This window comes from Hypanus sabinus, chromosome 17 (assembly GCF_030144855.1).
Source record: "Hypanus sabinus isolate sHypSab1 chromosome 17, sHypSab1.hap1, whole genome shotgun sequence".
Classification (NCBI taxonomy): Eukaryota; Metazoa; Chordata; class Chondrichthyes; order Myliobatiformes; family Dasyatidae; genus Hypanus; species Hypanus sabinus.
In genome coordinates this window covers 62,695,878-62,984,235 of record NC_082722.1, presented here as the reverse complement: position 1 = coordinate 62,984,235, position 288,358 = coordinate 62,695,878, and positions in this window count along the sequence as shown.

Genomic DNA, 288,358 nt, shown 5'->3' with positions numbered 1-288,358 from the left:
TTCACCCAAAAAGAATCGTGTAGTCTAAATCTGGTTCCTGTGATTCTGAAATGTCACCAGCTGTAGAATGTTCACATCTCATCAGCGAACCAAAAGGCAGGGAGAACTGCTCCCTGTCGGCAATAAACATTTTGCTGGGTTTGAGGTCTTGACATTAAAGCACCTTTTCCCTCAGAGCGCTAAAAGAGCTGGTGTGCTGACGGTAATATACTTCTGTGTATGTGTGTACCTGTACATGTGTGCAAAGCGTTTCACCTGTTCTGTTTATTGCTCTCTTTTCCTTGGTCTCCATAATACAATTTCTTGGGATTAATTCTCTTTATTTCTCCATTTTAGAATCCCTTAAGTAAGCTTGTATTTTAAAAAGTGAAGTACCTGGCAGTAGTTGGACTGGTATCTGATGAGCCAGAAAGGGAGCATGACTTTGGAGCTTGTAAACTTGAATGAACTGCTTGAAATATTTTCACAATTTTCTTCCCATTGTTTCTTGACATGCTGTAGAGCCATTATTTCTTTTCTCGCCTTTTATGGCATTTCCCTTAACATTTCCCCATCTGTTTTCAATGCGCTGCTGTGTGTTGTGCAGGGCTTCTGCAACTACAGACCAGCCTTCTCTGCTTCATTAAAAGCTTCTTCCTAAAATATAAGAAGACATATTTGAGTACACTCCATCTTTGGGTGCACAACACCAATGGAATGGGTGAAAATCAAGTGTCTTAGCTGATGGGACAAATTAATGAAAAACTATACACAAACAAAGATGGACAAACAACCAATGTGCAAAAGACAACAAATTGTGAAAAGACAAGAAGAAAAACAAAATAATAATAATAAATAAATAAGTACTACATAATATTGAGAACTTGAGTTGTAGAGTCCTTAAAAGTCTGGTTGTGGAATCAGTTCAGTTCCGAGGTGAGTGAAGTTATCCTCTCTGATTCAGGAGCCTGATGGTTACTGTTCCTGAACTTAGTGGTGTGGGACCTAAGGCTTCTGTACCTCCTTCCTGATGGCAGCACAGAGAAGGAAACATGGCCTTGATCCTGGGGGTCCTTGATGATGGATGCTGCTTTTTTATGGCAGCTCTTCCTGATTCTCAATGATGGGGAGGGCCTTTCCTGTGATGGACCAGATTGTATCCATTACAATTTGTCAGCTTTTCCATTCATAGGCTAGTCTAGACCAGAATATGTCAAGGCCATTTGTAAACAGACAGATCACCCGTGTTCAGGTGAGAGGAACATGACAGAAACTTGAATCAGAGTATCTCAGTTGGTTACCTGGATGAGTACTCCTATTCTTCCTGACATGAAAGCAAAATTTATATTCAGTTTCATTGCTACAGCAGGAGTACGACCTGTACTCAATTTTATTCCTTAATTCAGTACAAAGTGGGTGCTGAGTGTGAAGTCATCCTAATTTGCGTAGTACTGCTCTAATTAGATTGTTTTTTGTTTAACTGCAAGATAGGGAATGTAGTCCTTTCATTTTCACACATCTTGGTGTCAACTTGCACATGTATCTGACATAGATTCTTTACTAGTAATGATGGTGATCAATCCACAGCCTATTTTTACATCATGAAACTCATGGCAAATTTAGGATTTTGGCTCAAGGGTAATGTGGACATTTTAATTCCCGTGTGTGGGAACATGTTTTGTTAATTCTTGGTCAATCACTTTTAAGAGTAAATCACAAAAATCAGAAGAGGTGCACACTGCTTCTATATACTGCTGTCTGCAGCCTCCTTCACTGTGGTTCAGGGAAAGTCAGAGAATTGACATAAAGTTCTAATTGAAACAAACTAGCTTCACTGTAAAATATCTTGACAATATTACAGTTTGCTACTTGAGGCATAAATGGTTTTTGATGATATAATGGTTTGCAAAATATTTACCACCAGTAAGTTTACTCTATGTATTTGCAATGATAACTCCTTTCAGATAATTTTCCAAAATACAGACTTTGAATTTTTAAACAAAATTTAGTTTTTTTATTATCGTACTTCAGAACTTATCTGGAAAGCGAGTTTGTAATGATGAGGAGAGATTAGATAGGCAAGGTTTATCCTCATTTGAACGGAGTGATGATCTTACTGAGGTTTATAATATTATGAGAGGTCTAGATAGAGAAGATAGTTAGAGCTTTTAACCTAGGGTAATGGAGTTCAAAAGCAGAGAGTCCAGCTTTAAGATGAGATTTGAGAAAATAAATTAAATACAAGGAGCAAGTTTTTCCACACACAATAGAAACAAGCTGCCAGAGTGAGATAGTATTACAATGTTTAAAAACCATTTGGACAGCTACTTAGATTGGAGAGGAACTGAGGGACGTAAATCTAATGTGGACAAATGGGATTAGCATAGAGGTACTGTGGTTGGCATGAACAAAAGTTGGATCTTTAGAGACAAAGAGAAGTACAGCACAATAAAAGCCCTTTCATCCCATCTAGTCCATGCCAAAACTATTTAAACTGCCTGCTTCCATCAATCTGCTCCAGGACCATAGCCCTCTTTACCCCTACTGTCCATGTCCCTATCCAAACTTCTCTTAAACATTGAAATTGTGCCCGCATGCACCATTTATGCTGCTGGCTCATTCCACATTCTCACAACCCTCTGAATTAAGCAGTATCCTCTCATGTTCCCCTTAAACTTCTCACCTTTCACCTTTAACCCATGACCTCTGGTTGTAGTCCAACCCAACTTCAGTGGAAGAAGCCTGCTTGCATTTGCCCTATGTAAATCCCTCATAATTTTGTATATCTCTATCAAATCTCCTCTCAATCTTCTACATTCTAAAGAATTCAGTCCTACCCTGTTCAATCTTTCCTCATAACTCATGTCCTCCAAACCTGGCAACATCCTTGTAAATTTTCTGTCCTTTATCCCCCCTAGTTCAGACCCCTCCTATCTACATCTGTAACACCTCACACACTCTTGATCATTTCAAGGATTTCGAGTTCCTTGACCCCCATTATTTCATTTTTACTATGGATGTCCAGTCCCTATACACCTCCATCCCCCACCAGCCTCAAAGCTCTTCATTTTTTTTCTGGATACCAGACCTAACCAGTTTCCCTCCACTACCACTCTCCTCCACCTAGCAGAACATTCTCACTCTCTATAATTTCTCTTTTGGCTCCTCCCCCTTCCTTCAAACAAAAGGTGTAGCCATGGGCACCCGCATGGGTCCCAGCTATGCCTGCCTGTTTGTCGGCTACGTGGAACAGACTATGTTCTAAGCTGACGCTGGTGACCATCCCACAGTTTTCCTACGCTACATCAATGATTGCATTGGCGCTGCTTCCAGTACCTGTACTGAACTCGTCAACCTCATCCATTTTACTTTCAACTTCCACCCAGCCCTCAAATTCACCTGATCCATTTCTGACACCTCCCTCCCCTTTCTCAATCTCACTGTCTCTATCTCCGGAGACAGTTTATCTGCCATTGTCTATTACAAACCCATGGACTCTCACAGCTACCTAGACTACACCTCGTTCCACCCTACCACTTATAAAAATGTCATCCCCTTTCCTCCATTTTCTCCATAATAGAAGAGCAGATTGTTATTTAAGTGGTGAAAGATTGCAGCATTCTGTTGTGCAGAGGGACTTGGGAGTGCTTGTTCATGGATCACAAAAAGTTGGCTTGCAGGTACAACAGGCTTTTAAGAAGGCAAACAGAATGTTGGCCTTCGTTGCTAGAGGGATTGAATTCAAGAGTAGGGAGGTCATACTGCAACTGTACAGGGTACTGGTGAGGCTGCACCTGGAGTACTGTGTGAAGTTCTGGATTCCATAATTGAGGAAGGATATACTGGCTTTGGAGGCAGTGCGGAGGAGTTTCACCAGACTGGTTCCAGAGATGAAGGGATTTACCTATGGGGAGAGATTGAGTTGCCTGGGACTATATTCCCCGGAGTTCAGAAGAATGAGAGGGGATCTTATAGAAACATACAAAATTTTGAAAGGGATAGATAGGGTAGATGTAGGAAAGTTGTTTCCATTGGTAGGTGAGACTAGAACTAGGGGACATTGCCTCAAGATTCAGGGGAGAAGATTTAGGAAGGAGATGAGGAGAAAGTGTTTTTCCCAGAGAGTGGTGAATCTGTGGAATTCTCTGCCCAGGGAAGCAGTTGAGGCTTCTTCACTAAATATATTTAAGATACAGTTAGATAGATTTTTACATAGTAAGGGAATTAGGGTTATGGGGAAAAGGCAGGTAGATGGAGCTGAGTTTACAGACAGATCAGCCATGATCTTATTGAATGGCGGGGCAGGCTCGATGGGCTGGATGGCCTAATCCTGCTCCTACTTCTTAAGTTCATTCCTCCATTTCCACCGCATCTGCTCTCAGGATGAGGCTTTTCATTCTGGAATGAAGTTGAGGTCCTCTTTTTCAGAGAAAGCAGCTTCCCTTCCTCCACCATCAACACAGCTCTCAAACGCATCTCTTCCATTTCACTCATGTCTATTCTTACTCCATCCTCCTGTCACCATACCAGGGATAGGGATCCTCATTTTCTCACCTACAACCCCACCAGCCTTCACGTCGAGCACGTAATTCTTTGAAACTTCTGTCACCTCCAACAAGATCCCACCATCAAGCACATCTTTCCCTCTCCCCAACTTTTTGCTTTCCAGATGGATCACTTCCTAGGCAACTCCCTTGTTCATTCATCCCTCCCCACTGATCTCCCTCCTGGTATTGATTCGTGCAAGAAGAACAAGTGCTACACCTGCCCCTACACCTCCTCCTTCACTACCATTCAGGGCCTTAAACAGTCCTTTCAGATGAGTCAACACTTCACCTGTGAGTCTGTTGGGGTCATTTACGGTGTTCTGTGCTCCTGGTGTGGCTTCCTGTAGGTCGGTGAGATTCAACGCAGATTGGGAGATTGCATCGCTGAGCTTCTATGCTCTGTCCGCCAGAACAAGTAGGATCTCCCAGTGACCACCACTTTTAGTTCCACTGCTCATTTCCATTCCAATATGTTCAACCATGGCCTCCTCCACTAATGTGAAGAGGCCACACATAGGTTGGAGGAACAACACCTTATATTCCATTTGGGTAGCCTCCAACCTGATGGCATGAACATTGATTTCGCAATCTTCCGGCACATCCACACCCTCCCCACCCCCCCCACCACCCCCGGTCCCTTCTTATTTCCCATCCCCTTTTCCCCTTTTCCCTCTCTCACCTCATTTCACCAAACAGTTTCCCAGCTCTTTACTTCATCCCTCTCAATCTAGGTTTCACCTATCACCCGGTACTTCTCTTTCCCCTCTCCTCAGCTTTTAAATCTACTCCTCAGCTTTTTTTTCTCCAGTCCTGCCAAAAGGTTTTGGCCTGAAACGTTGACTGTACTTTTTGTATAGATGTTACCTGGCCTGCTGAGTTCCTCCAACATTTTGTGTGTGTTGCTCGGATTTCTCTTGTTTATGACTTAAATTTTCTCGGTAATCGTTCAATCTTGGTTGCATCTTTCTTGTAGGTAGGTGACCTAAACTGCACACAATACTCCAAATTAGGCCTCACCAATGTCTTATACAACCTCAACATAACATGCAATCTCTTGTACTCAATGCATTTATTTATGAAGGCCTATGTGCTGAAAGCTTTCTTTATGACACTTTCTACCTGTGACACCACTTTCAATGAATTATGGACCTCTATTCACAGATCCCTTTATTTTACCAATCTCCTCAGTGCCCTACTGTTCAATTTGTAAGACCTAGTTGGTCTCACCAAAGTGCAAAACCTCGCACTTGTCTGCATTAAGTTCTATCTGCCATTTTTCAGCTCATATTTCTCCTCTGCAAGCCATATTAGCCTTCCTCGCTGTCCACTACACTGCCAGTCTTTGAGTCATCTGCAAATTTGCTGATTGAGTTAAGCTCATTATCCTCCCTATCATTGATATAGATGACAAACAACAAAGGATCCCTGTGGCACACCACTAGTCACAGGCCTGCAGTCAGAGATGCAACCCTCTACTACCACTTTCTGGGTTCTCCCATAAAGCCAATGTCTAATCCAATTTACTACCTCATCCTGAATGCCAAGTGACTGAACCTTCTTGACCAGCATCCCATGCAGGACCTTGTCAAATGCCTTACTCTATATGACTCTAAAACTCTCTAAATTGTTTAACATATTGGTCAAAATTTCCTTAAGGTTGTTATAGCTGGAGGAAGTAGTGGGGATAAGCTTCCACCACCTATTAAATGCTCCCAACGATGTGTGTCTCAAATGGCTTCTGACAACCAAGTCCAGCTCCTGGCCTTCATAGGGTGGCTTAGCTACTAAGTCTGGTGGAACCATTTCTACTGACTGGGGCAAAGTCGGGTTACCGGCATCTTAAAACCAGTCGCTTTGGGTAGATGGGGCTTGTCAGCCATGGTTGGCAGCTCAACTAGGAGAAGGAAAAGTCTGAATTTAAACCTCTGCTGCCTTGCAGCTATACCCACCCATGGGGAAGGCTTCAGGAATGAATCCTGAGGGAAAAGACAATCCTACATTGTGTTCAGCTCTGAATGGCAATTCCTGCGATACTGTTGGTGCTAAACTGTATCAGTCTCTGCTGTTCCTTTAGACTCATCAGCTACGTGGAGAGGGGCAGCCTACTACAGGGGCAACTGCTTGCTCTCCACATCATACTATCCTGTCCTGTGTACAGAGGGCCTCATTAGTCGAAATTTTCTTTACTCATTTGCTGTGCTGGTTTCCCCCTAATGACGTCACGGCTCCTGTTTAAAAAGGAGCAGATGGACTGCAAACAACTTCACAGAAAGGTAAGCAAATAATACAGAGGTCAAGAGAACTTTGTGCAATATTTTTGAGGTTATTTTTGATGGCCATTGCTTTGATTTTGACTGCAAAATTAAACCCATTTATCACCTGCATTACATAATCTCCCTACACCAACCAGGAGTCTTCACTGTTTTTATTCTATTAGTGATCAGTTATCAACACATGTCATCCATTACAAGTTAAAAAAAGAAAGGAATTGCATTCAAAGAGTACGTAGCCTAAGTCAAAAGAAATAAGGTAATTTTGACATGCAATTGCAATGTTTGACAAGTAATTTAAGCTCAACAAGATTAAAAATGACTGTTTTAATGGTTAAAGAATGAATTTGCAGAACTACCCTGCACATGTTAAATTGTTCTTAAAGCAAGTTAGGGGTTGGTACAACATTATGGGCAGAAGAGCCTGTACTGCGCTGTAGTGTCCTATTGTATGTTCTATGTTCAGATATATTGCTAAGTAGTGCTGGTGTGCTTTTCTACAGAGAATATTCTCAATGCATCTGAACTTAATGACAATTTCAAGTTTGATATCATCCTGATAGCATATTGTCTAAGGTACCAACGTAAATAAGTTTGAAATGAAAAGTATCCTTCTGCAAGGATATGAAAATATTTTCATGTAATCCTTTAGAGTAGTTTTATTGCTTATGTAAAACTCGGCCTAAAGAAACTGATTTTTGTTCCACTGAATGCTTGCCACACATTTTACTCTGTCAAACAAACAGATCATGTTACGTAGCTGGAGCACCAGAATATTGCATCACTTAGCTCTGCTGTTGACCCATCATTTTTCTAAAATGCCCACCCAATACTGCAACTTACCTCATCGTAAAACAGAGCTGTCAGACAGGGTATGATAATGAGAAGGTTTGACTGTGCACTCCTACATCTGGGAATGCTTGAGTTACCATAATTTTCCTAAAATAATGAGCATTCGCAATCTATAACTAAAATTGGACTTTGAATTTTGGGGTGAGAGAAGGTTAATTGGATTTTACATTGGCTCTCAATTTCAAACCACAAATCAAACTGAATTCTATATTTATAAAAATGAACGCAGTAAAATAAACTCTATGACAAAATTGTTCTCACAAACGGAGCTATTTCTTGAGTGCAACTATTGACAGACTGTTGAATGCTCAAGGGAGCAATTATTTTGATGCTTTGCATTATCAAGTTACCCATATGAGGACTTAAGTATGTCTAAACAATTATATTACAAACACCCACTATAGTCAGCCCTCAGTTTAGTCAGCGTAAAGTCGGAAAGAAACACACCCACTGCTAATACAAAGTGATGAAGTACAAATCGTTCACTGCTTTTCTTTAAACTATGCAACAGATGCAAATGTGTCTGATAATGTCTAGATAACAATCACTTGGCTTCATTCCATGCTTTAGCCAGAGGTGTTTGTATTACGGACTTTTACATTTTTGCCAAGCGCGTGGAACTGGAAACGTTTGATAGGAAATGTGGCTGTTATTTTGATTGTTAAGAGACTGTGGAAATCCTTAAGCTGCTCAACTGCTGGAATTTTATCTGCAGCTCATTCATCACTGAAATCCAATCTTGCTGCCTGGTTCAGTAGTCACTTCAGGCTTCCTTGGAGCTGCAAGCAAACAGCTGATTACAAAGTCCCATTATCTTCCGTTGTTATCTTGCTCTTGTGTCGCGACTCCATTTGTATCACACCAACATCCACAGGTCTCAGAGGCAGCGTGTGTGCCTTTTTATGTTTTTGTTAGTGGATAGGAGTTGAGATTCCTGGTGTCATCATGGTCAAGTATGTCAATTTTGAATGGAAAATCCTACAAGTGGTGGTGGATTCGGCCTAGTAAATCATGGGTAAAACCCTCCCATTCATTGAGCACATCTACTTGAAACTTTTGGATGCCACAGGAAATCAATATCCATTATCAAAGATCCTCACCACCCAGGCCATACCCTTTTCTTGCTGCTGCCATCAGGTAGAAGGTGCAAGTGCTTCAGGGCTCACACCCCCAGGTTCAAGAACAGTTACAACCCTTCACTATCAGGCTCTTGAACAAAAGGGGATAACTACATTCATTCAAGGACTCTTTTATCTTGTTATTTCATGCTCTCGTTATTTATTGTTCTTTATTTAGATCTGCATTTGCACAGTTTGTTTTCCACTGATCCTGTTCACAGTTACTGTTCTACTGATTTGCTAAGAATGCCCGCAGGAAAAGAATCTCAGGGTTGTATTTGGTGACATGCATGTACCCTGATAATAAATTTTACCTTGACTTTGAAATGAGCAGGAATGTAAGAAGCTACAGAGTATTGGACTCTGCCCAATACATCATCGGCATATCTCTGCCTACCATCAGTAGTACCTACAGGGAGACAACGTCCGTCATCAAAAACACCCATCATCCATGTCATGCCATCCTCTGACATCTGTCATTGCTCAGAAGGTACAGAAGCCTGAAGTCCCACATCTCCCGGTTCAAGAATATCTACTTCCCTTCAACTATTCGCTTCTTGAAGCAACTAGTACAGCCCTATTCACTATAGTTTACCAGCACTATGGCCATTCTGATCACTTTGTTAAAATTAACTTTCTTTTGTTCTCCTGCCAAAGGGTTTCAGCGCGAACCGTCGACTATACTTTTTTCCATAGATGCTGCCCAGCCTGCTGAGTTCCTCCAGCGTTTTGTGTGTGTGTTGCTCAAATCTCCAGCATCTGCAGATTTTCTCTTTTATTTTAGTTTTCTTTTGTTCTAATTGTGTTTTTTTTCTTGTAATAGAAGTGTAATTTCTGTTTAATGTATGTACTTCTTAGAAACGCTGCTTATATGATCCTGTATACGTGCCTGTGATGCTGCTGCAAATATGTTTTTCATTGTACCTGTGGGTATAAAATGTGCCCAATTAATAAACAGTTGACATTTCGGGCCGAAACCCTTCATCAGGGCAGTCTTGATGAAGGGTCTCAGTCTGAAAAGTTGACTGTTTATTCATTTCCTTAGATGCTGCTTGACCTGCTTAGTTCCTCCAGCATTTTGTGTGTGTTGCACTAAATGTACTGCCTTGTTGAGGGCCAACATCACCCATGTCTAGTTGAGCAGAATGCAAATTTTTACCAGAATCAGAATTAACGTTAAAAGTATCCACAGTCTCTAATTACCTCAGGATATTGCAAAGTGCTCTACTGTCAATGAAGGACTTATGAAATGAGTCATCGAAAACATGGTAGACAGTTTGCACATGACATGCTCCAACCCGCAGAAATGTGATATTGCTGAGATAATCTGATTAAAAATCTTGATTTAGAGATACATATTGTTTAAGGGTTTGTTCATATATAATGCATGGATCTTTTCGGTCTATCTGAGAGCGTAGTCTGGGCCGGTTTACTCTCTGATGTTTCAGCAGTTCGCAACAGTACAACCTGGAAGTCAGCCTAGAATTCATAACTAGCACTAATTTATCAGGGCTGTGAGCAACGTTCACCTGTGCTATCTTAATCAAGATACGTATTTGGTTAGATACCACTTAAGTTCAGTGGTGTCATTTTTCACATTTTTTCTGGCAGTCATGAGAGAGGAATGTTCTCAAAATGATGTCAGTTTTCTTCCTTAACCATTAACATTGCAGCCAGCTCCAGTTTAAGAAGGGACTGCTGCTAGTGTCTGTGATGCTTGTCTGTTTCAGATGGCAGAAAATTTATGTCCTGGAAGAAAGCCAGGACTCTGATTGCCATTTTAATGTGTGAAATGCCCTTGGAAGATGGGCATGAAGAGACAGCAAAAATGCAGAGCTACCCTTAGAGGAAGAGCTGCAGGGCACAGGAGCCTTTAGCTCTGAGAACATAGCTTCTTCCCTTACTAACTTGATTGCTAACCCGGCCCAATTTGGAAGACTAAGTCTGGCACCATGTCAATGTCCTATTCCAGATCTGACAGGGACACGTGATGTTACAAAGGTGCAGAAATCACCATTTGGACGATTTATTTGTAAAACACGGAAGCAATTCAGGACCCTGGATATGAAATCAGCCAGAGTGGGGAATGCAACTGATTTCATTCAGTAGCTCAGAATCAGAATAATAATAATTATTATTAGTGTAATATATTGTGGGAGTTGCTGTTTTGTGGTAGCAACAGTACAAACAACAGAATTATTGTAAGTTACAATAATTATAGAGATGTAGAGTTCATGGGTTCATTGACTGTTCAGAAATCTGATGGCAGAGGGGAAGCTGTTTCTAAAACATTGAGTGTGTGTCTTCAGGCTCCCTTATCTCCTCTCTGATGGTAGTAATGAGAAGAGGGCATGCCTGAAATGTGAGGGTCCTTCATGATGGATACAGCTTTCTTGAGGCAGCGCCTTTTGAAGTCGTCGTTGATGGCCGGAAGGCTTGTACCTCTGATCAAGCTGACTGAGTCTACACACATTTGTACTGGTTCTGTACAGTGGCCCATCCATACCAGGCAGTGAAATAACCATCCATAATGCTGTCCACAGTACATCAGTAGAAATTTGCAAGTCTTTAGTGACATACCTAATCTCCCCAAATTTCTCATGATGCTGGCGTGTGTTGTTTATGATTGCACCAACATATAATATCAATCTGTAGGAACTTATCATGAAATGTATTTTGGCTATTTTGGACAACAGCAGCAACATAACTCATGTTAAGTTCTCACAGGACAGTGTTTTCTCAGCAAGGCAAATAAAGCTTTATTTGACAAATTAATATGCTGCTTTGAAGACCGAAACACAGAATTAAAATCCAACAAACGTACTTGACAGTAACAGACTTTGAATGACTGACATATTTGACATCTAAATCGGGATGCTAATGCTCATTCTCAAAATGGGAAAGCAGCATCTTGCAGCATTATTCTCATTGTCACTCAAGGAACAGATTTTTCTATAAAATGAAGCATAGTTCTACTGAGTTCATTCAATATAAGCCAACAACTCTGGCTTGGTAAAGCAAGATCTTATAAACTAAGATTGCTGCCTGAACAAACACCAAACATATGCAACTCACATTAACAAACACCAGAGACGAAATTTTTATAGATCTCCCCATTATAATTTTGCTCTGTTTTTTTTCACATGACTATCCATCTTCAGTTCAAAGTAATAGTCCATGATGATTAATGACATTTATTTTGTTTTACACATGAGCAAGAATTTAATCTGTCATGAAGAGACTACGGAAAGTGTGGAATGCCATGGCATATTTAAATCTTAGGCAAGCATGAAACCAAATGATACAGCTTCTTGATCATGAACATGTAGACTTAATCCCTGAAGCAGCCTGACATATTGTTCGCTTAAGGCTCAAGATAGTAAGCTTGAAATAGCACTTTGATACGTGTCTGAATCTTCCTGGCAATCATGCCTCATAGTATAATTCATAAAGGATTACACATTGGCTGTAGAGTCTATATGTACTGTAAATAGGTTAATGCATATACCCAAAGCAAATATAGAAGTTGCCATTCTGATCAGATCCACTATGTGGCATTTTGTATGACAAAGCATGTCAGGAAGAAAAGAATAGGATAAAAGGCATAGATTGAGTGGATACCCAGAGACTTCTTCCCAGGGCAAAATGGCCAATACGAGGGGTTATAATCTTATGGTAATCAGTGGAATGTATAGGGGGATATCGGAGATAAATTCTTCACACAAAGAGTGGCGGGTGTAGAATGCCCTGCCAGGGGGTTGGTAGAGGCAGATACATTAAGGACATTTAAGAAAATCTTAAGACTGGCCCATGAATGAGAAGAAAATGGAGGGCTATATTGAAGGGAAAGGTTCGACTGATTTTAGAGTAGGTTTAAAGGTCGGCACAATATTGTGGGCTGAAGGACCTGTACTATGCTGTAATGTTCTAGGTTCTATGTCCGTGGTTCCATAGAATTTCTATTAATGGATTTCTATGGATGTTTAAAACAAATGTTTCCATAGTATCTTTGAGGCATTAAGTCATACATCACAGAAACAGACCATTCAGCACATCATGTCTGTACTGAACATCAAGCATGATTATAGTAACACCATTTATCAGCACATATCTGTGGTGATTTAAGTGGTCTTTTGAATACATTTTAAATGTTGCGTGTATATTGTTTCCACCAGTATATTACAAATTACAATCCATATCTGGATCAAAAAGATAGATTCCTCATTCTATTGGAACACAGACAAAATGCCGGAGGAATTCAGCAGGCCAGGCCACATCTATGGAAATGAATAAGCAGTCAACATTTCATGCTGAGACCCTTCTTCAGACAATAGATAATAGACAGTAGGTGCAGGAGTGGGCCATTCGGCCCTTCTGGGCAGCACCACCATTCATTGTGATCATGGCTGATCATACAGGACTGGAAAGGAAAGGAAAAGATGGCAGAATGGAAAGGGGGGAGGGGAAGAAGGACTAGTTAGGTGATAGGTGACACCAGGTGGGTAGGAAAGGTAAAGGGCTGGAGAAGAAGGAATCTGATAGGAGATGTGAGTGGACTATGGGAGAAAGGGAAGGTGGGACACTGGGAAGGTGATAGGCAGGTGACAAGAAAAGCTAAGAAGCAAGAGTGGGGTATAGAAGCAGAGGAGAGGTGGAGGGATAAAATTACTGGAAGGAGAAATTGATATTCATGCATCAGGTTAGAGGCTATCTGGACAGAATGTGAGGTGATGCTCCTCCACTCTATCACTCTAAATCTTTCACAGTCTTGCCCCATGCTCATATTCTCTGGATTTAGGTACTTCATTGTGGGCATAACGTTTCATCTCCCTACTCCAATTGTTTATATTTCATAGACTTTGAACAATTGAAAAGTCTCTTGGAAGAAAGCCAAAAAGTCTATCGTAGAGCTTGATATATTTTTGGACAGAGGCAATCAGTTGAATTAAAACATGTAAAATATTTTTTACCTTGTGAAACATAGAAACATAGAAAATAGGTGCAGGAGTAGGCCATTCGGCCCTTCGAGCCTGCACCACCATTCAGTATGATCATGGCTGATCATCCAACTCAGAACCCTGTACCTGCTTTCACTCCATACCCCCGATCCCTTTAGCCACAAGGGCCATATCTAACTTCCTCAATGTGAAGCAGTGCTTGCATTCTTCAGTAAGTGACCGCAGCTTGGTCCTGATTGTCAAATCACCCCTTAGATCTCAAGTGACGCTTTAGACTTAAACATAAGCAGGATGGAAAAATGTTAGTCTGTTGTAATTTTCTGCTGATGCTTTTGCGATGAACTTACAGATTGTAAAACAAAAAACAAAAAAGATATTGAAGCTAGAAATTTATTAATTTCTCCTCTATTCCAGTGTTTTAATATTCAAAAATGCTAATATTTTCACATGTTGTTAAGTGACTTTTTTTAGTTTTAGGATGGAGAACTGAAAGTTAATTAAAAAAAACTCATTATTCTATTTTTCAGTTCTGTATGATACTTTTTTCCTTTATCTGGAGTTTTCTGACAGGAGAGGGAATGGTCAGACAGATGGATTTTTTAAAACTATGCTTTAATCTAGAGATAAATTCACTGAGCCTAAATTTCTTTCACATTGCTTTCTACTGGCATGTATCACAGCAGGCAGTGAAGATTCTAGGACACAGTGGCTTTTGGACCTGAGTTAAATTCCTTCACTGAAACTTTTGTGTTTGTGTTTGTTTGGTGAAGGTTTCTGGTACAGCTGAGTATGAGCTTTCTGGGTGGGATACACCACCGATTTGCAAAGGCTATGCAGCTGCTTCTAAGTTTACCCACTGATTTATTCTCTGGAGGGTTCCTCTGGAATGCTTAATCCACTGCAGACCTTTACACAGTCCCACTGGGACTTGGTTGCAGCTTGTTATCATATGTTCACTGTGCTGGAGGTGAGAGGGTCAGTATAGAAGAATTTAAGCCAATCATCATCTCTTTCTGTCAAGGAACGCTTTAGGGAGAAAAGAATTAACCCATAGGGAGTTAAAGTAACAAAGTCTTTTATAATAACTTTTTCTTCAAATGTTAAATCTCAAAACACTTTAAATATACAGAGAGTCTGCAAAACACTGAACCAGTTCATTTTCCAATATTTGCATTGTAACAAAAGTGTACAGGGCTTTTACTTTGCTTAAAAATAACATATAGTAGAACATAATAGATTATAAAAATACACTTTTTAAAGATGGTAACAAAGGTACATTTCAGGAAAGATCAACTAGCTGTCAAGATCATGTTATACCTTGATATCTTGCAGGAATTAAGTAATAACCTTTTTTATAAAGAATGCATATAAATCAGTTTTTACATTTTTATTAAATGGGAGAGTTGAGTTTTTCAGCAGACTGTCAATGTGGTCTACACATATTTTAATTAAATCAGATTAAGCAATATTAAATGTATTCATCACTGGAGTGTCAACTTATTTGACAAATTACTTTAATTGAATTATTTCTTTTAATTCTTGCGGTAATGTTGACTGTGTTAATTGTATGCACTTCAGCTATATTAATGAGACCTAATATATCATTGGAATCATTGGGATATCAATTTTTATGCTGGTGTGTAAATTTACATACACAATTTACCACAATGATAGGAATCAGGAGAAATTTACACAGAACATTGAATTCAGTGCTATTGAAAGTAAGTCTTGCATTTAGATAGGCCCTTTCACAAGCTCAGGATTTCCATTATATTACAGTTACTTATAGAAACTATTGGTCATTTAGGAAACTCTGTTTGTGCACAACAAACACCCGTACAAAAGGAGCAGGGGAAACAATCTTTTGTAAGTGAGAGATAAATAATAGGCAGGATATCAGGGTCAATTCTCATGGTTTTCTTTAAAATATTACCATGAGGTTTATTATTTTCACCTAAGAGAGAGGACAGAGCCTCATCATATGCCTCATCTCAAAGGCAGCACCTTTGACAGTGCAGCACTTTGTTGGAATTTTAACCTAATTTTTGTGTTCAAGTGCCTCCTTAAAACATCAGCCTTGTGACATTGACTGAGAACCAGAACCAATCGAGCTCATGGTTAACAAGTATTGAGTATAGATGTGAAAACCTCTGGGAATTAATTAAATATTTGATTGACAATGTTCCAATTGCACTTCGGCAATTAAAGATCAGCAGAGCGTTAAAAGGGTTTGTGTTTTCTGTTGGGAGGGAGCTGATCTCATTTAGATTTGCAGTTACAGCATTACAGCTAATCTTTGCATTTCTGGTCTAAGGAATAGAAAATAAGATTCCATTTGCTCATCCAGTTGCTCTGTATGTATGGTCACTGGGTGAGGTCATGACTGGATGAGTCAATGAGCCCGTGATTTTTATATTACAACCTTCCCTTTGCAGATGGAGTGTGAGAAAATTGCAGCCTCTTTTTCTACTAAACATTTGGTTGCACCTCAAACTCACACTTGAAATCCAAGGGCACCCTGTGCAGAAACTAATGTGGAATCCTTCACATTTGGCCGCACCCAGACTGGACAAAGTTTGTAGGAAGCAGGCTGTTAATCTTAACTACTTCCTTTCTCTCAAAGGTTTTGCCTTCAGGTGTCCCTGGAGGATAGTCAGTTTATCCAATAATTGTTTCACACCTATGTGTGGTGGATTAAAATGTTCCCAAAGGCTGCAGGAGAAAGGGGAACAGATCCCGCAAATGCACCGGTGCTAGTCATTGAGAAAGGTGCTTAGGGGTAGATCCTCTACATTGGGAAACACACCAATACCTTCTAAAAAAGCAAACTGGTGAAGCGAGAACCCCCACATAATGGAGAAAAGCAGAGAAAAAAATATATCCTCATGGTACACGTCAGGTGATCTGCATTTTAATGTTTAAGTCGCAGATCGGAGATATGCAGAGGTCTGAATTCGTTCTGTTAGGAAAATCTCATTAATAAACAGGAGTTACTGCAAACAATTTAAATAATTAGAACCAGGATTCATTCACACGTTGTAGTCGAAGCACGTTGACCTCCACAATAGTGTGTGAGAGAAATTTATGTGTCATCTGAATTCTCCTGGTTGATTATTGATTTGTGGAGTTATAGAATGATAGAACACTACAGTTAGTACAGAAAAGGCTCTTTGGACCATCTAGTCTGTACTTTTATTCTGCTAAGTGACATCAACCCGTACCTGGACCATAGCCTTCGATACACGTCCCATCCATGTACCTATCCAAACTTCAACAAATGTCCTTTGTTGGTGTTGAGGATGTAGAATGGAACAGGTCAGTTGTTTGCATCTGGAGCACATTATACAGTCTTAGGGTTACAATACACTATAGCACAGAAACAGGCCCTGGGCCAATCTAGTTCATGGCAGAACCATTAATTTGTCAAGTCCCATCAACCTATATCCAGACCATATCCCTCCATACCTCACCCATTCATGTACCTAACCAAATTTCTCTTAACCATTGAAATCCTCTTGTACCGTTTGCAGTGGCAATTCACTACACACTCTCACCACCCTCTGAGCGAAGACATTCCACCAATGTTCCCATTCCACTGTTCAACTTTTTTGCCTGTTCTTTCAATTTGTCTAGGTCCTGCTGCAATCGCATTGCTTCCTCAGCACTACCTGCCCCTTCACCTATCTCAGCATCATCTGCAAACGTTGCCACAAGGATATCAATTCCATTATCTAAATCACTGACAAAGAATGTGAAAAGTAGCGGTCCCAGAACTGACCCCTGATCACTAGTCACTGGCAGCCAACCAGAAAAGGCCCCTCGCTGCCTCTTGCCTGTCAACCATTCCTCGATCCATGCCAGTACTTTTCCTTTAACAAAAGCCCTCAGGATTCTCCTTCACCTTGTCCGCTAAAGCAACCTCATGCTTTCTGTTAGCTCTCCTTATTTTCTTCTTAACTGTTCTTTTGCATTTTGTATACTCCTAAAATGTTCCTATCTGCCTATACCTGCTATTCATCTCCTATTTCTTAACTGAGATCTCAATATCTCTCAAAAACTAATGTTCCCTAAACCTGTAATGCTCACTTTTCATTCTGACAGGAACAGACAAACGCTGTCATTGCAAAACTTTACTTTTGGAGGCCTCCCACTTACCAAGTCCACCTTTGCCAGAAAACAACCGGTTCCAGTCCACACTTGCCAGGTACTTTTTGATACCATCAAAATTGGCCTTTCTTCAAATTAGAATCTCAACCCAAGGACCAGACCTATCCTTTTCCATTATTACTTTGAAACTAATGGCTTATGATCACTAGATGTAGAGTATTCTCCTACACAAACTTCTGTCACAAGCCTTATCTCATTCCCTAACAGGAGATCCAATGTCACACCCTCTTTAGTTGGGACTTCTATGTACTGATAAGGAAACTTTCCTGAGCATACTTGTCAAACTTATTCCTATCCAGCCCTTTTACTCTATGGGAGTTGCAGTCAATATGTGGAAAGTTAAAATCACCTACTCTCACAACCTATGTTTCTTGCAACAGTCTGTGATGTCTCTACAAATTTGCTCCTCTAAATCCAGTGCACTTTTGGGTTTTCTATAGTACAATCCTGTTGATGTGGTTATACCTTTCTTATTCCTCAGTTCTACCCATAAAGCCTCAATAGATGAGCTCTTCAGTCTCTCCTGATGGTGCACTGCTGTGACATTTTTCTTGACTAGCAACGCTGTCCCTCCTTCTTTAATCCTTCTCCCACTCTAAAACAACAGAACCCCAGAACATTGAGCTGCCAGTCCTTCCCCTCCTGCAAACAAGACTCACAACTAGCTACAATGTCATAATTCCACATGCTGATCCATGCCTTAAGCTTATCTGCCTTTCCTACAATACTCCTTGCATTGAAAAATACACAACTCGGAAGATTAGTCCCACCATGCTCAACTTTTCTAGTTGTGACTTTGTACAGTATGTATGCAAAGCAACATCTTTCTCCACAACCACACTGGTTCCTATCCCCCTGCTGCAATAGTTTCAACCCTCCCCCACCCCCCTCAACACTAGCAAACCTCCAGTTCAGGTGCAAACTGTCCCTTCTGTACAGGTCCCATCTTCCCTGGATTCGAGTCCAATGATGCAAAAATCTGAAGCCTTACCTCCTGCACCCTCTCCTTAGCCATGTGTTAAACTGTGTTACCTTCTTACTTCTGGCCTCATCAGCATGTGGCACAGGTAGCAATCCTGAGATCACAACCCTTGAGGTTCTGTCATCTATCTTAGCTCCTAATTCCCTAAGCTCACTTTGCAGGGCCTCATCACCCCTTCAACCCATGTTATTGAGTTGAACCATGACCTCTGGCTGCTCACCTCCTACTTGAGAATGATGTGGACCCATTCCACGATGTCCCTATCCCTGGCACCCAGGAGGCTACATACCATCCGGGAAACACGTTCTCAAGAACAAACCTCCTTTCTGTTCCCTAACCAATGAATCTCCCACCACAGCTCATCTTTTCTCCTCCCTTCTAAGCCACATAGCCAGACATAGTGACGGAGACCTGACTGCTGTGGCTTTCCTCTGCTAGGTTATTCCCTACTCCCCCCACCCCCTAATAGTATCAAACATGGTATTCCTGTTGTTGAGAGGAATGGCCACAGGAGTATTCTGCATTGTCTGACTATCCCTTTTCCTGCTCCTAACGGTCACCCAGTTACATGTGTCCTGCACCTCCCTGTACGTCCTGTCTTTCAACCCTTCAGTCTCCCGAATGATTCCGAGTTCATCACCGTCACTAAAGCTGCAGCTGGATGCACTTCTTTAAGTCATCAGGAACACTGGAGGTCTCCCTGCCTTCCCACATCCCACAAGATGGAGCATTTCACTATCCTGCTCGGCATCCCCTCTGCTTTAAATGGGTAATAAGAAAGAAAGAAAGTATAAATAACAAAAAAAACTTCCTATGCTCTATGCCTCTCCACACTGAAGCTTTGATGAGCCATATCCTCAACTCCCCACTCTAACTCTGACTCACTCACACAATGGCCAGTCCACTTAAATTTAATACTTTTTACTGATCCTTGCCAAGCACCTAATTATGCACAATCCAATATTGCCTCAGAAACTGTGGCACGCAAAATGTGTCAACTGCCCTTGCTTGCTTCTTTTAAACTGTTCCTCCCTCTACATAATCTTATGTCTCCTCAGGAACTGATGCAAAAAATGCGCCGTCTGCTCCCTAATTTGCTGCTTTTAAACTCTCTCTCACTCTATGCAATCCAATGTCTCCTTGGGAACTGTGGCACACAAGAAGTGCAACAATGCAGAGATACCATTTGTTCCTCACGAAATTCAAAGTAGTTGAAATTATTTCTTCGTAAGTTCAACGTCCTGATGATGTCTGCAGTGCAACAGTGAGGAGGAAATTTGAAGTCTCTGTTTATAGTTTTTATTAAAGTACTTTTGGCTTTTCATTCAAATAATCTAAGAGGCTCTAATTTGAACTGGCAATGGTCTTTATTGTTCAGTGTGTCCTCCAGTTATTACGGCACCCACCAGCCACAGAAGATCTCAATTGATCTGTCATGGCTGCTTGGAAATATCCTCTATTGAGGAAGTTAAGATTTAACGTGACACCACAGAAGCAGTAGAAAAGAAAATGGTCAAAGCTTGTCTCCAAAAATGTCATGTCAGTTACAGTAGCCACGAAATGCATGAACTTGTACATGTTTGTACATATATCCTTCATTAGAGATGAATGGAGAAGATGCAGGCAGAATGTGATAAATCTGTTGGACTGAAGTTTTTGCAACTGAGCATGTCTTTTCCTCTTGTTGTCTCTAACCATCACTAAACAATTAGGCATGGCCATAACAAGATTATCAATGATGCAGGACTGCCAACAACCAAGTATGAGTTATGAGTTACATATGTATGTAACAAGTATGAGTTACATATCTCAGCAGTTAAATGCTGGAGAAAACACTCAAGCACAGATTAAGCCATTGCCTAAGCTTTGAAAAGTGCTTCAACAGCCTGCAGTAAGTTCAAAAATTGCTTAGTCAGCTATCCCAATGCCCACAGTGTATCTTGTTAGACCAGGGGTTCCCAACTTTATGTATGTAATGGACGAATACCATTGAACAAGGGGTTTGTGGATCCCAGGTTGGGAACCCTTCCTTAGACAGGTGAAAGTGCAATGTGCTCTTTGCTCAGCAATTGTCAGATTTCTGGGTTTTTCAGATCATCCTCGTGTCAGTATGAGTGGAAATAGAAAACCTGCTGTGTGAGTAGACCACCAATGTAACCAGGTCCAATTTTGTATCTGCCTTAATTCCAGCAATACTTCTTCAGTGAGGCACATCGAGTAGAACGGCTGCATCATGGCGCCAGTGATCCAGGTGAATCCTGTGACTGACAGCTCAGGTGAAGGTTCACAACCCCTTTCTTTCCACGGATGCTGCCCAACCTGCTCCGTTCCTGCGACCTGCTTACTGCTCCAGATTCCACCACTTGCAGTTTCTTGTGTCTCAAATTTATGCCTTTTAAATTGTTCTGTTTAATTATAGTTATTTAAAAAGAGAAACCAAGAAAACACACACAAAAGTAAAAATGAAAAGGCACTTGGCAAGTAGCATATGATTTTTTGATGGCTCAATACCCTTAGCTCAGCAAACAATACAACCATTGGCAAGGATAGAAGGAAAATTCCTTGGAGAGCAGTGAGACTGTGAAACTTACTGCCACAGGGAATGGGGAGTGGTTGAGTTAAATAGCAGAGTTAAATAACATTAAAGGTGAAGCTAGATAAGCACAAGGGAATAAAAGGCTTACAGATTGGAGAAAATCATGTAGACTGAAACCCTGTATGAGCTTGCTGGTCAAATGCCCTGTTTCTGTTGTCCGAATTTCTAAATAGATTGTGAAATAAATTGGAAAGCAAACAGAAAATGATCATTTTTATAGCAAGGAGAATTGAATGCAATATTAGATAAGTCATTCTTCACTAATAAAGGGCAGTGATCAGACCACTTGCGTACAGTATCTCTCTCTTTACTTAAGGAACGATATATGTGGAAGCAATTCAGTTAAGATTCACTGAAGTGGCTGGGTTATCTTCAGAAGGAGGTTTGGATAGGTTAGACTGGTTCCTCTGAAAGTTTTAGGTGCTGACAACCTGAAAGCAAAGCAGAAAGGGCGGGAAAGTCTCAGGAGGACGGACAGCATATCATAGAGAAGTGGAGTGATATAGAGCATAAATGGGCTCTCTAGACCACTGCTCTGATACTGACTTTTATACTCACCTACCCTAATCCCATGCTCCCAGCTTGAAGACCCTCCAACAGAACCAAGAAAGAGTGAAAACAGTGAGGGTAAAGGAGAGATGAATGTAACAGGGAAATAACTCTGACAGAGTGAGGTCAGGTTGCTGTGGTGATAAGCAGTTGATGAAAGCATCCGCCTCATTGGTCAATGAGGGCTGCACCTGTTGCAGACTGAGAGGTGATTAGATTGAAACATTTAACAACTTAAGGGGTCTTGGCAGGATGGATGTAGAGAGGGTTCTTCTTAAGAAAGCATCTCAAATAGAGAGTCACCATTAAAATAAAGAATCACACATTTAGAGTAAAAATGAGTGGAATATTTTTCTCTCAGATGGCTACAAATCTTTGGAATTTTCTTCATCAAAGTGTGAAAGTAGCAGAGACAGAGATAGATAAATCCTTAATACGTACATGTGATAAATTATGAGGGACAGTTGAAATTAGAATCAAAAGGTCCATGATCTTACTAAATGAAAGATCAGGTTTGAGGGCTGAAGACCTAGTTCTACTGTAATTCATATTTATTTAAAAATATCTTATTTATTGAATCTTAATGGTGATATGTGAGTTTTCATTAAAGTTTAACAAACAAGATCAAATCAAGAACTACTGAGAGTAATAATGTCACCTGGTTTTGTAATTTCAATGCAAGTGTTTGAAGCAATGATTTAAGTAAATTATTTTGATAGCTCTATCTACAAAGAGAACGTGTTCAACACTTGGCCAATAAAATCATTTGCTCACATTAGAACCGTATCCTTCTATGCTTTGCCTATTTACATGTCTTTATAAATGTTTCTCCAATCCAATAACTACATCTGATTCACCTACCTCCTCCGGTAGTACAATTCCCACACCGTGCACAAAGATCTCTCTCCCCTTAAATCTATATCTTCTTGTTTATGTTGTGGGATAAAGATTTTAACCAGAAAAATAATCCTGAGTTTCAAAGTAACAAACACCCTGAATTTGAATCCCACCCTACTGCTGTGAAATTCAAACTCGTTTAATCATTTAAAATAATGTAGTCATGAGTTGTAATATCCACTAAAAACACTGGATTATCATTGAAAAAAATATTTGGACCAGTAATCGCCTTCAAGGAGGAAACCTGCCTACCTTACAGGTTTGGCCTATATACAACATTAAATTCTCAACTCATGTTTGATTCCTAAATGCCCTCTGAAGTGGTCAAGTGAAACGGTCATTTCAAAGGAAATTAGTTAGGGACAGTAAATGTTCCCCTGCTAGTAACACCCAGATCTTGAAATTAAACTTTGTGACAGTTCCAAACTGAGGACACTATAGGGACTGCCCACCAGTGCTATACAGTATATAAACGGAATTTCTTCATGGAATGAAAATCTACTTATTCCCTCCAGAAGGCTGTAAATAGTCTCGTGATTTATTCTGGAAATGCTCTATCAGTTGCCGAGAGCCTGGACATATTCAACAGTGACTTGATTGGGAGCATTCTCACCTCTGAATCAGAGGGCTGTCGAATGGAGTCCTACTCCAGAGACTTGACCGGAAGATTTATGCCAATGCTGTAATACAGCACTGAAGTACTGGTATGCCATCAGAACTGCTGTCATTTTAATGAGAGGTAAAATTAATGCTTTGTCTTGTCCTCTCAGCTAATGTGAAAAAAATGCAGGTGATTTTTCAGAACAAAGGCAGGGGAGCTGTTTACAGCATTCTAACCCTCAACCAAGATCTAGTAGATAGTGAAGCGGTCTTTAAATATTACTTGAGGGATTTCCTATGCTAAATTTGGAAATTCTTTATGTTGCATCATAAGGATGTTTATAAAGCTGTTTGGGACTTGATGAGAGGAGCCATATATCGCAATTTCTCTATATTATTGCAAGATCTATTTTTCTTTTTTATTTAGAAGTATGGCATGGCAACAGGCACTTTGATTCCAACTACACCCATGTGACTGATTAACCTACTAACCCGCGTGTCTTTGGAATGTGGGAGGAAACCAGTGCACCTGGAGGAAACCCACATGGTCACGGGGAAAACATACACACTCTTTACAGACTGAGAATGCTGTTTATAGACTTCCTGACTGGGAGACCTCAGTCAGTCCGGATCGGGAGCAGCATCTCCAATACCATCACACTGAGCACAGGGGGCCCCCCAGGGCTGTGTGATCAGTCCACTGCTGTTCACTCTGCTGACCCACGACTGTGTTGCAACACACAGCTCGAACCATATCATCAAGTTTGCTGATGACACGACCGTGGTGGGTCTCATCAGCAAGAACGACGAGTCAGCTTACAGAGAGGAGATGCAGCAGCTAACGGACTGATGCAGAGTCAACAACCTGTCTCTGAAAGTGAACAAAACAAAAGAGATGGTTGTTGACTTCAGGAGAACACAGAGTGACCACTCACCGCTGTACATCGACGGTTCCTTGATAGAGATCATTAAGAGCACCAAATTTCTTGGTGTTCACCTGCCAGAGAATCTCACCTGGTCCCTCAACACCAGCTCCATAGCAAAGAAAGCCCGGCAGCATCTCTACTTTTTGCGAAGGCTGAGGGAAGTCCATCTCCCACCCCCCATCCTCATCACATTCTACAGGGGTTGTATTGAGAGTATCCTGAGCAACTGCATCACTGCCTGGTTTGGAAATTGCACCATCTCGGATCGCAAGACCCTGCAGCAGATAGTGAGGTCAGCTGAGAAGATCATCGGGGTTTCTCTTCCCACCATTAATGGACATTTACACTACACGCTGCATCCACAAAGCAACCAGCATTATGAAGGACCCCACGCACCTCTCATACAAACTCTTCTCCCTCCTTCCATCTGGGAAAAGGCACCGAAGCATTCGGGCTCTCACGACCAGACTATGTAACAGTTTCTTCCCCCAAGCTGTCAGACTCCTCAATACCCAGAGCCTGGACTGACACCTTACTGCCCTATTGTCTTGTTTATTATTTATTGTAATGCCTGCACAGTTTTGTGCACTTTATGCAGTCCTGGGTAGGTCTCTAGTCTAGTATAGTTTTTTTTTACGTAGTTCAGTCTAGTTTTTGTACTGTGTCATGGTCCTGAACAAAAATGTTGACTCATTTTCACTATGTACTTTACCAGCAGTTATGGTTGAAACTGACAAGCAAAGTGACTTGACGACTTGAATTGAACCCAAATTGCTGGCACTGTAATAGTATTACACTAACAGCTGCATTACTGTACCACCCCGCGATCATTTTGACTACATGGTAGTCGATGTTTTCAATGCATACTACAATTTGCTGCTACATTACCACTAAACAATGGTACCTCATTTCCAGTATATACACTTTCTTTTCTTAACTGAACAATATATTCCATGCAGCTCTCTTAGTAGTGAATGAATTCTTGTTGTCCACAGCTTTTCTTCCTAACAGAAAATATTTAGTTAACAATTTATATCAAGTTCCATTATCTAAGTCTTTCCACATTCAGGAAATGAGCATGAATCCAATTCCATGCTTGCTTTTGGCATAGAATTCCTGGATAGGTATGAAATAAATCTATTGATGACCCAGCAGTGCTAGCAATAAAGCTGTAAACTCCCATTCTGAGAATCCAAGTTCAAATTCCAGTACTATTTGTCAGTTGGTCTCAATTCCCTGCAATGGCTAACGTTCAATAGCTCCAGGCCAGAGCCTTCGTTTGAGTATTTTGCATCAACAGAGTGCTCCATCACCAAAGGAGAACCAGACTGACACACCCAATGCCCAGCAAACATTTTTCTGGTCATTAACTGTGAAGTGCCAGCAACAGTGACCATGGAAATCACTGTGCTTTCAAACACAACGTATCAGAGACAAGTTTGTAGCTGGAAAGCAAGAGCATTTCACTTTCAACCAACGTACGATAATTACAATAAATTCTGCAGATCCTGGAAATTCAGAGCAACACACCTAAAATGTTGTAGGACCTCAGCAGATTAGGCAGCATTTATGGAAATGAATAAATAGTTGATACTTCGGGCTGAGGCTATTCTTCAGGACAATGAAGATTTAAACTTCTTCAGGGTAAGTATCCCTCAAAGAGACTTCAATGTGGAGCATCAAATCATAATCATGAGAAGTTATGCAAATGCTGGAATGATAATCTGATATCATATTTAGACACTTCTGCAAATTATAGATGGACCACCAAGCAAATAAAGGGAATTGAGAATACTGCAATTATTTTCATTAAGCAAGACCACTTCGCTTACTCAGAAGGATCTTGATGATCCTTGGCACCCTTTGAGAAAGAAAAATGACTTTCTTGTCTCCTGGCCAACATTCTTCTCTTAACCAACTTCACCAAAGCAAGTTAATTAGTCATTTATCGCACTTGCTTTTGTGACATTGACATTGTTTTCAAAAAAAATATTTCCAGGTATTTCATGTATCGTTAGATATTTCCATACCTGATGGTAATACCTAAACTGAATTCATTTCAGGTTAAATTAAAGTTAAAACATTACATTGAAACAAAATGAACATTTTAATTTCAACAGTGGCTGTGTTACTTCTGTAAACAGAATATGAAATGAAGAAGTCTGCAGTCCAGGCCACTCCATCCAGCGTGTCAGTGCCAGCTCTTTGTTAAAGTTTGTGCAAATCTTACTTAATACTTTAGGGAAATTATTTTACAATCCTTGTGGAAAGTCAGCACTGGGGAATGGAATTTATTTATAGGTTAGGCTTTTGGCAATGAAATTTTTCTTCAGCAATGATACAATTGCAAAATTAATGTCTGAAATCAGTTCATTCTTAAGGGCAAAGTAGTTATGGATGCTCTGCTGTTTGTACAATATTAACAATGGATGGAGTAACTTGTAGTGATTTTAATTCATAGCATATCTAATTCTCACATCAAATTACAGAATGTTCTATACATTAACAAAGATGAATGCTATTAAGTTTGCTACTGTTATTTGTTCATTCGTTTTGTGGTGTGACGATTGTTCTTGGCAAATTTTTCTGCAGAAGTGGTTTACCATTGCCTTCTTCTAGGCAGTGTCTTTACAAGATGTGTGACCTCATCCATCAGCAATACTCTTCAGAGATCGTCTGCCTGCCATCAGTGGTTGCATAACCAGGACATGTAATATGCACCAGCTGCTCACATATCCATCCACTACCTACTCCCGTGGCTTCATCTGACCCTGACTGGGTGGGGAGGGGGGAACTAATCATGTGCTACAAATTGCTCACTGTTGACTGGCAGGTTAGCAGAGGGAAGACAGCCCTTACACCTCCTTTGTAGAAATTTATTTCCACACCGCCACCCATCACTATTGTTACTGCAGTGGATTATGGTTCATTTTCTACCATTCATGGGAATACAAGAGATAGCAGATATTGAAATCTGGAGCTGAAAACATTTGGGGGGGGCGGTTGAGCAGATTTGGACAGGTGGGGGGGGAGGGGGAATGGGGGTCAAAACCCTGCATCAGGACATGAGTATCAGGTAACACATCTTGACCCGAAACATGAACTGTTTATCCTTTTCCATAAAGGGTGTCTGATCTGCTGAGTTCCTCCAGCATTTTTTGAGTGTTGCTTTGGATTTCCAGCGTCTGCAAACTTCCTCGTGTTTATGTGTGTCGGGTAAAAGGTTGGCAGCACATGATTGGTGAGAGTCAGCAGAATTTGTACTGCAGAGGATGCTGTGATAAAAGGTCAGATCAAGGTACAGTGAGCAATATGATTTAACTTGTCACAGTGCGGGGGGAGTTGCAGGGCCAAAGATAATGGATTCAGTTCCACCAATTTCAGCTTTTGATGATGTGAATACCAGTGGGATAGGCCAACAGCACAACATCTGGGGAAAATAAACAAAGATAAACATTGCCAGCATGTGCAATAGTCTCCATCTCTATGAGCTGAAGATAAGAGGGAGAACAAGTAAATATCTTCCTGAACATCTTCTCAATACTTCTGCACAACTGAGATTTTAACATTTCAATATGTGTTTACAACATCTTCGAGAAAAGTTTGTCCAGTAGGAACCAGATGGAAAAGAAGGTTTGTAGACACACAGAGTCATGTAGTAATGAAACAAACCCCTCCGTCTATGGCATCTTTGACAGTCTCCATAAACCTATCCTGAACCTGCCTGCAGTTCCCAGCCCTGAACTTGCAGTCTTCTAAGTTGTCATATTTCAGATGGTCATCTGCATATTTCTAAAAATATATGAGGGTGTCTGCCTCCAGTACCTACAGATATCTCCCAAAAGAAATTTTCTCGAATCGCAGCTAAAGCTATAAACTCTAGTTAAATGCCATTGCTAAGGAAAACAGTGTGTGACTCTCAATCTTACATATGTTTCTCAGAATTTTGCAGTCCAAGGAAAACAAATCCACTCCATCCATTCTCTCTTCATAACTAAAGTTCTTCACCTTAGACAAAATCTGGTGAATCTCCTTTGCTTCTACTCAGTGTAGTCACATCCTTCCTATAGTGCAGTGACCAGAACTGCACACAATACTCCAGTTTTTGCTTTACTGCCCATTAAGTATTGGCACTAGGGATAGAGCAATAAAGGTCCTCTATCTCTGGAGTGTTCAGAACTGCCTTTATCATGTCAGTAGTTTTCTATCAGTTTCACCTGTCAGCCATGCAAATCCCAGCTGGAGACTCAGGAATATCATCACATTCAGATGTAAAAGGATTTTTCATTGCTGTTTCCATAACAATTTTGATTTACCAGTCAAGATTGGTAGCCCTGAGCTGAATCCCCGAACCTGGAGGACCAGTGGAGCACTCTTAGTCTGGCCTCTACCCTTTGACCTGTATGGCATGGGCGACCCTACCAAAAGCCAAAGCATAATGCCCTGACTCCAAACAACGTATCTCTCTAGGTCACTGAGACATGCAAGCCTCCAAACCTTGTGACAAGGTTGTAGTTCTCTTGGAGGATAGTACTTCAGCCAAAGCCTAAATAATATTTTTTTGCATTTGTCCCATATCTGCCTTGCACTTGTTTCTGTGATCTGGCTATTGAAGACAAGATTCACTGCTTGCTGAGCCTATTACTCTCTCAGAGCAGAAATTGAGTATTTTAGCCTTTTCTTACCATCACTATTTGAGGACGATTATGATGATGTACATTCAAAACTGCAGATGCAGGAAATACAAAATTAACCAGAAAATCCTGGAAATATCCAGCATGCCAGGCAGCCCCTACAGTAAGAAAAACAGACTTAAATTTTCAGGCTGAAAACCTTTTGTTGTTGCATAATTTTACATGAAGTATAAAAATGATAAGAGGCACAGATAGAGTAGATTGAGTCTTTCCCTCAGAGTGGAAATATCAAATACTAGAGGGCATAGATTTAAGGTGAGAAGGAAAAAAAAATTAAAGAAAATTTGCAAGGAAAGTTTTTTTTATACAGAGAATGATACGTGTCTTGAACACACTACCAAGGGAGGTGGTGGAAGCCAATATATTCCAACATGTAAGAAACATTTAGACAGGCACATGAATGGGCAGTGGGTGGAAGCTGAGAGAGTATATACTAACATTTAAGAGGTATTCAAACAGGCATGGAAATGGGCAGTGTGTGGAATGATGGGGGATTAGTGTAAATTGGCATCACGGTTGGTATAGACTGAAGGGCTTGATCTTATGCTGTATATTGTGTATTCTACATAATCCACTGAGCAGGATGCATGATCTTGGGTCATGAATTCAAATCCTACCACAACTTTAGGGAAGCTAAACTCTAATAACTAAACAAATCTAGTATAGAAAATGGAGCTAATAGCAAAATATGGATTGTTATAAAAAACGCCCTTTGGCTCAGCAATAATCTTCAGGGAAGGAGACCTGCTTGTATTCCTCTAGACTGGGTTATGTTTAACTCCACGTCCATGGAAATTTGCTTCACTTTGAAATAGCCCAGCAAGGAACAAAGTTCTAGGTTGTTTTGGGGATGGGCAGCAAAGACTGTCTTTACCAATGATGCCTGTATCCTGAAAATGAAAAATAAAAATCTTCCCAGAAACTTGGCTAAGCTTTAGGATTGCAAAAGGTAATGGTGTATTCTGTAATAATTATTCTATTTATAGGTTTTTAGATCTTGTTACCTCCATTAATTACCCCTCCATAAAGCACAGCATGTTGACTGTAAACAGTAAGATGTTGGATTGATGCCATAAACCACAGAACAAAGTTTCAGGAGTTCTTAACAATCATTCAAAATCTACTTATTGGCCTGAAGGTAACATGTACTCTGGCAAACACTTATACATTGTTAACTCTAGGTGGGAACTTCAACGTGCATCGTAAGAGAAGCTCAGTCTCACCACCACAGGGCAAGCCTGTTCCTGTGTTGAGTCCTGAAGGATGTAATGACGCATTTGGCCGCAATGTGAGAGAAAGCACCTGAGGGGATTAATTACTTAAAAACATTTCTCTACCAGAAAGATTACATAGTTAAAGAAGATAGCTCACCACGGCCCTCTCAAGTGCAATTAGGGATGGGCAACAAATGATTGCCTTGCAGGTGACATCCAAATCCTTGATGATGGATCCTTGACATTTAAAACAAGTTGGATTCTCTTGGATAAACTGGAAGATTAAGAGAGCCATAGGACTCAATTTTAATCTCTTTATGTTGATGAGCTCTATAAAGCTGCATGAAGTTGCATACTCAGCCAGTTGCATCATGGGCAATGCATCACAAATACTGCATCCATCATTAAGGACCCCCATTAGCCAGGGCATGCCCTTTTCTCATTGCTATCAGCATGGAGGAGGTGGTACAGGATCTTGAAGACACACACTCTCAATGCTTTAGGAACAGCTTCTTCCCATCTGCCATCAGATTTCTGAATGGACAATGAACCCATGAACACTTGCTCACTATTTTTTTTTCTTTTATGTACTCTCTTTTTGCACAACACATATGCCAGTGATAATAAACCTGGTTCTGATTCTGATGTTTCAGTATAACGATGATGGAACAGGAGGAGGCAGTGACTCAGGTGTACATTCCTCAGAAATTTATTTCCATCAGTGTGACTTCACATAGATGGACTGTAGTGTATTTGCTACCTTTAACATTAATCACACTGATTTTGGATACCTGAGTCCCATGTTGACTCTCACAATTTTCAATATCTGTTCAATCTATCAATCACAGTAACAGAATGAAAGGAAAAAAATATATGAACCAGAAACTTCCAGGTCTATATGACATTAGTGGAATGAAGAAGACAGGTTTTATTGAAAGCTGCTCCCCAACTCCTTAGTAGACACTCGAGCCAGAACTCTTGTGGAGGACTAAAGTACTTACAGTTGTGGTCACTGTAGCATCAAAACAGAACCCCAAATCATAAGAAACACACAAAAAAATTGAATGTGGTTTGAAATTGATTGCAGGGAGATGTTGTGTCTGTGTAATTTTGCCACTAGCAATAAAAAACCTAATATATCCAAGAAGTACTTTAGCCAGAAAGGGTGATGAATCTGAGGAATTTGTTGCCACAGGCAACTGTAGATGCCAAGTCACTGGGTATATTTAAGGAAGTGGTTCGTAGATTCTTGATTAGTCATTGCAGGAAAGGATACTGGGAGAAGGCAGGAAATTGGAATTGAGAGGAAAAATGGATCAGCTATGATGAAATGTCAGAGCAATTCAATTAGCTAAATGGCCTAATTCTTTTCCTATATCTTATGATCTTAAGTACATCTATACCATTCTCATTTATTTATTGGAAAGTTTGCTCATGAATGCATGTTCCAATATAAGCATCACCTGAAACTCAAATGGAACCTCACTAACTCATGAATAACAATGGAGATTTTAAGGTTGTTTGTAATTTACAGGGGTGTGTTAAAATTCAGTTGTTTTACTTTCAGAGTTGACTCATACTTAATCTAAAACACAACAAGGATTAAGAGATCTGCACAATAGATAAATAGATAAGCAGTTGGCTGAGGTGCAATGAGGCACCCATTGATGAGCAGGGCTGCAATTAAATCAGGAAGACAAGAATAAATGATGATTTTTGAATGGCCAGGTGAAGGAGATTAATATAGATAAAATTATCTAGGCTGAGAAGCCTTAATGAAGAATTACCCTCAGAGAGCTGAAAAGGTCAGAGATAGGAAGAGAGATAACGGAAAAGTGCAAATCCCAAAAAGAAAAATAACATCAAGCATGCTGCAAGGTGGCAAGGCCTGAGGGTGGGTATATGGTGGTGAGGTGTTGGGGGGTAGGGGTGTTGTTGATGCAGAGCACTGGTGGTGAGGCCAGAATGCCAAGGGTCACTTGTCAGTTCAAAGCTCCAGGTGCTACTTGACAAAGATATATTTGCCCAATTAAAAGTGACAATCACTGACATCCTTTCATGATCAATCTTATGGTAGTTAGGAGATCTGGCTTAAAATGTATCCTGAAACCTTTCTATCCTTCTGAGTTAGCTGTTGTTTTAAGAGTGCTCAATTAATTGTTCACACTTTAGATCAGGACAGCTGACAAAGGGAATATAAACCAAAACTTTCCATGAGATCAATGAACACCCGCATCTTGTCAATTTAGTTTCTCTCCTACAGAAATCAAAATTACATGTCTTGCTTATTTCAACATCCACTCTGAGATGAACATCATGGAGCAGGTTTCTTTCTCTGCAGTGTGATTGTCAGTATGCTCATCTCACTCTTGTCACCTTTTGGTCAGTTGTTGCTGGAATTTTATCTCAAGTTATCAAAATGGAAATGATCCATATAAAATTGCCTTCAATATGCTGGAGAATAAAGTACCTGCCATGTAGTCACAAAAAAATGTGCAAAATACCATAGATGGGAGTCCATCCTTATTCCTTGCTAGGTTTTATCTTGCCTCATGGTCGGATACAATAAACAAACACTGGATGTCTCCATCGCCTGGCAACCATGCCCACTACCATGGGTGATATTGAACTGCACTGAACAGAAAGGCCATCCATGTCGAATTAGTGATCTCATTCAGAACACGAGACAATAAAATTGTCTTCAGTAGCCTTAGGCTAAGGAGAGAAAAATATTCCAGAAATGTTACTTTTGTTTCAGAGGTGTGAGATCATCAGGCATGAACACAAATGAGTGCCAGAACAAAATTCTACTTATACACCTGGTGGACAAAGGAAGCATTTCAGAGATAATATCAAAATCATCCTGAAGAAATTTAATAACACATCTAAAAACTGATTTTATTTTGATTTTCATGAAGGAGACTTTTGTGATTGAATTTTTAAGGGGAGCAGGAAGCAAGGAAACTATATCCTAATCTTGCACTTTTTTGTTTACCTGCACTGCACGCTTTTGGTAGTTTTTATACTTTATTCTGTATCATTGTTGTTCATAATTTAGTTTAATGCATTGTGAAGTGATTTGATTTGTATGAACAGTATGCAGGAAGAGTTAAATTCTGAAGGCATTTCTGCTACTGTAGTCGGTATACTTCTTTGCTGGTGTGAGCCTTTTATTAAAAAAAATGGTTCTTATACCGTCAGAATGAAAGAGGAATGCCGGAATCTTAGCAGTTCAAAATGAAAAGAGCATATTACAATAGTTTGACTTAATCCAATACAGTAATGGGATTAAATGATGATTTTGTGTTATAAGACATGATATCTTGGGTGTAAAATTTCATGGATTGTTGTTACAAAGTTAGACAAAAAGGTCTGACATGTTCTCTTTAGAGCAAAGAAGACCATAAGACCATAAGACTTAGTATCAGAAACCAGCATGTATGTGCAATTGCAAAGAAAGCACAGCAGCACCTTTACTTCCTTAGGAGTCTGCAGAGATCTGGTATGTCATCAAAAACTCTGACAAGCTTCTATAGATGTATGATGGAGATTGTGTTGACTGGCTCCAGCATGGCTGAGTATGGTAACAGCACTGCCTTTGAATGGAAATCATACAAAAGTTAGTGGATTCAGCCCAGTACATCATGGGTAAAGCCCTCCCCACAGCCATTGAGCACATCTACATGAAATGTCATCACAGGAAAGCAGCAACTATCACCTGAGATCCTCATTATCAAGTCCATGCTCTTTTCTCGCTGTTGCCATCAGGTAGAAGGTACAAGAGCCTCAGGACTCACACCACCAGGTTCTCTCAATCATCAGACTCTTAAACAAAAGGGGATAATTACACTCACTTACCCATTCATTGAGATGTTCCTACAACCAATGATCTCACTTTAAGGACTCTTTACGTTGTTATTTCATGTTTGTTATTTATTGCTATTTATATTAGCATTTGCATAGCTTGTTGACTTCTGGTTGTATTTTCATTGATCCTGTTGTAGTTACTATCTTATATGAAGATCTGCTGAGTATGCTAGCGCTAGCAGAAGAATGAATCACAGAGTTGCATGTAGTGACATATATGTATTCTGAAAATAAAATTACTTTGAACTTTGAGGCCATTCAATCTTGGCTGATTTATGTTCCCTCTCAACCCCATTCTCCTGCCTTCTCCCTGTAACCTTCAAACCCTGACTAATCAAGAAACTATTAATTTCCACATTAAATATATTCAATGACTTGGCCTCCACAGCCTTCTGTGGCAATGAATCATCATCAGGTGAAGGAAAAATTAGACATAAATGGTTAATGTTACAGAGGGGTTCTTATGATAAATAAAAAGAAACTTCTTCCTAGGCCAACACCTAGCGAACATAGTTCTGAACTGATTGACAAAAGAAACAGGGATTAATTGGAGAAATGCATGAGCGGATTGAGCACTCTATGGAATTGTCATTGTTCTGGGCTAAGTGTCTCTACCAGGACTTTCACACAATACTTGATTAGACTTGTAATGCTTTGCCCGGAAGGGGACTGGAAACAGATTGAAGAGTCATCAACAGTGAGCTGGACTAATACCTGAAGGAGCTAAACATTGCAAAACATGGGAAAAACCTGAGCAAATTAGGTAACTGATTTATTCTTTGAAAGGATGGACAAAAACTCAAAATGCTAAATTAGTGCAGAATATTTCTGATGCAAATCTTTCCAGAAAAGCAAGGTATCTAACTGTAACCTCAAATACCACACATACAAGAGCTATGGGAACATAACAACACTGCCACCCCTCAATTTCTGCATTGGTCCCATGAGATCGCTATTTAGAAATACTCACTGATTACTCATAACTACCGAATCCACATACTGGATGTCTCCACCCAACAGTTGAGAATAACAAGGACAGCAATGATTTAAGAATGTAGCTTGACTTCTCATGAGCCATTGGACTGAATATTAGATGGCAGCCAAGCCTGCATCATGTGACTGGGTAGTAAAAGAGACTTGAGACACTAGATTATAAGTAGAATGCCACTACTTTGGAGGGAACATGCAATATATTTCTTGGGTGATAGCAGGGATATGGAACCTCATCCATGCGGAGGGACTAGATAGCTGAGGCTTCTTCCTTAAAACAGAAAAATAGTTAAGGGGCAATTTAGTGAAAGCTCTCAAATATTAAAGTAACCTCTGGATAGTAGCAAAAGAAGAAAAGTTCTCAACATTATTAACCATGATGCGGATTCAGTATGACTAATATAATACCCAAAGGGGCAGATTAAAGTATATTTGGCTGGAAATCTGATACACTAAATGACCCTTAGACTCTGAATAACTTGTATTTGCTCTTAGCAAAAACACCTAAAGATGAATTTCTACCTCAATTTTTTAAATAGGGATTTTTAATAATGTGGAAGACACTATGCTAAGGATTGGGAAAGCAGATTTAATAGTTGCAAGGGAGACTACATTACTTGTATACTTAACATTGTGTTTCCCAAAACAGACGCACAATTTTGAACTATACCACAGCAAGAGATTACTAGGGAGATAGATAGATTGATCCCAAAGGAAATTACAGCATCACAGTAGCATTATAAGTGCACAGTTATAAATATTAGAAGAGAAATACAAAGTATAAAAAATAAGTCTAACAGGAGGCGGTCATCACTTCCCCGGCTATAGGTTGACTCATTATACAGCCTAATGGCTGAGTGTAAGAATGACCTCATATAGCATTCTTTGGAGAAGCCTTAGATAAAGGAAAAGATTCAGGGACATTCTTAAATCCACCTTAAAAGAAACTGCAATATCCACAGTGAGACCTGACAAATGACTGTACAAAGTGCGAATGGAATTTTTGGCACTGAGAATTTTGGAAACCCACTGAATGACACAGAAACTCTTATAAATATTGAAATGATGCGACCACATTCCAAAATACTTTCCTACCTGTGGCAGAGTCTTCAGAATTCACATTGGCTTCTTCAGTCAGCTCAGAACTCACAGAACCAGATTGGAAATGTGTCATGCTTGATCCAGAGGTACCTGCATAAGGTTTGTGGAAGTAATCTGAAATTTCTTTCAATGAGCTGTCATGGGCACAACTGCATTAAACCAGCAGGACTAGTCCATACAGCTCCTCTAGATTGCTTCACAATTAAATTGAATTCGAGCAGCAGAAACCTTTTTGCTCACCTCTATCTGACATCTCACAAAACACTTAACTAACAAACTTTAATTATAGCTCGATCTCAAAAACAACAACTCTTTCTTCAATAATTTATTGAATTGGTAAGGATTAGGAGGAGCAGAGAAAGAATTTCAAATTTCTATACCATAGGTAAAGTAAATGTCTTAGTCCTGAATGGCATTCATTTAAGTTTAAGTTTGTACCTCCTTGTTTTTGACTTAATCCCCGAAGTAAAATTTCCTCCTTATCTATCCTATTATATAACAGAAGCACTTAAAAATATTTGCCATAGTTCCTCGCTTTAGCCCTTTGTACTGCAATCAAAATGTTTTACTGCATTCATGGGACTTCTACCTTAGTTGAACTATTTGTACAGCTCCCCTATTTTGGTGCTGTTAGCTAATTTTTGGCCTAATATTCTCAATAATTAAGCCTGCAGATGTTACATATACTGAAAACACACCAGGAATCAATTACAAAATACCACATTTAGTGTTTGCAGATATCTCTTAGGCAGTTATAAATCAATAGTAGCAGACTTGGTGTTTTCCAAATCCCTTATCCAAGTGTTTTAATGTCTCGCTGCTCTCCTTACTGTCAACAGGCACCAGAGAACCAGATCCATATTTCATCATTTTCATTTCTGTCAAACACTAGATTTCCTTTTAATGTTCCACCACAGCTCATTATGCAAAATTGTGTGATCTCCATTTGCTCTATTGCTGCAAGCATCATGACCATTCCTCTAGACCTTTAAATACTGTATGTCTAGAAAACAACACCTGGAATGAGCTACCATAGGAACTGGGTGAGGCAGATACAATAACAACAATTAAAAGTCATTTGGAGAGGTTTCAAAGGTTTCAAAGATACATTTAATGTCAGAGAGATCTATACAATAGACATCCTGAAAAGCTTTTCCTTTGCAGCCATCTGAACACAGTGGAGTGCCCCCAATGAATGAATGACAGTTAAATGTTAGAACCCTAAAGTATCCCATGCGTAAGCGGCAGAAAGCAACGATCCCCCCTTCCCCCACCGGCAAAAAAAGCATTGGCACCCAGCACCGGGCACTTAAGCATGAGCAAACAACAGCAAAGACACAGACATGCAGTTACCCTAAAGACTTCGCATTTCACCTGGTATTTGACATAACACAGGCTCTCTCTCTCTCTCTCTCTCTCTCTCTCTCTCCCTAATACAGGAGAAAGAGGGGAGACATAACGAACAACTCTCCAGTTTACGACGTTAACATTTTGTTGCGTCGCTTTTTCCAAGCTCTGTGCCCAAAGATCTTGGGTCTCTGGGCACACAGCCTTAGATCTTCCATCTCCCACGACACACAAATTTGCCTGGACACCGACCTTCGATCTGCCTGTCTGCAGAGCCATGAGATCTTGGCCCTCTGAAGGTGAGCTGATCTCTTAGGCCGAACCCTTGGCGTGCCGAATAAGGGCCAGTAGTGAAACCCTGAGAGCGGGTCCCATTCCCGCAAAGAACCGGAGTCAGCGTGTAACTCCAGGTCAGGGTCTTCAAAAGAACCTTGAAAGGGGAAAGTAGAGATATTAAAGATGGAAATAGAGCTGTTTCCGAAGATGCAAACAAAGGAGTCACCATTAGGCCCCATTAATCCTTGTAAGTTCCTCTCCCGTTGATGCATGATGCATCCACTTAGCATGCTTTCTATGGTGCATAAACAAAAAATAGTGAGCTCAAAGTTGACATACCAATTTTGTTTAGCTTTATGAAGAAGTATTGCACTGGTGCACTTTCTTAGCCACTGTGTCTACGTGGTTGGATCTGGACAGGAAAGGGCAATGGTGATGTCCAGTGCAAGGGACTTTCAATCCTCTCAACCTCAGCACCATTGATGTAAACAGCACTATGTTTAGGATCCCCATTCCAGAAATCAATGACTAGCTCTCTTTTATTTTGATGATATTGAGAGAAAGGTTGTTGTATGACACCGAATTACTGGTCTCTATAACTCCTTCCTGTATTCTGACCCACCATGTTAGTGTCATCTGCAAGTTCATTGATGGAACACTTTCTAGGGAATAAAGTTCTAACCTATTCAATCTTTCCTTATAGCTCAGTCCTCCAATCATGTAAGATTTAGATCAGCATCTAGAAACATATATATACAGGAGTAGAAAAGGAGGCTGTGGGCAAAGCTTTGTGCGATGCCAACATTAAGGATAATTGTGAAGGAAGCTTGCTGCCTATCCTTACTGATTGCTGTCTGTTGGTCAGGATGTTAAGGATCCATTTGCAAAGGGAGGGGTTGAAGGTCAGATCTGGGATTTTGGAACTTACTTGCTTGGAATCATAGAACTGAAGACAGAACTGTAGTCAATAAACAATAATCAAGCATACGTGCCTTTTCTTTGCAGATGCTCTGGACCAAGTATAGGCAAATGAGTCTACCTTCAATGGGCATCTTGATCAGTATGAAGGAGCAACACCTGATGGTAGCCTCCAACCTAATAGCATGAACATTGATTTCTCCTTCTGGTAATTTTTTTCCTTCTTCCTTCCCTCTTCTTCTATTTCCCACCCTTGTCTCTTCTCCTCACTTGCCTATCATCGCCCCTTGATGCCCCTTGTTTTTCCCTTTCTCATGGTCAACTCTCCTATCAGATTCCTTCCTCTCTAGCTCTTTATTTTTCCCACCTACTGCTTCACCTATCACCTTATAGCTATTCTTACTTCCCCTCTTCTGCCTTTTTTATTCTGGCGGTTAACACCATCTCCCCTCTTCCCTTCCAACCTGAAGGAAGTCTCAACACGAAATATCAACTGTTTATTTATTTCCATAGATGCTGCCTGACCTGCTGAGTTCCTCCAGCAGTTTGCATGTGAGTTGCTCTGGATTTCCAGCATCTGTAGAATATTTTGTGTCCAGATTTAGTTTTAGTCCAGATTTAGATCAGTCATTATTTGAATACCCTGCGTTCTGTCTTCATCTGACAACATTTGTGTTGGAGAGAAGGGGGAAGGGTGGGAACATCTGTGGACGTGTAGTGACAAAGAGAGACTGAATGGTATAAGTGGTGTTGGTGCTGCTGGGAGAGGGTAATAAATGCTTTTTAACTGAAAGCCACCCAGAAATGGAGGAACATGTATGTAGACAGATAATAAAGGAGTACTTTAATGTTGCCAGCACTGACTGGAATTTCCTTAAAAGAACAGGCTTAGACGGGGCAGGATTTCTTCACTGCATCCAAGAAGGGTTCTGAAACAGTATGTGGAGAGTCAAACTAGAGGAGAAAATAAGCTGGACTGGTTTTGGGAAATGAGCCGGTCCAGATGACAGACTTGATAGTGGACAAATATTCTGAGAAAAGTGACCACAATTCATCGTGTTTAAAGATAGTTATGTGTAAGGTTAATATCAGATACTGTGGAAAGGTGCTTAATTAGGGCAGGGAGTTAAGGGGCATTGACTTGGAGCAAATGCAGTTGGACAATGTCTGTTGTGTGGGAGTTGTCTAAAGACCAGCTGATCAGAGTTCAGCATCATGTAAGGAGTAAGGACAAAGATAGAAAGGTAACCTTGGATGAGCCAAGAGAACCTACATTTATTCAGGGAGGAAAAGGAAGGATACATGATGTTTAGTAAGCTGAAATCAAACTGAACATTTGCAGAATAGAAAGGTCTATAGGAAAGTGTTCAAGCAGGCAATTAAGAAGGCTTAAGAAGACCATGAAACACCCTTGATGAGCAGGATCAAGGAGAATCTGAAAATATTTTATGCTTATATAAAGAAAAAGAAGATAACTAAGGAGAGGATAGATGGAATGATGGAATTTATCCCTGGAGTCAGAGCAAGTGGCTGAGATATTAAGTGAGTTCTTGTGACAGTATTTACCGAGGAGGAGGTTTAGGAGGACAGTGAAGGCTGAATAGGACATGATAATGTGCTGGGACATTTTGAGATTAAGGAGGAGCTGGTGCTCGGCCTTCTGAAAATCATAAATATGGAAAGGTCATCAGGGCCTGATGGCCTATATCCCAGGATTTTGATAGAAACAAGTGAGGAGATGGCTGGACTTTATCAAAGCTCTTTGCATAATCATTGACAAAAGCAAAGTCCCAGAGGAATGGAGAGTAGAAAATGATGTGCCTTTGTTTAAGGAAGGAACTAGAAATAATTCAGGTAATTATAGCCCAATGAGCTTCATGTCAATGGTAGCGAGGCTAATAGTGGGGATACTTACAGGTAGGATTTGTACACATTTAGAAAGGCATGGTCTGTGCATATCAGGTCATGCTTTACAAACTTGACAGACATTTTTGAGGAGGTGACAAAACAGTTTGATAAGGGTAAGCAGTGGACATTATCTACTTGAACTTTAGCAAAATACTTGTTAACGCCCCTCATGATAAGTTGGTTCAGAAGATAAAGATGTATGGAATCCAGGGTGAATTGCAGGTTTGGATTTTGAATTGGCTTGCTCCTTGAAGACAGAGAGTAGAGCTGGAAGGTTGCTTTTCTGGTTGGAGGTCTGTGACAAGTAATGTCCCACAAGGACCTCTGTTGTGATATATAACACAGAACATCTACAGCATGTTACAGGCCCTTCATCCCTCAACATTGTGCCAACCATATAACTTACTCTGAATGTTGCCTAGAATTTCCCCACTCCATAGCTCTCTATTTTTCTAAGCTCCATGCACCTATCTGAGAGTATCTTAAAAGACCCTATTGTATCATTGATATATATCAATGATTTGGATTAAAATGTAGATGAGTGGATTAAAAAGTTTGCAAATTACACCAAGGTGGGGGGAATGTTGAAAATAATGTAAAGGACTATCAAAGAAAAGAGCAGAATATCGATCTGTTACAGATATGGGCTGAGAAGAGGCTGATTGAGTTTAATCCTGACAAGTGTGAGGTTTTGCATTTTGGGCAGTCATATGAAAATAAAAAATAGTAGACCCTAAGGTACAAAAATATCTTGAGGTTCAGGTGTACAATTTACTGAAAGTGGCAAGATCTTGCATTGACCTTTCGGTGATCCTGTTATATTTACTACTCTATAATTTTGCCAAGTATACCCACAGGAAAATGAATCTCAGGGTTGCATATGGTGACATATATATATATACTTCAATAATAAAATTTACTTTGAACTTTGAAGTGGATAAGTTGGTAAAGAAAGCATGTGGCATACTTGCCTTCATTCAATATTGAGTGTAAGAATAAGGAAGCCATGCAGCAGCTATGCAAAACTTCAGTTAGAGTGCACCAGGAGTATTGCAGACAGTTCTGGTCACCCCATTATGGGAAGATTGTGGAGACTGTGGAGAGGGTGCAGAAGACATTTATCAGGATGCTGCCTGGATTAAAGGGTATAAACTAAAGAGGAAGGCTGAACAAGCTTGGATGATTGACCTTCTGAGGGCGTCAGAGGTTGGGGGGAGTTTTGTTAGAGGTTTTGTTTAAAACTATGAGAGGCATAGATAAGATGGACCATCAGAATCTTCTCCCCAGGTAGAAATGCTTTTAAGATTAGAGGGGGAATGTCTAAAGGCAATGTGATGGGCAAGATTTTAATGCAGAGATTGGTAGGTTGCTGGAATAGCTTACTATGGGTAGTAATGGAAGTAGGCAGTTTGGTGGCATGTAGATATACACACAAGTATGAAGGAAACAGAAGGATATAGATGTATTACAGGAAAAGGACAATTACTATAATTGGCATCAAGGTTGGATTATCTTCATACTCAAATGTTACAGAACGTACTGTTCCATGTTCTAATTGCAGCGGATCTGTTTGAAGCAGGTAGGAACAGACAGCAATGAACGAATACAGAAAAAGAAAAGCAAACAGACATGTGGATTCTGAGATAAAAGTCACTGCAGGCGCTGGAAATCTGAATTGAGAGAAGTAATAAATTAAACCTTTGGCAAGTCAGGCGGTAAAAGAAACACAAATTTTACATTGTAGAATGATGACCTTTTATTAGAGAAACCTAGTTCTGACTCAAATAGGAAAAACTGCATAAATGGAACTATTGAATTCAATATTAAATTCCAAGGGCTCCAATGTGACCAGTTGGAAGATGAGATGCCATTTGTTGAGATGACTTTGGACTTCATTAGGACAGCATAAGAGGCCAAAGCCAGAAAGAATCAGAGGCAGTGTGTTGGAAGATTGAAGTGATAGGCTACTGGAAGCTCAGGATCACTTTTGTAACTGAATGGAATTGTTTTGGAATGTCTTGTTTGTTTATTATGTGCCATATTGTATGACATAGGCGATTATGGCCTTTCCATGACCGTGATTGCTCCTGGCAAACTTTTCTATAAAAGTACTTTGTCATTGCCTTCTTCTGGGCGGTGTCTTCACAAGATGGTGACCCCATCCATTATCAATACTCTTAAGAGATTGTCTGCCTGGCGTCAGTGGTCACCTGACCAGGACTTGAGATATGCATCAGCTGCTCATATGACCATCCACCACCTGTTCCCATTGAGTGCAGCTGATTAGGGGGCTAAGCTGGTGCTGCACCTACCCCAAGGTAGGTGCAGGGTAGCAGAAGGAAGGAGCACATTACACCTCCTTTAGTAGAGATGTATCTCCAATCTGCCACCCTTTGGAATGACTGGCAATCGCAAAGTGCTAAGAAATAGGAGCAGGGATAGGCCATCTGGTTCTGTGAAACTGTTTCACCATTCAGTAAGATCAGAGTTGATAACTGACATCAGTACTACTGTTGATATTGCCCCTATGTTGCTTGATTCTCTTTATATTTGGAGAGCAATCAATAAGCACACAGTTTGTTCACAGTTTTTGAGGTAAAGAATTTGAAAAGAGAAGAGATTTCAAAACAGCCTAAGGGGAGAATGAGGCCACAGTTTTGAGTGAAGACCCCCTGCCCCAAGAAACCGACAGGGTAAAAGAAGAGACCATGTTGAACTTAGAAAACATTGAGGAGGGACATGATGGAATGAAGATGAAACCTCAGTGGACGATTGACCATTCAGGATGATTGAGTGGAAGATCAGGAGGGATAGTAAAACTTGACAAGGGTTAATCTCAGGGGAGAGGAAAATGAAGGGAAGAAATACCCAAATAACATTAGAATTCAAGATTTAGTCGTGTCTGTAACCCTTAGGGCCCAAAGGGAAGGAAGATTTCTATAAATAAACCATCAGTTATACAGATAAAGTAAAGCTGAGGCAGACTGGCTCAGTTTTGTTGAGAGAAAATGCATGGAATTATGTATGGTTAACAGAATGATTAACACTTAACAGAATGCATGGAATTATGTATGGATACCATAATATTATAAAATGAATATTGTAACATTTTCAATCAAAGTACATTTCAACCTTTGAGTTCAATGTGCATATTTCATCACACAGACAGCGGAGGATGAATATCTACCCCTGGAATGCAGTAACGCTGGAATGACACACATATCTTTTACCTGAGTAGGTATCGTCCTTTGCTTTAGTTATGTCAGTAATTATCCAGGAGTCTTGCAGCCTTAAGGATGATCATTATGTTGTACAATATGGAACAATCCCTTGATATGATATCATTATACTGTGGCAGAGCTGTGAAGAAGATTTTACATATAGGTAGAAATAGGAGACTTGCCTTTTGGTTCTCTGGAATGAAATGAGGAGAGCAGGAACACGGGACATGCTTACAATGGGCTGTGGGACATATCAGGTTTGCCAGTATTAATTAAACTCTTGCATGTGTTTTATATTGTTTGTTTGTTGGTCCTCTCTGCACCTCGTGCCGCATCAAGTGGCACTCTTGCCATTTCTTTATTACTCGTCTGTCTTTTGCAAGGGCAAGTTGCAAGCTTGTCACTCAACCCAGCACGGGTGGAATGTGTGCAAGAAGCTGTCCGGATTCAAACCTGCGACCACTTGTCTCGAAGTCCAGTGCAGATGCCACTACACCCCTGGCTGGCATATGTTTTATCTACAGAGCTTAAATTAAGAGGTTCCTTTTGCTGCTGAATTATCTTCAAATTTATTGAATCCTTCTTATTCGGCAATTAACTATAGGTATCCACAGGATATCTATAAGGTACTCCATATTCACTCAATTAAAGTCATGCATTTACCAATATTGTAATTTTTGTCAGTTATTTCCACTTATTTATGAAACAGTCTCACTATTTAAAAAGTAGTTCTAATTTCCTGAGAAATGGTTTAAAAGCAAGACCTCAAGCTCTTATTCAAATAATTTTCAGAAAATAAGTATTTCTAGACTTGGAGCATTTTATCATGTGGTTTATTTAAAATTAACCAATTTCTCTCGGGAATTTTGGCATATTGTGCATATTTGATAAAATGTCACATTAAAGATTGTGGCAAAAATAAAACTTCATGATGCAGAAGATTGGGATTGATAGTGGATTAGCTAGCTAACTGGAAACAAAGAGTAGGCTTAACTGAGTCTGTTCCTGGTTGTCAAATGCAATAGTGTCCAGGAAAAATAGAATGAAAACATGCAATATATCCTAAATGAGCTATTGCAGAGCTCTAAGATACAAAGAGATGAGATGTTCAAATGTATGATATGCAAGTCTAAGTTTACAGAATAATTGAATTCAAAATGATGAACATTAGGCTTTAGATATATAGTGCATTAGTGAGACCACATCTGAAATATAGAGTACATTATAGGTCTCTTTAAAGGAGTATATAAATATTTTGGAAGTAGTTCAGAGAAGGTTTATTGGATTGATACCTGTCTTGGGTTGTAAAGTTTGACAAGCTAGGCTTACATCTGCTGGATTTTATAATGCTGAAGCATGATAAAATGCAGTTTTATAAATGGTTAAAGCATGTAAAATCAATAGGACTCTTCAAAGGGTAGATGTGAATAAGGTGTTTTCTCTTTTGGAAAACTTAGAAATTTGTAGACCCCAGTCAGTTCAGAATGACAATAAAACCTCCTCCACAATCACCATTAACACCTGTGCACCACAAGGTAGTGTGTTTAGTCCCCTGTTCTACTCACGTAATGACTATGAGGCTAAGTTCAAAGGTTCAAAGTTCAACGGTTCAGTTAATGCCAGAGAAACGTATACAATATACATCCTGAAAAGCTTTTTCTTCGCAACCATCTATGAAAACAGAGGAGTGCCCCAAAGAATGAACGACAGTTAAACTTTAGAACCTTGAAGTCCCCCCCAGCTACCCTCCCTCCCGCGCGTAAGTGGCAGTGATCAACAATCCCCCTTCCCCGAACGGCAAAAACAAAGCGCACCCGTTACCAGTACTCAAGCGTGAGCAAAACAATAGCAAAGACACAGACTTGCACTTACCCCAAAGACTACATTGTTCACCCGATAATTCAACATGCTGCAGGCTTTCTCCTAATAAGGGAGAAAGAGGTGACTCCATTCAATTTTCCAGCAAGCGGGGAGACATAACAAACAACTCATTGGTTTATGATGTTAAAAGTCCGGTACGTTGCTTTTTCTGAGCTCTGTGCTTGAAGATCAGAAGGATCCTGGGTCCCCAAACACACAGCAGATGTTTCGACTCTCCCAATGACACACGGATCTCCTGTGGTGACACCAAGCCTTGATTTGCATGTCTCCGGTTTCTCGAGATTCTAGGCTTCTGAAACTGTACCGAGATCTTAGACCGGGGCTTTGGCATGCCAAGTAGTACACCCCCAATGCTATATATAGGTTTGTTGATGACTCTACTGTCATTGACCAAATCAAAGATGATCACAAATCAGCATATAGGAGGGAAACCTGGCTGAATGGTGCCACAACAACAACCTCCCTCACTCAATGTCAGCAAGACCGAAGAGCTGATCATTGACTACAGCAGGAGGAAACGAGAGGCACATAAGCCAGTCTTCCTCAAGGGATCAGCAATGTAGAGGGTCAGCAACTTTAAGTTCCTTGGTGTTATTGTTGCCAAGAATCTGTCCAGGGTAAGTGCCATTTCAAAGAAGGCACAGCAGCACCTCTGCTTTTTTAGAAGTTTGCAAAAATTCAGCATGTCATCAAAAACTTTGACAAACTTCCATAGATATGTGGCGGGGAGTATATTGACTAGTTGCATCATGGCCTGTTATGGAAATGCAAATTCCCTTGAATAGAAAAGCCTACAAAAAGTAGTGGATAGAGCCCAGTCCATCATGGGTAAAGCCTTCCCTACCATTGAGTGCATCTATCAAGTACGGTGTTGCAGGAAAGCGACATCCATCATTGAGGACCCCCACCCTCCTGGCCATGCTGTTGCCATCTGGAAGGAGGTACAGGGCCCACACCACCAGGTTCAGGAACAGTCATTACTCCTCAACCAGAGGGGATACCTTCAGTCACTGAATCCCAACACTGAACTGTTCCCACAATCTATGGACTCACTTTCAAGGACTCTTCATCTCATGTTCCCAATAGTTATTGCTTATTTATTATTATTATTGAGTTTTAAAATCTTTTGTATTTTTATAGTTTGTTGTCTTTTGCACATTAATTGTTTGTCCATCTTGTTGCGTTTCTTTGTATTTATTGCAAATGCTCACAAGAAAATGATTCTCAGAGTGGTGACATACTGCATATGTACTTTGACAATAAATTTACTTTAAACTTTGAATCTTAAGAGAGGCAATAGTAACCTTGTTTAATATCTATTGTGTTTAATGACCTTAGTGAGCACTCACTTAAGTCATTACTAAAATTATCAACATGTGGCGGTGCTTCACCTGAATTTAGGCCACAGTGTTTTGAAAAATAATGTTTTTCTCTATACATGCTCCAATTTATTTATAGTTATCAAAGACATCAATATTACAACACTGCCATCTAGCAAAATACACTTGGCAGTCGTTCTATATTGTCTATCCAGATCATATTAAGTGCTTGACTCTGCATTTTTTATGACTCATCTTGCATTGAGCCCTGTGGAATTGGATGAAGCTTCAACAAAGTCAAAATGACATGTTACTAAATGAAGCGCTGAAAGCAAATAATTCCTCTGCTGAGCGGCTGGAAAGATGGCGTATGAATGAGCTCCCAAGTGAGGTTTTGTTTGTCAGCAGTTAATCTCATAATGCTGTCAGGACAGGCAGTCTTGGAATGCATTGGCAAGTCAAGGTGACTAGCTCTGTGAGTGCCCAAAAGAAAATCAGCTCGTGAGTTGGAGTGTCTGAATCTGGCAAATCTCCCAAAGGAAAAGAAAGGAACCAGAAATGCTTTCAGATTTTAGCAACTTGCAAAATGTGGACTGTGAAATTCAAAATCATCTCAATCAATTGACAATGAAAAGAATGTATCCTCTTTGCCAGGACTCTCTATAATGCTATTTAATATTTTGACATTTTAGCATCTAGCTTTATTTATGGATATGGTGATGCCTTCACTTTTCTGTCACGTTAAGAGTAAGGGTTAATATTTTTTTGTTATGTTTTTGCATAACTGTCATCTACACTTAATATATATGGAGATAGAAAAAGACTGGAAATTTGATTAGGCAGTACTTCAGCCCAAGCAGATGATTCGGTTTGAGCAGCCTGCCAAAAATGTTACTTTAATAAAGATATTAACACTTGCAGTAAAATAATAGACACAAGCTTGCACCCAATACAAGAAGAAATGTGATATATGAATGACTCCAAACATTTTTCTCTCCCTTTTTGTTGATAGTTGTGAGAGATTTATATTTACTTTACGTTTAGGCACTGTTTTCTGGAATTGGATGTAGAAAGCTAATGAGATGTAATGGTGTGCTCTGTTAAGGTGAAAGGGACGCTTAATTGTATGATTCCCCAGAAGAGCATACCAACTGTTCTTGAACTATCATCAGAAGCCAGAGTTCATAACTCAGGATGACGCTTTTAAGATTTAACAATCAACACTTCAACAAATGGTTATAAGACTTTGTAATAAGTCAGATGTCCTGTTCAGACCTGCATTAATCTGCTTTGCAAAAGTCTTGATGTTGTCTGCTGTCAGGAGAGTGGCTTGTGAAATACATCTCCCAGACGATTGAAATTTTTTTTTGTGTGATTTTTTTTCTGCTTCTTTCCTCTCCTTCACTGACCAACGTCTTCAACCCATCTCTGCAATCCAAAGCACCCAATCTCCTGTTATTTCCTCATTCCCAACAACACTCTTCAAGCAAAGAAGTTTCACACACAAATACAATGGAATTGGTAATTTTCAATCACAGTACACATAAGGTTCACATTCTCTGAGTGGCACAGCATGGGAACAGGTCACTACCTCCACGCTGGTGAGTGGACAACAATCTGTATGTATCCCATCTTCCGGCACTCAGCCCTACTTTCAATGCTGGTTCAGATCCTTCTTAGATAGTATCACTCTCTCAACATCCAGCACTCTCTCTGCCAGTGTACTCCAAGCCCTCACTGCTCTGTAGGCTGAAAAGATGTCCCTCAGATCTCCTCTAAGTTTCTTACCATCTTACCCTAAATGAAAATATCCTCTGGTTGTATTATACTGACATTGCAGTATATGGCTACTTTACTTCTGATTTTTGGCTGTAAGCTAAATGCAAATGTTAAAATCCAATGTATTCAATTACGAAGTCCAAACTTGCACTTTTGTTCCATTATGTGCATAATTACACAGCATGTCCCATACTGAAATATGGCAATAACTAGCCCATTCTATGTTTATACTCCACATGAGTCTCTGCACTCGAACCTTCATCCAACTCTATCACCATTAGTTTCTATTTTTTCTCTCTTTTTTATGCTTAAATGTGAATATATTATTCGCCTCAACTACTTATGTGGTAACAAGTTGCATTTTTTAGATATTCCTCAGTGAAAACTTTTCTGTTAACTTCCTGTTTGATTATTAAGGCTTTATAGTTGTTAGTTTTGATCTTCTTATTAAAAAAAAAGAACTTTAGAAAACATTGGTTAGGCCACAGCTGGATCACTATGTACAATTCCAGTTGCCAAATGAGAGGAGAGATCTGATTGCACTGGAGATGATGTAGAGGAGATTTACAACTGGAGTGGAATGTTTTGGTTAAGAGGAGAGTCTGGGTAGTCTGGATTTGTTTTCCTTGGGTTGGAGAAGGCCAACTGGAGACCTGGTTGGGGTAATATGCGGCCATATAGCACTACAGGATGTTGAGAAACTTCTCCCAATAACAAAGCTGTCTAAGACCAGAGGGTATAGGTGTAAGATGAGGAGAAAGAGGGTTCATAGGGAACATGAAGTTTTTCACTCAGGGGATAGTTGTAATGAAGAATGCACTGCTAGAGAATGTGGTGAAAAACACTTTTACAAAATTTCAAAATATTTGGGCAAGCACTTGAATTGCCAAGACACAGGAGGCTACAGACCTCACTTGGGCAAGTAGGATTAATATAGATGAATACCTGATTGTCGGCGTGGATAGTGTGGGCTGAAGTATTTGTTTCTGTGTTAATATCACTCTATGACACACAGTAAGTGGAAACATTTAATCTGCAGGCTTATTTAGCTTCTTATGAATCCTGATTCTCTCCTCTTGAGAAAATTAACTCATGTGCGGAATAATACCAATCGCGGACTACTTAATAGTTGGGATTCAAAATGACAAATCTAGTTGATGCACATTTAGGGACAACTGTTTTTGACACTGATAAAATTTACTTCCAGAGATTTTCCATCACTGGTTTCAGCCAACTTGGTAACGGTACCAGCTATTGTCCACCCCCAACTGCACATTTCAGAAGGCAGTCAAGTTAAGTGCTTTGCTATATAGTGAACTACAGACTGGGCAGGACAAGGACACCAGATTTCTTTCCATATATGACACTAAAGAACCAACTGATTTTTCATGAAAGCCTAATAAACACATATCATCATGATGGTTTCTAAACTGAATTTAGGTCTCACAACTACTCATTCATCTATGCTTTCAGATCACTAGTTCTGCTATGATGCCAGCATGTTTCCACGTCCAAAATAACATCTATTACATCTGATAATGCAACAAGAGGGAGACATTTAAGGTGCTGCTGAACTACTGTTTTAGTATGCACTCCTTCAACTTATATTATATATCAGAATACTTGACTCCTTTGAGTTGGTAGACTGGTTCATATTCAAGGACTCAGCTGCCACCCAAGATGAGTATGTCGTTACCATCACAGATCTTATGTGTTGGGGACTGTGTACCAAGGAGGACAATCTGAGTGTTCCAAACAAGGAACAATGGATGAACCAAGAAAGCCACTCTCCTCTGAAGTCTAGGTCTGCAGCATTCCAATCAGATGGCTGTAACCTTTACAATAAATTGACCTTTGACCTCCATCAAGTTATCAGAGACCCAGCCATCACCTGTGGCAGGACTTACATACTATAAAGGGTTACAAGATGAAGTCAAGCAGCATCACTGACAACAGCACAACCCTTCCAAATGAGCTTAACATATCCTAAGATGTTTTGAGCAGAAGGGGATGGGAATTTCACCAATCTCTCTGGCAGTCACCAGTGCAGACACAGTTCAGTCTTATGGAAGGTGAACACATGGAAAGCATTGGGCTCGAATGTTGTTCCCAGTTATGTCTGTAGATACTGTGCAGATCAACTGGCAGAGGTTTTATTCAGATATTTTTAACCTTTCCCTGATTCAGTCTGTGGTTTTTCCTCCTTTAAGAAGACCACTGTCACTGTCACTGCCACTGTTGTGACAGCATGCCTACACAACTACCACTCTGTGGTTTTAGCACCTACCATCATGAAGTGCTTCCAGGGGCTGGTTATGACCCGCATCAACCCCAGCTTTCTAGACGACCTTGACATGTTGTAATTTGCTTAGCGCTGAAACAGGTGGATTCCACCTCCCCGGTCCTATTGCATCTCTAGAGTATCAGACAGCAAAAAATCTATGTAAGACTTATGCTTATTGATTATAATTCTACCATCAGTATTATTCCAAGCAAACTCAACACCAAACACCAGACACTATATGTCAATGACTCCTTCTGCAAATGGATCTTTGACATCCTGACCAACAGACTGCACTTAATAAGGATAGGCAACAACCTAAGCCACAATTATTCTAAACTCTAGTGTTCCACATGGTTGTGCCTTCAACTCTCTACTCTGTTCCTTGTACACTCATAACTGTGTGGCCAGAGTCAGCTCTAACGCCATCTACAAGTTTGAAGATGATACTACTGCAGTGGGCTGCATCCAAAATAATGATGAATTGGAGCACAAGAAGAAGATAGAGAAATTAGTGGCATGATGTCATGATAACAGCATTTCCCACAATGTTAACAAAACACAAGAACTCATCATTGACTTTAGAAAGGTGGAGGGAGGGGGGAGGCAGTGCACATGCTCCTGTCTACATCAACAGCGTGAGCTTCAGAGTATCGAGAGCTTCAAACTGTTTGGTGTGGTAGTCATCCATAGCCTTTCCTGATCCAACTATGTTGACATCACAGCCACGAAAGCTCACCAATGCCTCTACTTTCTCAGGAGGCTAAAGAAATTTGACATAACCCCGTTCACTCTTACCAATTTTTAATGATGCACCTTTGAATGTCTTCTGTCTACATGTATGATGGCATGTTATGGCTACTGCTCTGCACATGATTGGGAAAACTGCAGAGAATTGTTGTGTATTTAATATTTCAAAAATATTTGAGTAATATTGCAAATACATTGTTTGATTAAGCATTCTTTGCTTACATAATTCATTGCAGGTCATATGTAAGAAGTACATGAGTGACATATGTCATTATGCTACAATGTATATCATTATACCACTACGTCATATCAGCATTGTCATATCTGACTAAAGTAAGAATGAAGTAGACATGTTATTCCCTGTTCCATGTTTTTCTTTCAATGAGTTTTATGTTTTTGAGTTTCGAAACATAACAGTTGTGGACACAATTGGGCACATCACAGGAACCTGACTACCCTCTGTAGACACTGTCTGTACATCTCGCTGCCTTAGTAGAGCAGCCAGCATTATTAAATATCCTACCAACCCAAACATTTCCTCTTCACCCAGCTCCCATTGGGCAGAAGAATCAAATGTGTGAAAGGCAGTACTACCAGGACCAAGGACAACTTCTAACCCACTATTATCAGACTCTTGAACAGACTTATTACACAATAAGATAGACTCTTGGCCTCACACTCTACCTCGTTATGTTCTTGGACTTTATCATTTACCTGCACTGCACTTTGTTGGAAGCTTTTATTGTTATTTTTTTATTCCACATTGTTACTGTTTTACTTTATTCTCCTTCAATGCACTGTGTATTAATTTGATCTGCATGAACAATGAGCATTTCATTTGTCTTGGTACTTATGCTAATAATAAATCAATAGCAATACTAGTAAAGGGCAATTTGAGATGTTGGATTTTGCTGGTGAAAAAAATGACCATGATGAAGACCGTCTCACCATCTTTCTGACAAACCATCGTATCACCTTCACATCCTTTGTAAATCAAGAACATGGTGTATTATTTATGAAAATCGAAACATATGTTACCTACTGATTTACAAACATTAAAAGTAACTCAAGGGCCACAAATACTCCAGGATACTCCCTTGCCTAAGTCTTTGCCCATACATCTGTAACACTTACCCAACAGGCTGGTATATGTCTAGGGGAAAAGGAGATCCAGCCACACACCATCCCCACCTCCCGTACACGCAGGTGCTATGGGAATCAAGTTTATGCCGCACGCACACACACAGTATCAAACACACACCAGATACACTTTAAAGATTTTACTAAAACTAAAAGAGTACTATGCAATACAATATATATGAAAGAAAAAAAAAAGTAAAAGGCACCAACTTATCAAAGTTCAGTCAGTATAATGCACATCATTGGAGCTCAACCATCGAACTATTCGACCCCCCGTCCCTTTCCTCTGACCTCCACGTCCTCGCACCTGGTACCACCCCGGTGGTCGACCGAGCAGTGCAGCGCACGTCCACCTTCCTCGACGTCTTCTTCCCGACTCCCCTGAGAAAACCGCAAAAACCCCCAAGCTCCCAGCCTCACCAGACAAAATAACATTCCCCATTGGTTAACAAATGAATACAATCCCCATATCAGCAAGTCCAAAGCTAAACAACTGCGAGAGAAACACTTATCAGACAAAGAAGCATTCCTACTCTTAACAAACCAAAGAAGCCATTTTGAGTAACATACACAGGACATTGTACACATCAATTCTTACTGAAAGTTTCTTAGCTGTCAAACCAATAAATGCATCAAAATTGTCCATGTATGCTTTTGAAAAACTACACAGTAATTTAAATTATCTTGTTTCAGATTGATCTCCAATTCGGCAAAAAGTTTGAGAGTTTAACCCAGCCAAAGTGAAGTGGTGCATTTTGAGATATCAAATGTAAAGTTATGATATCATGTTAATGGCAAGACCCTTAATAGAGTTAATCTGCAGAGGGATCCTGGATTCCAAGTCTATCGCTTCCTGAAAGTGGCTTCACTCGTTGACAGAGTGGTAAAGAAGGCATGTGGCATGTTTGCCTTCATTCGTCGAGGAACTGATTTCAAGAGTTGGGAAGTTAGAGATTAAAGCTTGGATTAGAGGACATGTGCTACAAAGTTGGGTCATTTTCTCTGGAAGAGCAGCGGCTGAGGGGAGATCTGATGGAGATTTATACGAATACGAGAGGCATATAATTGACTGTCAGTATCTTTTTCTGAGGTTGAAATGTCAAAAATGGGAAGGTAACAGGGGGTAAGTTCAAAGGAGATATGTGAGACAAGTCTTTTACACAGAGGACAGTGCTGTGTAGTGTCTGGAATGCACTACTTAAGATGGTGATGAAAACAAGTACATTAGAGGTGTTCAAGAGGCTCTTATACAGATGCAAGAATGTGTTGGAAATAGAAGGGTATGGGCATTGTGTAGGCAGATGGGATTTGTTTAGTTGAACATTTGACACAACACTATGACTGAAGGATCTGTCCCTGTGCTGCATTATTTCATGTTCTAATAGGGTGTCAAAATTGGTCATTGTACACACAGATGGTATTGCCCTCCTCATGTCATTCTGATGTCCAGCTGATTAGATTTCACACTGAATTGTGCTTTGCTTCTGTTGACATTGGTGGCGTGACTTTTGGAGAGCAGTGTAACACTCTGACAATGATGTACCTCTATTCTACAGAATTAACTTCTATGGCAACATTTTCTTTCAGAGGTCAAATCTCACCAGTTGAAGTCACTTATAAAGTCAAGGTCAAAATAAATTTATTATCTAAGTACAGGTATGTCACCACATACTAACTTGAGATTCATTTTCATGCAGACATTTACAGGAAAATAAAGAAATACAATAGAATTTATGGAAAACTATCCATAAACAAAGACTGACAAGCAACCAATTGCAAAAGAAGACAAATTCAGCAAGTATATGTAACCCCCTGGGTTGCCTCAGGCTCGCTCAGCTCGTTCTCGTCTAGGGGGAGCAGCCTTCGGCCCCGCCAAACTGGGTAATCAACTGGTGTGGATGCTGTGTGATGTCCCCGCCTCGCCCAAAAACAGACAGTACACCATATGCGATTAAGTGAGTACAATTTATAAAGGTTACTATAACTAAGTGATTAATAATGATACAGTATATATGAAGAGAAAAAAATAAAAAAAAGGTGCCAAACTTATCAAAGTCCAAACCACTTCGTGCACAACCGTTGGAGCTCAATTTCTGAAGTCTTCTGGCCACCATTCGATCCCTTCCGAACTCCTCGACTCGCAGCTCAGGACCCTCTGAACTCTTCGACTCACAGCTCAGGACCCTCCGAGTGGTCAACCAAGCACATCTAGCTTCATCCCCCCTCCTCGGAGTACCTCCCGGCCTCGGACCCCCGCTTGGGGTCCAATCCTCGTACAACTTACAGCATTGCGTCCTCTCTCTCGACCCCCTCGCGCCGATCTGCCCAAAAGCCCGTCAACCAAAGCTTACAGACTCAGAAGAAAGAACATTAATCCCCATTTGGTTTACAAAGGAATACCATTCTCATTATCAGTAAATTGTAACAAACAAGCTTCCAGCACTCTCTCGCAACAAAGAAACATTCCTGCTTTTAACAAACAAAGAAACCCTATCCCAACAGTACCAAAAAAAAGAAACCCCCTTTACATATATATAAATAATTAAATAAATAATACTAAGGATATGTGTTGTAGAGTCCTTGAAAGTGTATCTATGAGTTGTGGAGTCAGCTCAACGTTGAGGTGCATGATGTTATCCACGCTGGTTCAGGAGTCTGATGGTTGTAGAGTAATAAATGTTCCTGAACCTGCTGGTGTGAGACCTAAAGTGGCTATATCTCCTGCTCAACAGTAATAGTAATACCATCTTATTGCTTCTCAAAGTTCAAAGCTCAAAGTAAATTTATTATCAGAGTACATACTGCACTTGTCACTATATACAACCCTGAGATTCATTTTCTTGTGAAAATACTCAATAAAACTATGGAGCAATATCTATAACAAAATCAATAAAAGACCATACCAACTTGAGTGTTCAACCAGCGTTCAACAACTCCTATTCACATCGATGGGACTGTAGTTGAGGGGGTGAGTAGTTTCAAGTTCCTTGCATTATGGATCTCACCTGGAGTGTACATACCCATTGTGTGGTGAAAAAAGCACAACAGCACCTCTTCCATCTCAGACGGCTGAAGAAGTTTGGCTTAAGTCCCCATATCCTCAGGATTTCTACAGGGGCACCACCGAAAGGCTGCTAGCCTGACTGGCTGTGTCATTGGTACAGGAACTGTACTACCTTCAATCGCAGGGCACTGCAGACTAACGGTGCAGACAGCCCAGTACATCTGTAAATGCAAACTTTCCTCTATTCAGGACATTTACAGCAGCAAGTGTATGAAAAGGGCCCAGTGGATGATCAGGGACTCCAGCCACCCCAACCACAAACTGTTCAGCTGCTCTCGTCTGACAGGCAATACCACAGGATTAAACCAGGACCAATAGGCTCTGGGACAGCTCCTTTTCACCAGCCCATCAGATTTATCAATAAACATTGACCTGATTGCATATCTGACTGTACATTGATCTGATTGTGTACCTGATTGTACATACATATAAACAAAACAATTATGTATACCATCTTGTATAATGTGACGGAGTGCAACATAAAGATTTTGACTCCCTTGGATGTAAGAAATAAAATAAATACAAACTATGACTGCAAATAGAAAAAGAGAGAAATAATAAACAAATAAACATCAAGAACATGAGAAGAAGAGTCCTTGAAAGTGTGTCCATTAGTTGTGGGAACATTTCAGTGATGAGGCAAGTGAAGTTGAATGAAGTTATTCCCTCTCATTCAAGAGCCTGATGGTTGAGGGGTAATGATTGTTCCTGGACCTGGTGGTGTGAGTCCTGAAGCTCCTGTACTTTCTTCCTGAGGCTCCTTATCATCTTATTACTAATTATACTATCTTGTTATTGATACTCCATTGTACAATATTATTCTAGTAAGTAATAGGATCCCCTAAAATCTCTGCTTTCTCTTTTTTTCTGTTTTCGCTCCAGTCCCCTTCATGTGATACTAATGCCACCTAAATACGTATTCCAGTTTTATTCAGCTATCTTTTGCTCTGATCCTCCTTCAATTGCCTGCAACCTCAGCTTCAGTGGGTTAAAAAATAACACTGTGAGAACGGTGAGGATAGTTGAAACTGAAGTAAAAAAAAGAGCTCTTCCTGATAGACTTCTGATTTTGCAACAGACATGACAAAGAAAGAATTTCTTTGCACTCCATTTATGATTTAATTGATACAGAATAATCAGAGGAAATCTTTGCCTCAGGCCTGTTCAAGTCTGTGCACAGTATGTAATGCATTTTTTAATCCATCCATCATGGAGTTGAATCTTTCTCACCACACTCCACTTCACCCCCACCCTCACAACACTTCTTATGCAATATTACTCAATGAGAATTAGAAACAAAGAAACATAGAAAACCTACAGCAGAAAGCTGTGCCGAACATGTCCTTACTTTAGAAATTACCCAGGGTTACCATTGCCTTCTATTTTTCTAAGCTCCATGTACCTATCCAGAAGTCTCTTAAAAGAACCTGTCATCTTATACAACACAATCAGGTCACCTCTCATCCTCCGTCACTCCAAGGAGAAAAGGCTGCAACATTACCTCTCGGCTCCTAACTCAATCCTACGATTGATGAAGGCTAATGCACTATATACCTTCTTAACCACAGAGTCAACTGGCGTAGCAGCTTTGAGTGTCCTATGGACTCAGACCCCAAGATTCCTCTGATCCTCCACACTGCCAAGAGTCTTACCATTAATGCTAAATTCTGCCATCATATTTGACCTACCTAAATCAACCACCTCACACTTATCTAGGTTGAACTCCATCTACCACTTCTCAGCCCGGTTTTGCAAACTATCGATGTCCTGATGTAACCTCTGACACCCTCCACACTATCCTCAACATCCCTCAACATTTGTGTCATCAGCAAATTTACTATCCTATCCCTCCACTTCCTCATCCAGGTCATTTATAAAAATCACGAAGAGAAGGGTCCCAGAACAGATCCCTGAAGCACACCACTGGGCACCAACTTCCATGCAGAATATTACCCGTCTACAACCAGTCTTTGCCTTCTGTGGGCAATCCAGTTCTGGATCCATAAAGCAATGCCTCCTTACTTTCTCAATAAGCCTTGCATGGGGTACATAAACAAATGCCTTGCTGAAATCCATATACACTACATCTACTGCTACACCTTCATAAGTGTGTTTAGTCACATCCTCTAAAATTTAAATCAGGCTCAGCAGGCACGACCTGCCTTTGACAAAGCCATGCTGACGATTCCTAATCATATTATGCCTTTCCAAATGCTCACAAATCCTGCCTCTCAGGATCTTTTCCGTCAACTTACTAACCACTGAAGTAAAACTCACTGGTCTATAATTTCCTGGGCTATTTCTACTCCCTTTCTTGAATAAAAGAACAACATCTGGAACCCTCCAATCCTCCAGAACCTCTCCCATCCTCATTGATGATGCAAAGAGACAGAAGGGGTTATTGCCAGAGGCTCAGCAATCTCCTCCCTTGCCTCCCACAGTAGCCTGGGGTACATCTCGTCCAGTCCCGGTGACTTATCCAACCTGATGTTTTCCAAAAGCTCCAGCACATCCTCTTTCTTAATATCTATATAGTCAAGCTTCTCAGTCCACTGTAAGTCATCCCTACAATCGCCAAGATCCTTTTCTGTAGTGAATACTGAAGCAAAGTATTCATTAAGTAACTCTGCTATCTCTTCCATACGCACTTTTCCACTGTCACACTTGTTTGGTCCTATTCTCTCACGTCTTATCCTTTTGCTCTTCATATACTTGTAGAATGCCTTGGTGTCTTCCTTAATCCTGTCCATCAAGACCTTCTCATGGCCCTTCTGTCTCTCCGAATTTCATTCTTAAGCTCCTTCCTGCTAGCCTTATAATCTTCTAGATCTCTATCATTACCTAGTTTCTTGGACCTTTCATAAGCTTTTCTTTTCTTCTTGACCAGATTTACAACACCCTTTGTACACCATGGTTCATGTCCCCCACCATCATTCCCGTCTTATTGGAACATACCTATACAGAACTCAATGCAAATATCCCCTAAACATTTGCCACATTTCTGTCGTACATTTCCCTGAGAACATCTGTTCCCAATTTCCAAGTTCCTGCCTGATAGCCTCATATTTCCCCTTACTCTAATTAAATGCTTTCCTATCTTGTCTGTTCCTATCCCTATTCAATGCTAAGGTAAAGGAGATAGAATTGTGATCACTTTCTCCAAAATGCTCTCCCACTGAGAGATCTGACATCTGACCTGGTTTATTTCCCAATAGCAGATCAAGTACAGCCTCTCCTCTTGTAGGCTTATCTACATATTATGTCAAGGAACCTTCCTCAAAGCACCTAACAAAATCCACCCCATCTAAACCCCTTGTTCTAGGGAGTTGGCAATCAATATTTAGAAAATTAAAATCTCCCATCACAACAACCCTGTTATTATTACACCTTTCCAGAATCTGTCTCCCTATCTACTCCTCAATGTCCCTGTTACTATTGGGTGGTCTATAAAATACACCCAGTAGAGTTATTGACCCATTCCTGTTCTGAACTTCCACCCACAGATTCTCCGTAGACAACCCCTCATGACTTCCTCCTTTTCTGGCACCGTGACACTATCTCTTATCAGCAGTGCCACACCCCCACCTCTTTTGCCTCCCTCTCTGTCCTTCCTGAAACAAAAAAAGCCTGGCACTCTAAGTAACCACTCCTGCCCCTGAACCATCCAATTGTAATAGCCACAACATCATAGCTCCAAGTACTGATCCACGCTCTAAGCTCATCCACTTTGTTCATAATGCTCCTTGTATTAAAATAGACACATCTCAAACCATTGGTCTGAGCGCATCCTTTCTCTATCATCTACCTACCTTCCCTCTTACACTGTCTGCAAGATTTCTCTATTTGTGAGCCAACTGCCCCTTCCTCCGTTTCTTCAGTTCGGTTCGCACCCCACAGGGATTCTAGTTTAAACCTCCCCAATAGCCTTAGCAATCCACCCTGCCAGGATATTGGTCTCCCTCAAATTCAAGTGCAACCTTTCTTTTTAGTACAGGTCATGCCTGCCCCATAAGAAGTCTCAATGATCCAGAAATCTGAATCCCTGCCCCCTGCTCAAATGCCTCAGCCACATATTTATCCTCCACCTCATTCTATTCCTATACTCACTGTTGTGTGGCACAGTCAGTAATCCCGAGATTATTATCTTTGAGGTCCTGCTTCTCAACCTCCTTCCTAACTCCCTGTAGTTTGTTTTCAGGACCTTCTCCCGGTTCCTACCTATGTTGTTAAATTAATTATTAATTAATTAACAATTGTTATTAATTAAATTGGTAAATTGGTATATAATTGGCACATATACCAGCACACAATGAAAAACTTATTTCATCATCTCAGTACATGGGGTACTTGGAGGCACAAGAAAAAATAAGCTGAAGTCAGCATGATTTCCTTAAAGGGAAATCTTGCCTGAAAAGTCTGTTTGAATCCTTTGAGAAAATTATTAGCAGGATAGACAAAGGGAAGTCAATAGATGTTGTTTACTTGGATTTTCAGAAAGCCCTTAACACGGGGCTGCACATGAAGTTGCTAAAGAAGATAAGGGCCTTTGATATTACAAGGAAGATGCTGGAAGATTGAGAAGATTGAATGACTGGCTGGTGAATAAAGTGGGCCCTTTTCTAGTTGGCAGCCGATGACTAGAGGTGTTCTGCAGGGGTCAGTGTTGGGACTGCTTCTTTTCACATTGCATGTCAATGATCTGTATGGCAGAATTAATGGCTTTGTGGCTGAGTTTGCAGAGGATACAAAGATTGATGGAGGGGGAGGCAATGTTAATGAAGCAGGGAGTCTGCAGAAGAACTTAGATTAGGAGAATGGGCAAAGGAGTGTCAGATGGAATACAGGGTAGTGCACGGTCATGCACTTTGGTAGAAGGAATAAAGGCATAGGCCTTTTTCTAACTGGCGAGCTATTTCAGAAATCAGAGGTGCGGAGGTACTTGGGAGTCCTTGAGCAGGATTCCCTCAAGGTTAATTTGCAAGTCGAGTTGGTGGCAAATTCAGGAACAGCTGCTTCTCTTCACCCATTTTTTTTTCTTAACCAACATAGACAACTGTGCTGACATTGGAGAGAGTTCAGAGGAAAGTCCAGGAATGATCACAGGAATGAAAAGGTTAATGTATGAGGAGTGTTTGATAGCTCTGGCCTTGTACTCACTGGAGTTTAGAAGAATGGGGGGTGATCTCATTGAAACCTATTGAATATTGAAAGGCCTAAATAGAGTTGATGTGGACAGGAAGTTTCCTAATGTGGACTTCAAGAAAGTGCTGATGAACCACCAATACATGGCTCCTCTGTAGAGAGGGTTAAGTGCACCAAGTTCGTGGGAGTTCACATCACCGAAGACCTCACCTGGTCCCTTATTATCATATCTCTGAACACGAAGGCCTACACCTCCCACCCCTGCTAGCCTCCCATTTTAACTGCATTTCACGGGAGCACATTGAAAATGCCCTGACAGGTTGCATCTTCATCTGGTAGGCGAGCAGTCGAGCATCGGACCAGATGCCCCTACAAAGATGAAAAGATCATTAAGGTCTCTCTACTATCCATCGGGAACATTTATCAATAGCGCCGCGTACACAGGGCCCTTAGGATTAAGGATGCCACCCATTCATCCAGCATCCTCTTTGACCTTCTACCATCAGGAAGGAGACTATGATGCATAATGGTCAGGATGAGAAACAGCTTTCATGCCCAGGCCATTGGGCTTCTGAACTCCCTGCGGCATCACATTCGAAGTGTCACTGGTTAATCTGTTTTGAACCTTACAATATTTTATATTATTGCACTTTAGTTTGTTATTTTTGTGTGATTCACCTGTAGATTTTATTGTTCCCTTCATAAGTTATTGTGTGTTATGTGTACTACTATGCTTTACACCCTGGTTCAAAGCAACATCTCGTTTCTATATACACTATATAGTTATATATATTATATACATGCCTATAGTTAAATGACAATAAACTTGACTATAGTGGGAGAATCTAGCTCTAGAGGATATAGATTCAAAACAGAAGGACATCCCTTTCGGTCAGAGGTTCTTGATTAGTAAGGACATCAAAGGTATAGGGAGAAGGCAGGAAAATGGGGTTGACGGATGATAAATCAGTCTTGATAGATGTTAGAACAAACTCAGTGGACAGAATGACCTAATTCTGATCTTATGTCTTATAGTCTTACGTACTACAAGGCAAAAGCAATAATGGAATACAGACAACACACACAACATGCCGGTGGAACACAGCAGGCCAGGCAGCATCTATAGGGAGAAGTACAGTCGACGTTTTGGGCCAAGACCTTTTGTCCTGTGTGTGTTGCTTGAATTTCCAGCATCTGCAGATTTCCTCGTGTTAGCGGAATACAGAATGCAGTCTTATAGAGGAATGTTCTCACAGCACCAGGGATATGGATTCTGCCCCAAACTCTGCCTGTGTGCTGCTTGCATGTCCCATGTTTCCACTGGATGCACTGTTCTCTTCCCATTTGCAAAGACATGCTGGTCGGTGGGTTGATTGGATGCTGTAAATTGTCCCAGTGTGTAAGTGAGTGGTGAAATCAGTGGGAATGTGGGAAGAATAAATTGCTGTTAATGTAGATAGGCAGTTGATGGATAACATGGACTTGGTATTGGTACTGGTCTATTATTCTGTATTTGTGCCAATGCACACTACCCTGTAAATATTGAACATGTACCCATCTCATTATGCTATAATATTTAAAAGACAATTGGACAGATACATGGATTTGAAAGATTTAGAGGGCTATGAGCCAAGTGTAGGCAAATGGGTCTATCTTAGATGACCATCCTGGTTGACATGGTCCAGATGTGCCAAAGGATTCCGCACTCCATGACTCTATGATTCTAATCATCATTACAAAATATGTGAATCAAAAGGTTATTTATCTTTTCTCAGTACATAGGACTTAATAGTGACCAAATTTACAGCTGCAGTTGCCTGCAAGTTAACAGTGATTAAAATTCTTTGAAAATGTGAATGTCTTACTTTAATTGCAATCTTTTCTCTCTTTCCAGCCCTTCTTGTGAATTTCTGTGTGGTACAGTCACCGGAAAATGAGTGCAATAGCTGTCTATTCAGGGGACTCTGGAGAGCTCCCGACATCCCAATCTCATAGTAGATCAGTAAAAAGCCTTCAGATGTGTACTGCAGGCTTTTCCTTCGGGATACTTCATGGTTGAAATACGTTCCACACAGTGAGATAAGTTGACCTCATCCTGAGTAACAACATGGATCATGAAAGGAAGAATGTGTAACATTAGCACATCCATGGTTTCAAAAATTGGATCAGATCTTAAGACTGGGAACAACAGTGAATCATTGTTCCTTGTATAGTGATCCAGCCAAGGCTGAACTAGTTGTTTTCAAATTCATAATTCTTGAACTATCTGGTTTATATTTCAGTAATAGTTACAGGGTAGAGAAAAGATAAGAGCTATATTTTGTTATTTCCCCTTATTTTTGCCTCCTGAATTCATATTGTCCTTTTTTTTTAATGATGGTGGATGCTTATCACTGTGGCTGATGTCAATAATCTTTCATCATATTTCTTTAACAAAGCAGAAGGGAGCAACCCTTCTCTTCCACATTTCCTCCAGTATATTAATGAGCCTGACTCCCCTTGTTACCCTGATGGGAAATGAGACTGGGATTCACGATGAGGTTGATTTTTCAAGGGTTCAAATGCCTATAGCTTAGCAAATGCAAATATTTAGCTTCAATGCACAATGGCACAGCATTTAGTCCTTCACAACCCCACTGACCCACATTTGATCCTGACCTCCAGAGTGGAATTTGCACATGCTCTCTGTGATTGTGTATGCTTCTCCCTAATACTCTGGTTTCTTCCTATTTCCCAAAGATGTGCTGGTAGAGTATTATCAAAGAGTTATTATCAATATACCACCATATGCAACCATGAGATTCATTTTCTTCTGGGCATATTCAATAATTCCATAATAATAAGCATAATAGAATCAATGAAGGACAGTATCAACTTGGGCGTTCAACCAACAAGACTATCAAAGGTTGCTGTGGGATCTGGACCAGCTGGAAAAAAATGCCAAAAAATGAAAGATGGAATTTAATGCAGACTATTGTGAGATGTTGCACTTTGGATGGATCAACCAGGTCTTACATGAGGAGCAGTAGGGCACTGGGGAGTTCATTGTTCAAAGTTCGAAGTAAATTTATTATCAAAGTACATTGATTCATTTTCTTGTGGGTATACTCAATAATTCCATAATAGAATAATAATCATATCAGAATCAACAGAAGACAGCACCAACCTGGATATTCAACCAGTGTACTAAAAACAACAAACTGTACAAATACAAAAAGAAATAAATAATAATAATAATTAAATAAACATTAAATATTGAGGATCTGAGATGAAGATTCCTTGAAAGTGAGTCCATAGGTTGTGGGAACTTTCCAATAGTTAAGTTGAATGAAGTTATCCCCTTTCGTTAATTAGCCATTATAAATGATCCCTCAAGTTGATGACCATGTGAGACAGAATAGGAAAGGAAGTGAGGGAATGGGACTGATAAGCTCACTCTGTGAACCAGAATAATCTCAATAGACTGAATGGTCTCCTTTGTGTCATGAAAAATATGAGGTCCTTGATAAATTTATTCACATTGTGTTTCTATGACTAAACTATGAAAGTGGCAAAATAAAATGATACGTTTTCCTGCTGGCAACCAAAAATAACTCTACATGGCTGCATTCTTCTTACATGACCAGTGAAGTCCTTAGCTCACTGCGTCTTTCATGTACAGTAAAATGATTTTACGAGAACTCACAAGAAGTTGACACCGAACAGTCAGAATACAGATGTTCCCCTATCTGTGGATGTGCATACATACACATCCTCACTGGATGCTAAACATCTGTAGCTCATCAAAGAGTTTACAAGCAATACAGATGTCACTGCAACCATCTGCTTAATGGAGTGAAATATCACTGGGAAAAGTTTACTTGCAACTCAGATCTACGCAGTCGAGTTCTGATGATGTGAGAAACATATCAAAGGATCACTCGGGTATAAAAGCTGAGCATTTTTTAGATGTCAAAATATGTTATTTTTAATGGAATTTTGTAGCCAACTGGATTGTGTCCCAGAGCACTGTGTCACTTTCTCTTTGCAAAGAATACTCATTTCAGTATTCCACTGTAGCTTGACTATTGACACATTCATTTAAATTTAAAAATAACAAGTGAAACAGCTCACCAGCAGATTAGTTCATGACCTATTAAAATAGCCTCATAGGCTTATCCAGCATCAATCATGAATGCGTTGTATGGTTTTGATATGAAGTAATTATCCACAAGCCATGATCTAGCTTTATTTTGGAGCTTCATTGTCTCAGGGACCAATGAATGCCAAGGTCATTGTCAAGGCTGAAGTCAGTAGACTTTTGTATGCAGTGGTCATTGGTGGATATGGTAAATGGATAGGAAACTGCTAGATTGTTGCAAAGGATGAAGTCTTTCCTTATTTCTGTATTTCCTTCTGACAGTCTAAGACTTTTCGACCCACTAAAGCTAAGTTGGCTCACTGAACAATCCGATTCCTCCTCGTTGACAACCCGGTGCTTGGGCAATTTAAACGCCATGCCAAATAGACTTGAAAGGCAGGTTGTTGGGACTGGAGACAAGGGGCAAGTGGTATCTGCTCTGTGATGCTTTACTCCACGGCCTAGGCGCTGAGGCTGAGACTGTGAGACTGCTCTGGCTGCAAGTTTCATGGTGTTTTTCCCCGCTATATGTTGAACTGAGACCAAGGCTATGGGTCTTCTCTAGCTGCTCCAGCATTCAGGTCTATGGACTCAAATTGGTTTGGAATGCTGTTGCTTTCTCTGATTGTTTGCATGATTTTTTCCCCCCTTTTTCTCTGCGCAGTGGGTGTTGGTCTTTTTTTAAAATTGGGTTATTTTGGGTTTCCTGTTTTGTGGCTGCCAATAAGCAGATGAAACTCAAGTTTGCATAATTTATACACACTTTGATAATAAATGTACTTTGAACTTTGAACCTTAATTTTTCCTGTAACCTATATTCAGAGCACCTGAGATAAACCTACATGATCGTAGGGGGAAAATGCAAGCTTTACGTAGACAGTTCCAATGGTCGTGATTGAATCCAGATCACAGGAGCTGTGAGGGAGCAGTTTTATGTGAGTGACCATATTGCAGCATCCTGTTCCACTGTGTTACCATATGATCTCACTGAATGTTGAATGTTGTCCTGCTTCTGATTTTTATGTTCTTATTCCTTGGCTAATAATGAAGTACAATGCTGAAAACAGATGTGAATATCGTGCATACTTGACTTCAGAGCCTGGACTAGGGCAGATTTCCAGTGCATGTGTGTTAGACTCAGATGACGCAGATGAGCCAGCTTCATCCTGTGTCCTTCCTCATTAAATTCATCAGAACATCTTCTCGTGCAGAACGTGGAGGGAAACCCTAACAGAAACTAAAAAAATAAATCTTAAACACAGGAGACTTGCAGATGCTAGAAGTTCAGAGTACAACTTGCAAAATGCTGAAGGAACTCAACATGTCTGGCAGCATCTATGGAAGGGAATAAAAAGTCAGTATTTCAGATTGAGGGCCTTCAACAGGATTGGAAAGGAAGGGGGAAGAAGCCAGAATAAGGAAGTGGGATAGGGGATGGAGCACAAGCTGGAAGCTGACAGGTGAAGCATGGTGAAGGGCTTGGTAGGTGGGTGGGAGAGGTGGGGGATGAAGTTGAAGCTGAGAGGTGGTAGATACAAAATAATCTGTGACTTTATGCTTTTGTCCTAGTTAGTATGTTATAGATATTTAGATGCATATCATTTCAGGTCTATACATCAGTAAGTCAATTTCTCCACAGCAGAGCACAGCATTCCTCAGTCAAATTACATGGCTATATAAAGTTAATCTAGTTGCGACTCATCCCTGTCCATTGATGATTCAGGGATGGAAATTTGGGATGGCACACAACTTGAAGGAGAGGAAAGCTGTGGTGAATAGTATCTTTTACATTTGTTTTCCTTCTTGAACGTGATTCAGAGACTTTCGGAGCCTGTGATTTGCAGTGGAGATCATTTGGGTGTTCCAGTGCTCTGCAGTCTCTGAAATGATTCTGCGGGAGACAGAGGCAGCATACGCAAACCTCATGGTGAAAAGGCTGCAGGATAGTTGTTGGGTGCGAGCTGATGTTCAACTCCTTTTCACTGATTAAAGCCATGGAGGAGATTGGAATAATGAGATGGATGTGGAAGGCGCCTTCCTTTTGATTGTTGGTGGGAAAGGCCTGCTGCTGTGCCCGAAGAACATTACCCAGATTTTCTTCATTTTGGATATGGACTTGGACTTGGACTTTTTCTCAGTCTTATAGTTTTGTATATTCTTTGTTTTCTGCCCAATCTTTCTTGCTTTTTGTGAGTGGGGGAGGGGAATTTGGGGGCCAATGTGCCTGTTCTGTTTTTGTTTCATTTATTGCTCAGGGAGGAGGGATTTGGGGGTTGATGATCATGTGCCTTTTCTTTCTTTCTTTCTTTCTTTCTTGATTTCATGGCTATCTGGAGAAGAAGAATTTCAGAGTTGTATACTTTGTTAATAAAAGAATGTTGGAACCTTACCCCTCTACCAAATCCTTCATGCTGTTACATGTCACAGGTCTGGAGGTGCGATTGGAGGAATAAATGTTGTACATTTTTCAGATGTTACACACAACATGTGATTGATGGACTGAATACTTATCCATACTGGTATTGGCATTATTATATTATTGTCAACTGACCAAATCATTACACATTGCATTGACTCTGAACATGTTAAAACAATAACAATACAGCTTAACAGCTATAGAGAAAATGTAGGCTTAGAGTGATTGTTAAGGCACTAATCAAATGGGCCATTTTCACCTAGAGGGATCGAGCTTCTTGACAATTGCTGAGAATGCATTCATCCAGGGAAATGGAGAGTATTCCATCACCCTCCTGATTTTGTGGTCTGTAGGTAGTGGAAAGGGTCTGACGTGTCAGCAGATGAGTCATTCACCACAGGATACCCTGTCTTTTATGAGCTCTTTTAGCAATATTTATAGATATCTCATTTGTGTTTCTGGTTGCTAGTGGCTCCAGGAAGCTGATAGTGCAGGACTGAGCAATGTTCATGCCATTGAATTTCAAGAGAAGATTGTTAGAGTCTCTCTTGTTAGAGACAGTCTTGTTTGACAATTTTTGGTGCAAAGGTTACTTACCTGCTACTTATCAGCCAATGCCTGAATGTTGTTGAGGTCCTGCTGCATACAGATGTGGACTGTTTCATTTGCTGAGCAATTTCCAGTGGAATTGTGCAATCATCAACACTTCTGACTTTATAATTGAAGAACGGTTAATGGAATAATGATTAATGAGTCAGGTTACCCAAAGAACTCTTGCTGTAACTTGCTGGGGATGGGATAACTGGCCTCCAGCAACCACAAATGTCTTCCTTTGTATGGCATCATCAGCTGGAGTACTTTCCCACAGATGCAAATTGACTACAGTTTTATTAAGGCAACTTGGTGCCATGTATCATCAAATGGTGCCATATATCATCAAATGCTGCCTGAGAAATGACCTTAAGAGCAGTCGCTATCACTACATCACCGTTATTTAGTTCTTTAATCTATATTTTAAGTAATGCTATGATGTGGACTGGAGAAAACTAACCTTAGCAAAATTTATGTAGGAATCAGTGAATAACAGTAGGTATGTGCCAGTTAATAACATTATTAATGGTGGCTTTCATCACTTTGCCTATTATTATGAGCAGGCTGATTGGGAAGTAATTAGCCAGGATGGATTACTTCTTATAAACAGAACATACCCGAGCAATTTTCCTCATTGTTGGGCAAACAGCTTGCGTTTTGTAGTACCCCTTAAAGAGGTATATATTGTGCATCGTTGCTCAAGCTTCCACATTATCTACAGATTCTCATTTAGAAACTTCTGCCAACAATCACCTAAAAGGTATTTGTGTGGTATCTTGTGGCCATTTTAATGGAATTGTTGATCTATTTTAAATGTCTATTAAATTAGCAGTCAGCAATTCAATTTACTGTACCTGGCTATGGGCACTCAGAGATATCCATCACATTTAACAATTACTTTATCACAAGCTGAGACACTAAGTAAACTACATGAGTATTCCTCACATCTGTAACTGCAGCAATTAAACATCAGCAAGGTAGGATGATATGTACCAACTCCAGGGAAATATCACATTGGATGATAAGGTAAACCATTGGCTGCCTCAGATGCCAAAATGTAAAACAGCCCGAGTGAAGTTACACACTGGATCTGCACCTGCGACAGCTCCACCCGGGCCCGTCCCCTAGGCTTCCGTGCTCACTGCAGCGTCCCTCCTACTCGTCACGACCTGGCATTGTAAGTGTTGTTACTTTGATGTACTTGTGCTATTTTTGAATAATAATAATAATAATAAAAAAAAAGATTTGAAAAGAAGTTACACTGTGGAAGTCAAGACTGGAAAGGAAGGGGGAAGAAGCCAGAATAAAAAGTGGGAAAAGGGGAAAGAGTACATGCTGGCAGGTGATAGGTGAAAGCAGGTGAGGGGAAAGATGGGTGGCGGGGCAGGGTACGAAGTAAGAAGCTAGGAGGAACGGAACCAGAGGAAGCTGATGGGAAGGTGAGAAGAGAAGGGGTGAGAGGGTAACCAGAATGGGGAATGTGAAAAAGAGAGGAGAGAAGGGGGAGAAACTACCAGAAGATAGAGAAATGTGTAATAAGAGAGCTATGGATGGTGGTGAACCCAAGTGCAGAGTAAGGTCTAGGATTAACTCAGATTCAGAATGAACAAGACAACACAAACAAAATCCAAAGACAAAATCGCAAACAATTGTACTAGAAGTAGAACTCCAACATTTGAGCACTGAGTGCTCAGCACGAAGCCTTTAAATACAGACTTTCCATGAAGGACAGTGGCAGGCAATGACTGGCAGTCTAGGGGACAGCAGCAGCTAACCATACTCCAGAGAATTGGAGTGACAAAATTTGGATGCCTGCTACTGTTAATTTGGGACCATGACATCAGTTTGGAGGCTACCCAGACAGAACATGAGGCGTTGCTCCTCCTACCTGAGTTTGATCTCAACATGGCTATAGAGGAGGCCATGGACAGACATGTCAGATGGCAGTGAAGTTGTTTTTAGAAAGCAATCTCATTGAAACCTATGTACACGACTGAATGCTATTTGCTGAATAAAGTTGCTGTTCAATTAATTGAAACAAGTCTTTAGCAGTATTCAGTTCCTCAAACGTGACCAGCATTATTTCTAATCATAGACAAAGCCTTTGTTTGCCAAAGAAAGCCATAGCAACAGCATAAATACTTCACTGAAACTAGCTCACCTGAAATATGCTGGGTTCTATCGGTAAACCAGGACCACACCCCATGGTAACCAGCACAACACTGAGACCTTTCCCTTCAGAAGTACAGTTCAAACTACATCACAGTGTATCACGTAACAACCAGATTGTCTTGATTTTCCTTCAGCAGGCATGATTAGTTAAATGACTGCACCGTCAAGCAAAGGGCTAGATCATAGAGAAATACAAAACAAAACATGCTGGAGGAACTCAACGGGTCAAGCAGCATCTGTCCACACATTTCATTTGGACATTTTCCTCCACAGATGCTATCTGACCTACTGATTTCCTCCTGCATTTTGTATCCTCGCCAGATTACTCCATTTGCAGTCCCTTATTTCCTGATCATGGATGTAGACACGGGTTCAAACAATCCTTACCCTCCCTCCATTCCAGTGATAAGAATTTAAGTTCAAGTAAACAACTAAGTTGAAAGAAGGCATTAATAATGGCAAGTGTGAAACTGCATCAAACTCTGAAAGACGGGCGGACCGAAGGTCAGTGTCCGGGCAGATCTGTGTGTCATGGGAGGTGGAACATCTCAGGCTTTGTGTCCAGCGACCTGAGATCTTTGGGCACACTGCCTGGAAAAAGCAACGCAACGAACTTTTAACATCGTAAACCAGTGAATTGTTTGTTACGTCTCCCCTCTCGCTGTGAAGCGGAGACACCTCTTTCTCCCTTATCAGGGACAGAGAGGGAGCCTGTGGTATGTCAAATACCCGGTGAGCAAGAAGCCTTTGGAGTACTGCAAACCTGTGTCTTTGCTGTTGCTTTGCTCACACCTGATAGGTGCTGATGCTTTTAATTTTGCCAGTGGGGGGAGGGGGGAAATCATTGCTTGCTGCTGCTTATGTGCAGGAAGGAGGGTTGCTGGCGGGGAGGAGCGCGGTAGTTTGAGGTTATAACATTTAACTGTCATTCATTCTTTGGGGGCACTCCTCTGTTTTTGTGGATGGTTGCAAAGTGAAAGCATTTCAGGATGTATATTGTATACATTTCTCTGACACTAAATATACCACGGAAACCTTTGAAACTGTTATAAAAACGCACTTGGTTCTCAACAATCCTCTTCAGGGACTGAATTATGCCTTCCTCACTTGGCTGGGCCTACATGCAACTTTAGATCCAAATACATAGTAATCTCTAGACAGATTTCTCACTTCAGAAACAATTAAGGATGGACAATAAATGTTGGCATTGCCAGCATTAACTGCATTTTGTGTTTGACCCCAAAAATTTATTTACTTATTCAGATACCATGCAGATTAGGTCCTTCTGGCCTTTCAAGCCATGCTACTCAGCAATCCCTGATTTAATCCTAGCCTAGCCACAGGACGATTTACAATGACCAATTAACCTACCACCTGGGGCATCTTTGGACTATAGGAGCACCTGGAGGAAACCCATGCAGTCACAGGGAGGACATACAAGCTCCTTACAGGCAGTGACAGGAATTGAATCCAGGTTGCGTGTATCGTAAAACATTGTTCTAACCATCATGCCACCATGCCACCCCAAAAGTTTCCTTTAAGAAGAAACTTGAATGAAAATGAACTCCAAATACCAGAGTGTAATCCCAATGATCAGACCTTCAGAGCTTTACAAGCAGGGGAGAGTAAAAAATCTTTTCATGATTTATGTCAACCTGGACAACTGGGTTGACTTACCTACATCACTTCTAGGGGGAATAAGCACAACAAAATAAAGGTCCACTCTTGCATCCCATTGAGATACAGTATTTTATCTCCAGAAAAGCCAGTTCTGAAAACTTCACATCTTAATCACAATTGTTGTGGAGCCTTCAACTTAACAATCAGTTAAACTTGTCTTATTTCAATTATTCTACCAGTGAATGCAGCTCTAGTGATTATTACATATAAAGCCACTGACTAGCGTTATGCCTTATTGCTCACATTTTAACAATTGTCCCTTTTCAATCCTCTATAAGACCTGAAAGGACTCCAACACAAGCTGGTGGTTGGAATGAATCATACCTTTCATCAAAAGTACCTCTAGACCTGCCAACCATCAATATAACCTCACAGGGGTAATTGTACCATTTGGTTATAAGGCGTGTAACTAAAAAAAGGGCATGAGAAAAAAAGCACACAATTCTACAAAGACCAGACTGGCTTCTTTATTTTTTCCTTGGACATGTACCACCATTCTTTCATTGATGCTGTGGAAAATTCTCGGAATTCCCTACTTAGCAATACTTTGGGTGTGGCTCCAGAACAGACCACACCAGTTCAAAGGCAGTTAAGGATCAGCAATGAACACAGGTCTTGCAAGGGCTGAACACATTCCTTGATAAATTTAAAGGGTTATTTATTATGAACTGGAAGGAATGATAAAGAGATATTATAAAAGTGTGTATCATGTTGGTTGCAATTATAGGAACCTACAGCTGACTTTCTTTATACCTTATAGCTGCACAAGCTGTTGAAAGATTTACAAGAGTGTTACCAGAACCAGAAGGCTGTATAGGACAGGACTTTATTCCTCGTACTGGAGGAGCCTGAGAGGTAGCCATAAAGAGGCTTATATAATCATGAGGTTCACAGATAAAGTGAGCAGCTGTAGACTTTTTCTAAGAGTGTCCAAAGCTAGAGGGCATGGGATTACAGTAAAAATGGCAAGATTTAAAAGGTACCCATGTGGAGAAACGTTTCACACAGAAGGCAGTGGGTAAATGGAACAAGTTTCCTAAGGATGTGGTAGAGGCAGGTACAATTACGACATTGAAAAGCATTGGACAATTAAATAAACTGGAAGGATTTAAAGCAATAGGGCCAATTGCAGTCAAATGGGACTTGCTAAACTAGGCAAGCTGGTTGTGTGGATGGACAGGCCCAAAGTTCTTCCTTCCATTTTGTATAGCTTTATGATTCCATGACTTTTCTTTTCCCCTCACTGGACCAAATCAAAAACTCTGTAGCCTACTGTCTGTCCCCGAAAACAAGAAATGCTGGGAACCCAGACTGCTTCTGTAGCAAATCAATGGTGAAGAAAATACAGTTAATCAAAGGCAGTGGTGAATCAGCAGGCATGAAGGGACATTGAAAATCTGGTTGAGTGGTGCCATAACAATCACCTCAATGTCGGCAAGACCAAGGAGCTGATTACTGATTTCAGGAGAAGAATACCAGAGATCCATGAGCCATTTCTCATCAGAGGATCAGAGGTGGTGAGGGTCAGCAATTTTAAATTCGTCAGTGTTATTATTTTGGATGACCTGTCCTGGGCCCAGCACGTAAGTGCAATTACGAAGAAAGCACAGCAGTGCCTCTATTTCTTTAGGAGTTTGTGGAGATTTGGAATGACATCTAAAACTTTGACTGACTTCTATAGATGTGTGGTGGAGAGTACTGACTGGCTGCATCACAGCCTGGTATGGGAGTGTCAGTGCCCTTGAAAATCCTATGAAACGTAGTAGATACAGCTCAGTCCATCATGGGTAAAGCCCTCCCAACCACTAAGCACATCTACATGAAACATTGTTTCAGGAAACCAGCATCCGTCATCAGGGATCCCCACCACACAGCACATGTTGTCTCCTCACTGCTGCCATCAGGAAGAAGGTACAGGAGCCTCAGAATTTACACTACCAGGTTTTGGAATGGTTGTTGCCCCTCAACTGTCAGACTCTAAAACTAAAGGGGTTAACTTCACTCCACTTGCCCAAAATATTCCCACAACCAATTCATTCACTTTCAGTGACTCTTCATCTCATGTTTTCAATATTTATTGCTTATTTATTAGTAATATCTATTTCTTTTCATATTTGCACAGTTTGTTATCTTCTGCCTTTTGGCTGAACAACCAAGTTGGGCAATCATTTGGTAATTCTGTCATGGTTGTTATTCCATAGTATGCCCACAAGAAAACAAATCTCAGGGTTGTATTTGGTAACATATATGTACTTTGATAATAAATTTACTTTGAACTTTGAACTTCTGCCTGTTAATCTGTCTTCTTCTACTCACTAAGCATTTCTAGTTTCCTTTCCAAAAAAAAGGTGTCATCAATTCCACCTGCTCCTAATGAGCATGCTGAAGTTTAAAAAAAATCAGTCATGGGACATAATTACTCAGTCAATTTACTGCCATTACCTGAATTACATTGCTTGCTCAACTACAGCCAGGGGCAATTGTGTGTTATCTGCATTGATGAACCTGAATTCACATCGAAGACAGAACTGTTAAGGACAGCAGACATCCTCCCTTAAAGGACGTTCATGAACCAGCTGAAATTTTACTGCAAACTAATACTGGCATTAGTGATCAAATGCTAAGATGCTGCTCCTGTACACTAGTTACTTCACTATTATATTTAATCTTGAACCATGCTATTATCATTCACGATCTTACCTTTGATGATGTCCAACATTATGGGTTTTCGATCTTCCATTTTGGAATTTCCAAAAAAAGATCCTGAATATCATTAATTAGGCTAAGCCAAATCTGCAGATATCTTTTTAACTATTTATCAGCAAATACTTTTTGAAACAAAATCTTATACAACATTGCTGTCTTCTCATTGTTACCACTGGGAAAGAGGTACAGAAGCCCGAAGGCACACATACTCAATGGATCAGCAAAATCTTCTTTCCCTCTGCCATCCGATTTCAAAATGGACATTGAACCTTGAACACAACCTCACTACTTTTTTGTTTCTGTTTTTTTTGCACTACTTAATTTAACTTAACCATTTAATAGACACTATAATTCTTTAGTACTTTAATATACTTACTATAATTCAGTTTTGTTTCTCTATATTTATTTATCTTGCATTTATTTTATCATTGTTTATCATTGTATTACTACCTTAAGGTTAATGAATTTCAAGACATATGCCAGTGATAGTAAACTTGATTCTGATTCTGAAGAAAGAGTTTTCAAATAATATTATTGATGGAATAAGATATGTGGTTCCAATGCTGTCTGCCCAAGTTGTGTGTATGATAGTCTAGAAACACAAATGCTTTCAAATGTTTCCACTGATGATAAAATGAATAATTGGATTCTTTCAAATTGAGACTAAACTGATGGTTTAGCAGAATATGTCTTCCTAACTCTCTTAATTATCTCATTATGGTGTTCTGAAAATAAACTGGGCATGTCCAATTGCTCACATTTTTGGCATTTCTGCACTTGAACAATAAGAGTTTCCATCTGGATGAAATACAACTGTGAAAGACCCAGAAAAGTAAGTGCATGTATCAAATTTTAGAACTATTAATTGATTTTTTAATAGCTTTTAGTAAATGATAGAACCCTTTAAAAAAAAAGTTTCAGTGTTGCTTACTTGCTACAGATTAAGAACAGGAAATCTGGTGCCTCAAACAAGCCAAGTTGTTTGCAGCCTTTGTTTGAAACCTGCTACATATATGTTGCAAGTTGCAAATTCCTGACTGAGTTTATATCAGATGTAAGTAGTGATAAATGAACAGGTCCAGCTCTGTCATGAAGTGGAAGCACATGACTCTGCACGTAGGTTTGAGAGCCCTTAGCCGTGAGCATGCATTAGCTCAAAGCAGCACAGTCAAGCTGTTGTGAAGTAACAGCAAAATGTGGTCACATTTGCAATGCACTTTTACAATTCACCATTTATAACAGCAGAAAGCTGTGTTCCCCAGGCCCCTGTATGTCAAGCATATTCAACTGTGCGATTAATTAAGGGTGGCATAGTGGTAAAGAATGTTGGGCCATTGACTGGCCTATGTCTGAATTTCTCCATTCGGAGAACAAATATATCAGTCATCTGTAGCAACACACACAAAATGCTGGAGGAACTCAGCAGGTCAAGCCAAGACCTTCCTTCAGGACTGAAGAGGGATGACGAAGATGCCTGAAAAAAAGCGGGGGGAGTGAAAGAGAATAGCTAGAAGGTGATAGGTGAAGCCGGGTGGATAGGAAAGGTAGAGGGCTGGAAATGAAGGAATCTGATAGAGAAGATTGCACTATAGAAGATAGGGAAGGAGAAGGGACACAGGGGGAGCTGATAGGCCTCTCACATGCATATCACCTGCCCCCTGGGTCTTCTCCTCCTCCTTCCCTTCTCCTTTGGTCCACTCTCCTCTCCTATCAGTATCTTTCTTCACCAGCCCTTTATCTTTCCAACCCACTTGATATCACCTATCACCTTCTAGCTATCCTCCTTGCCCCCCACCCTGGGTCTCAGCCCGAAACATCACTGTTTACTAATTTCCATAGATGCTGCCTGACCTGCTGAGTTCCACCAGATTTTATGTGCGTCACTTTAGATTTCCAGCATCTGGAACCTTTCTCATGTTTATATCAGTCATCTGAAGCTTAGTTCATGTTACTCTGGTTCCTGAATCAATAGTAATAGGTTCAAATCCATTTGTAAAAATTAAACATGAAACCTAGCTTGACTATTGCATTCCTCCATGGTTGGAGATGCTGACTTTCAGATGAGATATTAAACTGAGGTACTGCTCTCCTAGATGAATGTGAAAGATCCCACATCCCTGTTTCAAAGCAAAGAAGGTGAACTAGGACTGGTGAGCTGCCCAATATGTATCCCTTACCCTGTGTTATTCAACATTATCAGATTGTTGATTTGGAAGTTTGCTGTGCTCAATGTGGCTTTGTGTTACGCACTACAGCAATGTTATACTTTTGTCACTGCACTTTCATAAGTATGTGAAACCCTTTGACAGCATGCATTGTATACTCTATATGTTAGAGTATTCTAGGGCTGAGAGTTTTTATTAACAGGGCTATGTTGGAGAAGTTGGTATTCTTCATTTTGGGGTAAAGGAAATTGACTACAGTTACATATTAATCAAAGTAAATTTATTATCATATAAGTCACTATATACAACCCTGAAATTCATTTTCTTGCAAGCATACTCAATAAATTCAAGAACCATAATAGGATCAATAAAAAACTGCACCAACTGGGTGTACAACCAGTGCGCAAAAGACAGCAAACTCTGCGAATACACATATCAAGAAATAATAATTATAAATCACTGTAAACTGCCCTATTGTGCAGGTGAGTGTTCAACTCAGGAGGGACAATAGAATGCAGGGAAAATGAATAGGTGATTGGGATTGATCTGTAAACTGGCATTGACTTGAAGGGATGAAATTACCTCTTTCCATGTGATGAAGAATATGAAGTGGCGGAACTATGACATAAGATTAAGGTTCTTGAAGAGATAAAGTGAATGTTTGAAGAAGAAAATAATTTTAAACAGCATGTGCTATAGACCTGAAGCTTCCTGCTTATGGGGTGGTGAAAGAGATGATAATTGATAATTTCAACAGGACATTTGAACAAAATAAAAAAGTAGTTTGCTGTGCTTCAGGGTTAGCTGAGGCAATGGGAAAATGCTTTGCATTAAGCTGGCATGGACTCAGTGAATGGAATAACCTTTTTTTTTGTGCCCCATGCACCCCTCATACAATCTCTTCTCCCTCCTGCCGTCTGAGAAAAGGCTCCGAAGCATTCGAACTCTCATGGCCAGACTATATAACAGTTTCTTCCCCCAAGCTATCAGACACCTCAATACCTGAAACCTGGACTGGCACCTTGCCCTATTGTCCTGTTTATTATTTACTGTAATGCCTGCACTCTTTTTGTGCACTTTATGTAGTCCTGTGTAGGTCGGTAGTCTAGTGTAGCTTTCTCTGTGTTTTTTCTTACCTAGTTCAGTCTAGTTTTTGTACTGTGTCATGTAACACCATAGTCCTGAAAAACGTCGGCTCATTTTTACTATGTACTGTACCAGCAGTTATGGTCAAACTGACAATAAAAGTGACTTGACTTGACTTGACTTTTGTTTTGACTTCATTAGCTATAGCATGATTTCCAAAGGCATAATAAATGCCTAATTTTCTTCAACTGTTTCAACTATTTATTTTAGTGATGGGAGCCATTGAAGATTCTAGTGAAAATAGTGAAGAAAATAGCCTGAATAAGTAAAGTCTCCTTTACATTTAAGACTAGTTTTAACCTCTAAACTAAGGTTTCATCTTGACTTACTACTTTGTGGCAATCAATTCTTAATTCGCATTGAAGGTTTTGCTTTCTAGAAGGAGCTTATATCAATCAATTCAAATATGAAAATTCCGTGTATTTGTTTTCCTAATGTGCATCTTCAGAGCACTTATCCAAATTCTGTTCAGCTGATTATTGCTCAGAAGAACCTTTTTTTTAAATTTGCCTTTATTTGTTATATATTTATATGTTTGCCTTTATATGTTTTTTTCTTTCTTTAACACATTCCATGGCTTTCTTTGTTTCGTGGCTCAGAATCAGAATCCTGTATTATTGCCAAGTATGAGGACACATCCAGGGAATTTGATGCCGGTTTCCCTGAGCTCTCTCTGTACAGAATTAAAAACAAACAAAAACAATAGTGCAAATAATCATAAACTATATACCATGAGGTCCACCTCATTGAATGTACAGGTAGATTTGATTTATACTAAACTAAAATTCAAGTGTTCATAAGACTGATGGCATACGGAAAGAAACTGTTCTTGTACCTATTTGTCCTGGCATACAGTGATCTAAAGCGCCTACCAGAAGGAAGGAGTTGGAACAGGTGATGTCCAGGGTGTGATGGGTCTACAATAATGCTGCTTGCTCGCTTCCTGACTCTAGCTGCATATAAGACCTAGATCAAGGGCAGCTTCACACCAATAATCCTTTCCACAGCCCTGACGGTTCTTTGGAGTCTATTCTTGTCTTGTTTGGTAGCTGATCCAAACCAGACAGTGATAGACGAACAGAGAACAGACTGGATTATTCCTGAATAGAATTGAATCAGCAGCTCCTGAGGCAGGTTGTACTTCCTGAGTTGACGTAGGAAATACAACCTCTGCTGAGCCTCTTTAGTAAGAGTGTCCATGTTGGGTGTCCACTTCAGGTCCTGGGAGATTGTGACACCCAGAATTCTGAAGGTCTCCACAGCAGACACAACACTGTTGAGTATAGTGAGTGGGGGGAGTATTGGGGGGCTCCTCCTGAAGTCCACTATCATCTCCACAGTCTTGAGAATATTTAGCTACAGATTGTTCTGACCACACCAGAGAGCCAGCCGTTCCACCTCCCGTCTGTTTGCAGGCTCATCACAGGACGCCTATGGAGAAGACGAATCACAGGGTTGTATAGTGCATACATCTTGATAATAAATATATTTTGAATCCTTTGAATCCTTAATGATACTGTTCTGAAACTTTTGAAAGTTTAATTTTCTTTCTGTGGGATAAAAAGCAAAGCAAGTCATTTCTATTAATAGAAAGGAAATGATTGTACCCATTTTATTCTTTTATCTCCCTTTATTTCTCTTCCAACAGACACTGACAATGAAGCTCTTTGTCAACATTGATGTCATTCAATTCAGATTATTATGATTATGTACAGATATCTCTGCTGTGGGATTTGAATGCTCAATTATCTGACTTTGATGAAAATAACTCAGTACCAAGTCAGAGGGAACATCTAAGAAGAGATTGAACCTTAGTTTCAACTAAGGTTCAATAATATACCAATATTTGTTGGTATATTACCAGGGACTCTGAATAGGCCCAATAAGTGATAATGAAAGGTCTTTGACCTGAAATGTTAACTCTAATTTTCTCCCAGCAGATGCTGCCTGGCCTGCTGAGTCTTTTCAGAATTATCTGCGTTTTTTTCAATTTTTCAGCACCTACAGCTTTTAATTACAGTAATTTTGTGTGCTGGGAAATAATGCAAGGATCAAGCAGGAATTGAAAAGTGAAAAAAAAAGCAGAATAAATAGCAAACAATAATATCCTGAGAAGATTTTGTTCATTGAGCCTTAATTTCCCACAGTGATAGAATGGCATGTAAACATTTGTTGATACTCAAATTGTAAGTGAAAAAAAAGCAGAATAAATAGCAAACAATAATATCCTGAGAAGATTTTGTTCATTGAGCCTTAATTTCTCACAGTGATAGAATGGCATGTAAACATTTGTTGATAGATACTCAAATTGTAAGAATTTTTTTTTACTTGTATGGTGATGTTGAGTTCAGTATCAAGGATAATTTTCATCAAATGACAACGTTCAGTAAATTGATGTCATGGAGGTGAGTATTAGTTTTACACCAGCTCAATATTGAGTACAATGTGGATTAAAAATTTGGTTGAGAGTAAAATTTACACTGCAATCTATTTCTATAAAGTATGAGAGAGTAAATTTTCTCTATTTTCCCAAACTGGTATGAGATAGAAATTCACCTATGTTTTCATTGAGTTTATAACATCTTATCAATATTTAGTTGTAAATTGGCTATCCGATGAGTTAGAGATAGTAGATGTTCTTTGATAGCATGAGTTACAGAAAGCCATTAGGCTGGTCCATAGGCAGAGCCTCAGGTGTGCCACCTTAGTCTGCTTCACTTCACCAAATGGCAAAGCTTGCAAGGCCTTGAGGTTGTTGAGAGTCACACGATTGTAAATGACAAAATATGACAATAAGTACCCTGCAGGGATTGAACACAAGCGTTTGGATGAGTCAACCATGATGTGGCCGAGTATTGCTTTTTAAGCTGGTTCATACGGTTCTGATGAGCCAGAGAAAACGCCAGCAGATTGTAAAAATACATTTCAGCTCTCTTTTGTGTTTTGAGTGGAAAACAGGGACAAAGATAATAAAAGAAAGAGGGAAAAGTAGTCATCAGCTTTTCTTTGTGTAGCACATCAGCTTTTTATTACCTCTGCACTCTCAGTTCACCACATACAGTGCTGTGTTCCTCATCTGAATTAACCCACTGCGTGCCAGTTTGATGGCACAAATGGCCATTCAGCTCATTAATGCACCACGCTACATGTATTTGCAGGATGTCCATGTGTTTGTTGAAATGCATAGATCCACAGCTCTTTCTAAAACCCTGATTTCCACCACCAAGAAAGACAAGTAGTTAAAGTGGCATGGTAACATTAATAGCTGAATGTTCCCTCCCACTTGTATAGCACCCTGGAATGTTACTCTCTCGTAATTACCAAGATGAATTCTTGGAACTCCTTCTATCCAACAGCACTGTCAGAGTTGCTTTACTGGAAGCAACTCAATAAAATGTTTCCCCTCCAGCTACTCAAGAGCAGTCTGAAATGGTGAAATAAATGCCGACCCCACCAGCATTGTGTTTGCCAGATCCTGTAAATAGAATAAATAAAAAGTAAAGTCAATTTCTCAGTTAGCACGCAGTAGGCTGTCAGATATTCTTCAGCTTCAGTGAAACAAGGAGAGAAAGTAAACCTCATTTAAATTAATTCCTACTAAGCTAAGGTGGTGGATGGTCATATGAGCAGCTGGTGCACGTCACAAGTCCTGGTTATGTGACTATTGACAATCTCTGAAGAGTATTGATAATGGTTGGGGTTACTCATCTTATAAACACAATGCCCAGAAGAAGGTAATTGCAAAGCACTTCTGCAGAAAAAAATTGCCAAGAACAATCTTGGTCGTGGAAAGACCATGATTGCCCACGTCTTACAACATGGCATATAATGAAACAATGAAGCAAAGCTTAATTTCATCTCTAAAGTTATGTTGCCAAATTATTTCCAATTACCATATGTTATTTGCACACTATATATTATGCCTTTAACTCATTTGTGTTCAGAGTTTTCTGTTGTTATTTTATGGTGCCTCAATCGAGATGGATTGTCATCGCATCTCTTGCAACTCAGGTTCAAGTCATGAAGTAATTACAATCTACTTACAATGCCACAAGTTCCCTACAATATATATTAAATTGGTATGTATAATTGCATAAGCTAAAATATCTACTTGATGACTTTCCAAAAAATGCCTAAATGAGGGTAAAATAATTTTTGAAAGCCATTTCATTTAATAATACGTGTTGCTATTTATACTCTTCTGCAAATTCCCTTGTTAGATGTGAAAGAATGAAAATGACCTCATACCTACCAGCTTTGCGTGACGGGTACTGTGGACAAGGTTGTCCGAGACATCTAAACATGAATAAGCAGAGATGAATGAATGGGGAAAGCCCAAATCTGGGACTATTTGATTAAAATGAATTTGCAACAATAAGTATATAAGGAGTGGCAGCGTATTGTGAGCACTGCTGTGCATGAAGAAATAATCTTTCAAATATGCAAGTTCCTTGAAGTCCTGCACCACCAGGTTTAGGAACAGTTGCATTCTGACAGCATCAGATTCATAAACCAATCTGCACCTCCCTAACCCTACCTCAACAATGGAACATCCCGAACACCTTTTGCATTACCTTATACTTAACAAACACTAGAAAGCTGTGGACGATGGAAATCCAAAGTAATACATGTAAAATACTGGAGCAACTCAGCAGATCTGGCAGCATCTATGGAAAAGAATGAACATCTGATGTTTTGGGCTGAGGCCCTTCTTCAGGACTGAGAAGGAATGGGGAAGATGCCAGAATAAAAAGGTAAGGGGAGGGGAAGGAAGCTGGCTGGAAGTTAATAGGTGAAGCCAGGTGGCTGCAAGAGGTCAAGGGCTGGAGAAGAAGAAATCTGAAAGGAGAGGGAAGTGGACCATAGGAGAAGGGTACCCAGGGAGAAATAACATGCACATGCAAAGAAATAAAAGGTCAGAGTGGGGAATAGAGGAGGGGGTATTTTGTAACTTGTACTTGTTGCTTTAGTTTGCACCAATATTTTATTTCCGCACAGTTCCCCCCCCCCTCCCCCCATTGTCTTGTACAATTTATATTCTGTGAGTTGTCTGCTCTGGAGTGCTACAATGCTGCTGCCAGCAAATCTTTCACTGTACCTGTACCTCACTGCTTGTGCACAAAACAATAACCTCGACTTGAACTTGAACTTGCAGTTCTAGTTATGCAGGAACATCTGTTGTGGAATGGAATGTGTTAGGGTTCAACTCTGGGTTTTACCCTAGAGCTTACACTCAGTAGCCACTTTATTCGGTACCTCATGTATGTAATAAAGTGGCCACAGAGCGTATGTTTGTTATCTACAGCTGCTGTAGCCCAACCACTTCAAGGTTCGTCATGAACAAAGATGCTCTTCTGCACATGGCTTTTGTAATCCGTGGTTAGATGAGTTACTGTCGCCTTCCTGTCAGCTTGAACCAGTCTGGCCATTCTCCTCTGACCTCTCTCATTAACAAGGCGTTTTCACCCACAGAACTGCTGCTCACTGGATGTTGTTTCGTTTTACACATCATTCTTTGTAACTGTTGCATGTGAAAATTCCAGCAGCTCAGCAGCTTCTTACATACTCAAACCACCCTGTCTGACACCAACGGTCAAAGTCATTTAGATCGTATTTCTTCCCCATTCTGTTGTTTGGTTTGCAGAACAACTGAACCTCATGGGCATGTCTACATGCTTTTATGCACTGAGTTGCTGCCATACGATTGGCTGATTAGATATTTATACTAACAAGCAGATGTACAGGTGTACCTAATAAAATGGCATGTCTGATCATAACTCAGAGTTACAAAGAGGCTTTATTAAGCAATGTTCTTTCTGAAACTCTACCTGAGCACTGTTTAGTGATCAAATTAGATAGTGAGCATTACTACATCCCTTCATTTCAATCGCACTTTCGTTCTCCTTACCCCATCGCACGTTTACGTACTACATCCTGCTTTAGACAGTGCGCTAAAACTTTCTGCAAGTTTACCTCTGCATGACCACCTCAAAGCAGGAGGTCATGGTAGAACTGACAGTTCCGTAGGAAGTCTGGATTGAGGAAGTGTTTGAACATAAGAACGCCATATACTAGAAGCTGGTAGAGCAGTGCCAAAGCTGGGAGTGGAGGGTGTAATGTGAGCCTCCAGAGGTGTGTTGTCGAGGTTTTGCTGGCTGCTCACTGTGCAGAATCTACTCTCTCCTTGTCATTATGGGGCTGTAAAGGAAATAGTCATCGGGTCCGTCACAGAGGCTGCTGAGCAAGCCTCCAGATGGCTGTGGATCACGGGGTGTGACCCATGGTCATTTACACATGGGACACAAGCCAGGGCCTGATCAAACCAAGCTGTATCACCTGGGCAAGAGTGTTTTATGTTGAAAGACCTGAAACACCTGATGACCCCAGAGGATATTACCGATGATGTGTTCTGGTGCATCTAATGAATCAGCATCGCAGATACTGGATTACTGCAGGCTGATTATTGCCAAGTCTGAAAACCATGATGACAACTTGCAGCCCAGAAATATTGATAGCTGGAGAGGAAGATACACATTGCTAACAGAGAATCTTAAGAAGCAGAACAAATAAAGTGAAGTGTTCAAGATTTATTTATGATTTCACTACTTCAATGTTTTCTCTGTATCAAGTGCCAGCTATCATATTTTCATGAACCAGGTACAATCTAACCCGATGCCATTCCACATAAAATATTTATCTATAACTGTAAATCGCGTTCTTTCATTTAGCTGAAGTTGTAGCTCTATAACTGTGGTTTGGCAAATGGATTATACATCACCAAAGATCTCCACCATCTAGGCCATGCTCTCTTCTCACTACTGTCATCAGGAAGGGGGCACAGGAGCCTTAGGTCCCACACTAGGAATAGTTATTACCTGCCAATCATCAGGTTCCTGAAATGGGGTAGATTTCACTGACCACATCTTTGAACTGATTCTGCAGCCTACAGACTCACCTTGAAGGACTCTTTTACAATTCATGCTCTCAGTAATTCCTTTTATTTGCACTATATGTCTGTTTGCACATTATTTGCTTGCTGTTCTATGTTTAAGTACAAACGTTTGTATGGTTTTTTTGTAGATTCTATTGTACTTGTATATTTTTCCTGTGAATGCCTGCAAGAAAATAAATGTCAAGGTAGTAATTGGTAACATATTTACTTTGATAATAAACTTTCTTTGAACTTTACTAATTTCTCTGAGCTACATGAGGTGGTAACTGCATTACCTGTGTCAGGTAAATCATAGTGTGCCTAAAACCTTGTGTTGGAGTGATACAGTGCTGAGAACTTTCACCGGTTTTTTTAGGAGGCCCCCAGGGTTATATGTTCTATTGTACTCGATGCTTGATCTGTTGAGTGTTGACTGTATTGAAATAGGACTTACACCACTAAATACACATAAATCCCTTTCCTCCACAACCTCCTGTCATTGTAAAGTGGAGGAAATGACTTGGAAACTAAATTGGGGGGTCAAGAGGTTATAAGATAATTGGGTTAAGCCTGGGGATTGGGGGCAGATATTAGGGAAAGGATGATTTGTGGGAAAAGGGATTGTGGGAGAGGAGACCAAGTAGATTCAGACTTTATAAAAGCACAGCGCATGCCTGATAGATTTCCTTGAATCCCTTGAGGAGCCAAATAATTTAGCTGAAAAGGAGTCTCTGGTGCATCGCTTTTAAATGGACTTTCTACATACACTTGATTAACATCAATGTAAAAATCTTATGAATAGGGATCTAGAATAATGTAAAATTAACATTGAAAATTGGCCAAATACTTGAACTTAAATACAATATTAATTAATCAGCACTCTGTTAGGAAGCAGAAACAGTAATTTTAAACAGCTTGATTATCTGCAAATACTCTTCACAAATAACATCTGAAAATTTGCTTATAGTGGTACTTTATAAATCATTGGTTACATTATTTTATGGGCATTTAGTAAAGGAGAAATAGACAGGAGTTAAATGACACAGATGAGGAGGAATTCCTTTAGCCAGAGAGTGATGAATCTGTGGACTTTGTTGTCACAGGCAGCTGCGGAGACCAGGTTATTGGGTACATTTAAGGCAGAGGTTGATAGATACTTGATTAGTCCAGGCATGAATGGATATGGAGAGAAGGCAAGAGATTGGGGTTGAGTGGGAAATGGATCAGCCATGATGAAATAGCAGAGTAGACTCGATAGGCCAAATAATCTTATTCTGCTCCTATATCTTATTGTCTTATGGAACTGCTAAAATATATGTTGGTTCCTCATTAGTACAGGGGATAGTATTCCTGCTTGTCAAATGGGAGCTCGCTGTTCAATTGCCTGACAGGGAGAGAAGTTCATTGATGGCACAGTGGTGGAGTTAGTAAGGTCATCTCCTCGTAATCCCTGAGACATGGGTGCAGTCCTAACCTTGGGTACAGTCTACGTGGAGCTTCTTTGCTCTTCGTCACTACATCGGTTTCCCTTGAGTACTCAAGTTTCTTCTCAGAATTGGGTACGTTCATTGTTACGTACAGTAAATGATTGTACAATCTGAAGGGAGTGAATTAAGAAAATAAAGGCAGTAAAATATGAGATTAATATAGGATTAGTGAAAATGGATGATTAATGTTCATTGTGGACTCAATGGCACAAAAGACCAGTTTCCATATTCTATGACTCTGTGACTCTAGTAACAGATCCAATTTATTGTGGATCAATACAGGTTTAACTGCAAAAGAACAAGAAAAGTGAAACTTATGTGCACAAAAGGAGTGGCTAACAATTCTCTTGTTCTCCAGAGAATATTTCAGTGGAGAGAAATTAGCCTTTAGTTTCCAGTGGTATTTCCCTTCGCAAATTCAGTTCCAAGTAAAACTGATGACCAACATTCTCATTTCTGTTTAGCACTAGTATCCAATGACAAATTCCTTCCTCAACTATAGTTTGCAGCAACAAAGCAAAACCTTTCCAGCAATCTGGTGCATTACAGCATGAAAAAGGGGCTACATCACCTAAGAAAAGGGTATTTGTTGTGTCCATACAACTACATATAAAATAAATAAAGGAACGCACTAGGAGGTGAATTTAACTTGTCTGTTCACTTTGCAGAGAGAACAACAAATCAATGCACATGGGTAAGTTGTCTGTCTAAAAGGAGTTATTGTGCTCAAAGAATTGAATTTGTTCACTACACTTCCTCCCCCTTTAGATTAACGTAATATAAAACTGTATATGTAACAAAAAATTCAATTTCCCTTTACAGACCATGTTCAATAAACATGCTTTCACAATAACAGTGTTTGCTTGATTTTTTAAAATAACTTTTGTAACTAACTTCACCACACTGAAAATCCAGTCCTTTGAGTGGCACTCTGTTTCTTTCAGAATAGCTCCTGGGGGCCTGTGGAGTGGCATCACGTTTGGCAGGTGTCTTGTCAATGACAACTTTCTCGGTTGCAGGTGTCACTTTGCTGTTGGTGACATGATCATCACTGCGAGATAAGTTTGGTGGATGCAATGTGTTCATCTTGTTGGATGCAGATGACCCAGGTGTGTTCGGCTGAGCATCTGGTATCTGGTCCACATGACGCCCCCATGTATAATGCCAACGTCCACTAGGACTTCCTGTCCAACCTTGAAACTCCTTGCTGATTTACTTGGCAACTGGCTGAACTATTTATTCTGTCCTTCCCTCCGTAGATATGGTTTCAGGTGGTCCTTGCGAGATCTCAGATTCCTGCTCATGAACAGCATTGCAGGTGTTTGATTTGTGGTGGCATGGACAGTTCTGATACACAAAATGGAAGTTGTCCACTTTGTGTGGAAGAGAGATGTCCTCCTTCTCCATAGCTTTAATGGACTTCTTGTAGGTTTGGCAAATCTTTCAGCTAACTCATTCGTTGCTAAGTGTTGAGGAGCTGGCTTGAAATGTTTGATGCAATTTTTCATGAACAGTCTGAACTCTTCAGATGTGTATTATGATTTGTTATCACTCACAATTTGTTTGGCTAATCCATTTCTGGAGAAGATAGTCCTAAGAGTGGAAGCTGTCCTTTCTGAGGTGATTGACTTGATTGGTATGACCTCAGGCCACTTCGAATGAGTATCTACAGAAATCAAAGATTCAGAGTTCATGAATGGCCCAGCAAATTCAATATGCACTCTGTCAAGGTTGAAGACGGCCACTCCCACTGGTGTAACGATGCTTGTGGGGGTGCATTTTGAACTTAGTGGCATCTCAAATATCTTTTGGTCAAGTCGTCAATCTGTCTATCTACTCCCAGCCACCACATGTAGCTCCAGGTAAAATTCTTCATCTTGACTGTCCCCAGGTGCCCTTCACGCAGATTCTTTAACACGAGATCCACACATCAGTGTTCTTTGACATACCGACAGTTGGTCTCGTCTCAATGAGAACTCTGGAAACACAGGATTACCATGAGCTGGTCATCCTTGCATGGTGACTTCATAGACTTTTGACAACGTTGGGTCATTCTTTGCTTCTCTTTGTATTTCAGAACTTATTATCGGCAGCTGGTCCACCAATGCTGTGTGGAACACCTCTTATTCAGTCACAGAATGAAGACTTTCTTCTTTCATTGTCAACAGTGGAAGATATGACAAGCCATCAGAGTTGTGTTGTTTCCTACCCTTGAACTCTATGTCATAAGAGTGGGCTCCTTGGAACAGTGCCCAACATTGGAAACAGGTAGCAGACATCACTGAGATTCCCATCCTGGGATCAGAAATGGATACAAGGGGCTGGTGGTCTGTCACTGGAGTAAACTTTTGTTTGTAGAAGTAATGGTCGAACTTCTTTACTTCACATACCATACTAAGGGCCTTGAGGTTGATCTGTGAATAGTTGCATTCTGCGTTCATCAGTGATCAGGAAAAACATGAAATCAGACTTTCAGATCCAACGTTCATAGTGTGTGACAAAACGGCCCCAATGCCATAAGGGGACGCATCACATGCCAGTCTGATGGGCAGAGATGGGTTATAATAGGTGAGTAGTTAATCTGATGTTGTTAATCTCTTTGTTTCCTTGAATGCTCTTGCACATCTTTCTGAATATTCTTACTTTGGTCTTATCTGTAACAGTGCATTTAAACGGTGCAGCATTGTATCAAGGTTTGGGAGAAAGCTGTGGTAATCATTTACAAGGCCATGTATGACCTGAGTTGTGACACATTTTCCAGTTTGGATGCCTGCAGCACTGCTTCAATCTTCTCTTGTAATTTATGTAAGCCCTACTTGACAAAGACATGCCCATAAAATGAAATTTTATTCTCAAAATATTCACATTTCTTTCCTTTGAATGCAGACTATACTCACGCAGCCTAGTAAGAAATTTACCAAGGTTCTGGAGGTGCTTTTCATCATTCTTGTCAGTCATAATGATGTCTTTAATGTAACATTGTGTTCGTGGGATATCTTGGAGCTCTTGGTCCATTGCTCTTTGCCAAATTGCTGGACAATTATACCGGCACAGTCCATGGTGATTATTGATTGTGAGGAACTTCCTGCTTGATGCCTCAGTCTTCATTTGCCGATAGATTTGTGACATGTCAATCTTTGAAAACCTATTCCCACCTGCCAAAGCCACAAAAATGCCTTTTATTTGCATCAGGGTCTGCTGCACAGTACGTAGCACAGGATTGCTGCTCCCTTTGAAGTCCCCACATATGCAAACAGGTCTGGCCTTCCCTTTCTTGATCACCAATAAAAATAGGCGTGGCCCAATCACTCCACTCAAAGCTCCAAGCTCTGAGGTTCAGCATTCACTTCAGGGTGTAGTGTTTAAGGCACTGGGGGAACACGCTTTATGGAATCTTGGAGTTGCTTCTTTTATCTAGTACAATTCTGGCCTTCATGCCTTTGAGTTTACCAATACCCTTCTCAAACAACATTGCATTAGCAATAAGTAACAGTGACTCTCTCTGGTTAGTGCTACCATTTGGGCTGCAGTTGCCTGTTGGTGACACACTGACAGCTTTGATTGAGTGTCAGTCTAGTTGGATTTTTCTCAACCGTTCATGTCCAGAAGGTGCTGGCCCTCCACTTTTCAATACATAAAGCTCTAACTGCTACGTTTTGCCTCCATACATCACATTCACTTTCAGTTTTCTGTTGGGAGACACTTTTTCACCTGTGTAGTTCTTTAGCATTACCAAGGTCTTTTCTAATGGTTGCTTAGAAAACAGTCTGTTGTTGTCAGCCTTGGAATTTACACACAAAACTGACCCTGTATCCAGTTCCATTTTAATTTTTACACCAGGCACATCCTTTGTGATCCCTATGATTTTGTAGTCTGCTTCAGTAATGCTTTGCAGTTCTAGGCATGACAGCTCACCTTTGCCAGACTCTATGTTGTCTGATTCAGTTTCACATCCAGTCACTTTATGTTCTTGTTTGGTTTTGTGTTTGAAACTTTTCACTCTGTGATTTTTCTGTCTGGTTGTGCTTTTAGTCTGATTTGTACACTTTTTCTATGTGACCTTGTCTGTGACACTTTCTGCAAACATTTTCTTCAAAGCAACAGTCATTTGCATCAAGGGAGGATTTGCCACCTCGATAACATTTTTGGATTTTTACACCACTCAGAGACATCTTGTGCATTTCACATTCGAAGCGCTTTTTCTGTAGTCTGACACATCCTTCGCTGATGTCTCCAATGATATTGCAAAGGTCAATGCCCATTCTAAGGTTAGGTCTCTTTCTAACAGTAGCCCCTAATGAGTGCTTTGACTATGCGTGCCAAAAAAAGCCTGTCCCTTAATACCTCAGAAGGTCCATCTCTAAAGTCGCAGTAATGGAAATGTTTGCGCAGTTCTGCAATGTATTCAGGAATGCTTTCATCCTTTGACAGGTTCCTTTTGTGAAATCTAAATCTCTCAGCTATTATTAGCAGTGTTGGGCCCAAATGATTTCCTAAAATTGCAACAATTTCCACAAACGTCTTGTTGGCTGGCTTTTTAGAGTTACTAAGTTGCATAAGAGACTGTATGTTCTGTGACCCACTAAGCTAAGAAGTGTGGAGACTTCCTTTACGTCATCAATGTCATTAGCATAACAATAAAGTTTAACCCTCTCGACATATGCTTCCCAGTTCTCATTAGCACTATCAAGTTTGTCAACTTTCCTGACTAAGACCATCTTCAAGTTATTTTCACTTTAGCTTTGCTCGTTGTGCATCTCTTACAGTGCACAGTGCACTGTCACTCATGCATGCCTTTGCTCGCATCCATGACTGCCTTCTCTGTACTGGTTCTCCCTTTCCTCTTTCCGTCTCTCTCCCATCCTTCGAATTCTGTTGTCTTGTAACTCTCATTGCAGTTGGTGATTTTCGCTGACATTCAGATTGGTACTTGTCACCAATTTGTTGAGTCTGTACAACTACATATCAGATAAATAAAAGCATGCACTCAGAGGTGAAGTTAAAAAAAACATAGAAACATAGAAAACCTACAGCACAATACAGGCCCTTTGGCCCACAAAGCTGTGCTGAACATGTCCTTACCTTAGAACTACCTAGGCTTACACATAGCCCTCTATTTTTCTAAGCTCCATGTATCCACCCAGGATTCTATTAAAAGACCCTTTCGTTTCCGCCTCCACCACTGCCGTCAGTAGCCCATTCCACACACTCACCACTCTCTGCATAAAAAACTTACCCCTGACATCTCTTCTGCTCCTCTGTCGCTACTTCCAAGCACCTTAAAACTGTGCCATCTCATGCTAGCCATTTCAGCCCTGGGAAAAAGCCTCTGACTATCCACACGATCAATGCTTCTCATTATCTTGTACACATCTCATCCTCTGTCACTCCAAGGAGAAAAGGACAAGTTCACTCAATCTACTCTCATAAGGCATGCTCTCCAATCCAGGCAACATCCCTGTAAATCTCCTCTGCACCCTTTCTATGGTTTCCACATCCTTCCTGTAGTGAGATGACCAAAATTGAGTACAGTATTCCAAGTGGGGTCTGACCAGAGTCCTATATAGTTGCAACTCCAAGAGGTGTCCCACCAGGGTCTTATATAACTGCCAGCTGACTTTTATATACACTTTGCAGAGACAGCAACAAAACAATGCACATGGGTAAGTTATCAGACAATAATTAGTGCTAAGGGGAGCCACTACTCTAAAAGGAACAGATCCGTACACTACAGTATTCCATGTATTTCTTGACTTTTAAAAATGTATTTCTTGACTTCTAAAAATGGAAAAGGATTATAAGAGACATAGGGATGAAGAAGGCTATTCACTTCACCTTCAACTTACCCATCCAGAAATAATTCCACATTGACTTGTCACAGCCGCGAACTGTTTCTGAGATGATTCCAAGGTTTTTACTTCAGTACCCCACCATTCCAGATATGAATTACTCTTTGTGTGAGCTGCAACATTTTGGCATCAGTCTGAAAAGTACCTTTTGCTGGTTTGAACCTGTGCCCTTTTGTCCTCTGCTCACAGCATTCAGAATTAACCTTTTCAACCCTGTCTTCCCTGCAGACAGTACTGTAACTTGTTCTGCTTCAAAGGTAAAACTCCATTTTATTTCTATCTTTTTCAATATCTGACAGCACGGATGAACATATTATCTTCCCCTGCACTGGAAAGTAGAGAGTGAAAATGCGTGACATTTGCATTATTATGGAATATTATCACCTCTTGTGCAATGCTTCCTTTATGACACAGTACCCAAAACTGATAGCAGTATTCAGTGCAGAGCCTGAATAAAACACAAAACAATAATATTATATGAAATAGGAGCAGAATTAGGCCATTTGGCCATTTCATCATGGCTGATTTACACTCATCTCACCCCCATTCTCCTGCCTTCTCCTCATAACCTTCGACATCCCAACTAATTAACGAACTATCACCCTCTGCTTTAAATATATCAAATAACTTGGTCCCCACAGCTGAATGTGGCAATGAATTCCGAAGATTCATCACCCTCTGGCTAAAGAAATTCCTCCTCATCTCTGTTCCTAATGGATGTCTATCTGTGGCAGTGACCTCTGATCCTAGAATCACCCACTACAGGAAACATACGTTCCACATCCACTCTGTCTAAGACTTCCAATCTTCGATAGATTTCAATGAGATCCCCACTCATTCTTGTAAACTCCAGTGAGAACAAGCCCAGAGCCATCAAACCCTCCACATATCTTAACCCTTTCATTCCCATCATTCACAGAATCATTCTGGTGAAGCTCTGCTGGACACTATCCAAAGCCAGAATATCTTTTTTTAGATAAGGGCACCAAAAATGTTCACAGTACTCCAAGTATGGTCTGAACAATGCTTTATAAGACCTCAGCAATGCATCCATGCTCTTATATTCTAACCCTCTCTCAACTTCCCAGCTATATACTTCATCCCTCCCCTTTCCCAGTTTCACTTATCAACTCGTGTTTTTCTCTCCCCTCACTTACCTTTCAAATCTACTCCTCATCTTTTTTTCCCCAGTTCTGCTGAAGGATCTCAGCCCAAAAAGACGACTGCACTTATTTCCCATAAAAATGTTGCCTGGCCTGTTGAGTTCCTCCAGCATTTGTGTTGCTAACATTGCATTTACCTTCTTTACCACTGACTCCACCTGCAAGTTAACCTTTAGGGAATCTTGCACAAGGACCTCCAAATCCATTTTCACCTCTAGTTTTTGAATTTTTCTCAGCTTAGAAAATAGTCTACACCTTTACTCTTTCTACTAAAGTGCACGATCATACACTTCCCTACACCACATTCCATCTGCCACTTCTCTGCCCATTTTCCTATTCTGTCTAAGTTATTCTACAGATTCTCTGCTTCCTCAACACTACTTGCCCCTCCAGCTATCTTTGTATTGTTTGCAAACTTAGCCACATAGCCGTTAATTCCATCATCAAAATCAGTGATGCATAATGTAAAAAGCAGTGGTCCCAATACAGGCCCCTGCGGAACACCACTGCTCACAGGCAGCCAACCAGAATAGGCCCGATTATTCCCACTCTTTGCCTCCTCTTCTATCTATGCTCATATCTTTCCTGAGATACTGCGGGCTCTTATCCTGTTAAGTGGATTCATGAGTGACACCTTGTCAATGGCCTTCTGAAAATCCAAGTAAACAACATTCACTGTCTTTCCTTTATCTATCCTGCCAGTTATTTCCTCAAAGAATTCCAACAGATCTGCCGGGCAAGATTTCCCCTCAAGGAAACCATGCTGACTTTGGCCTACTTTATCATGTGCCTCCAAGTACCCTGAAGCCTCATCCTTAATAATGCACTCCAACATCTTCCCAATCATTGAAGTCTGGCTAACTGGCCCATAATTTTTTGTCTTCTGCTTCCCTCCCTTTTTAGGGAATGAAGTTTTGCCATCCTCAGGAATCATTCCAGAATCTAACGATTCTTGAAAGATCATTACAAGTGCCTCCATAATCTCTTCAGCTACCTCTTTCAGAGTTCTGGGGTGTAGTTCATCTTGCCTAGGTGACAAATCTACCTTCAGACCTTTCATCTTCCCAAGCACCTTCTCCTTAGTAATAGTAACCATACTCTCCTCTGTCCCCTGACACTCTCAAATTTCCGACATACTGCTAGCATCTCCCAGAGTGAATACTGATACAAAATACATATTAAGTTCGTCTGCTGTCCTTTGTCCCTCTCCAGCATTATTTCCCAATGGTCCAATATCCTCTCTTGATTCTCTTTTACTTTTTAGATTCAGTGTCTGAAAAAAACTTTTGGAATCCTTTTTTATATTATTGGCTAGCTTAACTTGATATTTCCTCTTTTCTCTCCTTTGGCTTTTTAGGTGATCTCTCTTAGTTGTTAAAAACTTCATAATCTTTTAGCTTCCCATTAATTTTTGCAGTATTGTATGTTGTCTTTGACTTTCCTTGTCCATCACCATTGCCTCATCCTGTTTTTAGAACACTTACTTGTTCATTTGTGGGATGTATCTATCCTGCACCATCCAAATTGATCTCAGAAATTCCAGCCATTGCTGTTCTGGTCATAACCTCTGCAGAAGAGATCCCAAAGATCCAGAAATCTGAAACCCTGCCCCCTGCACCATTCCCTCAACCACTCTTCCATCTGTGCTATCATCCTATTCCTACCCTGTCTCAAGCATGGTATTGGGAGTAATCAAGAGATTACCACTTTGAATGTCCTGCTCTTCAGTCTCTCCTATAACTCCCTATGCTCACTGTGTGGAACCTCTTTCCCCCTTTCTACCTATGTCATTAGAGCCAATTGCACCAAGACCTCTGGCTGCTCACCCTCCCTCTTGAGAATCTTCTGCAGTTGCTCTGAGCCATCTTGGACCCTAGCACCTGGGAGGCAACACACCATCCTGGCTTCTCTTTCATAGGCACAGAATCTCCAGTCTGTCCCTCTAACTACTGAGTCTCCTATCACTATCACACACCTATCCTTCTCCGCTGAGGCTCAGAGCCAGCCAGAGTGCCACTGGCCTGTCTGCTGACCTGATAGGTCACCACCCCCAGAGGTACGCTTGTTGCTGAGGGGAATGACCACAGGGAACTCTTCACTGACTGCTCACTCCCTTCATTTTTCCTGGTGGTCACTCATTGATAATCTGAAGCCTGCAATTTGGTTGCGCAAAGCTCTCATCTATGAAGTTTTCTGCCTCCCAGATGATTCTGAATACATCTAGATCCACCTCCAGTTACTTGACCTTGTCAGTCAGGAGCTGAATCTGGGTGCAATTCCTGCCGCTGTAGTTTTCAGGGACCCGGCAATCCCACATCTTACAGGAAGACCATTTCCCCACCATCCTACCTACGCTTGTCATATCTCTAACTTCTCAAGCTTACAATCTAGCCTGTGCCTCTGCTTACCCAAGCCTGTTGAGCCAAAGCCTGAACACTCTAACACTGGCCCACTCCAACAATGGCCAACATTATAGAGCTTCATGATGATCATCCCAAACTGAGCATCCATTGTTATGGTTACATTGTTTGGTAATCTGTTTATTTTGCTAGTTATTATTCTGTGAGGCTCTGGTATGACAAAATTTAACGTTTGTGTCAATTTTTGTGTATCTATTGAATTAACAGTGTCTCAGAAATAGGTTTCTATGATTAGAAAAATTGAGTCATTAGTAAGGACAGCAAGCACAATGCTAGCATTCATTCAAGAGAACTAGAACATAAAAGCAAGGATTTAATGTTGAGAATTTATAAGGCATTGGTCAGACCACATTTGGGGTACTGTGAGCAGATTTGCTGACATTGGAGAAGGTTCAGAGAAGGTTTATGAGAATGATCCCAGGAATAAAAAAGTTAATCTATGTGGAGTGTTTGATGTCCCTGGAGCTGTACTCACTGGAGTTTAGAAGTAAGATAGGTTTCAATCTAATTGAAACTTATCAAATATTGAAAGCCCTACATAGAGTGGACATAGTGAAGATATTTCCAACAATGAGAGAGTCTAGGACCAGAGGGCACAGCCTCAGGATAGAAGCGCAGAGATAAGGAAGAATTTCTTCAGCGAAAGTGTAGTGAAGCTATGGAATTCATTGCCGCAGGTGGCAGTGGAGACCAAGTCATTGGGTATATTTAAAGTAGAGGTTGTTAGGTTCTTGATTAGTAAGGGCATCAAAGAAAGAAGGCAAAAGAATGGGGTTGAGAAGGAGGATAAATCTGTCATGATTGATTGGTGGAGCAGACTTGATGGGCCTTATTGACTAATTTTGCTCCTATGTCTTACACTCTTCTGGACTTATGAGGTGAGGGATTCTGGAATGTTGCAGAAGAGGAGTTGATAATGTCATCACTGTGGCGAGGTGGTGGGCAGATATTATCTAGGGGAGCACTACTATCAGGATAAGGGAGCTAAGCGTATATAGCTGAGAATATGCCCATATGCAGAAAAATAGTTGATGAGGGGGGGGGGGGAAGGTGAATAGGAAGAGGGTAGGGTCATGATGGTGCAGATTCAAAGAAATTAGTGATCAGATTATAAATTGTGGATGTTCTGAAGAAGAAGCTCTACTGCCTCGCAGTTTTTTCTCAAACTAACACTTGGGATTAAAATACATGTTTTCTTGGGAATGGCAAGCAAGTGAAGTTAGTCTCAGACCAGTCTGGTCTAAGATCCCCAACAATGCATCAGAAGTAACATTGTATGAAAAATGAAGAGGTTACATGCATCCCTGGCACCAAAATGCTGTTGGGGTCACAAAAGTGACTCAAGTCTGGATATATCAATCAAATATTTCAATTGGGTGATGATCAATCCATGAATGATAAATGCTATGAAATACAATTTCTACATAAATAATTTAACCTCAATATTTCCACAGTGCTCCCTTACATATATAACCATATAACAATTACAGCACGGAAACAGGCCATCTCGGCCCTTCTAGTCCATGCTGAACGCTTACTCTCACCTAGTCCCACTGGCCCGCACTCAGCCCATAACTCTCCAATCCTTTCCTGTCCATATACCTATCCAACTTTACTTTAACTGACAATACCGAACCTGCCTCTACCACTTCTACTAGAAGCTCGTTCCTCACAGCTACCACTCTCTGAATAAAGAAATTCCCCCTCGTGTTACCCTTAAACTTTTGCCACCTAACTCTCAACTCATGTCCTCTTGTTTGAATCTCTCCTATTCTCAATGAAAAAAGCCTATCCATGTCAACTCTATCTATCCCCCTCATTATTTTAAATACCTCTATCAAGTTGTCCCCTCAACCTTCTACACTCCAAAGAATAAAGACCTAACTTGTTCAACCTTTCCCTGTAACTTAGGTGCTGAAACCAAAGTAACATTCTAGTAAATCTTCTCTGTACTCTCTCTATTTTGTTGACATCTTTCCTATAATTTGGTGACCAGAACTGTACACAATACTCCAAATTCGGCCTTACCAATGCCTTGTACAATTTTAATATTACAAACGGTTGTACATCCCAACTGCTATACTCAATGCTCTGATTTATAAAGGCCAGCATACAAAAGCTTTCTTCACCACCCTATCCACATGCGATTCCACCTTTAGGGAACTATGCACCATTATTCCTAGATCACTCTGTTCTACTGCATTCTTCGATGCCCTATCATTTACCATGTATGTCCTATTTGGATTATTCCTACCAAAATGTAGCACCTCACACTTATCAGCATTAAACTCCATCTGCCATCATTTAGCCCACTCTTCTAACTGGCCTAAATATCTCTGCAAGCTTTGAAAACCTACTTTATTATCCACAACGGCACCTACCTCAGTATCATCTGCATACTTACTAATCCAATTTACCACCCATCATCCAGATCATTAATGTATATGACAAACAACACTGGACCCAATACAGATCCCTAAGGCACAACAGTAGTCATCGGCCTGCAACCTAACAAACAGTTATCCACCACTACTCTTTGGCATCTCCCATCCAGCCACTGTAGAATCCATTTTACTAGTTCGATATTAATACGTAACGATTGAACCTTCCTAACTAACCTTCAGTGCGGAACCTTGTCAAAGGCCTTACTGAAGTCCATATAGACAACATCCACTGCTTTACCCTCGTCAACTTTCCTCATAACCTCTTCAAAAAATTCAGTAAGATTTGTCAAACATGACCTTCCATGCACAAATCCATGCTGACTGTTTCTAATCAGACCCTGTCTATCCAGGTAATTATATATACCATCTCTAATAATACTTTCCATTAATTTACCCACCACTGACGTCAAACTGACAGGCCTATAATTGCTAGGTTTACTCTTAGAACCTTTTTTAAACAATGGAACCACATGAACAATACGCCAATCCTCCGGCACCATCCCCGTTTCTAATGACATTTGAAATATTTCTGTCAGAGCCCCTGCTATTTCTACACTAACTTCCCTGAAGGTCCTAGGGAATATCCTGTCAGGATCTGGAGATTTAGCCACTTTTATATTCCTTAAAAGCGCCAGTACTTCCTCCTCTTTAATTGTCATAGTTTCCATAACTTCCCTACTTGTTTCCCTTACCTTACACAATTCAATATCCTTCTCCTTAGTGAATACTGAAGAAATGAAATTGTTCAAAATCTCCCCCATCTCTTTCAGCTCCACACATAGTTGTCCACTCTGATTCTCTAATGGACCAATTTTATCCCTCACTATCCTTTTGCTATTAATATAGTCGTAGAACTCCTTCGGATTTATTTTCACCTTACTTGCCAAAAGCAACCTCATATCTTCTTTTAGCTTTTCTAATTTCTTTCTTAAGATTCTTCTTACATTCTTTATATTCCTCGAGCACCTTATTTACTCCATGCTGCCTATATTTATTGTAGATATCTCTCTTTCTCCTAACCAAGTTTCCAATATCCCTTGAAAACTATGGTACTCTCAAACTTTTAACCTTTCCTTTCAACCTAACAGGAACATAAAGATTCTGTACCCTCAAAATTTCACCTTTAAATGACCTCCATTTCTCTATTTCATCCTTCCCATAAAACAAATTGTCCCAATCCACTCCTTCTAAATTCTTTTGCATCTCCTCAAAGTTAGCCTTTCTCCAATCAAAAATCTCAACCTTGGGTCCAGTCCTACCCTTCTCCATAATTATATTGAAACTAATGGCATTGTGATCACTGGACCCGAAGTGCTCCCCAAAACATATCTCTGTCACCTAACAGAAGATTCAACACTGCCACTTTACTAGTCGGTACCTCTTTGTATTGCTGCAAAAAACTATCCTGCATGCATTTTACAAACACTTAACCATCCATCCCTTTTACAGTATGGGCTTCCCAGTCTATGTGTGGAAAATTAAAATCTCCCACAATCACAACCCTGTGCTTACTACAAATATCTGCTATCTCCTTGCAAATTTGCTCCTCCAATTCTTGCTCCCCATTAGGTGGTCTATAATACACCCCGATAAGTGTTACTACACCTTTCCCATTCCTCAATTCCACCCAAATAGTCTCCCTAGATGAGCCCTCTAATCTATCCTGCCAGAGCATCGCTGTAATATTTTCTCTGACAAGCAATACAACACCTCCCCCTCTTGTCCCTCTGATTCTATCACACCTGAAGCATCAACGTCCGGGAATATTTAGTTGCCAATCACACCCCTCCTGCAACCACGCTACAACATCATATTTCCAAGTATCAATCCATGCTCCAAGCTCATCCACCTTTCTCACAATGCTCCTAGCATTAAAATAAATGCATTTAAGAAATTCTCCGCCTCTTCCTCTCTGTTTATCTCTAACAGTACAAAGAACTTTACTGTCTTCTTTTTCTTCCTTCTCCCATACATCTGTTCTTACACTCTGGTTCTCCTCCCCCTTGTATCTAGTTTAAATCCACTGGAGCCTCTCTAGCAAACCTACCTGCAAGAATATTTCTCCCCCTCCAGTTCAGGTGTAAACCGTCCCGCTGGAACAGGTCCCACCTTCCCTGGAAAACTGCCCAATTATCTATAAATCTGAAGCCATGTCTTCAGCCACATGTTGATCTGCACGATCTTACTATTTCTAAACCCACCTGCACATGGCACTGGTAGCAATCCTGAGATTGCTATCCTGGAGGTCCTGTCCTTTAACTTGGCACCTAGCTCCCTAAACTCACATTGCAGGACCTCCTCACTCTTCCTACCCATGTCATTTGTCCCTATGTGGACCACAACATCCGGCTGCTCATCCTCCCTCTTGAGAATACTGAGAACTCTATCCGAGATATCTTGGACCCTGGCACCAGGGAGGCAACAGACCATCCGGGATTCTCGATCTCTTCCACAGAACCTTTTATCTGTCCCCCTAACTATCGAATCCCCTATGAATACTGCTCTTCTCTTTTCCTCCCTTCCCTTCTGAGCTGAGGGTCCAGCCTCAGTGCCAGAGATGCATCCACTGCAACTTGTCCCTGGTAGGTTGTCCCCACAAACAGTATCCAAAACGGTATACTTATTGTTGATGGGAACGGCCACAGGGGTGCTCTGCTCTTCCTGTCTATTCCCCTTCCCTCTCCTGACAGTCACCCAACTACCTGTCTCCTGACTCCTAGGAGTGACTCTGAAACTCCTATTTCTGCCTCTGGTTCCCAAATGGTCTGAAGTTCATCCAGCTCCACCTCCAGCTCCAGTTCCGTAACCTGGTTTGTCAGGAGCTGCAGCTGGATGCACCTTTTGCAGGTGTAGTCATCAGGGACAGCTGTGCTTGCCCTGACTTCCCACATACTGCAAACGGAGCAGTCAACTGCCCCAACTGCTGCCTCCATTACCTACTCCTAAACTAATTAGATTAATTGAAGGAGCTTACCCAGCCTTACCTCACCTGGAGTGAAGCTCGTACTCAGCCTTTGCTCACTTTTTGAATTCCCCCACTGATCTCAGAGGCTGAACTTCACGTGCTTGCACAGTCGTGCCTCATTCAACCTCGCCTCTGCCTGTTCTCGCGGAAGCCTGATTGAGCCAAAGCCGTCCCACTTTGCCTCAGTCCACTCTGACAATGGCCGCTACGACGATGGCCGCTGTATATGGCGGTCTTTCTTTTAAACCTTTGGTGCGCTACGTCACACGCTTGCGCAGTCTCACCTCTTTGCCCTGATCAGTTAAAAAAAACAGCTTCTCACCGAGCTTCTTTTACCTCTTCCCTCTCCGCCTCTTGCTTCAATTTAAATCCATAATCCATCTATTTTGAAAGGCACATTTTTATTTTGCTGTGAATGTTATTACTTTAAGCATATTTATAGTTGCATTCATATTTTAATATATTTGTTCAATTTCAGGCTTTCTGTTCCAACTAAAATAACATCTAATCCACCAGATTAGACTTTTTTTCAGAGCAATGCAGTGAAATATGAAACCCGAATTCTTAACGTACAAAGTAAACTCATAGATTCAAATAAACGTTCAGAAATTTAAATTATGTGGAGACGATGGAGCGGCAAAATGGTTCATCATTTTAAAAGGTGTGTATAATGTGTACACACATTAAAGGGGTCTATAAGCAAATTAGTTCTCAAAACTAATTACTGAAAGACAAAAAGTGAGTCGAACATTAACAAGCCAATAACATGACTAGTAATTAGGCAATTTTAGTTTGCAGAGTAAGGTTGACAAAGGAAATGGAATCCATACAATATAATGAAAAGAATTGGCTGAGAGCCGGTTAAAGATTATATGTTTAAGTGCAGACATATGGTAAAATATTTTATTGCAAATTAATGCTGTACAGAGACCAAAGAAATTTTACCTGCACAATGAAATTAGTCTGAGTTGAATGTTACTGATTGTTATCTTTCAGTTTCTAGACTAATTCAGAGAGACAGGAGAGATTTCACAGATCTTCATCTCCTTTGATTTTTTACCTGTGGCTATGACTCCCTTTAGTATTTCTTTTTAATCAAATGATTTTTTTTTTAGTTATACAGAAGTTCACACAGCTGCTCAGGTCATAGAATACATCCGGCTGTGTAGATTAAACTCAACTTGCAGAATTCTCCTTGAGAATGCATTTCATGACAGGGCAAACTGGTGCATGCTTTGTATGGTCTTATGACAAATGTACTTCTATCAATTGTATTGCTTAAGGGTTTTTTATTTGGTATTCAGGTTTAAATGAAGTGGGTTATCTCATTCAAACAGTGATCATGTTAAGTAGAGAACAAATGCCAAATGAAAACGCCTCTAGGAAGCATATAATTCCATGTCCTTCAGCAGTTTAGACTCCAAGTCACGTTACTCCTCAAATGGCTGGATATTGTTTAATCATTCTTGTAGTCTGTGTAAAATTGGTTGTGAAAATAATTTCTTGCTTTAAGCCTGTTAATCCTTTGAAGGTTGTACTGTGAGATTCTCTGGTATCTGGGTAGCAAATGTTTTCTAAGGAGGCAGTCTGTGAGGATTTCTTGATTAACTTGGACATACTTCAGCTTGTTTTGAGTTCCGTCTGAAATGTACATCTGTCTGCAGAATGTGTTAGTGAATTTTGCTGCATCTTAGAAATCCACAATGAACACACATCCCATGCTGCTTTTTATAGTCCCAAGATTAATAGATGTGTTAGACCTTTTGCTTGACCTACTTTTGCTTTACTATGAAAAAAGTGTAAAACTTTGCAAATCTGATGGATTCAAAGATTAATTTATTATCAAATTAGGTAGGCAGTATACAAGCCTGAGATTCTCCTTTCCACAGACAGTCATGAAACAAAGAAACACCACAGAACCTACTCAAAGAACAGATCAAACAACCAACATGTAACAAAGAACAAATAGCACAAACAGCAAAAAAAAGCAAAAAAACACAGAATATAAAACATCCAACCACAGAGTCAATGAAATTGTCTAGAAATGTTCAGTTTACTTCAGTTCAGTTCAATTTAGTGCTGCTGTTTGTTGACTGCAAGCCATATAACCAGTCTGCCCCAATCAAAATCGCACAAAATAGCAATACAATCAGTAACCAGAAACACATATAACATAATCTACATTTTCCTGTGGGCATTTTCAGCAAATCTATAGAACAGTAACTATAACAGGAACAATGAAAGATCAACCAGGGTGCCAAAGGCAACAAATTGTGCAAATGAAAATGTAAATAAATAGCACTTAAAAATGAGGACATGAGATAATGAGACAAAGAGTCCTTAAAATGAGATAATCAGTTGTGGGAACATTTCAACGATGGGTAAGTGAGTGTAGTTATTCTATTTTATTCAAGAACCTGATAGTTGATGGAACTGAATATGAGTTCAAGCAAAACACTACATGATCTGAAAATGAAATGAAAGTAGAAGATACTAGAAGAACCCAGCAGCAGAAACAGAATTGGTAATTCAGGACAAGGACCTTTATCAGAACTGAACTAGAATTTTCTGATTTGGAACTGAATTTGGGATAAATTGTATAACAACCACAAATACAAAAGTAGCTTGTTTTTTTGTGTGCCATAGAAGGAACTGAATAACAAAATAATGAGTTTAGGTTAGAGTAAGCAACAAAACTTTGTACAGGGGAGATTCATGAGGATGTTACCAATGCAGGAGGTTTAAAGCAATGAGGAGAGTTGAGTTACCCACTGATCATGGAAACTTATAACACATTGGCAAACACAACATATTGTTTCTCTTGGAGTATTTCTATCCACATAATTTTGATTAAGTACAGGAAGATGGGCAATTGAGCAAGACATGAGAGTCAAAACTTTATCTTCTTGTCTTTTGGAGAAAATCGTATTAGAAGCAAATGAGGGGAGCAAGAATTACACTATTTGCATTGGAGCTGAATATACAAAAGGAAGGCATAACGTTCTTAAGTAATTCACCATGTTAAGAACTTCGAGATGTCCTGGTGGAGTGATGAAGGCAAAATAAGAACCAGAATTTTTCAATTAATTTATTCATGCAATGCAACTGTAGTAGCTACTCGAACAAACCAACACTGTGGTTAGAGACCAAACATGGGGAGCTATCCTGTATGATGCATCTTCTGATCCAATTAAATAACAAGGTTCAAAGTCAAAGAAATATACTTGATCCTTTATTAAGCAAAGATTTAGATTTAAGAATCTAAAACTAGCAATATTAAATGTTATTAAGTCAAATTAAGTGTACTTAAACAGAAATAAGCAGTCAACAAAAAGATATCAAACCCAGGTGTGTCTAGCTCTAATTGACCCTAAACTAACAAAGCATGATTGCTTAATTAACCTCCTTGCTTTTACCACACCACTACCCATGTGACTAACAATAAATACTCAACACAGAATACAGTGCAGATAGAAAACAGATACATGGCTACTACATAAACAATATAAAGTAAGGCACTCAATTTTCTGCAACACACACAAAATACTGGTAGAATGCAGCAGGCCAGGCAGCATCTATAGGAAGAAGTACAGTTGATGTTTCCGGCCAAGACCCTTCGTCAGGAGTAACTGAAGGAAAAGATAGTAAGAGATTTGAAAGTGGGAGGGGCAGGGAGAAATCCAAAATGATAGGTGAAGACAGGAGGGGGAGGGATGAAGCTAAGAGCTGGAAAGTTGATTGGCAAAAGGGATACACAGCTGGAGAAGAGAAAGAATCATGGGACGGGAGGCCTAGGGAGAAAGAAAGGGGGAGGGGAGCACCAGAGGAGGATGGTGAGCAGGGAAGTAGTGATTGTGAGAGGGACAGAGAGAGAAAAAAAGAGAGAAAAGAGAAAAAGGGAATAAACAAACAAACAAACAAACAAACAAATAAATAAATAAATAAATAAGGGATGGGGTAAGAAGGGGAGGAGGGGAATTAACAGAAGTTAGAGAAATCGGTGTTCATGCTATCAGGTTGGAGGCTACCCAGCCGATATATAAGGTGTTGTTCCTCCAACCTGAATGTGGCTTCATCTTGACAGTAGAGGAGGCCATGGATAGACATATCAGAATGGGAATGGGACGTGGAATTAAAATGTGTGGCCACTGGGAGACCCTACTTTCTCTGGCAGACAGAGCATAGGTGTTCAGTGAAATGGTCTCCCAGTCTGCGTCGGGTCTCACCAATATATAGAAGGCTGCACCAGTCACAGTATATCACACCAGCCGACTCACAGGTGAAGTGTTGCCTCACCTGGAAGATCTGTCTTGGGCCCTCGTGAGGGAGGAAGTGTAAGGGTTGGTGTAGCTCTTGTTCGACTTACAATGACAAGTGCCAGGAGGAAGTTCGGTGGGAAGGGATGGGGGGCGATGAATGGACAAGGGAGTTGCATAGGGAGCAATCCCTGTGGAAAGCAGAAAGTAGGGGGAGATGTGCTTGGTAGTGGGATTTCATTGGAGGTGGCGGAATTTACGGAGAATTATATGTTGGACACGGAGGTTGGTGGGGTGGTAGGTGAGGACATGGGGAACCCTTTCCCTAGTGGGGTGGTGGGAGGGTGGGGTGAGTGCAGATATGCTTGAAATGGGAGAGATGTGTTTGAGAGCAGTGTTGATGGTGGAGGAAGGGAAACCCCTTTCTTTAAAAAAGGAAGACATCTCCTTCACTCTGGAATGAAAAGCTTTGTTTGCAAACTGAAGTGTTTCTCAGTTGTTTCTTATCCTTCTGATACATCTATGGTCCTCACTTTCTAAGATCATTTTGATTGCTTTCAGGAATTCTTGCTCTGTCTAAGAAATACAGGTAAGTTGTGTCATTGTGGATGCACAGTCAAGTAGCAGGCATGACATCATTCTTAGATAAACAATGAAGTTAAATTGATAAGGGGTGGAGGATGTTTGCTGTTGCTTAAACTGTAAATTCACTAGGATGTAAAGTGTCAGTTGATAAAGATATGAGATTGCTACTCAGGAGGCCTCAGCAAGTGCAATGCATAATAACGGAAGAAATTTAAAAAAAACACCTAAGGAATATTCCACAAATGCAAGAAATTCTGCACAGGCTGGTAATCTTCAGAAACACTCACCAAATAATGGAGGAATTCAGCAAGTCAGGCAGCGCTTATCACCTTCTTAGATGCTGCCAAACTTGCTAAGAAACATTCCTGATGATTAAATGAAGAGGAAAATCAGTCATTTCATGAATGCTATGACTTCACCACTGGGATTTAGAGGCTGCCCTTTATCAGTTTTATTCTGTTCAACCTCCTGAAAGCTGGTCAATGCGTCTTAAAATCCCATTAATTTAGTTTAGTTAACAAGGCACTTCCAGAATAGAACTGCAGTGAGGTGCAATGTTAAAGATGAAAATAATTCCACTTTCCTCTCGGATATGGAAGATGGATCAATGTCTGAATAAGTTAAGTAGAAGATCTTGCCAGAATTGCTGTAGTTTATGTATTCACACTGGATAAAATCTTGCATTAATGCAGAGGAGATTTACAAGGATTTTGCCTGGCTTGGGGAGCATGCCTTATGAGAATAGGTTGAGTGAACTCAGCCTTTTCTCCCTGGAGCAGCAGGGGATGAGAGGTGACCTGATAGAGGTTTGTAAGATGATGAGAGGCATTGATTGTGTGGATAGACAGAGGCTTTTTCACAGGGCTGAAATGGCTAACACAAGAGGGCACAATTTTAAGGTGCTTGGAAGTTGGTACAGAGGAGATGTCAGAGGTAACTTTTTTACACAGAGAGTGGTGAATGCCTGGCAACAGTGGAGGAGACGGATACGATAGGGCCTTTTAAGAGATTCCTGGATACGCACATGGAGCTTAGAAAAATAGAGGGCTACGAGTAAACCTAGGTAATTTCTAAAGTAAGTACATGTTCAGCAAAGCATTGTGGGCCGAAGGGTCTGTATTGCGCTGTAGGGTTTCTACGTTTCTATCTTTCTAAAGCATGTTATTACAGTACTGTAAAAAAGTCTTAGGCACATGTATGGCTTTTGCATAGTACTGCAATAATGTTATGTATTGCATTGCACTGGTGCTACTGCTACAAAAAAATCATGACGTATGTGAGTGATGATGAACTTTATTCTGATATGTGTCTGTATTATGGACTGACAGTGGGAAGAGGGAAAGTAGAGGGAAATCATGGTTGGGTAAAGGGGAAGGGAGAAGAAAGCACCAGAGAGATATTTTGTAATTATCAGTAAGCCAATTGTTTGGAATCAAGTGACCTTGCCTGGTGGCTCAAGACTGAATGTGACTACACCCGTGCCACCTCCCTTACTTGGCACTCTTTCTCTGCCACCTGTCCAACAGGATTCCACCCTCACTGTTCCCAACAAACTTTGCTTCTGTCAGATTTACAAACTCATATATATATATATATCTATATCTAAGACTTTTGCATAGTACTATACATAGATATATATATAAAATAAAGAACATTTACCTTGTATTTAAAATAGCCCTCTTTATGAAAGAAAGCAGTCCCTGAGAGAGATTGCACAGCTTATGTTGACAGGTGCACTGCCTTTGACTGTAGAAAAGAAACTATCTGCTCTGCACTGTATAAAGTTCCATTCCTTGACTCCTGCACGTGGGAAGGCATTAATCCCCAGTAAGGAAGTATGTGCCACTATGGAATGCTGGCTGAACAAAAGTCAGTGAAAAATAGCACCTTTGTGTTTTTCATCAATGACCTTCAATTAGATTCTGCTTGTAACACTTCTGCGTGGATCTCCTCTTGTCTTCTCTTGATTTATATCAGATGTCAATAATATGAAGTATGAGGAAGACTGAACCCATAGGGACAGATATTTGTCTATGGTCACTTCCAATAAGCAGGCATACACAGCAGCAGTTTACATGAAGGGATCCATCAAAGTCAGCAGAACTAAGTTTTGGAAGGAAAGTACTATTCATTACTGTTTGTATAAATGTCCATTTGGCACAGCAAAGCAAGGACAAATTTCCATTGTCTTTGGTCCTATGACATAAGCTCTCATTCTCCTGAATGCGTTCCTTTCTCCAAATGGCTGCTTACTATTTTACCTCCTCATTGCTGGCTTGAAACATATAATATTCTCACTTTGAAGAAGACTAGATTGACCTAAAATGTTAGTTTTTGCTTCTCTCCCCAATATATTCAGTTGTTAACTAGCTTTTCTCCTTCTACAGAAATATAACCCTTTTGTAAATAGAGTTATTTGTATTTTTCCACAGAGTTTATGGAGTTGATGTTGTCCTAGAATTGTGCCTGAAATCAAGTAAGTTCCTCTCTCAAATAGTGGTATATTTTAACTAAAGCTAAACATGCCATTGAAGTTAAAAAGCAAAATACATAAAATGCTGGAGGAACTCAGCAGGTCAGCCAACAGCTATAGAGGGTAATGAACAGTCAATGCTTTGGACCGAGAATTAGAAAACTACATTTTCATATCCCCGACAAGACCTCAGACTACAGATAATAACAATAAATAAGTTTTCCTCAATTGAAAGCAATTTCAACTTTACAATTATCATAAAGCAAGCACTAAAAGAGAAAGATAGAAAATGGAGAGAACAGGAAAATGAAATTCAGAGCTTAGAATCTGAGAAGTTGCCACCATATTTGTCAATGATGTCATTGATTATGGCTGGCTTTTTTAACAGTACAACATTAAACCTGAATTATAGGAGCTTACACAATCCATTAAAAAGTATCTGACATCTGGAAAATGAGTAATCCAAAAACACATCTTCCTTTATTAATGTTTTAACATTTTAGACACAATGTTCTCTGACAAAAGTAAATAAAAAAAATTTAATTTAACCGTAAGATAGCCTGAAGACTCATACTAGAGATATTTTTACATTTAGTATATCTCTCAGTACCTGGAGATTGCTGTTAGGGTATTTCAACGAGCTCTCAGTCCTGTGAGTGTTATTTGAATCTCTAATGTTATAAATTGGGATCAAGGGATCTATTGGAATGATTTTCCAATAAACTCACTTTCAATGGCTATACAAATCATGTTCTCAATATTTATTGCTTATTTACTTATTATAATTATTTTGTTTTTCCTTCTTTTTTGTATTTGCACAATTTGTTGTTTTTTGCACATTGGTTGTTTGTCTGTATTTGTTGTGTGCAGCTTTTCATTGATTCCATTGTGTTTCTTTATATTTACTGTAAATGCCCGGAAGAAAGTGACTCTCAGGATTGTATGTGGTTGCATACACTGATGTACTCTGATTATAAATTTACTTTGAACTTTGAAGTGTTTTTTTTCTTAAAAATGTATTGGACATTTGTAGCATTCATAATGTTATTGAAAGTTTTCAAACTTAATGAGAAAAAACTTCCTTCAATATTGCCTGATACCATGCTTTGTGTGTTTCTATATCCCTCTTTTAGACAGCACCAAAAACAACCGTGTCACTTGGACAATTTTAATCTTCACCTTATTGTCTTTGTTCTCTCTAACACTCCTGCTCTGTTTAATAAAATACTGTGCAAAGGTCTTAGGCACATATGTATAACTAGGGTGCCTAAGACCTTTGCACAGTACTGTAGTAATTTTATGTATTGCACTGTATTGCTGCAAAAAAAAAACAAATTTCATGACATATGTGAGTGATGATAAACCTGATTCTGTTATGGGTCTCTATTGTGGACTGAGAGTGGGAAAGTTACAAATCCTAGAAGTTTTTAACTTGCAGAGAAAGTGGAGTGAGCAAACAATGCATGAAATGTTGGAAACCAGGAGAGAATGTTTCATGTGGTGAAAGTTCCAGCTGAAACAGGGAAGTAAAGGCAAGTCCAGTGGTGGGGGAGCGGGGAATGAATCTGAAAACCTACAGAGGTGGGGGAGAGGATGAAGGCGGAGGTGGATGAAGAAACACAAATGCCGACAATCTGTGATATGAGACCGGACTGGCTGATCGTCCAAAACTGTTGAATTCATTGTTGATCCCTGAAGAATGTACCACACTAATTTGGAAGTTGAAACATTGTTTGCTCAGCTTTAATTGTGCTTTCCTGGAATAGTGCAATAGGACAAAGACAAAGAGGTCACAATTATGAGTGGGATGGAGAATTAAAGTGAAGCTTAGGGTCACCATGCAGATCTGACAGATGTTTTACAAAGTATAAGTCCAAGCTGAATTGGGGTTCCATGATGTAAAGGAAAACAATTGTTGAAAACCAAATGCAATACAATAGTACTGTTACGAACTGTTACTGTTACTGATGTCTTACCAGCAAAGATAGGAGTATCCGATGAAGTCTGATGATACTATTTTTAACAGTATTTATTAGTAAAAATACACAAAAATAATATCAATGCAAATATACAGATAATATACAACATCAATACTAAACCTAAAAGTGCAGGTATAATAATAATCAATAAGAAATAAGCTCTATCGTTGTCTAGTGGATAATGAATTGTCCGATGGAAATATTAAGTTCAGTTCAGTTCATGCAGGCTGCAGTAGTTGTTGTTCACTGTGTTGCAATTGTTGGAGAGAGAGAGAGAGTAACTTGCCGACTTTCCTTTTATGATCTTGATCTGTCTCGTTCCGTTAGCTAGACCGTTCCATGGAGGACTCGTCACCCAGGCAAGGGTGGACACACACACAAGCCCCCTACCGGTCTCGTAACGTCTCTCCTGGTGCGTCTGAGGGGTGTTCCCCAGACCCTACTTTTATCCCCACTCACGGGGTCTCAGGTGTCAATCAGATTTGGAATGATGCAATCCCTCAACCAGACCACTCTGGTTGCCCCCAAGGGGTTTCAATGAATAGTACAGTACTCAATACCTTCTTCAAGAGACAGTAGCAGTAATCTCTCTCTTTGTCAATAGGGGACATTCCAACCTTTGTGTATCCCTGCGTTGTCTCTCTCTCATTACTGACATGCTGTGTATCTCTCTCATTTCCTGGGTATCAGACCCGAAATAATAGCGATTTTGCGATTCTCAAAAGGTGGGGGGGGGGGCGCGACTTTGCACCCTTCTGCCCATCAGAGTTGCTCCTCATTCGTAGCAGTATGAAGTCTGAACAAATTGCTCCACCTGGTTGGAGTGTCTGGGTTCCTGGATGAAAAGAGGTGGTAAGTTGGCAGGCTCTGCATTCGCTGTGCTTTTTCAGGAAAGTGCTTTAAGAGGGAAAAATAGGTGCAGATAGAGATGAAGGTGTGGACCAATAAGATGCAGAGGGACTATCCTCTTTGGAATACTGAGGGTAGGGGAGGGAAAAATGTATCTGGTGGTGGAATCATATTAATAATGTTGGAAATGATAAGGTGATCCACCGAATGTGCAGAAGTGGAGCTGGAGGAGAGGGCCACAATGGGGCTAAGAGTAGAAGCGAGAGAACAGATGGGCTTTGGAGCAGAGCCAAATTTAGTGGAAACCAGGATTGAGAAAAAGAAAAGACAAATTAGCAGAAACTGGTGTAGAAAGTGACATCATTAGGATAGTTGTGACTGAAATAGAGAACCTAGGAGAACGAAATGAGTCATTTTATGGAGCAGCTCATGACTTTTTCTCTTCTAGTGAAAGTACATCAATCTGAAACATTAACCTTTTCTACTTCTTCTCTGCTCAAGGTTCCATCGTTTTATTTCCAGTTTTCCAGTAACTGAAATATTATGCTTCTAAATGATAATGGAACTTGAGAGGGCAAATTCCGGGTGGATGTTTTCAGGAAGAAATTAAAATGAGTGAAGAAAATTTTGAGAATAAGGGGCCCTCAGAATGAGGAGGAATCACTTCTCAGAGAAGATTGTGAATGAGTGGAATTCTTTATTCCAGAGCACTGTATGTTATAAATACTCACAGCCAAGACCTACAGTATATTTACAGGGGAGTCAGAGTTATGGGGCAAGATCAGGATAGTGGACCTGAAGCCAAGATCAGATAAATCCTAATCCTATTAAATGTGGAGCACACTTAAGAGTTCATATGGCCTAAACCTTCTGCATTTCCTTTTGTTGTTATGTTCCTATGAAAGGGAATGAATGCAAGTGACATGTGCACCAGATATTAAACACTATTTCGAACATTTTCAGTTTTGTGGCATTTCTGCAGACTGTTTCTTCTAGAATACACACATACATGGTATAAATAGAACACTTTATTGCTGGATTGGTAATGCAGTCAATTTCATTCATGACATAACTTTGTAAACAAGTACTGGGAGTTTCGTATCCTGTAGGTAGCACACTTGCCAATTCAAACAAGGAAGGAAATGCTTCTTCTGACACAAACGTAATATATATGCTTCTTTAAGAAAAAGAGGCAAAGCAAGAAAAATAAATTAAGTATATATAGCTCCTGTTTATTTTCCCTTTCTAAAAACCATGCCTCACCCAGAGTTCCTGCTGTCGTTTCTTTGGATGGTAGGGTCTGGTGAGATCCAGAATCTTTCAATTTTCTTTCTTATTCTCAGTGAAAGATGCCAGGGATAGGTAATAGAATCCTTTTCCTGACTGGATTCTGAGTGTTAGCAATAGGCCAGCCAGAAAAAGAATAAAGTTCTTCTCCAATCATGAGGCAACATCTCTTCCTGCTTCATCAGTCCCATATTTTCCATTTTCCATGCCAATTACTCTTATGTCTGGGCAAGGTTGCACTCTCAGTTCTAAACATGCACTGAGTCTATTTTGTGCTGATCTGCAAGGAACTTAAAGTGTTTCATGCAAATCCATTAATATGGTCTGGCTTGACTCCAAGTTTATACTTGAAGGGTTAGTGTTATAATCCACTCCATTGCCCAGCATATAACCTGCACTAATGCTTTGGTTAGCATCAAATTTATGACATCTCTGTGCAATAAGGTATTAATCACTCAATCTATCCAATAGAATTCTTCCTATCCCCTCATTACAAGAGCTTGGATCAAATCAAATCAAATCAAGTTTAATTATCATTCAAATCATGCATAGATACAGCTGAATAAAACAGTGTTGCTCTGGATCCAAGGTGCAAAACATTGAAAATATCAAGAAAACATTCAAAAATAGCAAGTAACATGATTTAAAACATCAAGCAAAAAAGCATATCCATTCGAAAAAAAACATATACAGTCCAAGGCCCTGAGCGACAATGTCCAGCAATCTCACAGCAGTGAACAGAGGCATGCAATCCAGCCCGTCACTCTATCACCTGAACATGGGAGGGCAGCACCAATGGGTGAGACCAAGCCCCAACTGAGCACAACCATGCTGCACTGCTACCACATCTCTCACCTGGTCTGCAATGGCAAGCAAGCCCAAGGCTTGAGGCCTAGTTCTTGCTACAACTGAGGCTACACAGCTCCCATGTTGCCTTTCCCTCCACCAGACAAGGGTAACAGGCCCGCAGCAACTTACCTTATCACTATCTAACAGAACCTTGAGATTACAAGAGAAATATCCAAGACAATCTCCCACAGTTATCCAGCGCCAACTCCAAAGCTTTTGGGTGGCAGGTAGCAACATGGTCTGCAGCCAGGTCAGCTCCTCTGTTATCTCGGTGGGCTCTGCTGATATTCCAACCAGATCCTTCTACATCTCAGCCAAACACATCATCACCTTGACCGGCTCCACCCTCAACACCAGTCCAGCTACTCCAATCAACCAGCAGCTCACTGATGGAGTAGCCCCGTAGTACCCAGTGTTCTTGGAGAGGAATTGTCTTTAGATCGCAAAACATTAATTTTACAAAGAAAATAGCTCCTTTGGTTGGCCCCCGAGTGGCCTTTGTGTTTGCATCTTACAGGAAGTCAAAGAGTTCAGTCAAAAGATAAAACAAAACCAAGTTTTGTTTTAAAGAGAATTGAGCAAATGGATGGAAGAAAGCACTCAGAAGCAAACAGATTGAATATATTATTCATCTCTTCTGTTTATCATAATGAGAGAGAAAACATAGAAATAAATGGCACATGTGTTTGTGAATAATTCAGGGACCAATACATTGTTTTGATCACTTATAACTATTTTCAATTCTATTAGACAGATAAATGGGAACAAGATTCCTATTATGGCACTTTTAAGATTAACAAACACTTACATTTTATTTGGATAAAGTTTCCATGGGACAGTGTAAATTAGTGTTTAACAGTCCAATATAACAAAGGAATTTTTGGCTGATTTTGGCCAAGGATATTGATAATGTCAAATGACATCCTAGAATTGATAACCAGTAACTTAGATAAAGCAGTAGAAATCAGAATCAAAAACTTGAAGCAAATCAGTTACAAAATTGAATTTGTACGTGAAGTTCAGTACATTTATAATATCTATGTCCCTAAATTTACCTCATGTACCATAGGGCAGCACATGACTTATTTTACATTATCCATGAAAAAACAGTTCATAAAATGTTGTCCACGTTTTTTTTACACAGAAGTTATAGAAAGGTTGGGCTATGGAGTGTATCAAATCCCACCTCGGATATTTACTGGAAGGGCAAGGGTGCAGTCAATTTCAGGGAAATCCAGAAGCATCAAGAAAGTGGCAGCCCAGCACAGTCAAACACTAGATTATCATTCCCTCTGTTTCCTTTCCATCAGGCCCACTTTCTGAATGTCAGGCAGGATGCCAGGTGTGATGACATACGGCCAAGAATCGATTTTCTTAGTCTCTAGCAGAGAGGAGATGGGGGGGCATTCTCAGAGTGCAGCTTTGAGGTAGGAGGTAAGAAGGGAAGAGTCTATGTAAATTCACTATTAAATCATAATTTTAAACCATACATTCTTGCAAGTACAATAATTACTTTTAATGGACCTTTACGCTGGAGGCTCCCCTTAAAAGCTGGTGAACGTGAACGTTCAAATTCCTCTTCTTTCACATGAACCAGTCTCCACTTATTTTAAATATTAATAAAGTTTGGCAAAGCTGCAGTCCTTTCAATCCTTTGCTGATGCTTAGGCTTTGTTTAAACTCCTAACGCTCACTTGAATCTGCTTTTCCTCCATGTAATTTTCACAAAACCAAAGACGTTTATGGCTTAAAATGAGGCAACTCATCCTCAACTATTCATGCCAATTGGGGAAAAAAAGTTAATCGGATCGATATGCCTTTCAGTATCTCCATCCACAACCCTGTAGATTATTTTGCTTCCCTTCAAGACTAGCCATGTTTTTTGTCTCAACCACTTCTTGAGAAATACCACATTCTCACTCAGCATTTTTATTGTAGACAAACTTATTCAAAGCTTCAGACCTCTAACCCCTCACACCAGAAAGATTGTATTCAATATATGTAATAATGTCTATACAAAATACTTTTTTCAATGAAATATCAATTGAACTGGTATATACACACATATGGCCACTTTATTAAGTATAAGTGTACATCTGCTTGTTAATGCAAATATCTAATCTAATCAAGCAATCTTGTGATAGCAGCTCAATGTTAAAAGCCTGCAGATGTGATCGAGAGGCTAAATTGTTGTTTAGAGCAAATATCAGAATGGGGGAGAACTGTGATCGAAGTGGGTTTGACAGTGGAATGATTGCTGGTGCCATACAGGATGGGTTGAGTTCCTCAGGAATTGATGAATTCCTTGGGATTTTCCTTGGGATCCTCTCTCTTGGGATTTTCATAAACAACAGTCTCTAAAGTTTAGAAAGAAATCTGTGAAAAACAAACAAAAAAAAAATCCAGTGAACGTCAGTTCTGTGGGTCAAAATGCCTTGCTAATGAGAGACATAGGGGAGAATGGCCAGAGTGGCTCAGGTTGATAGGAAGGTAACAGTAACTCAAATGCCCATGTCTTACAACAGTTGCATGCAATGCAGAACACCTTGAAACTTGAAGTGGATGGGTTACAGCAGCAGAAGACTGTGCACATACACTCAGTGGACACGTCATTAGGTTTAGCCGATACGTAATAAAGTGGCCACTGAGTGGAATTTGATTTCAGCTGCCTTTCACCACTTGTATTGGGTGCACTTCCATGATATAGTTCAAAATGACCATTCAAAATTGCTTTTGATTTTCTATGAGCTGTTTGAAGTTGTATTTGAATGGCATGCCCCAGAGGAAATGCCTTGACTAATAATTGACAGGAATGGTCTTTGCAACTTGCATCAATTTTAAAGTCGGGGCTTGGCTTAAATCCAAACATATTTTTGATCATTTTGATTAAAATGTGAGGATGTTCAGTCTCCTTTGCTCATCTCAGTGGGTGGAGTTCAAATTCAACAGATTCAATTGATAAGGGAAATTAACTGAGAAACAGCTGCAGACTTAGACAATACATAGTTCAAGAAGGTAAAAGACTGGGATAACAATGCTCCCAAAGGCAAGATTTCCTGCAAAAGTCTGCTCATACAGCTTCGATTCATCACTCTTTGTAAATGTGGTGAACTATGTGCCTGTCAGGACACGCCCCTGCTGACTGCTCCTGTGGCTCCTCCCACAGGCCCCTGTATAAAGGAGACCTGCGGCCTGACGCTCGGCCTCAGTCTCCAGGACCTTGTATGATAGACACTCACTCCTGGTTCCTTCTTCCAGTCAATAAAAGCCGATATCTCGCCTACGTCTCAGTGTGAGTTATTGATGGTGCATCAGTAAAAGAAATTATTTTGTAAATTGGTCCTTATTACCTATTTCTTCTTCCTCTTGAGAGCCATTAAAAGTCAAATGCTCAGGCACATCCCTGAAGCTTGTTTGAAAAGTAAATTTTTCAAAAAGTTAGTTTCTTCTATCCATCTTCCTGCTTAAAATGATATTCAAAAGAATAGCTTGCAACTAATTGTCTCCATATTAAAAACTGTATTGCCATTTATCATGTAACATTTCTAAGAAATAATTTGTCATGCTCTTCTACCTATGAAACAATTCCAGTCTTAATGTAAGAACTAGAAATGTATAATAGACACTTTGTTGTTCCCTAAAAATGGCATCGCTGCTAGACAGAATGGTGAACAGGGAGTAGGGTATGCTTGCTTTTATTGCTTTGGGTAATGAACGTCAGAGTTGGGGATGCTATGTTGCAAATCATTTGTTAGGCTGCACTTGAGTATTATGTGCATTCTGATAACTGCTCTATAGAAAGGTTGGATTAGACAAGAGAGGGTGCAGGTAATTTTGTAGGAATTTTACTGGACTGGAGGGTTTGAAATATAAAGAGAAAATTGATAGGCTGGGACTGTTTTCTCCTGAGCAAGGAGGCTGAGGGGTAATGTTACAGAGGTTGATGAATAGACGTGGCAGGGAAGATGAGCATAGTCTATTTCCCAGAGTAGGGGTGTCTAAAATAGAAGGAATACATTAAAGGCGAGAAGGGAAAAATTTAAGGGACAATTCTTTTACACAGATGGTGATGAGCTGTCAGAGGTTGCTGATGTGGCTATAATTTCACTTAGAAGGTATTTAGATTGCTGATGGAAAGGACAGGTTTAGAGGGATGTAGGCCAAACACTGGCACATGGGATTAGCATAGGTAGGCATCTTGGTCAGCATGGATCAGTAGTGCCGAAGGGCCTGTTTTCATGCTATTCATATCTATGACTATGAGTCGTTATAGCAACAAAACAGACTTTTCTCTGGTGGTGATCGGAATTGGAACTTCTCCTCCATAAGGAGAGCCAGTCCCATAATCACTCAGTTCACATCTCACTTCAATTGCTAATCGTTGTTCAAATATACTTTTAAGTACTGTCATGGAGGGGCAATGGGGTTAACCTTAGGCAGTGGGCCTCTTGGTGAATTTCCCAGCCGTGGGCCTGAGAACTCCCAGGCAGACATTTGGAGGTGGCAACCTATTTATTTGCTCCTAAACAGGCCGGCTAGCAATTTAAATAATTTAATGAAGTTTGACCCTGACTGGTTCCACAAATTTAACACAGGCTAGGTCAGGGGAGGTGATGACAGGGGGATGGCATGTTTAGAACAGAACTGAAAAGAAGCAAAGGAGCTTCTCCCAAATAACACTTCAAGCATGCCATAATCCTTCCAACTGTCATTCCAATCTGGCCCTTTGTACATACAGCCCTCACAAATGTAGACCACTTTAGATTTCGTCCAGTGAAAAATCTGTTTCCCTGCTGTAAAGATTCATAGAGTCATCGAGATATATTCCCTTCAGCCTTGCTCGCCCTAGCTGATCACAGAAACTGCTTCCCATCTCTGCACAGACTGAGAAACTTGTTGCTTTTTGAAACCATAAGAGCCCCTTCCCCTGATACCATTCAGTTCATGGCAACATGATGCCAAGGGCTCAGGACTGCTCCTATCCAAGTGGAGGCTCATCAGTCAGACTGAGTTCTGGCAGAATATTGTAGCAATGATTAATTACAACTGGGTTTACAATCCAAAACTGCACCCCCACCTCTCTCTGCACACACTGTTAACAACTGGCCAACTTAGTCAACACTCCTATCCCACTCCCTTCATCCGCCCAGCCTCTATCCTATCGTGGCAGTCAGTAATTGGGATTTTATCTTTGGCTTTAAATCCACAGAGATTTCCCATTCATCCTCAACTCCCTGTTCAGAGTAAAACTGAGGCTTCAAATGAATGAGATCGGGCAACCAATACCCTGATGATCCCTAACTCCTGTACATTTTTTGTGGAATGTGAAAATAACCTCTGTTCCTATTTCATAAATTACAGATCAAGACTCAGATTTACTTATCACACGGACATGGAAAGATACAGAGAAATGCGTCAGTGCATCACTTGCTTTAGTAACTTAGCACACCCAGGAGTGTGCCAGGAATGGCCTGCGAGTGACTCCACACATTCGGGCGTTAACACAGCATGTTCACATTGCTTGGCAGAACACCAAGCACATCAACTGATAAAACAACAGCAGCAAAATGAGTTCTGTCCCTCTCTCTCACTCATCCACTGACATACTCAGTCATCAAACTCAAGGACAGGCCATCTTTAGCCTTCAGCCACCAGCAGACTCTTAAAGAAATCCCTCTAACCCAGTACCTAAAGTAGGAGATGAACCGTGAAGGTGACGCTTCCAAGCTCAATGGCTGGAGGAGACTCCAGCTGCTATAACAGATTGTATTTTGTTGTTGATGGCATTAGTCTGTCTCAAAGGACAACGGGTGATGATGATCATCATCACAAACCTGGGCAGAAGGTACAGAGATCCTGAGACGCCCATGATGCACCATCAATAACTCACTCTGAGACGTAAAGGCGAGATATCGGCTTTATTGACTGGAAGAAGGAGTGAGCAGTGAGTGACCACCATACTACATCCTGGAGAATGAGAGGCCTGGCTCAGGCCTTGATCGCCTTTATACAGGGGTCTGTGGGAGGAGCCACAGGAGCAGTCAGCAGGGGGCGTGTCCAGACAGGTATATGTAGTTCACCACAGCCCAGTCATCAAGATCCCCCTCTCAGCCCCGCCAGGGTAGTCTAAAGGAAAGCTTATGAAGCAATGTGTTTGGCACCAGCTTGGCTGCAGGAGCTGCCGAAAGGATGTGCAGTGACGTCCAGCCACCTAATGGGCTCCACTCCAGATTCGCTGTCTGAGTTTACTCCCGCAGCCTTCATCTCTCTCTCCCGAGGCTGCCCACAAGGCAGTGGGGCTACTCACCCACAGCGGGGCATCTGGTTCATGAGCACGGCGTGTCCACATGCTGGTGGGGTTGTGTGCTACGTGTGCAGGGGCCAGACCTCCTCCCCATCCTCTGCAGTTTTGCCCAAGTCTGAAAGGGGTTCAGATTGCATGTGTTGACAGTGAGGAGGCTCTACATGAGGCTTGCTGTTGGAGAACTATGTACTGGCAGGGAGAGACTTACACACTCAGCTCTCTTTTTCACAAGACTACTAGCCAGAACTGGAAGCTGGAAGTGAGAGCAACAAGCACTACCCACTACAGTAACACACTAGATCTGTCACAACAAATATTTTTTCGCCAACATATTGTATTATTATTCTTGGTTTATTATTATCACATGTACCGAGAGAGTGTATAAAACTTCAGAGCATTAATGTAATAGAAAGGAAACAGAAAGCAGAATAGCATGTTGCAGCTACAGAGAGAGTGGAGTGCAGATATAAATAAAGGGCAAGGGCCAAGACAAGGTAAAATGGGAACTCTTCAACTAACATGCTTTCTGTAAAATTGATATCCTTCTTCAATGAATGCACTTTCTGTACCAATAGATATTCTTCAACACATTTTCAATACCAATAGATACCTTTTTCCGAATTCTATGTTCTGCTTTCCCTGTAGCGTTGAAGTTGATTCTGTCTGAATGTTCCACAGACAACACATTTTTCCTCACCTCCTCCCAGTTACAATCGCTGGTCTTACACCGCCCAGATTCCAGCATTCTTCTGTCACAAAAATTACGATACAAGATTGCTGCTAGTTTTAATAAATAGAATGAACACACATTTAAATTAAAGTAATTAAATAAATTAGAACTTTATATAAGTTTATAATGACAAAACCACTGGATATTTGTAAAAAGCCAGCTGGTTCATTAATATCCTTCGGGGAAGGCAATATGTCATCCTTACTCAACAATGCCTGAACACGATTCCAGGCTCACCAACGTACTTAATTGCTTCCTTCATTTAGAGTATTAGTTAATAAATGATATTGTCCACATACCAAAATTAAAAAAAAATGTTCAGAGAACCATTAGCTAGTACTCTATAGTCTCTGATCAGCAACATTCCTTTGGGCCCTGCCCAGGTTCATCTTCCAAAAGTGCATCACTTTGAACCAACTTTAGTGAAATTCCATCTGCCATTCTTTTGCCCACTTTCCCTGTTGATATGTACCCAGTTGTAACCTGAAACAAACTTCTTCACTGTCCACTATTGTTCGTCCGTTCGTCCATCATGCAATGATGAGTATCACTGAAATCATTTGTGATCTGTAGGGGCTAGACTGTTCCGTGGATACACTGATGGCCGGAGAGGACAATCCACATTTGAAAAGTTCTTTGGAAGTGTGGACAAAAGATGGCAGGCACTAGGTTGGGGAGGTGGGGCTGATGTCTTGTGCTTTCCCAAACAGCCTATGTCCCTCTGCTGCAATTATCCTTTCTGCCTTATTTGTCATGGCACCCTAATGGAGGGAGGAGTGTCACTCAACCCAATCCTGGGCAATGTCTGAGTTGATGCCAAAAGCTTTTAGTGAAGTTTTCAGGGCATCTTTATAGCATTTCCTTTAGTCCCCATGGGAACACTTTCCTTTCTGTAGTTAACCATAAAGCAGTATTTTAGGCAGCTGCTGGTATGACATATAAACTACATGGCCTGCCCAGCAAACCGGACTGCATCAGGAGAGTGAAAGTACTGGCCAGGCATGCCTTGGTAAGTACCTCTGTGTTAGGGATTCTGTCTTGCCACTCAATGTTGAGGAGTTTTCTGAGGCAGACTGTATGGAAATGGAAAGCAACCTACACAAGCTGCTGGAGGAATGCAGGAAATCAGGCAGCATCCATGGAAATGAACAAACAGCCACCATTTTGGGCTGAGATGCTTTTTTCAGGACTGAAAATGAAGGGAGAAGATTCCAGAATAAATTGTTGGTGGAGTGGGGGGTGTGGGAGGGAAGGAGAATAGCCGGAAGGTGATAAATGAAGGGTCTTGACCCGAAATATCGACTGTACTCTTTTCCATTGTTGCTGCCTGACCTGCTGAGTTCCTCCAGCATTTTGTGTGTGTTGCTTGGATTTCCAGCATCTGCAGATTTTCTCTTGTAGGTGGTAGGTGAAGCCAGGTGCATACAAAAGGTAAAGGGCTGGAGAGGATGGAATCTGATAGGAGAGGAGAGTGAACCATAGGAGAAAGAGAAGGAGGAGAGAACCCGAGGGGAGGTGCTAGGCAGGTGAGAAAAGGTAAGAGGTTAGAGTGGGGTATAGAAGAAGAGGTGAGGGAGGCAGATATTTTCTTTTTACCTGAAGTAGAAATCGATGTTCATGCCATCAGGTTGGAGGCTACCCAGATGGAATATAAGGTTCTTCACCCTGAGGGTAGCCTCATCGTGGCACAAGACACAGACTGTCCTGTCAGAACAGGAATCTGAATTAAAATGTTCGGCCTCTGGGGGAGTTCCGCTTTTGGTGGATGGAGTGGAGGTGTTCAATGAAACAGTCCCCCCAACTTATGCCTAGTCTCGCCTAAGTAGAGGAGGCTGCATCAGGAGCACTGGGTACAATAGAAGAACCCTGCAGATGCACAGGTGAAGTGTTACTTCACCTGGACAGACTGCTTGGAGCCTTGCATGGAGGGGAGAGTGGTGGTGAATGGGCACATGCAGCACCTTAGCCGCTTGCTGAGATAAGTAACAGGAGTTGATTAGTGGGGAGAAATAAATGGACAAGGGAATCATGGAGGGATTGATCCACTCAGAGAGTGGAGGGTGGGAAGGGAAGAGGTAAAGAAGTGTTTGGTGGTAGAATCCCTTTGGAGATAATGGAAGTTCTGGAGAATGATGTGCTGGATGCAGAGACTCATGGGGTGGTAGCTATGGACAAGAGAAATTCTAGTACTGTTAAGGGAGCAGGAAGATGGGATGAGTGTGGATGTTCGGGAAATGGAGGAGATATGGGTGAGGGCAGCATCAATGGTGGAAGAAGGGAAGCCCTGTTTCATTTAAAGAAGGAGGACATCTCTGATGTCCTGGAAAGGAAAGCATCATCCTGGGAACAAATGTGGTTGAGACAAAGTAACTGAGATAAGGAATGGCATTTCTGCAGGGGACAGTCGTCAATCAAATGCCTGTTATGCCACTGGCATTTAGGGCAGCATACAGGAGACAGGGAAGGCTTATAAAGGATGTAGATCAACATTTTGTCTCCAGAGAAGGAGACAGAGAGATTGAGAAAGGGGAGAAAGGTGTCAGAAATAGACAAGTGAATTTTTTAAGGACAGTGTGGCAGTTGGAGGCAAATTTGATGTAATTGACGAGCTCAGCATGGCTGCATGAAGTAGCGCCAATGCAGTTATCAACGTCGTGGAGGAAGATTGTTGCTGTGGCAGCAGCCAACGCTCTATTTCCCAGTGACCCCAACCAAAGAGGTGTTGTCAGAACCTACTCCTGCATTGAAGTCACCAAGAATATTAAGCATGTCAGCTTTGAGATCACTGGCAATAACTGAGTGCAGTTCTTCATAGAACTTGTCCTTGATGTCACCTGGGTTGGCCATGGTTGGGGAGTGGACTCTGATGATGGTGACATGCTTCCACCATGTGAGACAGGGAGTTTCATTATCATGAGCCTGTCATTCATGCCCTTTGGAAGTCCAGGAATCTTGCCTGCCATCTCCGCCTTCACTGCAAATCCAAACCTGCCTCACATCAGTCTTGATATTGTCTTCCACTCCAAAAGAATGCGTATCCTGCACCCCTTTCAAAAAACTTTCTTCTCCTGCAAGCCGAATCTCATTCAGGGTCACAATACCGATGTTATACTGGGCTAACTCTCTCTATTTGAGCTTTCCTTTACGGTTTGCCAGCAGGAACACAGTCCAACAGTGTGAGAGGAATAGTCCTTAATGTTCTCTGATATATTTCATAGGATTCAGAGGAATCAAAGTACATTTATTATCAGTGCGTATAAAATTATACAACCTTGAGATTCATCTGCTTACAGGCAGCCAGAAAGCAAGAAACCCGAAGGAACCCAATTAAAAGGAAGACCAGCACCCAATCTGCAGAGAAAGAGAGAGAAAAAAACACAAATCATGCAAACGATAAAAGCAAGCAACAGCATTCTGAACCAGATTGAGGCCTTGGTCCCTAAGCCCAGATCAGCCAAAGTAGGTCCATAGCCTCAGCCTCACTTCATCATACAACAGGGCACGTTGTGGTGAAGCTTGCAGAAACATAACACGGAGCAGCCAAAGCAGTCTCACAGCCTCAGCACCACGGAGAGAGGAATAAATGTTGCGGAAGAGTGAGCAGAGTTGCCCGACCCTCGTCTCCAGTCCTGTCGACCTGCTTTCTCAGTCTATCTGGTCCAGTATTTAAATTGTCCAAACACTGGGTCATCCTTCACATGAGGAACCGGGCCCTGCCCCAGTGATACTCTCTGGGCCTGTACCCCAGCACCCAGCCCAAGGCCATTCTTGACCTTTCCAAATTGGCTCAGTGCTTGGACCGCTGTGATGGGGTCCCTGCCAGCTGCGGGAAACCGCCTAAGGAAAAAATAGAGCAGGCAATGCTTAGGGCACTTTTTCAAGCCCCTTCCTCATACCATGGAGGTGAGCAGCACCTTCTAGAAAAGGACTGTTTGGCTGTTATGCAGCTGCGGAAAACCTCTCGCGCTCCATGGCGGTGGGTGAACTGCCAAAGTGCATGTTTGTGGCTACGGCTGCCAGTGTACCCACTAGCTTTTTGAAGACAAACTTTTTGAAAGGGTTGCAGGATACACATTCTTAAGGAGTGGAAGGGGATATCAAGACCAATGTGAGGCTGGGTTGGATTTGCAGTGAAGGCAGACATCGCTGGCAAGACTTCTGGACTTCCAAAGGGCGTGAATGACAGGCTCATGACTATGAAACTCGCCACAGGATAGGTCAGTTTGGGACGGGAAGGACTGATGACAGCAGAGATTTGTGCAAAGACTCAGTTTAAAGTACGGAAGAGTTGCGCCGACCTCACTCACTCATCTATATGCAGTGGCAAGACAGAGTTAAGACAGCTGGGGCTGGAGTCAGATGCAGTGGATAGCCATGATGCCTTTAGTGCTTTGCTCCACAACACTTTTCTGGGTCTGCTTCCTGCTCCTGCCCATTGAGCTAAACTAGCAGTTACCTTTGTGCAGTCTGCTGGGTGCTGTTTTCACTAGCTTGGGTAGGCAAGCCCAAACTCGCTAAGGGCTTAAGGTCCATCGGTTACCCTCACCTGGTTTAGCCAGCTCGTCGAAGCGGTGTGGCCACTGTCACTTGGAGCCACAGAGGAGAACTGAATGCCAAGTGGGAACCAACAGTGGAAAGCTACTCCCAAAAGAGCTCCATTCGACATGTTACTCCTCCCGACATCCCATACACTGTCCACTATATCAACAATTTTAGTATCATCTGCAAACTTATTAATAATACCACCTACATTCCCATCTCAGTACAGTCTGGCCTGTTGGACATAGCTTAAAACCCTGCTGTTAGTAACACAAAATACACGCAAAGTAGCATAATCTGATTCTGTTACACTAAGTCACTTGGTCTCATCAGAGATATTCCCTTTGTTCTATCTAATGCTTCTCTATAATCTCTTTAATCGAAAACCAACCTGTTTCCCCCTTTTATCAGTTCTAAATAAGGTTCTCAGACCTGAAAGGTTAACATTATTTTTCCTTCCCCATTTCCCATATGCCACAGTGACTGTTTCTAAGATTTTCTGATTATATTTCAGATTTACAGCATCTACAGTTTTTTTTAAAAATTCTTGATTTTTGCTTTAAATACAGCTACCAAGTCTTACTTCTGCTTCTTAACGTCACCAGGGGGATCTGAGGAGAATTTTTTTTTCACAGAAAGAGCAGTTAGTATCTGCAGTGACCTTCCAGAGGAGATTCAGATGACGGGTCATCAACTGAAATATCAGCCGTCCATTTCTCTCTGCAGATGCTGCCTGATCAACCAAGTTCCTCCAGAAGATTGTTTCTTGCTACAGATTCCAGCAAACATAGACTCTTGTGTCTGCAGAAGTGGCGGTGGGAGCAGGAAGCGTACTTACATTTGAGGGGCATCTGGACAAAGTTCAGGCACAAGCAAGGCATAAAACACGAATTGATGCAGGTGAGTGGATTAGTGTCGATAGACATGTGTTTGGTAATGGCACAATGTGCTGAGGAGCCTGCCATACACCCCTATCACTTGACACATTCACCTGTGTGTGCAGGATCTGAAGAGCTGAGCTGCAAAATGTCAGAGCAGGCATTCAACCAATGCTGCCTGCTTGTTAATATCGCAGTGTTCCCATCTGCTTGTTTCCTGCCTGTGAAACAAAATCCTCACTGTTCGTTCTGTACATGAATGTCTTGTACATGTTGCCACACCCGAATGCATGCTTCATGTACATCTTTTTGGAAAATTAAAGGTACTACCCAAAGAATTATGTGCCCAGATCCAAAGCTCCTAACCTGTTTTTCTTTTATATAAACTAAGGCAAGGATGGGCATGAACTAAAACTGTATTATATGTCTGTAATGGCTATGCCCCACCTTCAATTAAATTGGATTCTCTAAGCTCAATATATTTGTAATTCTAGTTGCATTTTTTTTAAAAAGTGCCCTGAAGCATTCTTATAAAGTTTGAGAACACTGCTGGGAAGAAATTAGGACACAGCTGCCTTGCTAGGATTCAAGGTGGCTTACCAAATAATGGAGAGGTTATAGCATGATAAATAATGACAGTTGTGAGGCAATTTAACATAATATATCAAGCTACACCATATTGCTCTACTCTAGTCAATCAGCATTAAACACCTTTTACAGTGGGCTTGACCCTTCAAGCACAGAGCACCCTATGACATCTATCAACAAAGTTAAAGTCTGGCATTTATTATAAAGGAAATCCCATACCCACTGGGCTACAGGTTGAACTAGTTACAAATTCATTTCAAATTAGAGCCCTCTGTATTTCTGAGGTCAACTAGTCCACCTCACACAAAGTGCCTAAAGAGCAGGATTGCAAGTTAGGACTTAACTCTTTCAGGACACAGATTTTTCCCAGTTCACTTGAAGAATAAGTAACTCCTTTTTATTGCTTCATTTTATCAGGTGCATTGTCCAGTGTTAGCCCCCATTCAAGTGGGCAGTAAAAGTGTAAAATATTGAATGGAAAACATAAATATATTTAAAAAATACAAAGATTGGTGCCTATTAAATGGTCATGATGTTGGCCTGTACTGTTTAGTCTGATGAATTCTCCACTGACAGCCCTTCTTCCAGATGTGGATTGGTTAACTGAGCTTCCTAGTGAGTTTGACAATTACTACGATTGAGTTATGTTCAGAATTAGCTTTCCTTAAACTTGTAGAAGTAATGCAGTTCCAACTTCTGCTCATTAACCTTTCTCACCTTGGCACCATTAAGTCTGTGTCCATCATCAATGATGAGGTAGTTCTCAGAGAAAGTTTTAAGTGGAAATAATGAATATGCAATCCTACTGAGAATCATAACTACATCCAGTGACACTTCAAATCCTGACGTGTCTTCACCTACAGATCAACATACTATAGAACAAAGGTACTGCAAAGGATCTACCACTCATATAGTTGCTACACTACCATGCCACTCTTGATGAACAGGAAAAGGAGACGGGCAACACAAAAACAGTGTAAGCAAGTGACGGCTTTCTTTCCTAAACATCAGATGCAAGAAGAAAATTCCATTTACATTTCAGCTGTAAATAATGGAGAGGTAATTGCATGACAATCTTTTATGCTTTCACTGATAACTTTGATGCCTTCAGAATAAACAGCTTTGTCAATAATTAGCCTTTATCTGACTTCAACTGGCATGACAGTACCGGTTCATAAATCTGCCCACACTTACTTATCGTTAATGGAGTAAATATAAATCCATGAAAGAGTATACTTATAAAATACCATTAAATGAATGCATGCTATAAAAATCTTATATTTAAGTTCACGTTGTTTAAATGTTAATTTGTCACATATACATTGAAACATCAAAGCATACAGTAAAATGCATAATTTGTATCAAAATCAGTGAGGATTGTGCTAGAGAAGCCTACATGTGTTTCCATGCTTCCACTGTCAACATAGCAGGCCAACAATTTATTAATCCTAAACCTACGCCTTTGGAATGTGGGAGGAAACTTGTGGACACAGAGGAAACCCATGGCCCAACAAGGAGAACACACAAACTCCTGACAGACAGCAATGGGAATTGAACCCAGATCAACGATCGCCTTCTCTGTAAAGCAATTGTTCTAACTACTGTGCAAGAGAACCACTCCTATTCTTACTTCCATGGCCGTAGCATTCATCCCCAAATTCAAGGACCGAAAGACAAGTTTGTCATTCGTTAATTCTGCACCATATGCTTATTCAGGATGTGGGAAGATATCTACCTCTAATGGACATGAGCAGCAAAGCAATATTTCTAGGTATGACAGCTCCAGATGTACATTGAAGTGGACATTAGTTTTGGGGTTCAATGAAAAAGCTATTTAAATTGAATGTGTAGTGAGCTATAGATTTTCAATTGCCAATTTTGATATCGCACCAGGAAAATTTACTTTGACTTTGAAATTTGTGTCACATTATTTTTCCTTTGCTGTGAGGTCAAAATTCTGAAAATTCCCATTTATAGGGCAAGTGTCTTCACAGCATGATTAATGCCATTCTGAGAAGAAGGCTCACTGTGATCTTTGAAAAGGCAGTAAGATAAGGGTGCTGAATTTCTCGCCAGCAGTTTTATTGCATAAATAAGTGTCAAATATATACCCATCTCCTGACAATTTTCAAACATCCCACTTCAGATTTTAGACCAGGCAGGCTACCTTCTATGGCCTTCCTGAAGTCATTCTGTCTGACCCAGATTGTTGACACAGATCCAACGAGACCACCCAAACCTTGCTGTACAGAGCTTCTCCTGCAGCTAATTAATTCAGAAAGGCCAGGAACAAGCATCCTTTACTCAAAGACCTCCGCTGAGAGGTCCACTTCCTCAAACATGATTGGAAACTGTAAATCCTTTCAGTACTTCACTGTATTCCCCAATGGGCCGAGTGCAAAGAGACAACTACTTTTATGCAAGTTCTTCCTGATCTCATCAGTATTTAAGGCAGTGAAGAGGGCAGTTCAAAATCAGCACACAGAGTATTAGCATCCTCGAGAGCACAGTGTTCTGACAGTTTTTGTTAAGCTTGCTATCCATCAAGAGGGGAACAGCTACCCTCCTTTGTAAAGTATAATATTAGAAGGTCCTGTGAAGATCTGGCAGTTAAGAGAGTTGCAGTTGTGTTAATCCTCTCAGCATTTTATGTCTCAATGCTGGATGATATGAGGTTGGTATGAAGATAATGTGTGAGAAGTGTAAACCCAGAGCTATCTTCAGAGTTAAGAAACCATAAAGGATGCATGATCTGAGTAGACTTTAATACTCTCACTCTTTGAAGTCATACATCAAGAAGTGAAATAAATTAGATCAAGCCAGCTTAAATATTGCTATTGTGTGCAATAACAATTGGAGATCAAAGTTCAAAGTTACTTTATTATCAAAGTACATACATATCACCATATACTACCTTGAGATCTATTTTCTTGCAGGCATTCACAACTGAACAAAGAAGTACAGTAGAAACAATGAAAAACTACACAATGACTGACAAGCAACCAATGTGCGAAATGAAGATTGAGCAAGTACATTAAAAAAGCAAATAATACTGAGAATGGAGGTGAAGAGGAATTTCTTTAGCCAGAGAGGGCCGAATCTGTAGAATTTGTTGCTACAGGCGGCTGTGAAGGCCAAGCCATTGGGTATATGTAAAGGAAGAGGTAGATAGGTTCTTGATTAGTCAGGGCATGAGGGGATACCTGGTGAAGGCTGGAGACTGGGGCTGAGAGGGAAATGGATCAGTTATGAAAAAATGGCAGAGCAGACTCAATGGGCCAAATGGTCTAATTCTGCTCTTATGGTTCCAACATGAGTCCAAGTGAACTAGCAGAAACATAACATCTCCAAGTTGCAAAGGCAGTTAATTTCTACCACATAAAAGAATAACCAGTTAATTATTGTCTTATTTACTTGATCTTAATGATTTTAATTATTTGGCCTTATTTATTGTCTTTGTGGTCAACATATTTAAATTCAGTAACTTCTAATAACATAGAAAGCAATTTTAACAATTTTCTAAGTACGTTTGTTCATCAGGAAAATATACACACTCGGAAAATGTCTTGACTAACTTTACAGGAAGTGAGGTGATGCCCCTAGATTGCTTTTAGTCAACAGAGGTCAGGCTGAAGTAAAATAGGTGAAGACTGGTCTCTACTGAATGCTTGCTGGAATCAAAAGGTCCAGCATGAACAGATGTGTTTATCAGATTGTGAGAGGCGAGTCTGGATGTTAAACCGAACCAAGCCTGACGTAGCCCATTAGCTTTGAGAGGAGATCTGAGAAAGGGACAATAAGAGTGATACAGTGGTGCAGCAAGTAAGCTGCTGTCTTACATCTCCAGCAACCTGGGCTCAGTCTGACCACCAGCACCTTGTGTGGAGTTTGCACATCCTCAGTATGGGATACCCGCTACCCCCTCCCTTCATATCCCAAAGTCTTACTGGCTGAGACGTTAACTGGCTGCTGTAAGTTACACCTAGTGTAAACTGGGTGGAAGAATGTTCAAGTGGCAAGAGTTAACAGGGATGCCAGAGAACAAGTTACCTAAAGGAATGGCATTGATGGCATTTCTCTAAAAATTAGCATGAATTCATTCCAATCATAAAGAAATCTGAAAAAGAAACTATGTAATTAACCACATTAATGGTTTGATGATGCATAAGCAAAAATAATAATATCCAATAAAATATTGTTCTAATACTTATTAAAAACCTTATATAAATTGTAACATCATGCATCTTCCAACTAATCACCACTCACTTAGATAACCACTACATACTTACAGAAGAGCAGAAAAGATGCTGTAAGTGTATGAAAGGATGTACAGAACAAACATATACAGAATTCAGTAATTCTAAATCAAGCCTGGTGGAAAAGCAGAAACCTTTCATGTTGTTATATTGACTACCAAAAAGCATTTGATTCTGTCCCACACTCATGACAAATAGAATCTCTTAATATATATGAAATACATATTAACTGCACCAAATACTTGTGAAACTCCTGCAATATCTGCTGAAGCATTAGTGTACCATAGTCACCCTATCCATTAATCTATTAACAAAAGAACGAACACCGTTATCAAAATAAACTGAGGCATTATGAAGATTGGAAAAAGGAGGTCAGGTAGTGTTAAGAAAACAGGTGGGCTGCAGAAGGATTTATGTGGCAAATGAAATACAATGTTGGAAAACACACGGTCATGCACTTTGGTAGAAGAAATAAATGTGCAGACTATTTTCCAAATTATGTGAAAATCCAGACATCTCAGATGCAAAGGGGCTTGGGCGCTCTTGTATAGAAGACTCTAAAGGTTAACTTGCAGATAACTTGCAGTGGTGACAAAAGCAAATGCAATACCTGTGTTCATATCAAGAGGTCTAGAATACAAGAGTAGGGATGTGGTGCTGAGGCTTTATAAGACACTGGTGAGGCTTTACCATAAATATTGTAAATGGTTTCGGCCTCCTCATCTAAGAAAAGATATGCTGATATTGGAGATAGTTCAGAGGAGGATCACAAGGATGATTCTAGGAATGTGAGGGTTATCATACGAGGAACGTTTGATAGGTCTGGGTCTGCACTCACTGGAATTTAGAAGGATGAGGGGTGATCCCATTGAAACATTTCAAATGTTGAAAGGCCTAGACACAACAGATGTGTAAAGGATATTCCCCATGGTGGAGGAATCTAGGACAAGAAGACACAGTCTAAGGATAGACAGTTGTCCATTTAAATGCAGAGAAATTTCTTCAGCTAAAGGGTGGTGAATTTGTGGAATTTATTACCATAGGCAGCTGTGCAGGCCAGATCAGTGGTGTACTTAAGATAGAGATTGATAGGTTCTTGACTGGACACAGGGTCAAAGGTTAGGGGGAGAAGGCCTGGGAGTAGGGCTGAGAAGGGAAGAAAAAGGATTAGCCATGATTGAATGGCGGAGTTGACTCGATGGGTCAAATGGCCTTATTCTGCTCCAACATTTCATGGTTTCTAAACCCACTATGGTTTTGTTTTGCTTTAAACCTGCTTTCAAATTCATTGAATCAGATAAATATAGGGTATCAAGTCAGAAACAACCAAACAAGTTATACCTTGAAACACTTGCTATACATGGATGATTTGAAATTATATGCTCCTTCATCAGTAAAGTTGAAGCAATTAATTCAAATAGTAGAACTATTTTCTAAAGATATAAACATAAACTTTGAACTAGATAAGTGCAGAATTATAAAAACAAAGAAAGGTGCAATAGAGCTAATAGAATACAAACAGAGCAACAGGATACAGTACAACTGATAGATGAATATGAAACATACAAGTATTTGGGATATCAACAAGCAAAAAAGATAGGCCATAGTCCAATAAAGGGAAAACTTTTGATGGAATATACTTCAAGGCTTTAGAAAATCTGCCAAACAGAGCTCAATAGTAAAAATATGACAAAAGGAATAAACACTTCTACTACACCCATATTAATGCATTATTTTGGCATAATAGCTTGGTTCGAAACTGATCTGGAAAATTTACAAAGAAAAATAAGACAAATTTTAGAAAACATTGTGTATACTTAAACACACTTAGATAAACACTACCTAGGACAGAAGTAGGAAGAGGAATAAGGCATAGAAGTAGGCAGGAAGGCATAGGCGATGCTGTGGCTCTGTCAGTAATAGCTAGAATTACATTTTTAGAAATAGGTGGCATAGGGTCAGAGAATGTCGTATCTTTGTGAGTGGAGTTAAGACATTGCAAAGGTAAAAAACATAATGGGAATCATATATTGGGGTGAATCTATGATGTGGGGTTGAGACTGCAAAGGGAGCTGGAAAAGGCATGTAATAAGGGTATGACACAATTGTAATTGGGGACTTCAATATGCAAGAGGATTGGGAAAATCAGGTTGGTGTCAGATCGCAAGACAGGGAATTTGCTGAATGGCTATGAGATGGGTTTTTAGACTAACTTGTGCTTGAGCCTACTCAGAGAATGACTTTTTTAGATTCCGTGTTATGTAATAACCCAGATTTTATCAGGGAGCTTAACGTAAAGGAACCCTTAGGAGGTAGTGATCATAATATGATTGAATTCATACTGCAATTTGAAAGAGAGAAGCCTAACTCACATGTATCAATGTCGCAATGGAATAAAGGGAATTATAGAGACACGAGAGAGGAGCTTGTCCAAGTGGCTTGGAGGATATTGGCGGGGATGACGGCAGATCAGGGATGGATGAAGTTTCTCACAATTGTTCACAAGGTGCAGGGTAGATAATGTCACATAGAGGGTGGAGTTCTCAAATAGTAGGGATAAGCAACCATGGTTGACAAAGGAAGTTAAGGGCTGCGTAACAGGAAAGGGCATATAAGGTAGTAAAAGTGAGTGGGAAGTCAGATGATTGGGAGTCTTTTAAAATCCAACAAAAGACAACTAAAATTGCTTAAGAAGAGAAAAGATTAAATTTAAGGGCAGACTAGTCAATAATATAAATCTGGATACCAATAGATTTTTTCAGTTATATAAAGAGCAAATTGAGGTGAGAGTTGATATTAGACCACTGGAAAATGATGCTGGGGAGGTAGTAAGGGGGAACAAAGAAATGGTAGATGTATTCAGTAGATACTTTGCATCTGTCTTCACTGTGGAAGGTACTAGCAGTGTGCCAGAGATCTGTGACTGAGTGCCATAGCTATTAAAAAAGAAAAATGTGCTAGGCAAACTGAAATGTCTTAAGGTAGATAAGTCACCTGGGCCAGATGAACTACATCCCAGAGTGCTGAGAGATGCTAAAGAGATAATGGATGCATTGGTCATGATCTTGCAAGAATTATTTGATCCTGGCATGGTCCTGGAGGACTGGAAGATTGCAAATGTTACTCCACTCTTTAATAAGTGAGGAAGGCAAAAGAAAGGAAATTGTAGGCCAGTTAGCCTAAAATAGCCTCAGTGGTTGGGAAAGTGTTGGAGTCTATTATTAAGGATGAGGTTTTGAGGTACTTGGAGACTAATGATAAAATAAGTCAAAATTGGCATGGTTTCTGGAAAGGGAAATCTTGCCTGACTAACCTGTTAGAATTCTTCAAGGAATTAACAAGCAGGTAGACAAAGGAGTGGTAGTGGATGTAATTTATTTGGATTTTTAGTAGATAAGGCGCCTTGCATGAGGCTGCTAAACAAGATAAAATCCTATAGTGTTACAGGAAAGATACTGGCATGGGTAGCAGAATGGTTGACAGGCAGGAGGCAGTGAGTGGGAATAAAAGGGAGCCTTTTCTGTTTGACTGCTGGTGATTAGTGGTGTTCCTCAGGGGTCAGTATTGGGTCTGCTGCTTTTCATATTGTTTGTCAATAATTTAGATAATGGAATTGATGACTTTGTGGCAATGCTTGCAGATGATATAAAGATAGGTGGAGGGGTAGGTAGTGCTGAGGAAGCAAAGTGATTGCAGGAAAACTTGGAAGAATGGGCAAAAATGTGGCAGATGGAATACAGTGTTGGGAAATATATGAAAATGCATTTTGGTAAAAGAAACAATAATGTGGACTATTATCTAAATGGGGAGAAGATTCAAATATCAGAGGTGCAGAGGGACTTGGGAATCCTTGTGGAAGACTCTCAGAAGGTTAATTTAGAGGTTGAGCCTATGGTAAAGAAGGCAAATGCAATGTTGCTATTTATTTCAAGGGGAATAGAATAGAAAAGCAAGGAGATAATGCTGAGCCTTTATAAGACACTAGACAGACACTTGGAGTATTGTCAACAGTTTTGGGCCCCATATCTCAGAAAGGATGTGTTATCATTGGAGAGAGTCCAGAAGAGGTTCAAGCGGATGATTCTGGGTTAACATATGGAGTGTTTGGCAGCTTTGGACCTGTACTCACTGGAATTTAGAAGAATGCATGGGGACTTCATTGAAATCTACTGACTGTTGAAAAGACTAGATACGGTAGTTGTGGAGAGGATGTTTCCTATGGGAGTAGTATCCAGAACTAGAGGGCATAGACTCAAAATTGAGGGGCGACCTTTTAGAACACAGGTAAGGAGGAACTTTTTTAACCAGAGAGTAGCACATCTGTGGAATGCTCAACCACAGACTACAGTGGAGGCCAAGACCATGCGTATATTTAAGGCAAAAGTTGATAGTTTCCTGGTCAGGGCATCAAAGGATATGGTGAGAAGGCAGGTGTATGGAGTCGAGTACGATCCGGGATCAGCCATAATGGAATAGCAGAGCGGACTTGATGGGCTGAATGGTCTAATTCTGCTCCTATGTCTTACAGTCTTAATAACAGGCATAAACTAATTACACAACAGTCAGATTAAACTTCTAATGATATATTTTCATCAATGAAAACAAGATTCAATTCTGATATGAATTACACACAATTAATCTTAAAGTGAAAGCACAACCCAGAAAAATGAAGAAATCATCACTGCAGAAGGAGAAGTTAACCAATGGAAAAGCATGATCCTGCATGAAAGACATGCCCATGATCTGAGCAGACTAGGTGTTGATAAAGAAGCATCAAATGCCTGGTTCAAGGTTGGAGACCTCGTCCCAGAAACAGAGGGGTTCCTTGTGGCAATATAGGACCACATGGTTAACACAAAAAAATATAAAAAAATACATAACAAAAGACCAACAAATTAAGATGGTAAATGCAGAAAGTGTCCAGAGAAGCCAGAAGATATCTAACACATTACCGGATCCTGCAGCAGTTTAACTTCAGTCTGATTACTTACACAGGCTCAATCAAATGGCAAACATTGTTCACCAAAATCTTGCTTTAAAATACAACTCATAAAACACTCTATACCTTACTATAAATAGAAGCCAGATCCAGCTTTAGATTCAGAATCCTACAAATTACGGTACAACTGATCTATCATTACAGATAGGCCAATCCATAATAACTATCTGTATATAATGTTACAGGATAAACAAGCAGCAACAACTTACTTAATAGATACAACCATTCCAAAAGCACATGGCATACAAAAATTGTTAAGTGAAAAACACCAGAAATATGCTGAATTAGAAGAGGAAATTGAAGGATTATGGAACATGAACAGGGTATACATTGCCTCAACAGTAATATCTACAACTGCTATTGTCCCAAAGTTATTGCACAAAAACATTAAAAAATTAGGCCTACACAGCAATATTTATGTAGATATCCAAAAAGCCACAATACTAAACACCACTATAATAGATCAAAAGTTCCTAGCAATTGAGAAATAAGTATACTTGACTACGTCTGTATCTCAGGTTTAACCAGCTTGACCCGAGAACAAACTAAAAATAGAACAATAATAATAAATGCTCAAATGTGCAATAATGAACAGTACACAAACCATGTAAAAGATAAATGCACAGTGGCAACTATTAGCTATAGGAGATACTTAATAAAGTGACTACTGAGAGTATATCATGTGTGACTAACTTACTTAAAGTGCAAAGTCAAATACTAATCAAGCAGAAAGCAAATTCTCTTGCAAAATGTAATTAATTTGCCCTCAAAACCATTAATCTCCACTGTGGATTTGGGAATTCAACACTAATGTGAACAAGATCAGGTTGCTTGCCTTTCTGATCTGTTACTGCTGCCTGTCCCTAATGTTAAGTCTGTAGCATTATCTCATTGTTCTCCCTCCACAGATGCTGCCTGATTTGCCGAGTGCTCCCTGATTTCCAGCAATAGCAGTGTCCTGCACATCACAGTACCAACTTGCTCATTTGTTCCTTTTCACTCGCTGACTACTGGCACAAGTAGCAGTGATGTTGCTTAGACACGGGCCAAATGGCCTAATTCTGCTCCTGTGAATTATGGTCTTCCTAATCTTTTTCCTTTCACAGATGTTCCTTCACCACCTCTCATTTTCTCTACATGTTAAAGTAGGCTTGCTTTCTCCTTTTTTAGTTCTGATGTTGGGCCACTGGCATAAAACTTTGACTCTACATTCTTTATGAATGCTGCCTAACCTAACAAATACTATCACCATATTCTGTTCTTATTTACGCAACTTTTTTTCACTTGGAAAGTCAAGGGCTGAAGACGCATGAGAAAGTCACTGCATGCAGGTTCCTCACTTAGTACAATATTGAATTGGACATAATCAATGTTCTTTTATCATTATTGGGTCTGATCACTCTAACTCCCTACAAAATACCATCAGTCCTGAAGCAGGGTTCCTCCCACAAGTATTGCTCGACTCTCTGAGTTTCTCCAGTAGATTTGTTCTCATGGCAAAAATTGCAGCATCTAGTCTTTTATGTCACCACCACAGGAGCAGCTTCACCACATGATCTGTAATCTTCACAAAGGTAAGCAGGGAAGGGCAATAATCCTGAAGTTAGCAGTACATACCATTATCATGACAATAATTTATAGAAAGAATCTTTAAAGTCAAGTATCATTAAAATAAATCCAAATGGATTTATCTGGGAAAAACATTTTCCCAGATAAAAATTAGTGATTTTGGGGAAAATTAATTTCAGAATCTATTTACATAAATCAATAAAAGATCATCTATGGATCTAATAATAATTGAAGAGGTCCATGAGACGAAGACCTTCATCTCAAAGTATTGAATATTTAACTTTTGATAAAATAATATGGTAATTCATTTACAGCTTTCTCATAATTTAATCCCAGTCAAAGGATTAAATTATGAGAAAGCTATAAATAAATTATTTTCCCTTGAATTTAAAAAGGTTCAAGTTTGTAATAATCAAAATATATAAAATAATGAAGGGAAATAAAATGGGATAGAAACAGAAAATCTATATACTGTGAAAATCTGGATCAAAGACTTAATCTTAAAACCAGAGCGAGTCCATTATATAATAAATTAAATAGTATATATTTTCTCTTTCACAAATTATTGTGGTTCCCTGACCAATTAAAATGTTCAAGATTGAGATCAATGGTTTCTTGCTGGTTGGGATACCAGGTGATGAATACAAATTATCTAAACTCAAAATCAACTACATGAATGCAGAAGGAAGATGGAGGGCTGAATAATCTGTGTACTCATCCCTGGTCAAACTTCTCCAATGTCAGGCTGACATAGTGCAACTTAGCAAGCAGTGGTTATGTAAGATGCACAAAGAATTATCAAGGAAATCAGAACATCGCCAGGAAATTTAACAAGATCCATAACTGCGAGGGAACTAATTAACCAATTTCATTATGTTTTTGCTAAATGTAAATACTCACTCTCGAATCCTATTCAACTAAAACAGAACTAAAGTTGACCTATTTCTGACCATTATAATTTGGAATAGAGAGCTCCTTTAATTTGCTCTTGCAGTCAATGTACAGTGAAGCAGGTGCTTCCTGTGCATGTGGTGATAATTGTCTCGTTTGAACACAAATTTAGCCTCTCCTCATGCTCCTTGTATGGATTTTGTCTCGGCAAACTGATTCGACATGGCATGCTATCCTGCGGCAAGTTTCAACCTTGTCCACAATTACTGGAAGTAGCCCAAGTCCAGGATCTGTGGAGATCAGAGTGATAGTAAGTCCCTCACTGTAGCAGATCGGAATGGTAGCATAATAATTATAGAATTTATGATGCAGAGATTATTCATTTCAAACTCTACCATGCAAATTTGAGAAACTGAACCGAGTAAATCTGGTCACAATACTAACATCAGAATATTATCAAGAGACTTGATAAGAAATACAATTGATTTAATTAAGTTTTTAGGTGAAGAGACCCTGACACTCATTTCCATTCTTATCTGTACCATTGTAGTTTCATACTCTCTGTGTAACTAGTGGGTATTAAGTATTGCTTTTCCTCTTGAGGTTCCCTTCAAGGATATATTTTAAAATTATTTCCCAGCTGGCTTCTGCAAGATATAAAATCAAGTTGGTGGCTGTTGTGTTTGATCCCCCTGGGGGGAAGCTCCAGTTTAAATCTCCCATGTGAATTCAACACTATGAAAAACTGATGTTTTAAAATTAATGCAAGCTGCAGGAAGAACACAAACACTCCACACATTGTTGTAAAACATTGTTTGCCTCCTTACTAAAATACATAACAGATCTGAACATGTTCAGCACACTAGATTGCTCCATAGACTTGGAATGACATGATGTTGGTATATTGCTTCTGACACTGTAAATAATAGATAATAGCACTTGAGCTGAAGTTGCTGCTGAATTACTGGAACCTGGGGAAACTCAGATAGCATTAGCAGTCAGAGACCTGCTTAACCAGCATAGTGTCTGTGGCCCTGACCCTCCAGCACCAGCAACGCTTACAAGGGCACTGCACCAATTTGATTAACCTACTTGAGTTCTTGACCACCCATTTACACAAGTTTTATATATTTCCCTTTGGGTAGATGCTTTTTCTTGAGATCTCTTCACATATCAGGAAAAGTGAACCGTACATAGACATAAATAGCTCCATGATTTTAGTTGCAATCGCATGACAAACTGTATTGTACAGAAAGATCACTATCACCAGTACATACAACAGAAATGCATACTAGGAAGCAAAAATAAACACAGTTCAACATGACAAATCAGTTTTTTTTTGGAGTTTCTAATAACAGACAGAAAGAACTAAAAGACGCTGAGTAACTAGATGAAGTGTTATTCACATGATAACATAAGTTGCCAAGTATCTTGCTTCATCATGTGCATACATTATATGTTTAAATTACAGAATGGGAAATGGGAACTAATTTGGAGTGTGAAGCACGCAAATACAAAGCATTTTACCCACTTCAAGCATTAAAAAAATCAGCAATTTTACAGTGTTCAGTGCTGACAACTGCTCTGATCCTGATTGAAATATAACATCTTTTGGCAAATATTACCAGAATGTAATATACTACTCTCCATATTGATTTGATTTGGAGTTTCAAATCTTGGAAAGAAATATATGGGTACATAACTTTGTAGATATTCTATCATCTGGCTACTGGTAGCATAACACTTGGTTACATTTTATGTCTGGTCGATGGGAAAGAATATTTCTCAGGAGATACTGTGGCCAAGTAATGTGCAGGAAAGGTGATGTTGCTGGAGTTCATTTTGTTTGTCATAGAATAACATTAATTTTCAGTTTTGTGGCAATTTGGTCCATTTTATTTGTACTGGCTCATTAAATGACATTGATTCCCAATGCATTTTTTGAGGTGTATATCCAATTCTCTTAAATGAATCTACTTCCACCTATTCTAGTCTAAATTTTAACGAGGGAATTAAAGGTTGTGGTGATATTTTCATACAATTTTACCTCTTAGCTGACTTGGATTTCTGTATCAAAGCAAAAGGTAATTTTGGTCTACCATATCAACACCAGACCTTTGAATGAGTTATCCAAATAATTCCACACCTTTGCTAACATTAATCTTTCTTCTTTCACCCTTTTAGACAGTGCATTCTCTGCTACATAATAAAGTAACATTTTTCTTCATCATTTCCTCTTGCATATCATTCAATGATATGTGATGATTGTGGCAAATGTTTTAAATGTCTTAAACAAGTTTACTTAACTAAGGTAGAGAGTGAAAAATAGAACTTGTCTGCAATTTCTTGGTGCACAATGCTTTTTATGAGACAAAGAATAATGAATCTTCCCAAACAGTGTTCAAAATTAGCTTAAAATAGAGCCATGCCTAATATACACACAGTGGCCACTTTATTAAGTACCTCATGTATCTAGTAAAGTGATCATTGAATGTATATTCATCGTCTTGTTCTGCTGGAACCCATCCACTCCAAGGATCGACATGTTGTGCATTCAGAAATGGTCTTCTGCTCATCACTGTACTAACGTGTAATTATTTGACTTACTGTAGCCTTCTTGCCTGCTTGAATCAGTCTAGTTATTCTCCTCTGTTGGTTGAGGTCAATCATTAAAGTTGTGTCACATGATACACAAGCCAGGGCAGTACGATAAGGAGAGTAAGCTGTTGCCCATGCAGCAGGCTTCCCCTATCCACTTAGCTGATGAATCCAACGGAATGGCAGAGACCAACAGAGTTTGTCAGGAGTTGCCAGTAATCGATGAACTCAACATTGGGCTGTCTTAAGGACTCCAGCTCCTAATTTCCACCCTGCCCTCTTTAGTGGACATAGCTGCAAGGCTTGAGATTCCTTCTCCTAGATGAGTGACCAACCATGGCTAACAAGCCCCATCTGACTAAAGTGACTGGTTTTAAGGCACCAATAACCCACCTTTGCCCCTTCAGCGGTCAGTAGAATGGTTCTATTGGGTTTAGGTAGCTAAGCTACACATAAAGGCCAGGAGCTGAACTTGGTTGTCAGAGACTATTTGAGACCCACGCCATTGGGAGCATTTAATAGGTAATGCAAGCTTATCCTCACTACCACCTGCAGCTAAGACAACATTAGGAACTATTCTCCTTTGACCTCTCTCATCAAGGTATCTTTCACCCAAAGAACTGCCAATTACTGGATTTTTTTTTTTGGTTTATTTTGCACCATTCTCTATAAACTCTAGCACAGCGATTCCCTACCTCAGTTAATGGTAGGGGTCCATATCATAAAAAGGTTGGGAATCTCTGCATTAGAGATTGTAGTCCACGAAAATACTGGGAGCTCAGCAATCTCTGAGATAGTCAAACCACCCTGTTTGGCACCAATAATCAGTCCACGATTAAAGTAATTTAAATCACATTTCTTCCCCACTTTGATGTTTGGACTGAACAGCAACTGAACCTTTTGATCATTTTTGCATGCTTTTATGAATATTGCTGCTGCCGCATGATTGGCTGATCAGATATTTGCATTAACAAACAGGTGTACCTAATAATGTGGCCACTGAATGTATGTGGAGAAATGTCATAGAATTGTTGCAGCACAGAATCAGGCCTTTTGGCTCACTGAATCTACACAGCCCATAATATACTGCTTATAATAATCCCATTTTATTCTCCCCATATTCCTCCCACTCCATACCTTGACCAACCTGCATATGTTTGGAGTATAGGAGGAAGGTGGGGCACCTGGAGGAAGCCCACACAGTTACAGGGAGGATAATTCTTCACAGACTGCAACAGAGGGCAGGATAGAACTCAGGATCCCAGTGCTGAGAGGCAGCACTTCAAAGTACAAAGTATGTTTATTATCAAAGTATGTATACATTATTTAACCTAGAGATTCGTCTTACAGGCACCTACAAAACAAAGAAACACAGAGGAACCCATTAAAACAAAACTGTCAAATGCCCATTGTACAGAAAGAAAAAAAAAACAAATTGTGCAAGTGATAAAAGTAAGCAAATTGCACTAAGGACAAAAGTGAGTCCACAGACACAAAGCCTGGAGCCACAACGCAGAGCTGAGTAACTGTCACAGAGCCCTCAGACACAGAATCTGGAACAGGCCTCAACCAGTTCAATGCAGATCCAAGTAAATGTCATGGAGCAGGAGCAGAACCGGCCCGATTCTTGTCCCTGGTCTTGACACCCTGCCTTTTCAATCCATTTGACCCAGCGTTTAAATTATCTAAACATTGGTCATTCTTCTCACTAGGACCAGGGCCCTGTCGCATCAATACACTCTGGGACTGGACACCCCTATCAGCTGAGTGGCTTAAAAGTGGACCTTTATTGTTCCAAAATCATAGGATGTAATTGGTCATCTTTGATGTTACCTAGTAGACTCCTTTCTTCACAAATAGCAATGATTCTGTTAAAAAAAAAATAGAGGGGCTCGGTAGAAATCTCTTATCATCAATGAATGTGCTGAATAGTCTTGGAGATCATGTTATTTAGGAGAATGACAGATGGAATTATGTGCATGCTTCAAAGAATTAAAATGCATCAAGAATCACTCAGGAATTAATATTGGAAACCAGGGCTGTGGAACTGTTCCCTTCACAATTAATACCATCCTTGCACGAGTTTTTCTGATAAATGCCTCTACTGAGATCACAGCTCTGAATCATTGAACTCAAGTGCACATAATGAAAAGACATAAACATAAAGAGGAACTGGTTCCAAGATAGCAGCACAGAAGCCAAAATGATTTTTCCTTGGCTCCATGTATTGCTTAACTTTTAACATTTACATAAAGAACCTTCAAATAATTGTTATGCAGCAAGTAAACATGGATTATAGAAGTTATTTTATGATGTCATTATTCATCAACCATTTGCATTATAGTTGTGTTGTGACTTTTGTGATGCTGCTGCTATAGATTATTCTTGCCCATAGCAGAGTTTGGTTGCATCTTTCCATAAATTAGAATGAAATTGGAAATGTCAGATATTGTATCAATGTATTCATTTATATGGTCTCATAGGTTATTGCATCCAATTGATGCTGTGCAGTAATTTATGGGAATTCCTTTGGAGAATCAGTGGAGAGAATGTGTGGAACATGTGTGAAATAATGCAAAGCTTTAGGCAGTAAATGAATCAATGAACTGAAAATACAGTTAACCAAAGATCAAGAACTTTCTCTAAGTAGAAATCAAGATTTTCAACAAACTCAGTTCCTTAACTCTAAACATTTAAATATTTAAAGATCAGTGTTATATTTTTCGTGCAGTGGAATGTGTTGTTTGCATCAAATCAGCAAGGACTGTGTTGAACAGCTCACATGTGTCACCACACTTCTGATGCCAACAGAGCGTGCCCACAACTTAGCCAAACGTTTTTCGAAGGTGGGAGGAAGCCTAAGCACCTAAAATGGAGAGGGAGGCTTTTGAAGAGTTGAATTAAGGAACAGTCTCCCATGATAGTAACGTACACATAATAAATTTACTTTGAACTAGATGGAATCAGGATTAAGAAGGTCACTCAACAAATGCAGAGAGGAAGGGGCAGAGGGGGAATCAATCAGCAACAGATCAGGTCCTGCAGGTTGATGTTCAGAAATAGACTGAAACTCAAAACCTCAAAGATAGAAAACCAGCTCTGTGCAGTACCATGGACAGTGTGTGAGTGTGGGGGGAGGGGGTGCTGTTGAAGTGAGCTGGGCTTCAAATTTCTGGGAAATGAATGACAGTTAGGGGATGGATCATCTGTATTTGGAGGATAGGTTGCACAAAGAACTGATACCAATGTTACTGAGAGGATTATCAGCATTGGTGGAAATACTTAAAACCGAGGTTGATAGATTTTTGATTTGTAAGTGTGTCAAAAGATACGGGTAGCTCAGATGCCTCTCCTTTGGTGGCTGAAAAGCAAGCAACCCCGTGGCTTGACGTCTGAGTTCATTGACTGCTGCCAAAAAAAGAAATCTGTAGTCAACCCCACCAGAGCTTGTCTTCCGCCAGGTGAAACCCTGGGAGGGCAGCACTGACTCTGTACCTAATGTTGCGCCATGCTGCCCCTAGTGAAGCAGAACGGCTTTGTCCCCTCATTCCGGTGATTGAAAACAGGCCACACCGTGGCTTCAGGCCTGGTCCCCGCTATGAACAAGACCAGGGAGCTCCCCTGCTATCCGCCCCTGCTCTCAACCAATAAACCAGCAAATCAAACTCGCTGTGTACCAGATTAACAATGCCCAAAGGGGTCTTGCAATCACCAGGATGGCCACTCTTTAGTTGACTGTAAGCGTCCATTGACTCAGGTAGTAGAACATTGCACAGCTCCTTCATTAGCTCTGCTGACGAGCAACTCGTTGAAGGTGGAGACCAGCAATACTTTTCTCAATATTTACTAGAACCTTGTGATCATTAGAAGTAAGTTAAAGTAGAATAGTAGCACTTTTTATTGACCCTGTAGATTTGTGACCAAGTCATGCCACCATCATCTCAGAAAAATTTTCCAGTGGCAAACAGTGGGTAAATTTATCTGAAATCAAAATCAGAGTTGTCTCTTTGCTTCTCAAAGATTGTGAACACTATGTATCTGACATTCCTTGGCATGTCCTGCTCTCTCCAGATCTGGGAGATGATTTAAGATTCAAGATTGTATATTGTCATTCCTCAGTATACTTTATATGAGGTGGTGAATCTAAGGTTGCTGAAGTTACCTTACACAGAGTTTTAAAACCTCAGCATTGATACGATATGCTCTCAAGGCTTCATTATTTTCCACTTGACAAGTGAATTTCTGAATTTCTTGGCTGTCCAGCGTGGCAGCAGGACTGGATCGAATAATGCGGGATGACCTCAAGATGCTAATATCAAGAACAGCAATCCATTGGAGAAATTCCAGGTGGCACAAATTCCCTTTCTGTCCCAGATAAATTTCCTTCTATTCCTGACTTTCAGTGGGCTGGCCCCTTGAGAATTATGGCAATCAGTGAGATGGTTACAACTACATCTCTAAGGAGAGATAAGGTGTCACTTGAAGTTACACTGGTTGAAATGTTAAAGCTAATGGCCAAAGTGGGGGTAAGGAATCAGTTGTGCGAATAGAGTCATAGAACACAACAGGTCAGAAACAAGCCCTTCAGTGCATCTAGTCCATGATGAAAGAGATATAGACAATAACAGTTCCTTCTGACCCATAAGCCTGCATCGCTCAATTGAACAGATTGAACAGGCCTGAACAGATTAGATATGGCAAAGTTATTTCCCATGGTAGGGGAGTCTAGGACAAGAGGGCACGACTTCAGGATTGAAGGACGTCCATTTAGAAAAGAGATGTGGAGAAATTATCTTAGTCAGAGGGTGGTAAATCTGTGGAATTTGAGGCCACGAGTGGCTGTGGAGGCCAAGTCATTGGGTGCATTTAAGGCAGAGATAGATAGGTTCTTGATTAGCCAGGGCATCAAAGGGTAGAGGGAGAAGGCAGGGGAGTGGGGATGACTGGAAGAATTGGATCAGCTTTTGATTGAATGGCAGAGTAGCCTCAATAGGCTGAATGGCCTACTTCAGCTCCTATATTTTAAGGTCTTATAGTCTTAATTACATCCAGGTGACTACTTAACCTACTAATCTGTGTGTCCTTGGAATGTGAAAACTGGAACACCTGAAGGAAACCTGCGCAGTCACGAGAAGGACATACAAACTCCTCACAGACAACGGTGGGAATTGAACCAAAGTTGCTGATGCTGTAATAGCATTACACTAATAACTATGCTACAATGCTAATTAATTTATTTGTTAATCCATCATTAATAATCTATACTCCACAAACAATTGTAAGAAGACAAGAGAAAATTTATCCAGGAAAATTTCTGAAATGTGTAGACACAATATGTAGATAAGCCTACAAAAGGAGAGACTGTACTTGATTTGGTATTGGGAAATGAACCTGGTCAAGTATCAGATCTCTCAGTGGGAGAGTATTTTGGAGATAGTGATCACAATTCTAACTCCTTTACAATAGTATTGGAGAGCTAGGAACAGACAAATTAGAAAAGCATTTAATTGGAGTAAGGGGAATTATGAGACTATCAGGCAGGAAATTGGAAGCTTAAATTGGGAACAGATGTTCTCAGGGAAAAGCACAGAAGAAATGTGGCAAATGTTCAGGAGATATTTGTGTGGAGTTCTACATAGGTACGTTCCAATGAGACAGGGAAGTTATGGTAGGGTACAGGAACCGTGGTGTACAAAGACTGTAATAAATCTAGTCAAGAAGAAAAGCTTACAAAAGGTTCAGAGATCTAGGGAATTTAGAGATCTAGAAGATTATAAGGCTAACAGGAAGGAGCTTAAGAAGGAAATTAGGAGAGCCAGAATGGGCCATGAGAAGACCTTGGTGGGCAGGATTAAGGAAATCCCAAGGCATTCTACGAGTATGTGAAGAGCAAGAGGATAAGACGTGAAAGAATAGGACCTATCAAATGTGGCAGTGGGAAAGTGTGCATGGAGCCGAAGGAGATAGCAGAGGTACTTAATGAATACTTTACTTCAGTATTCACTATGGAAAAGGATCTTGGTGATTGTAGTGATGACTTGCAGTGGACTGAAAAGCTTGAGCATGTAGATATTAAGAAAGAGCATTGTGCTGGAGCTTTTAGAAAGCATCAAGTTGGATAAGTTGTTGGGATGAGATGTACTCCAAGCTACTGTGGAAGGCGAGGGAGGAGATTGTTGAGCCTCTGGTGATGATCTTTGTATCATCAATGTGGACAGGAGAGGTTCCAGAGGATTGGAGGGTTGCAGATGTTGTTCCTTTATTCAAGAAAAGGAGTAGAGATAGCCCAGGAAGTTATAGACTTGAGTCTTACCTCAGTGGTTGGTAAGTTGATGGAGAAGATCCTGAGAGGCAGGATTTATGAACATTTGGAGAGGTATAATATGATCAGGAATAGTCAGCATGGCTTTGTCAAGGGCAGGTCATGCCTTATGAGCCTGATTGAATATCTTGAGGATGTGACTAAACACATTGATGAAGGAAGAGCAGTAGATGTAGTGTATATGGATTTCAGCAAGGCCATTTGATAAGGCATCCCTTGCAAAGGCTTAATGAGAAAGTAAGGAGGTGTGGGATCCAAGGGAACATTGCTTTGTGGATCAAGAACTGGCTTGCCCACAAAAGGCAAAGAGTGGTTATAGACAGGTCATATTCTGCATGGAGGTCAGTCACCAGTGGAGTGCCTCAAGGATCTGTTCTGGGACCGCTACTCTTCATGATTTTTATAAATGACCTGGATGAGGAAGTGGAGGGATGGGTTAGTAAGTTTGTTGATGACAGAATGGTTGGAGGTGTTGTGGATAGTGTGGAAAGCTGTCAGAGGTTACAACGGGACATCAATAGGATGCAAAACTAGGCTGAGAAGTGGCAGATGGAGTTCAACCCAGATAAGTGTGAAGTGTTTCTTTCTGGTAGGTCAAATATGATGAGAATATAGTATTAATGGTAAGACTCTTGGCAGTGCGGAGTATCAGAGGGATCTTGGGGTCCGAGTCCATAGGACGCTCAAAGCAGCTGCACAGGTTGACACTGTGGTTAAGAAGGCATACAGTGTATTGGCCTTCATCAATCGTGGGATTGAGTTTAAGAGCTGAGAGGTAATGTTGCAGGTATATAGGACCCTGGTCAGAGCCACATGGAGTACTGTGCCCAGTTCTGGTTAACTCACTATAGGAAGGATGTGGAAACCATAGAAAGAGTGCAGAGGAGATTTACAAGGATGTTACCTGAATTGGGGAGCATGCCTTATGAAAACAGGTTGAGTGTACTCGGCCTTTTCTCCTTGGAGCGACGGAGGATGAGAGGTGATCTGATAGAGGTGTATAAGATGATGAGGGGCATTGATCGTGTGGGTAGTCAGAGGCTTTTTCCCAGGGCTGAAATGGTTGCCACAAGAAGACACAGGTTTAAGGTGCTGGGGAGTAGGTACAGAGGAGATGTCAGGATTAAGTTTTTTACGCAGATAGTGGTGAGTGCGTGGAACGTGCTGCTGGCAATGGTGGTGGAGGCAGATACAATAGGGTCTTTTAAGAGACTTTTGGATAGGTACATGGAACTTAGAAAAATAGAGGGTTATGGGTAACCCTAGTTATTTCTAAAGTAGGGACATGTCAACACAACTTTGTGGGCTGAAGGGTCTGTATTGTGCGGTAGGTTTTCTATGTTTCTAAGTGCAATTAAAATTTCAGAAATATTTGTATCATTTTTAATAATAGTTGTAGTTAACAGTACAAAATCAAAAGATGATACAGAATCATTAAAATGTGCTCAGCAAAGCTTTGGTTAAACAATACGCAGCAAGCTCATGTAATTCTATATTTAGTTTAGGGGGATGCAGTTGGGGAGGTGAAAAGGCTATAAGTGAGATAGCAATTTGGCAGCAGTTACCATAATTTAATTTAATTGATTTAGCGTAGTTTTGGAAATGGATAAAGATGGACAAGTGGTAAAAGTTCACAAATGTGCAAAGGACAATTTTCCTCAGCTGCGAAGTCATTTAGCAAAAGTGCACTGGAAACAGCTACTTGATGGTAAATTAGTGCCAGAGCAGTGGGAGGCATTCAAGGTGAAAATAAAACAGGCATGTGAAGGAGGGAGGAGAAAAGAATGATGCCAAAAGAGAAACTCATGTCAGCTATCAAAAGGTCAGTGATGCAGAGTACAGGAGAAATTTCTCAACAAAACTTACGGTGCAAGAAAAATCAAGGAAATTGAAAATATATGTTACAAATAAATTAAGAGTATATGTAAGGAAAGTGCAAGGTCTATTTAAGCCATCCTAAGTGTGGAAACAGTGAGTCCACACTATTGTTAATATATACCATGGGGTGGGGGGGGGGGGTGGGAAATGGTCCTAAAAGGATGCAGAGTATTTATTGCTTGACATTTCTTCACCTTCCAAAGTTCAGTTTTTGTGATGTTATTTCCCATATTACAGCAGCAGCCACACTTCAAAGGCAATGTATTGAAGATAAAGTTCTTTCGGGCGCACTGTATCCAAGAAAATTTCTTTATAATTCATTTAAGATTTTAGACAATTAGTTCAATGTCAGCTTCTCGGAATCAGAATCCAGTTTATTGTCACTGACGTATCTCATGAAATTTGTTGTTTTGTGACACCAATATAGTTCAGTACATAAAAACACTATAAATTACAATAAATACTGTATATAAAAATAATTGTTACAAAAGAGCAAAATAGTGAGGGAGTGTTCATGGACTATTCTCTGAGTTGTATGACTATTTAAAAAGTGATCTTTGAAAATCTGCTTCCAAGCCCTCAGGAAAATAGAGAGGATTGCTGAGAAAATAGAAAAACCAGGGATGGTTAGAAATTGAGAATTAGGGTGGGGAATGGACAAAACAATGCCTGAGTAAAATTAATCAGCTCTTTATAATCAATATTGCCAATTTAAATTAAAATCTGGCATCAGGTCAAACTCCAATAAGACTAGTCCATTGCTTGTTTACTAAACACACGGTATCAGTAACCACAATCAGAGATGCATAAGCATACACTTAGCAGCCCATTGCATAATCTGAATTTACAGAACTGATTTCATTTACTTTCTTGTAATCATTTCCATTGCTGACACTAAAATGGCTTTAGCAGGGTGGTTCCCATGAACTCTGCTATATTCCTACATATGGTTTAAATTAACCATTTCTAATAAAAACCTGTGCAATGTACTGCATTCCTAGTATATAACACTGTTTACCTAGCCACCCATGTGGTTCAATTTATCAATTAACTAATAAAAACCCTTCATCTAATACACTGCATTCCTTTGCTCACATGCATAACTTAAATACCCAAGTTGGAGAGTCATAAAGATAAAAATGCCATTTGTGGTCAAACACCATCTACTGTATAGTAAGATATTTTGAGATTTCATTCTGTTACATCTGATAACCAAATATTAAAGCTATTTGAGTTTCTGCTTTTCATTCTTTGACTTTCAAACGAGTTCAAATTTTCATTTAAGTTTCAGGATCAAACACAGACAAGAAACGTTTACATTTAATATTTCCATATGAGAAGTTTCTTAAAAGAAATTGATTAATCTCTTAATGTTGATAAAAATGTTATACCGTGGAGATAAAGAGAGCGAATGATGCAATTACTCACGTGTTTACAATACAAAGGAGTGTTGTGGCTTTTCCTCACTACTGTAATATAATCTATATTTCATCAATTTCTACTAGGTGTCATTTTTCTTGTAAATTTAATCATATCTATTACTGATGGTGAAGAGGGAAAGGAAGTGTGTGATAGAAACTATTTCAGTGAAACTTTGAGGCCAATGTAAGACTATTATCGGCAAAGTTAATCAAATAGTAAACCTCCACAGGTACTACCTGACCTGTTGAGCATTTCCAGGATATTCTGTTTATATTTCAGATTTCCAGCAGCTGCAGCTACTTTGCTTTCTCATCAAATTATATACTGTACCTCTGGGGCATTTAATTATTAATAAATTATGTTATTCTAACCCTCATTCCAACTTATTTGGAACATTGAATACACTCCAGATTGGGAAGGAAAGAGATCAATTAGTTAATTTATAAGATTATTGCGAAGAGATTGGAGTAGAAATAATGAGGGGTCTTGCTGTAAGTGTACAAAGCTTTGATGAAATTACACTCTGCGCCTTTTTACTATTCACATGTCAGAAAAGATGTGTTTGGCTTGGAGACAATGCCATTCATTACTAGAACGCAAAAATTGTCCTATTCGTGATGGAGCTTTACTCCCCAGAGTTTCAAAGAGTGGGGGGTGATCTTGAAGTTTATACGATTGCAAGTTGTTTTATTAATGATAGGTACAGAGAAGGTGTTTTCTCTGACTGGAAAAACTTTAATTTGGTTTATTCTCAGGTAAGTAGTTAGCCACTTATAAATAAGGCAATTTTTTTTCACCTAGTTGCCTGTAAGGCTTTGGGAACCCTAACCCTGGTGACTGTCACTGAGTATATTCCATGACGGGATCAACACAGTTTTGTTACGTGAAGGAAATCCAAGGATTTGGATGATTTGATAGGAATATAGAGCAGGTAAAGGGACAACCATCATTTTATTGGGTGACCAATGTCTTTTTCATTTAAGTTTATATCCAGAGAGAAAAAATACACAATAAAGTTTCTTCTTAGTAAGATCATAATGTTACGAAGGAAACATTAGAGGTCAGAATTTATCTTCACTGGGCAAAATCTCATAGGGAACATGATACAGGATGTAAAAATGGTAAGAAATATATTTTTATAAGATTAAGGAAATATTTAGTGAAAGATTAGTTTTATTTTTTTACATGTATATTGAAACATACAGTGAAATGCGTTATTTGTGTCAATGACCAACACATTCCAAATATGTGCTGGGGAAAGCCTGCAAGTGTCACCATGCTTTCAGCACCAACATAGTATGCCCATAATTTACTAATCCTAACTGGTTGGTCTTTGGAATGTAGGTGGAAACCAGAACACCTGGAGGTGGGGAAAATCGTGGGGAAAATGTGCTATCTTTGCAGATAGTAGAGGGAATTGAATCTCGATCGCTGATCACACTGACACTATAATAATGTTATATTAACTGCTGTGCTACTGGCCATAAAGGTCGCAGAAGCCAGAATAAGCTGGTGAGAGATAATGCCCCCTTTCTTTCTTGTACTGATGATATGTCTTGGCCCAAAACTTCGACTTTTTATTTCCTTCGATAGATGTTGCCTGAGTTCCTCCAATATTTTGTGTGTGTATCCCAGAAACCAGAGTGGTGAACTTCTACTACGCTCTTGACAGCAAATAGATGGGTTTGCTCTTACAATACTAACATTACAATTAGTCTTTTTTTTACTTTTCCAGAGGTGTGGGTAGGTAGACCAGAGCAAAGTCACATACAGTTAACTGCTCAGCTCATTAAAAAATGTGACTACAAGTGTGGACTGCAAGCAGGATTAGAAACATGAAAAGGAGAGAGAAGAGAGTGCAAGTGCTTGAACCTGGAGCAATAAATAGTCTTCTGCACTCAATGGTTTGAGTCACATCTATAGGGAAAAGGAACTTTCGATGTTTTGGTTTGAAACCCTACATCAGGGCATTAGTTAGATGTGATACAGCAGCCTAGGTATTGATTCACAGCAGTAACTCCATCAAAAGATAAAGTCTATGATAGAATAGAGAGACTGTGTCAGGAGTTCTGAAATTGAGCACATAAACAATGTGACCTGCCCATCAACGCCACCTGCCCGCACCGTGCCCACCCGTAGAAGTGTCTGTAACTTCCATGTTGGCCTTACCAGTTACCTCAGAAACCACAAAACCAGAATGGAAGAAGATCAACCCCAATTCAAAGACCAAGAAGGTAATAGACAAAAGGAGGGCAAATTTTGTTTTCCTGAGGGATAATGAGCCAATTGGATTTTAACAACAATCCGGTCACCATTAATGGTGTTGATGTTCTTGATTCCTGATTTATTCAGTTATTTGAATTTTAATTTCCCCAGATGCAATGATAGGATTTTGAACCAATGCCCAGAGATTCTGAGTACAAAGCAAGTAACTTGATCAGTACCCTGTGGGATAAATGTTGGAGCAGACATTTCAATTACCGAAGGCATAGTTCTGCTAGAATAGTGTCATTTCCTCCATTCATGCTTTTTCCTATCTTCAGATTTATTAACCAAATTCAGATGTTTAATTTTAAATTCATTAGATGTAAAATATTGAAGAAGGCAAAGGACTGCGCACAGCAAATGTCCATTTGAGTAATATTCCTTGCTTCATTCAATCACCAAGTGCATCCTCAGCCTGGATTAATTGCCTGGAATTATTTTATGCTGGGTGTGGATGCTTGGAAGAGCTGAACTTCCATATCTGACAGGTATCAGTGAAGCAAAGTAGATTCAGGGAGGTGGATAAGTGGATCTCATACCTTGAAGCCTCTATCCTGGATTTCTTGATATCTTATTAGATCTATTCCCTGAAAAAGAATTGGAAAAGAGCTTTTTAAACAGACATTAGAAAGCTATCCAAATAGATGTAGCTAATTTAGTAGATGTATTTAGATGTAAGCTTTTTTTTAACAAATAATTAAAAACACTAAAGTAAGTATAAACTTATTTGCACTTAACTTATTGCACAAATTTGGTGACCTTTCACAAATGAATGTGTTCACCTGAGCTCTACCCAATTTAACCAAAAGGACATCCAATCTCACTCTTCAGCCAGTTAGTGCTCCTCTGTTGAACTAAATTGATGAGCCTACCTGTGGAATGGTCTCTCCGATGCAGTGGTATCAAGCACTCAGAAGTCTTGGACATTTGCCGTTGACCACACATGAAGTCAGGATTTCCTGGGGCATCAGTAGTTTATAGCTGACAATTCCAATCAGAACCATAAATAATCAGTGATTATACAATGTATTGAAATAGGGCATGCTTCACCTTTGAAGATATAACAAAGGGAATCGGACTGCTATAAGTTCAGGATCTGTATGCAGTTATGGAACCAAATAGTACAGAAGGCTCGTCACACCTTCACGTGTGCACCAGGTTTCTGAAGGAGCCACCAATTACTTCAGTTACCCTGCTTGTTTCCCAAAGACTTGTAGCTTTTTTTACTCTATTTTAAATATTGATATGATGCTGGCCGGTGGCGTGGTAGCATCAGCACCAGTCTTTGAGGTTCAAATCTGGCTGGGTCCCTGCAAGCCTTCTATCCGTGCTGGTTGAGCATCGAGCTAGCGACTTACTGCATTAAAAACAGACATAATGGGAAAGAAACTGCAAGGTTGCGGCCCGATGCACCACAAAGCGTGAAGAGGAATAATAACATTAATAAGATTTCTCTTTGAATTATCAATGTAACTTTTCAGATGATGCATTCCAGATCATAGCAACTCACTGTGTTAAAAAATATATTATTCTTCTTCCCTCCTGGCTTCTTACCAGTTATTTTCAATTTCTGGTCTCTGCATAATCTGGAGATACATCCATATCCTCAGATACTACATTTGAGCTTGTAGATTACTGAAATCTGATGCTAGCTTTGAACTCCAAGAGTGCATGAATTCCTGAATGCAAAGGAACATATTGGAGGAAAAAAACTATTAATGAAAAGCACATGAGAGCTAGGAATAATAAACTTAGTGTTAAAGCAGAAAGATTAGTTAGGCTCCAGTTAGAATACACAATCTACTTCAGGACTTACTGTAGGTAAGATGTCAACTCCAAAGAGAGAAAACAGAAGTCTTGGTTATGGATGGGATTTGGAATTATTAATATTTTGTTTGATTCTGTTTGAGAGTCTTTTTTTAATAGTTCTTGTCAAAATAGATTTTTCTTTCAGATACTAGATAAAACTTCACTCATAGGACGCCTCACTTATTGATCTCCAATAAATGCAATCAAACTGGAATCTTCAGGGCAATTGCCAGCTAATCAATCTTCATTTTATCTCTCCTACAAGGTTTTTAATTTTCTATCATCTAATCATTTACTTGTTCTGACATTCACCCCAGTTCCACCCAGTTTGCCCTCTTTGTGCTCTTTGCCTTTTTCTCTGTTGCCCCATTACTGCATCGCACAGATAGATGGTCAATTATCTATGCAAGCATTTTGAAAACTGCAGTTTTCTTGACGCAAAACAGACATTATGATTTAAATTCTGCTTTCTAACACATATATATTTACAAGATTAAAGAGGCCATTCAATCCTTCGTGTCAATGCCTGCTGTCAGAGCATTCCTGTCATTCTCATTTTCCCACTTTTTGCCCTGTAACACATTCTCTCTCACATACTTGTCAACCACTTGATTCTCCTGCCACCCAGCTACTTTAGGAGCAATTTACAGTCCTGAATTAACCTATCGACAAGCATTTCTTTAGGGAGCATGTGAAAAAAAAAGCAGGAGAACTCGGGGATACCAGCACTGTCTCAGGAAGCAGATAGAAAACTCAACATGGACAGCACTAGACGTCAGAGGTCAGAACTACGAGAGGAGAATCACAACAATAATCACACCTGTGGCCCTGTGTTCATTGATGATTATCACAAGGTTTGATTGATGAAACAACATAGAAACCATTTTTCAGAGTAGGCTGTTATCATTTTTTTTTTATCAGTTAAAACAATAAAACTGAAACCCTGATTATGGAAAATTTTGTGGGAAATGCAGATGGAGTGGTTGTGCTGATGGAGTAGGAGGGAATCTGTGTGAATTGCTTGGAAGTACTCCCAGGATAAAAGCTATTGCTTGGTATACCCAAAGTTAGACAGAATTAACTTACCGTTATCAAGTCAATGAAAGAGGTTAGGGTTTTTTTAATTATCTTTGAACTTTCAGGAAAGGCCTGTGTCTTTTCACTAGTTCTTTTTTAAAAGATGGCTAATATTAACAGATGAAATAAAATCTGTTTTGTGGATATAATTATATTACTGGATGCAAGGAGAGAATTAAGTCAGCACAGAGTGAATGATAGTGGTTGAATTACTGGACAAATATCCAGAAGCCTGGCCCATGTTTCGCATCATACAGGTTTAAATTCCAATATGACAGCAGGTACTGTAAATTTACATTCTATCAGACGATTTTAAAGTAAAAATCTAGTTTAATTAAAAGTATCTATAAAAGTACCAGTTGCCATTTAGAATATGGAACAGTACAGCAGAGTATGAACCCAATGGCCCATGATGTTGAGCCAATTTATATAACCCACACCACAATCGATCTAACCCTTCCCTTCTATACAGTCTGCAAAGAAAACAAACTTTTCTTATCAGTTTTCTCCCTGATGCTGGAACAGTCCACCCCAGTCAACGTCTTGGTGAATTAACATTGGAAACAAATGAAACTGCAACTGTCAAAATCTGAAACAAAAACAGAAATTACTCAGTAAGACAAGCAGCTTCTGTGGAACAAGAACCCTGCTAACACCTCAGGTCAATAACCCTTCTTCAGAACTGGGCGAAGAGTGCAGGACAGAATTTCTTGTGTTTGCGTGTTACTTTGAAGGGGCTACAGGTTTCAAAGCAGATCTGGGGGGAGCAGTAAGATGCCCTAAGCGAGTACTTTCTCATAACCAAAAATGGCCACATGAACTCCTCCCTGCTGTAAGTCTATTGAGATGACTAGATTTACAGATAAACCACTAAAAGAAGCTTACAGCTTATCCTTCATTAACAGAGATTTAATATACTCTTGAATTACTGAAGAACTCAGGGTGCAAAGTATGCCACAGGCACTTCTGACCTCACCTTGCAGCGCTGTGACATCAATCCGTCATCGTATTTTCAAAGCACTGAAAGACAGCCTAGGATTAGTGCTCATATTATTCCTGTTCAGCCATGTCCTAGTGTTTAGTTCATCATTTATAATTTAGCCCTGATTCAATATATATGGCGCTTAAAAAATTAGTAGGATAGCCTTGTGAATTCATCATGTTGCAGCCTGATTAGTATGTTTTCATACCTCTCTAGCATCTTGCATTATCCTGTTTCTCAGTAGCCTCTAGCCTCTTAACTGTACAAACTATCTGATCAATGCAAGCTCCTTACCCAAATTGGAATTTAATTATTCTGCCATTGGTAGTCCTGCCTTCAGCTACCAAAACTGTAAGTCTGGAATTCCCTTGACAACCGTCCTTCATGCCTGTCTGCCTCTCTTCCCTTAAGGCAGTACTTAAAACCTATCTCCACAACTAAGCATTTTGGGCACAAGCCCAATTATCTCCATTGTGACTTTTCTTCCAATTTATTTGAGAACTCTCCTCTGAAGTGGAATTGGAATTAGTTTATTGGTGTCACATGTAAAAAGGCACAGTGAAAAGCTTGAATTGCACACTGCTCATACAGATCAATTCATTTTGCAGTGCACTGGCATAACCTCCAAGAGGACCGTGACCTTGTTGTGGTTTGGAGGCCTGTGTGTCTCAGTCACCCAGAGAGTACTGTTGGCCGGAGTGAGGGCTTTATGCTTTGACTCTTGGTAGGGTCAACCATGCCACACAGGTCACAGGCCAGACTAAGAGAGGTCAGACTAAGAGTGGTCCACTGGTCCTCCAGGTTCAGGGGTTCAGCTCAGGGCTAACAATCCTGACTGGAAACACAAAACTGTTACAGAAAGACCAATGAAGAGTCGCACACCTGAGTGCAATGGTATCCCTGAGTCTCCACCTGGAACTTGCATGATTCAAAGTATTTTTATTATCAAAAAATGTCTAAATTATACAACATTGAGATTTGTTTGCTTACAAGTAGCCACAAAGGAAGAAACACAAAAGAGCACATTTAAAAAATAATAATGAAGGACTAACACCTGTTGCACAAAAGGGGGAAAAAAATACAAATCATGCAAACAAGTGAAGCAAACAAAAACATTGCGATCCAAGTTGTGTCCTCAGATTGGAACCCCAGAGGTGCTCGGAGTAAGCCCAAAGTCCAGCTTATCAGTTCATCAGCATAGCAGTCTTTATAGCCTCAGCAACATGGAGAGAGGAGAGACATTGCAGAGGGTGAACAAAATTGACTCTCGTCCCAGATTCTGATGCCCTGTCTTTTCAGTCTCTCTGGTCAGCGTTTAAATAGACTAAACGACAGAAAAGGGAAAGGATCCAGTATCCTGGAGAGAGGATTGAACGTCATGAAAAGCGAGCAAAAGCAGCTCCCGCCTCCTGCTGACAGTAGTGAAAACTGAACTACTATCACGATGAAGGAAGCTCTGACCACTGCCAGAGATGGAGGACATTCATTGCTGCCCTAGTTGTCAACGGCGTAATGATCAGTAGAATAGAGAACATTGAAATAGCACAAGGGAAAGCAATAACAGAGTGAAGAACAATTGGAATAGAAGTTTGCTGTATTAAAGACATTAGCAGGGGAGTTGAATGTGGGTGGTGATGGGAAATCTTAAACCCTTTAGATGTTGGTTGCACAGGTGACTGCTGGTGTTCAGTTATTCCCATATGGAATGCTGTAACAGAGTCCAGTCCTTATGGGACTCTCCAGCATTAGAACATAAAAACATAGAAAACCTACAGCGCAATACAGGCCCTTCGATCCACAAAGCTGTGCCGAACATGCACTTATTTTAGAAATTACCTTGAGTTACCCATAGCCCTCTAATTTTCAAAGCTCCATGTACCTATCCAGGACTCTCTTAAAAGACCCTATCATATCCAACTTCTAGTAACTCTGATCAACTGTATCCTGCTGGAACTGAAGTCAATGGGTATCAAAGAGAAAACTGCAGAAATCTGCTCAAAATATCCTATACTGGAAGAACAACTGAACACTTTGCACTGTTTGTTTATTATAACTTAATTTTTGTAACTTATTAATTTTTATAAACCGAAGCGATTCTACAGATGCTGGAAATCCAGAGCAACGCAAACAAAATGCCGGTGGAACTCAGCAGGTCAGGCAGCACCCATGGAGAGGAACAAACAGACAATGTTTCAGGCTGGGATATTTTTTATGTCTTACACTGTACTGCTGCCACAAAGCAACAATTTTCTTGACATACAGTATGTCAGTGATAATAAGCCCGATTTTGATTTTGGTTTTATTTGGTTCTCCTTCAGCATAAGAAATTTTGAACACATTTCTGCAGCACAAGATGAATCTGTTCTCTTGTTCATAAAGACCAGATTTCAATGCTGCTTTCAATGCATTGACCTTATGAGAGTATTTTCCACCTCTCACAGGAGCTGCTTACATTAAGAGGACTAGAATATGTGATGTGCGAATTACGTTAGATCTGTACAAAGCCCCAGCTGGATAGAATGGGGAAATTTTTTTGTGTCCTGTTAGAAGGGCATATTGGCCTGGGAGAGGAATATCACTGGATGTTAAAAAGTCAAATTACAAGTAGATTTGACAGATTTTAGAAAGATAATGGATGATCTAATAAAATTTCAAGATATTCATATGGTAGTTAAATCACTTATACACTGATTAAACAAAAATTAGGGGGTGCAGCCAAAATTATTAGAGCCACGCCATTGATGTTGTTAACAGTTACTATTCTATACACTTGCTAAGTACGATCGCAGAAACAAGTATCTATGTGCTGTATGTGATGAAGTGTATGTACTCTGTTAATAAATTTTACTTTGACTTGCAGGAGGAAACCTGGGAAAGGGTGACATAAATTTGTGAACTTACCATACCATAAACAACAATAAGTGGTTAATTTTAAACTTGAGATTGATAATGAGTTATTAAAGGGCAGTGAAAGAGACAGATGATAGATTTTTAACCAACGAAGGGTATCCAGAGATATGGATGAAGGTGGGTACATGGAATTACATCGGATTTACGTGGGTGGGATGGAGGGTGGGAAAGGTTCTTGTGTTGCTGTTGTCTTGTTTAATTTTGTTGCAGTTGTTGCTTGTGCTGTTCTGCTGAGCATTTTGGGGGTGCCATGTTGGCGCCAGAGTGTGTGGGAGCACTTGTGGGCTGCCCCCAGCACATCTTTGGTTAATGCAACCAACAGGTTTCACTGTATGCTTCAATGGATATATATCAACAAATCTGAATCTGAGATCAGTTGCAATCTCAGTGAATGCTGGAAAAGGCTCCAGGAGATAGGTGCCCTCCTCCTGTCTCTGCTGCCCTGTGTAGAGAAGGGCTGGTAATGACAACAGCAGAATCACCGCCAATACCCGCTGTCTGGTTAATGATCTGAACTCAGTATTGTATTTGAAAGGATATAAACAGAAAGGTGAGAACTGATCTTTGAGCAACGTTGTGGGCTGAGAACAGAAAGGCCAGAATGAAAGTTATATTGGAATGGAGAATTATATTGAATCATTTCAACTGTTCTGTATTTGAGGTATTTTAATTACCAGGACATTATAAACAAGAGAAAGTCTGCAGATGCTGGAAATCCAAAGCAACACACACAAAATACTGGAGGAACTCAGCAGGTCAGGCAGCATCCATGGAAGTGAATATAGTTGACGTTTCGGGCTGAGACCCTTCCTCAGGACCGAGCAAGGAGGGGGAAATATGCCGGAAACAAAAGGTGGGGAGAGGGGAAGGAGGCCAGCCCAAAGGTGATAGGTGAAGCCAGGTGACCGGGAAGTAGTAAAGAAATGATCCGATAGAAAGGAGAGTGGACCACAAGAGAAAGGGAACGAGGAGGGGACTGGGTGGGGGGGGGGGTGCGGGAGAGTATTAGGCTTTGAAATAGTGAATTACGTCACCTCTCAACCATGATGTAGGATTAGATAATTAATACAATTAATTCTGATTATTTTACTTTATTATTTTAAGGTTTATTTGTAAGCCCTTTAATATTTTTAATTACTATTGTTGCTGAAGAAATTCTGCATCGTAGCGAGGCATCTGGGAAGAAATGGATCGATCATGCAGATGCAGCAAAGGCAGGTGCTGTTTGACCAACTTACTGGAGTTCTTTGAAGATATAATAAGGGCAGTGGATAGAGGGGAACAGATAAACATTATTTACTTGGATTTCCAGAAGGTGTTCAATAAGGAGCCACATAAAAGACTTACCAAAAGATCAGGATGTATACAGTTGGGGGTGTATGTATTAACATGGACAGAGAATAGGTTAGTCGGTAGAAAGTAGAGAATTGGGATTCATATATGTTTCTCTGGTTGGCAATCAATGGTGTGTGGTGTGCCGCAGGGGTTGGTGCCTGGCCTGCAATTGTTCAAGATACACATTAACATCTGGAAGAGGGAACAGAGTGTAATGCATCTAAGTTTGTTGATGACAGTAAATTGAGTGGAAAAGCAAATTGTGCAGAGGAAATGGAGAGATATAGATAGGTTAAGTGAGTGGGCAAGGGTCTGGCAGATGGAGTACAATGTTGGTAATTGTGAGATCATCCATTTTGGAAGGAAAAATGGAAGATCAGATTATTATTTAAATGGTAAAGGTTGCCGCATGCTGCTGTGCAAAAGGACTTGTGAGTGCTTGTGGATGAGTTGCAAAAGGTTGGTTTGCAGGTGCAACAGGCAAATGGAATATTGGCCTTTGCTAGAGGGATTGAATTTAAGAGCAAGGAGGTTATGCTGCTTCTGTATGAGGTACTGGTGAGGACATATCTGGAGTACTGTGTGCAGTTCTGGTCTCCTGACTTGAGGAAGGATGTACTGGCTTTGGAGGTGGTGCAGAGGAGCTTCACCAGGTTGATTCCAGAAATGAGGAGGTTAGACTATATGAGGAGAGATTGAGTTGGCTGGGACTGTACTCACTGGAATTCAGACGGATGAGAGGATATCTTATAGACATGTATAAAATTACGGAAGGGATACATAAGATAGTGGCAGGAAAGTTGTTTCTACTGGTAGATGAAACTAGAACTAGTGGACATAGCTTCAAGATTTAGAGGAGTAAATTTAGGACAGAGATGAGGAGGAATTGCTTTTCCCAAAGAGTGCTGAATCTGCGGAATTCACTGCCCTATGAAGCAGTGGAAGCTACCTCAGTAAATATACTTAAGACAAGATTGGATATATTTTTGTACGGTAGGGGAATTAAGGGTTATGCAGAAAAGGCAGGTAGGTGGAGATGAGTCCATGGCCAGATCAACCATAATCTTATTGAATGGCGGAGCAGAGTCAATGAGCTGGATGGCCTATTCCTGCTCCTATTCTTTATGTTCTTATAATCTTCTGGATTTCTCAGTTAACAATACAGTAATACAATGCAAAGACCCTTTAGAACAGAGAGGAGGAGGCATTTCTTTAGGCGGAGGGTGGTGAATATATGGAGTTCATTGCCACAGACGGCTGTGGAGGCCAATTCTTAGAGTATCTTTAAAGCCGAGGTTGATTGATTGTTAATAGTGTGAAAGGTTACAGGAAGAGGGCAAGAGAATGGGCTTCAGCGAGATAATAAATCAGCCATGATGGAATGGCAAAGAAGACTTGATGGTCTGAATGGAATATGCCTATTCCTATGTTTTATGGTCTTGTACACTAATCATTGCAATTTTAGCCCTGCATCCACTTTGCTATTGCTAAGCCACTTTGAAGCTAAATCAATAAAATTTTAAGATTTTAAAATTATTTTTAACTTACCTACACCTGTTTTGAAAATTATTTTAAAAGAAGCTTCATTCTTTTTGACAGCACGTGAAGCTTTGCCCTAAACCTCTCAAAATCTGCCTGGGCATTCTGGAGTGAGACCTCAAGCAAAGTTATTTGTTGAGGTTTTGCTATGCCTCACTACCTAACTTCTGGGTACAGAATTTTGGCCCTCCTTGTCCAATCAGTTACGCACAGACAGGAGGGGATGGAGGACAGCAGGACCATTTCACAAAGATTCTCCCCATTAAGTCATCAACTTGGAACATTAACTCTGTCTCATTTTCACAGAAAGGTTGCCTATACCAACACTTCCAGTTTTTGTTCTATATGTACTCTCTTGTCATATTTCCCTAGTTCCTTTCAGTGTTATTTCTGCTTTCTTATACACATAGGCAATTTTTTTTTTAATCTTGATTTCTTATGGCTTAAATGTTGAGCCTCAAGAGCTCTCAGAAGATTAACTACTCAGGATTTTGTCTTTAACGGTAAAGGCACTAAATTTATTATATGTTGATAAATCAACATGATTAATAACCATAATTAAAGAAGAAGAATGTGAAATATTTGTGCTGTCAAAACTGTTGTGTAGCTTGAAGCACCTTAGTTACAGAACATACATTTTCACTAATGAAAATCTCAACTACTTTTCCAAAGCAGGGTTTGTTTAAAAAAAATGAAGATTACTCTCACAATATTTTCATTATTAAAAACTTCTGTTGTCATCTTTGTCAACAGAATTAGAGCTCAGAATGATTATATTGTGACGGTAGTTTAAAATGACAACTTTTATAAATTTTGTTTAAAGATGTTAGAAATTAGACCTTGGTCTGCTTATATTTCAAGAATGTAAAATAGTTACATGATGTTCTCAGGACTAATTCCCTCCATTACAATAACTCCTAAAAACTGATTCAGATAGAATTTGTAAGTTCTTCAGAAACACTTGGAGGCTGATTAAAATGGTCATGTGGATGAAATGAATTCCCAATAGTGGCTTCAGAATTACTTCATCATTTGGTGCTCCATAGAGAGGAGAAAACAATGTTGAGCTGTTTATCATCACTTGGTGGTGTTAATGTGACTGACAGAGGGAATTGCTAGTGACCTTTAGAAAAGAAAATCACAATTTCTTTTGGGTTCAAAGGTGCTCTTCTTGCCAGAGATGAATGGTCTGTTCTTGCTTTCCATTTATTCAGCCACCGATTCCAACCTACAGGGAAAACTAGCAGCACAACATGCAGTTTATGCAAAGTGGCAAGTTTCTCATGAAGATCCAACACCATTTGGAAGAAATGTCCTTAAGTGCTTATCGGGGGGAGTTTGGCACTCTTGAGCACAGGATGAAATATGGACAGATTTTGGCTGTGGGACAACACCTACTCCATGACAACAAACTCCTTGAGGGGTCTACCAGGCTAGCACAGACTTCCTCATGGTAATCAGTCATCAGGTTAGGAGATCATTCACTCAGTCTGTGACATTAAACCCTGCTGAAAATTTACTTGCCCAGTTGAAAAGATCAAGAAAATGTATCTTCTGGGAAGACAATAAATAGACTTTCTTTTAAATTCAATTCAGTTAGATTCAATAAATTAATTGTTTTAAGTGTTAATTTGCTTTTTTTCCTCAAATTTAACATGTATTTTTATTTTTAGTTTAGTGCTTAATGGTTACAAGTGCTGTAAATTTGAATATTGAGAATGTAAAAAATATTTGCAAGGATTCAAATTTAGTAATGGATTTGACAAGCCTTGAAATTATAAATAGGCCTCACTAGCTTCCCAAGTCCATCTGGAATTGCAACCTATCGCTTTAAGTTCTAAGAGGCCCGATACTATGTTGTTTCTTACCAGCCAAGTAGAAGCCACTTTCCAGAGGAAGACTGCAGCTTGGATTACACTGGAACGGAAGTCAACCAATAAAACTAACAGTCAGCAGGAGATTTGGCCCAATTACCTGCTGAGCCTTGAAGCTCAATATCCAACCAGTCTCAAGAATCTATGGACAGGTCTCTTGGTTGTATCACTTCTGGATCTCAACTGAGGCATTGATAGTTCCTGATCTCAAGTTGATGGCTCGTAACTGAAATTACAAAAACACAGCCCGACCTTGCCATTATTATTTCCTATACAAATACACAAGGAAATCTTAACTATTTTATGAAGTTAAGTGTAAAAGCTAATTTGATCCTTCAAATTTTCAATACCCAGAGAGCATAAATTCAAGCTAATCACTTAATTAATGAAAGTTTAGAGACCTTTCTTTTACACAGATGGCAATGGAATGTATTGGCAGAAAGCAATGGTGAAAAATTATCTCCCATATGGACATGCATAAACTATGCACCAGAGCTAAACAGGGACTGGGCTGTGTTCCTGAGGAATCCCAGCACCCAGAGTAGTTAAGTGACTCCCATAATTTTAAACTGGCTTGCAAAGATTATTGAAATAATTTCGTCGTTTAGGTATTACAATGGTCCTTCCACTTCTTATTGAAGGAATAAAGTCACACATATCCAGTGTGATTTTTCTCCTCAGTAATACCTCTGACAAAGATGAATTATTATTGTCAATCTAGATTTAATGAACAATATTGCATGTTAGTAGAAATTCCAGATTATGATCAATCTTACCAATAGGACTGGAAAGTATCCGTCATCTTATCTAGTGCAATGCACCGAAAGAATTGGCAGTAACTCAAATAGCGTATGATTGACTGCAATTGTAAATTACCTGGTTGAAATGAAAGCATATGTTGGGATATTGGGATCACAGCTGTGCTATGTTAGTTTGGAATCCTGCTACTATTTGGCTATTTCATTCTTTTGCTTGTGGCATTACCTTTTTTTTTTCCCTTTTACACAATATAGTTCATAGAAATTGTGGGCAACAGTTCAAGCAAAAGGCCAATATGCATTTCTGATTATTATCACGCTCTGTATCTAGAAATCACTTCCCCACAATACTCACAGGAATTTCAATATGCACTTAATTTATTCATGGAAAAAAAAAGTTTTGCTATCAAATTAAAGGCACATTTTCTGTGCTCACTTTGTGCCAAACTCTTACTTGGCATCCTTCACATGAATAAGAAGTATTATAGTTTAAAATGTAATAAACAGCACACTGAGACAATCTATAATGGCAGTTAATATCTCTGAAGTAAGAGCTCTGAAATGGGGGAGGTAATTGGCGGCAAATTGAATGTTGTCAATGGAAAGACGCAAGCAGTGATGTTACTGGATGAAAGCAAATGATTTTTCTTCCTTATGACGGGAACTAGGATCTAAGTATCAGTGCCAGAAAGCTAACCAAAGAACAGATTTACAAGTCCAAACATTAATTACGTTCAATAAATCTGAAAATCTTATGAAAAGTAATGGCCCAAGTTTTGGTAGTAAATGCCAGCAAGCTTGTTTGGGACTTCCATGCAAGCACAGTCAAATGTAAAACTCTGAATCCTATTCACCATTACTTGCCATACTTTTCAATAAGCTCCACTGTTGAATTTCTGGTGGAGCTCAATGCTCTCAGAATTGGCTCTCAGAACTTGTGCTTGGTCAGGTTTGATACAAAGAATTCAGGTCAGCAGCAAAGAAAGGTAAGAAAGTTAGATATTTTCCTTAAGTATTAGTACTTAGTTTCATATTTTAATTATTTAAAAGTCTATCTATAGTTTGTAGCTTATTTACATTCTTGAACAAAGTACATAACTATTTGGATGTAAAAGCCCTGACCCAGTTAGCTTTGACTGCTGGCAAAGCTCAGGGGGGAGATTAGTGAATACTGGCAAGAGTCAAATGTTCTCAATTCATTTTTAAAAGTAGTGTTTTGCTTGATGACTGACAAGAACTCAGGAATCACCAAATGCAGATGCTTCAAATCAGTAAAATAGTGCCTCTTCAGCCAGACCGAGAGAGTTATGATGTGTGGTGTCTGTGGAAATAAATGTTTATAGTAGGGCTGTCAATGAGGTCTAGCCCAACATCTTTAACTTTCATTGGTAAAATTAAATTTTGTTTGTATGTGTCAAGGGAAGAAAGCAAATTGTTAACATCGTCATATTGAAATGAAAACAAACAGGTCATCATGCTCATTACAGGAACCAAACTAAAATGCCTTAAAGTCATTGGTCTTGTAAAATCCCTGATCCAACACTTTTCAAATGGTGGTGTACTGCATGGAAAGAGTTGATTTATGGAGTGTGTGGTGTTGAGAGTTATTGGATGATAAAAATTGATTAGGGTATCACGGTAAGATTCAAAGTTTAAAGTAAATGTGTTATCAAAGATCATATATGTCATTATATACAATGCTGAGATTCATATTCTTGCAGGCAAACTTAATAAATCCATTATAGATGCAATGAAAGACCACACCAACTTGGGTGCTCAACCAGTGTGGAAAAAACAACAAAATGCAAATACAAAAAGAAAGAAACAATAATAGTAAATAAGGAAGCAATAACTATCAAGAACATGCGATGAAGAGTCCTTGAAAGTGAGTCCATAGGTTGTGGGAACATTTCAATGATGGGGCAAGTGGATTTGAGTGAAGTTATCCTCTTGGTTGAAGAGCCTCATGGTTGAGGGGTAATAACTGTTCCTGAATTTGGTGGCGTGAGTCCAGAGGCTCCTGCATCTTCTTCCTGATGGCAGTAGGGAGTAGAGAGCGTGACCTGGGCACTGGGGGTCCCTGATGATGGATGCTGCTTTCCTGTGACCATGCTTCACATAGAAGTACTCAATGATTGGGAGGGCTTTACCCATGATGGACTGGGCCATTGTGGTTAGCGCGATGATATTACAAACATAGGTGTCAGAGAATAGACCTCAACACTGGCACTGCCTGTAAGGAGCTTGTATGTTTTCCTCATGACTATGTTGGTTTCCTCTGCTGTTCCCATTTCCTCCCATAACCCACAAATTGTCCTGTGATTAGGCTATGTTTAAATAGGTGGATTGCTGGGTGGTGTGGCTCATTGGGCTGGAACGTATCTCTAAATAAATAAATAGATAGTAAGGCCAGTAGAATTCATCCTAACCAATTCAAAAGGCGGAATTGCTAATAATAAGCATGTTTGGGCTGATTAGCAAAGCTGCCAGGTATTTTAAGTCAAAGGAAAGTAGAATGGCCTGTTGCCAGGGCCAGCCAACTTTGCCAAATACCATTCGCGTATGTTTGTGCTGTTCACGCACAAGGCACTTGTTTTTGTAATTACAGAAGAATTCCTGAGGGGAGCACAGAATATCTGCACACATTTTTATTTGCACTCCTGAAAATGTTTATTTCATAGCTCTCTTGATTGAAAAGTCGATTAGGTGACATATTTTCTATCTGATTGAAACTTTTAAGATTTTTCCCACCATTTTATAGATAATCAATAAAAAAATGAAGCAAAGTGAGTATCTATTTTCTTAAAAAAAGATTTGAGGTAAGTCACAAAATCATATGGATAATGTGATAAAGGGAGTCGCAGTGCTTGTGATAGTTGCAAGCTACAATTCACCCAGACAATTAAATTGTCTTTGTGTCTACTTAACTTTCAGTTGTTTTTCTTACTTCCCTTTTGTCATTCTGTACACCATTTGTTTTTATATGAGAATGGGGAAATCTGTTCCCTTTCCAGTGTCTGTTCCAGTCAAGCATTAACAGCTGGGAGGTGTTGGAGGCATGTGTACAACAATTTATTTTCTGGCATTTCTCTAGCTTCCCATTTGCTTGGCTTCCCTGATGATGAGGCTCAATACCTAGAGAAATAGAGAAAGGTTTGAGGAGAAAGAGCAATTTTAACGTACAAAATTTCAAGGATATCTGCAGTACTTAATTAGGATTGCTTTGATGCATTCCCCATTTCACTCCCACTGTATGCAATTCAACCATGGAAATTTTTCAAGTGCTTTAATATAATTAGAACTCTTCATACCTCAATGGTACAGTAAGGCCCTTCGTACTGGGAATATACTGTGGTCTCACTCCATTCAAATAATAAGCAGCTTTTTCATTTTTTTTCCAAAATGGTAAGCACATATTTTTACACATTATATTCCATTTGCCAGCCTCTGATCCCTCACTGCAACTATACATATCCCTTTGCAAGCTCTTTGAGGTCTCCTCACATTCCACTACTCCAACTGGTAAGTGAAAATCAAAACAATACTGCAGGTGCTGGAAATCAAGAACAAAAACAGGAAATGTTGGCAATACTCAGCAAGTTACCATAGGGATCCTTGCTGGAGCCCTCTGAACTAATGTCTAGGCTGAAGGACTGGGTTTACTGCAGCCAAAATTGAAGATTATTCAAAGAGAACTAGAAAAATAAAACAAAGACAGAAAGTACCTGAAATATTCAGAAGATCAGGGTGCATCTGTGGAAAGTGAGTTGGAGTTAATCATTAGAGAGCTTTCATCTGATGAAAGGACTCCAATGTGAAATAATAAGCTGTTTCTCCTCTAGTAGATGAGGTCTAATTTACTAAGTACTTCCAACATTTTCTGTTATTGTTTTCTAATGTAATGACACACAAGGCATGTCCAGGGTGAACAAGGATGGGAGCTCAACATCCAGGGATATTCAATATTCAGGAAGGATAGACAGGAAAGAAAAGGAGGTGGGGTAGCATTGCTGGTTAGAGAGGAGCTTAACGCAATAGAAAGGAAGGACATTAGCCTGGAGGATGTGGAATCGATGTGGGTAGAACTGCATAACACTAAGGGGCAGAAAACACTGGTGGGAGTTGTGTACAGGCCACCTAACAGTAGTAGTGAGGTTGGGGATGGCATTAAACAGGAAATTAGAAATGCGTGCAATAAAGGAACAGTAGTTATAATGGGTGACTTCAATCTACATATAGATTGGGTGAACAAGATTAGTAAGGGTGCTGAGAAAGAGGATTTCTTGGAATGTATGCGGGATGGTTTTCTGAACCAACATGTCAAGGAACCAACTAGAGAGCAGGCCATTCTAGATTGGGCATTGGGCAATAAGCAAGGGTTAGTTAGCAATCTTGTCGTGCGAGGCCCCTTGGGTAAGAGTGATCATAATATGGTGGAATTCTTCATTAAGATGGAGAGTGACATAGTTAACTCAGAATCAAAGGTTTTGAACTTAAAGAAGGGTAACTTTGAAGGTATGAGATGAGAATTAGCTAAAATAGACTGGCAAATTATACTTAAAGGGTTGATGGTGGATACACAATGGCAAGCATTTAAAGATCACATGGATGAACTACAACAATTGTTCATCCCAGTTTGGCAAAAGAGTAAACTGGGGAAGGTAGTGCACTCATGGCTGACAAGGGAAATTAGGGATAGTATCAAGTCCAAAGAAGAAACATACAAATTAGCCAGAAAAAGCGGCACACCTGAGGACTGGGAGAAATTCAGAGTCCAGCAGAGGAGGACAAAGGGCTTAATTAGGAAAGGGAAAAAAGATTATGAGAGAAAGCTGGCAGGGAACATAAAAACTGACTGTAAAAGCTTTTATAGATACATGAAAAGAAAAAGATTGGTCAAGACAAATGTAGGTCCTTTACAGTCAGAAACAGGTGAATTGATCATAGGGAACAAAGACATGGCAGACCAATTGAATAACTACTTTGGTTTTGTCTTCACTAAGGAGGACATAAATAATCTTCTGGAAATAGTAAGGGACCGAGGGTCTAGTAAGATGGAGGAACTGAGGGAAATACATGTTAGTAGGGAAGTGGTGTTAGGTAAATTGAAGAGATTAAAGGCAGATAAATCCCCAGGGCCAGATGGTCTGCATCCCAGAGTGCTTAAGGAAGTAGCCCAAGAAATGGTGGATGCATTAGTGATAATTTTTCAAAACTCCTTAGATTCTGGATTAGTTCCTGAGGATTGGAGGGTGGCTAATGTAACCCCACTTTTTAAAAAAAGAGGGAGAGAGAAACCGAGGAATTAAAGACCGGTTAGTCTGACATCGGTAGTGGGGAAAATGCTAGAGTCAGTTATCAAAGATGTGATAACAGCACATTTGGAAAGAGGTGAAATCATCGGACAAAGTCAGCATGGATTTGTGAAAGGAAAATCATGTCTGACGAACCTTATAGAATTTTTTGAAGATGTAACTAGTAGAGTGGATAGGGGAGAGCCAGTGGATGTGGTATATTTAGATTTTCAAAAGGCTTTTGACAAGGTCCACACAGGAGATTAGTGTGCAAACTTAAAGCACACGGTATTGGGAGTATGGTATTGATGTGGATAGAGAATTGGTTGGCAGACAGGAAGCAAAGAGTGGGAGTAAACGGGACCTTTTCAGAATGGCAGGCAGTGACTAGTGGGGTACCGCAAGGCTCAGTGCTGGGACCCCAGTTGTTTACAATATATATTAATGATTTAGACGAGGGAATTAAATGCAGCATCTCCAAGTTTGCGAATGACACGAAGCTGGGCGACAGTGTTAGCTGTGAGGAAGATGCTAAGAGGATGCAGGGTGACTTGGATAGGTTAAGTGAGTGGGCAAATTCATGGCAGATGCAATTTAATATGGATAAATGTGAGGTTTTCCACTTTGGTTGCAAGAACAGGAAAACAGATTATTATCTGAACGGTGGCTGATTAGGAAAAGGGGAGATGCAACGAGACCTGGGTGTCATTGTACACCAGTCATTGAAGGTGGACATGCAGGTACAGCAGGCGGTGAAAAAGGCAAATGGAATGTTGGCATTCATAGCAAAAGGATTTGAGTCCAGAATGAGGGGTTACAGTTTAAGGATAAAGGGGAAGCCTTTTAGGACTGAGATGATGAAAAACTTCTTCACCCAGAGAGTGGTGAATCTGTGGAATTCTCTGCCACAGGGAACAGTTGAGACCGGTTCATTGGCTATATTTAAGAGGAAGTTAGATATGGCCCTTGTGGCTAAAGGGATCGGGGGTATGGAGAGAAAGCAGGTACAGGGTTCTGAGTTGGATGATCAGCCATGATCATACTGAATGGTGGTGCAGGCTTGAAGGGCCGAATGGCCTACTCCTGCACCTATTTTCTATGTTTCTATGTTTACACTGACCATATTATAAATTTGCTGTGCCACACTGCCATAGCTGGTTGAGGGGCTGCCTTACAGCTTCAGTGACTCCAGATCGATCAAGAACTCCAGTATTACTGGCACTTGCATTCTGTGATAGCACAGATTTTCTTAGGGTGTTCCAGCTTCCTCCCACATCCCAAAACAAAACACGTGGGTTGGTAAGTTAATTAGTCACTGTAAGTTTCTTCTTGGCTCTTGATGAGTAGTTGAATCAGAAAGGAACTGATGGGAATGAAGGGGGACTAAAACAGGATCAGAACTGGATTTGTGTAAATGGCTCGACAATCCACATAGACTCAATGGACCAGTGAGTGTGTTTTTAAATTGTATGACTTAATGCCTGCATATCAATTCCATAAAAAATAGGTTTCATCGTTGGGATATCACTTCTATATTTTTGCTCCATTATCTTTCCAAATTTCTTAAATGTATTACAGCACCATTGACTTAGGTTCAATTCCTCTGCTGCCTCTAACGAGTTTGTCTGTTCTCCCCTTCGTCACATAGATTTCCACTGGGTGCTCCAGTTTCCTTCAACAATCCAGAGATGTATGGGTTAGTAGATGAATTGGTCACATGTGTGTAATTGGGTAGCGCGGTTTCATTAGGGACCCACACTCAATGTTTTAGGAACAGTTTCTTCCCCTCCACAATCGTATTTCCAAATAGTCCATGAACCATGAACATTACCTCACTACCTTGCTCTCTGTTAGCACCATTTACTTACATTTATGTATTTCTTATTGTCATTTTCAGTGATTTCTTATGTTTTGCACCATACTGCTGCCACGAAACAACAAATAATACAATGTATGACAGTGATAATAAACCTGCATCTAATTCTGACTTTCTGACTGGGCTATTTGTCATAATGATAAATATAATAAATGGTCATTAAAGTATTCTGGGCTTCCTTGTTAATTATCCATTTACTATGAGAACAATTTGTTGTGACAGCAATTGCACTCTGTCTTTGACAATGGAACCATAGCAATCATTCCTTCTGCCACCTTCTCCATCTATGTCACAGTTGGGATGTTTTTCAGGAAGGAAGTAATCTGGGACCTCTTTGCAGGAGTGACCAAAGTTGATGTGCATAGGATATCTTTATCGCACCCAAAATAATGAAGCTGTCATCAGCTAAGCAGAAACTTTGCCTTACATTTAACATTTAGGCTCCTCAAAGGCAAATCAGGACTAGTGGGTACTTTATATTATTTATTTCACTTAGAGATAAAGGGTGGAAGAGACTCTTCTGGCCCACTGTGCCACCAGTTTAGCCCTAGCCTAATCACAGGACAATTTACAATGATCAATTAACCTACTAATCAGGGTGACTTTGCACTGTGAGACGAGACCAGACCACCCAGAGGAAACCCAGGTGCTCACAGGAAGAAGACGCAAACTTTCCTACAGAGGATGTGGGAATTGAACTCCAAAATCTGATGCAATAATGTTGCACTAACTGCTACACTACCGTGGCACCTTAATATTATGCACACCCGCTCTACTCACCAGTGTGCATGGATTGAACCATGTGTAACAACATTCCCGAAAGGAGATGAAAGGAGAAAAGCCGTGGAGCTTTGGGCAAGTTATGAGTGGTGGAGGTGACGGAACGAGCACCAAAGTAAATCAAATTTAAATATCATCCAGATTAAAAATACCTACTGCACACATAAGTCAAGCACTGTACAACAAGTCCTGGCCTGTGTAAAGGAGGTGTTCAATAAATCTTTTATTTACATGCTCATAAACCAGTGCGATGTATTACATCTAAAGTGACTACTTGTACCTGGGCAATGTATGGCAACACCTCGTTAGGGCATTATCAGGTTTGATCTTAACAATCCATGTTCTCAGTGTTATTTTATTTGTATAGTTTGTCTTCTTTTGCAGATTGGCGTTTGGCAGTCTTTGTTTACATATGGTATTTCGTATAAAGTTATTGTATTTATTTTTCCTTTGTAAATGCCTGCATGAAAATTAAACTCAGCGCAGCGTATGGTAATATGTAAATACTATGATAATGAACTTGCTTCGAACTTTAAACTTTGAAGGTGTGAAGACTGTGTCCATTTTTAGTGGGAAGTGTTGTGAGCTGCGATTTAATACACAGGTTATCCGCTTTATTTGTTGTTCAAAGTGTGTAATGTCTGCTGTCTGAAACCAAAAACAAGGAGGAAAGGAGGCATGGCTTTAAACTAGCCCGATCTCCCTGGGTACCATCGGACTGCTGCTCCCAGCACACTGGAAGGAAGACTCTGGATAAAGCTGATACAGCGAGACTTGGCCCGTCAAAACATTGCCAGCTCCCATTCCCCAATCAGCACCAAGTGCCACAGACAGCTGTACAAAGGACGGAAAATCGCTGGCGCCGTCCAGTTCTGTGCAGGGTCACCTCGCAGCAGAATATACGAAATGTTATGCCCTACAAAACGGACAAACCAGAGAGCAGCACAGGGCAGGGGGCGCTGAATGGGGAGAGGCAGTGGAACCAACTCCCTCCAGTCCAATGCATAGCTAATGTCGCCTGGTCTCTACTCGCTAGCACCAGACAATTTCTGAACCCTCTCCCCGTGCCTCAAAGAGTAAAGCAACACTGCGTTTCGCAGGGACAGGCGCACACGCAGCCCATATATGGTACATCAACTTCAAAGCGTTTATCGTATTCGTTTCAGAGGTTATAAAGTATTTCAACCCAGCAGCCCGTGCATGCATCAAAGGAGGGTAAAGTTTAGCTCTGACACACAAATCAGAATGCGGAAGTAGTACACAAACTGATTCCTACCAGGGAAAACAACGTCTTGGATTTTGGAAAGCTGCATCCGGAGAAACACCTCTCTCTCCCCAAACCACCTCTCTCTCTCTCTCTCTCTCTCTCTCTCTCTCTCTCTCTCTCTCACACACACACACACACACACACACACACACACACACACACTTCCATGGCTTGAGCGTGTGTGGCTTTTGAGGCTCCTGCGGTGCTCGTCTCATCCTCTTCCCCCTCCTCCTCAACTCTTCACCTCCAGCCGTGATTGACAGGGCCCTGGGGAGCGGAAGGGTTAGCACCTCTGTCAGAGCCTTGGTCTCTGCTGTAGTTTTGGACTTCAGATCGATTATCAGCCTGTTCCAGTTGGGACCCATCTTTCAGACTTTTCTGACAGGCGGCCGGACTTGTTCCACTGACGGAGACATATATGAGCAAAGGAGAGTGAATTGTCTGTCAAAACTAGCATAGCTGTAGTTCTTTTTAAAAATTCACGATCACCCTTGCATTTACGATAGCAACTGGAATTTTAAAAATGCAGTGGCCTCCCTCCCCCCTTTTCTCTCTATCCATTATATTCAAAATTCCTTAAAATAAACATTCATCATCAGAATATAATACTAATGTCAGCACTTGCATTAAGAGCTGATAAATTTGCTACTTGGTAAATATTCACCAGTGTAAAATTTTCCCATTAGCCTTTATTTCTAGTGAACAGCTGTTTAAACATATCAGATGCTGACTCCAAATAAAGCATGATCAGAATGCAGTGCAGAGCCACTTTTTCACCCAAAGCTCTGTGAGGTTGGTCATTTTAAATCACTCAGGTGTCCAGAATTATAATTACAAGGGATTATAATGGAAATGTTTATTAAACAGTTTAAGTCTAAACAGTGAGAAAAGATTACATTTAATCCATTAATTCAATAAAGGAATAATGATTATCATTCTTACAGCTCCAAAAGGGAAAAGATTGTAACATTTATTTACATATTCAGTTGCCTTTTTGTGAGGTCATAAATTGGAGGCTAGTAGTGTTGATGTTTATTTTACTTTATAAATAATGTTGATACAGGTTTAAGATTGGTGAAACATATAAAGGTCTTATCATTCACTATACGATTGTTTAGCTTATTTCAATGAGCACCAACCAGCATTTTGAACCATGTCCTGATGAATAAACTTAAGGCAATCTGCAATGGGAACTTTTATTTTTATTGGATAAAACCCAGAGTTGAGTGATCTAGTTTTCAGCCTACTCCCCAACTGGTTCTGAACATTCAGAATGAGAACTAAAGAAGCCAAATCTAACATTAGAAGCCCACAGTGATTCAGAGATTGTTCCTGCTTAACGCATGTTGATAATTTTCTGATTTCATGATCGTGCAATGTGCCAACTTTGCGACACAAGGGAACCCGACGTAAATTCACACTTGTGATGACTTTGTGCTGAGTACAGCATCTCTGAAAGTAAAACAAGATCCTTGACATCGGGAAACAGTGAAAAGCACATAGAACATTATCCCTTTCTAATCAGCTGATTATCATTAAAATTAGTCCAAGTTTTGAAAGGGTAAATGTACAATTTTTATTAAACTTACAGTAAATCTCCACATAATTAATTATATGAAAATACATGATGTTACTTTATTGTGTGCTACAGTACAGTGGTTACATGACAATGACTTGTTTTCATTCCAGTTATGTGTCTTCTGAGGTAATTGATGAGGCAAACACGAGAACTACAAGCTGTAGGGCACTCATTGAATATATCTGAGGCTAAGATAAATTTCTAATTTGTTAATGAATGAAGAGAAATGGGGCCATGTGGAAATACGACAAAAGTTGGGATATGGCACAGGGGAGATCATTAATGACCACATTAAATGACAGGGCAGGCTTGTAGAGGTAAATAGTCTATCTGATTCCTATCTTCTTATATTCACTAGTTATGGGGAGATGGCAGGCTGTGAATGAGTATTCTTGGATCAGCAACAGCAACAAAAGCTTGAGGGTCTGAATTTGCCCATTCCTTATGGCCCTACAGATTATTATTGAAAGCCACAGGCCCGTTATAGTTTATGTGTGAGCAGCATTCAAGTTATAACATATTCACACGTCCTTGTATCCATGCATATAACATCTTGAAGCAGACCTAGTTAGTGCATGTGTAGGTTAGTTGGACGGATTTCACACGCCAAGCCTCCTTGTATGTATAACGATACTTTCAACAGATGTAATTGGGGATCTTGATTGCTTTTAACTTACTCTGTCTTGATCACCATGTCAGATGTGAAAAAAAAGTGTGGATCTGCTAATGATTAAGCTTTCCATTTTTGGATAACAATAAAAAATAGCACATGGCTGGTTTGCCAAGAAGTGCTATGGTTGAATTGGGATTATGTTTGAATCTGCATTTCTACAAAGGCATCCAATTTTCAGTCCTTTGTACAGAAACACACTCAGTCATTCATTCAGCATGTAAATCAGTAAAGCAGATGCAACTGAGTGGAGTCTTCTATTGGACACATATGTATCCTCCCAAAGGAATGCAACAATGTATAAATTAGAGCTTTCTCAAGAAAAGCAAAATTAGGTATGTTTCAGAGTTAGATTATGACCCTGCATTTTTGTATTATACTGTAGAGTATGTGGATCATCTATTTTGCATTACAACCTCCAAGGGAAAGTGGCCTGGTGAATTGGAATTCAATACTTGGATCAGAATTTTCAGTGGATTAGATATCAATTTATTAAATTAGCAAACACATGGAAATCTGCAGATGCTGGAAATTCAAGCAACACACACAAAATCCTGGTGGAACGCAGCAGGTCAGGCAGCATCTATAGGAAGAAGCAATATTGACGTTTCGGGCCGAGACCCTTCGTCAGGACTAACTGAAATAAAAGATAGTAAGAGATTTGAAATTAGCCTTACATTGCAACAATTTAGTGTAAATGCAACAACATAAATGCAAATATCTCAGATCATGCACTTTCTACTCAATGCCTCCATATTCCTTCTAAGTCTATTGTAGCTTTCCAGTACCTTGCTTATTCTGCAGCTCTTTGGCAGTGACTATTTTCTGAGTTGTGTTTATGTGTAGGCATCAGAGCTGAGACTAATTTCTTTGTGGCACGTTCATACCTTCACTGGATTGAAATCTGATACACTGAACCAGGACAATGGAACAGAAGGAAGTGACAGTGGGTATAGGCTGTAAATTTCTTGCTGAGCCATTCAATATGGTTGACCGATTCTGGCCACAACTGGTTTTGTCTCTCATATCCCTCAATTCCTCAATAGATAAATATTTCACAAACATTCACCTATCTTGATTTTAAATGTATCAGGTTATTTGCCCTCCACCACCTTGGGTGGATCAGGGAGGGGAGGGATGGGGCACAATTTCACTGCTTTCTAAGAGAAGAAATTTCTATGTACCTCAGTTTTAAGTGGCTAGACTCTTAATTTTCACTCCTTGGTTGTGAACCCCCCACAATTTAAAATGTTTCAACAGCTACCCTGTCAGTCTCCCTAAAGATCCTATATGGGCACATCCAAACTGCCTAACATCTCTTAATAGGGCAAGCTTCTCATCCCAGGAATTAAACTGGTGAATCTCCTTTGGACTGCACTTGAGACCAATTCAGACAGCTTATAGGCATCTCCACGCGTGCATGTTGAGCCTGTGGACCTGAATGTCTTCAGGTGATACTACATGGTTTCCAAAAAAGTCAGTGCAAACTGGTGTGTTACTCAGGGATATCCCTCTCTTATATATGCCAACTGGGCAGTGGTAATCATTGCCATTATAATCCTCCTTAATTATCATTCCAGATAACTAAATGATTTGAAATGAACAATTTCACAGAGCTTAGGAAAAAGACCATAAGAGAGTTCTGTGGTAAGATATTTTTCCATGTTGTGCTTGGTTCATCCAAAAGACATACATGGAAATTACAGTGCAAATTCTGTGTTCATAACTAAGCAATACAGAATGCCAGTACTAATTAAGAACAGTGTAAGTCAACCACATCCCCAGGGTTACTTGCAGAATTAAGGAAATGACAGCACAGGATCTATAAATAATACCAGAGTGTATATGTTCCCATGGGATTACGAATTGCTACAGAAGGGTAATCATTGAATACTCGGGCTTTTTTTCCAATTTATAATTCACATACATGTCTAAACTCATTTGACACAAATAAGATTTTTCTCGGAATAACAGTCATTTTATTCACTTCATAAAGAAAGTATTATTGTTTTTACTACCATGGTGCTATGAAATATACCAAAGATAGTATTAAACCAATATTACATTTGTCAGAGTTGCATTTGAGGTCCATATATAAAATATATACATGTAACATTTAACTGAATCATAAATCTATAAATCAGGCTGTATTCTGGCTGGATATACAGTGCTATTGTAACTTTATTGTGGTTCAAACTGCCTCATTAAACATTGCAGGAATTGTTAATTTAGAATGTCTTTTTCTCCCTCGGATTAATGTTGATAAACCATGGGCTACATTCACATGATGCAGTCAGATGGATTATATCATTCTATGTAAATCTGAAATTTTCTGCTATTTTAATAGTAATATATTTAATTTGGTTTGCTTCTTTTAAAGACCGAGCGAACTCTCATTTTGCGTATCATCCCTTCAAAGTCCAAACATTGTGCACAAAAAGCTGCATCATGTGATCAGTGTTTTATGGGTAAATGTGACTTTTGACAATTGATGCACTGGGATTACCGATTCCAGCATCCAGCAGCCTAATGTCATCTTCTACTGCTATGATTCAAAGGCATAAGAAATTGTCACCTCCCACCTGATGTGCAGATTTAATGCTCAAGCAGAAAACACTTGCTTAGAAATCTAATTGCAAGCTCTGCACTCTTCAGTGTTATGACATTGAAAATTTTTCTTTCAGAGCAAAACTCAGTAATGATTATTCCCAGGACATTTCATATCATGTGAAACATTTAGTCTTGCCTTTCCTGTCAGCAGCCACCATTCTGCATCAGGAATATATGGGAGCACTACAGGAAAACTTGGATGTATTGCCCAGTGTAAGGCCATTGTTATTTGCTTCCAGGACAATGCAGTTTACATAGTGCAATGATAATCAGAGAGGTATTGGAAAGTAATGTGTTTACCTACATTCTTAGTCCTTTATCTCCACATTAAATCTTGCAGCGTCTCCAAAAGCCTGATCTGTACTGCTGATACCATATCCCTATAAACCTGTGATCTACTTACCCCAAAACTCTCACCATTTCCTGCCTTCTCCTACGGTAGGCTTCAACACTCTGCCAATTGTACCCACTCCGCATTCTATCTCTCTAACCCAATGTTGGGGTTCATCGCCTCCCATCACTCTGCCTAGGCATAGACCTGCTCATGTCAGTATCATCTGAAATCCTGAGCAGAATGAGGCACTGGCTATTGAATCTTCAGCTATGAAAGTGTGCAGCATCAATTTCATTGCATCTGAGACCTTGGTGTTATTGGGGTTTTAAATGACCAAACATTTGTTACCATTCTGCTTCTGAACTTCTAGTTCATGCTGTTAGGTATGTGCCAGAATATGCGAGCAATTTTTTTGATTTTTCTGAAATGAATTTCAAAGTGGAAATGTCGTCTGAAGTTCATTACAAAGATCTCCAAGATATTCTTTTGAAAAGCATTCTAGTTGCAATCCAAATTTCACTGACATGGTTTTCATTTCATTCATGGAAAGCATACAATACCAATAATACCAGCAATGTGGCTGATTCTCAGCTGGTCACTAAAATTACCTTAACGACCTACTCAATAGAGTTAAAACTGCCATGAGTGTGCCACTGACACTGATTACAGTAATTCAAGACTGTGGTTCATCAAGGGCAAATAAAGAAGGCAATATGTGCTGATCTTGGCAGTGACCCAGGCATTCTGTAAATGAATAAAAGTTTGCAGTAAAACTGGAACTTGCGGACAACTGAGCTTGGTGGCTAGACTAAGATATGGCAAGAAACGCAAGATAAAAAGTAGTTTGTTATTCAATTAGTTCCATGATTTTGATTGCCATTGCAGATCTACCTTTCACTTCCAATCTCCTGCATCTCCGTCTCGGCTATTGCGTTGGTGAGACCATCATCGTGCCTTTGTGTCACTCATTGAAGATGCCGGAGAAGAAGACGCCAGAGCCGTCTGTGTGTTGTTTGACTATGTGCTGGGCTGGCGGATAGCCCCTTCCATTGGTGCTGCCCTCCACTGTTCGCTTGGTGGAAGACAAGCTGGAGTGTGTTCATCTATGACTGCACCTGCGTGAGATGAGGAACTGCTTCAGGCTTGTTCTTGCAGGAAAATAGCTAGAGGGCAACTTCATGCACCATCAATCTATAAGCTGTGATACTCAGCGACATTGTTATTACCTTTTAATAAAACTTTGTTTTCTGCTATCGTACTTTCTGCGATATGTGTTGTGCTGTTAGTTATGGTTGGAAATGCGTTTTGCACCTTGGCTCTGGAGAAACCCTGTTTTGTTTGGTTGTATTCATGTGTATGGTTCAATGACGGTTAAACTTGAACTTGAACAATACCCTTAATATCCTTTCTTACTTTACATGGTTCAATAGGTTTGCCTTCAATGGGCTAGTAGACTGATAATAAATCCCAGTATTGTGTACAAAGAGATGGCATAGTTTGTTTTTTCCTCTGTATCGTACTTACATCTGAGATGAAGTCAAAAATGAAGGAAGAAAGAAGGAGAAGAAGAGAAAAGGAAAAGTGGTGTTTAAGGGGAAGATAAGGTGGAATTTCTTCACTCGGAGTGTGGTGCCAGCAGATGTGGTGAATACAGATTCAATTTCAACATTTAAGAGAAGTTGGGTGAAGTAGATGGATGGGAGTGGTGCTGAAGGTGAAGTTCCGGGTTCTTCTCAATGGGTTTAGGGAGGATAATAGTTTTGGCATGGACTAGATAGGCTGTAGGGCCTGCTTCGGTGCTGCAGTGAATTCTCAAGGCATTGCACGGGTAACAACAGATTGTTTTGTACATTGTCATTATAGGGTAACATAGCAGCCAATGTGCAAACAACAAAGCCTAATGGGGCACTTGATGACATGATTTAGGTTGTGGACAGTATACCTGAAAAAAATTAACATATTTATATCGTTAGTGGATTTCAGACTGTTGCAAGTCAACCAGATTTGGGTCATATATTAAGCATGGAGAATAAATCACTGTGTATGCCCAGAGCCGCTGCAGAGTTCTGTCGGGGACTGAACGTACTGCTTAAGCTTACACTGATTTTGTTATTTACAGACTACTGTTTATGGTGATTGAATACGGCAGATTGCAGTTTTATTACACTTTTTTTTTACCAGTGCTTTGGGGATCATGTTCTACAATTTAGTCTCCATCTCACAGAAAGCTGAAAGCCTTGCTGATAGTGCACAAAGGGGAAGCTATTTCACATAATCAGGCCTACTGGTTTATGGTGGCTGAATAAGTCAAGTTATGTTTTTATTACAGGGCTTTCTGGAATTTTTACCAGCACTATGGGGATCTCTAATACTGTCCGCCTTTTCTGTAGAAATCAAAACCAGTGATTTGGTTACTTATGCCATCAGTCACAGCTAGGGACAGAAAAACATTTATTCACAAAGGGGTCATGAATTCTGATGAAATTTTGTAACAGCATAACATCTGTTCAGCTCTGCCAACTCATTGCTTTACTTATTTTCCAAGCAAAAGTTAATATATAATATCCAAAATGATCATAAGTTTGGTTCTTCAATTACTAGAATGGTTTTGGGAGCTTCTGCCTCTTTCTGCAATCAATCATGAACCCTTAGTTGCTTTGTTAACCAATAAACATGTGCTTAACCTATTGAGAATATTTAAACTCTGCTAATCCTCTTGCTCTAAACAAATAGAAAGTTATCCTTGCTCTATTCAGTCAACAGAAGCCAATTCAGCAGTAATACTGCTGTTCAGAGCAATCGGCATTCATTGCAGTGTCTGCTCCTTGCAGAATGGAGCAATGATCAATGGTAGTAGTGGATTAGTAAATGTTTTTGGGAGAACTCTTGGCTGTTTAACCCATTGGTACATGGTTTTATTTTATAGTCATTCCTCAATTTACAAAAGATATACTTTCCTGAAAAACGTTCAAGCTGAGTAAATTGCATTTGGTGAATATTGGTGCGATGCATTGCTGTGCATGACACACTATTCATTATGACGACAAATAACCTCTCAAGTTGAAGTCATCTATTAGAACAAATTATGCTATTATTTGGTATGGAAAATTCAATACCCCGGATTGAAAGAGGCTGTAGTGGAGTGTAGACTCTGCCAGCTTCATTACTGGCACAAACCTTCCCACTATTGAGGACATCTTCAAAAGTTGCTGCCTTAAGAAGGTGGTATCTACCCTTAAGGACCTTCACCTGGGACATGCCCTCTGTGGTGTATTCAATATTTCAATATATTTGAGTAATATTGTAAATATATTGTTTGATTTAGTAGTTTCTGTTGATTACATAATTCATTACAAGTTATATGCAAAAGTGTGTGAATGGCATTCATTATTACACCATTATGTCATATGCTTGCACCTCACTAAAGTAAAATGGACACTTTATTCATGGCTCTGTGTTTTTCTGCAATTAGTTTTGTGTTTTGGAGTTACAAGATATAACAGCGGTGAAGAGGAAGTTTTAAACAAACCACAATGACTACCTGTTGAAGCACAGTGAGATGTTTGAGTTTAAAAAAGTGCAGCACATTCTTCTTCAGGAGGGGACAGAGATGGGTGAGTTAATTAAAAAAAGGCAGAAAATGGACGAAATTCATAAATTCTTAAACAGTGAGTACTAGGTGATAATAATCATAAATTTAAAAAAAATGGAAATAGCTGGCTACACCAGAAAGTTTGCTTGCACAAAAGATAACTGGCTGACGTATTCTGAGCAGATTGAGCAGTATTTTGAAGCAAATGAAACAGCCATTGAACAGTGAGTGGCAATTTTGCTTAGTGCATTGGGTGGAAAAGCATAGAGTTTGCTTAGAGGATTGACTGTTCCTACCTAACCAGCCAAAATGTCCTTTACTGATTTTGTGAAAATAATTCAGGAGCATTTAGAACTGAAACCATTGTTGATTCCAGAATATTTTAGGTTTCAAATGTGGAATCAAAGGGAAGGGGAGTCCATTTCAGCATGCATGAATGAGTTGAAGAAGTTGTTTGAACATTTTCAGTTCAGTGATGGGTTTAATGATGCACTGACAGATCATTTAGTTTGTGGATTCTTACAAGAAAGCACTCAAAAACAACTCCTAACTGAAAGACAACTCACATTCAAAGGAGCAGTTGAAATCACTCTATCAATGGAAGAGGCAGACAGAGACTCAAATGATCTGGACAGAAGTGTTTCCAATAGCCTCGTACTTTGTTGATGCGTTGAGAAGCATCTTCACAAGTACTGGTGTTCCAGAAGACCTAGTGAGTGACAATAGACCATAGTTTGTTGCAGAACAGTTTCAGCCATTCCTGAAAATAAATGGAATAAGACATATTACATCTGCACTCTAGCATCCAGCTACAAATGGCTTGGTGGAGAGGTTTGGCCAGAGTCTAAATAACCCACTGTGAGCTATGTCAGCAGACCACACACTCTCTCTCTCTCTGGCTGTCCATCACATAGGATGACGATGGTTCCTTTCAGTCAGTTAGTGGGGTTTGATATATGCGTCCTGGAGTGGCTCTACAGGCCAATCCTTGACAGGCACTGCTTGCCACAAACTTGGCAGGTGAGTCATGGAGGGGCAGCAGGGACAGAAGCTCTGTTGTGGCGCTTCCTGTGCCTTTCCTTTGTTGCCTCTATGAACTTGTTCTCAGCAGCGTCCACACCTTTTCTGATGGTGTCCCTCCACGGTGAGCGATCTTGAGTCAGATCCTCCCATGTTGATGGGGCAATGTCAGCTTTCTAGAGGCTCCTGTGTAGAACATCCTTGTACCATAGTCGCTGGCCTCCTCATCTTCGGATACCGATGGACAGTTGACCGTGTAAGATGTCCTTGGGCAGTCTTCCATCAGGCATTCTGACAGCATGTCCTGCCCAGTGCAGTTGGACTGACACCACCAAGGTTGAAACTACTGGCATTCTGGATCTAGAGAGGACCTCAGTATTGGAGACCTTGTCTCGCCAGGTGATCTTCATCAGAGTACATATGTGACGCTACTGCAGTTGGTCAAGCTGGCATAAGTGACTCTGATATGGGCACCACGTCTCACATCCGTATAGCAAGGTTGATATGACAACGGCCCTGTATACCTTGCACTTGGTGGCCGACCTGATGTTCTGTGACCAAACTCATTCTTTAAGCTGACCAAAGGTAAAGCAGGCCTTTCTGGTTCTTGACTCAATCACTACATCCAGAGAAGCTGAGGATGTTATTATGCTGCCCAGGTAGCAAAACGTGTTGACAGCATTGAAACAAGAGTCATCAATGAGGACAGTTGGTTCTTCATAGCTTGAGCCAGGAGCTGGTTGGTACAAAACTTCCGTATTTTTCAGGCCAATTGTCAGTCCAAAGCTTTTGGCTGCACTGGCAAAGTGACAGGTGATCTCCTGTAAGTCTTCAAGAGAGTGGGCACCCAGTGCACAGTCATCAGCAAACTGTAGCTCACGCGCCACAACGTCCTTGACTTTTGTTTTTGCTCTCAATGTTGCGAGGTTGAGGAGACACCATCAACCCTCGTTTGTACGAAGACCCCTGACTTCAGGTCTGATGTGGCATCCTGAAGAATAGCAGCGAAGAATAGTCCAAACAGAGTAGGAGCCAAAACACAACCCTGTTGTACGCCGATGCTGATGGGAAATGGGTCTGACAACTCACCACACATGTTGATGTGGCCTTCCATGCCTTTGTGGAACTGACGGATGACATTGGTTAGGCATGGGGGGGGGGGGGGCAACCGAATTTTGACAGGAGCTTCCACAGGCCATCTCTACCAACAGTGTCAAGTGCTTTGGTTAGATCAACAAATGTGACCTAGAGACTTCTCTGCTGTTCAGCACATTTCTCTTGGAGCTGCCTCAGTGAGAAGATCATGTCCACTGTACTACAGCCTGTTAGAAAACCACACTGGCTTTCTGGAAGGATGTTGTCACTGATGTTGGACACCAAGCGTCTAAGGCTGATCTTCGTGAAACATTTTCCTGCAACTGACTGAAGAGAGATGCCACGGTAATTGTTGCAGTCTCTCTTGTCTCCCTTGTTCTTGTAGATGGTCATGATTGATGCGTCTTTGAAGTCTTGTGGTAGTTCTGCAGCTCCCCACAACTTTGTGAACAGCTGGTACAGGCATGATGCCAGTGTGTTACCACCATACTGGTAGATCTCGGCTGCGATACCGTCAGGCCCTGGTGCTTTGTTGGGTTTTAGCTGTTTGATGGCTTTGATGACGTTGTGAAGAGTAGCGGGAGCATCTAGCTTGAACAGTATGGTCAGGTCACTCGTCTGAGTGCTGCTGGTACCATGTAACCCAGTAGCACCTGTCGCATGGTCGGGTGGTTAGCGACTAAACCATCTACCCCACCAGGCTTGCCTGGTGAGGAGGGTGGCTAGACACCCTGCAGGATGAAAAACAAGACCTGTCAAAGGGCAGTTGAACTCTCTCGTAGGGTCAACAGCCATCTAGAAAACACGAGCCTTGAAGCACGGAAAGGGCCATCCCTTGCATCGAAGCTTGGTCTGGCTATTCACTGCAACAGAACATCCCCCAGCCATCTTGGACCCCACCGTGCCGCTGGATCCGGGAGGGGATGTCGAGGGGGGCGTGTGTCTGGACCTGTGCAACCCCTTCACCTAAGATCCATTCACGCACACGCTGTTCCTGTTCCTGACACTACACTGACACTGAATCTGAAGCTTGCTAATTTCCTCCTTGCGTATAGCAATGCAGCACATTCTACAAGCATCAACTCACCACCTATGCTGTTTCTGGGTCACCCTTGCATTCACAATTAGATCTCAAATTCAGTGTCCAAATGAGAATGCAGAACAAACAGTGGAGACAAATAGAAGGCTTCTTAAACAAGGAGGTCTGATGTTTCACTCCTGGACGAACAGTCCTGGCAAGGGTCTACAGAGGGGATAAAACGTCAGTACTTAGAAAGATTAAGGACAGAACTAGACCACTCTCTTACACAGTGGAGATTGTGTCTGATGTCATCTGGAGACAACATATCAATCAGTTGAGGAGAGCAGAGTCAAATCTTAAAGGGGGACACTGTCCAGAGCTATCAGAACCAATTCCTGCAGTCCCAGCATTAACTCCTACAGCCACCACAGAGGAAGCCCTAGAAACTGAGATTGTTTCTCCTTGCTGAGCAGAGCAATTCCCTTTCTCCAGGTCAGGAAAGACGTTAACCCACAGGAGTAAGAGATCCTCCAGAGCGATTAAATCTTTTGTCCTGATTGTGAAAATTTAAAATTTACAATGTTGTGGATGCATTTATAGTAGCTGTGTTATATAGTATACTATTTATATAGTTGAAATGCATTCTATATTGAGTTGCAATTTATAGTTAAGCAGTAAGGAGCTTCTGTAATATTTGATTAATATTGTCAATTTTTTGTTTGACTAACCATTCTTTGCTGTCAACTATCAATTGAAGGCAAGTCAGAAAACTTTAAAATTTGTCCACTGCGCAGATTAAGGGGTGCAAGCATTGAAGTATTCTGCATATTGGGGAGCTGTGACATGTTCTCTCGATCAATGATTTTCACACCATCTTGTGTTCATATTTAACGGTAGTTTTCAGTATTTTTTTTGGGCGTAACAGCAAATGGATAAAGACCACATCCCCCAATAGTCATTAAGTATTTTAAAAATGCTTGTTATGTATGTAGTTATTGTTCATAATATATTTGCGTTTATCTTCCCTACCAAAAGTGGTCAAATTCGAATTTCTACAGATATTTCTTGCAGCATATGAATGCATGTCCATAATAGCCTAAAATATCTGTGTGAGGGATGAGAGAGAGAAAAAATTCTCATAATGTTCGCTATGAGCTTCAAACATAAATACTGGAATTTCGGCTATGCCTGAGATGAATCTGTGTCCCACTGTGTAACTAAATATTATGGGTCTGAAACAAAGACTGTTTGAGTTGGCACTTTCTACAACTTTTCTAAATCAGTGTATATACATTATTTCGAGGCCCATCTCACTCTCAGTACTGTATAAGTGTTAACAGGCAGTGGGACTGTTGAGTCCTGCTAAGGGTTTTTTTCTTGTTGGTCAGTGGATAAAGTGTACAGTATTTGTTGTCCACAACGTTGTATTTGAAACATCAGTGGATTCCATTAAGGAGAAAGCACCTCAATTTCCAGAATAAAATTATTCCACAAGGATTCTCTGCACGTGTTTATGCAACATTTTAATTGGATTTCCTTTAGTCCAATAAAGCCATTTGTATAAAGGTCTAAGCCTGATCAGCAGTGTTAATTAAGCTCTGTAATCTATGAATGGAGAATGTCATCCGTATTGCTTCAGTACCTCATTGCCACAGTGCATTCTTTTTTAGGCCACTCCACTGAAATAAAACTTATTTTAAAAACAGCTAACTTATATTACTTATTGTCTTAGTTCCTCTTGAGTCACAAGATCTGCAGCTCTTGATTTTAACTATATATTTCCTTGTTTTCTAAGTTCTTCTGTAACTATAATCCTGTTTTCTGTACACTTTTATAAACACACACTCCCTTAAGGCCTGTGTTTTACTCCAATCTAATCCTTGTATGCAGTATTGATTTTCATCACATTACGAATGGAACTGATTCCACAAATATGGACTCCCTTTCTAGGAATCGACAGCTCATGTCCTCAGTATTATTTTTTTTATTTTGTACAGTTTGTACAAAACTGTTTTGTACAGTATTTATTTTTTTTACTTATATATTTTTATTTTGTACAGTTTGTTTCTTTCTACACATCGGCTGCCTGTCAGTCTTTGTGTGCAGTTTTTCATCGATTCTATTATATTTCTATGTTGTATTGTGAATGCCTGCAAGAAAATCAATCTCAGGGTAGTATTTTGTGACATACTGTAAACAACACTGATAATAAATTTAGTTTGAACTTTGAAATGACCGTATAGGAAGGAAGGGTTAGAATAATCATGAATTAGGTTTATATTGTTTGGCCAAGGAACCAGTACTGTGCTGTACCAGTACTATGTTCAATGTTATTTATAACTTTCCCTAAATATCTCTAATTTTTCATTTCAGTCTCACCTTAAAGGAACATTTTGAAACCTATCTCTCTGAGACAGCTACACGCAATTTGCTAGAGGAACTCAGCAGATCAAATAGTATCCGCAGGAGGAAAGGAACTGTAAACACTTTAAGCTGAGATCTTGCTTTATATGGTTGAGCCACTGAGATTGGTCTGCATTGTAACAACTACAGTTTCTTAGAATACAGAACATAGGATATTACCGCACACTACAAGCCACTTGGCCTTCGATGGTGCTCCAGCCTTTGAACTTACTCACACTTTTTGTGTGTTTTTGAGACAGCCTTTGGCCTCCTGACCTAATATCGTCTCAATTTTGTTTGCCAATTCATCTGCAAAAATATTTGGGATGCTTTACTGCAATAACTATGTTCTATAATCAGAATCAAGTTTATCATCACTGATCATATGTCATGAAATTTGTTGATTGTGACATATCCACAAAGACAAAGCTGCTGTTATTGAATATGTCGAAATGCTGATACAAAACTAAGCAGAGCCTTCTGCACTTTCAACACATGTACTGATAGTTTGTCTTGTATAAACAGAGAGGAAAGCAATAACAAAGAATAACAAATAAGCTCTTGTTGATAAAAGAATAAAGTGAATATGAACAGCCACAGATCATTTATTAATTATCAATTAGTCACTAAAGTCATCTACCACCCCTATAAAGACGCAGATAGACCTGTCTTGCTGGAACATCACAATGAACAGGAAAAACCTGAATCTGCTGCTGTTAATTAGTTAATCCTTTTTCTTAAAATTATTCTATTTTTCAGACATACAGCATGGAGCAGATACTTCCGGTCCAATGAGTCGCACCACCCAGCAAATGACTTATTTAACCCTAGCCAAATCACAGGACAATTTACAGTGACCAATTAACCTACTAACCGGTACGGCTTCAGGCTGTGGCAGGAAGCTGAAGTATCCAGAGAAAGCTCACACACTCATGGGAAGAACATACAAACTTTCATACAGAGGACACTGGAATTGAACTCTGAACTCCGACACCCGAGCCATAATCACACTAGCTGCTACTGTGGTGCCACATTACGTTTGGCATTCTGTTAACTAAGGTGTTGCTGTAGCAAACCATTACAGGGGTGAAATTCATTGACTATAATTAACAGGTGCACTCTTTCATCTGTGTCTTGTACTCAACACCCCACACTGGTTCCAGAGAAATTACTGAACAGAGCTGGCAGCAGATGTTTGGCCAGGCATTTAGTGCTACTGGCTACTGCTCTGAGACAAACTTCTCCCACTTGATTTAATTTTCCTCCCAGCCCCAACTCCTAGCAGCACTGCCTGACAAGTCCAACCGCAATAACAAAGAGACTAAAGCATCAAATTAGTGCTTGGCCAAAAACTTGAAAGACCAGGTAGCTCTGTCAAAAATAAAGTGCGACATAACAAACAAATATAAAACAAAAATATGTTTTCAAATGAAAATGATTCCAAACAATTTAAGTCAAGTCAATCTGTAATGTATATCATACTTTGTTACACTTGCACATTTAAAGTGGTCCATAGGTAAGAACAGGAAATAAACAACAAAGTCCAAAGCTCAAAGTAAATTTATTATCAAAATATGTAAATGTCACCATATACTACCCTGAGATTCATTTTATTGGAGGCATTATCAGTGGAAGAAAGAAATACAATAGAATCAATGAAAAAACTATACAGACACAAAGAATGAAACCAACCAATGTGCAAAAGAAGACAAACCATACAAAAAGAAAAAAAAGAACAAATAATAACAATCAATAAATTATACTGAATACACCTCAAATGTCATGATTTCAAGTGAATGGTGGAACTGAGGAACCCTTCAAGGAAGTTACACAATTCATTAAAAGTGTCAACAGAAAAGACCAACAAGATAAGCCTATTTATATAATGGCACGGAGTGTCAAATCCAGTTAGGCTATATCTATGTAACACTTTAGTTAAACTACAAAGTTCAAAGTAAATTGGTTATCAATGTACACATATGTCATCACATACAACCCTGAGATTTGTTTTTTTGCAGTTATACTCAATAATTGCAAGAACTATAACAGAAACAATGAAAGACCACATACAACAGGGCAGACAAATAACCAATGTGCAAAAGACAACAAGCTGTGCAAATACTAAAAGGAAAAAGAAATAATAATAACAAATGGATGAGATGAGATGAGAACATGAGATGAAGAGCCCTTGAATGTGGGTGGAAGTGTCAGAACATTTCAGTGATGGGGCAAGTGAAGTTATTCCCACTGGTTGAAGAGCCTGATGGTTGAGGGATAATAACTCCTGAACATGCTGTAATGAGTCCGGCGGCTCCTTTACCTTCTTCCAGATGGCAGCAGCAAGCAGCGAGCATGGCTTTGGTGGTAGGGTCCCTGATGATGGATGCAACTTTCCTGTAATAGCACTCTATGTAGATGGATTACAATGTTTTCACACATCATTTGACAAAGATTATAAATGAAGTCAAGACGTACAAAAAGGCTGGATGAACTCAGCAGATCGGACAGCTTCCGGATTGATTAGACCACAGCATCTGCAGTGTACTTTGTATTTTAAAATGACGGGGGGGTGGGGGGGTGAAGAGAGAGAGAGAGAGAGAGAGAGAGAGAGAGAGAGAGAGAGAGAGCTAAGTGTACCTATCTATCTTACAGAGATTATTATAAGTCAACATCTCATGAAATTGATAATATTTGTGCTGGATCCCCTGCAGTTTGCCTACTGGGCAAATAGGTCAGTAGACAATACAGTCAACCTGTGACTGCACTATATCCTGCAACATCTGGATCGTCCTGGGACCTATCCTATGCTCGGATGCTGTTTGTGGATTTCAGTTCGGCGTTTAACACCATCGTCCCTCATACCCTCTGCTCCAAATTGTCTCACCTCACTGTGCCACCTGACCTCTGCGATTGGATTTACAGCTTCCTGACCAACAGAAGTCAGTAGGTAAGGATGGGACAGGTCACCTCGGATACTCGAATCACCAACACCGGCGCCCCCTAGGGGTGTGTCCTCTCTCCACTCCCTCTACACCAATGACTGCACCTCCTCCAACCCCTATGTGAAGCTTTTGAAGTTTGCAGACGACACCACCGTCATCAGACTCATCCAGAACAATGATGAGTCTGCATATCGACAGCAGGTGGACCAACTGGCGCTCTGGTGCAGTTGGAACAATCTGGAGCTGAACACGCTCAAGACAAAGGTGATGATAGTGGATTTCAGGAGACATCCCCCCGTTATGTCCCCCCTCACAGTCCTCGGCAGCCCTGTGTCCACCGTGGAGAACTTCAGGTTCCTGGGAACCACCATCTCTCAGGATCTGAAGTGGGAGCAGAACATCAGCTCCATCCTGAAGAAGGCCCAGCAGCGGATGTACTTCCTGCAGCTCTTGAGGAAATATGGTCTGCCTCAGGAATTGCTGCTGCAGTTCTACACTGCAGTCATTGAGTCTGTCCTGTGCACCTCCATCACTGTGTGGTTTGGAGCCGCCACCAAGCAGGATAGAACCAGACTACAGCGCACAGTGAGGACTGCCGAGCGCATCATTGGTGTCTCCCTGCCCTCTATTGTGGACCTGTACTCTTCCAGGTTGAAGAAGAGGGCGGGGAACATCATAAAGGACTCCTTCCATCCTGCGCACAAACTGTTTGAACTGCTTCCGTCTGGTAGGCGCTTCAGTTCCCTCCAGACTAAGACTAATAGGCACTGGAGAAGTTTTTTCCCTACTGCGGTCACTTTGCTGAACAGTTAACTGCCGGTTAACTGTTGGCTAACTATTACTTGGATTGCACTACCTGTTTGTATAATCTATATTTTCATTTATATTTATCATTATTATTGTTATGAGCAGAGAGACAACATCTGCTGGAAGTAAATTCCTTGTATGTGCACAGGTACTTGGCGATTAAAGTCTGATTCTGATTCTGAATAATTGAACCATTTTGTCAGTGGTCAGTGGAACCAGAAGGGATGTGTTCTGAGGTCCCACAGCGCCACCATTGAAAGAAGAGTGTAATTACAGCATGGCAATTTATAGGGCAGCTTGTATTATAAAATGAAATTTTAAAAAATGCATTTGACAGGCCTCCTTGACTTTAGATATGGTAAAGCATTGTGAATTCAGAAGATACTCCTTGATGTATATCCAGTTGGAATGGAATGAAAAAGATTTTGTGGCCAATTTTTATCCATAATGCTTCCCACACAGCAAACCAGCAAAGTTGAATGATCTGTTTTAGTGCTAGTCATAAAGTCATACAGTTCTACAGCATGGGAACAGGTTCTTCAGCCCAGATGAAGATGATGAAGGACAATTATAGGCCAGTATGATGAGAATAACTACCTTAGTCAATGAGAGGGTCCCACAGGAACTAGCTTCAAAGGAAAATGAGGAAATGGGATTTTGACATAATGCAGTGGAACACTAAATTCTCACAGGGCAGACAAGAATTTAGATCCACAGGCCACTCACAAAATCACATGTTTTATTATGATTGTTTTGATAGGGATGCCGATATTGATAGTGATTTTTAAAGATTTAAATAGCATAGTTCTTGCCTCTTCACTCCTCGATCCTTCACTCTCACTGTCATTTCATGACTTTTTCATTGGACACTCCCTGTTTCCTTATTGCTTCATTTACTGCTGCCTCACTGCTTCACTCCCTGTGGCCCTCCTGTTCACTCAGTGCTTCTTCACTGCCCTTTCACTATTCCAGTCTCTGCTCACACTCCTTCATTCAATACCCTTTTGCTTGTTTCCTCAGGACACCCCAGAGCTTCTTTCTTCTTTGCCATTCTGTAGAACAAATGAGCGGCTGAGGAACTGGTGCCTTCTGGGGCAGGGTTAACCTGTTCAAGAGGGATGGGTTGCATGTTAACTGGAGGAGAACCTATATCCTTCAGCAGAACGTTCTGTATTGCCACTCAGGAGGGTTTAAACTTGTCTGACAGGGAACCAGAGCACCAGGTCAGAAAGTGAAGTGATTGAGAGCAAGGTTGATGTCATATTGAGTAAGAATAGGTGGGAGCAATGGAACAGACATAACAGGATAGACAAGTTGAAGTGTGTATTTTAATGCTCAGAGTATTATGGATAAGGGTGATGAAATAAGAGCATGGCTCAGTAGATAGTTAATGCTGTGCCCATAACAGAGACTTGGTTGAGAGAAGAACAGAAATGGATGCTTAATTTTCCAGAATTTTAATGTTTAGGAAAATATCAAGAAGGAGGTTAAAGGGACAGGGGGAACTGACAAAAATGTGCTTTTAATCAGTGGCAATATCACAACTGCACTCAGAGAGGACATAAGGGAGGGCACATCCACTAAGCCTGTATGGGTAGAACAAAAAAATAGTAAGGATGCAATCACACTGAAGAGATTATACTACAGATGCCCTCAGTAGCCAGTGGGATGCCGAAGAACAGATATACAGCAAATTAGGGAAAGGAGTGAAATCAATAGGGTTGTTGTAGTGGGTGATTTCAACTTCCCTTATACTGTATATACTGTGGCATCCTCAGGGACGGAATTTGCTTGGTGCACCAAGGAGGATTTCTTAAATCAATATGTAGATAGTTTAACATTAGGAGGGGACATACTGCACCTGGATTCGGGTAATGAACTTGGACAGGTGATTAATCTTTCATTGGGAGAACAGTTAGAAAACAGTGATCATAATTCCTTCAGTTTTAAGATAGCTATATAAAGATAGCATGGAATTTGCAGGAGAGTATTATATTGGAGGTGAGCAAATTTTGAGAGTATTAGCCAGGAAGTAGAAAGAGTTAATTGGGAAAAGCTATTTTGGGCAAGTCCACATTTATATTATTTATTTAGAAATACAGCGTGAAACATATTCTTCCTGTCCACCAAGTCTTGCTGCCTAACAACCCACAAGTTAACCCTAGCCTAATCAGACACAATTTACAAATGATCCATTAACCTATTAACCAGTACACCTTTTGACTGTGAGAGGAAACTGGATCACCCAGAGGAAACCCATACACACCCAGGAAGAATGTACAAATTTTCTTACACAGGATGCTGGATCTGAACTCAGAACTCCATTAAGTAACTCATGCTGGTGGCTATGCCTCTGTGGACGTGAAAGGGGTTTAAAGACCACATGCACGAAGTACTGGGTAGGTATGAACCAATAGGACAAGAATGACAGAGTCAGGGAACCTTGGATGTTGAGAGAGGTGGTGAATTTAATCAAGAAGAAAAAGGCAACATACTTAAGCTAAAATCCAAGCAGAGTCCTTGAGCATTATAAAGAAGTCAAAAATAATTCAAAAAGGGAATTAGGAAAGGCAGAAGTAAGGTAGAAGGATCTGGAAAATTTCTTGGCAAGTTGGATTAAAGTGAATCTCAAACTATTCTATACATGCATCAAAAGCAAGAGGATAACATTGGATTGGGCAGGAGTTGAAGGAAGGAACATTTGTTTGGAGGTAGAGGATATAGGCGATATTCTAAATAGGAATTTTGCAACACTCTATCAAGAAGTAGGAAATGGAGGACAGGGAGATCAATGTGGGCGTGTTAATTCGCTAGGGCGTTCCAAAATAATGAAGGGAGTAGGGTTGAGACTATTAAGGAACATTAAGGTGGATATGTCCCCAGGGTCTATTGGGATATATCCCAGGTTACTGAGAGAGGGGACATATGATTGCTGGGGTCTTGACCAATGTCTTTGTGTCCTCTAGCTTGCCATTGAAATAAAAGGGTAGTGGTGGGTGGGAAGTCTGTGACTCATGGTGTTTTACAGAACTGTTGCTGTTTGTGATATATATATACATGAGCTGGATGAAAGTGTAGAAGAATGGATTTGTAAGTTTGCAGATGATACAAGAATTGTTGACATGATGCGAAGGATACAACGAGATATGGATCAGTTGTAGATATGGGTAGAGAAATGGCTGATTGCGTTTAATCTAGACAAATTTGAAATGCTGCACTTTAGAAGATCAAAGCTAAAGGGATTTTGTTAAAATAGAAACATAGACCTACAGCACAATACAGGCCCTTCAGCCCACAAAGCTGTGCCAAATATGTCCTTACCTTAGAAATTACTTAGGGTTATCCATAGCCCTCTATTTTTCTGAGCTCCATGTACCTGCACAGGAGTCTCTTAAGAGACCATATTGTATCCACCTCCACCACCAACGCCGGCAGCTCATTCCACGCACTTGCCACTCTCTGCATAAAAAAACTTACCCCTGACATCTCCTCTGTACTTACTTCCAAGCACCTTAAAACTGTGCCCTCTCTTGCCAGCCACTTCAGCCCTGGGAAAAAGTCTCTCTGACTAGCCACATGATCAATGCCTCTCATCATCTTATACACCTCTATCAGGTCAGCTCTCATCCTCCGTCGCTTTAAGGAAAAAAGGCTGAGTTCACTCAACATATTCTCATAAGGTATGCTCCCCAATCTAGGACACATTCTTGTAAGTCTCCTCTGCACCCTTTCTGTAGTTTCCACATACTTCCTATAGTGAGGCGACCAGAAACGAGCACAGTACTCCAAATTAGGTCTAACCAGGGCCCTATTTAGCTGCAACATTACGTCTCAGATCTTAAACTCAATCTTAAACTGATGACTTGTGTCATCAGCAAATTTACTAACCCATCCTTCCACTTCCTCATCCAGGCCATTTATAAAAATCATGAAGAGTCGGGGTCCCAGAACAGATCTCCAAGGCACACCACTGGTCACCGACTCCCATGCAGAATATGATCCATCTACAACCACTTTTTGCCTTCTGTGGGCAGGCCATTTCTGGATCCACAAAGCAATATCCATTCCTCCTTACTTTCTCAATAAGCCTTGCATAGGGTACCTTGTCAAATGCCGTGTTGAACTCCATATACACGTCTTATTCTCTTGCTCTTAACATACTGCTCTACCTTCATCAATGTGTTTAGTTACATCCTCAAAAAATTCAATCAGGCTGGTAAGGCACGACCTGTCTTTCACAAGGCCATGCTCATTATTCCATATCATATTATGCTTCTCCAAATGTTTGTAAATCCTGCCTCTCAGGATCTTTGCCAACATCTTGCCAACCACTGAAGTAAGATTCACTGGTCTATAATTTCCTGGGCTATCTCTACTCCCTTTCTTGAATAATGGAACAATATCCACAACCCTCCAATCTATCGGAACCTCTCCCGTCCTCATTGATGATGCAAAGATCATCACCAGAGGCTTAGCAATCTCCTCCCTCGCCTTCCACAGTAGCCTGGGGTACATCTCGTCCAGTCCCAGTGACATCTAACTTGATGCTTTCTAAAAGCTCCAGCACAAGCTTTTCAGTCCACTGTAAGTCATCCCTACAATCGCCAAGACCCTTTTCTGTAGTGACTACTGTATCAAAGTACTCATTAAGTACCTCTGATATCTCTTCTGGTTCAATACACACTTTTCCATTCTCACACTTGATTGGTCCTATTCGCTCATGTCTTTTCCTTTTGCTCTTCACATACTTGTAGAATGCCTTGGGGTTTTCCTTAATCCTGTCCACCAAGGCCTTCTCACACCCCTACTGGCTCCTTTAATTTCTTTCTTAAGCTCCTTCCTGCTAGCAATAAAATCTTCTAGATCTCTATCATTACCTAGTTTTTTGAACCTTTCCTAAGCTTTTCTTTTCTTCTTGACTGGATTTATAACAACCTTTGCACACCACGGTTCCCATACCCTACCGTCCTTTCCCTGTCTCATTGGAATGTACCTATGCAGAACTCCATTCAAGTGTCCCCTGAACATTTCCCACATTTCTGTCATACAATTCCCTGAGAACATCTGTTCCCAGTCTATGCTTGCCAGTTCCTTCCTGGTAGCCTCATATTTGCCCTTACTACAATTAAACGCTTTCCTAACTTGTCTGTCCGTATCCCTCTCCAATGCTATGGTAAAGGAGATAAGAGATAGAATTGTGATCACTTAATAGCAAGACGGTTAATAGCAAGGCTGTGCTGATTTGTAGATAAATCTTGGAGTCTAAGTCTGCATCTCTCTGAAAGCAGGTTCATGGTGAGATAAAAAAAAAGGCAGATGAGCGGCAACTTTTTTAGTTGTGGGATTGTTTTCAAGAGTGCGGAAGTTGTGCCGCAGCTTAGAAAGCTCTAGTTAGACCTTATCTGAGGTATCACATTCAGTTCTGGACTGATGGGGAGAGGGTGCAGAGGAGGTTTACCAGGATGCTGCTTGGATTAGCGGGCGTGTGCTATAAACAGAGGTTGGACAGACTTGGGTTGTTTTCTCTGGAGTGGTGGTATCTGAGAGGAGATCTGACAGTGATTTATAAAATTATGAGAGGCATAGACAGAGTGGGAAACCAATATTTTTTTCCCCCTAACGAAATGTCTCAGTACCAGAGGACATTGTTTAATGGTGAGAGGGTTTGAGTCCAAAGGAGATGCTTGGGGCAAGTTTTCTGCACAAAGAGTGTGGTGAATACCTGGAATCTCCCACCTAGGGTGCTGGTAGAAGCAAATATGAGAGAGGCACTCAAGAAGATCTTATTAGATAGGCGCATATTCTCATATGGAGGGATAGGGACATTATGTAGGAATTTGTTTAGTTGGGCATTTGATTATTAATGTAATTAGTTTTGCTCAACTTTTTTGACAGAGTGGTCTATTTGTGCATTGTAGTATTTCAATGTTCTATGTTCTATGGACCAGGGATTTCAACAGAACATGATCTGTGCCATTTTATGAATAGCTCCCACTGCTGCTTCTTTGCCACACTGATCACTGGGAGGGTTAACAGACCTAAAAGACCTCCCTGGGCAGCCACACTTCAAAAGTTTCACTGGGGCAGGGAGAAAGTACAGACTAAGGGAGACAAGTTGTATCTGCGTGAGGCTACAACTTGCTGTCAGCCAATCATCACTGTCAGGGTTTTGGCCTTTAAGTGTCACCTCTTTGCTGAACCCTGCATGAGATGCTCCAATTTTTATGGGAGTATTCAAAGATATTTTCAGTTTGCAACCAAAATGCTTCAATTTATTTTGGCGAAGAAAATAACATATAGTGTACTTATTCTGATGTCCTTAAGTGTGTTATTGATGTCAAAAGACGTTCATAGCACTATGGAGCACTGCAGATGGAAGTGCCAGAGTTAATTTCTCCATCCGCATAACTTGACCTTGGATGACTGCTAGCACAGTTTCACCCCAGATAGAAATTAATTTATATGTGATTTTGCAGAAGAGCCAGAAGGCAGCAAATTCAATAATATGTCATCTTTGATTGAAGAAGTAGACTTAGCCAGAGGGAAAAAGCTTGTTCCTCACAGTAACTATGGGCTTGTCCATACCTGGGGCACTGTCAGGAAGCAGAGCAGTCAGAATGCTTCCTTGTTCTTTCAGGACGGTCGATAGTTCAACCTCCATCAAGAATTTTTAAAAAAATGTCAGATAGTGACTGGGGGGATGTGGCCCACCATCCATGGATGTCATAGTGTTTCTATCCAAGAAACACATTACTTGCTCCAATACCCCCAGTCCCAATACAGCTTCGATATTTCATCCAGTCACATTGTATCCTTAATTACATGTGCAAGGTGCTGGATTGTGATTCTATCATATTGACATTGGTGTTGGTATTGTTTTATTGCTACCGCACGAAACAAGGTACAGTGAAAAGTTTGTCTTGCACGGTGTACACAATTATTACACAGTGCACTGTGCAGCATGACAAATAAAGGATAACAATAATATTTCTGAATAAAGTGTAACAGCTACAGAGGAAGTGCAGTGCAGGTTCACAGTGAAGTTGTTGTTCTTCATTTCTGTGACTTGGGGTGCAACAGATGGCTTCCTTGCAGTTTCTTTAGCATTTTGTCTGTTTTTCTATGAAGTCAAGTTGCTAGCCTGATGCTCAACCCAGCATGGATGGAAGGCGACAAGAAGCTAGCCAGATTTGAACCGGGACTACTCGACTTGAAGTCTGGTGTGGATGCCACTACACCACTGGCCTGCACAAAGTGAAGTACAAGATCATAACGAGGTAGATTGTGAGGTCAAGTGTCACCTTGTAACAAAAGAGGCGCATTCAGGATTCCAATGACAGTGGGAAAGAAATTGTCTTTAAACCAGATTGCATGTGCTTTCAGGCTGTTGCATCTTCTGCTGGGTGTGAGATGGAGAAGAGGGAATGTCTTTGTTGAGAGAGGTGTTTGTTATGCTGGCCATGAGGGGAGGCTGGTTTCTGTGATGTGTTGAACAGTGATTTTCTTGTGGTCACATGCAAAGCAATTGCTATACTAAGTCAGAGGAGGGCTTTCTGAGGTGTATCAATAGAAACTGGCAAAAGTTGACAGGCTTCTTTAGCCTGCTAAGGAAGATGGGTGAGCTTTCTTAATTGTGACATCAACATGATTGGCCCAGGACAGGCTATTGGTGATGTTCACTCCTAGGAACTTGAAACTCTCAACCTCAACACTGTTGATGCAGGCAGGGACATGTGCACTGCCCCATCCACCCACCTCCTTCCTGAAGTCAGTGACTAGCTTTTTAGTTTTGTTGACATTGATGATAAGGCTGTTGTCATGACATCATGCCACTAAGCTCTCTATCTCTGCCCTATACCCTGACTCATCATTATTTGAGATACAGCTTGCTACAGTGGTGTTATCTGCAAACTTCTAGATGGAGTTGGAGCAGAATCTGTCCGCACAGTCATGGGTGTACAAAGGGTAGAGTAGGGGGATGAGGACACAATCTTGTGGAGCACCGGTGTTTAGAATAATTGTGTCGGAGATGTTGCTACCTATCCTTACTGATTGTGATATGTTGGTCAGGAAGTCAGGAATCCATTTGCAGAGGGAGGCACTGAGCTCCTGATCTAGAGTTTGGTCATGAGCTTGCCTGCAATTATAATTTTGAAGGTGGAACTGTAGTTAATATGCAAAAGTCTGATGCAGGTGTCTTTACTACCCAGGTGCCTCCATACACCTGGATGGATCACACGATAGGGATACAGTACCATTGCCTATCAAGAGCCTGCCTCAATGACTATAATCCAGCAGCAACTACATTCACTGTGATGAAGTATTTTGAGACATTGGTGATGAAGCATGTCAACTCCTGCCTGAGAGGTAACTTGAAGAACACACAGACTCCTTACATACTGTGGCAAGAATCAAACCCTAATCGTATAGCTGATATTGTAACACGTTGCACTAACTGTCAGACCACCATGTGGCCCCAGTATACGATTCGACAACTTCAGGTAACCTGCCTTTTCTCTTCGTGTTGCAAATGACTTAAGGCCATAGACATGCAATGCTTTTCTTTCTCCATGTGAGGCATCTTATCTGCTGAGTATTTTCATCATTCACACTTATTTCAGACTCATGGTAACTGCTGGGTTCTTCATTTCACAGGTTGAAAGTTCCAGCATTCTTACACTTTTCTGTTTACTGTGCTGTTTCATCTCCTTACATTCCCTCAAGCATATCAGCTATTACTGCCCCTGGAACATATCCTGAGGAGCTGCCCAAAAGCCCCTGGGAGAAGGATACTACTGTTAGTGCCATGACCAGGTGCTGATGGCAGTTGCAGGAAGTATCTGCACCAACTCAGAAAGCCCATAGCCTTGGAAACATAGAAAACCTACAGCACAATACAGACCCTTTGGCCTACAAAGCTGTGCTGAACATGTACTTACTTTAGAAATTATCTAGGGTTACACATAGCTCTCTATTTTTCTAAGCTCCACGTACCTATCCAGGAGACTCTTAAAAGACTCTACCATATCTGCCTCCACCATTGTTGCCAGTAGCCCATTCCATGCATTCATCACTCTCTGTGTAAAAACACTTAAGCCTGACATTTCCTCTGTACCTACCTCCAAGCACCTTAAAACTGTGCTCACTCATGCCAGCCATTTCAGCCCTGGGAAAAAGCCTCTGACTATCCACACAATAATGCCTCTCATCATCTTATACATATCTAACAGGCCACCCCTCATCCTCTGTCGCTCCAAGGGAAAAAGGCGAGTTCACTCAACTTATTCTCATAAAGCATGCTCCCCAATCTAGACAACATCGTTGTAAATCTCCTCTGCACCCTTTTTGTGGTTTCCACATCCTTCCTGTAGTGAGGTGACCAGAACTGAGCAGAGTACTCCAAGTGGGGTCTGATTAGGGTCCTATATAGCTGTAACATTCCCTCTCGGATCTTGAATTCAATCCCACGGTTGATGAAGGCCAATAAACGATAAGTCAACCTGCACAGCATCTTTGAGCGTCCTGTGGACTCGGACCCCAAGATCCCTCTGATCCTCCACACAGCTAAGTCTTACCATTAATACCATATTCTGCCATCATATTTGACCTACCAAAATGAACCATCTCACACTTATTTGGGTTAAACTCCATCTGTCACTTCTCAGCCCAGTTTTGCATCCTATCGATGTCCTGCTGTAACCTCTGACAGCCCTCCACACTATCCACAACACCTCCAACCTTAGTGTCATCAGCAAATTTACTAACCCATCTTTCCCACAGAAGAGATCCCTGAGGAAATCCACTGTTACCTGTCTACTACAATTTTTTGCCTTCTGTGGGCAAGCCAATTCTGGATCCATAAAACTTTGTCAAAGCTGAAGACCAACCACAACCTCAGCCCAGATCACCAGCAGGTTTGCTCAACATAGCATCTGACTGGCAACTGAAATTCGATTTTGGCAAGCAACTGAAATCCCCTGACTTCATTGCATCATCATCCCTGGGGCCTGGCATGGTCATTCTGTCAAACCTTGAAACAGGTGGTCAAGGTAGACCTGACAGCTCCTTGGGAAGACCGGATTGAGAAGGTGTTTGAAAGTAAGAAACCCAAATACCAGGAGCTAGTAGAGCAGTGCCGGAGACAGGGGTGGGGGTGTAAAGGTTTTGAGCCTATAGAAGTGGGGTGTAGAGGTTTTGCTGGCTGCTTGTTGTGCAGAACCTCCTCTCTCCTTGGCATTATGGGGGCTACAAAGAGAAGTGACATCAGGACCATCACAAAGGCTGCTGACACAGCCTAAAGATGGCTATGGATCAATATGTGTGACTCATGGACCAATGCTGCTGGGATACAAGCCAGGGCCTGATCCACACTGGCTGGGTCACCTGGGAGAGGTGTGCTAATGTTGAAAGACACTAAGCACCCGATAGACCCAGGTTACATCACTGAACATGTGTCCCAGTGCATCCTAGGGTGCAGCTCAGCATGAAGTATTCACATCCTTTCTGATAGAGCACTCAGAGTGTCTGTGTCCCTACGCAACCCTATCACATGCATTCCCTTTGTACTCTCTACTCTTTCTACGGCTGCCAAAAATAAAGCAGATGCTGAAAACCTGTAATAAAAGCAGAAAATGCCAGAAAATCTCAGCAGGTCTGACAGCACCTGTCAAGAGGGAAAGCATTAATGCTTCACGTCTGGAAGTCTTCATTCAATTTTTGTCGTATTCAGATCAAGGTTCGCCAGCCTGAAATATCAACCCTGTTCCTTAGTCTGCAAATGCTGCCTGACCTGCTGAATAACTCCAGAGTTTTCTGTTTTTATTTCAGATCTCTTGGATCTGCCCACAATCATAAATCTGATAACCAGATCAGTTGTTGTTACGTTAACTGAAGGCTAGGTATTGGACCAAGATACCAAGGATATCTCTATGCCTTCCTTCTATGTGGTGTTACAGGCTATTTCCTTACCCACTGAAAGAATGGTAGCAATCACGGTTCATTTCCTCAGTAGCTCCAGAGAAAGTGTTCTCCCTTAAAGTTTATTCCATACTAAGACTGAAAGTAAAGATTAGTTCTATTTATCACATGTACATTGAAACATTGAAACATACAGTGAAACAATGACCAACACAGTCCGAAGATAGGCCAGGGGCCTATGATTAATTGTTGCCATGCATTCCCATAACACACTAACCCCAACCCCTCCAGCTTTGGAATGTGAGAGGAACCAGTGGCTAGTTTTCTGCATGTCCGAGTATTGAGCCAACAACCTCTGATTCTGAAACAAAAATGCTCATCCTTATACTAACACTGAATATTCAGAAATGAATTATTAATGAAACAGCTGAAAAAAATGGTGTCAGATATAATATCTTAAATGGACTGAAATAGCTAGAAATTCAGTGGGAATGTGGATTTAAAACAGAAGGCTTAATAGAGGAAAATACTAGTGTGGAATTAGTAGGCTTAGGGACCTTTTTCTACACAGTAACTCTCAGTGCTTTTTAAAATTCTCCACCCCATAGGAATTCTATTACTGACTTCCTTTCATAGTTCTCAAGATTGAGAATGCTGACTGCTGGTCTTGAGGATTCTAATAGAGATGTTGAAGTTCTTTATAGATACAGCGGATTGCAGTTAATTGGAACACTCAGAACCAGTACATTTTGGCGCAATGATGCGGCGACCACAGTTAGCCGAAGTTCCATGGAAATATGTAGTTAAAACATAGAAACATAGAAATCTACATCATATTACAGGCTTTTTGGCCCACAATGTTGTGCTGTTCATGTAACCTACTCTAGAAAATGCCTAGAATTACCCTTCTGCATAGCCCCTCTATTTTCCTAAGCTCCATTTACCTATCTAAGAATCTCTTAAAAGACCCTATTGTATCTGCCACTACCACCTTCTCTGGCACCCACCACAACGTATGTGAAAAACTTACCTCTAGCATCCCCCTTGTACCTGCTTCCAAGCACCTTAAAACAATACCTCCTTGTGTTAGCCATTTCAGCCCTGGGAAAAAGCCTCTGACTATCCACACAATCAATGCCTCTCATCATCTTATACACCTCTATCAGGTCACCTCTCATCCTTCTTTGCTCCAAGGAGAAAAGACTTAAAAGGGTATAAAAAAGATAATCTGATAACAAATCAAGTATTCACAGTAAATGAAATACAGTACAAATTAGAACTGTACCGATACTACTACAGTACTATAAAACTGTGTATTAGTTCCTAAAAATTATCAACTGAGGAATTCGCTCAGTATACATTGCCATGTTCTTTTTTGATTGATGGTAAATGAACAAAATCAGTTCCAGTGCAAATAATGGACTGCCTTCATACAATGCTTTTGAAGATTTTAGCCTTAAAATCATCATTTTCATTGTAATATTTAATATGATTGTCAATACATTCAAATTCATTGTAGTTTGTGAAATTGTTTCACTTTCACGCCCAGTCATTTCTGACATCCTCAAGCCCGAAAGCTTGAAACCACAGTGAGCAAAACAGTTCTGAATTGTCTTACTGCTTATTTCTCACCAACTATCAGTGACAAAAGCATTGTTTTTTGAATACAAACACACAAAACTGATGCTATTTCAAAACTGTTTGCTCTAAGAACAGAGTAGTGGCTAACGCCACACAAGTGCCCATGACTGACTCTAGTTAGAAACTGTTTGGCCACAGTCTCCTGTCCCAATTAAGTGGCATAGGGTCCCAAATAAATGAAGGGAATGCTGGCAATTTTCTTGATTATTTTTTTTCTCTTGAAGAGCTGTCCCAAATTAGCAGCTGTTCCAATTAACTGATGGGCCAATCAATCAGAATTCGTTGTATTTCTAAACAAACACTAAGCAGTCAGATGAAAGCACATAACAATGCCATAGTATACTATAAGTAAGCCTTTGCCAGTAATAATGCATGCCAGTAGCAGTCTAAGTAATGAACAGGAAGCAAACTAAATCCTCCTGTGGCTTTCTATACTGAGAGGCCTTATGGGGTACTGTGCAAAGTGCTCCAAAATTCTAGAAGTGTTTTGCTTATAAATTTATTGCTGCAAACTTTCAGTTTTGATTCATGAATTTTAAGCTAAAGTTGGAAGGCCAGGGATTGAAAAGCAATATACTTAATCCGATTTTATATAAAAACTGAATCTGTAGAAAGCTCCTGTGACCTTTACTTCAGTCTCAGGAATGGAAGTACTAGCTGAAGAATGCTGCATTTCACCAGGAACCACAGGCATGAATAATCCACAACAGTTCTTTGAATGTACGATGAGCATAACAGAAATTTAAGGACCATTGGCTGTGTGTATTTGGATTTACAAAATTATCTTTTACAAGTTCTCAGCCAGGAGTTCATTCAAAATGTCAGAACACAAGGAATTGTGGATAACATCCTGATGTGCATTGAGAACTGGCAATGGCTCAAAAAACACAGAGTTAAAATAAATTTAATTTATTTCATTTGGGCAGGCTGTAACTAGTGGGGAATGACAGGGTTTGGTGCACAGGGCCCAGTTCATTATAATCTTCATTACTAACTTATCTGAAGTGATCAAATTCTGCATTTGTTTATTATTGCTGATAATACTATACAGTATTAATTGAGATGGTTAAGTATGAAGGAGTACGTAAAAGACATGGCTAAGCTGAATGAAAATCTAAGGGCATGGCAGATGTAATATAGAAGAATGTGGCATTGTTCACACTGATGCACAGACCACAAAAATTGTGCAATGATTGGAAAGAGTTGATGTTCAAAGGGAACTGGATGCGTTTGCACAAATGTTGCTGAATGCCAATATGTAGCAAGCAACTAGGGGCCAAATGGTGTGTTGGCCTCCATTACTGGACAATTTGTATGATGGGTAAGGAATTCTCATCGTTAGTTTTTGGAACCTTGGTGAGAATGCATTGATGTAATATGTAAAGTTTTTATTAAAATATTTTTTTAAGATACAGTGTGATGTAGGCCCTTCAAGCTGTGCCACACAGCAACCCATTGATTTAACCCTAGACTAATCATGGGACAATTAACCATGACCAATCAGTACATCTTTGGACTGTGGGAGGAAACTAGATCACCCAGAAGTAACCCATATGGTCATGTGGAGAACGTACAAATTCCTTGCAGACAGGGACAGGAATTGAACCTGTGTCACTGGTGCTGTAAAGCGTTGTGCTAATCACTATGCCATTGTTTGATCTCCTCTCTAAGAGAGCATGTGCTTTCCACAGAGGGAGTGTGACAAAGATTTTTTAGACTGGTTCTAGGGTTGGCCGACTATAGTATAATGGAGACTGTGCAGACTGGGTCCATGTTCTTGAGAGAGGATCTTAGCAAAATTTACAAAATTCTTGAAGGACTTGACAGATTAGATAGTGAAGAGGATGCTTATGTGGCTGAAAAGCTTTGGGACAGGGTGCCAGTTCCATTTTAAAGAGTGGAGCATTCTGGACTGGGGTGGTGAAAAGCATTGGGCTTGTAGTGTGGAAAACTTCATTTCTAGCTTTGGCTCAGATTTGGTTTTCAATTCAGTGCATTTGAGTTTTTGTCGATTATTATTTGACTTCGATTTGAAAACCACAGCAACATGCCAGATTGATAATAAGAATGATATGATTAGAAACAAGGCTCAAATTGCCCAACAGTTCTGATCAGGATCATTGACATTTAGCCATTGAGACCGAAATGGTTGTGATTTATGCATACATATTATGAAAAATAGAAGTCTGGGAATAATTCTTTCAGAAGGAGAAGCTGTGCATAACTGTCCCTTTTCCTCTCTGCTGGACTCCATGTGAAGCCTTGTGGTGGAACCGGTCATTTTGGTATTATTCTGCAAAATCACCGTTCTGATTCTGTCCCAAGAAACAGAATTAATAGAGAATCAATGTTATTCAAATTATCTTACCCAGTATTCCTGATTGTTTTTTGAGTTTCAATCAATTATTATTTTTATTTTATTCTGAGTTATTTACTTCACTTTTAATAAAAGTCAGAGACATTTATAAAGTTTTAAAATCAAAGGTAGCTGCAAAGGAAGGCAAAGCTCCGCTGCATCTTTTCCAAAATATTTTGAGGATAAGGCCTCATACTGTAGAACACAGAACATAGAATACTTCAGAACAGGAATAGGCCTTTCAGCCCTCAAAACTATGTCTTAACTAATAACATTAGTAATCAAATGTCCAAGCAAACAAATCCCTTCTTCCTACAAAATGTCCACAGCCTTCTGTTTCCTGCACATCTCTGGGCTTCTTTAAAGCAACGTGGACATCACTATTGAATTTACCTCAACCACCATCCAAAAGAGCAGCTTCCAGACAACCATGACTCTTAGTGTAAATAAAAACTTGGCCTGCACTTCTCCTTTGCAGTTATCCCCTCTCACGTTAAATGCCCTCTGGAATTAGACATTTCAAACCTGGGAAATAAATGCTGACTGTCTCCTCCATCTCTGTCTCTCATAATCTTAAAAACCTCCAACAGATTTTCCCCCAGCCTCAGCTGTTCATGAGATAACAACGCAAGCTTTTTCAAAAATTGAAAGGTAGAGATTAAGGTTAACTTTATTTGTTCCATGTACATCGAGACGGTGGAACATACAATGAAATGTTTTGTTTTGCCTCAACAGCCAACACAATCCAAATATGTGCTGGGGGTAGCCTGCAAGAGTCACCATGGTCCTGGCACCAAAATGGCATGCCCACAACTTACCGACCCTAGCCCAGGCACCTTTGGAATGTAGGAGGAAAACAGAGTACTCAGAGGAAACTCTCCCTGTCCACGTCCAGTTGCCCTGGTGCAGGTCTCGTACCTGAATTCCAGGATGGGGAGGCCCATGTAAGTGTGGGCTTAAAGAATACTTACAGAAAGATTCTAGGCAGATTGGGGTTCACATCAGCATAATCAGGTCTAATTCACATTGAAGAGCATTAAGTCAACAATTGTTCTTATTCAATTCATTTTATGGTACATTGGAGTGATAAAAAAACAACTTATTTTACTAAGACTTATTTAGCATAACTCACACAAACCCTTTATAATATGAGTAGTAAGTCAGAACATTGTTAAACGTGCTGGAGTATCCCTAGCATAAAAGAAAACCACAATTTTTTATTGTGCACTCTTCTTATTTTACTTAGTCTGCATTCTTTCTATTCACAATGAAGTTAACCCATAGTTTTACGATTGAAGTATTACAAGTGGAGCTGCTGGAGCTGGTCCAGAAAGCCATAAATCCTGCTCCTATCACAAATCAACACATAATAAAATTTTTTCGAGCACTGCTGATTCCTGCTTCTGATCCCCACACTTTCCTTCAGTCTTAGCTCCGCCCTTTCCAGGTCAAAGGTCATCAGCTCAGTGTGACTCTGCTCATAATGCCAGATCTGTACAAATACATCTAAATCTTGTCAACTGGGTAATTCAGAGTGGTTCCAATATCATAAATAACACATTTATTTGTAAATACTCACTTATTTTTAGATGACGTTTACACAATAATAAAATATAATGCACAGAGGGAATTTCCATCTTGCTTACAATTTGAAATTACAAAAAGCATGTACTAGAAAATATATACTTTCATGCAGGATAAAAATAAATGTGATTAAAAATAATTATAAAATTGCAAATATTATTTTTGTATCTTTCTAAAATTTGGAATATCATTGAAATGTCATAAATTACAATGTGCAGAAAGGTGACCCATCTTGGGCACTAGTCTACAAAGTACCCAGGACATCTTTAGGGAGAGGTGTCTCAGAAAGGCAGCGTCTATTATTAAGGACCTCCAGCACCTAGGACGTGCCCTATTCTCATTGTTACCATCAGGTAGGAGATGCAGAAGCCTGAAGACACACACAGTGATTCAGGAACAGTTTCTTCCCTTCCTAAATGGATATTGAAGCTTTGGACACTACCTCACTTTTTAAAATATACAGTATTTCTGCTTTTGCACATAAAAAAAAATTCAATATACATAATTGATTTACTTGTTCATTATTGTTTTATTTTATTTATTATTATCTTTTCTCTTTCTGCTAAATTATGCAATAAATTGAACTGCTGCTGCTAAGTTAACAAACTTCATATCAGATGCCAGTGACAATAAACCTGATTCTGATTCTGATTGTGAATTTGCCACTCAAAACAGGCTGATCACAGGCCAAGAGTGTTAGTTTATTATTGATTAATAATAATAAAAATTATAATACCTCTTCACCAGTCCAAACTTGATGCATTCATAGCTTTCATAAAACAATCCCTTGACAATAGTCAATCAAGTCAATATGTGAGCTAATTTACATCTTAACCAATTGGCAGTAACATTTGGAGTAAAGGGTCAAAAGTCGCATTTGGGGAAAGAAGCAATTACTTGCAAAGTCAAGCATAACTAATTAGATCTAAAATGGGGAATTTTAAATTCAAAGTTCAAAGTAAATTTATTATCATGTATATCACCACGTACAGCCCTGACTTTCATTTACTTGCAGGCATAACAATAAATCCAATAACCATAGTAGAATAATGAAAGATCCAACCAACGGGGCAAACAACTAGTGTACAAAAGACAACAAACAGTGCAAGTACAAAAAAAAATTATTATATTAAATAAATAATCATTAAATATCAAGAGGTCGGCATGGTAGTATAGTGGTTAGCACAACGCTTTAGGCGACCCAGGTTCAATCCTCACCACTGCCTGTAAGGAGTTTGTACGTTCTCCCTGTGACCATGTGGGTTTCCTATGGATGCTCCAGTTTTCTCCAACAGTCCAAAGATGTACTGGTTGGTAGGTTAGTTGGCTATTGTAAATTATCTTGTGATTAGGCTAGGGTTAAATCAGGGGTTGCTGGACAGTGCGGTTTGGAGGGCTGGAAGGGCCTAGTCCATGCTGCATCTCAATAAATAAGTGAATAACATGAGATGAAGAGTCCTTGAAAGTGAGTGCATATGTTTTGCGAACAGTTCAGAGACGGGGCAAGTGAAGTTATCCCCTCTGCTTGAAAAGCCTGATGTTTGAGGGGTAATAACTTCTCCTGAACCTGGCCGAGTGAGTCCTGAGACTCCTCTACCTTTTTTCCTGATGGCAGCAGTGAGAAGAGAGTGTGACCTGGGAGGTGGGGGATGTTGCTTTCCTGCAACAATGCTCCACGTGGTTGTGCCCAACCATGGGGAAGGCTTTACCTATGAGGGAATAGAATAAAGAAATGCATTTCTATTCAGTCCCAGAAGTAGATTTTAAAGTATTTAACGTATTTTATTATGAGTAAGTCATACCAACATTTCCTAGAAGGGTATTCTTTAAAAGAATGCTTTAAGCTATAAGACTAAAAGAACTTTTGGTGTCATTTGCTTCTTAAGCAAAACTTGTAGGTAACACTCCAAGTGATAACTAATGTGGAAATATGGTTTTGTTTCTCTATAATTGCTGAGCATAAATCGTGTAGCTGTTTATCACTCATTGCTGTGGGTCTCCTTGAATAGAGGGATTGCAAAATTCAAGATTCAATATCTATGCAACTACATTTTCAAGAGCACTTATTGAAGGGCAGTAAGTGCTGGCCTAGCCAGCAATGCTCCATATCATATATATTCAAATAAACAAAAATGTATCTGCTGTTAAAACAGAGCATGCCTTGCATCAATGGTATTTTCATATTAATGAGAATGGAGTTTGGCATTGATGCAGCAAAATGTTTGTTGACTCCTTACCTCCATCAGACCCTAACACTTATGCATCAGAAGATGGTAAAAATCATAGAATCAGAAGGAGGTCACTGATCACATTGAACAAGCTCACCATAGTAGGTCCATTTGCTGACTTTCAATTTTCTGCTATTTAATCAAGTCCCTTAATGTCTCTATTTCCTTTACTAGACATATTAACTGGACATTTGAATTGAGCAACTAGAGAATTCCATATTCAGTAGAACATGAACTCTTAAAGTTCTCTCTCTGGCAATTTATTCACTTTAAAACCTTGATTATAATTTGAAAAAAAAACCTGTTGTTCAAAAATGAATACAACTTCCCAAACAGAACCTACAGGAGATGATTTCTGTCCCCCATCTCTTGTTCTAGGGTCAATGCTAGGAGTGCAGTGAAAAATCCTTGCATCCATATTACCCTGGGATTATTACAAACAATTCTACAATTCAGATTACAATTAATCAAATTTTGTTAATTCATAATGTTATTGTTCTGATATGTTATTGCATTTTCCTTTTAAGATCACCATACTTCCTTCTCAAGGACATGACTGCATTTGCATCTTGTTTAAAGCGATGACAGTGCTTAGTCTCATTGCATCCTCTCCTGAACGGTTCCACTGGGAAAAGTTGCTTTGTCATTTAGCAGGTGGTGTGACAGGATCTGGAAGAGCTGATGAAATTGGAAAGGTACAGAGGCGCAGCAGGCAGTACTGCTGCATTTTTCCAATGATTCTAGTTCTATTCTGACCTTAGATATTGCCTGTGTAGAGTTTGCACATTCTACAGGCGTACTGCTTTCCTCCTACAGCCCAAAGATGTGCTGGTAAGTGAAAGGCAGCTGAGTAAAAGGGGTGTTGATGGGAAGTGAGACAGAATTGGCCATAGGGAAATAATTAGGGGAGTGGAAAGCACTGATAAGAAAGCACTAATAACCAGTTCAGATTTTATAGAATGAATAGTCTTTTCCTATATGTAAACAAATGTTCTTGTTATTCTATGATTTTAATGAAATATTATTATCCAAAACTGCAGGTCACAGAGTAAAAAAACATCTGTCTTTTTTTCAAATTTCAAAGAGGAAAGTGATTTTTTAAGACAATCGTGGGGTAGCACAGTGGTGTAGTGGTTAGCACAACACTTTATAGTATAGGCGAACAGGTTCAACTCCCACCACAACCTGGAAGGAGTTTGTATGTTCTCCCCATGACCATGTCGCTTTCCTCTGGGTGCTCCGGTTTCTGCCATTATTCCAAAGACAAACCAGTTGGTAGATTAATTGGTCATTGTAAATTGTCTCCCGATTAAATTGGGAGATTGTTGGGTGGCACAACTAGAAGGCCTACTCTGAACAGTCTGTCAATAAATAAATATAAGGGAATATTAAAAGATTAGCTTTATTTGTTACTCATACAGTGATACATTGAGACACGCAGTATTTAGAACTCTGGGTGTACTTTCTCCAGTGCTCTATAACATTGCTTCCATTTATACTCCATAGCCATTGCTATAAGGACAAATGTATGTGCATTCCAACCTTTTGTGTTTTATGGTCTAGGACTCAGAAACCCCTTTGTACCACAAAAGTTTGTTGACCCACTGTGCTTAAAAAATAATTTCCATTCTCATTCTTCTAACACAAGCAGTGAATATGATAACAATGTCCCCAGCTATTAGTAACAATTCTTAGCACTGGTGTTGAACAGCACTGAGCAGTGACCTGGCAGGGATCTTTTAAGATTGTGAATATTGTTGAAAGGTAAGTGTAGAAACATTTCACTAGCAGATGAGGCCAGAACATAAGGCCATAAATATTTGTTTTTCAATAACAAGGGTTTCTTTGTCCAGATTTAATTGAGATGTGGCATGTGGTATTATAGTTTAGGTAGTTGCTGAGATGAATGAAAGAGAAAGCTGGATTAACATATGAGAGAGAAAAGTTAACCTTTCTTAATGGAGGTAAATGAAAGTTATATGATGCATAAACAACAATGTGAAGCTGTTGAGTGGGATGACATCATTTGATGATGTAAATACTTTGCAAGTGCTCATTTTTGGCACTTATTAAACTTACAATCAAGCTTTTACATTGTTCTAGGTTCAGATTTCACTTTATACACACAGTTTCTTAAGCTGTTGATTAGAAGACCATAATTAAGTCCCAGATATTCTGCCTCCCATTTTGTTTTAATTATATTTATTCACAGTTATTTTCTTTTTGAATCTGTGACTTTTTTTGATTGTTAATAATTTGGTTTCCATTAATGATCTACTACCAAGTAATGTATAACTAAATTATTGGATCAAAAATTATTTAGGATAGTAGATTTTTTTTCAGCTATTTATGTTGTAAAGACAAAAATGTTGCAGCCCATTTGGAAGAATAAAACAATAATAAAGAAACTTACTTTGGAAATAAAGATCATGTATTATGAAGTATTCCTTAACATTACACATTAAAGATGACAAATAAAATAGTCAACACCTTTGGAAAATAGTTAATTCTGTGAAGGCTCAAGTTGCAGATATTAAGCGAATTTGTAGGAAAGTGCTGTTGAGGTAAAAAATCAGCCATGATGCTGACGAATGGTGAAGCAGGTTCAAAGAGCTGGAAGGATTACTGTTTCGTATGATCTTATGTCCTTAAAACGGTGATTTTCAGTACTTCCTAAACACTGTCCGAGAATCATCACCTTGTTGATTTGGAGGGGCTTGTAAGTTTCTGAGATCCCAAGAGTGACGCCTTCTAGAGTTTAGCACCTTTCAGAGTCGTCCATGGCTCAGACAAAGGGTGAGTCAACCGAGAACTCAATAGCGGAAGATGATGACGCATCATGATGATGGTGATTGTGAAGGAAGGCTGCAGGAGTGAAGGATCCCCAGTCATCTTGCATTCCGTGCCACTGGATCCTGACCTTTTCTGTGAAGGACCGTGTGCATCAGGCTTCCCGTGTTAACCAAAGTTACTCAAAGGCAATCTCCATTCAGTGACCAACCCTTTAGGAGAACATCACGCCCAACTCGAGTGATCACTTCGATCTATAAATTCCTAAAATCACCATTTTTGCAACTACAGAGAAATCAAAGTTCACTGTACAAAGTTCAAAATGAATCTATTATCCAATTGCATATCTGTCACCATATACAATTCTGAGATTGATTTTCCATAATAGAATAATAAACATAATAGAAACACTGAAGGATTACACCAACTTGGGTGTTCAACCAGTGTGCAAAAGAACAAACAGCAAATACAAAAACAAAGAAATAATAAAGAAAGAAAGAAAGAAAGAAACAAAGAAACAAACAAACAAATAAATAAATAAATAAGCAATAAACATTGAAAACATAAGAAGAAGAGCCCTTGAACGTGAGTCTATAGGGTGTGAGAACAGTACAGTGAAAGGGTAAGTGAAGTTGAATGAAGTTATCCTCTTTGCTTCAAGAGCCTGATGGTCGAAGGGTAGTAACAGCTTCTGAACCTGACAGTGTGAGTCTTGAGGCTCCTGTCCCTTCTTCCTGGTGGCAGCAGTAAGCAGTAAGAAGCGATCATGACCTGGGTGGTGGAGGTTCCTGATGATGGATGCCGCTTTCCTGTGAAAACGCTTCATGTCGATGCGCTCAATGATGGGAGAGCTTTTCACCCGTTGGACTGTGCCATATCCACCACTTTTGGTAGGATTTTCAATTCAAGGGCATTGGTGTTTCCATACTAGGCTGTGATGCAGCCAGTCAACATGCTCTCCACTACACATCTATAGAAGTTTGCCAGAGTTTCAGATGTCATGCTAAATATGCGCAAACTCCTAAAAGAGTAGAGCCCCTACCATTCATTCTTCACAATTGCCCTTCTGTGCTGGGCACAGGACAGCTCCTTCTGTGATGATAACACCAAGGAATTTTAAATTTCTGATCAATATGAATTATGAATTCAATAGGAATTCTTAGTTAAATTTTAATAAGGTGGCTTCTGAATATGTAGTAACCTCGATGTTTTTGTCAGTTATGCTTTCTAATCTTGTATTCATAGTCATTGGCAGATACAAAAGCAAGACAGCTTTTGGGAAATTGTTCTTTACCTCAACCCATCCTGCTCATCCTAAAGGATATTAAAAATCAACCTATTAAAAAGCAGACTTATCTCAAACAGCCACGGTCGGCCTGCCTAGAAAGCCTGTAAACTCAAATTACCCAGATAGCATCGACCTCCACCCACGCAGAACTGTTTCCAGGGTACCCACGTATGCAACACTTCCCATTCCCATCGTTTCACATCTACAAATTCTGCCATTAGGAAAGCAAGGGCAACACCCCGGCCAAACAGCAACCCCACAGAACACCCAGGTTGACACAGTGTGAGAGGAGGCCTAATCCATACCACATGACTGGATGCTGCACTTATATGCCATTAGCTGAGCCAAGGGGGAAACCAATTATATCACAACTATTTAAAACTATATGAGAATGTCAGGATAAACAATATTATCATTTTCATCAACTTTAGCTGGGGTGGAACATCTGGACTGATGCTGGGAAAGATATGTACCCTACTTGAATTGGGTTAAAACCAGTCAAACCACACACAATGTAACTGTTAGAAATGTTCATGCCATCACCAATGAACCACCCAAGGGCAGAATGGAAACTGAAACTGCCCCTTATAATAACATTTCAGCTCCAGTCAGCAGTGGATTGTTGTTCACGTTCCCTGCATTCTTTAATAAGCTGGCATCATCTGAACTGTCCTTTCAGACTTAATATCTAAAGTTAAACTCTCAATCTGGTTTCTGTCTTCATTCTATATCGGTACTATAAAATAATGCAATCAAGTGGGTAACAGAAGTGGACTTTAGCCTGTGCTCAATGCCTTAGTGATACTGTTCATTCATAGCAGTGACAGGCACAGCGCTCAGCTTAGGAAAATCATAATCGAGTGAGACAGGAGTGCCATTAAAAAAAAGCCATTGGGGATTTGTTTTAATTTGGAAAAATGGCTCTTTCACCTTCATTTGACCCTAGTAATAGCATTTGTGCTCTAACAGTGACTGTGATTTCTTTCCCCTTTCTGAATATGACAACATTCTGATCATAACCACATTCTGCAGATTTCATTAGACCAGGTAGCTGCTCTGATTTTATCAGGAACAAAGTAGCTGATCAAAATATGGTGGTAAGAGGATTTTATTTGGGATCAGAAATTCATTATTTCATGGCAATTTGACATGATGCTGGATCTAAATTCCAGCCACTGAATAATAACTCAGATTATATGATAATTTAGAGATTTTAGTATGCGGGTTTATTTAATAGTCTTTCATAATATTCAAATAAGATTCCCTAGAGCATTGAAACAAAATAGATTGCTACTTGGATTGAAATTAAATATCCAGACATCCATCACTGAAAATTCATCACAAATGCTAAGCTGAATTCTGAAATCAGTATCGATTCTTCTTACAGTGCACACATAATTTAAGTAAGGCTGCCTGTTCCCACTGCCAGTAGAATTTAGCTGAAAATATCTCATTAAGTTAGGTAAGATCCTGAACAGGTCTGCAAGACTGCATAACAAGGGGTTGTGCCTGAATCTTCTCGTGAAAAATGAAAAACTATATCAATTCTTGCAGAGCACACTGTAAGACTGCCTGTTCTGTCTGCCGATGGAATTTACTAGATAAAAACATTGAGTTAGATAAGATTCTGAATGAAACTTACTTTGACCTTTGAACTTTGAGACTGAAGGAATGGATAACAAGGGGCTGTGACTGAACCTTCTAGAACTAGGAAGTTTGGACTCAGGATAAGGGATTTTCTACTTAAAACAGCAGTGAGTAATTTGAGATGAGAGGAGTAATCTAATGGAATTCTCTACCTCAGAAGACTGTGAATAAATATATTCAAAACTGAGATTAGCGGATCCTTAGACAGAGGAAATCATGAGATTTGGGAATTGTCCAGAAAAGTGGTCTTCAGGAAAAGAAACAATTATGATGGATCGTATGGAATGGAAGAACCTGCTCAAGGGGGTTTATGGCCTACTCCTGTTTCTACTTCTTATGAAGGGTACACATCTTGTTCACAAACTTTTAACCTCTTACTATGAACTTTGGTCTGTTTCGTATTATTTTCCACTGTAAATTGGAATGTTAATATTACTCAAATATACAATAATGGATTTTAATACTAATTGTTTTTCCAAGTAAATTGGAGCAAAGCTATTGAAAAGAAACTTCTGGGAAATACAGTAGAATGAATCATCATCACAGCTAATTGAACAATACACAAGCACTGGGGAATTACAGCTGATGCATTAGGACTGCACAGTCCAAATTTAACCCATTGTCACAGAATTATGTTTGAAAAAAAAATCAAACCTGGGTTGATTATAACAGAAAACTTCAAATAAAAAAAATGGACATTTGAAATAATTCAGTGAAAAGTTTAATCACGACATTGTGAAATATGAAACTCTTGGCTGCTCATGTTCTAACTTTCTGTGAAGGGGGAAAAAGAAAATTTGTAAGTACTCTGAGTGATCAGAGCATGCAATCATGTGCTGTTGCTTTAAATAGCAGACATTAAAAGGTACAAGGTGTGGAACCTTTAAAGCTGAAATTGATATCAACGTCACATGAAACACAAATACAGCAGACCCTTCAAATTAGCTGCTAATTAAATACCCATTCTGATGCCAATTTTTAACTCTATGATGCATACAAATGTACTAAAAATGTTCATGAATATTTTTATGATTCCAAAGCATTTCTTGAAGATTCTGCACTATTTGATAGGACCTGTGCAGCCCCAAAATTATGCTGTATCATAATCTCCAAGAACAGAAGTAGTAGTAACAGTAGGAATGGACCATCTGGGTGTCAGAACTCCTCCGCTATTCAATAAGATCATGGCTGATCTGGCCATGGACTCAGCTCCACTTACCTGCCTTTTCCCAAGTCAATCATTTCCTGCTGTGTTCCTTGACACCAGAGGGGGAAATAATGAGTGTGGCAGTGGCGATACTTTTCACATGTAAATATCTTGTTACACTATTGTTCTTTAAGTTTTATTTGCTACATCATTTTCTGGAGGAATCGTTATCATAAGGAAGTTGCATTTGTATTTGTGGTAGTTTGTGAAACAAACCTGTCACTGTGCAACAGGAACTATTTCTCTAACTCAGTGATGTTTACCAGAGGGCTAAGTCCTCAGAGTTGGGCTGGAAGGTGGAGGTGGGGGAAGGGCTGCTATTTGATTCTCACCTATACTCCAGGATTTATTTGCGGGTAATGTCAGAGAGCACACAAGTGTTATCCTATGAAACAGGAGCCTCGATCTTGATGACTAGCAACAGATGGACCCGTGTCAAAGATGATGAAGAGTGGTTGTGTAAATGTAACAAATAGGTTAAAAGAGTACTGTGGCGCCATGTGCATCATTAAATCCTACCAACCTTGTCACAGTCAAATAAATCTCAAGGTAATAGAATAACCTAAGGGTTCATAGCATAAGGTATCACAGGTGAAGTCAGACAAGGAAAAGATGTAGAGGATGGACACAAATTCAATTAACTACATTCATATAAAGAGAAACAGGAGATAAATCTATTTGGGCATTAAAAAAAACATTATTTGGTGCAGACTGGGGGAAGGGAGAATGTTTTTTTTCAAATACAGAAGCTCTAAAGGAAGTTCAAACTTAAATTTTAGCTTAGCATTTTATTTACAAGCTAAAAATGTTCATAAGACATGGAACAAAATTCAGATACCCGACCGGTTTGAGTCTGCTCTGCCATTTGATCATGGCTGATTTATTTTCCTGCTCAATTCCATTCTCCTGCCTTCTCTCCATATCCTTTGACACCCTTACTAATCATGAGCCTATGAACCTCTGTTTTAACTATACCCAATGACTTGGCCCCCACAGTCATCTGTGGCAATGAATTCCACAGATTCACCACCCTCTGGCTAAAGAAATTCCACACAAAGCAAAAGTGTGCTGAGGGATTCACTCAGATGAAAGTCAAAATATATCTAACAATGTAAATATCTAACATCAAAAACGTGGAATGGAAGATTAACTAAATATCCAATCAGGAGGTGAGGGATTTTTGTTGAAAAAATTAACTGGCAATAAATGAAGTTGTTACTGTCCTCATAGCCAGTCCTCTGCCAATTTGATTCATTATACAAGATTTCAAGAAACATTGAATGCTCTAGAAAGAATGAAAAACTGCTGGGTTCTTATTGTTGGGCTTTTCCTCAGGTTCCCAGCTCCAGTTCAACAAGCTTTGAGGTGTCTGATGAGAACAATCTGAGGATCTTGTTCTCTTTCAGTGATGGAAATGTCTGATAGATGGATAGGTGAGTCGTTTGTGACATCTACTCCTTCCACTGTCAATGCTGAGCTTCTACCTGTTCTTGATACATCGCTTCTATACCATCCCAAAAGCCGCTTCTCCACTGTGAGTAACTATGGGCCTCGGATTCCAGGTGTCAGAGGGGGAGGATAATCACACTGTTTTATAGAAGTAAAGCACTGTCTCTTCTAGAGACAGAACAAATTACTGGTTTTATATTTTCGGTTTCCAAATGGTCTGCCTAACGGAGCTGACTGAAATGTGATTAGGGCCTCAATGCTGAGAATGCAGACATTGGCTCACTTCCAATATATTTGAATGGATTTGCAAAGGCGGTAACTTTTTGGGGCCTTTGGTATCTACTATATGTAGGCCAGCTCTCAGAAACATTTAGGATTCAGTGCTGTTTTATAGATGATGAGCTATGTGTCAGGTATGAGGCTTGATTTCAGAACTGCCAAAGGCTGTGCTGATACATAGAATGTAGAATAGTATAGCAGAGAAGTAGGCTATTTGAGCATGATGTCACTGGCATGCATGATACCATTTGTGGTGAAACTTTCAGGCTGCCCTCAGCACATCCTTGGTTGTGTGGGTTGCTAATGCAAATGACAGATTGCACTGCGTTTATTTGCTTTAGATGAATAAGGTATGCATGTGATAAATAAAGCCTAACATGCACTTTATCCCCTAGTTCTAGGTTCTTCAGCCTGAGGATGAATGCTGTCCCTGAATCCAATCTGTCGAGCCCTACAAGAATTTTGTAGTTTCAGTAAGACCTATTGACATTCTATAAACTTGCAAAAATAAAGGCAACACACACAAAATGCTGGTGGAACACAGCATTCCAGGCAGCATCCGCAGGAAGAAGTACAGTCAGCCCAAAACGTCAACTGTACTTTTCCCTATAGATGCTGCCTGGCCTGCTGCGTTCCACCAGAATTTTGTGTGTGTTGCTTGAATTTCCAGCATCTGCAGATTTCCTGGTGTTTGCAAAAATAAAGGCTTTGTTTTTTCAAGATCTCCCCTTGCAGCAAAAGTTCAAAGTACATTTTTATTGTCAATGATTTTATTACCAACTTAGACAACCTTGTGGTCTGTCTCCTTACAGTCAGCCACAAAAGAGAGAAAGCTAAGAGAACCCATTAAAACAAAAGAAGACTATCAAACACCCAGTGTGTAGAGAGGAAAAAACAAATTGTGTAAACAATAGAAGTAAGTAAATAGCATTCAGAATCGAAGTTCGCGAAAGTGAGTACCAGACATGAAATCAGGCATCTGACTCAGGAGCCTGTTAACTGCAGGCCACAGCCCCAGATCATCACAGAGCTGAGTAAACTTCGTGGAGCCGAGAGCTGAACCTGCCCGTCCCTTGCCTCTGGCCGCGGCACTCTGACATTTTCAACCTGGCCCAGTGCCTAAATTACATAGAACATAGATTAGTACAGCACAGTACAGGCCTGTCGGCCCACAATCTTATGCCGACCCTTAAACCCTGCCTCCCATATAACCCCCCACCTTAAATTCCTCCATATACCTGTCTAGTAATCTCTTAAACTTCACTAGTGTATCTGCCTCCACCGCTGACTCAGACTGAGCATTCCACGCACCAACCACTCTCTGAGTAAAAAAACCTTCCTCTAATATCCCCCTTGAACTTCCCACCCCTTACCTTAAAGCCATGTCCTCTTGTATTGAGCAGTGGTGCCCTGGGGAAGAGGCGCTGGCTGTCCACTCTATCTATTCCTCTTAATATCTTGTATACCTCTATCATGTCTCCTCTCATCCTCCTTCTCTCCAAAGAGTAAAGCCCTAGCTCCTTTAATCTCTGATCATAATGCATACTCTCTTAACCAGGCAGCATCCTGGTAAATCTCCTCTGTACCCTTTCCAATGCTTTCACATCCTTCCTATATTGAGGCAACCAGAACTGGACACAGTACTCTAAGTGTGGCCTAACTAGAGTCTTATAGAGCTGCATCATTAATTTGCTTAAACAAATTCCAGCATTAGAATAAAGAGAATTTCAAGGTTCTTGCAGGATGTGTTTTTTATGAATTTGGGCATTTCCATCCACATTTAATGTGATTGATAAGTCAGAGTGTGAAGTTATTGAAGTTTAATATCCTTTAAACTTGATTATTGTTTAAAAAGAATGATTAGTTCTGACCTTTCTCCAGATTATGGAATGATTTTAGTAGATTGAGAGAACACAAGCCAAAATACAAACATATGGGAAAATGGATCAAATATATCAAATAAGTAAGGCTTTAGAGGCTGCTGGGTCAATGCTGAGAAAATATTTCCTTTCATTTCTAAACTACTAGTCCTCCCATATTGTCCACCTGCTGCTCCTTCCTGCTCATTCCTTCTTAGCCACATCTATATTTCAGAATCATTCATTACTTGTGGGATTTCTGACGTTGGTCTGGACTATTTCCAAGAATTGCCAGAAGTTTACCAAGTCACATGGCTCAGAATGCTCTGTTTATGCACAAATCCAACAAACTAAATCAATTGTCTCTCTGGATTGGACCAATGAATCAAGGGAAACATAGAAACAAAGGAAATCTATAGCACAATGCAAGGCCTTCGGCCCACAATGCTGTGCCAAACATTTACTTACTTTAGAAATTACCTAGGGTTACCCATAGCCCTCTATTTTTCTAAGTTCCATGTACCTATCCAGGAGTCTCTTAAAGGATCCTATCATTTCAGCCTCCACCTCCATCACCGGCAGCCCACTCCATGCACTCAAGTCAAGTCAAGTCAAGTCAACTTTTATTGTCATTTCAACCATAACTGCTGGTACAGTGCATAGTAAAAATGAGACAACATTTTTCAGGACCATGGCTTACACGACAGAGTACAAAAAACTAGACTGAACTATGTAATAAAAAAAAACACAGAGAAAGCTACACTAGACTACAGACCTACACTGGACTGCATAAAGTGCACAAAAACAGTGCAGGCATTACAATAAATAATAAACAGGACAATAGGGCAAGGTGTCAGTCCAGGCTTCGGGTATTGAGGAGTCTGATAGCTTGGGGGAAGAAACTGTTATATAGTCTGGTCGTAAGAGCCCAAATGCTTCGGAGCCTTTTCCCAGATGGCAGGAGGGAGAAGAGATTGTATGAGGGGTGCATGGGGTCCTTCATAATGCTGTTTCCTTTGTGGAAACACTCATCACTCTCTGCGTAAAAAACTTACCCCAACATCTCCTCTATACCAACTTCCAAGCACCTTAAAATTGTGCCCTCTTGTGTTAACCATTTCAGCTCTGGGAAAAAGCCTCAGACTATCCACACGATCAATGCCACCTCTCATCCTCTGTCATGAATTGTACTGTGGCAATATACTAAAAGAACCTAATCATCATTAAGGTAAAACTCTGCAGGGTTTAAAATCTTGATTTGAGTTTTTTTAAAAGTATGAAGGTGTTCTGGTAATACTATCTAATTTCCCCCATTTTTTGATACACCTGCGGTACCGAGGCACAGCTGGTAGAGTTGTAACATCAGTAGCAAAAGCCTACTTCACTCCCAACCTCCCATGTTGTCTGTTTGGAATATGCACACTCTCCCTGAGATTTTGTTTCATTTTCACAGGTGCTCTGGAGAATCCCAAATCTCCATTACCCAAAGAGATGCAGACTGGTAAGTTAACTGGCCACTAACTGACCACTGTAAACTGAGGCTATTGATGGGATGTGGGGAAAATAAAGCAAATCAAGGTTAATGTAGAATTAATATAAATAGTTGGTTGATAGTTGGAAAGTTCTTGTTGGGCCAAAGGGTCTTTTTGTGCTAAGTCTACTGCCTTTTGCTAACTACTACATTTAATAATATAAGTAATACACACAAAATGCTGGAGGAACTCAGTAGGCCAGGCAACATCTATGGAAATAAACAGTTGAGGTTTTGGGCCGAAACCCCTCATCAGGACTGGATAAAAAGAGATGAGAAGTCAGAGTTAAAAGATGGGAGAAGGGAGGAGGAAATACAAGGTAGTAGGTGATAGGTGAAAAGGGGAGGTGGAAGGGGTGATAAAGAGTTTGGAAGTCAATTGGTTAATGAGATAAAGGGCTGGAGAAGGGGAAAACTGACAGAAGAATACAGAAGGCCATGGAAGAAATGCAATGGGGAGGAGCACCAGAGGGAGATGATCGACAGGTAGACAGTAAGGTGATAAAGGGACACGGGAATGGTGAGGGTTTGCTCCCTGGAAGGTTTGCTTGAACTGGAAGTTTAAGAAATTGATGTTCATGCCACTAATTTAAGTATTAGTTTTCCATAACTTTGTCTGTTTTGTTTCCAGTTCATCAGTGTTTTTTTAAGTTAATCTAGGCAATTTAGGTAGGACCTTACCAAAAATACGTTGGAATGTAAAAGATCATTATTTCTTAAGTAGCGGACTGTAACAACTAATATGTCAACAATAGGCTGCCAGATGCTTGGCTCTATTTCACTTTCTGGTTAAAACTTCAACGGATGAGACATAAATATCTTCTTGTGGAAGCTGTAAACAAGGGCTGTCATTCAGAGTTACCTCAAAGCTGTAAACTGGCAGTGATGAGTCAAAGTTATAAATAATGCATTCAGAATATCAGTGATTTACCACTTTCTTTATGCTTCGTGTGAAGTGACATACAGCGTCATTCATGGTCTTACATCTGTGCCCAATTATTTTTTTTCTTTTCATATCACCTTCATGAACCTTTCACTCACTGAAACCCTGACCTGTTGTCTAATGAGAGGAAATGAATTCTAAAAAAAGAAAATGTGCCTTCAATATAGATGGAGGAGGGGAGGGAATATTTGTGTGTGTATGGAATTAGGCTTTAATAAAATGAAAACAATGCTAATTCACATCTGACCATATCACTGATGTGTGTGCAGTATTTGTGCACGGCAGTCTGATATCTTGTCCATGGTTTTTCCCTTTACTGTTAACTGTTGACCTACAGTGTATAAATTGCATGGGATTTGCTTGCCAGATAATTGACAGCTAAGTACCATGCAATAACATAAATTTTATGAAAGAAACTTACTCTCCAGTACTTTTTCTCATCATATCTGATATTCTACATTTCAGCCAGAGTCTTTCCAAACAAGTTCAAAGACAAAGTACGTATGCTGTATATAACCTTGAGATTCAACTCCTTACAGGCAGTCACAAGACAAAGAAACCTAATGGAACACTTTAACGAAGATCGCCAAACATCCAACGTGCAGGGAAAAAAAACAAACCGTGCCAACAAAAAAAATCACAGAAGTGAGTCCACAGCCACAAAGCCAGCCATCACTGCAGCTGATTCAGGACCCCATTAGTAGCAGGCAATGGAGATGCAAACTGAACACCGGGCCCATGCCTTGCCTCTGGCCCCAGTACCCTGACCTGGCTCAGGACAAAAGGTCTCGGCCCGAAGCATCAACAATGCTTCTCCCTACAGATGCTGCCTGGCCTGCTGCGTTCCACCAGCATTTTGTGTGTGTTGTTGCATGAATTTCCAGCAGCTTCAGATTTCCTCATGTTTGCTTAACATGAAGGATTTTTTTTCCATTAGAATAATGCCTTCATTTCAGTTACACAAGATAAATGAGCCTCAAATGAAGCTTTTAATTTTTAGATTGTAAATCTTACTTTTTAACACTTCGGATTCAAAATAATGAAATTATCAACAATGATTTGGAAGGTCTTCGACAGCCTGGACTGTTTGAGTGTGGGGTCCAAAGTTTCTCCATCAGAAAATCTCTTTATCTCTCAATTTGGCCACACCAGCAAGTGCCTTTTGATTGTTAGGGCCTGTATGGCCTCAAAAGGCTAGTGTGACCTCAGGGTAACATAGGTGGGTGAACTCAAGCCATGAGAATAGCCAAGCACTACCTAGCCATTATTTCATCAGAAAGATGGGAATTCCAACAGTGTGACAAATGGCCTGCCCCACATTTGAGTATCAGTTTAATTTATGAACTCAAGCTCTCTGAGCTGGAACTCGATCTCATAAGAAGCAAGTGTTCTCGCAGACAGCTGACCAGTTCATGGTGGTCATGGGGAAATAGGAGCAGGAGTAGGCCATTTGGCCTATTCTCCTAATGACTGTCAGGAGAAGCAGGAGATAAAAGAAAGGAGCAAAAGATGCTGTATGGTTTGAATCTGCTGATATTTCTCAAAACTAGAGATGTCTTCTACACTGCACTCTGGTAAAACCAAACTTTTCTCATGAACTTATGAATAGAGTTTCTGAAATGTGTATCATGTAAGTAATCAGATAAGATAGCTGGATCTTGAAAGAGTATTAAAGTTTTGCTTCTATTTTTCAAGCTAAAGGCATTCCAAATATTTCTCATATAAAAATAGCATCTAATAGTGTTTCTAATCACAGTCACATTACAGTATTCACAAACATAGAAAGAGGAGCAAACCATTTGGACTCTGGAGTCTGCTGTGGCATTGAGTTAAACTGAATCTTAATCCACTATTCCTTCAAACTCAATGATAGTACTTGCCATTGATCCCATGTGAATGGTTACATTACAAAGTATACAGAAATCATGACAAACAAGATTTCTCTCTGTATGTGCTTTGGATCCCATTTTGTAAGTGGATTCTGTTAGCAGCAGCTGGATGACATTTGATTTGTATGGAAGAATGAGATCATCGATTGGAATTACAGGGAAGTAGTCACCCCTGAATTGCAGGAGGCAGGTAGCTGGGTGACTGCGAGGAGAAGGAATGGGAAAGAGAATAATCAGTTAACGCAGAACACCCTGTGGCCATTTCCCTCAAAATCATTTTGAATCCTGCTTTGAGGGATGACCCCCAAGGGGAATGCCATGAAAACGTGATTACTGGTACTGAGCATGGGTCTGTGCTGAAAAAGAGAAAGAGGGAGAAGAGGGGAGCAGTAGTGAAAGAGGACTCAGCATTCAGAGGAACAAACAGGAGATATTGTGGACATGAACAGGACACCCAAATGGTATGTTGCCTCCCATGAGCCAGGGTCAGGGATGTCTTGGGTTGCGTCCGCAGCATTTTGGAGAGAAAGGGAGAGCAGCCAGATGTCTGGATACATACTGGTATCAAAGACATGGGAAGGAAAAGCAAAGAGGTCCTGAAGAGAGAATTTAGAAAGCTAGGCAGAAAGCTGAGAAGCAGGACGTAATTTCTGGATTGTTGCCTGTGCCATGCACCAGTGAGTGTAGAAACAGAATGATTTGGCAAATAAATGCATTCTTGAGACGCTGCTTCAGGAGGCAGGACTTCAGGTTCTTAGATCATTGGGATCTCTTCTGGGGGAGGTATGACCTATCTAGAAGGGACAGGTTGCACTTGAACCCAATAGGAACCAATATTCTCATGGGGTCGTTTGATAGAGCTGTTGGGGAGGATTTAAATTAATTTGGCATGGGGTGAGAACCAGACTGAAGGAACTTGGATGACAGTTATATACTGGACTCCAAATAATAGCTGGCATGTGGACTACAGAACACAATGGGAAATAGAAATGCACGTCAAAAGGGCTATGTTATAATGGTCATGGGAGATTTTAACATACAGTTAGATTGAGAAAATCAGACTGGTAATGGATCTTGAGAGAGTAAATTTGAGAGTGAAAGCACCTATGAGCTGGCTTTTAAGAGCAGTTTGTCATTGAGCCTTCAAGGGGATCAACTATACAGGTCTGGGTGTTATGTAATGAACTGGAGGCGATTAGAGAGCCTAAGGGAAAGGAACACTTAGGAGACAATGATCTCAATATGATTGAGTTCAACTTGAAATTGAATAAGGGGAAAGTAAAGTCTGATATAGCAGTATTTCAGTGGAGTAAAGGAAATTACAGTGATATGAAAGAGGAGTTGGCCAAAGTAAATTGGAAGGAGATGCTGGCAGGGATGAAAGAAGACCAGCAATAGATTGAGTCCCTGGGAAACATGAGAGAGGTGCAGGAAAGATATATTCCAAAAAACAAAGAAATATTCACATGGCAAAATAGTACAACTGTGGCTGACAAGGGAAGTCAAAGCTTATGCAAAAGCAGAAGAAAAAGCATACAAAAAAGCAAAAATTAGTGGGAAGATAGAGGATTGGAAAGATTTAAAAACCCTACAGAGAGCAACTAAAAGAGTCATTAGGAGGAAAAAGATGAAATGTGAAAGCAAGCTGGCAAACAATATCAGGGTGGATAGAAAAGGCTTTTATAAGTATATAAAAAAAAGAGAAATGAGAGTGGATACAGGACCGCGAGAAAAAGAGACCAGAGATGGCAGATGAACTGGAGTAAATGAGTATTTTGCATCATTCTTCACTGTGGAAGACACTAGCAGTGTGCCATGTGTTGAAGGGTGTGAAGGAAGAGAAGTGAGTGCAGTTACTATTACAAGGGAGAAGGTGCTCAAAAAGGCAAAAGACCTAAAGATACACAAGTCACCTAAACCTGATGAACTGCACCCTAGGGTTCTGAAAGAGGTAGCAGTAGCGTCTGTGTAGGCAGTAGTAATGATCTTTCAAGAATCATTAGACTCTGGCATGGTGCCAGATGTCTAGAAAATTGAAAAAGCCACTCCACTCTTTAAGAAAGGAGGGAGGTAGCAGAAGGGAAATTATAGACCAGTTAACCTGTACTCAGTGTTTGGGAAGATGCTGGAGTCATATCTTAAGGATGAAGTTACGGAGTACTCGGTACTTCAAAACAAGATAGGACAAAGTCAGCATGGTTCCCTTAAGGGGAAATCTTGCCTGATGAACCCATTGTAATTCTTTGCAGAGATTACAAGTGGGATGGATGAAGGGGATGCACTGGATGTCATATATTTGGATTTTCAGAAGACCTTTGACAAGGTTCCACAAATGAGGCTGCGTACCAAGTTAAGAGCCCATGGTATTACAGAAAAGTTACAAGCATGGTTAGAGCATTGGCTGATTGATAAGAGGCAGCGAGTGGGAATAAAAAGATCCTTGCCTTGTGGGCTGCTAGTAACTAGTGGTGCTCCATAGGAGTCGTTGTTTGGACCACTTCTTTTTATGCGGTCTATCGATGATTTAAATGATGGAATAGTTAGAAACATAGAAAACCTACAGCACAAAACAGGCCCTTTGGCCCACATTACTGTGCCAAACATGTACCTTCTTGTGAAATTTGCCCATATCCCTCTATTTTTCTAAGCTCCATGTACCTTTCCAAGAGCCTCTCAAAAGACCCTATCATATCCGCCTCCACCACTGTCACCGGCAGCCCATTCCACACATTCAGCACTCTCTGCATAAAAAACTTATCACTGAAATCTCCACGGTACCTACTTCCAAGCACCTTAAAACTGTGCCCTCTCATGCTATCCATTTCAGCCCAGGGAAAAAGCCTCTGACTATCCACATGATCAATGCCTCTCAGCATCTTATACACTTGTGGCTTTGTTGTCAAGTCTTCAGATGATTTGAAAATTGGTAGAGGAACAGGTAAGTTTTGATGAAACAGGAAGGCTGCAGAAGGACTTAGACAAAGTAGGAGAATGGATTAGAGAGTGGCAAATGAAATACAATGTTGGAAAATGCATGGTCATGCACTTTGGTAGAAGAAATAAACATGTGGACTATTTTCTAAACAGGGAGAATATCCAAAAATCTGAGATGCAAATGGTCTTGGGAGTCCATGTGCAGAACACCCTTAAGATTAACTTGAGGTTGAGTTAGTGGTGAGGAAGGCAAATGCAATGTTAGCTTTCATATCAAGAGGTCTGGAATATAAGAGCAGGGATGTGATGCTGAGGCTTTATAAGGCACTGGCGAGTCCTCACCTTTATTGTAAACAGTTGTGGGCTCTTTATCTAAGAAAAGATATGTTGGCATTGGAGAGGGTTCTGCGGAGGTTCACGAGGATGATTCCAGGAATGAAAGGGTTATCATATGAGGATCATTTGATAGCTATGTACCTGTAATCACTGTAATTTAGAAGGATGAAGGGGGGACCTCATTGAAACCATTTGAATGTTGAAAGGCCTAGACAGAGTAGATCCGGGAAGAGTGTTTCACATGCGGAGGAGTCTAGGACATGAGGGCATAGCCTCAGGATAGAGGGGCAACCATTTAAAACACAGATGCAAAGAAATTTCTTTTGCCAGAGGGTGGTGAACCTATGGAATTTGTTACCAGAGGCAGCTGTGACGGTCAGGCTGTCGGGTGTATTTAAGGCGGAGATTGATAATTTCTTGATTGACCTCAGCATCTAAAGTTACAGGGAGAAGGCTGGGGAGTGGGGCTGAGGAGGGGAAAAGGGATTGGCGTGATTGAATTGCAGAGCAGACTTCATATGGCCTAATTCTGCACCTATGTCTTATGATCTTATGGTCTAAAATCCCTTTTAACCTGATGTACAAGTCCAAAGATCTTTGAAAGTAATAGCACAGAAAGTAATACTATAGGCAGATAACATAGTTCAGAAGGCTTATGGGATGCTGGCGGACTGTGCACAGTTCTTGTTACAACACCATAGGAAAGATGTTATTGAACTGAAGAGAATGCAATGTGGATTCACCAGGAGGTTTTCCAGGATGGAGCTTTTTTTGTTATGAGGAGAGACTGGTAAGACTGGGTCTATTTCCACTGACTCAAACCTCAAATGAGGTTAAGAGAGGACATGATTGAAGGGAATAGATGAGTAATTTGCCTGAATCTATTCCTCATAATAGAAACATAAGAGGTCCTTCAAAGCTAGTTTGGGCCAAGCAAAGAGCAAATTTTTAAACACTTTCCACTCAAACTGTCATTTTGAGTTAACATTGTTTAATAAAAGTCAAAGACTTCAATGTGATTCTAGCATGCTTTCATGAAGATCTGTTCTTTTTGATTGGAGTTGTGGCCTTGGAGCAGTCTTTCACCAAACAGCAGTAAACAAATAATTGATGAAACTAAATGTCCAGCTGAAAGAAAAACACAAAGACTTTACTTCAGTTTAACCATTTATCTTTCCTCACTGAAAGCCTTTCAAAACAAAATATCCTTTACTTCTTTGACTCACAAGACATTGTCAGGACTGAGGTCGGGTAATCTGATCACAGTGCTAAAAAGATGCTGGGAATTCTATTGGGGGAAATAAAATCCACTAATGATTTTTGCAGATGGATCGGGTGAGGGGAGGGGAGGTCAGCCAACAACCTCATACTACCCAACAAAAGATAACCTTTGACTTTCTCCATCTTGACAAATTGCCATGGCCAACAAGCTCCCTGTCCCTCCTGGGGGAAAATAAGCCTTTGTGTCCCTGTGTCATAATCTGAAACTTGGCCCTAAATTATTTATGTATGCATAAACTTAATTGGCGGAAAGGGAAGATTATATATGTGCCTTATCCAAAAGAACTTAAAATTCCATTGTCCCATTAAAGTCTAGTGATCTATCCTGAGTTGATAAATGTCAGATTTGCCCCTTAAAATGAATGAAATTGCCTGCCTTTATTTAGAGTGGCCTTTTATCAGAGGAAATGCATTGTGCTTGACCTTTAGTTCCATGGGAACTGATAGCACCAAGTGGGAGGATCTTATAATCAGGATCTTCAGCAGAACATTAGAGTTACTTTCCTGCTATCATTTGTGGCATACTCCCCCTCTACCTGATAATGCTATCATTAAACTTCAATATAACTTGTTATTAACATAACATTTCTTCAGTGCTTCCTCAACAAACTTCCCAAGGAGAAAAAAAGAATCATTTGCAAAGCAGGGCTGAGATACAACAGGGATATCTTCTCTCACTACACCCACACGTCCAAACCAAGGAAAGTCCTGCCACTGTCACTTAATCCTGCCAATGGTAATCACAGAAAAATATTGAATATTCAAACGGCTCGCAGTTTGCTTCAAGGGATTAAAAAAAAACAAGAGTTGATGTTGGCCCAGAGCAAAGTGAATCATAATCAATAGGCTAACCTGGGTGCAGCAAATGTAAAATGCACAATTACATATTGGTTGCTTGTTAGTCTTTGTTTGTGCTTAGGTTTTTGTTGATTCTATTGTATTTCTTCATTCTACTGTGAATGCCTGCAAGAAAATGAATCTCTAGATGGCATACCTTGACTCTGTTTTATCCTCCCCTTGTTCAATCCCTTCCCACCTATGTTCGTGACACTTCTCACGCTGAATTTTTTCAATGATTTTAAGTTTCCTGGCCCCCATTGCCTTATTTTCACCATGGATGTCCAGTCCCTATATACCTCCACCCCCACCAGGAAGGTCTCAAAGCTCTCCGTTTCTTTTTGGATTCCAGACCTAACCAATTCCGCTCTACCACCACTCTCCTCCATCTAGTGAAATTAGTTCTTACTCTCAATAATTTCTCCTTTGGCTCCTCCCACTTCTTCCAAACCAAAGATGTAGCCATGGGCACCCGCATGGGTCCCAGCTATGCCTGCCTTTTTGTTGGCTTTGTGGAACAGTCCATGTTCCAAGCCTATACGGGTATCCCTCCCCCTCTTTTCCTTCGCTATATCGATGACTGCATTGGTGCTGACTCCTGCACGCATGCTGAACTCGTTGACTTCATTAACTTTGCCTCCAACTTTCACCCTGCCCTCAAATTTACCTGGTCCATTTCCGAAACCTCCCTCCCCTTTCTTGGTCTTTCTGTCTCCATCTCTGGAGATGGCTTATCTACTATAAAACTACAGACTCTCGCAGCTAACTGGGCTATTCCTCTTCCCACCCTGTCTCTTGCAAAAATGCTATCCCCTTCTTGAAATTCCTCCGTCTCCGCCGCATCTGCTCTCAGAGTGAGGCTTTTCATTCCAGGACGAAGGAGATGTCTTCCTTTTTTAAACAAAGGGGCTTCCCTTCTTCCACCATCAACTCTGCTCTCAAATGCATCTCTCCCATTTCCCGCACATCTGCCCTCACCCCATCTGTCCGCCACCCCACTCAGGATAGGGTTCTCCTTGTCCTCACCTACCACCCCACCAGCCTCCAGGTCCGACGTATAAATCTCCGTAATTTCCGCTACCTCCAACGAGATCCCACTACCAAGCACATCTTTCCCTCCCCCCTTTCTGCTTTCTGCAGGGATTGCTCCCTCCGTGACTCCCTTGTCAATTCGTGTCCCCCCCCCCTCCCATCCCTTCCCACTGATCTCCCTCCTGGCACTTATCTTTGTAAGCAGAACAAGTGCTACATCTGCCCTTACACTTCCTCCTTCACCACCATTCAGGGCCCCAGACAGTCCTTCCAGGTGAGGCGACACTTCACCAGTGAGTTGGCTGCTGTGGTATACTGCGTCTGGTGCTCCCGGTGTGGCCTTTTATATATTGGTGAGACCTGACGCAGACTGGGAGACCATTTCATTGAACACTTACACTCTGTCCACCAGAGAAAGCAGGATCTCCCAGAGGCCACACATTTTAATTCCACGTCTCATTCCCATTCTGATATGTCTATCCATGGCCTCCTCTACTGTCAAGATGAAGCCACATTCAGGTTGGAGGAACAACACCTTATATACCGGCTGGGTAGCCTCCAACCTGATGGCATGAACATTGACTTCCCTAACTTCCGTTAATGCCCCTCCTCCCCTTCTTAACCCATCCCTGCTATATTTAGTTTTGTCCCCCCTCCTCCTTTTATTTCTCTCTATCTGCCCATCACTCTGCCTGTTCTCCAACTCCCTCTGGTGCTCCCCCCTCCCCCGTTCTTTCTCTCTAGGCCTCCCGTCCCATGATCCTTTCCCTTCTTCAGCTCTGTATCCCTTTTGCCAATCACCTTTCCAGCTCTTAGCTTCACCCAACCCCCTCCGGTCTTCTCCTATCATTTTACATTTCCCCCTCCCCCTCCTACTTACAAATTTCTTATTATCTTTCCTTTCAGTTAGTCCTGTCAAAGGATCTCAGCCCGAAACGTCGACAGTGCTTCTTCCTATAGATGCTGCCTGGCCTGTTGCGTTCCACCAGCATTTTGTGTGTGTTGCTCAAGGTGGTATTTGGTGACATATATATACTTAGATAATAAATTTACTTTGAACTTTGAGCTTAAACTTTGAAAGGATTGCATATCACGAATAGTTTGTCTCAGCAAAGCATTCCACACGATGGCTGGAAGATCCGAAGACATTAACTTGTGATTTCTGCAACAGACATATATCTCAGAAAGTTGAGCAGGAACAGTGATGGAGCTATGAGTGAGTTTGTAAGAATAATGAACAGAACTAAAAAAAATAATAATTAATTACGATTATGTCAGATTGTAAGAAGTGCAATCCGGCAGGTTAATAATTCCATTCCATAGATTTCACCAGCCCTTTATAATTTCAGCCAAGTCCTTCTTCTTGCATGGACGTGGACAGTGAGCTGCAGAAAGCTATTCAACATATTGGGCATCAAATCTAATGGCTTATCCTTGCTCATTGTCCTGAAAAGCTTCCAAAAGGAGTGGCATGTAACATGAAGCAAGCAACCCATAAGATTTGTTAGCCTGTGTTTTATGGCACTAGAACCAATGTCCCAATTGAGTTTAATAACTCAGTCCCGATCAAGGATTAAACATGTGGGGCTAGAAATTCATTCAGGAAGCTCCAAAAATGTATAAAAATGATATGTAGCTGAAACACTGGACTAAAATAATTTTCCGGACATTTCTGGCTGCCTTGATGCCTGCTGGGAAATCTGTCTTCTTATTTTTTGGCAGGATTTTCATTCTCCCTTAGCACACTTTTCCTGGCGTAAAACTCCACCAAATGACATCAATGGTGGTACAAATTTAAAATTCACCCCCTGTGGGGGTTTCAACCATACTGGGTCAGAAAAACAACTGTTATTATTTACTCAAAAACAACAGGGTTCACTTATTGTTCTGCACTAAAATTGTGCTCTATAAAGAGCCAGAATTCAAACTACATAGTTTGTCTTCATTGAGCCCTGCTGTATGTGACTGTAAGCTCACATATAAACCTTGATTGCCTTGCCCTTCCAACTCCTCTAAGGGGACCATAATCTTGTTATGGTTTGGAGGCGTGTGTGTCTCAATGATCCGGAGAGCTATGCTAGCTGGAGTCAGGGCTTTTAGCTTTGGCTCTTGGTGGGGTCACCCATCCCAAACAGGTCAATGGGTAGAGCCCAGACTAAGAGTGATCCACTGGCCCTCCAGTCCCGGATTGATTCAGCTCAGGGCACACAACCCTGACTGCTCAAACAAACAAGATTGTTACAGAAACAGCAATGAAGAATCCTTCTTCGTCTGAATGCGACGGTGGGCCTGAGTCTCCAGCTGCCACTTGCCTGTTTCACAGTAGTGAAAACTGAGAGGAAGCAACTGGTATGATGAAGGAATCCATGAACACTGTCAGAGATGGAGGACCTTCATTACTCCCCTAAAAGCCAGCAGTGAACTGGGCAAAAGAGAAGAGAGAATGTTGCCTTTGAAGTCAGGGTGATGGTCACAGTTGCTCCCAACTTGGAATAGAATAATTCCTAGTTGTTGATTCTGATCTCTACCACATCTGATGGGTTGTAGTTCACTGCATCTTTCGCTATATCACCCTTGATCCCTCTGTTGTGGAATGCTCCTTTAGGAACATTTACATTGTAACAATTGCATGAATCTGCATCACATCAAAAGAAAATGCTGAAAATCAAAATATATTGCAAATGTTGGAAACATGAGATGAAGAGTTTCCTGATTTGCCATGAGCTTCCAGCATTTACTGTTTTTATTATAACAGGCATTGCTGTGCTGAAATTGATGCCAGTCTAACCATGGTGTTACATCATATTAAGCTTTGCATCTTATTCTCAATCTTCTTGGTCTTTCAGAGATTTTCAATCAGTACTGTGAAAAAGTCTTAGGCGTATATGCATAGCTAGGGTGCATAAGACTTTTGCACAGCACTGTACTTGTCAATGTGGAGTTGACGGCGTGTTTGTAAATCCAGTGGGAACACAGGATGTTGGGAATGGCAAGGGTGGAGTGATGTGGAGGGGTGTGGGACAGGTGGCAGTGAAGGGGCGCCAGTGGTGGGAGATAGCATGGGTGCAAACATACCTAGTCTTTGAATTCTAAACAATTGGTTAATTGATCATTTCAAAATGTCTCTCTGGTGTCTCTTGCTCCTTCCCCCCCTCTCTCCCCATTTTCCCAACCATGATTCCCCTTTCCCTGTCCCCTTTCCACACTTAGTCCAAAATAGAGACACATATTGAAATCAGGTTGATCATCACTCACAAATGTCATGTTTTTTTTTGCAGCAGTACAGTGTAATACATAAAATTACAACACAAAAGTCTTTGCTATATGTATGTGCCTGATTTTTGCAAAGTATTGTAAATGAAAATAGGTTGAGTCATAATGCAGTCTTAATGACAATAACTAGCCATGGAGCAATGTTTGTAACCTTCATGGAAATGTGCAGTCAGTTAGCTGCTACGCATTAGCTTTGTCCAGATAAAGAATAACAGAATCAGGGCAAATGGTTTGAAAAAATGAGACAAGTTAGGTTATTGTGATAACATAAATTGTTGAAAAAGTATTAATGGAGCAAATTCATATTTAAAAAAGTTAAACTTCAGTAGTAAACTGCATGGACACATGTTGGAGCAGAAAAATCAGTCAAATCAGTGAGTACTTTCAAAGAGCAAACACGGGGATGTTGGGCAGAATAGCCTGCATCTTTGTTGAGCAATCTTAAACTTACTCTCCACTCTTAAACGTAGCTGATGTTCTGCTAACAAATGTCACAGGAAATACATCACAAAGGATTAACTAATTTTAGGTATTTGATGCAAGTCTAAGCAGGATGGTTCACCACTAATTCAGAGCATGAATGAACGAGGCTTCGTGAGACTGTGGCCACGTTGAGTGAGTGGGTGAGAACATGGCAGATGGGACAAATTGCAGGAAAATGTGAACTTATCCACTTTGTTGCACCACATAGAAAAGCAAATCATTTTTTTTTAAAGTGGGAGCTGGAGGAATGTTGATGGACCTATATCGTAAGTCACTGAAAGCCACTATGCAAGTACAACAGGTCATTCGGAAAAGAAATGGTATGTTAACCGTTGCTAAATGTATATACGAAGACAAGAGAAAGTAAGTCTGTTTGCAATATATAGAGCCTTGATAAAGCTCTAATTGGAGAATTCTGTACAGTTTTATTCTCCTTATCTAAGAAAGTATGCATTTAACCTTAAAGAGAGGGCAATGAAGGTTCACTGGATTGATACCAGGAATGGTCATTTTGATGTCCAAGACAAGACTGGGTAAACTTAGCAAGTATGAGAGGCTGCCTTGATAGTCTGGATGCTGGGAGAATGTTTCTCTGGCTGAGGCGTATAGAACCAGATCTCATGACATCTTAAAAAAATTGTCGGCTTGAGACAAGGAGAAATTATTTCACTCAGAGGTTGTAAACCTTTGGAATTCTCAATCCAAGAGTGGTGTGGAGCCTTGGTCATTGAGTGCATTCAAAGCAGAAATTGAATCACGGCATGTAGTCATAGTACAGGAATATTGTTTTAGATCATAAGACCATAAAGTATAGGAGAAGAATTAGGCCATTCAGCCCATCGAGTCTGCTCTGCCATTCAATCTTGGCTGATACTTTTTTTGACATGATCCTCTTCCTTGTCCCCAATACCCTTAACCCCCTTACCAATCGAGCACATATCAATCTCTGCCACGAATACACCCAATGTCTTGGTCTCCATGTTTCTTTCATTGAAGTAATATATCACACATGATCTTGGTAAAAGGTGGATCAGGATCTAAAGGCTCGGTAGTCTTAACCTACTCCAATGTCTTATGAAATATTAACAAGTTACTTTCTGAACTTGGTCAATTTCACTTTAGTAATCCAAGATGAGACAGATCACACAGTGGGAGTATTGGAGCCACTTAACAACTCCATTTTAGAGCTCACTTAACTTGAATCCATTATAAACAAAAGAAAATCTGCCAATGTTGGAAATCCAAGCTAAACACAGAATGCTGGAGGAACTCAGCAGGCCAGGCAGCATCTATGGAAAAGAGTACAGTGGGCATTTTGGGCCAAGACCATTCATCAGGATCAGAATCCATCATAACTATTTTATAACATAGAACATCGAAAACCAATAGCACAATACAGGCCCTTCAGCCCACAATGCTGTGCCGAACATGTACTTACTTCACAAATTACCTAGGGTTACCCATAGCCCTCTATTTTTCCCAGGAATTTTATGAAATTATTTGTTTATTTTATTTAACAATACAGGTCCTTTCAGCACTTTGAGCTGTGCTGCCCCAGCAAAACCCTAAGAACCCTGATTTACTCCTAACCTAATCAGGGCACAATTTGCAATGACCATTTAAGCTACCTGGTATACCTTTGGACTGTGGAAGGAAACAGAAGCACCCAGGGAAAACACATGCATTTCATCGGAAGGACGTACAGAGACCCCTTTCAGAACGGTGCCAGAATTGAACTCCGAACTCTGGTACCCCGAGCCGTAATAGTGTCACACTGGCCACTATACTACCGTGGTGCCCCGAATGCTCATTACTGGGTAAATTAAAATGAAGCTTGTATTCAGGTGAACTGATGAATGATAGGAGATATTCTAATAGATTTCCAGGGTGTGCAGATCTGCACTTTGGCTGAGATGACCGTTAATGCTGCTGTACGATGGATAAGGGAAATTACATAACTTCAACACTTTACGATACCCAAGCTACGTTCACATTCAGCGAAATACTTCTGTTATCACCAGAGTAAAATGAGAAACTAGACAATCACCGGTCAGGCTAGGCAGAGTCAGCCTCATTTTAAGACAATGACCAAAAACAAGTAGCCAAATCTTTCTACTTTGGCCAGATGATGCTTTAGATGGGTGTAGCAGCTGGCCACTAGTGATGGTTATTGGGCTGCTCCTCATCAATTTTACACACTGTTGAATTTGACATGCTCGTGACAGCAGGCAGCAATGTATCCCACCAGGTCTGAAGCATAGTCAATGAGGTGGGGAGAGAAGGATCAGAAACCATCACAGCTGAGGGATGGGTGGTGTAGTAGAGGGGTTGATGGATTGTTTATTAAGTGGTAGGTTCACAGTGAGTTCTGCACTGATGACTTGTTGTATGAGGATTGGCATTGGTATAGGTTTATTGTCACATGTACCAAGATATAGAAAAAGCTGGCCTTGCGTACCGCTGATAAACAGTAGATCAAAATCATTACATAGTGCATTGAGCTAGAATAAAGTAAATCGATAACAATGCTGAATAAAGTGTAAATGCTACTGGAAAGATGCAATGCAGGTAAACAATAAAGTGCAAGATCATAGGTAGCATAGATTAGACAGGTCATTGATGAATTGTTGGCTGGAGAAGGGATCTGGGGACATCTGACACAGAAGATGATGTGTCGTGGCTCATTTGAGTCAATCTCAGATCTGAAGTTGGCATAGAGATCAAGGAGTGATTAGGGAAGATGAGGAACTGGGAGGGGTGGAGGAGAGGGTTGCATCAGTTTGCTGTGGGAGAGGGGCCACACTATCTATTTCTCTAGAAAGCTTTCCAGTCAAATTAGAAAGAAACCAACAATTGCACATTGGTTTTCCCTAATTGAAAGATGGAATGACACCATCTATGCATCTCCAATGCAGAAATCACCTCAAGAACACCAAGGTGATTTAGGTTTGGAAGTTATGTTCATAGTCTTAGGGTGGCAAGGTAGCATAGTGGTTAATGCAATTGCTTAACAGTGCCAGTGATCTCCGATTTGGATTAGATTCTCAGCACGTCTGTAAGAAGTTAGTACGTTCTTCCTTCGACCATATATGTTTCCTCTACATGCTTCGTGTTTCTCTCACATCCCAAAGAAGTATTATTAGGGTTAGTGAGTCAAGGGCATGCTACATTGATACAGAAAGCATGGCAGCATTTGTAGGCTGCCCCCATCAGAATCTTCAGATAGTGTTGGCATTGACGCATAACAACACATTTCTCTCCATGTTTCAACGTACATGTGACAAATAAAGCTGATTGTTGAACTTTATATTTGAATGATACAGCACAGAAGAAGAGCCTTTGGCTCATAATGTCAATGGGGACCCATTATTTTGCATCGGATTTTGTTGGATGTGCTGTGAAAAGCAAGCCGTTCAGTGCAAGAACTCGATGCTGGTGTTCATGTGTAAGTCCGCCTCAGCTTTTGTCATCTAAATTTATCAACATAATTCTTCTCCGTTAAACTTTTTATACATTCTCATCCCATTTACCAGCACTTGACTTGCAGTCTGCTATGTCTTGGCAATTTAATTGCTTCTTCGGATATGTCTTAAATGTCTTGAGAATACTTGCCTTCACTAACTACTCAGGAAGTGAATTCCAGGTTCCTATTGCCCTCCTGGTAAATAGATCTTCTTCAGATTCCCCCTTACTCCTTATCCTATGTCTTTGCCCTCTAGTTTTAGACCTCAATCCAATGGAGGGTTTCAAACTGAATTCCCAAAATGATGAGAAGTGGGTCTGGAAATGATCAAATATGTGTCATGCAAAAGAACTTATCATCTCTAATGATGCTGCATATTCTCAGTAAAGCTGTATTGAACAAGCTCACAAAGTTCTCCATTCCTGTTCTATTTGTCCAACTCTGGCCTGTGAAGCAGTGGTGAGGTATTCCATGTGAGTCAATCAAAAGGAAAGATTATAAAAAAAATCAAAAAAAAAGAAAATATAGGGAGGACATTCACCTTACATTTTCTCCCTAACCAACTACTTCAGATTGAAGTCCACTTTGGAAAATTGGAGGGACATTTTCCAATGCACTTTCAGTTCGTGGAACAAACCATCCGTGGCAACATAAGTATTATGATTTGGTGATAATACGCTACTAGAAATATCAGTTCTTGTGAGAGTAACCCCCTTCTTAACTCTTTTGAACTTTTGCACCAGATTTTGTTGGATGTACTTTGAAAAAGCAGGCCATTCAGAGCAAGAGCTCTGTGCTGGTGTTCAGGCATTAAATGAGTCTGCCCCATCTTTTATCATCTAAATTTATCAACATAATTCTTCTCCACTAAACTTTTGCCCAGTCTTCCCTAATGCTTCACCATTATTCCCTTCAGCCCTTCCCTGTGGAAATGAATTCCACATTCTCACCAATTTTTCATGCATAACTTTCTTCTGAAGTTCCTTTCATATTCCTTCATCACTATCGTATAATAACATTTAGTTATTCTCTTCTCTGGAAGTGGATTCATCTCAGCTTTCTTTATTGAAGTGAAGAGAGATTCAGTCTGTTCATCTTTTTCTAATGTACAATATAAAGGCCCAAATCATCCCGGTAAATCAATTAGAAAGACCGAAGAGGGATTTTGTCCTAATGCTTTCACTGCCTATACAATGCTCTTGTATCAGTCAAATGTCACTGGTTCCTGGCACACAATTCTCATGCCTGGCAGTACAATGTAAAAGCAATATAAAGACTTCTTCAGTCTTGCTCCCACCCCAAATTATTGTGAAAGGAATTAAAGGAAAAAAATACTTTGATTAAAAAGGCTGAGCAAGAAAGCTGTCAGAAATTTGTACTAAAGTGAACAGAGAAGATGAATAGCAACCATATCTGGAATTCATTCAGAACTGACCTTAATTATAGAAAAGACAGAAAAGATTCTGAGTTACAATATTGCCAAAAAATTTAATACAGAGTTCCATACTGTGCAAAAAGTCTTAGGCACATATATAGAGCTAGGGTGTACTGTAACTGATTCTCCAATATGCTTTGCTCCCATCAGATTTACAAATTTGTACTCTGCTCCATTTTGCCAAAATAATATTATAAAATTAATAACATCAGAAATTGTTCTGCAGTCTAATGTGTAAGCATGTAGCTGGGACTTTTTTTTGTACCTGGTGTATTATAATAGCTCAATTACAGTTCATTTCAAGGCACTATTTAAATGAATTACACTGAATTTTCACACTAAGTTTAAAATTCGCTAGACTTAACAAGATTGATAACAGAATTCACTCTTGATGTGGAAATTGCTCATAAGGAATCCAGAATATTTATTTTCATGTTTTTCAGGAAAATGCAACCACTCAAGATTGCTATTTATGTTAACGCTAAAAATATGTTAAAAATAAAGAATTTCATAAATCATTTATATTTAGACATTTTTATGAAATCTAGATTCTGATAGCATGCCAAAACAACCTCTTGGGTATCACATATAAACTGTTTCCATACCAGCATGCCTGATATACTTAATGTTTCATTTTCCTTTGAAGTCTCAAGGAATTCTGAAATACATAGTAGATAAGTAGTACAGTATACCTGTACAATATGCGTTTGCAAATGCTGAACCAGTACGATGCAGTTATAAATTTCCAGAATATATATTGTTATAAATATAATGTATTAAGATCCCATTGAGTATTTCTTTTTGTGACTCCATGAGTTGTAAAGATCACAGTTGTCATCAAAGCTATAGGCTTTTGATAAAGTCCGGTTTTATTTCCAGTTTTTGAAGATTGTTTTGTAAATGACAACATGCTTATGTATGCAAAATGAGACAGAAAGAAATTATATTTTTATTTTGTGATTTTTCAAATTCTTTGGGGTCATACAAAGCACAGATTTGTCCACAACAAGCAGCATTTGATAATCACCATGTAATGTGTTTTAGTGATATTAGTTGGAGAGAGCTATTGATAAGGACACAGGGGTTAAAAACACCACTATTTGGAAAGTAAACCTTTCCTGCATTGGTGAAATAGTGTAGATTGGGTGAATGCCTTACAGAGCACTTCCAATCTGTCTACATGGCTTGACCCCGAGCTTCAAATTATCTGTCATTTTAATTACCACACCCCCTTTGACCCCTCTCTCTCTTTACTGTCACACACTTCCACTGAGACCCCATATTGAATCAAGGAACAGCATCATATTTTCTAGTTGTGCACCATGTGGTCCTTGCAACTCAATATTGAACTCAAGAATTTCAGGAAACCAGACTTCCCAGTACTGAAGTAAGGTTACCCACCTTTACCATTAACTCAGGTTTTATTTCTCTGCTATTGCTACCTCATCTGCAGAGTACTTGCAGCAAATGCTTTTCAGTTTCTATGAACCTGTGCATTCTGAATCTCAAACTTCCAGCTCTATGTATCCCTCTCTCTTCTGTCCTGATTCACCTCCCGCTATGTACATCTTCTCCAGAGACACATTTCTGGTTCATCACCTTCCCTTAGATGTCATCTGGACAATCCTGGTAGAACTTCACTGCTCTCCTGCTCTGAGTGATTCCTATTCTGTTGAAAGCTTATGGACCTGAAAATATTAGTTGTTTCACTCTCACAGAAGCTGCCTAACATTCTGAGTGCTTTCAGTATTTTCTGTCTTCATATCATTCCTCTAATTTGAAGTAGGATATTTTACACCCATCTGAAAGAAAAAGTTTAACATCTCATCCAAAAGATACTAAGTCCGGCATTACTGCATTCCTTCAGCACTTCACCAGAAGGCTGGTAGAAAGGTGCAGGCGCAACAACTTGAGTTTCAGTGTGGACAAGACCAAAGAAATGGTTGTGGACTTTAGGCTGACCACTTCTCACTGCACGAAATGGCTCCTCACTAAGAAACGTAGGAGGACCAAGATTTTGGGAGTGCATATCATGGCAATCTCACTTGGTCCCTCAACACCACCTCTTTAGTCAAAAAAGTATAGCAGTATCTCCACTTCCTGAGGAGATAGAGGTGAGCGAGGCTACACCACAACCACCCCCCTCCCCCGACTACACCCTACAATTCTAACCTATTTTTGAGAGTTTCCTGTACAGCTGTATCACTGTCTGGTATGGGAATTGCAAGGCATCTGACTGCAAGATCCTACAGAGGATTGTGAGGACTGCCGAGAAGTTCATCGGGGATTTTCTTCCACCCATCCGAGATATTTATCAGGACAGCTGTGTATGCAGGTCCCTTAGCATTGTCAATGTTCCCTCCCATCTGTCCAATAATCTCTTTGACACCCTATCATTTGGCAGCAGACACCGTAGCATTAGAGCAGGAACAGTTAGGATGGGAAACAGCTTCTTCCTCCATGGCGTGAGACTCCCCATGGGCTCAATACTTCCCACCATCCAAGATGTCAACTCCCTGCTCGCTCCCTGGTCTCATCATGTATGAAACACCAGCAGTGTTATATTGTTTACCTTTTAACTTGTGCTATATCTGCACCTTATTATTTGTGGTAATATTACCTTACATGTTAGTATGGGAGTTATATGTAGTGTTGTGTGTCTTGATCAGCAGGAAAGTTGTTATGTTTGGCGGTATACTTTTGTACTGTTGAATGATAATATACTTGAACTTGAATGTCCTCGATGGTAGGAAGGATTGAGGCCATGGTAGAGTTAGCTGAGTTTACAATCCTTTGCACCCTCTTGTGACCCTACGTATTGGAACCTGTATACCAGACTGTAATACAACCGATCAGAATGCTGTCCACTGTACATGTATAGAAACTTGCAAGAGCCTTTGCTGGCATACCAAATCTTCCTAAATTCCTAACAAAGTAGAGCCACTGGTGTGCCATCTTCATGATTACATCAACGCATTGGACCCAGAATAGGTCCTCTGAGATGCAAACACATGGTAATGCTTCTGTGGAACTTACTTTAACTCAATTGTAATGACTGTCTTAAATTTTGTTTCATTATCTCCATGATAATTATTCTCAATAGAAATTTCTTTCTGTAAGAGAAAACAGGCCTTGTGAAATTAGCCTCTCCTTTTAAAGTGACACTGATAAAGGTGCAGGAAAGGTGATGAAGGAACCTTCTCAGAACATGTAGCATTTAGTTTATCGTAGACCGTACCAAATCCTCTCATCGTCTCGAGAAAAGCATTCAGCTTACAGATAAAGTGCTCTGGAGAGTGGAGCTCTGTGAAATTTCTCTTCAAGGGTAATCAACATTGCTGCGGGGTATCAGTCTAGTCCCACACTTCAACTCTAACCAGATGCATTCCACAGATGACAGATCCATCGCTCTACTAGAACAGGAACTCTTAAGAGTTTAGAGACTGTGTATCTTTACTTTTTATATCTGTCCTGCTTTCAATTAAGGTATTTGTTGAATTCCTTTTATAATTAACAGATATAGAAACAGTCACTTTTAGAGTAAGGATACTTCACATTCTACTGCTGTTAGCCAGTCTTCTGCTCCCCAAGGAAGGCCACCTAGCAGTCTGAATGAGCACGGTTGTATAAGTGGAGCCTGGGAGTTTAATGGAGCCAGGTTTCATGCTAGCAAGGTCAGGAGGGATTGGTGCAATCCTGCTTGACTCACTACCATTACAAGCTGGCTTCAGGGTTTTATAAAACACATACAATTAGACAACCATGTTATCTCAGTCTTTAGAAAATGAAGAGAAATTTTGGAAAGCTAAGTTTGAACAAAAAATATCTATGCCAAGTGCTCTGTTGGAGATGGTACAATCCCTTTTCAGTGGAATTGAGTGCTCTTTTGATACAGTTTTGGATTCAAAATATGCTTCCAATTTAGGACAATATTGTGCTTTGTGCGTTTGGCTTCATATGAGGACTAAAACACGGTCCATATTTGCACCAATTTTCCTATGAAATGCTGAGGACATCAATGTGGCCAGGCACAACTCAAGCAGTTGGGCTCTGTACAATGCTAAACTGAAGGCTGTGTTGCCATTTTGGTGCTCATTTCTGTAGCCACTGTCCTGATACAGCCGAACACTTTTGAAGCAGTCTGAAATAAAAGTAGGCTAGCAATATTGTTGAGGAATTCTGCCAGTCTGGTCATTCCCTTTTCTCTCTTCTATCCTCTGGAAGAGGACAGTGAAGCTTGAAAGTCTGGACATCCAGCTATTAAATTTCTAAACCAGCCACCGCTTTCACACCCGCTTTCCATTGGTGCTACCACACCCTTGTACTCTTGATGTTGCCCAAACATATTAACTACACGAATGACGAATAAATGAATTGTATTGCCGTACATAAAGAACGTCTTGGAAATGACAGCAAGACTGCTTCAGCAACACAATACCACAGTTGCTCACAAACTGGCTGCAACTTTGAGGAGGAACCTATCATAACTCAAAGCACAACAAAATGTGACTGATATAACAAATGTTATCTATAAAATCCAGTGTAGTGACTGCGACATGTACTACGTTGGTCAAACAGGAAGTAAACTATGGATCAGATTACACAAGCATCAGCTAGTGAACAAAAAGCACAACCCACTCTCACCACTATCAGCTCATGAAGATGAAGAAGAACCCTATTTCAACTGGACGACAGCCAGAGTCTTGATTCGAGCAAGAACAAGAACAGAATGAGAATTTCTCAAAGTGTGGTTCTCTATAGAAGGATCCATCAACCAACACGTCAACATTGATCTGGTATATGAACCATAACAGAGGAAAGAGAAACAATGGTGTCAACAATCAATGAACTGCTAGTAATCTCAGGATCTGGACAGCAAACACTTCCAACAGACCTCCCTCAAAGTTAGCCAATCAGAATTTTCTACTGTTAAACTGTTTGCAGTGTTTTGGACCAGCCAGCCAGATCACAACGTCCAATCAGTATCCATTCAGATCCCAGAGGAGTGTAGAAGCAGGTACTCTAAGGACACAACACTCTCAACTGCGCACTGATGATGGCTTCTTGATTAGAGCTGAAACATCTGCAAACATTTTGCCAAAAACTTTACCTCTTTTGTATGTGACTTTATTGTTATATCAGCATATATTTTTGCACTACATCAGATTGCACAATGATCTTTGCATCATTCTGTTAATTTGCAATTTGCTGCTATATTTATTCTTACCATGTATGATGTTTACTCTCATGTGAATAAGGATTTTCATTGCAGTCTGGTTCAAGGTCTAGCTTATTGTCATCTGACTGTACAGATATACAATCAAATAAAACAACGCTCCTCCAGGCCATAGTGAACCCACAAAACTTTTAACACACACAGTGCTTAAAACAAAATATTACCATAACTAAGTTAATAAAATATAAGTCAAAATGCATGCAGTACAAGTAAACAGTCAACAGTAGAATATACAGTAAACAGCACTTTGACCTAAGGACGAGACCTCAGTAGTGGCAGGGTATTCATTAGTCTCACAGCCTGAGATATATGACAATAATCTAATCTAATCTAATCTTAACAGACCCTTCCATCACATCAACTCTATTTAAAAACACCATCAAAAACGTGCTAGTTACTTGCTGGCTGATTAAGTAAATAATCAATGCTTATATTAGTTCTTTGAAGGATAGATTACATATCCACTCAGCAAGTTCAAAGACCAATCCCTGACTTGATCCTCAGGAAGGAAACATTTGAAATCTTCAGTATTCAACAAAATGTCTTCACTGAATCTGCCACATGCTATAAATACAGCCTTAGTTCAGGGCAGAGACAACACAGCCAGCCATTACTTAGCTGACTGTGTCAATGCATTAATGCACATTTAAAGTTCAAAATAAATTTATCATTAATGTACATATATGTCACCATATACAACCTTGTAATTTGTTTTCTTGTGAGCATAGACAATGAATCCAAGAACCATAAGAGGATCAATGAAAGATCGCACCCAACTGGACAGACAAACAACCAATGTGCAAAAGACAAAAAACTGTGCAAGTACAAAAGAAATAAGGAAATAATAAGAAATAAATAAACAATAAATATCAAGAATATGAAATGAAGAGTCCCTGAAGGTGATTATATAGGTTGCAGAAATAGTTCAGTGATAGGTTGAGTGAAGTTATCCCCACTGTTTCAAGAGTCTGATAGTTGAGAGGTAATAACTGTTGCTGAACATGGTATAGTAAGACACTACCTGATGGCAGCAGCGAGAAGAGATTATGGCCTGTGTGGTGAGGGTTCTTGATAATAGCTTTCCTGCAGCAGCACTCGTGTAAATGTGCTCAATGCTGGGGAAGGCTTTACCTATGATGCGCTGGGCTGTATCAGCTACTTTTTGTAGGATTTTCCATTCAAGGGCATTAGTGTTTCCATACCAAGCTGTGGAGCAACCAGTCAATATCCACTATACATCAATAGACATTTGTCAAAGTTTTAAATATCATGCCGAATCTTTGCAAACTTCTGAGGAAGTCGAGGAGCTACTGTACTTTCTTCATTATTGCACTTACTTGCAGGATACAGGACAAATCTTCTGAAATTATAACCCCAAGTTGCAGATCCTCTCCATCTCTGATTCCCCCTACAAGGACTGGCTCATTGATCTCTGGTTTCCTCCTCCTGAAATCAATAATCAGCTCCTTGGTCTTACTGATATTAAGTGAGAGAGTGTTGTGGCACCACTCAGTCAGATTTCCAGTCTCCATCCTATACGCTGATTCATCACCTCCTTTGATCCAGCCAATGGCAGTGGTGTCATCAGCAAACTTGAATATGGCTTCGAAGCTGTGCTTAGCCACTTAGTCATAAATGCAAGTAGAGCAGTGGGCTGAGAACTCAGCCTTGTAGTTCAACTGTGCGGATGGAGATTTTGGAGGAGATGTTCCGTTCAGCCAATCTGAACTGTCTGGGGTCAGCAAATGAGGTTATCGAGGGTCTAATTGCACAAGGGGGTATTGAGACCAAGGACTTGAAACTTATTGATTATTTTTGAGGGGATGATAATATTGAATGCTGAGCTGAGGTTGATAAAGAGTATGCATGTATGATAAAGATTATGATGAATGCATGTTTGGTGTGCAGGTGTTCCAAGGTTGAGTGAAGAGCCAATAAGATGGCATCAGCTGTGGACCTTCTGTGCCATTAGGTACATTGGAGTGGATCCAAGCCACTTCTCCAGCAGACGCTGATGTGTTTCATCACTAACCTCTCAAGAAGTTTCTCTTTGAAAGAAGTAAAAGCATTCAAACCGTACAGCATCCTTCAGTGATTCAGATTTGGTCTGGAGTTGCCATTTCACACTTGGGGTAGCTTTCTGGAGATGGTACCTGGATCTCTTGAATCTTACTTGGTCACCAGACTTGAATGACACACTTCTGGTCCTCATCAGTTTGCCAATTCCATGGTTCATCCAGGGCACCTGGGTGGGGAAGTCTCTGAATGATTTTGTGGGGGGAGGCACTCATCTATGACTGTTTTTATAAATTCCTTGACAACTGTGGTGTATTCATTCAGATCCTCTGATAAGTCCCTGAACATAGCCCACTCCACCAGCTCGAAGCAATCCAGTAGCCTGTCCTCTGCCCCTCGTGACCACCTCTTTGTTGCTCTTATCTCTGGACCCTTGCTCTTTAACCGCTGCCTGTATGCAGGTAGGAGAAGGACAGCCAAGTGACCAGATGCCCCTAAATGCAGTCCACACATGGAATGTTAGTCATTCCTTATCATTGTATAGCATCATTGCTGATGATAATTGGGAAGAGATTTCTGCAAATAAGCCTGACTGAAATCCCAGACTATGATCTGAAGTGAGTCAAGGAGTGCTCTTTCTTGTTGGGTGATGGCAGTATTCAATACCTCGAGTGGCTGATCAACATAGGCTTTTGGCGGTATGTAAACTGTGGTGAGGATCATGGAGGAGAACTGTCTAGGTAAGTAGAACAGTCAGCCTGTAACCGTTAGATGTTCCAGTTCAAGAGAACATGGGTACAACAAAACCACCACATCCAATCGCCTCAAAGAGTTTATCAAGAAACACAGACCCATTTAGACCCATCTAGTTCAGAGCTGCAATGATTTGCAACAAATCATATTTGAGGGTTATTGCTACATAAGGATGGTCATTGATATCCCCTTTTCAACAGGTGATTGCATTGTATTCTCTCACAGAATTATAGGCGGAGCATGTTCAGAGTTTTGGTTGGACTACGTGCATTGCCTCAGTACAGGGAGCCACTGACCACATGTGTGCAGTAACTGCATAATATCTCTATGATGTACTTGACTCATGGCAGTCCCAGTTTCCCATCATCCAATTGGTACATGACTAATGTCAATGATTTGTGCATATTAATGCACGGCAGCAGTCACAATGCCTTCATTCTTCACCCATCCTCTATACCATTTAAGCCTTCACAAGAAACCAAAGACTGGATGTTATGGGCTATTCACTGACATCATGGTACCTTTCAAGCCAAACTGCCATGTAACAAAGGTGTCCATTGGCACGCTAAAATCATACTTCCACAGCCCAAGATGTTCTGGCAGAACCTGGCAGAGTCATAGAGTCATAGAATCATAGGGACATAGAGAAGCAAAACACAGAAACAGGCCCTTTGGCCCATCTCGTCCATGCAAAAACCAGTTAGACTGCCTAATCCCATCGACCTGCACTGGGAACATAGCCCTCCATACCCCTACTATTCATGTACCTATCCAAACTTCTCTTAAATGTTGACATCAAGCTCGCATGTAATATTTGTAGTGGCATCTAGTTTCACAGTCTCACAACCCACTGAGTGTAGAAGTTTCCCCTATGTTCCTCTTCAACTTTTCACCTCTGCTTATAGTCCTATCCAACCTCATTGGAAAAAGCCTGCTTGCATTTACCCTATTTATATCCCTCATAATTTTGTATATCTGCATCAAAACTCCTCTCAATCTTCTACATACTAAAGAATATGATCCTAACCTATTCAATCTCTCCTTAAAGCTCAGGTCCTCCAGACCTGGCAACCTCCTGGAAACTGTTCTCCCTACTCTTTCAACCTTATTTATATCATTCCTGTAGGTAGGTGACCAAAACTTCACTCAATACTCCAAATTAGGCCTCACCAACATCTTATACAGCTTCAACATAACATTCCATCTCCTGTACTCACTAAATTGCTTTATGAAGGCCAATGTGCAAAAAGCTTTCTTTACAACCCTTTCTAACTATGACGCCACTTTCAATGAATTATGGATCTCGTATTCCCACATCCCTTAGTTTTACCACACCCCTTAGTGACCTAGCCTGGTTGTTCTACCAAAGTGCAAAATTTCTCACTTGCCTGCATGGAATTCTATCTGCCATTTTTCATCCCATTTTTCCAGCTGATGCAGATCCCTCTGCAAGCCATGATAGCCTTCCCCACTATCCACTGCACCCTCAATCTTCGGGGCATCCACCAATTTGTTGATCCAGTTGGCCATGTTATCATCCAAATCATTGATAAAAATGACAAACAACAAAGCACCCAGCACTGATCTCTGTGGCACACCACTAGTCACACACCTCCAGTCAGAGAGGCAATCCTCCACTACCATTCTCTAACTCTCCCACAAAGCCAATGTCCAATCCAATTTACTACCTCATCCTGAATGCCGAGCGACCGAACCTTCTTGACCAGCCTCCCATGTGGGACCCTGTCAAATGCTTTGCGAAGGTCCATGTAGACAGTGTCCTGCCTTCATCTATTTTCCTGGTAACTTCTTCAAAAGACTCCATAAGATTAGTTAAGTGCGACCTACCATGCATGAAGCCATGCTTGTTATCCTTAATCTGTCCATGTCTACCTAAATACTTATATATCCCGTCCCTTAGAATACATTCCAATAACTTTCCCACGACTGATGTCAGACTAACCGGCTTATAATTTCCTGGTTTATAATTTAGAGCCTTTCTTAAACAGCAGAATTGAGTAAAAGAAACACATACGGGTAACTCTTCTGCTGATTGTCACAAAGCCTGCCTCTCATTGGCATCTGACTGCAGGATGTCATGAGGAGTCATTGGTTTCTGTTGAAGCCTTCTAATGAAAAGTCATTGAGCTGAACTACTAACTCTGTTTTACTCCCTCCACTGGTGATGTCTGATTTGCTGAGTAGTTGAGGATTTTCTGTTTTTACTTTCATATTTCCTGTGTTTGTGGTAATGTGGCAACAATACCACAATATTATTGGCTCCAGAATGGGTGGCGACAATTGCAGGCTGTCTCCAGCTCATCCTTCGGTTGTGCTGTTTGTTCACACAAACAAAACATTTCTCTATATGTTTCAATGTACATGTGATAAATAGGTGAATTTGAATTGTGCACTGCTTTGATGGGGCTGTTACTGAAGCAATTTTCATCACCAGAGAATTCAAATTGGGGTAATTGGTAACAAGCCTTCTGTAATAAAATTTGTGACAAGATCAGCAAAAACGGCATAGTGTTGAGTCCCTAAAGAATGTGGCATGTGCTATATCAATATTACAGATATAATAGAAATATATTTACAGAAAAGAACTAGAATGATTGCAGCTTGGGGAGAAAAAGTGTCACAGCTATTAGATCTGCCTCCCAGCTCCAGTGACCTGGGTTCAATCCTGATCTCTGATGTCGTCCGTGTAGGATTCATGGGTTCTCCCTGGGATTGATGGGAATCTGTCAAATTTTATTTTATTTTTATTTTTTGTTTAGAGATACATCATGGAAACAGGCCCTTCTGGCCCAACAAACCCACGCCAGCCAATTACATCGATGTGACCAAGTAACCTACTAACCTACAAGTCCTTATAATGTGGGGGAAACCAACATGGTCACGGGTAGAACGTGCAAACTCCTGACAGAGAGCGGTAATTTTGAACGCAGGTCATTGGCACTGTAAGAGTGATATGCCAGCCAGTATGCTACCATGCCATCAGAGTCACAAAGTGTCGGGCGCAATATGGCCAGCATAATTTGATTTGACTGCTAATCCATGTTGTATCAATTTATGATTCTATGAAAAGGGAAAGAAACAGAAAGGATGTGATAAGAGAGTCAGACAAAGAAGGGTCTGTGAAAATTTAGATTTAAACATCCAGCTCATCAGTGATCAACAGAGCCAAATGGCCTGTTTGCCATAACGTTTGTGCATTTCTCTGTTAAAATGTGAGGATCCATTACACAGTTTAGTAATCTCCTTGCCGCGTTCTATCTTATTTTTCTGCACTTTAAGACACATATCATTAAAGACACAAAACTTTAAGGTGATTAGGAACTTCATTCTTCATAAAGGAAATGAATGTAAAAGCTCGTTCTGCAGAACTAAATGTAATTTTGTACACTGTTCATGGCTTTCTATCAAGTGCTCTGTGTAATGTGGAGGGTGTAGGGGTAATTCTTCTGTCGGTAGAAGTGTTAAACCTTGAACTTTGAAGTGACCATTTGGCTATTAAATGAAACACTAAATGCGGGTTAAACTAGTTACAGAAAACAGTAGGATTTTACTGCACATGAGCAATTCGACTCTGTGTTTGAAGAAGTGTGTGAAACTTATTATACAACCCTCCAGCATTCTCAAACTTTTGACACCGTGAACCAGGAATTCAAAGTAGAACAAATGTCTTCTCACCCTTTGCCCAGCCAGAGCTGTGACCGTACGTGCCTTCTCCAAACTGAAAGAACCTTCAGTGAAGAATTCTGTCAAAACTCCCCTGGGTTTCTATAAATAACACTCCACTTAGCTCTGCAAAACTCATACATTAATCAACATGTTTCTGTAAATGACTTTAACATTACTAGGATTAAAATGGTTTTGCTGTAATGAATTATTAAATATATTTGAATATTACTCTAGAATCTCTGTATATTAGGTGATTATTGATTCTATTCTGTTTTTTTGGAGCTGAAGCTGTGCCTTGGCTGAGCAAACTCTGTGACGTCTCAAATGACAAATGAGCAAGATGAATGCATTGAAACAAGGCAAGTCTTTGTTAAAGGTGGAGGAGAGAGGAAGGAACAACCACTCCACCTTGAATTGGGTTTTCACCCCTAAATATCTAGTATCTGGTATTCACCGATGTGCATACAAGTGCTGAAGTACAGATGTGACACAAAAACATACGCATACAAGAGACCGAAGAAAATAGGAACAGGAGTAGGCCCCGCTGCCCTTCAAGCTAACCTTGCAATTTAAAATGATCATGCCTGATCTATGCTGTTTATCAGGCAGAAGATAAAAAAGTCTCTAAATATGTACCTCCCGGTTCAAGGATAGCTTCTTTCCCACTGTTATCAGCCTCCTAACCTGACGTCTTGCATGATAAGATGGACTCCTGGCCTCATCATCTACCTCATTAAGATCTATCACTTATTCATTTGCATATACTGAACTTTTCCAGATGATTTTATGATTTATTCTGCATTGTTATTGTTTTAACTCATTCTAGCTCAATCCACTGTGTAAAGATTTGATCTGTATGGACCATATGGAAGACCAGCAAACTGTATCTTTGTACTGTACATGTGACAGTAATAAACCAATACCAAAACCAAAAGCCTTTTCTGTTCAAGTCCTCTAATTCTCATGTCTTACAAGAACACAGCCTGCCCCTCTGCAAAATACAGAAGATGCATTCTTCAGCAAAACATCTTGTTTTATTCCTGCCATTAATACTAGCAAAATGTTGAAGGCGAATTAACTGAGATTTAGTGGTGCCATGATTAATGTTTCCACCAACATACTAATGTTGTATGCATGGAACATAATCCCAGCAGAACAGATATTTCAAAATTCCACAGTTAATAAAATAAGGTTCTTCTTTGTTAAGTTCTGTTTTAAGTTTCTTTCAGCTTTTCTCTTTCCACATAAATCATACAATCTTTACATTTCTCCATGTAATATTTTTCAAAAACTAATAAAATTTCAAACTTATTACTTTCTGGTTTTCTGTTTGTCAGAATTCGTCATTGTCAGGAAGGTCAGCCATTTGATTGTAACGCTATTGTTAGATGCTGTTGGGTCTTAACATAACAATAACTGTGGTTGAAAATGAAGGCCAGAATGCATATCCATTTAAACTTTGAAGATACATTTTTTCATGGTCAACAAAAATCACTTCACCATTGGCTTTTACCTTTCTTCTCGATTGGAGAAAAGAACATGTGTTGCCTATGTCCTTTGACATCCGATTTCCCATTCGCCGCCTTTCACAGGAACTTGAGAATTAGGAATAGGATCATTCCATACACCATCTCAAGCTATTTAACAAGACCATGTCTAATTTGAATTTACCCTTAATTTTTGTTTCTGATCTCCTAATCCTTCATTCAACCTTCGCCCAAAGATCTACCTGAGCCTTGGAATTACTGCATGACTCCAACATCTCTTCTGATGTTGATGTAATTTTGATGTATTTCCAGTGTTCCACACTTGAAATGGCCATTTTTACCTATGGCTTGTGCTGGATACACCTTGGTGATAAAATAATTATGTGATTTCCCTTCTGGTTTTCTGCATGTCTAATTGAACTGGGGAAGTAAATATATTTTTATAGGGTTTCCAGTGTTACCTGCTGCATTTTTCAATTCTACCTTTCTAACAGAATTTTTTGAGCTATGTTAACTTGTTCAAGTGTTATTTTTTGTAAATTGATTTTTAGAGCACTGAGCTTGAAAAATACAGCACAAGAATAGGACCTTTAGCTCACTATGTCTGCACCGACCACAATAACAAATTAATCTAGTCCTATTTGCCTGCACCTGTTCCATATCTCCCTATCCCCTATCTGTCTACATATCTGTCTAAAGGCATTTTAAATGTTGCTGTCACATCTGTGCATCATACTTGTGACATTTTTCCTCGACCCACATTGCAAATGGTAGAGCAGAATGTCTGTCTAGGAAATTGTGGCAACTCTAAGAGTACTTCTTCTGCAGCACGAATTGGTAACTTATTTAAGCACACTGCTGAATCAACTGAGATTAGTCCTTCACCTACTTTTTGTGACCTCCGTCCACCCATACTTAACTGAGCATTGCTAGTCACGGTGCAGGTAAGATTCAGCAGAGAGTAGACATCAGTCCATATGATCTCAGCCCTGACAAACAAGAACCTTGCCTTTTGTTGAACCCTTTAGAGGCCTTTATTTTTGAGTTACAGCTATGGCAGGTGTTTCTGAAGGTAACTGTTAATATTCATACAGTATAAAAATATTAAAATTGCTGTAGATAATAAAAATTAAAGATGGGGAAAATATATTATAAGTATCATTAAAACAAAACAAGTTTATAAATCAGTAACATATTGTGCAATGACACTTATTTTTCCTCATTCTCTGGACTAAAAATCCAAAGAGAATGATTAAATACATGCTGATTGTACATTCAGAATCACTAGCCTAGAACTGGAGAAGTAGATTCCTCAGCAAAAGCTAAGCAATCCATTAGATCATAATTCATGTCATTGACTCCAAGGGGAAAGCAATCAATAGATTACAGCAGCATCTATTACTGGGTATGGACTCCCAATGAGGGAGTCAAGGATCTATCAGTTATTGTAAAGTTTAGGATCCTGTTGCAGAGGCAAGTACAGAGGCCCAGGTATTGAAGCTTGTTGATTAGTACTGAGGGGATGATGGTGTTAAATGCCAAACTGTCATTGATAAACAGCAGCCTAGTGTATGTATTACTGTTGTCCAAGTGTACCAAAGCTGAGTGGAAAGTCAGTGAGATTGTGTCCGTAGTGGACTTGTTTAGTAGGCAAATTGCAGTGGGTCTGGGCAGGAGGTAATTCTAGTCACAACCAACCTCTCAAAACACTTCCTCTCAGAGGAGTGTTACTGGGTGATAGTTATTGAGGTAGTTTACCCTACTCATTTTGGGCACCAGCATGATCGCTGCCCATTTGAGACACATGGGTATCTCCAACTGCAGCAGTAAAAAGTTGTAGCTGTCCTTGAACACTCCACCCAGATGGTCAGCAGAGGTTTCAGTAACCTTCCAGGTACACTATTGGGGCCTGGTACCTTGCAAGGTTCACCTCCTTGAAGATGTTCTGACATTGCCCCCGAGACAGAAATCACAGGGTCGCTGGATCTAATTAATTGTAGCATTATTCTGCCCTTCAAAGTGTGCATATGCAGCACTGAGCTCAATGAGGAGTGAAGCATCACTGCCATTGATGGTGGTAGATCTTTAAACAAATTGAAATTCTGATATCCGAGTTTGCCCCAGGACATTTAAAAAGACAATAGCAGAATTCGTGTGCTCTTTTTGAACTAGTAGATTCAATTGACTAAGACTTAGAAGTTTGCCCGTGCTCTTTTACTAAATGCAGACCACAGGTACAAGTTTGAGCAGCAACCACTATATGGCACAAGTAAAATAAATCTTTACCTCTTAAGTCTCCTCCTTGCTGACAATCAACGCAGGCATGCTTTAAGGATGTGTTCTTAGCCCACTGCTCTACTCTTTCTACACTCAAGACTGTGTGGCTTGGCACAGCTCAAATACCATCTATAAGATCATGGATGACACCACTGTTTTTGGCACAAACCGATGGTGATGGGAAGGCTTACAGGAGTGATGGACAGATCAGCTGGTATAGAGGTATCATAACACCTTGCAACATCAGCAAAAGCAAGAAGGGGAAGTTGGGAGAGCACACGCCAGTCCTCACAGAGAGGTCAACAGTAAAAAAGGTGAGCAGCTTCACCACTTGGTATGGAGGCTCCAATGAGCAGGATCACAAGAGTCTGCAGAGGGTTGTAGACTCATTGAGCTCTATCACAGGCATAATCCTCTCAGCCATCAAGGACATCTTCAAAAAATGGTGCCTCAAGAAGCACTGTTACTGTTGGACATTGTCTAAAAAAGGACCCCCAAAGGCTAAATTGAGCAATTTAAGCTAATTATTCCACTATTTGTGCTGGGCAGATGATTGGAAACAGTTCTGAGGGATGACAAATTTGTCCAATCAGAAAGATACACATTAATCAGAGACGGCACAGACTTGTTCAGGGTAGGTACAGCAGGAGTAACAATTGAGTATTTTGAGGAGCAAACAAGGGCGGTCAATGAGGCTCTAGATGGTTTTCACAGGATCCAGTACTTTATTCAGTTATTTATATTAATAATTTACTGCCATCAAGGAGGAGGTTTAGGAGCCTAAGGACCCTCACTCAACATTTTAGGAACTACTTCTTCCCCTCTGTCATCAAATATCTGAATGAACCCATGAACACTATCTTGGTCTTCCTCTTTTGCAATGTTTATCTCTTCATTTTTTTATTCATTACCTACAGTATCTATCTAGCTCTATGTATTTACCTTGTTTGTTCATTTATTTGTCTACTTACCCACTTTCCATTGTGTCTTATGGCACACTAATTCAGACATAATAAAGATATTTGCAGATAGGACAAAAATCGTGTGAGCTTCACGATGACAGAGAAAAATTCCTTCTGTAGGAACATATACAGTAGACAGCTTGGTTAGTTGGGAAGAAGAATTCTGCTTTTTTCCCTTCATCTGTCATCTCTGAAATGGCATATTCCATAGACTGACAATAGACAATAGACAATAGGTGCAGAAGTAGACCATTCGGCCCCTCGAGTCTGCACCGCCATTCTGAGATCATGGCTGATCATTCACTATCAATACCCAGTCCCTGCCTTGTCCCCATATCCCTTGATTCCCCTATCCATCAGATATCTATCCAGCTCCTTCTTGAAAGCATCCAGAGAATTGGCCTCCACCGTCTTCCGAGGCAGTGCATTCCACACCTCCACAACTCTCTGGGAGAAGAAGCTCTTCCTCAACTCTGTTTTAAATAACTGACCTCTTATTCTCAATCCATGCCCTCTGGTACTGGACTCTCCCAACATCTGGAACATATTTCCTGCCTCAATCCTATCAAATCCTTTAATTATCTTAAATGTTTCAATCAGATCCCCTCTCAATCTCCTCAATTCCAGCGTGTACAAGCCCAATCTCTCCAATCTCTCTGCGTAAGACAGCCCTGCCATCCCAGGAATCAACCTAGTGAATCTACGCTGCACTTCCTCAATTGCCAGAATGTCCTTCCTTAAACCTGGAGACCAAAACTGTACACAATATTCCAGGTGTGGTCTCACCAGGGCCCTGTACAAATGCAAAAGAACATCCTTGCTCTTGTATTCAATTCCCCTTGTAACAAAGGCCAACATTCCATTTGCCCTCTTCACTACCTGATGCACTTGCTCATTCACCTTCATTGACTGGTGAACTAGGACTCCTAGGTCTCTTTGCATTTCTCCCTTACCTAACTCGACACTGTTCAGACAATACTCTGCCCTCTTGTTCCAGCTTCCAAAGTGGATAACTTCACATTTATGACTGGTTGCATACTCTTCCTTTACATCTGTAAGTGAGATTGGACAGAATTGGAATCAGAATCAATTTTATTATCTCTGACAGACAATCTGTTGTTTTGTGGCACCAGTACAGAGTAATACATCAAAAATACTATAAATTGCAATCAGAAATACTGTATATTTACAAAGTTGGATCTTGCAAAAAGAGAGCAAAAATAGTGAGATCATGCTCATTGGCTGGTTGTCTGCTCAGAAATTTATGGTGAAAGGGAAGAAGCTGTTCTTAAAACATTGAGCATGTGTCTTCAGGCTCCTGCGTCTCCTCCCTGATAGTAGTAATGAGAAGAGGGAAAGACCTGGGTGGTAGATGCTGCCTTTTTGAGGCCTCACCTTTTGAAGATGTCCTTGATGGTGCAGAGGTTAGTGCCCATGCTGGAGCTGGTTGAATTTATAATTTATATCTGCAGATTTTTCTGATCCTGTGCATCGGTGCCACACCAGCTGAAGATACAACCAATTAGAAAGCTCTGTACAAATGGTTCATCTGTAGAAATTTGCTAGAGTCTTGTTGATAAACTAGATCTCCTCAAACTTCAAATGAAACATGGCCACTGGCATGCCTTCTTTGTAATTGCATCAATTGAATCACCTTGCTTTGGCGTTGACCAAATTTATGCAACTGTCCAATAATATTTTGTTATTCATGAATCTTTCTGCGTTGTTCTGTCTCATAAATGGCTCAGGGGCCTGATTTTAATCAGCCCACAGCAGCTGCACCAGTTTATCAGCCTCTGTGCTGGCTGTTTTCTTGTGTAACTGCACGAGATGTACATTAAAACATGCTGTGAACTGAGCCACTTAATAAGGTGAAGGTAATTTGTACTGTGCCACATTTAATGAGATGCATCCATTTTGAACAGAGGCATGCTGATTAGAATCAGGTCTTGTGGCTGCTAGCAATTAGACTGGCAGAAGCCCAAAATAGTGCCCTACTGCTGAGAAACAGTTCTATTCTCTATCAGGCCCACTTTCTTATGTTTGAGCCATGAAATATCTTTCCCTCCATTGGTACATTTTTGCACAAGGCAAAAAAAAAAATCAACTGCTGTATTACAAACAAGAGAAAATCTGCAGATGCTGGAAATTCAAGCAACAAACCCAAAATGCTAGGGGAACTCAGCAGGCCAGGCAGCATCTATGGAAAAATTACAGTCAATGTTTCAGTCCTGCTGAAGGGTTTCGGCCTGAAACCTTGACTGTACTATTTTCCATAGATGCTGCCTGGCCTGCTGAGTTCCTCCAGCATTTTGTGTGAACTGCTGTATTATAATGCCACAAGCACACCATTAAGATTGCTCATCAAAAGCGACTGTGGTACAGAAATGTCCTTGAAATACAAAGGAGAAGTACAAACGTTTGCTTCATTCCCTCTCAATGTTTCGGTGTCATAGTAAAATACGGCATGGAAACACGCCCTTCGACTAATTGAGCTTCTCTGTACCATCTACCACCCCTTTATGCTACTCCTATATTAATTAAGTTTTTTCCCCCTCCACTCAGAATATATCACACTTGGGGCAATTTACAGTAGCCAACTAATCTACACTTGTAATTCTTTGGGATGTGGGAGGAAACTGGAGCACGTGGAAGGAACCCACACAGTCACAGGAGGAATGAGCAAACTCCACACAGACAGATCGCAAGGGGAGTATTAAACATTGGTCTTTGTTGCTGTGAAGCAGCAGTTCCACTAGCTGTGCCTCTGTTCTGAAGCACTGTTTGGTGTAAAACTTCAAATGCAGCTCCATGGAATTACCCTTTCGTGAAGTAATCTCTAAACTTTCGGACCTTAACCAATTCCTCAGCCAAGAAAAGCATACATGGCTCGTACCTTGTTTAAGCCAAAAACAGCAACCTAATTTACCAGTTGAGTAAGATACCCAGTGACTCCCAAATAACCACATGCAATTTTTTGAAAACACAAATAAAGCACAGAAGCAGGCTTTAATGTATTAATAGTGCTGCTGCCATCAGGAAGAAGGTACAGGAGCCCCAGGACCCACATCACCAGGTTCAAGAATGGTTATTACCCCTCAACCATCAGCTCCTGAATCAGAGGGATAACTTCACTCAACTTCACTCGCCTCATCACTGAACTTTTCCCACAACCTATTGACCCCCTTCAAAGACTCTTCATCTCATGTTCTCAATGTTTTTTTTCTTCTCTTTCTTTTTGTATTTGCATGGTTTGTTGTATTTTTTTGCACATTGGTTGTTGTCCATCCTGTTGGGTATGGTCTCTCATTGATTCTATTGTGCTTCTTGCATTTACTGTGATTGTCTACAAGAAAATAAATCTCTGTGTTGGGTATGGTGACATAACTGTACTCTGATAATAAATTTACTTCAAAGTACTTCAATTTTGCATGGACACCTCTTCTATCATTAAAACTGCACAGTATTGTACAATGCCTTTTTAAACTATATTTTACTTTTTACTAATGTCACCACCCAGATCTTAAAATATTGGTAATCTTGTATTTTTATGACTAGTAAGTAATACCAAGGAAAGCATAACAGAGAACTTTGTTTTCTTCAATATATTCTTTATAAATTCTGCTCAAACTTTGCTCATGGATTCTCAGCATTAATGGAACAATTTAATGACTCAGTGCAAGACGTAAGTCTGAGTATCAGGCATACTATGCATCAGCGGTTATATTTTATTTTGACTATTTTTTTGGACAATCCAGACAGCCTATCACTGCTGCTAATTTATGACCCTGCTATTATTTTTATAATCACAAAAATTAGTCCCGTGGGATGTTCTAGCACTTTCTCTAGAACTTGCCAGTGCCAGGTTTTGAAAAAAAAATCTGTTGGAAAGGAAATATAGCAAAATGCTGGGAACTTCCTCTATCGTGCTGTCCCTCATCACTAATGACCTCCAGGTAGTGCTTACACTTTGTTTCTGCCACTGTGTGAGCAACTGATAAAGACAATTAGAATAGACAGGACTGAAGAGATTAATATGTGAGACCACACAGATGATACATCCCTCAAATTGACAGATAGCATAATTTCCTGACAAAGGTTTTGAAAAGTATAGGTATTATTTTTACAAGTTACAGTGTTTGCGGAACAACATATTAGAGTGAGCGCTTGTGTTCCTGTACTCCGTCCGTTGACTCGGTCTTTCTCCCTCACAAACATCTGCTTGCCTGTGATTGCCCTGCCGTGTTTGGTTCCACAATGAGTTTATCCATGCCATGGGAATGTTTTGATGCACCATTAGAGGTGCTGGAGAAATTTCATGCACAGAACTGTGTACTATCATGGTACCCATTTTTAAAGAACGATGTGCTTGGAGTGGAAATGCTGCAGAAAAGGTTCACTGGATTAGTTCCTGAGATGAATAAGATGATGTGTGAAGAAAGGTTAACCAGGGTTGGGTTTGGTGTGTCATATTGCGGAGAAATGAGGGGACACCTTATTGAAAAATGTAAGATTCTGAGGGAGAGAGAACAGTCCCATTACTTACCTAAATACAAATTTTCATTCACCTTCATTTATTTCAGCTCCTCCACTTATTCCAGACCTGTTATTATCCATTATTTCCCGTATTTCCCAGGGACTTTCTGTGCTTTCAATGCCTCCCTCTATGAGCTGCAAGACGAAGAGCTAGAGGAAGGGAAAATTATGATGATTAAAGAACATTTGTACAGGTATCCCTCCCCATGGAGATTTTCATGTTTTATTGTTTTTCAGCATTGAATCACAGTGGATTTAATCTGCTTTTGTTACACTGATCAACCGAAAAAGACTCTTTCATGTTCAAAGTAAAACCTCTAACAAGTGATCTAAATTAATTACAAATTGAAACACAAAATAACTGATTGCATATGTAATCACCCCCTTCAAGTCAGTACTTAGTAGATGCATCTTTGGCAGCAATTACAGCCTTGAGTCTGTTTGGATAGGTCTCTATCAGATTTGCACACCTGGACACTATAATTTTCCCCCATTCTTCTTTAGAAAACTGCTCAAGCTCTGTCAGTTTGCATGGGGATCATGAGTGAACAGCCCTTTTCAAGTCCAGCCACAAATTCTCAATTGGGTTGAAATTTGGACTCTCCCTTGGCCACTCCAGGATATTAATTTTGTTGTTTTTAAGTCATTCCTGTGTAGCTTTGACTTTATGCTTGGGGTGATTGTCTTGGTAAAAATCAAATCTTGTCCCAAGTCACAGTTCTCTTGCAGACAGGTTTTCCTCCAGGATTTCCCTGTATTTTGCTGCATTCTACCTTCACAAGCCTTCCAGGGCCTGCTGCAGTGAAACATCTCCACCATATAATGCAGCCATCACCATGCTTCAAGTTACAGTTGGTGTGTTTTTGATGATGTGCAGTGTTTCAGCTTATGCCAAACAGCATTTAGTCTAATAGCCAGAAAGCTCAATTATGGTTTCATTAGACAATAGAACCTTCTGCCAGCTGACTTCAGAGTCTCCCACATGCCTCCTGGCAAATTCTAGCCACGATTTCATGTCAGCTTTTTTCAACAGTGGCTTTTTCTTTGTCACTCTCCCATAAAGCTGCCAGGGAACAGTTGTTGTATGCTCTTCCATTTCAACCACTGAAAATTGTAACTTCCCCCAGAGTTGTCAGAGGTCCCTTGGTGGCCTCCCTCACTAGTTCCCTTCTTTCACGATCACTTAGTTTTTGATGACAGCCTGTTCTGGGCAGATTTGCAGCTGTGCCATGTTCTTTCTATCTCTTGATGATTGACTTAACTGTACTCCAAGTGTTATTCAATGACTTAAACATTTCCTTGTATCCATCTCCTGGCTTGTGGTTTTCAATAACCTTTTCGCAGAGTTGCTTGGACTGTTTGTTTGTTCTCCTTGTGTAGTTTTTGCCAGGATACTGACTCATTAGCAGTTGGACCTTCTAGATACAGGTGTATTTTTACTACAATCGATTAAAACAGCTTGACTGCTCATGGTGATCTCCATTTAACTAATTATGTGACTTTTAAATCCAACTGGCTGCACCAGTGATGATTTGATGTATCATATTAAAGGGGCTGAATACTTATGCAATTAATTATTTTGTGTTTTATATTTGTAATTAATTTAGATCACTTTGTAGAGATCTATTTTCACAATGACATGAAGGAGTCATTTTTTTCTGTTGTTCAGTGTCAAAAAAAAGCCAAATTAAATCCATTGTGATTCCATGTTATAAAATATGAAAAATTACAAGGTGGTGGATGCTTGTATAGGTGCTGTACGTAGATAGGAAAAGGTTTAGAAGATTATGGGGCAAACATAGGAAAACATGACTAGCATAGACAGGGTCTTGGTTGCATGGGCTAGTTGAGCCAAGTGGCCTGTCCAAATCTATCTATGAATCTAATGACAGGAATACAACACTTGTTGAATTGTTTGTCAGGTCCTTATTTCTGAATAGAGTTTACCCTCTCTCGTTCTAAGGAAACTAGGTTCTTTTATCCCTTCTTTGCGTTCCCATGGAAGTGCTTTTGTTTCCTGTTTGTCACTAGAATATTTCCCCATTCTACTTTTCAATTCCCTATCAACATCGTCGTCCTCATTTGCTGAACTCTGAAAATTTCACAACTTTGCTCTGCGCAACTTTATAACCCTTTTCTTTTAATTCAAGACTACTTTTATCTTGTTCTTGGTAGTGATAATTTAACCATTTTTTCCTTTCTTTTCCCTGAAATGGGATATATTATATATAATCTATATATGAATTAATTAAATATAGCAATTTATTGTTTATTGTTGTATACTTCCATTTAGTTTCCCAATCAGCCAAAGTCAATTCATACATCCATCCATCCCTTTGATTTTCCTTTGTTTAGACTTAAGTAAGCTTTCCCTCTCTGTATAGCATTTCAAGCAGACTTTACCCAGCTTGACTTCCTAGTCTGCTTTTTTATCGCTTCCCACCACCATTCCCTGTTTCATAGCATTTCTCATTCAAGCATGAGAGATAAACCTCTGTGCTTTCACCTCCTCCTTTCCTACAATACAGGGAAACAGCTGAGTTGGAAATTCACTTGAGGTTCTTCCAATTTGATGGTACTCAATGTAGTCACCCCTTTGATGGAGAAACCAACACTGGTTGTGTGACTGTTTTGTTGAGCACCACTGTTCATTCTGTAAGAGTAATGCTGACCTTTCAGTCACTGTTAACTTTAGTTGTTTAACTCAATTCCACTCTACTTACGTTTGACCTCCTACATTGCTCCATTGATAACTACCATAATGTGAAAATACAGCATATCATCTTCCATCTGGGCATGTTACTGATGTAGGGTCATTGATTTGAAGCATAAACTCTGGCTACCTTGCCACAAATGCTGCCTAGCTTGCTGAATATTTCCAGATTTTTCTGTTTTTATTTCTGACTTCCAACATTTGCAATTTTAAAATTTTTCAATTACAAAGCTCAAATTCAAAGTTGAAAGTTCAAAATAAATTCATTATCAAAGTACATATATGTCACCTTGAGATTCATTTTCTTGCAGGCATGCATGATAGAACAATAGATTCAACGAAAGCCTACATGAAGACTAACAACTCATTTGGAAAAGAAGACAAACTCTGCAAAAATTAAATAAATAAGGAATTCTGAAAATGTGTGGTGGAGCCCATAGGTTGCGGTATCATTTCAGAGTTGAGGTGAGTGAAGTTATCCATACTGGTTCAGGAGCCTGATGGTTGAAGGGCAACTGTTCTTCAACCTGGTAGTGTGGAACCTAAGCTTTTGTACCTGCTTCCTCAAGTAGCAAGAAGAAAGCATGGCCTAGATGGTGGGGGTCCTTGATGATAAATGCAACTTTCTTGTGGCAGTGCTCTTTGTAGATGTGCTCAAGGTGTGCAGGGCTTTGCCTATGAGGCAAAAATAGCTCGGCTGATCTTCTTCAAAGTTGATCTTTAAGTTTCATCTGCGATGGTAGGCAGTTTACCAACACATGCAAATGAACCCTAGATAACAGTGCAGATTTTTTTTTATTATTCTAAGACATATATCCTATTAAAAGAACTACTGCTCACTTTGTGCAGAGAAAGCCTACTTCACAAAGCTGGAAGGTAACATGCACTGCAAAAAATTCGCCCCACAATAACAAGAGCTCACAAAAGCAAGAGCTTTGCTTTAGTTTAATTTGGAAAACAGGAAGACCCATTTGGGAGTTACCTAATCATTAAACAGCTGGAGTCAGTGGGAAAGAGGGACTTTTGCAAACTGATAATAAATATCATTGAGAAGGTTTCATTTAAATAATGAGTGTTATGGATTTTTATTAAATTATTGGGTTGGGATTTTGACTTACTGAATAAATCAGGTTTGATTATTTTACTGCTGTTTTGAGTGAGATCTGGATCCCACCAAAGAAAATAGTTCCCTCATTCAAAGCTATCTGAGGTACGTCAACATATAAATTCACAGAAAAAACTTACAATCAGTTCTTTTTTTGAAAAATCAAAGGGGAATATTAAGAGGAAACTCCCATTCCTTAAGCTTTCAAATAAAACAAGTCAATGCCTCATAAATTAAATATATTCTCAGAGTTCACTTTTAAATGTCTACTCAACAAAATTGTTCTAAAATTCAAAGACCAGTACATTCTGACAAAGTTATTGTTAATCAATGAAATATGAGTCTTACTTGCATTTTAAAGAAATAGTGAGTGCCAAAAGTCAGAGACGTTGTTGAACCTCTGGCACACTTTTATGGATAATGCTAGAATTAAACATGTTGGATTATTGTACAAACGTAGTTTGTTTCCAACAGATAAACAACAAGCCTAGATTGTTTTCTGCTTTAATGATTTCCCGTCAGTTTAACACTTTGCCTAAATAAATGTGCTTGAGCTTCATAAAAGTGCGAGACACCAGATGTTATTTTTGACATAAAATTAATTAGCTTGGATAAATACTCAATTACTTTGTAACAGTATAAAATATAAACTACTGAATAATTGCACCCAGTGAATAATGTTGCAAAAAACCGTTCTTATATCAAAGGTAATCACAATTTAATATACATCTCTTGAGATCACCCAGGCTATTAATTTGCTTACTTCATAAAGGTGTAATATATGGAACACTGTGTATGAAAAATACTGGAGAAAATATAACACAAAAGACAGTTACAGTTCCAAATAACAGTTAATGTTTTTGCTCAGTTTCCTTCAATGCCAGAAATGCATAACTGTGTCTTGTATCTCCATTTGATGCATTACCGAACATAATGAGCCAGATCTCCATGATCTAAAATGCACTGCCTGGAGGGATTGAGGAAGTGGATGCAATAGTAACTTTGAAAATGGAATTGGATATGTATGGAAAAAATATGTAGTGCTATAGTAAAAGAGCAGAAACAAATTGGATCCCTTTGAATGAATTGGCATATGCACGATGGACCAAATGGTTTTCTTCTGTGCAAAGTGGTTCCATGATCTGAATCTGTTTTTAATTATGACATAACAAGTAATCACCTTCAAATCATTATAATCACTTCCATCTATTAGAGTTTAATAATGTATTCTTTCTCAAAGTAAATCCAGCAATGGATGAAAACTAAATTCATACAAATGCTTTCTGTAAGAGATTGTGTCTGATGATTAGGCACAATGTTTGAAATTTCTATTAAATACTCAAAATACTCAGCAAGCTAGACAGTAGCAATCGAAAGAACCAGAGTTAAGCATTTCAGGATTTTTATCAGTTCTGTTATAATTGAACATACAGTTTGCCATCACATTGTTTAATAAGACTGTTAATCTATCAGAAGTACTGAGGATATAAAATAGGTATATCTTTATATCCTTTGTTCAATGGTTTGGTCCATTGACAGATCAATGAATCATTTTCCCCTTTGCTTGCATCCATAGTATCAAGGGTGTTGCTATCAAAATTCTTGGAGAATAAGCTAAGAAGACCTACTGAGTGATGACTGAATAAGGTGCCTATATGTCATGTTGAAGCAAAGAATTCATGAAAAAGAACATTAAAGGATAGCAAAGTGCTTAATAATTATTTTCACAATCTGTCTAGCTGAATATCAGTTAAGCTGATGTAAAATATAAGGTATTTACATTGGATATGGGTACTTCCATATTGTTAAAAGTTATTAACACTGAAAAATGTTTGTCAATCATCATTTCTTTTGTCTCCTCCAAGTATGAGGAGTCTTTTAAAAGAAACACTGAATTCATGAAAATTATCTTAAAGTCAAATGACAAAAATATCTAAAATCACCTCATCATTTTTATCACTGTTACAGAATGCAAATATATCAGAATTAAAATCAGGTTTATTATCACCGGCATGTGACGTGAAATTTGTTAACTTAGCAGCAGCAGTTCAATGCAATACATAATTTAGCAGAGAGAGAGATAAAAAATACCGGTAATAATAAATAAAATTAAAATTAATAAATAAACTAGTAAATCAATTACACATATTGAATAGATTTTTAGAAAATGGGCAAAACAGAAATACTGCATGTTAAAAAAAGTGAGGTAGTGTCCAAAGCTTCAATGTCCATTTAGGAATTGGATGGCAGAAGGGAAGAAGCCATTCCTGAATCACTGAGTGTGTGCCTTCAGGCTTCTGTATCTCCTACCTGATGATAACAGTGAGAAAAGGGCATGTCCTGGGTGCTGGAGGTCCTTAATAATAGACATTGCCTTTCTGAGACACCACTCCCTAAAGATGTCCTGGGTACTTTGTAGGCTAGTGCCCAAGATGCAGTTGACTAGATTTACAACATTCTGCAGCTTCTTTTGGTCCTGTGCAGTAGCCGCTCCATACCAGACAGTGATGCAGCCTGTCAGAATGCTCTCCAGGTACAACTATAGAAGTTTTTGAGTGCATTTGTTGACATGCCTAATCTCTTCAAACTCCTAATACAGTATAGCTGATGTCTTGCATTCTTTATGACTACATCAATATGTTGGGACCAGGTTAGATCCTCAGAGATTTGACACCCAGGATCTTGAAGTTGCTCTCTCTCTCTCCACTTCTGATCCCTCTATGAGAATTGGTATGTGTTCCTTCGTCTTACTCTTCATGAAGTCCACAATCAGCGTTTTCATCTTACTGACGTTGAGTGCCAGGTTGTTGCCGTGACACCACTCCACTAGTTGCATATCTCACTCCTGGACACCCACTCGTCACCACCTGAGATTCTACTAACAATGGTTGTATTGTCAGCAAATTTATAGATGGTATTTGAGCTATGCCTAGCCACACAGTCATGGGTATATAGAGAGTAGAGCAGAGGGCTAAGCACACACCCTGAGGTGCACCAGTGTTAACTGTCAGTGAGGAGGATATGTTATCACCAATCCACACAGAGTTTGGTCTTCCACTTAAGAATTCAAGGATCCAATTGCAGAGGGAGGTACAGAGGCCCAGGTTCTGCAACTTCTCAATCAGGATTGTGGGGATGATGGTATTAAATGCTGAGCTATAGTCGATGAACAGCATCCTGACGTAAGTGTTTGTGTTGCCTAAGTGGTCTAAAGCCGTGTGAAGAGCCATTGAGATTGCATCTGCTGTTGACCTATTGTGGTGTTAGGCAAATTGCAATGGGTCTAGGTCCTTGCTGAGGCAGGAGTTCAGTCCAGTCATAACCAACTTCTCAAAGCATTTCATCACTGTCGTTGTGAGTGCTAACCGGGTGATAGTCATTAAGGCAGCCCACATTATTCTTCTTTGGAACTGGTATAATTGTTGCATTTTTAAAGCAAGTGGGAACTTCTGCCCACAGCAGTGAGAGGTTGAAAATGTCCTTGAGTACTCCCGCTAGTTGGTTGGCACAGGTTTTCAGAGCCTTACCAGGTACTCCATCTGGACCTTCTACCTTGCGAGTGTTCACTCTCTTTAGTCTAACATCAGTCTCTGAGACAGAAATCACAGGTAATCAGGTGCAGCAGAGACCTTCACAGCTGTAGTTGTGATTTTAAGGAAGTCAGTAACAACTGCAGCATACTCATCCAGATTCAACGATGAATCCCTGAATACAGTGGTATATTTGACAATATGCCACTCATTTACCATTTTTCTGCAAATTTCAAAGTAAATTTTATTATCAAAGTACATATAAGTCACTATATACAATCCCGAGATTCATTTTCCTGTGGGCATTCTCAGCAAACCTGTAGAATATCAACTATAACAGGATCAATGGAAGATCAGCCAGGAAGAAAGTTTGACATTAATAATATATTTATATTAATGCAGAAGTTGCCAGAGTAGGGCATTTGTGATATAACCTGGAAACAAGGGTGGTTCCCACACAATTCAGCTCAAACTAGTTTTTATTTTCTCACTCTACAGAGTTTTAGGAAGTGCTAGCTGATTTACAGTAAACAAGGGGCAGCAGGCCATATGGGACTTAGAAACAATAGGATATGCTCAGGAACACCATTGGAGTTAAGTTTGAAAAAAGCAAATGATTGTGAAGGAGGTAAATAAGGAAATGTGCTTTATTTCCCAATCTGATGGCATTAGATAATAAATAAGAGAATGAAAGACTGGATCAAAAGAGTAAAGCTGAGACAGAAAGGGTAGGACACTCTGATATTTTAAGTATTTCCATTAACAAATAAATTCCCTGGAGATGAGACTATACATTTAAAATAGGTCTATTTTTTGCAAATTGTTAACATTTATTTCCTCCCTGATGAAATTTGGATTCTGAGGTCCCAATGAAAGGTCTTGGCTCAAAACGACATCTCTTTATTCCTCTCCATAGACACTGCCTGACCTGCTGAGCACCTCCTCCAGCACTTGGTGTGTATGACTCTGAACTTGCAGTATCTTTTGTGTTTAGCACTTATTCCCATCACTGGTTATCTTAGGGAAGGTGCTATTATGTCATCTTCTTGCACCACAACTGCTTGGTGTTTCCATAATGGTGTTAGGATGGGATTAATGTAATGTTAACCTAGGTACAATTAAAGAATGTTGTTACATTTCCAGGAAAAGGAGGTGTATGGCTTAGAGGGATTTTGTTCCCTGTGCTATCTGTTCTTACTTGGAAAACAAGCTGTGAGGAAATATTAGTGTGTGGCTTTAGAATTTTCAGTGCATGTGATGTTCCTTAATATCAGTTTATGCTCATCACAGGAAAATTTGGACTAGAATTTGCATGTTGCAACTTTCTCTGCTACTCCCACCCTTTACCAAAATGAGGACAAGTAGTTCTATATTTGTGTGTTGCTATAAATTCTTGCAATTCAATTCAATGCCGAGTCAGTGTGAACCACTATTTGTTAGAAGTGTAATGGAAGAGTACTGTGTACCAGACATGGAGTTGTATTTATTTGTTTTAAACATTACATATATAACTTCCTTTAATTCATTGTGCTATGTATGCATAGGCAATGGTCAACAAAATATGGTCAGATTTGAAAAGGCGGGGTCACCGATCTGCCAGCCCAGCAGGTTGCTTCATCCTGTATGAGTTTCCCTCTTCAGATCATTGCTCTATCCCTACCTGCACTTTGGTTGCCGTGGTTTAGTGTGACTGAGCACGGGAATACATGTGTGAGTGGATGATCATGGGTAAAGGTACAGCAGTGGGACTATGGCCAAGTATATTGAAGATATGTGACCACTTCTCTGAATTTTCCCTTTTCATCATGACAACATTTTGTACAGTTGCTTTTGTTAATACAAAGAGTGTCTACTGAGGCTTAGGAATGTGCTCTGATTAGATTTTGATGGGATTTATTAGCAATAAATGGCCATATCCAAATCATAAGTTCTTAAAAGCAGGTGTGAGGATCACTAGCAAACTCAAGTGACACATCACAGGGACGTCAGTAATTCAAAGAAGGTTCATTACATAGATTAACTAGAAAAGTGAACATGAGCTCAGACAAACTCTACAGAATCTTGATGAGCAGAAATCACTGACCATACACAGAAGATCTTGATTAGAGTTTCACAGGACCAGGAACCACAATTACCGAACAGAGAACGGTTGGCATGCGCCCCTGAAATACACCCTGGAGCATGTAGGAATTCCAGACTTTGACAATACCGTGTTAACTAAATTAACCCAAATTGAATACAAGTGATAAAAACAGAGTTTGACAATCCCCATCATCCCAAATGAGATACCTGCAAAACAGTGAAAAGCCAGAGCTGGTACAAAGATAAACAATTAGACATAAAAACAAACCAACCCAACAAAAACGTATAGCCACAAGGTGACATTGAGAAAAATACAGTCCATATACGAACTGGGGGAAAAAAAAACTTCTTTTTATTACAAGTGATCCCTGGTTGTGACAGTGGGAGTACTGTGTTCAACTCTTCCAAGCTCCTGAGGACCACAGCTGACACAAAATCATTCCAATTTTATTTTTCTTCTACTCACATTTTCATTTTACCTCCCCCCCACCAAACCTTTGCCATTGAAACTCTGAGATAACTTTGGACAACCTCCAGATGCTCCATTTTACTCACAGAGTCCAAAAACGTACCGGGCAGTAGGTTAATTGAACTTCATAAATTGTCCCATGATTAGACAATAAGATATTAGAACAGAAATAAGCCATTTGGCCCATCGAGTCTGCTCCGCCATTTCATCATGGCTGATCCAATTTTCCTCTCAGCCCCAATTTCCTGCTTTCTCCTCACATCCCTTCATGTCCTGACCAATCTAGAATTGATCAAACTCTGCCTTAAATATACATAAAGACTTGGCCTCCACAGCTGCCTGTGACAATGAATCCCACAGATTCACCACTCTCTGGCTAAAGAAATTCCTCCACATCTCCATTCTGAAAGAACACCCCTCTATTCTGAGGCTGTGTTCTCCGGTCTTAGACTTTCCTACCATAGGAAACAACCTCTCCACATTGACTCTATCAAGTCTTTTCATCATTCAATAGGTTTCAAAGAGGTCAAGCCTCATTCTTCTGAATTCTAGTGAATACAATCCCAGAGCCATCAAATGCTCTGTTTTGTCATCATATGACAAGGCATTAAATCCTGGAATCATTTTTGTGAATCTCCTTTGAACACTCTCCAGTTTCACCACATTCTTTATAAGATAAGGGATCTAAAACAGCTGACAGTGGTCCAGGTGAGGCCTCACTGGTGCTTTATTAAGACTCAGCATTACATCCTTCACTTTATATTCTAGTCCTCTTGAAATGAATGCTATCATCGGATTTGCTTCCTCACCACAGACTCAGCCTACAAATTAATCTTCAGGGAATCCCGCACAAGGTCTTCCAAATCCCTTTGCACCTCAGATTTTTGAATTTTCTCTCCATTTAGAAAACAGTCAACCCTTTCATTTCTTCTACCTAAGTGCATGACCATAAGCTTACCAACACTGTACTCTATCTGCCACTTCTTCCTAATCTACCTTTGCCCATTCTCCTTGTCTATCTGTCCTTCTACAGTCTCTCTACTTTCTCAAAACTACCTGCTCCTCCAACTATCCTCATTTAGAATTTGATTTCTTATGTCTATCTCACAACATGAGGGAGTAAAAGTCTTTATGTTGCATCTCTCTGCTATGTGTAAGGAATAAGGAAGGGAAATGTGGAAGGATATTGACCAAACACTAAGATTATATACATAATTGTTTTGTATACATGTATGACTTTTATGTTAGCCTTAACTTCCCATGTTAACTTCGCTTCTGTCATCTTGCCTTTAGAATACTTTTTCCTCTTTGGGATGTATATATCCTGTGCTTTCCGAACTGCTTTCAGAAATTCTGGCCATGGCAGCTCTGCTGTCATCCCTGCCAGTGTTCTTTTCCAATCAATTCTGGCCAACTCCCCTCCTATACCTCTGTAATTTCCTTTACTCCACTATAGTACTGATACAACTGACTTTAGCTTCTCCTTCTCAAATTTTAAGGTGAATTCAGTCATATTATTGTCACTTTCCCCTAAGGGTTGTTTTACCTTAAGCTCTCTAATCAATTCTGATCATTGCAGAACACCCATACCAGAATAGCTGAAATCTGCTGTGCTCAACCATGAGCTGCACTAAAAAGCCATTTCATAGGCATTCTAGAAAGTCCTCCTCTTGGAATCCAGCATCAACTTAGTTTTCCTAATCTACCTGCATATTGAAGAACCCCATGACTGCTGTAACATTGTCCTTTTGGCATGCATTTTCTAACTCCTGTTGTAATTTGTAAACCACATCCTTATTACTGTTTAGTGGTCTGTATACAAGTCCCATCAGGGTCTTTTTGCCATTACCTATCCTTTGCTCTCTCCACAATGTTTAAACACTTTCCAATTCTATGTCACCTCTTTCTAGTGATTTGATTTCTTTTTATTTATGAACAGAGCAATGTTCCCCTTTTGCTTTTCTGTTTGTCCTTTTGATACAGTGTGTATCCTTGCAATTTGAGCTCTCAGCATAATCTTCTTTCAGCCATGATTCAGTGATGAATATGGTATAGGTGATGTATATGGTATACAACATCGTATAGGTGATGCCTACAACATCATACATGCCAATCTGTAACTGTGCTACAAGTTCATCTATCTTATTCTGCATACTGCACGCATTCAAATATAACACCTTCAGTTCTGCTTTCACCCTTTTTGATTTTGTCCTCTTTTTATGTTTCAACTCATCCTGCTGACTGCAATTTTGCCCTATCAAAAGCCACTCCTTGCTAGGAGCCTCACTACACATTGCCTCTGCTTGTAAACCAACTACCTCATCTTCGGCACTACCTGGTTCCCATTTCTCTGCCAAATTAGTTTAAAACCACCCAACAACTCTAGCAAACTTGTTCTGCAATAATACTGAACCCCCTTGGGTTCAGGTGTAACCTATCCCTTTTGTGCAGTTCGTACCTTCCTCAGAAGAGATCCCTGTGATACATAAATCAGAACGCCTGCCCCCTGCACCAGTTTCTCAGCCATGCATTCACCTGCCAGATCATCCTTTTCTTACCATCACTGACATGTGGCCCAGGCAGCAATCCAGAGATGACAACCCTGGAGATCATGATTCTCAACTTTCTACCTAGCTCCCTAAAATCTCTCTTCAGGACTTTCTCACCTTGACGACCTATGTTATTGGTGCCAATATGTACGAAGACTTCTACCTGCTTGCCCTCACCCTTGAGAATGCCATGGATGTGATCTGAAATATCCCTGATCCTGGCACCAGGAAGACAACATACCATCCAGGTGTCTCTATCGCACCCACAGAACCTGTTCCTCTGTTACTCTGACTAAGGAATCTCTTATCAACAACGCAGTCCCCTTCACCTCTCTGTTCTTCTGAGCTCCAGCATCAGACTTAGTGCCAGAGACCTGGTCACTGTGGCTCCTCCCTGGTAGGTTAAACCCCCTCAGTAGTATCTAAAGTTTTATAACTATTATTGAGGAGAACAGCCACAGGTGTACTCTGTGCATTTTCATTCCTTCTCCTGACAATCACTCAGTTCCCTGTCTTGTACAGTCTAGGTGTGACTACAGTACCTCCCTGTAGCTCCTGCCTATCACCTCCTCATTCTGCCAGATGAGTTGAATATCAGCTAGGTGCAACTCCAGTTCCTCAATGTATTCTCTCAGAAGCTGTGACTCAGTGCACCTGGTGCAGATGCGTTTATCTGGGAGAATGGAGGTCTGCCAAAGTTGGCATATCCCACACAGCATGCAAAACACTGACCCTGGAGCCATTCTCACTAAACAACTATGTCCTAACAGATGAGGAATGAACAAGTAAGTACGGAGAGAGAGTAATTTACAAAATACTTTACCTCACCCAAGCCTGATGAGGCAAAACCACTCTAAAGACTGGCACAGTCAAAAGAATGGCCGCTGTGCTTGCACTTGAATTATTTTTATTGGCCCTTTCTAATGAGCCCCTCTTGCTGATTGGTCGCTTCTCAACTCAGAGAAACTGCCGTGAAACTCTGCCTTTAAAATCTTGATCACCATCCTGATTAAAAGATCACTCTTTTTATACAGCCCTGACATCGACTGTCCAACTCAGGTTAGGGCAGGATTAAATTGGGGGTTAGTGGGTGGTGCAGCTCGAAGGGTGGGAAGGACCTATTCTGCACTGTACGTCAATAAGTAAACAATTAAATAAATAAATTCAACCTCTGCTTCCATATGTGCTCTGTGTAATCCTGCTGGAGACATATTTCTAGCTTTGATAATTTATAACTTCTGATAATACCTTTTGGGATCAATATAATGGGAGAGTGCTAATGAAAATTAGCTGAACAAGAATTTGCTGGGAAGAAGACTCCCTGACTGAGAAAGATTAATTTTTGTAAATTCCACAGGATCTCCCACGGACAGCAATATTTCACCGAGTGGGCACTGATGATGTGACAGAAGAGATACACCACACACTGACCACAAGGCAGAAGCGAAAGCCAGAAATGTGCTGAAACGCCTGACCAGTGACAGCTTGTACACTGCTGTTGAACAAAGGCTAATTGGCTTTTCACAAGCTAACCTCTTCCCATCAACAGAGTTATTTCTCAAATTTCTGACACTAGAAGGATATAGCAAAGGCAATTGGTTGACTTTGATGTGGATGGAAGAAGATTTTTTTAACAACTTATAACATGACCTTTTTGCATTCTTTAAAATATGTTAATGTGATTCATGAGATGGAAATTTAACACACACAGCATTAGGGAAGAAAGTATTCAGCTTTCTCCCCACAAAAATGATTTTGGGCTGTTTAGCAAACACTCACAGGAAATATACATTTTGATTGAAGCATGGTTGGATCTTTTAGCTTGCAGCATGAATTTTGCTTGGTGAAAAGTAAAACTAAAGTAACTCGGAGAGTCTAAGGGCTTGTTAGACATTTTAAGATTTAGCTGTCTGCAGTCCAGACTCAGAAACTGAAGTCCCATTGTTAGGCCTATCGTCTCTGGACAAGACAGAGTGATTCATGGGTCCCACTTCTATTTGCTACCCTGCACTGATGTCTGGGAAGTCTGGGAACAGAATTTTACCAGGCAGTGACACCAAATACAGTCAAATAGCCAATCATCCTATTCATTGTGTAGTCTTAAAAACTTTTAAAGGCAGGGATAAATAAAGTATAAAGACTCCATGATAAAGTTCCAAAGAGGAGGACAGAGTCAGCCAATCGTGGAACGCAAAGTGTGGGCTTCCTATAAAGTGAATCCCAGAATGTTGAGCGGAGTTACATTAACAAGGTAAGGCAGGTTAGGTCATTGGGAGATTTGTAAATGATACTCTGCATTTTCAATTCAGTGCATTGGAGACACTGAACATTGAGATCTCGTCACTGAGAGCGTGCAAAACATAATATTCAAAGCAGATTGTGGTGCTGAGGTGCACTGAGTGGCTGGAGTTACAGACTCCCTGTAGGCAACCTCCGAGCAGTGTGATTTCTGCTAACGTGGAACACATTGGATTCACTTCTGGTTGATTTTGCTTGTGGCGACATAGGTCAGGGAATAGTTAAAAGCTCAGTTGAGGCACTTTGACAATGTCGTTACAGTGATTTTACATTATGAAAAGCATTCATTGTCATCACATACGTGTGCTCAGAAAATGCTTAACCTAATGCAGATTGATGGCTGGTATGAACATTATTTGATATTCTACTCAGTGAGGTGTTATGACTAGTCAGTCTTAACTACATTACTGAAACCTTATCAGCCATTCAGCTTATAACACACATTCCAAACTTTACAAAATGTGCCAATAAACTGCTAAATTAAAGGACTAAAATTTGCCAAAATACAATTTTGACCTCTCTCCTAAGTCTGATTTGTGTTATTTCAAGAGCTCAGCAGAATGTACGCAAGGTGGTGTGGTCAGCGAGTGAGCACATTTTATATGTTGATCATCTTGATTGTTAATCTGTCTTTCTGCTTAATTTCAGTGAACTGCTACAGAGCTCCAGCAGTCTGGGTGTGATCCTAACCTCCAGTGCTGTCTGTGTGGAGTTCGCATGCTCTCCCTATACCTGCCTGGGTTTTTCCTAATGCTCTGATTCCTCCCTCGTCTCAAATATATGGTAATGGATGAAAGCTGGCGTAGACTCCTTGGGCTAAATGGCCTGTTTCATAGTAAGTAAAAAATGAAAAATATTAAATGCATTTTATTTTAAGAAATGAAAAGAGATCCAAATCATTTTATTTAATTATTTCTTTTGACGTACACCATGGAACAGGCCCTTCTGGCCCAATGAGCCACACGGCCCAGCAGCCCACCAATTTAACTGCAGCATAATCTCAGGCAACTTACAATAACCATTTAACCTACTAACCAGAACATCTTTGTTCAGTGGGAGAAACTGGAGCACCCAGAAGAAACCCTCATGGCCATGGGGAGAATGTACAGACTCCTTACAGACGGCACCGGAATTGAACTCCAAACTCCAACGCCCAAAGCTGTATTAGCACCACGCTAACCGCTATGCTTCTGTGGCGCCCCTACATTAAAACCAGTTCAAAGCACTTTGGATCAAGTTCTCTTTTTCCAGATACAATTAAGGGTAAAAGAGTCCATTGAGAAAAAAGAAATGTCTGCAGACAAAAGGTTTACGCTGTACAAAAGTACAGCACATGTGCTGAACTATTCAGAGCTTCTGAATAACTCTGAGTTGATTATGATTTGATGTGCGAGTGAAAAATTCCCTTTCTGCAGTTTGTACCTACTGCCAATTTTGACATAAAACTATTTCCAGTAAATGTCTAACATCTGCTTTTACAAATCTTTTTGGTAGAAGTGAATAAACAGAAAACAATATATATTTTTTTATTTTTTTATTTTCCTTCCCTATTCTCCTTTTTAATCCTGTTAGAAGCATAACCAAACCTGGAGAAATGCTAATTTCTTTTGGACATCAGAGTGTTGTACTTCCAATCTAGTTGTAATGAAAGGAAAGAGTTATATTTACTTTGTGACTTTTTTCAGTATTAAGTCATCACAAATTGCCTTGTAGTGAACAAAATACCTCTGAAGTAAAGTGCCAGCACCAACATTGAATGACAATAAATAATTTTCACACATAAACAGTAATGTGTTAACAGCAATGTTAATCCCCGAAGAGAAATTCACTTCCAAATTCTCCCCTTTATCTCTTTCCTAAACGTTCAATCAATTACAAAACTATACTGCTTAAATGATAAGCAAGCAGTAATACATGTGTTAAATAATATATTAAATAAGTAACAACAAATTTTATGACATATGCCAGCAGCGTTAAGTCCAATTCTGACTGAGAATAAATGCAAAAGAGTTATAGAGTAGTGAGATCAAGAAGGTAGGAAATAGGCCCGTCATTCCACCCTAGCCATGCTTGCCATCAAATACCCATATATACTAATGCCATTTACCAGTTCTTGGTCTATGAAGTTCTAAGAGCTTTAGTGCAGGATCTTTGGAAATTAAAAGGAAGAGGTAGTTTAGAGAAGTCAGACAATTCCTATTTTGACAAAGCCAAAAGTTAATGCTCATTCCTAAAGTCCTTGAATGTGTGGTGATGGATCAAAGTTCAAAGTACATTCATTATCAAAGTACGTATACATTATAGAACCTTGAGATTTGTCTCCTTTTAGACAGGTACAAAACAAGAAATCCAAAAGAATGCATAAATAAAATTCAACAAAGATCCAGTGTGCAGAGAGATAATGAAAACAAATTGCAAACAATAAAAGCAAGTGAACAGCATTCAGAATTAACCAAGTAAGTATTTTGCATCAGTCTTCACGATGGAAGATGTTAGCAGTATGGTGGAAGTTCCAGGTGTCGGGAGTCATGAAGTGTGTGAAGTTGCCATTACAAAGGAGAAAGTTCTTGGGAACTGAAAGGTCTGAAGGTAAATAGTGTCATCTGGACCAGATAGTGTACACCCCAGAGTTCTAAAAAAGGTGGCTGAAGTGACAGTAATGATATTTCAGGAATCCTAGGTTCTGCAATAGTTCTGGAATACTGGAAAATTGCAAATGTCACTCTACACTTCAAGAAGGGAAAAAGAAGAAGAAAGGAAACTATAGGCCAGTTAATCTGACCTCAGTGGTTGGGAAGACGTTAGAGTCAATTACAAAATCAATTACTTGAGAAGTTGGATGAAGTCTCTGAGCACTTGGAGGCGCATGACAAAATAGGCCACAGTCAGCATGGTTTCCTCAAGGGAAAATCTTGCCTGATAAATCTGTTGGAGTTCTTTGAAGAAATACCAAGCAGGATAGACAAAGGAGAATTGGTTGATGTTGGGTACTTGGATTTTCAGAAGGCTTTTGACAAGGTGTCATACATGAGGCTGCTTAATAGACTATGAGCACATGGTATTGCAAGAAAGATTCTAGCATGGATAAACCAGTGTCTGACTGACAGAAGGCAAAGAGTAGGGGGGCTATGAGTGACTAGTGGTGTTTCACAGGGGTCTGTGTTGGGACTGATCATTTCGGCATTATATGTCAATGGTTCGGATGATGAAATTAATAGCCTTGTTGTAAAGTTTGCAGACATTTGCAGAAAATAGGTGGAGGCGCAGGAAGTCTTGAGGAAGTAGAGAGGCTGCAGAAGGACAGAGAGATTAGGAGAATGGGCAAGGAAATGACAGATGGAATAGAGTCAGGAAGTGTATGGTCATGCACTTTGATAGAAGAAATGAAAGGGTTGAATATTTTCTAAATGGAGAGAAAATACAAAAAAAAAGATGCAAAGGGACTTGGGATCCATGTACAGTTTTCCCTAAAGTTAATTTGCTGGTTGAGTCTGTGGTGAGGTAGGCAAATGTTAGCATTCATTTCAAGAGGACTAGAATATAAAATCATGGATGTAATGTTGAGACTTCATAAAGCATCGATGAGGCTTCACTTGGAGTATAGTGAGCAATTTTGGGGCCCTTATCTTAGAAAAGATGTGCTCAAACTGGAGAGGGCTCAAAAGTGATTGAATCACTTGTCATATGAAGACATTGCAACCTATCACATGGTGAAAAGTCTTGACAGAGTGGACCTGGAGAGGATGTCTCCTATGGTGCCAGTGCCTAAGACCAGAGGACACAGCCTCAGAATAGAGAAGCATTCTTTTAGAATGGAGATGAGGAGGAATTTCTTCAGCTAGAGAGTGGAGAATCTGTGGAATTTATTGGTGCAGGCAGCTGTGGATGCCAAGTTTTTAAGTACATTTAAGGCAGAGGTTGATATACTTTTGATTGGTCAGGGCCTGAAGTGATACAGGGAGAAAGCAAGAGATTGGGACCAAGAGGAAATTTAGATCAGCATGAACAGGCTCGATGGGCCAAATGACCTAATTCTGTTTCAATTTTATATGGTCTTATGGAAAGTGAGTCTATAGACATGAAACTCAGAGCAGCTGGAGCAGGCCCACAGCCTCAGCCTTGGTGTAGTGAAAAACTAGCTTCCTAAGTACTTCAGACTATTATGAGGAGTCAACCTCATTAATAGGGGATAAGACTCATGTGCTCTATGCCATCTATATTTGGCAAGTTTCTCTCCCTAAAGGATATCAGTCCTTTAAAACACGTTCAAAACATTTTTTTGATTTCTGATTGGAATTGCTTTTAAATCTAACTCGATTTGAACTCATGCTATCTGGATTATTAATCCAATAATGCAACCAGCAGGCTACCCCAGAGGGTGTGACTCAGTGACTCCAGCTGGGTCTGGGTGGAGCAGGTCTCACTTTACATGCTGCTGGAATGCATGGTGCCTTTCTGGCCTGTCACCCTGGGGAATAACACTGGTAAACATATACGGAGGTCAACATGCCCTCTGACCTAAGATTAAACAGGGGGAAATTAAAAATAAAACATTATCCAGGAAGTAACATTTCAGTAGGTACAAATTTCTTTGAAAATATTTTTGTTATTCTCATTTTTAAAGTTTATCTATCTTGATGATTCACAGAATGAATACCATTACATGGTTATCATAGACAAAAACACACATACGCCTGGATTCACACAGTTGGGTAACATAGTGTGTTAACAGGAATCTTATTACCTTTTTGGGGATGAACCTCAGTCTCAGCAGGTCAAAATAAAAGCCCGCTTATGTAAAGCTGTGGGATAGGAGGGTGGGTGTAAATGTGAGACTTGGGAGAGGAGTTTGGGTGGGATATTGTGGATAGTCTCAGACTCAAGACTGGATTACTAATCCACACCTGCTGCTCTGAGTGCACACAGCACATTAGATTTCCACAGATATCTCATTATCATGATTTTGAGATGTAGCTTATTGAGTATCATTTCAGCAGAGGCCCCAATTTTATGACTGAACAAAAAACTAATAATTTAAAATCATCGTTTACTGCTTACAGTGAAGATGCAGTGTCAGCCGTTCAGTAACTAAGACTGAGCACAAAGCTATTCAAGATGGCACTTACACACTCACTGAAATTCAGGATGTGGAATTATTACCTTAAGGTTTCCATCACAACTCCGGTGACCTGTGTTCCATCCTAACCTCCAATGTTACCTGTGCAGTTGTTGCATGTTCTCCCTGTGACTGCCTAGGCTTCCTCAGGGTGCTCTGGTTTCTACCATCATCCCAATGATGTTTGAGAGGGTTGGTTAATTAGCCATCATAAATTGCCCTTGGTATAGATTAGCCATCATAAGTTGCTCTTGGGGGGTGTTGATTCGACTGTGAAGAAAATTAAAATGGATTATTGTAAGTGGATATTTGTTTGCCCATATGGGCTTGGTATGCCAAGGTGTCTGCATGCACGTGTCTCTTTAAGATATCATCTCTATTATGGATGAATGTGTTCTTTTGTTTGATACCATTCCTTCCCTTCCCCTCATCGCTCCTCCAGCAATCTGCTTCGCTTTTCTGGCTTTCATGCTTTGAGTCACGCTGCACAACGGGGATGCTTGATTGACGATGCCTTGGTTTGGCTCAGTGAAGACACATTCTTTCATTGCCTGACACACGATGCTTTGTAAACAGTAAGGATCTCTACAAAGTCTAGAATGCAGCAAACACTGGGAGAATAACAACAGAGACTGAACATTAGTAACAACTAGCATACAAGCCATTAAGTGTATCTTAAAATAACATAGGTTGCTTCTGAAGAAACAATTACTGCATGGATGTTTAGATGTTCATGCATGAAATTAAAATTTAACTGAAGGGCATTTTTTCAGGAGATTGGTGATTTAGACATGAAAGACATATTTTACACACTCTTTTCTATTATGCTGTACCCAATCTACACATTTGCTGCAGGTGTATCATCTCCCAACCAGTCAGGCAGATCGTAGCACTATAGTATAAACTTAGAATAACATGGAACCAGGTGGTTCAATCCACCATAGCTTTGTCAACCATGGATCACCCATAAACTAACCCCATTATATTCTTCCCTCATTCTCATCAGCTTCTCCCAACCTCCACCACTCATCCATACTCTATGAACAATTTAAGCTACTGTTTGGGATTTGGTAGGCAACTGAGGGAAAACCCATGTTGTCATTGGAAGAACATGGGAACTCCACATATGTAGTACATGAGGTCAGGACTGAACCTTGATCCCTGAAGCTGTGATGGTGATAAACTGCGCAATTAAGTGTGAACAGCAAGCACTGTATTGGAACCAGTTCAATGCCTCCAGCCCTTAGCCATGGGGATGAGACGCGAAATTTTGCACGCATACGGTTTCTGGTCTTTTATGAACCTTGCTCTTCTGGGACTGGGACATAAAATGATTGGAAATTCTCTGCTCTATTGTGAAGCACAAGGTTTATACATCCAAAGTATGATGGTGGCAAGGAACAGCTATCTATCATAGTTGATGAATTGATCAAGCAAATTTTCATGAAGAGCATTCACGGAGTCATTGGTGTTTGTTCGACTTTTTAATTGATACTGTGTCCTGCAGATACACCACAAGGCTTCTATTTCCATGTGCATTATTGGGGGGGGGGGGGCAGACCAATAATGCAACATCTGTCTGTAAGCAGTCAGAACTATGCATGCCTTCCTGCCGTAGATGATCTCTATTTGATGGATTTTACCATAAGATCTGTGTTCTTTGAGAGGAAATAATTTAAGCCTAAAAATGGCTAGATTATACCTAAGCATGATATAAAATAATGCATAGATGTAATATTTGTAAAACATAATCTGCATAAATGGTGCTGTAATTGTGAATTATTAATATAGTTTTTCATCTACTTCCTCCCTTGGTTTTGTTTATTTTCTGTTTACTGCTCTGACCTGAAGTTATACCTACTTTAATTTCTTTTCTGTTGTGAATAACTGTAGAATGATAGCCACTTAATTTTTGTCTTAATTGACTGCTCTACATAGGAGGAAGGGGGAAACTTTAATAGGTTTATAAGCTAGTCTGGTCTTAGGAGTCTTAATCAGCAATCTGTTGGCCATAGAGTCATAGAGTCTTAGAAACAGGCCCTTTGGTCTTACTCATTCTTCAGAAGAATGAGAGGAGATCTTATAGAAATATATAGAATTATGAAAGGGATAGATAAGATAGAGGCAGGAAAGTTGTTTCCACTGGTAGGCGAAACTAGAACTAGGGGACATAGCCTCAAGATTTGGGGGAGTAGATTTAGGATGGAGATGAGGAGGAATTGCTTTTGCCAGAGAGTGGTAATTCTGTGGAATTTTCTGCCCAATGAAGCAGTAGAGGCTATCTCAGTAAATATATTTTTAAAAAGTTGTATAGATTTTTGCAGAGTAGGGGAATTAAAAGTTATGGGGTAGGTGGAGATGAGTCCAAGGCCAGAGTAGCCATGATCTTGTTGAATGGTGGAGCAGGCTCGATGGGCTGGATGGCCTACTCCTGCTCCTATTTCTTACATTCTTATTTTCTTATCCATCCATGATGACTATTCTGCTTAAGCGACTTCTGTTGCCTTCCTTAGGAATGAGCAGTCATCCAGCAGCTCAGGCAATTATTGTTCAAGGGTGAGTCTGGATGGGAAAGCTCAGTGACTATCTGTCTTTACCAAAAGCACAGAAGTATTGCCACGTGGTAATCAAGATAGTCAATTCCCAGCAAAAATAATGAAGTGTGGTAGAACATTCCCTCTTCCCTGCACCTTAAAACCAGTAAATCACCCTAAGCACTGAGCTGACATCTAAAATTTAATTCTATTGCCTTCAGTTGCAGCAGCATTGAAGTCCATTTTGAGAGGGAGAGTAAGGATTCCTACCCTAAGTAAATTGCATGACATCAGTAAAATCACTCAAAATCAGAAATAAAGCAATTTAACTGCTTACTTTACTCAGCAGCGGAAACCTGGTGCTCAGAGACATCTGCATTGCAACACAATAGCACAGAAGGCTATGGACTAAATGCAGGCAACCGGGATTAGCATCGATGGGTGCCTCTGTTGTCATGGACATAGTGGGCTGAGGGGCCTGTTTCTGCATGATATGATCTGTGATTCTAGGACAACTGAAAAGGTGTTGCATTATGATATGCTGAATTACATTCTTCTTTATTCCTTTTGCTCCCTCATAATTTCCTTTCTTGTATTTCAGCCCATGATTTAAAATCTCTTTTGACATCTTCATGTTGAGTTACATTTCACGATATATGGGCCCATTGTGAACTTCATATAGACCCTGAATACACCAATGTGTTAACTCTTCAAGAATGTCCTATCCATCCACTGATAAACATAAAAGATTATTCAACAACATGTCCTCTGTGCGGTTTTGATTGGATATCGAGAGCCACACTCAAGTAGCCATGTTAAAACTTGAGTTTTTAGGACTCCTAGTTAGTGTATGGGGGGGTGTCCATGGAGGGTTGGCCACTCTGGTGAAGGAGCTTGTTGTGTCCATTCTGGGACAGTTCACTCACCAGTCCATCAGAAACTTAGCTCTCACCTGTGGCTCTAAGTAGCTGTTTGCATGCAACAGTGGTCACACCCTGGTGGGGACATTGTCATCCTGGCATGTGAAGTCAGCACTGGTGGACTGCAGATGGAATCAACAGTGAGATCCAAAGACCAGGAAGGTAGCTCTGTAATGCTTCATGGAGACCGAAGAGCATGGCAAGGCTCAAAAGAAGTTATGGTCACCTACCGCAACCAAGTTTGTGATGACTACTCAACTTAGAAGGAATTTAGAAGGATGTGAAGGGATCTGATTGAAATATATAAGATTATTAAGAGATTGGACACGCTAGAGGCAGGAAGCATGTTCCCGCTGATGGGTGAGTCCAGAACTAGAGGCCACAGTTTAAGAATAAGGGGTGGGCCATTTAGAACAGAGATGCGGAAAAACTTTTTCACCCAGAGAGTGGTGGATATGTGAAATGCTCTGCCCCAGAAGGCAGTGGAGGCCAAGTCTCTAGGTGCATTCAAGAGAGAGTTAGTTAGAGCTGTTATAGATAGTGGGGTCAAGGGATATGGGGAGAGGGCAGGAACAGGGTACTGATTGTGTATGATCAGCCATGATTACAGTGAATGGCGGTGCTGGCTAGAAGGGCCAAATGGCCTACTCCTGCACCTACTGTCTATTGTCTACTGTCTACTCATACCACTAGACCTGGAATTCCGAGGTCAAGAGAGTAGAACTACCTCAGTGCAACTCTCCCACACAGATCTCTTATCACTGTTGGATATGGCAAACAACCAATGAAAGCATAAAATGGAAAGTATTAATGTTGCAATTGAAATATAAGTAGAATCTTTAGGATACTTCTGAAGAGAAGGCTGAAGTATGAAAGGACTTGAATTTAAAAAGTATAATTTGATTATACAGACTTTCTTACGACAAATCAAAACAAAACCTACAAAATAATATAAGGCTTATTTTTAATATTATTTGCTATCAGTTCAGAAGCAATCAATCTAGTCATTCCAGAAAGTAAATGTAATATATAAAAAAATCAAAAAAAAGGAAAATAAAAAAAAATCGTCATGTTGTTGGCAAAAGCTGTGTTTGTATTATTGGGAAACCTTGGCATTGTCTGGTATTCATTTAATATTTGCATACAAACATCCTTTTAAGTGCAGGCCAAAATTGTTGGAATCTGAAGCAGAAACCAAACTGCTGGAGGAACCCAATGGATCAAGCACCCCTCTACCTCCACAGATGCTGCCTGACCTGCTGGGTTCCTTCAGAAGTTTGTTTTTTATGCTTCTAGTGTTTTTATTTAAACATCCTTTGCCCAATGCTGATTGCAATCGGTGATTATGTAATAATTTTATCTTTCTGTTGGCCTTTCTTCATAGAAGACTGTTAATGACAGTTGCTATCATAGTGTGTCTTCTGTGCATTCAGTTGGGAACAGATTCAGATATTGGGATAAAATCTTGGAGTGGAGAAGAAAAATCCTTTCAACTTTTCCAATGAATCAAACATTTTTCCAGGAGAGAAAACCTTACTTCTGCCCTTCAGTCACTGATTTCTCCCCCCTCTGAAAGAAACTCCTCTAATTGTTAGATCATACCTGGAGGAAAGTGTCAAAAGTAATTTGATAGGTGGGTATTCTGTGACAAATGGACCCCGAAAATATTTCATCTATGGCCCACAGTGTTTCACTATAAGCTGGCATTTATAGATAAAGTAGTCTTAAATTTTTTTGAAACCATGAGTAATAAAGCATATGCCTAACCTAGGAAAAATTCCCCCATCAGTGAGTCAGCAAAATGACTAAGTAAAATTTTAATCAGTGGTCCTACAACAAGCAATAACTTGCTGCTTGATGCTGTGAGATGCTCACTAAAATCCCATGTTGAGTTTGCTCTGTGAAAACTTATTAGTTTGAGTACAAAATGATTCACAGCAACAGAGATAAGAACAGAAAGGTTTGGACTTTGATGTGAATGACTTGGACGTGAAGCATCTTTCACGTCCCAGGACATCCTGAAGTGCTTTACAACTATAAAGCACTTCATCTAAGTTGCAGAGCTCAGCTTGAAGAACAAGGAAAGACCCAGTTTGGATTATTTATGTAAGTGCCAGGACAGATTCAATTTCAGGGTGTAGGGGCGGAAGGCAAAATACACAATGGTCTTCAGCTTGTTGCTTGGCAAGGTTTATTTGTCTCTATGCTGAACTGAGGATGTGGCCTGCAACCAAATGGCTCCTGGATCAGCCGCAGTGATGACTGGCTTCATGGCTTTCAGGAACATTTCAGGATCACCTTCCCCCCCCCCCCACCCCACCCCCACCCCCGGCTCACTGGGTGTTTGACGGTCTTCCTTTTATTAAAAGATTCTTTTGGGTTTCTTTGTTTTATGGCTGCCTATAAGGAGACAAACCTCAAGGCTGTATATGGTATACATACTTTAATAATAAATGTCCTTTTACATTGAAATTGGTTTTGAAACACAGGAGTTTCTGCAGATGCTGGAATTCCAGAGCAACACATGCAACATGCTGGTGGAACTCAGCAGATCAGTCAGGGTCTATGGAGGGGAATAATCGGGCCAAGAACTTTCAACAAGACCGGAAAGGAAGAGGGAAGAAGCCAGAATAAGGAAGTGGGGGGAGGGGAAGTGGAACACTGGCAGATGACAGGTGAAGCCAGGAGGTGACAGCTGAGGAGGATGAAGTGAGAAGCTGGGAGGGG